The sequence below is a fragment of the Giraffa tippelskirchi genome, chromosome 13 (genome assembly GCF_054371585.1).
Source record: "Giraffa tippelskirchi isolate mGirTip1 chromosome 13, T2T-mGirTip1v1.2.pri, whole genome shotgun sequence".
NCBI classification, from domain to species: domain Eukaryota; kingdom Metazoa; phylum Chordata; class Mammalia; order Artiodactyla; family Giraffidae; genus Giraffa; species Giraffa tippelskirchi.
This window is the reverse complement of record NC_137287.1, coordinates 115,821,705-116,042,446: the sequence shown is the minus strand read 5'-3', so window position 1 is coordinate 116,042,446 and position 220,742 is coordinate 115,821,705. Positions and strand designations below refer to the sequence as shown.

Here is a 220,742-nt window from a genome sequence, read left to right as displayed (position 1 = left end):
CCCTCGATCCCCTCTGCTTCCAGCTCCTGCACCCTCACCAGCCTATTCCACTGAGCTCTGAGTCAACCCAGGAGTGAAATACGTGAGCCCAGTCCCTCCTCTGGGTTCCACAAGGTGCCCATCATGTCGTGTATTTTGTGAGCTTTGTACCCTTCTCTGATGGTCTGGGGTCACAGACAAGGGTCTTGTGGCAGACACAATGTTTGCCCATCAGCCTCATTGATTCTCACCAACTTCCCCCACAAGCTCCATTTCCCCTCCCTGTATTATGCAGACAGCACAGCCACCCCAGCTCCAGGATCTAACTGGACACACCCAACTCTATCAAGGAGCTCAGAAAACAAACAGCCTTCCCTCTCCCATGTCTGCCCCCCTTTCAAGGCACGGGGAAAAATGAAAAGAAAAAAAAAATCCCTTTTATTGTCATCATCTCTGTCACCATCAGCAGCACGGGATAAAAGAGCATTCAGGGTCATGAGCAAGAATTGATGTATAATTGGCTAAGAATTTTAGAACCAGGGGTATTAATGACAATGACAATGATGGTAAAAGATGATGACAGTGCCCTACATGGCTCTTGCCGCATGCCAGACACTGTTCTAAGCTCTGTACGTAATTACTAGTACAGGTAAAACCCTTGGAGGGTGGACTCAATGTTTACCGTGTTTAGCGCTTTATTTAAGTGGCCTTGTTTATTTTAAGCAGGTACCTCATTAGCTCCGTTTTACAGATGAGGAACCCAGTGCTCACAGATTGGGGGGTTAGATCAGGGATGCAAAGCTTACAAGGGCCTGGACCATTTCACACACACCCCACCAGTGATTCCGCGCAGAACAAGGACAGCTCGGACTCTGAGTGGAGTTTCTGGGGGTGTTGGGAGGAGAGGAAAGCAGTTGGTGAGAAGGGGAGGCATTTCAGGCAGATGGCAGAGCTGGGCAGCAAGATGGAGGTGGGGCCGCGGCCACGGTCCAAGCCTGGGTCTGCATCTCTGGATGTCCCAACGTGTGTGCGTCTGCACGTGGATGTGGGCACACACCAGAGAAGTGGGAAGCCAACACCGAGCTCACAGGTCAAGAACTAACCTCCCATCTCTGGCTTCAGACAGCTCAGTGAGCCTGCTGCTGTCACAGGGGGCGGCTGAGAGCTGCATCCGTCAGCTGGCCGTCATGACCGCCCACCCCTGGGTCACGAATCAGCAGCTCCACTTACCTCCTGCCAGCCAGTGCGCTCAGACCAGTTCTGTCACTGGCCGCTGAGCCTTTGGAAAATGTAACCCTGTCAGCCCTCACTTGGAAGCAAGAGAGGGTTCACGCTTCAGTGCGTGCACAGGGGGGTACGAGCATGCCCACATACCCATGCCAGCGTACAATGCAGGCACGTGTGTACCTTCAGACATGTTCCTGGCTGGGTACACAGTGCAGACACACGGATGCTCCCAGCCAGGCACATAGAGCATAACTCCTGCAGGTCTGCAAATGTGGCCATGTGCCCACACACCATGCACGTACTAGAGGCACGCTCTCACGTGTGCACTCACATTTGCACACACAACACATGTGCCTTCCATAGCTGTGTTCTCTTGCTTGCGTGTATGTGTGTCTTCACTGACACCCTTTCAGGAACCAACACATTTCCCCATCCAGGTGTGCACACACACATGTTCATGAACGTATGTGTGTCCCCAGACACTCCCAGGCACGTATGTGGTACACAAATGTGTGTCCCCTCAGATGTACCCGGGCATATGAACTCATAGGTCCATGCATGCATTCATAATGCATGTGCATGCACAGGAAAGCATGTATAGCCTCAGGAACTGTCAGTTACAAACGCTAAATTCAACTCCATGATGCCCAGAGATGTGTATGCACATACGAGCACATAGGCCTGCGTGTACATAATATACATCATCACTTATGAGCATCTAAACACTTAGAGGCATCCTCTAGTCAGCGCTCAGATCAACACCAAGGACACATACACACGCAATGATATATACCCCCATATGCCTGCCTGCCTACACGTGTGCACCTCCACTTCCACACCACGTGTCCTCAGGCACCTAACCACCTCTGTCCACGTGTGCCATCAGGCTGACCCACCACGGTTCACCCACAGCCATGCCACATGTGTCTGACTCCACACCCAAGCGTGCACAAAGATAGACACGTGCCTCCAAAGCCCACCTCCCACATGGGTGTGGGGTCCGAGCCCTGGCACGTGGGTGCACACACAGCCCCTCTGGGAAGCAGCCCATCCCAGCTCCAGATTGTCAGGTGTGCTGGGGACAGCAGGAACGGTGCCCACACACAGAAATCGCCACTCACGCAGAATTGCATCTGCCACAAACTTCTCATCTGCTGTGCAAATGATGATTAAATGTTATTGTGCAAGAGAAAACGGCAAGGAGGGATTCATTAGCTTTATTGTCAGAAAGGACTCTGTGGGCTCCAGCTACCGTCTCCAAGGCTGGTTTAACCCTCTGTGTGCTGGGGGCATTGCACTCCAATGTGGCTCCTGAAGAATGAAGACCCAGGAGGCAGAGAACCCAGTGCTGGGTCCACATGAGCCAGCTGGGTGCAGAGAGCACTGGGGAGGGAGTCATGAGTCCAGGCAGCCGCTGTAACCTTGCCCTTCACTTGCTGGGTAGCCTTGAACTTGTCATTTCATTCATCAAATAATGTCACACCCCAACCAGGTCCCAGGAATAGAGATGGACAGAGGCCATGGTCCCTCCTGGATGCCTGGGGCTTCTCAGATAGACAAGGGTATTCCAAGCTGACAAAACAACTCAAACAAAGGCTTGAAGCCTGAGAGACACAGTGGCAGTGCCTGGCTTATCCAGGAAACACTGGGCTTGGACAGGTCAATTGGAAGATAGATTATAAAGGTACCAGTAAATCCCTCCAAAGAGCTTGAGCCTTTTCTAAAAAACAATGGAAAGCCGTGAAAGGTGTATGGAAAGAGTTGACAGATAAACTGCAGGGTGTTCAGTTTTATTTGAATTTCAGATAAAGAATAAATTGTTGTTTTAGCATTAGTATCTCCTAAATATTACACAGGCCACACTTATATTAAAACATGTATCATTTTTTATCTGAAATTCACATCTTTAACTGGGAATCCTATATTTTTCTTTGTTAAATCTGGCAACTCGATGTCTGGATTTGTATTTTAGAAGGATTACCCTACCTTGTTGTGTCCAGGGTAGATTAGAGGATGAGAAAAGAGAGAGGGAAACCAGTGAAGAGGTGAGGAACTCCCATTCTCACCTTCTTCTTTAGTCAGAAAATCCCTATTTTGGTTAGGCACTTCGCCCCCTAATACAGGGACCACATTTCTCATCTCCATTACAACTATGTATTACACGGACTGAGTCCTAGTCAACAATCTAAGCAGAATTGTTAAGTGGAAGCTTCTGGGAACACTTCCTTAAAAGACTGTTGACGCATACCTTTAGCCTCTTGTCCCCGCTCCTTTCTCCTTTCTGCTGGCTGAACACAGCTGAGATGGCTGGCACTCACCTTGGACCATGAAGACAAGTGCTGACCCTATGGATGCCAGACAGTGGACTGGACAGAAACTTGGTTCCTTTTAGCCTCATGGAGCCACCATGCCAGCCCTGAACTGCCCAATCCACACTTTGATTACATGAGAGAGAAATAAACTTCCAACTTGCTGAAATTACTCTTATTTTGGTTTTCTGTTCCAAGCAGCCAAGCTTAATTCTAAGCTGATACAAGAAGTTAATACAGGGACTTCTCTGGTGGTCCAGTGTTTAAGAATTTACTTTGCAACACAGAGGATGTGGGTTTGATCCCTGGTCGGGGAACTAAGATCCCACATGCCGTATGCCAAGGAGCAACTAAGCCCACACACTGCAGCTACTGGGTGTGTGCTCCACGGCTAGAGTCCAAAGATCCCACATCTGCAACTAAGACTCAACACAGCCAAATAAATAAATACATTTTTTAATAAAAGCTAATACAGGAATCTCAGAGAGAGAGAAGCTGAAGCTTAAACTGGGTCAGCAACAGCGGATTTGAGAAACATTTAAGAGGAAGACCCAGTGGGAGTCAGCAGTTGACTGGATGTGGGGACAGTGGGGAGAGCAGGTCAAAGGCTTCAGGCTTGAGCGGCAAGGACAGAGAAGCTGGTAATGAGCCAGGGAACCCAGGAGATGCCTCAGATCAAGGATCACAGAAAGCCAGCTTGGCTCGGGGCATGTTGAGTTTGAAAGCCCTGCGGGCCATGTGCGCAAGACATGGAACTTCCAGACTGGAGCTTGGGAAAGAGGAGGGGCTGACAAGAACTCTGCTGTCACCCTCGTCTGCAGGATCGCTCAAGTTGCAAGAACGAGAGAGAAGGGAGCGCTCAGAGGGTCAAGGGTGAACAGTGAGGAAGCATTAGAGGTAGATGGAGGGAGAGGAGCCACTTGGACCTCAGTTTCTCCAGTTGTAAAATGGGAGCAGGGGAGAGGGATGATCTAGCTGGTACCAAAGTTCCTTCCTGATCTGATGTTCAAGAATTAAGGCGTCGTCTTAGACCATTTATTTCTCCTCCCTGGGTTTGGTTTTCCCTCTGGAAAATGGGGCTAAACTAGTCCCTGTCTCGTGGGGTTGTTTGGAGGGTCTGGTGATCCAGAGCTGCACCTAGTTCAGCCTCAGTAAGAGCAGGAGCTTCCCTGGTGGCTCAGATGGTAAAGCGTCTGCCTGCAATGTGGGAGAACCAGGTTCAGTCCCTGGGTCGGGAAGATCCCCTGGAGAAGGAAATGGCAACCCACTTCAGTACTCTTGCCTGGAAAATTCCATGGACAGAGGAGTCTGGTAGGCTACAGTCCATGGGGGTGCCAAGTCGGACACTTCACTTTCAAGAGCAGGACCCGGACGAGGGCACTTGGTCTGGGGCAAAGAGCAGCACAGATGAGGTCTCTTTCCCAGTCCAAGCCCAGAAAGAGGCTGAAAGCCTGGGGCCCCTCGCTGAGTCCTTCAGTGGGCACCTACTGTGTGCAGAACACAGAGTCAGATGGGAGGAGGGGGAAGCGGGTGGAGAAAGACACACTTGTGCTCAGAAAGGTGATAAAGCCCAGCCTTATCCAGAGAGTTTGGAGGAAGCTGAGATCTGGGGACAGGGAAGGGGTGGGGAAAGGGGCAGAGGTGGGGTTGTCTAGCCCAGGGGAGGGGCTGATGGCCTGAGACCTTGAGGGCACTGTGCTTAGCGCTGGGGGAGCCTAGGGCGGAGCGAAGATGTGGGCAGCCTGCAGCCTGCTGATCACAGCACAGGAAGCTGCGAGACAGGTTTGCAGGAAGCAGAAGAGCTCGGAGAAGCACTTTTAAGCTTTCACATCCCCAGATCAGTTTGCTAGGGCTGCCGTAACAAAGCGCCAGAAGCTGAGCGGTTTAAGCAACAGAAATGTATTATCTCACAGTGCCAGAGGCTGGATGTCAGACATCCAGGTGTCCACAGAGTTGGGTCCTAGTGTGCGGTGTGTGGGCCTAGGTGAGGCTTATATATGTGAGGCTTTGGGAGAGGAGGGTCTGTGACAGCCAGGCCGCGCTCCTTGGTGCATAGATGGCTGTCTTCTCCCCACGGTGCATGTCTGTCCTGTCCAAACTCCTCCGTTCTCTAAGGACACCAGTCATGTTGGAGTAGGGGTCCACCTGACTCCAGGATGACCTCCTCTCAGTGAATCACATCTGCAATGACTCTTTTTCCAAATAAGATGATGTGCTGTAGTTTTACAGGTTAGGACTTCAACACATGGATTCCAGGGGGGACACGATTCATCCCCCAGGCCAGGCTCAGCACCAGCCGTCACCAGAGACCCCGGGCTCCCCGAGCTTCTTAACTGGGGCTGTGCAGGACCTCCGCCCTTGGATGGACACTTGTACCATCTGAGGGAGGAGACATTGGGATCCTGACCACCAGCTGGGATGGGGTGAGGATGGGGCACAGTTTTCTCTCTTCTTTTTCCTTCTTCCTGATCAGTTCACTCGGAACGTCACAGTTAACCATAAACATACACAGACACATACACAAATGTACACTCTCGGGCTGTCTCAGTGGTAAAGAATCTGCCCGCCAATGCAGGAGACACAGGTTCGACCCCTGGGTCTGGAAGATCCCCTGGAGGAGGAAATAGCAACCCTATCCAGTATTCTGTGAGAGCCAGGCCATTCTCCTTGGCTTGTAGACAGCCGTAGGTAGACAGAGGAGCCTGGCGAGCTACAGTACAGGGGGTCACAAAGAGTCAGACACGACTTAGCAACTAAAACAAAAACACACGCTCACAAACTCTACTCAGAGAAAACCCCAGAGACCCTCCCATATACCTGAAGGCACATACAAAGACAGTCGGGCAGAACCTGCACACACAAAGAGACACACAAGAATATACACACGCTCAGACACGCAGAAACCACAACTGATACACACCCCCCAGGTGTGCGCTAGCAGACTCACACAGGGACGGTGACAGCACTGATGGACGCCCAGGGACACATCGATGGTCTCCAGTCCCACACAACGCGGGTCTGCCTGTGCATTCTCACGGGCCCTTATGGCCAACCATAAAGGTCACAAAACACAGGGGCAGCATGCACACACACAGGGCCTGTCTGCATACACAGGACGCTTTAATCCTGGCAGGCACACACCAGCCCTCTGGCCTCACTGCTCACCATCCACTCCCTGGTAATTGGAGGCAACTGAAGCCCCCTCCTGCTCAGCCAATCACAGGCTCCACAGAGCATGCGGTCATCAAAATGCCCCGCCACGGGACAGCGAGGCAGAGAGCTGCTCCTGACTCCCGTCTCCCCAGCCTCCTTTGTGGCTGAGATGCAATTTACTAACCTAGACACGTGCGTGCGTGTGTGCACACACACCTGGAGAAGTCTTGAGACTGTCTACACCACACACACAGTCATGGATACAGAGAAATACACAATTTCAGGCACACGCTACACACGGGGGAGGGAGATAGAAGGAGCCATAGGAAGACAGATGACGCAACGGGTATTAAGGCACCACGAGAAGGAGGACGTCTGTATCGACAGACGCACAGTCTCCTGGTGGGCAGTGTGAACCTGTGTGCATTGTTCCAGGAGCTCTAAACTAATGCGTGTGAACACACTGACATACGGGGATACGTTGAGATGGAGGACACGTACACAGCACTGGACATAGACCTCCCTGAGGTCTGGACACATGCACAGTAACAATAACAAGGTACACAGCACAGGGACTTCCCTGCTGGTCCAGTGGTTAAGACTCTGTGCTTCCACTGCAGGAGACACGGGTTCATTACCCGGTTGGGGAACTAAGATCCCACATGCTACACAGTGCAGCCAGAAAAAAAGAGAGGTACGTAGCACAGAAACACAGGAAGAGGTGTACCCACTCATGCACACACACATAAAGCACATAGGACCTCATGAGCCCACGTGTGTCCCTCCAATGCCCATGGTCCACGTCTGCTGAACCCAGAGATGACCTGTTTCCCTCCCCTGCCAGGCTGACTTCCCAGGAGGTGGGGAGGGCTGCAACCCCACCTGTCAACCTGCTGTTTGTCAGTCCATCGCGGCCGGTGCGCTGACATTCAGAGCCCAGCACGGCGACGATCGCATTTAGCTGTAATGTACCACAGATTGCACTGACATTTGGAAAATATTCCACCTCGGGACCCATTCAACTTCAAACTTTTTTTCCTGGAAGAGAGAAATGGCAGAGAGGAAGGCAGCAAGGGCCTGCCGTGCTCTGAAAGGGGCTGCTTCCTAGCCCAGACACCAGGCACCGACTCCCAGCCCCTCCTTCCAGAGACCCGGGCCATTGGCTGTCCCTTCTGCATCTGCCTGTGGACAGGGGGACGGGGAGGAGGGATGGAGGTCCCCACAGCTGAGACGCAGTTCCGGATCACCCAGCACGTCTTCACAGAGGCTCTGCCAGGAGTACTGCCATCAAGAGTGACCTGGCGATACCTACCTGCCATCGGTGGGACACCTACTAAAGCCCCAGGCCATGTTCTAAGCATATTACATACATGACCTCATTTGCAACTGTAACAACCTTGCGAGGTAGGAACTGTCATCGTCCCATTTGAATGATGAGGACCCGAAGCTCAGAGAGGTGACGTGACTTGCCCAAGGTCATACAGCCTCCAGGAAGGCTGGTGTGGAGACTCGAACCCCAATCTGTCTGCCCTTTCCCCAGCTACACGTGGTGAACTTGCAAGTTGTGCCGTCAAGTCAGGAAGCTGGTGGATCCTCCCCAGGCCCTCTCACTGCATCTCCTTGTCTCTTCTTTCCTTTCTCCTCCCCTTCCTCTCTCTCTGTTTCCTTCCTCTCCTCTCGCATCCCCTCTCTCTGCCTCTCTAAGCAGAATGAGTGTCCCCAGAAGGATGGCACAGTCTGGGACAGCTTCCTGGCAGGGCGGAGGAGGTCGGAGCTGCACCTGGAGATGCAGAGGAGTGGATGGGCGGGACTGACATCTGCAGAACCGATGAGCAAGCCTCGCTCGCGGAAAAGCCTCTGGAAGTCACTGCCTTTTGGTGGCTGGAATATTTGGGTCTTTCCTATGCGACAGCTGTGTTGAGCCAGGGCTTGGATGGGGGAGACTGGCCTGGGGTGGTCCAGCCCTTTCTGAGGTTGTGCCCAGACTGGGATCCAGGCAACAATGCCATCTGAGTAAACGAACAGCAGCCAGAGATGCGCCCACTTCTCCCCTAAAGAGGAGCTGGCAGGAGCCCCTGCTGAAGTGACCTGGGCAGTCATGGTGAACATACAGGCAGAGTAGTGGGCAAAAGGTATTTTGCTGCTACTGCTAAGCTGCTTCAGTCGTGTCCGACTCTGTGCGACCCCATAGATGGCAGCCCACCCGGCTCCCCCATCCCTGGGATTCTCCAGGCAAGAAAACTGGAGTGGGTTGCCATTTCCTTCTCCAGTGCATGAAAGTGAAAAGTGAAAGTGAAGTCGCTCAGTCATGTCCGACTCTTAGCGACCCCATGGACTGCAGCCCACCAGCCTCCTCCGTCCATGGGATTTTCCAGGCAAGAGTACTGGAGTGGGGTGCCATTGCCTTCTCCAAAAGGTATCTTGAAGGGGGGGTAAAAATGATACGGTCTCACTTAGCCTAAAAAGAGATAGAAGTAGGAAGACTGTCTGGTTCTCTGATGAGCTGATTAATCTCCTTAAATAACTTGCAGTCCAACTTCCCAAAAGGCAAAAGAAAGTTAGGTTAATCTACTCTAAATGATCCCTGAGCTTCTCAGGGGTGGTAATCAATACACACACACACACTCCTCTCTCTCTCTCCTCATAAGTAATTCTCAGTAATTGCAGGAAAGAGGTGTTTGGGGTGGAAAATGACATTCTAACCACAGAGAGAATTCCCGGCAAGGGGATCAATAGGCCACCAGTTGGGAGGCGGATTCTGCAGCTCGGGTAAGGCCAGGGGAGGGCCACCATCACATCACACTGGGAGCTGCAGGGTCATCCCGAGGTCTGTCTGCCTGCAGGAGCTTTAATTGATTGGGGAAAAGGAGACTGAATGCGGAGGGTGAGTAAGATCTCCAGGAGAAGGAAAGACTGGCTCCTCCCAGAGCCTGTCACTGATGTCTCTGAGAGCCTGACCACTGCTCAGCGCCAGTGCCTACCTTGGATGCCAAAGGAGCACCATCTATGTCCATTACTAATATCCTTGGGAGCACGTCAGCAGTGCTTAGCACCATCACCCCGCAGACACCAAAAGGGATCGTCAGTGATGACTTTGTGGCATTATCAATGTTTGCCACCAGTACCCTTGCAGGTCCATCACCTGTATTCTCAGAAGTACCCATCAGTAGCCATCCCCGAAGCCCTTCCTTGGTATCCTCATTGATGCCCTCAAGCATCAGGTCTGTGTCCTTTTTGTTCATCACTGTATCTCCACTGGGCTTCCCAGGTGGTGCTTGTTTGTGGTAAAGAATCCACCTGCCAGTGCAGGAGGCATAAGAGATACAGGTTCGATCCCTGGGTGGAGAAGATCCCCTTGAGGAAGGCATGACAACCTACTCCACTATTCTTGCCTGGAGAATCCCACGGGCAGAGGAGCCTGGTGGGCTGCTGTCCACAGGGTCTCAAAGAGTCGGGCAAGGCTGAAGCGACTTAGCAGGCATGCACACATGTATCTCCACCAACCACAGAACCTGACACATCACAGGAACTCGATAACATCATTTGAATCGATGAATAAGTGAGTGACTGTTCTTAGGAAGGAGAGGGACGTCTTCTTCCTCTTCACCCCCTTACTGCCCTATCCTTAGGAACTTACCCACTGCCTAGCCAATGAGAGAGCTCCGTAACTATCTGTTGGATGGATGACTCAGGGGGTTGACGGATGGATGGATGGATGGATGGATGGATGGATGGTTGGGTGGGTAGATAGTAGATGGGTGGATGGATGATGGGTGCACACATGGAATAAAGAAAGGGTGACCCTGGGAGCACAGTCAGTGCCATTTGTAATTCCAGACATACAGCCTCCAAGACCAGAGTTCAGCATAAAGTAATACTGCCTGCTGCCCCAACTCTGGTAGGTCTGGGCCCTCCCTGATGGCTTCACCTGATTCCCTCCTTGGCTGTGGGGATGCAGATGGCAGAGACAGGAAGAATGCCTCACCTCCTGCCCCTCCTCCCCATTTCCACTCTCAAACCCAAATACAATTTTCTAGACTGTCCCCAGGTCCTGGAGGGAAAGCTCATTACCTGCAATCTGCCCATAAAAACATTAGTAGCTTCCTGCCGGCTGGGGAGCAAGTCACCATCAATTCAGCCTGGTGGTGGGATGGGCAGGAAGGCTGAGGTGGGAGTATGCAGGCTGCGGTGGGCTCAGCTCAGCCTCTCTGAGGATACCAGCTTTGTGTAGACTCAGCCACGACCTCCGGTAAGGTAGATCTCCCAGTACCTCCCAGAGGGCCATGCCGGGAGGGGAAATGCTCAGTCCACCTGCCATTTATTCCACACACATTCATTCCAAGCCCTCAATGGGCTGCTCGTTATTGTTACAAATAACAACATTGACAACCAAGGTGGGGGCAGCCTAGGTCCTGAGCACCTCCTGGCCCACCTCCCGCCTTGCAGCCCTGCCCACTGTCCAGCAGGGCTTGGCCAAAGCTCATCTGCTGCACAAATCACTGCCACTGATTTTTTGGAAAGCAGCTTTAGGGATTTTGTGATTTTTTTTTAAGTTTGATTTTAAATCCTGGTTTATTCTTGGCACCTTAAAAGAGGAAGTGGAGAGTTGGAGGCAGGCTGGATCCTTCCTGCCACTTGGTTTTCCTGTTCTTTCACTCTACTTCACCCCCAAACCCAGCCCGCCTCTTCTACGTAACTTGTCTCTCCCCACAAAGGGGGCAGCACAGGGACCTCTGCCCTGCCCTGGGGATGGGAGGAAAGGATGGAGTGAAAGAAGGTGACTTGGAGCCCAGAGATTGCTCCCTGTCCTCCTGGTGATTCCCGCCACTCAAGCCCTGCTCAGGATCTCCCCCTCCCACCCACCCACACAGCCTTGGATTCGGGGCATTGGCTCGGGAGCCCCCCCGAAACTCTGCCACTTCTAGCTGTGTGGCCTTGGTCACACCGTGAAAGCTCTCTAAGCCTCTGTTTCTTCCTGCAAAATGGGTGTAGAGGTGCTGTGGGAGGACCCATGGAGATAACCAGGGTGGTGAGGGCTTGGCCCAAGCTCTGACACTCGAGGGGTTCTCAGTGAATCACGGTCTTGCTGGGAGAGAGGTCTGGCTGCCTCCCGGGGGCCCCTGGGTCCAGGTGGAGTCGGGCAGAGAGGCCTTCCCAGCTGAGCGTTTCAAGCTCAGGCTCTGGAAATGTTGCAGCTGCCACTCTGCTACGACCCAGCTGGGACCCACTGACAGCATCTTAATTTCAGCCCAAGCTCTTTTCCAGACGGGCTGCTAATTAGGGCTAATGGGCAGCTCTCCCTGCTGGCTCCCGCTGCCTCCTCCTCCTCTATTAAAGCCAGCCACTGAGCAGGGTCCCTGGGCTGATGCCCCAGGGGCCCATTGGTGAGCTGATCCTCTGGGTTAAGCATTGGTCTCCAAAGTCTCTTGGCCGCGTGAGCTTTTCATTGCTTTTTCACCTGACAAATGGGAGGTGGAGGAAGGGGCAATCTTCACCCAGGCAGGCAGGCAGTTCAGTGACCATGAACCTGCTTCTTACTTTATGCCAGGCCCATGGGAGGCACTGAGGCCACACAAATAAACCAAACCCGAAGCCAGACGTTCCTGAATTCAAAACTTAGTTTAATCTTGTTCTGGCTATGTGACCTTGGGCAAGTTACTTAACCTCTCTGAACCCAAGCTCCACATTTGTAAGACAGTCCCTACTTTACAGGGATGTTGCAAGGATGAGATGAGATGTGGTTGAGTTGAACATAGTGGCCAGCCCCACAGTGATGAAGCTGATAGGAGTCTGAGGGATCATAAAAGGGCTTGAGTGCCATCTCAAGAGGTGAGAACTTCATGCCCAGAGAGCAACAGACAAGAACTACTATTCTTACCATGTTTGTCCCTGCTCACTGCTTACAAAGCACCTCCAGCGTGCTAAGAATGTGAGACTAGCTAAACTTACACAGCATTCACTATATGCCAGTCACTGTTCTAAGGAACACATTTATCCCCACAACAACCCACAGGATGGGGGTAATCATTGTCCCTACTCTACAGATATAGAAACTGAGACACAGAAAGGTCTTGCCCACAACCACTTCATCAATATTGAGTTCCCTATCACTGTGTAGCAAATTAGCCCAAAACTTAACAGCTGTAAACAATGAACATTTATTATCTCACAGTTCCTGCAGATTGGGACTCCAGCACAGTTTACCTGGTGTCCCAAGCCCTCACTACTATTGACTAGAGGTATTCGTTTCTTGACACATGTGCCTTTCTGTAGACCACAGGGCCGTCCATAACATGGCAGCTGTCTGTCGTCCCTCACAGAGAATGAGCAAGACAGAGTGTCCAAGATGGGAGCTTTCACCCTTTTATAAGACGCTCTCAGAGGTGACATTCCATCACTTCTACTGTATCCTGTCTATTAGAAGTAAGTCACTAGGTCCCAGCCCACACTCAAGAGGAAGGGGCTCCACACAGGTATAAGTACCGGATGCCACCACCCTACTGGGCACTATCTTGGTGGGCATCCAGCGCAGACAGTAAATTGAGGCACTGCAGTATGAATCCAGGGAGGCTGGACCAGAATCCATATTCTCACACCAGAACCTGATTAATACTCCGCCCAGCTTCACAATCGTTGCCTGAAAGATGATAAAGGAGACAGCATCCCCACCCCTCTAAAGACCTCCATCTAGAGAGGGACAAGCAGAAAAGCCAGAGTGAGGTGAAAGGTGCATTGGCAGGGAGGATAGCAGATTAAGCAGAAAGACTTCCTGGAGGAGGCGATGCCTGATCTGAGACGCAGAAGACAAGATGGAGTTGGCCAAGCTAAGAGAGGTATGGAAGAGAATTTGGCAGCTGGAAACGTTGTGCCAAGGCTCACATGGAAGAATAAGGCTTTGCATGAAGGTCACTGAGTGTATTGGAGGATAAAGAAGGAGTTGGAGAGGTAAACAGAGACTAGGTTATAATGGGGCAGGTGATGGAACTTGGATATCATTCTGAAGTACTAGGGAGCCATGGAAGGTTGCCCATGGCAAGATTTGTGTTTTAAAAAGACTCTCCTGAATGGTGTGGAGAACATAAGAGGGGGCCTCGGGGCAAGTAGAGGAATGAGGAGGTTTTTCCTTCCATTCAGGTCATGAATATTGAGCAAGGGCCGACTAACTACGACACCATTCCAGGCACTGGAGATGTGGCCATCGATAACACAAGGCTCTTTTCTGTTGAGGGTCACATTCTAGCAGGAGGAAATAATAAACTTACAAAACTAATAAATAAAAGTGAAAATTACCAAGGTGATAGGTGTGATGAAAAATAATAATCATAAAGCAAAGTAGCTTAAAAACAAAAGTGGCCACATAAGTCACATTGACCTTAAGCCTGAAATTCAAGAAAGAGCTGGCCAGGAACTTCCCTGGCCATCCAGTAGCACAGTGGCTACTCCGTGCTTCCACTGTAGGCAGTTTGGGTTCAATCACCAAGCAGGGAACTAAGATCGCACATGCCTTGGGGCATAACCCAAAAAAAGAAAAAGGAACAGCTGGCCATAAGAACCCAGCATTCCAGGCAGAGAAATAGCCAGTGCAAAGGTCCTGAGGTAGAGCAGATTAGGTTGGAGGCCAGGACGGCCGAGATACACTAGCCAAAAGGCAGAAGGACAAGAAATGAGGCTGAGGAAGTAGACAGAAGCCAGAACAAGAAAGGAGTCTTGCTCTTCGCCTGACCCTAAGCCCTGGCAGCCGGGAAGAAAGGTAGAAACGCCAAGAGATGATATGAAGAAGGCACAATCCGCTGGCCTTGTGTAAGCGTATCTGAGTAATGATGCTGGCCCAGTGGACCAGGGGAGCCACAGCAAGCGAGGGAGAGAGGAGGCTGGCCCAGCCCCAGCCCGCTTCTCAAACAGGCCTCCTCCCCACGGACCGCTCCACCGATTAACAGTCATCCCCACGGCAGGCCCGGGCGAAGGCAGCGGAGAAGCAGTATTTGCATATTTGTTTAATAAAAAGTTATGGATGTTCAAAGACGGATAATTAATTACCCAGCATATTTTCCCTCCGTTCCCTCACCCCTCCTCCACGCTGCCACCATGGTCCCAATCACTTTCCTCTCCTTCCGGCTGAGTCAGCAGAATCTTTGCCTCTTCTGGTGGGGAGGGGGGCAGGGAGGGCTTAGGGGGGGCAGGCCCAATAAATATGTACTTATGAAGTGTGTATTGCGGCCAGTCAGGCCTGCATAAGTAGCTATCCCAGACGGTTCTGCTTGAAGTATTTATGCCAGTATCTAGGGCCACTTTAGCTATTTATTTTTGCAAAGAAATTAAATTAGATAGTTTGATAGCTTTCAGTGTAATTATAAAAGAAATTTACATGAGATGGTTATGAGGAGGAGGGGGGTCATTAAGCACCCAAGCCCCAAGGATATCCATTGGTTGGGACCCTCCAGCTTAATTCCTCCCCAGCTACTGCAAGAGGGTGGGGAGCTGTTCCTCCCAGGGAAGCCGAAGATGGTGGGGGGGGGCATTCAAATTACTGGAATATGAGCCCTAAAAGGGTGGGAGAGGTCTGTTTCAGCAGTGAGTGTGGAGCCTGGTAAGTGCCCAGGGAATGCTCAGAGAGAGTGAACATTAGCTCCCCCAAGTACAGGGCTACCTTATCTCTGAGCCTCATCTGTAATAATGCCTCACTCACCAAGCTGTTCAGAGAATTCAATAACATGATGCAAACAAAATGCTCCCTAACCCTAGCTGCCATTAATTGAGTACTCTTAATAGTTCAGGAGCTGTCCCGGGTACCACATTGAACCTTCTTAACAATCACTTTTTCCTGGTCGTCTAGCGGTTTGGATTTGGCCCTCTCTCTCATAACAATTGGGCTTCCCTGGTGGATCTGCTGCCGCTGCTAAGTCGCTTCAGTCGTGTCTGACTCTGTGCGACCCCATAGACGGCAGTCCACCAGGCTCCCCCGTCCCTGGGATTCTCCAGGCAAGAACACTGGAGTGGGGTACCATTGCCTTCTCTACCTGGTGGATCAGTAGTAAAGAATTCGCCTATCAATGCAGGAGACACAGGTTCGATCCCTGAGTCAGGAAGATCCCCTGGAGGAAGGCATGGCAACCCACTCCAGTATTCTTGCCTGGAGAATCCCATGGACAGAGGAGCCTGGCTGGCTAAAGTCCATGGGATCGCATAGATTCGGATGTGACTTAGTGACTCGGCACGCATGCTCCTAACAGTCACTTATATCAGAGGTCAGTGCTTTAATTTTATCCCCACTTAATGGATGGGGAAAGTGAAAGCTGCCCAGGTTCAATGAGTTATCCCAACCGTTCAGGACAGGACCAGGTTATAAACCTGGCAACTGGGCTGAGCCACATGTCTGGTCAGGAGCTCTGTGACCACCCTAGTTTTCTTGGAAGTGGGCAGGTCTTGCATTTCAGTGTTAAAGACCTACTGGCTTCAATGATCCCCAAGTGTAGCCAGGGAAACCCAGACCGGGAAGGAGAGTGTTGTGCCAGCACCCCACTGAGCGAGCCGGGGCTGGAACCCCCCCAGCACCACTGCGCTCACCTCCCCAGGGCTGAGTAATTATCCAGGGCTGATTAGCACTGATTGCAGGGCCCCCCACGGGGCAGAGGAGGGAGCCCCACCTACGGCCGGGCGTGTGGGCTGGGGTAGTGGGGGCACAGCGGTGCTGGGGGTTTCTCTCATTCACCCCATCACCCACCCGCCAGCCCAGGGGTCTAAATCCGGGCCCTGGAGGAACACTCCTGGAAGCCTAGGGCTGGGGAAACATACTTTAATCCCAAACTGGGAAACTGAGGCTGGTTGAGGGAGTTACGGGGAGAGGAGGGGCAAAACACTTGAATTCTATTTCTGGCTCTGCCGCTTACACTAGCTGTGTGGCACGTCAACCTCTCTGCGCCTGAGTTTTTTCATCCATAAAATGGGAAGACAGCTGTCTCTTCCTCCAGGAGTCTCATGAGGACAAAAGAAGGTCTGAAAGGAAGTAAGCACTCAAGAAACATACTATCATTCCCCAAATCCTGAAAGTGGGAAAAGCAGTGAACTTTCTTTTTTTCCAGCTGCAGTGGATCTTCGATGCTTCATGTGCTGGCTTCAGTAGTTGTGTATGGGGTCCGTAGTGGTGGCTTAGAGGCTCCAAGGCAGGTGAGATCTTCCTGGATCAGGGATCGAACCTGTGTCCCCTGCATTGGCAGGCAGATTCTTAATCACTGGACCGCCAGGGAAGTCCCTGAACTGTCTTTTTAACCAGAAACTGCGAGGCTGATGCATGCAGGAGAGAGCTCTGCCCTTGGGCCATATGGGCAGGGTAGGGGTGGCGATTCTTCCCACCCTGTGAAAGCCCCCCTTCCCAAACTATCTCGGAGGTGGACTGAAGAAGGAGATACCATGTGTTGCTGGTCTGTGTATGCCAGATAAATTCATTCAGGTGAGTCCCAGTCCCAGATGAGGACACAAGTGCCTCCTGCAAATCCTTTGCACAGATTCCTCCCCTTGCCCCCCCAATCAGGGAACAGAGCCAAAATTTCAACCTGGGTCACTCTGTCCCCAAAGCCCCTGGGGCATCTGGGGTACCAGCTTGAAGCCCTCTTCTTGGCATGGGAAGTCACCTGGGCCCTGGGCAGCCCTGCCTATCCCAGGCCCTGCCCAGGGTAGAAACTCAGCTAAAAGGAGCATAGAGGATTTAACTGAAGACACTAATCAGGGAATCCTAGTGAGGATGCCAGTCAAGATCCAATTAAAACACCAGCAACCGTGAGTTCCCCGTTTTAATTTTCCACAAATTAGCTTAAAAGGGAGGATGGAAATGAAGATATTAGTTGTTTTATTTATTTATTTAGAGCCAAGAGGGAAAATCCTTTGAGGATTATATTACTTGTTTCTCTTTAAAAAAAAAAAAAAAAGCCACTCTCCGCTGAGGGATTTGGGTTCCATCCCTATCCCCCTTAGAGGCAATTTTCAGGGCCAGCCATTTAGAGTGCTGGCATGGTAACCCCTTTATAATATAAAGCACCATTTCCTGAACGAGCACTTAGCATGTACCTTCCAACCCTCACCACCCCGCAGATCAGCCTCACTGCACCTGTTTACTTGTAACAGAGGCTCAGAGGGGTGAAATGATTTGCTCCAGGTCACCCAGCTGGGAAGGGATACCTCCTGGTTCCAACAATCACGTGCTCCCCAGTGCAGCCAGGCTTTGTCTCGTTCAGCCCCACATCCTGGTTCAAGCCTCAAACCGCCCTGGGTCCCGCAGGAAACTGCAGAGCTGGGAGACACAGGTGCGGCTCCAGCCTGCCTTCTGCATCCTGTCGGGCCTGCCAGGGGTTATGAGTCTTCTGAGGTCCCATGGACTTTCTGGTCTTCACTCAAAGTGGGGTAGTCCCAGGGGGACAGTGATTTCGAACCCCCGACACACACACACATGCAGGAACTGGGTCTCTGCCCTTCAGCCCCTTGCCGCTGGGACCCGACCCATTCATCACTGTCTCTGGCAAAGGCCAGCTCCTGCCCCCGCCACCCCCACGGCGACTGGCCCTGGCAGCCGGTGTCCTTGATCTCACCGCGGTGTCCTCCACTCCCATGTTCCCCCATCCTCCTGTCTACTGGAAATAATGCGTTTTGCCAATGTGGAAACAATACAAACTTAGGCTCAGCAACAACAGCAGCCTTCCCACCACTGTGCCTGCTCCAAAGGCCACAGCACCCCCTGGAGCCCCACCACCTGAGGGCATGCCCAAGCCCTTACACGTTCTGGGCCTGGACCGTGGCAGAGACAAAATTCCCACACTTCAGGGCTGTGTGGCTTTGGACAAGTGATTTAACCTCTCTGTGCCTCCGTTTCTTTATAGAAAGAATGGATATAATAAAAAGCTAGTTCAAAAGGTTATGGTGAGGGCCTTCCCTGGTGGCTCAGTGGTAACGAATCTGCCTGCCAAGGCGGGAGACACAAGTTTGATCCCCGATCCGGGAAGATCCCACAAGCCTCAGAGCAACTAAGCCTGTGCGCCCCAACTTTTGAGTCCGTGCTCCAGAGCCTGGGAGCCACAACTATTGAGCCCACATGCTGCAACTACTAAAGCCCGAGCGCCCGAGAACCCATGCTCTGCCACAAAAGAAGTCACTGCAGTGAGAAGCCCAAGCGCTGCAACCAGAGAAAACCCACGCAGCAACGAGGACCCAGGACAGCCAGAAATAAAAATCAATAATTGTTTTAAAAAGAACAGTTATGGTGAGTGTTCCATGGTACACAGAAGATGCTCACTAAATGTTACCCTCTCCCCTCCAAAACCTGGAGGGGTGAATGGCCCAGCTAGGATGGGTGATTCTAGATGGAAGAGCAGGCAACAGAGGGGTGGAAAGATGAGACAAGCTTTCCCTTAAGTGAGCCCCAAGTCCACTGAAAGGGAGACAAATGAGGCATCAGGAGCTGGGTGACAGATAAAGATATCTCAGCTGCCTTCCTGGCCCGGTAGAAAGGGTGAGGGCAGACCTGAAACTTCCCAGGTCATTGCTTCCTCGGTCATCGCCAGTGAAGAGTTTCTCTGCCCCTGGGTGGGCCCTGGGAGAGCCCGAGCCTGCAGTGACCTCAGGCTTGGTCTGCACTTCTTTGGGGGAGGATGCCTATATCTGAGGGTGACCTCTCGGATTCTGGGGGCAGCCCAAGGCTGGGGATGCTCAAGCTAAGGGTTAGAGTCTAGTTCGAGAAGAGTCTGAATCTGAGGTTGTGCCAAATACATGTAGAAGCACACCCCTGGGGGATGTCAGTCTGGGGAGTTAACTCTCAGCTTGGGGCTGATCTTGGTTTAGGAGGCTGTAGATGTGCACTGGGTGTTAAGACTGAGCTGAATCCTAGATCTGTCTGTGAGCCCACGCCTAGTAGCTATCAGATTTTGAGGTGAGCTCTGAATGTGTGGTGTGCTGACAGTGAACCTTAAAATATTGGGGTATCGGCAGATGATGGATTTTTCTCACGATGGTCTGTGGATGCCACCCTGGGCAGTGCTGATCATGCAAACGGCTCAGCTGATGCCGGGAAAAAAAAAAGAATATATTGGGGCATCTGTGAGCCCAAGTATGTGAACCCCACATCTGAGGGACGTCGTCTGTTTTAGGAGCCCTGTGTTTGAGGGTCCACACCAGCCCTTGGGGTCTGCTGGGGAAGGAGACAGGCATCTCGGGGCAGTAAGGGAGGAGTCTTGGGGGCATCCGTGGGCAGCAAGTGAAGACGCACCTAGTTCCCCCTCCTTTGGCTCTTCCTTTACCCTCTATCACTGCACACTATCCTCACATCTCTGGTCTCACCCTCCATCACCCACTCATCCCCCGCCATTGCACACACCATCTTTGCCCTGAACTTCTCACTCTCCAGGAACCTCTTTTCTGAACCCCAAGTCCCAGGCACCTCCACATTCCTTCCATGGGTGAGAAGGATCAAGGGGTGAGAAGGAGAGAAAACCCATCATCTCGTCCTCCGCCAACAGTGTTTAAATAAATCCTCCCCGAATCACCCTTCAGGGCCTGAGAAAGGCAGATCCAATTCTTGGGGAGCTCAGAGGCATGCTGCCTTATCTAAGCCTCTGGAACAGACATTTTGCATTTATTCCCCCAAATGTGATGCTGAACTGCGTTCCAGCCCGTGGCTCCCAGCCATCTGCAGGGAGAAATCCAGTTAGACCTTGTATAATAAGTTCCTGACAATCTTGCCGAGGACGCTGGGTCATAAAAGTCTCCTGGTTTTATCGCCGGTAACAGACACGGAGTGAAATTAAGTTGTCTTATCAAATTTAGATAATATATATCCCTCTAGAGTCGAAGGCTCTGCATGGGGCTTTCATGGTATGAGCCCAGGAGGGGGAGGCATGCTCCTAGGATGGAGCGCAGGGCGGGGGCCGTGCTGGGGAGCCTAGCAGGACTGGCAGGCAGGAGGACAGAGGTACTGGCATCCCACATCTGTGTCAGCCAGGCCTGAATTTGCGACCTGGCTCTGTCATTTCCGTGCTAGGTGAACTTGGACAGCTTCCTTTACTTCTCAGCTTCTTCATCTGTAAAGCGGGCATGGCGATAAGAGTGCCTACCTTCTGGGTTGACGTGAAATTTAAATGAGATGGTAGGGGTGAACCCTGGTGGTCCAGTGGTTAAGAATTCGCCTTTCAGTGCGCGGGATGTGGGTTCGATCCCTGGTTAGGGAACTAAGATCCCACATCCTGTGGGGCAACTAGAGAAACTCCTATGCTGCAACTACTGAGCCTTCGAGCAACTAGAGAAAGCCCGTGCACTGCAACGAAGAGCCCATGAGACACAATGAAGACCCAGCACAGCCAAAAAATAAATAAACTAAAACTTTAATAAATAAATGAGATGCTACATGCAACAGGCTTAGTTGTTCTTATCCAGTGCATGGCATGTTCTTATTGTTCAGTCGCTCAGTCGTGTCCAACTCTTTGCGACCACATGGACTGCAGCACACTAGGCTTCCCTGTCCTTCACCATCTCCTGGAGTTTGCTCAATCTCATGTCCATTGAGTAGGTGATACTATCCAACCATCTCATCCTCTGTCGTCCCCTTCTCCTCTTGCCTTCAAACTTTCCCAGCATCAGGGTCTTTTCTAATGAATCAGCTCTTTGCATCAGGTGGCCAAACTATTGGAGCTTCAGCTTCAGCATCAGTCCTTCCAATGAATATTTGGGGTTGATTTCCTTTAGGACTGAATGATTTGGGCGTGTGGTGAGTACTTAATATGTGTTGTCAGTGATTTGGAAATGGGAGAAGGGAAACAAGGGCTGGACACTGACATTTATCTGGTCCACTCTCTTCCCATTTTACAGGTGGGGAAACTGGGATGGGGAGAAAGTAGACAGTGGTCACACAGCAGAGGGGTTCCCAAGTCACCCCTTCGGGACTGAATCATCCTAGCTCTCCCCCATCCCAATTGGGGCCACCTTAGGGGCTGAAGTCTGACACCTTCCTGCCTCTGTCTGTAGCATTCCCGTCATTTGGGGCCTCACCCCAGGAAATGAACATATATGGCAGGAAGCTTGGCTGTCCCTTTGCTAGTGGAATGGGCTCCCAGTGCGCTGCCCAATGTCAGGCTTCCACACTTATCCAGCTGTTCCTGGAGAACTTTAGTATTCGTTTCTTCTTCTTTTTTTCTTTTTTAAATTGGCTATACTGCACAGCTTGCAAGATCTTAGTTTCCCAAGCAGGAATCAAACCCAGTCCTGGCAGTAAAAGCACTGAGTCCTAACCACCAGGTCTCTAGGGAATTCTCTGGTCCTGGAAAACTTATCCCACTGTCCTAGGTGGGGGCTGTCAGACCCCAAACCAGTGTCTGCCTAATGGAATTGATCTGCTTCTCTCCCACACAGCTGGGATCCTTTCTGTGGCAACCCCACTCTTTGGCATACCTGCAGTGATGGAGAGCGCATGACCTCACCAGGCAATCGTTCCAGTTTCCCCATCCTGGGTTTAAGACAACCTCAACTCATCTGGCTTCTAAGCTAAAACTCATTCATTCTAAACCACACCCTGGGACTTCCCTGGTGGTCCAGTGGTTAAGAATTCACCTGCCAAGGCAAGGGACGCGGGTTTGACCCCGGGTCAGGGAGCTAGATCCCACACGCCATGGGACAAATAAGCCTGCACATCACAATGAAGACCCAGTGCAGTCAAAATTAGAAAACAAATAAATAAAACTGCACCCTGTCATACAACTTCTTCAGCATAGCCTGAGTATATGTTAGCTTGTGTATGTTACTAGGTTTCTCTGTGCGTGTGCACACTGTGAGTTCTAAAGCGAGAGGAAACCACACTGGTGCAGCTCTGTGTTCCCAAGGGACACATAATAGACTCAAAAAATAACAGTTCAGTTCAGTCACTCAGTCATGTCCGACTCTTTGCGACCCCATGAACCGCAGCACCCAGGCCTCTCTTTCCATCACCAACTCCCGGAGCTTACCCAAACTCATGTTCATTGAGTTGGTGATGCCATCTAACCATCTCATCCTCTGTCGTCCCCTTCTCCTCCTGCCTTTCCCAGCATCAGGATCTTTTCAAATGAGTCAGTCCTTTGCATCAGGTGGCCAAAGTATTGGAGTTTCAGCTTCAACGTCAGTCCTTCCAATGAACACCCAGGACTGATTTCCCTTAGGATGGACTGGTTGGATCTCCTTGCAGTCCAAGTGACTCTCAAAAGTCTTCTCCAACACCACAGTTCAAATAGATACCCTTTATTGAGCACTTACTATGTGTCAGGCTTGAGTTACATGCATTAACTCATTTAATCTGTAATAACTCCATGATGCTACTACCATTGTTATTTCCAACTTAGAGAGGAAACCTGAGGCACAGCGAGGTGAGGTAAGTTGCGCAAGGTCACACAGCCAGAACAGAGGAGAGCCAAAATTTGAATGCAGTCCCCATGAGTCCAGAGCGATGATTCTTACCTCCCAGGTATTCCTAAAGATTATTTGGAATGAAGGGAGGAAAAGAAAACAGGAAGGGCAGACCCAGGTATGGGTACCCATCTCTTCCAAGTGGACAGGACTCTTGGAGGGCAAGAAATATGTATTACTCATCTCTCTTTCCCCCAGAATTAAGCACATGCATGCTAAGTCGCTTCACTCATGTCCGACTCTGTGCAACCCCATGGACTGTAGCCCGCCAGGCTCCTCTGTCCATGGGATTCTCCAGGCAAGAATACTGGAGTGGGTGCCATTCCCTTCTCCGGGGGACCTTCCCGACCAGGGATTGACCCCCTGTCTCTTATGTTTCCTGCATTGGCAGCCGGGTTCTTTACCACTAGTATGACCTGGGAAGCCCAGCACTTAGCACAGTGCTTGGCAAACGTCAAGAGCTCAATAAATGTTAAATGACAGTTTATTCATCATAGGTAGATTTTTCTCCCCGACTCTCCCAAGAGCCCATGGCTCAGGAACTGAATCACAGTCATCTCTATTCAGCTGTCACTAGCCCATTCTGTGTGGATTAAAAAAAATGCAGGCATGATCCTCTGAACATGGGTCGGCAAGCTAATGGCCCATTGTGCGGAAAAAAAAAGAAAAGAAAAAGTCTTCTTCTGCCACCAGGAGTCTCAGGCTGACAAGTGGAGCCCCATTCTCCCGCTGAAGCTTCGTGCAGCTCACAACCCACAGCACTAAGCTTGGCAATCCTGATTTGGCTCTCTGGGGCCCAGCATTGAACCTGGACCTAGGCATGGTGTTTGTTGAATGACTATTTGCCGTATTTGCCTCTCTCCTACCCGGCTTCACCCGGAGCCAGTCTGAGCCCCAGGAAAGGGATTGGTGGAAGAGCCACCAGCTGGGTGTCATGCAGCCATGATGCTGATGGGGGAGTTTGCAGACATAAGAGAGAGAGACAGGGTCAGGCATAATTGGTAAATATTTGTCTATCTAATCAGAGGGCCTTTTAATTAGCAATTTCATCCTTGCAACTGGTTTATCTTTTTTTTTTTTCTTTCTGCGGGAAGTCAATTAAATGTAACAGATGGAGGAGTACATGGGGGTTTCCTTGTCACCCACCATCTGTCCCATCCCACCACCTCCATCCCCAGCTGCACTCACATCTCATTGGTGGAGCCGCCTGCCAATCACCGGAGAGGGGCGGGGCTGGGGCCGGATGGGCAGTGGTGTGGTCTCTGACCCCCAGGAAGCCCTCCTTGGTGCTCCCAGTCTCCCCGGCTACCTGGCACATCTAGGCTAATCCCGTCAGCAAGACCTGTGGCCCCAGGTCCGGAGACCCTTTGACAACTGGGGATCTCCCCTTCCTGCCTACCTGGGAGTTAATACCCTTGAAGGTGTGCAAGGTTTAGCTCCCAACGCAAGCCTGCCAGGGCCCCCATCCAGAGGGGACACTCGATTAGTGCAACAAATCTTTACTGAGTGTCTGCTGCCTGCCAGACAATGTGTGGGCCACTGAGGACATATATCAAGCAGGCCCTGCCCTTTAGGAATTTGTAGCCTATTGAAGGAGACAATTATTCATTCAATTATTCTCTGGATATTTATTAAGCAGCATGTGTGTGCCAAGCTCTGTGCTGGGCCCTGGGGACATAATGATGAATCCAGCCATTGCCTGACTTTAAATAACTGTGAAGCAGAGGAGACAGGCATGTAAATCCATGCATTTGATAAGTATTTATGGAGTGTCTACGTGAGCCGTTCTGGCTATTGAGTACACAGCAGTCAACAACACAAAGTTCACGTCCTTTCTAGTAGGGGGGCAGGCAATAAACAGATGGTTGTATAATGCCAGGGGTGATCAGTGATTTGAAGAAAAATAAGCATAATATTCTGTGGAATTGAACTGAGCTCTGGAATTAAAAATCCAGCATGTTTGGCATGACCAACAAGGACCCCAAGCACCAATCACTCTCCCTCTAAGACTATTTCTTGCCACTCCCCACCTCCCAGGCTACATTCCAGTCAGTCTGCCTTCTGATGCCTCCTCCAACCTGCTGTGCTCTGCCTGAGGTTTTAGCCTAGTCTGTTCCCTCAGCCTGTCATACGCTTCCCTCTATTCCTTGCCTGGCTAAACTCTGCAGCTGAAACATCCCCTCCTCTGTTCCCTCTGGGTCACTCAGGCTCTGTCAGTTTCCTCCTCTGCGCCTCTGCAGTCTCAGTGCTCCTAGCATCCCAGCGTCTCCTTCCAGCTCGATTTTTGCCAGGTACTCTTTCATCGCCCTCGTCCTGCCTGGGAGCCAGCCCAGGGCCCAGACCATGTCCTTCTCACTTCTCCGCACTGTGTCGCCAGCACCTGGCACAGAGCCTGGCGTATACCGCATGTGTGCACGCGTGCTAAATCGCTTCAGTCGCGTCTGACCCTTTGCAACTCTATGGACCGCAGCCCACCAGGCTCCTCTGTTCATGGGATTCTCCAGGCAAGAATACTGGAGGGGGGTTGCCGTGCCCGCCTCTGGGGGAATCTTCCCGACCCAGGGATCGAACTCCAGTCTCCTGCGTCGGTAGGCGGGTTCTTTACCACTCGCGCGGCCTGAGAAGCCTCAGCACCTAGCCTTCCCACAGATATTGACCAGACTGAATTCAACCAGATAGAGAAAATGAGAGCGAGTACCCCAGTCAAGGGCAAGGATTTGCAAGGACAAGGCAGCGCTAAAGATTCCTGTTTCGGAGACAGGGAGCAGCTCAATGTGACCAGATTAAAGGGAAGAGCAGCATACAAAACTGGAGTCAGCCTTGAATGTTAAACTATGATGTCCGGACTTTATCCTTGTAAGCTTATAAGCTAACATCTATTATTTTTTGGCTGAACTATGCAGAGTGTGGCATGTTAGTTCCAAGACCAGGAATCAAACCTGTGCCCCAGCAGTAGAAGAGCAGAGTCCTAACTGCTGGACCACGAGCAAAGTCTCCATAAGCCAGCTTCGAATCACTCACATTCCTCTTCCCTGACTGTGCTGGAGACCCATGCGTTTCTTGGCCTTTTTTCTTTCAACGATCATTTTTAAACTTTATTTTTCAATAGTGGCTTTATCGAGATATAACTCACATAACATAAAATACACAATTTTAATGTGTACAATTCATGTTTTTTAGCATATTCATAATTGTACAATCATCACTACTATCTAATTTCACAACGTTTTCATCATCTATTATCAATCATTTCCAATTTTCCCTCCTTCCTCCCCCTCCGCCACCGCCCCACATCTCCTGGCAACCACTAATCTATTTTCTGTTTCTCTGGATTTGCCTATTCTGGACACTTCAGATGAGTAGAATCAAACAATATGTGATGTGGCCTTTTGCGACTGGCTTTTTTCAGTTAGAAACTTGGTGTTAGGGTCCACTCAGATGTGTTGAAGCATATAGCAGTACTTCCTTCCTTTTTATTGCTGAATAGTATTCCATTGTATAGATATACCATATTCATCAGTTGATGGACATCTGAGTTGTTTCTATTTTTTGGCTATTTTGAATAATGTCACTATCAACTCACATAAAAGTTTTTGTGTGTGTGTATGTTTTCAGTTCTCCTGGGTATACACCTAGGAGTGGGATTGCTGGATTATATGATGACTCCATGTTTACCTTTGGAGGAAGAACAACTGCCAAACTGTTTCCAAAGTGGCTGTGCCATTTCACAACCCCCCCAGCAATATATGAGCATTCCAACTTCTCCACATCTTTGCTAACATTTACTATTGTCTGTCTTTTTTTCATTTTTAGTCATCCTAGTAGCTAAATTCCAACGGGTTTAAAATGGCATCTGATTGTGGTTTTGATTTGCATTTCCATAGTAACTAATGGGGCGTCCCTGGTGACTCAGACAGTAGAGAATCTACCTGTAACGTAGATGACTCAGGTTCAATCCCTGGGTTAGGAAGATCCCCTGGAAAAGGGAATAGTAACCCGCTGCAGTATTCTTGCGTGGAGAGTTCCATTGTCAGAGGAGCCTGGTGGGCTACAGTCCATGGGATTGCTAAGAGTCGGACATGACTGAGCAACTAACACACACACACGGTAACTAATGATGTTGAGCATCTTTTCATGTGCTGATGGGCCAGTTGCTTGTCACCTTTGGAGAAAAGTCTATTCAAATCCTTTGCCCATTTTTAACTGTGTTGTCTTTTTATTGTTGAGTTGTAAGAATTCTTTAATATTCTGGACACAATTCTGTTATAAGATCTCCTTTCACTGTATTCTTTTTTTTTTTTTTTTGCTTTATTCTTAAAAGGAAAGTTTAAATCTCTATCTACAGTGGAAAAACACAGTGATAGCCATCATAAATTAAAGGTGATTGCAATATATATATATAACTTATCAATTCAAGAAACAAATACTTAATAATTGTCTCCAATGACACAGGCACCATTCTTGGCTTTGGGGATACAGCAGTGAACCAGACAGGTTCCCACTAATGATCCTCCTGGACATTTTACTAACTCAAGTTCTTGGTTCATAATTATACACATGCATGCATGCACGCATGCGTGCTCAGTCATGTCTGACTCTTTCCAACCCCATGGGCTGTAGCCCACCAGGCTCCTCTGTCCATGAGATTCCCCAGGCAAGAATACTGGAGTAGGTTGCCATTTCCTTCTCCAGGGGATCTTCCCGGCCTAGAGATCGAACCCACATCTCTTGCCTCTCCTGCATTGCCAGGTGAATTCTTTACCACTGCACCACCAAGGAAAACATTTATAGTTATATAGGGAAAAGAAAAAAGGAAACAAAGGAAACAAGTAAAAGTGCCATGCTCTGCTGTGCCTGAAGAGGCCGATTCGGTCACGTCTGGGAGTGACTGGGTTATTGGATGGTCAGGGAAATCCTCTCTGCGGAGGTGACCCTCATGCAGACAGCGAAAGGAAGAGAAGATACTAACCATGCAAAGATCAAGGGTGAGAGAATCCCAGAATAAGGTGGAACTGAGCTTTGTGGGGCCAGAACAGAGTGGACAAGGGGGTGAGTCACGTGGGGATGAAGAGGGAGAAACAGACCGAAAAGGACCCCAGCTACACCGGTCCTTGTAAACCAGTGCAAAGGGCTTGAATTTTTGTAAGCACAAGGGAATTCCCTTTGAAACTTTTAAGCAGTGGAGGGAGATGTCTGATCATTGTTTTTAAAAGTCTTTCTGGCTGCTGCGTGGTGGACTGTAGGGGTGCAGGGTGGGAGCGACAGGACCAGGGCAGAGGTGACTGTAACATGCAGGTGAGGGATGAGAATGGCTTGGGCCAGAGCAAGAAGTGATGGAGGGAAGTGGCTGTAGCAGCAGGGAATGTTTTGCAGGTAAAATGAACGTGTATAGCTGATGGATTGGATGGGGCAGGTGAGAAAGAGAAAAGAACCAAGGGAACCCTTAAGTGTTTAAGCATCTCCAGCAACAGGGCGAGCAAGAGGGGAGGCAGAGGTGTGGGGTAACTCAAGCTCCATTTTGGACTTTCAGGTCGAGATGGACATCCAATGGTGATGTCACGAAGGCAGCTGGACGTTTCTGAGTCTGGAGAGATGTGCTTGGGACTCACTGAGGTCCTTGGGGCTGGACAGAGTCCAGACAAGAGGGGGCCCGATGGCACACCGGCTTTAGAGGGCCAGCCCCAGAGGACAATCCTGGAGACTGGGCAGGAGCAGCCAGGGAAGAGGATACAAAGAAGAAAGCGTGCAGTTGGGGAGCCGAGAGGAGAGGTGCTTTGAGACGAAGGAAATGGTTGGAACACATCAGTGATATTGAGCTCTTGCTGATAGCTCTGAGTCTGAGCCTCACCTCCTTTTGATAAAGGTGTGGAGGACAAAATACCGTCAAATGGAGATGTCCTCCTTGGCATTAGTAGAGAACTGGAAATTCCCTAAGGGACTCCAGATCACGTAAGAGTCATGTAAGAGACTCCAGATAACCTAAGGTTATCCCCCATCTCCCTGGGTTCTCCTGGCACACTTGGAGAAGCACTTCCATGGGCAAAGGAGAGTCATCCAAGGCTATGGATGACAGGGTGACATGGTCAAATTAACAAGGATGGAGAATGAAATAAAGGAGGAGAAACTGGGCAGGAAAAGCAGGGAGGGAGGGAGGAGCAACAGCCTGAAAGGGGAGGTGAGGTCTAGACTGAAGCAGAGCAGCCTGGGGATTTTTCAGGTTGTTACCCGAGTTCCCACCTAACCCCCCAAGCCTCAGAACCAACACCTGCGTTTCCTTTCACTTTACTTTCTGTTCATGCCAAGTCCCTCCTCTTCCCCCAGTTCTCTCTGACCCCACCTAACACACAGTGTTAGAATATTGAGTACTTTCAGTTTAGTTCAGTCGCTTAGTCGTGTCCGACTCTTTGTGACCCCATGGACTGCAGCACGCCAGGCCTCCCTGTCCATCATCAGCTCCCAGAGCTTGCACAAACACATGTCCATTGAGTCTGTGATGCCATCCAACCATCTCATCCTCTTCGCCACTTCTCCTCCTGCCTTCGGTCTTTCTCAGCATCAGGATCTTTTCCAAGGAGTCAGTTCTTCACATCAGGTGGCCAAAGTATTGGAGCTTCAGCATCAGTCCTTCCAATGAATACCCAGGACTGATCTCCTTTAGGATGGACTGGTAGGATCTCCTTGCAGTCCAAGGGACTCTCAAGAGTCTTCTCCAACACCACAGTTCAAAAGCATCAGTTCTTCGACACTCAGCTTTCTTTGTAGTCCAACTCTCACATCCATACATGACCACTGGAAAAATTCTGTCCTCTGGATTCAATCCTCAAACTCTTCTACTTGGCAGATGAGAAAACTGAAACAGAGAGGGCTAGCCAGTTGCCCAAGGTCACACAGTGAGGATTCCAACCCAGGGGCTCTGACTCAAGACCACATTACAGTGATGGAGGAAGATGGAACCCAACCTCCTATCCCTCAAGGGAGCCCTTCATCAGTGGGCCGCTCCTTGCATACCTCCAGTGATGAATGTCTCATCACCTACCAAATCAGTCTACTTTGATGATCAGGAAAGTGATAGTCGCTCAGTTGTGTCTGACTCTTTGTGATCCCAGGGACTTGCTGTTGCTGCTGCTGCTAAGTCACTTCAGTCGTGTCCGACTCTGTGCAACCCCATAGACGGCAGCCCACCAGGCTCCGCCATCCCCGGGATTCTCCAGGCAAGAATACTGGAGTGGGTTGCCATTTCCTTCTCCAGTGCATGAGAGGGAAAAGTGAAAGTGAAGTCGCTCAGTCATGTCCAACTCTTAGCAACCCCATGGACTGTAGCCTACCAGGCTCCTCCATCCATGGGATTTTCCAGGCAAGAGTGCTGGAGTGGGGTGCCATTGCCTTCTCCGCCCAGGGACTTAGTCCATGGAATTCTCCAGGCCAGAATACTGGAGTGAGTAGCCTTTCCCTTCTCCAGGGGATCTTCCCAACCCAGGGACCCAACCCAGGTCTCCCACATTGCTGGCAAATTCTTTACCAGCTGAGCCTCAAGGGAAGCCCTTGCTGGTCAGGTTGATTGGTAAATCCCTCTTTTCCTGTCCCTGCAATCTGTACCCACTTCTCCCCACTGGTGATGTAGCGAGGGCTGGGGCCTGTCCTGGATGGTGGCATAAAGGTAAAAAGAGGACTCTGAGGTCGAGTCAACCTGGATTAGGAGCTGTGCATCCCTCACTGATGGGAACAGCCGACTCATTAGAAAAGACCCTGATGCTGGGAAAGAGGGCTCCGGGAGATGGTGAAGGACAGGGAAGCCTGAGTCCATGGGGTCACAAAGAGTCGGACACGACTGAGGGACAGAACAACAACAACAGCCTCTATGTCCTCATTCAGGAGCCCGAATGATGACTGAAACTGCGTTGTGAGGATTGAGTGGCAGATGCCACTTCCATCACCAGGCACACTGAGAACCCTGGGTAGCGGGGAGCTGCTAGGGTCGTGGTGACATCTGTTGTTTATAGTCCATCCCTGCCATCCCTGGTCATCAGTCCAGGTCCTCAGTTAGGCCCTGCTGTGGCTCATTCCTGGCCCACATTCCCCTGCCCCGGGCTGCCCGCCTGCCTGCAGCTCAGGTGAACCCAGCTGCGCCGGCTCCCTAATCAGGAAGCCAGGCCCCCCCTGCCCCCCGCGGGGCCCCAAGAGGCTCCTGGCTAATTCCTCTTCCTCAATCAGCCAGCGCTCTTGTGGCCTCTCCACTGATTGGCCCTTTGTTCCCTGCCAGGCCAGGGCCACCTCCAGGGCCCAGCTCTCCCCGGACCACCCTCTGGGTGCCCTGCCCCCCCCAACTCCGCTCTATTTCTTAGACTGTGTTTGGACCTGCAGGCTGCTGAGGGGGTGGGATATGATAGAGGATGTACACACCAAACTGCCGGGAACGTGTGGTTGTGTACACACACACACACACACACACACACACACAAAAGAGAAATCTCAACACATGAGCAAGAAGCCAAGTACTCACACAGCATCCCTTTAAAGGACATCCACATAAACCAGGGAAACACACACACACTTTGGTAAAACCAAAAAGCACAAAGACAAACCCCCCAAGGGACATACACACACTCACTCCAGCAGGCGCTCCCACCACCCCTCTGCTTCCGGGCCCCTCCCCGCTCCTTAACTCCTCAGACAGGTTAGCTAATGCCCAAGGCCCTCGGCCTGAGCCAGCACAGATAACACTGCAAATCTCATTTCCAGATATGGCTGTGTCTGGCTCCCCACCCCCTCAACTGCCTCGGGGCTGCACTCACCCTCCAGGGCCCCCGCCCAGCCCGAATCATCACTAGGTGAAGCTGGTCTGGCTGTCTGGACTCTGACCATCCCCCAGAGTTGCCGTGCCCCTTCCTGGGGGGCGGAGAGAGGGGGGAGTCCCAGGGCTAGATCAGGTCAGGCAGGGCCAGCCAGTCCTGCCCACTGAGCCCTGCAGAGCCTCAACTCTCACAGTTTCCCACAGCAAGAGCAGGCCTTGCCCAGGAGGCCGGGTGACGGCATTCCAGCTGGCGGGCTGCATCCACTTCCAGCTCAGTCCTCAGGGTGCAGGGCGGGGGGACGGGAGTCCCCTGAGAGCTGACTGAAGTGAGGGTGAGGAGAGGCAGGAAGGCTCTGGCACCCTGCATTTGGGGATCCCTGCATGCCCTTCATCCTTGGGCTCATCCCCTGACTCAGTGGCCTCAAGACCAGGGTCTTTGGGGAGAGAACCCAGACACCGCCAGCCAGAAGGGAGAGGGAGGAACCACTGGACTTTGGGGACCTGCTCCAAGACTGGCATTCAGCTGGAACACATCATCCTGCTATGAGTGAGTGAGTGTAAGTCACTTAGTCGTATCCCACTCTTTGTGACCCCATGGACAGTAGCCCACCAAGCTCCTCTGTCCATGGGATTCTCCAGGCAAGAATACTGGAGTGGATTGCCATTCCCTTCTCCAGGGGATCTTTCTGACCCAGGGACTGAACCCAGGTCTTCTGCATTGCAGGCATCAGGGAAGCCCCCCATCCTGCTATAGGGCATGGGAAAATACTAACTACACTTGACCCTTGAAAAACACAGGTTTGAACTGCACAGATATCTATGCAGATATTTTATATAAAATATGTATAGGCAGACATTTTTCAATAAATGCATACTATGGTGCTACATGATCAGCAATTGGTTGAATCTTTGAATGTGGAATCATGAATACGGAGGGCCAACTGTAGCTACACATGGATTTTCCCCTGCATAGAGGGTGGGTGCTCCCAACTCTCATGTTGTTCAAGGGTCAGCTGTACTTCCAAACGTAGTAGTAACTAGGTGCTACCCCAAGCTCTCCAAGTAGCACCCCCTCAACACTGGTCTCTCCTCATTCCCAGAGATTGAAGAGTTAATACCAGGCACAGCAGGGGAGCCTCCAAGGACCCCATCCCTCTGAGAGACCTTCTGATTGGTCCCTGCTCATGATTACAGGTGGGCAACCAAAGGAGTGGAGCATCACCCAGGACCATGGTCCTGACCCTGTTTCTGTTGCCCCGACCCACTCATGCAGAACCCAGCCCTTCCTCCAATCCAGCTGCCCTGTTCAGCTTGCCCTGCCCATCTCTCTGACTCTGGGAGTCTGGAAACACAGGTGCCTTATGGCCCCATCAGAGCTGAGGTCCTACATGCAGCCTGGTGAGTTAAGAGTCTCACTGAGCAGGGGGCTTCCAAGGAAGTTGGAGGCCGAGATGGAACATAGCTGCCCTACCCCAGCCAAAAACTGGAAAGTGAGCAGGGTCCCCCTCTCTGGGTCTCAACCAAGGTGGGGTGGGTGGCAACGGCCCTCCCACCTGAGGCCCAGCTTCCTCTGCCCCTGGAACCCTTGCTGGTCCCCAACCCACCAGCGCCTCCGTCATCTGGATATGTATTTCACGATAATTTCGTATCATCCCTGACACCAGGAAGATGGACCAGTCAACAAGGTGATTGGGGGATCTGTGTTGGGCTCATAAATTTACTGCCCCTCTGTGAAGCCTCCATGAAGTCCCTTGTACTTGGGGAGGGTGGATAGAGGAGGGTGATCCATCTCTCCCTGCCACCCTCGCTGAGGGCCAAAGTGGGAGCAGCATGTTCATGGGGCAGGGGAAACTTCCCTGCCCTAGGACTACAGAGAGGTCTCTCTCCACATTCATTACAAACAAGGCTGACCGGCACTTGGCTGGCAGGGTAACCTGCCTTCCCCTGCCGCTTGCCAGCCCCCAGTATTGAGGGGAGGCTGCCTCCTGAGTGGGTACCGGAGCTGGCTTCGGGAAAAGGGGGCGAGAAGCTGGGGCTTTTGCCCTGTCCCCCTTCCTCTCATTAGTCAACAGGAGGCTTTGTGCTGGGCAGGAGTGGGAGGCTTGTGAACAGCCAGCCCCTTTCAGGAGGGAAAGGCATGCTCATACAGACCCATCTCACAAGCATGCGCACACACACAGAATAGTAGCACGCCCACACAAACACCTGCTGGAGAAGACATCACAAACACAGTAGCAGAATCAAAGCCGCAGCAGAGAAAGGAGCATGGGGTTTGGAACCCAGGAGAGCCAGGATGTTGGCTGTGCTGTGTTTCCTTGGGCCACTTACTCCACCTTTCTGATCCTCACCTTTTTCAGCTGCAAGGATAACTATACACTCTCAAAGAGCTGTCGTCTGTTGTCAGGATCAAATGAGATGCTGTGTGAGAAGTGCCTGTATAAAATGACAGGATTACAATTATCTCACACACACACACACACACACACACACACACACACACACACACACACACACACACACACACACCTTCACTCTCCTTTCTGCATCTCCCCACATCCTCACCTCTGACCTGCAGGCGTTGCCCAGAGCAGAGCTCCCTGGGGCCATATTCAGGTCTTCTTTCTTCACCTCCCTACCCAGGCCACCCCGCCCCTGCCCCAGAGCAGAGACTCATAGGGAACTAAGGTTTAAACAAGTGGTTTTCAGACCTTGTAGAATGTTAGAAGTCTTCCCTAGTAGCTCAGGGTAAAGAATCCGCCTGCCAACGCAAGAGACGTGGGTTCAATCCCTGGGTCAGGAAGATCCCCTGGAGCAGGAAATGGCAACCCACTCCAGTATTCTTGCCTGGGAAATCCCGTGGACAGAAGGACCTGGCCAGTTACAGTCCATGGGATCGCAGAGTGGGACGCAGTTTAGAGACTAAACAACAAACAACAACAGAATGTTAGAATCACCAGGAAGCTCTTTAAAAAAAAAATACTGATGCTTGAACTACTACCATCCCACCCGCACCCTGAGGATATTTTAATTTGTCAGGAATGAGGTTTGGGTCCGTCTCAGAGGTTAGGAACTCAAGCTTGGCAGCTAAAGAGGGCTGAGCCCCGGTTCTGGCCCATGCTGGCTCTGATCTGGGGTGAATCACCCACATCCCTTCTCCCAACCTCAGTGTTCTTAAGGAGCCTGCCACCCCGGAGGGCTGCCCTAAGGATTGTGGACATCATCAGTCTTTCGCTCTGCCCCTGACAGCTCAGGAGCAAAGGGGACCCTCCTTGGAGCTAGCTGGGTCCCAGCGGCTCCAGGTGGGACTGAGGTTTCTTGCCATCCACCCCCACTTGTCACCCCTCCAGGTGCTCCTGCCTCTCGCCTCTCTCCACCTGAAACACTAATCCCCTGTCTTCCTAGAGCCAAAGGAAGGCTCAACATTTCACATCCCCCAACCCCTGCTCCTTTAGTGACCCTTCCCAGGTCCAGGATGGGGTGGGCCTGCAATTAGCTTCACACAACGATTCATTTCTCCTCTAGACCCCCAGTTTCCCAGCTGGGAGGGGGGACGGCCAGGCGGCTCTGGGTTCCTGATCTGATCCTGCCCTTCCTGCCTAATCAGTATTCCAAGGAGGACTAGCTCCGCAGGCCCCAGGATTTGTTTGCCAGCCGGCCAGTTCCCTGTCTCCCCAGTTCAGAGTGAGTAATTCTGTCCCTCCCAGGCCCATTTAAGGGAGTGAATAATTAGTTACATTCAATTAGGCCTCTCGCTACCACTGTGGCTCCTGCCTGCCTCACTTGGGGGGACAGGCTCACTAATGAGGTGGCACATGTCTGACAGGGCCGGGGTGGCGGGGGGGGGGGGGCAGGAGCGGGTGTTAAACACCGGCGACCCCCTACTCCTCCACAGGGGGCCCCCAAGGCTGGGAGGAAATGGGGAGGGCTAGAAGCTGGGGATGAAGGCCAGAGAGGCGGGGGAAAATGAAAGAGGAAGTGGAGAGGGGGATGCCAGGGAAGCAGGAAGGGACTCGAGGGAAAGAGAGAAGCCACCTAAATATCCACTAACATGGAGTCCTTACCTGAATCAGGCTCCAGCCAGACAATGGAATCCTATGCAGCAATTAAAAAGCTTGTTGTCGATCTATATTTATTGGCATGGAGAGATGTCTGCTGTACACAGTTAAGCAAAGAAGGCTGCTTACAAAATAGTGCATGCAATAATAGCCCGAGTTGAAAAAATATTTTTGGTACAGAAAACAAGTCTGGAAGGACTTATAACTTGCGGTTGGTGGGGGTTTGGCGGGGGCAGGGGGTGGGGAGCTCTCACGGGTGGGCTGGTTTCCCTGTGCGTTGCTTGGGCGGGGGTGGGGGGTGGTGAGATGCATAGGTCGGAGTTTGGTGATTTGCCAGAACAAGAATACTTGTTCAAAAGAGAACAAGGGTGAGATGGGAGGGCTGGGAGGAGGGGAAGGAGGTGATCAGTCAGGGAGACACGCAGAAGGTGGGGAGGGGGAGACGCAGAGACTGCAGAGGGTGGGAGGAGATCCTGGAGGGAGGAGCAGGCAGCGAACTAGCTGGGCGCTGGGGCCCAGCGGGACATGCCAGTCAGCGGGCGGGCTACGAGAGAGGCAGAGAGCCCCCAGGGATTGGAAGAGGGGACTGGAATAGAGAAGCAGGGGGCCCCTCCACCCCCAATCCCTCCACCACCACCCACCTTCTGTCTGGGAGAAAGCTGCTCACTGATTTTACTTATCACCGACCCTCCCCCACACTGTAGCAATGTTGCACATCCCAGAGGACCACCCCCCCAATAAGCTTCCCCCATCCCCCAGACTTGAGGACCACAGTACAGTTTTTTCTTTTTCTTTTTTTTTTTTTAACAAATTAAAACTGTATCTCCCCACCCCTGCAGGTGGGTTGGTAATTTTCTGAGCTAGAATCACTCTTGGGGAGAGAAATCCTTCGGGGCAGACTCTTTAATAACTTCTGCTGCCCAAGGAATCACTGCCGGGCCCTGAAGGCTTAAGGGGAGAGTGTGTGAGCGCATGCCTGGGGGGCCTAGATGGGGGTGGGGGGTGTCATAGTGTTATAGCCACGCGTTTTGGGAAACAAACTCACTCAGAAGGACAGTGCAGGTAGTGGAGTGCAGTTTATTACACCGGCGGGCCCAAGGCAGAGTCTTCTCTTAACCAAGGGCCCCGACCAGCATTTGTGAAAATCTTTTATACCCCATGTATACGTGTCTGAACCCACCACCCAACTTCCTTGTGACTTACTGTAAACAAAGGAAAGGTAAATACAATCACAATAACTCCATCATTCGTGTGTTATGTGTTCAAACAGTCAATAATCAATAAGCCTGAGGTTACAGATAAGAATTTATGACCTGTCCGGAGGGGGTCTTATCCTTCTATTGTCATTTGGTCTTATCCTTCTATTGTCATTTCCACAGGCACAGAGTTTAGAGTCCATTAGAGAGGTGGCCAAGCATGATCAGCATAAACAGGCCTAAGATGGAGTCCAGGTCCTATGAATTCCTTCTTCAATAGAATTAAGAGGGCATTACAGCCAGCTCAGCCCTGGGCCCCTAGTCCTAGAATTTCACTGTTTTAGACCCAGTTAACCAGGGTTGCAGGGTGGAGCCTAAGGCCCCAGAAACTCTCTGCAGCCTCCCAGCTGGGGTGCAGAGAAAAGAGACAACTTGCCTGGGACAGGTGGCCTGATTTGACCTCCCAGGGCTTCAGTGTCCCCGCATAGAAAACAAAAGTAGGACTTCCCTGGAGGTCCAGTGGTTAAGACTCACGCTTCCACGGCGTGGGTTCAATCCCTGGACAGAGAACTGTGCTATGCAATGTGGCCGAAAATTTTTTTTTATTAAAAAAGAGAAGTGTCGGATTCAATGAAATTCCCAGTTGCTTTTAATTTCAACCTTCTGTGATATGCTGTCTTGAGTTCTTGCAGTTTTGTTTTAATTTGGGGGATTGGTAGCACTTAAACATTGGGAGATTTAATATAGAAATCTGGGTGCCCAGAATATATAACTCTCATTCTTAGAGGGCAACCACTGGATGGAATCCATAGATGCCACCGCCCCCACCTCCACCCAAGATGGACAGAGGCTTGCTGCTGCTTTTCCCAGAGGCTCTGCCATCCTGACTCCCCCCAGCCTGCCTGTCTCACTCTCCAGCTCCCGTGTAACCCCAGCCCTAAAGGTTACCTGCTCCTGCAGGGGGCTTTTCTTCTGCCCTGGGCAGTCACATGGCCTTTTAACAGCCTAATAGCATGTGCCTGGTTTTTCACTTGCCGGAGGTTTTGGATCAACCTAGTTAGGCCTAAATCTCAGCTCTAATTCTTCAGACCTTAGTAACTCATTTAGCTTCTGAGCCTCCATCTGTAAAATGGGCGTTCGAAGAGACTGTGCCTTATTCGGGGTTGTCCTAGGGACTTTAGACAAGCATGTGAAGTTCTTAGCCCTGTGCCTAGCACAGAGCACTCCGGCCCTGTGCATTCTTGGTGCTGTCTGGCACAGCCCTAGCTGGGGGTGAGACCACAGGAGGAATGCAGGAATGCTTGTTAAATGTAGGAAGCAGTGGAGAGAGAGACCCGAGGAACGGATGAGATTGGAGAGTAGAAGTCGCAGGAGGCTTGGAGAGGATGGATGACGGGAGGATGAGAGCGGGCAAAAGCCAGCCGCCAGTGTCTTCGGACATTACTTTGGCGCCACCTTCTGGCTGATGCGAGCTTTTCGCCCACCCATTCATCCACAGGTCAGATCGGACCCTACAGTGTGGGCTGATCCTCTATATTTTTAGAATTGGCAAGCCCCCTAGAACTCATAATGGGCTTCCCAGGTGGCTCAGTGGGTAAAGAAATTGCCTACAATGCCGGAGAAGCCAGAGATATGGGTTCCATTACTGGGTTGGGAAGATCCCCTGGAGGAGGGCATGGCGACCCACTCCAGGATTCTTGCCTGGAGAATCCCCAAGGACAGAGGAGCCTGGCGGGCTACAGCCCATAGGTCGCAGAGTTGGACACGACTGAAACGACTGAGCACTAGAACTCATCAAACCCCAGTCCTTCATCACATCTGAGTGGGGGAAAGCTAAGAACCAGAGAGCAACTTTCTCCAGGTCACATAGAAAAAGTTCTTGGCTGAGGTCCATTTAGAACCCAGAACTTGCTAAAGCTGTCAAGAATAACAACCCCTTCTCTTTGTTGGGGATGCAAGATATACAAAACTGTACCTTCTTTTGCTTGGCCAATGCTGACTCTTGGAGGGGACTTCTCCAAAAAGCACTCTGCAACAAGGAAGGCATGCAGGTAGTTTTGGGGGGAGTTGAACCCAAGAGGCATCAGTGGGGCTGTGGGACATGAGACAGAAAAGAAAAGGAAGCCCATGCAGAGGGCATCTGTGGCTCAGGCCCTCTAGGGAACCTAGGAGACAGTACAGAACACACCTCAGATTTGTCCCTCCCAGGGGCAAGGAAGCTGGGGCATTTATCCTCCAACTTTCACTTCTATTTGTTTGAGAGTGTTCAGACATCCTGGAATGTGAAGTCAAGTGGGCCTTAGAAAGCATAACTACGAACAAAGCTAGTGGAGGTGATGGAATTCCAGTTGAGCTATTTCAAATCCTCAAAGGTGATGCTGTGAAAGCGCTGCACTCGATATGCCAGCAAATTTGGAAAACTCAGCAGTGGCCACAGGACTGGAAAAGGTCAGTTTTCGTTCCAATCCCAAAGAAAGGCAATGCCAAAGAATCCTCAAACTACCGCACAATTGCACTCATCTCACATGCTAGTAAAGTAATGCTCAAAATTCTCCAAGCCAGGCTTCAGCAATACATGAACCGTGAACTTCCAGATGTTCAAGCTGGTGTTAGAAAAGGCAGAGGAACCAGAGATCAAATTGCCAATATCCGCTGGATCATCAAAAAAGCAAGAGAGTTCCAGAAAAACATCTATTTCTGCTTTATTGACTATGCCAAAGCCTTTGACTGTGTGGATCACAATAAACTGTGGAAAATTCTGAAAGAGATGGGAATACCAGACCATCTGACCTGTCTCTTGAGAAACCTGTATGCAGGTCAGGAAGCAACAGTTAGAACTGGACATGGAACAACAGACTGGTTCCAAATAGGAAAAGGAGTACGTCAAGGCTGTATATTGTCACCCTGCTTATTTAACTTATATGCAGAGTACATCATGAGAAACGCTGGGCTGGAAGAAACACAAGCTGGAATCAAGATTGCCGGGAGAAACATCAATAACCTCAGATATGCGGATGACACCACCCTTATGGCAGAGAGTGAAGAAGAACTCAAGAGCCTCTTGATGAAGGTGAAGGAGGAGAGTGAAAAAGTTGGCTTAAAGCTCAACGTTCAGAAAACTAAGATCATGGCATCTGGTCCCATCACTCCATGGGAAATAGATGGGGAAACAGTGGAAACAGTGTCAGACTTTATTTTTTTGGGCTCCAGAATCACTGCTGATGGTGACTGCAGCCATGAAATTAAAAGACGCTTACTCCTTGGAAGAAAGGTTATGGCCAACCTAGATAGCATATTTAAAAGCAGAGACATTACTTTGCCAACAAAAGTCCATCTAGTCAAGGCTACGGTTTTTCCAATGGTCATGTATGGATGTGAGAGTTGGACGGTGAAGAAAGCTGAGCGCCGAAGAATTGATGCTTTTGAACTGTGGTGTTGGAGAAGACTCTTGAGAGTCCCTTGGACTGCAAGGAGATCCAATCAATCCATCCTAAAGGAGATCAATCCTGGGTATTCATTGGAAGGTCTGATGTTGAAGCTGAAACTCCAATACTTTGGCCACCTCATGCGAAGGGTTGACTCATTGGAAAAGACCCTAATGCTGGGTAGGATTGGGGGCGGGAGGAGAAGGGGACGACAGAGGATGAGATGGTTGGATGGCATCACCGACTCGATGAACATGGGTTTGGGTAGACTCTGGGAGATGGTGATGGACAGGGAGGCCTGGCGTGCTGCAATTCATGGGGTCGCCAAGAGTCGGACACGACTGAGTGACTGAACTGAACTGATTCAGGGCATTATGTAAGAGATGCGGGTTTGATCCCTGGGTCAGGAAGATCTCCTGGAGGAGGGTCACGGCAACCCACTGTAGTATTCTTGCCTGGAGAATCCCATGGACAGAGGAGCCTGGAGGGCTACAGTCCATGGGGTCGCAAAGAGTCAGACACGACTGGTGCGACTGAGCACGCATGCACACATTCAGGGCATTTGCTCACCCAGCTGCATCTTGCCTGCCCTACACCTGCACCAAGCCTGTTTTGAAAACCAAGGAAAACCCCAAGAGCTTGCAATAGGAAACCGACTGCTCAGCAAGAAATGTGAATGCCGAGGGTGGTCGTTCTCGAAGTGTGACCCCTGGACCTGCAGCATCACCTGGGAAACCTGTAGAAACGCACAGTCTTGGGCCACATCCCAAAGATACTGAATCAGAAACACAGGCGGCGGAGCCCAGCAATCTGTCTTTTATTAATGACAGGTCTTATAGGTGGTTCTGATACATGCTTGAGACTGAGAACCAGTGACTAGGAGAGATCGAAGGAGGCATCCATAGCATCTGTCCATCATATTGTCTCCATTTGCCAGATGAGCAACCTGAGACCATAAAAAGTGAGTGTGACCTACCTGAGGTCACACAGACAATAGGTGGCAGACTTGAGTCTTTAGTCTCTTTCTGCCATACTGTCCTGTACAGAAGTAGCACTAGCTTTTAGACTCTGTTGTTGTTTTAGTCACTAGGTCGTGTCCAAGTCTTTTGCAGCCCCATGGACTGTAACCCTCCAGGGTCCTCTGTCCACAAGATTACCCGGGCAAGAATACATTTCCTTCTCCAGATCTTTCTGACCCAGGGATCAAACCTTTGTCTCCTGCTTGGCAGGCAGTTTATTTACCACTGAGCCACCAGGGCTTCCCTGGACTCTCGGCAGGGGATAAAGGTGAGGGCCCAGGGCTCCCCTCCCCCCAGCCCACACACCCCCCACCACCACTTTGCCCTGCTTTCTGAACCAGACGGCTCCCCCTGGTGCCTCCAAATGGTTCTCTCCTGGGAAGGTTGCCAAGCCAGGTGCCCCTCTCCGGGCTCCCAGCTGCCCTCACAGCCTCCATTGGGGACAAGCCCTCTCCACCCCCACCTTCCAGGCAGCAGGCAGGTTGGGAAATCCAAAGCAGCTTCTCACGGATGGGGGGTGGGCAAGGGGCAGTGAGATCCCTGGGTTAAACCAGCCCAGCCCCATCTCCAGCAGGAGTCTTTGTGCTGGGGCTTTGCAATCTCCTTCCTTCTCCTTCTTGCCCTACAACTTCCCCCCTCCCCTCCCCTCTGCTCCCACTCCATCTGCTGCTCCTCCTGGCTAGGCTCCCCCTCAGTTGGCACAGCAGGAAAAGAGAACAGGACGGTTTATTTTTATCCCCAGATACTGCTTAGGGGGAAGGGGGCACCATCTGACCAAGAAGCCGTCAGAGGCTCCTATGGCATTTGGGAGGTCAAAGGAGGTGGGAAGCCAGGGAGCTCCCTGGGAAGGGGCCACAGATGTAGGCTCCGAAGAGCAGGCAGGGCTGGGAGAGGCAGCCCAGGACCAGGAAGGGGTGCTCTGAGGGGCACCGCTCTGAACTGCTGTGTGCCTGTAAATTACTTCACCCCTCTGAGCCTCCATTTCCACCTCCGATAAAGACATAGGGGGATGTTGGCCCTGCCTGCCCCAAAGGCTATTGTCGAGAATGTGAATCACATGGGGAAACCCCTTTGCAAACAGGGTGCAAAATGTGAGGGCACGTGGAACCCACCCTGGAGAGGCCGCGGCCTGGGGACTTTTCTTATTTATGCTCAGAAAGCGCCCTAATTCTGAAAGCCTGACAGCATGTGAAGCAGCTCATGTCACCCAGCATGTCCACCCCCACTTTTCTTTATACATGTTTGATGACTTTTTAATTACATAAGCAGTATGTGAATTCACTCTTCTTTGTGGGGGGAAATGAAACATTATGGGAAAGTCAAATCTTTCTTGAACCAACCCTCTCGCAGACCCTCCTTCCCTAACTGAGACAGTACAATTCTTCGAGCTGTGCGAGTTCTGTGTGTCCTTCTGGGACCCCCGTTTATACCTACATGTATAACACACTGTGTTTATATACGTATCTGTAGGTGATATATCATATTGTTTTGGATTGTTGTGTGTGCTCAGTCACGTCCCACTCTTTGCAACCCCATGGACTATAGCCCACCAAGCTCCTCTGTCCATGGAATTCTCCAGGCAAGAACACTGGAGTGAGTGGGTTGCCATTTGGATCTTCCCAGGGATTGAACCCACATCTCTTGCATCTCCTGCATTGGGAGGCGGATGCTTTAGCACTGAGCCACCTGGTTTGGGTTACATGCTTTAAAGAAAAAGTTTCTGTGCCCACCATTCTGCAACCTACTCCCCCCGCCCCCCACCATGACAGTGTTTTTAGGATCTGTTGCATAAATACAGTACAGTTTTATTTAGCCAGTCCCCTGGTGATGGACAGTTAAGCAGTTTCCAGTTGCTCACTGTTACAAACAATACTGCGATGTGCTGGGAGCCAGCCCACGAGATCCCACCCATGACAGAGTCATGAGGAAGAGGACTGATTGAGCACGGCTTCTCAGGCCTCAGGGATTCTCAGGAGGCTGCCTCAGCGCTCACCTTAAAGATGACGTCTGTCTTTCTGATGTTTGCTACAATAGACCTCTTCTTATTTTCTATGACTTAGGTAAAAGGCCTTTTCCTGATTCTTTTCCAATATAGATCAATCTAAAACCTCAATCGACAAGGCCCCTAAAAAACGGTGGCACCCTGATGGGATTGTCTAGGATATGGAGTATATTAATCTAAATTCTTCTTGCTGGCATACTGGTTTACTTAATAAATATACCTGTGCCTTTGGAGCTAATGTGCATGACTACTCCTTAACAATAAACAGCATTGAGAGCCTAACACACAAAAGCCCCAATAGGTACAGAGCTCTTTGTAGGAAAAAGGCTTATTAGGAAATATAAGAAATATTGCTTTATAAAACTGTTACTTAGTCTATATTTACTCACTGTGTTTTTGCTCTTAACATATTTAGCCTGTGTAATGAAAGTATGATAGTTAAAAACTTATAAAAATAAAAGTTTAGCTTTAATACAAATAATAAGACAATTGTTAATTTAGCTGGTGATTTTTGCTAAGAACTGACCTTTGTACTACATTGTTTCAGCTTGCTGTACCATGACTGTATGGGACCACATTCCTTTTTGTTGGGCTCAAGGCGTAAGATAGATTATAGAAAAACAGGTTTTGCTTTAAAACTTTTTGTTAATGAATTCTTTGTCATAATCTGCTGTGCCTATATTCTTTAAAAAATACAACTAAAGATATAAAAACTGTCTTAAAAACAATAAAGTCAGAAGACACTTGGAAACACCAGGACTCGCTGTGTCTTCTCATTGCGCATCGCCAACGCCATCCTTCCTGAGGGAACCCTGGACCAGCTGGAGCTGGACTCCGGCAGCAATGCATATCCATGTATATGCCTCCTGGGCTCAGAGCAGCCGCCGAATGACATCTGTCAGCAATGAACCGCTTGCTGGGGTGGAAGGTCTGGTGGATATTATTGTATGTCCTCTCCAAAGTTTTGTTACCATCGTTAAAAGCAGGTTGGTAGATTGAACGGGCTCCAGGGCTGGGGTGAAAGGCGCCCCAAGGTGAACTGTTTCTGGGCTGCAGGGGTGCAGGCAGATGGCGGCTGTCGCCCTCCCCCGCAGCAGCAGCCCCAGGTTCGTGTCCAGGTGCCCGGGCTGCCATGCCCCTGGGCACCCACAACCTCATTCTCGCTCCTGCACGGAGATGCGGCTCTCTTTGCCATCCTCCTGGGCGACCGGCTGACACCAGCGTAAGGTCTCCTGCACCGGAGGAGGCGGGTGGGGGCCGTGAAAATCCTCCGTCTCCACGGGATCCTGCCTTTCAGCCATAGGGTGCAGGGCCTGGGGAGACAAGGCTTGGGGTTGCCCCTAGCAACACTTCTGAGCGCTTCCCTGGAAGCCATCCCACCCCTCGCCCCTTTTCCCTTTCCCAAACCAGGGGTCAGTGCTGATTCCATAGGTGCGTCCTGCCCCCTGCTGGCCACAGCGAGGCTGTCACAAAGCTTCCGTAAGAGGAGCCCGCGGGTTAAGGAAATATTCTTCCATCACCCACTCCTGGACCCCACACCAAGGCTCGGAAGATGCGGCTCTCCCGGGAAAGAAGAGTAAATGTCAGACTTTGCCAGTGGTGCTGGGGAAGCTCTGGGGGACGGTGAGCTTGGGAGAAGAAAAAAGGAGAAAAGGGGAGAAGCCCCAAGCCCAGAGGAGGGGGAGGGGACTGGCCCTGCCTCAATTTTGTTGCCATTTAGGCAACAATGAATCAGTCTTTCTTTCCCGTCTTAGACTGTTCCCCTGGCTGACCTACCTTAGCCTGCCGCTTCTTGGTCATGTTCCCTAGAGAAAAAAAAAAGGAAGGGGGGTCGGCAAGGCCAGATCAGTAAACAGGTGACCCGTCAACTGTCCCCCCTGCCCCATCACCTCCCCACCTGGGGACTCACTGATACAGGCAGATACCAACAGGACAGCAAACAGGACTCCCATCATGATGGGGATCACCACCAAGGTCCTTATCCGACTCTGGAAACCTGGAGAGAGCAGGACTTGAGCCGTGGCTCCCCACCTTTTTGCCCAAAGCTGCTGCGCTTTGCTGGACTCTAAACTCCTTCAGTGTCTAACCTCATCTAGATCAGAAATTTCAAACACATGGCCCCTGGTAGAAATGTGACCAGCAGATGTCTTTAGTGTGACTGGCATTTTTTTTTTAATTTATAATATTTGCCAACATTTTAAAATTGGGAGATTGCACATTTAAACTTTAGGTATCTGATTTCTCAAATTTGGAAGATCCAGCCCCAGTGGGCCAGCAGCCCACCTACCACTCATCGCCCAGAACTGAGTGGTGAAAGTTGCTGCTACCAGCTCACCACACTGCCCACCCCTCCCTACTCTTTGCCCAATACCAAGGCCCAGCCTCACTGACATCTGCACCCTTGCCATTGTTATAGAAGAATGGAGGGGAAGGGAAAGTCTTTCTTGTGCCTAAGTCTCTATTCTACATGGGAAACTGGAAAAAAAGCCCAGAGGCGTGGTAAGGACTAAAGTAAGACCAATGAAGCACTGCCTCAGGACAAAACTGAAGGGGACACCCAAAAGCTCAATGATCAAGATAAGTCATATTTTTTTGGCCATGCCACATAGCATATGGGATCCTAGTTCCCTGGCCAGGGATCGAACCCGTGTCTGCTGCATAGGAAGTGCAGAGTCTTAACCACTGGACTGCCAGGGAAGTCCCAAATAAGTCATATTTTAATGTCACGTTTTGAAAAATCACATCAGCAAACTCTGGCCCACAGGCTAGCTGCCTGTTTTTAAATAAAGTTTTATTGGAACTGGAGCTGGGATTATGGTGAGGCATGTGAGGCTGGGTTGTACAAATACAGGGTTGGAGCCTATCTTTATTTAAAATGTTGCTATTCTATTTGTTATGGAGTTCTCACAGTAATTTTTATTTTTTTAAATATTGCCTCAAATATCTATCTTGATGACAGCATTTTTCTGGTGCCCCCTTAAATATTGTGTGCAAGGCGAGTGCCTCCCTCACCTCACCCCAGTCCCAACCCTGCCAAGAGGAAAGTGAATTTTAAGGAAAAGCAGAGTGTCTTTTTCTTATCCCTGATCTTTTTCACTCATTAACCGGATCCTGCCTAATCCCTTTAGTTATTTGAGTCTGTGATCTGTGCTGTAAATCACCTCCTCGTTCTAAAATCAAAACTGAGGTCCCTGGTGGCCTAGAGGTTAGGATTCCACGCTTTCACTGCTACGGCCAGGATTCAATTCTTGGTCAGGGAACTGAGATTCTGCAAGCCATGTGGTGCGGCCAAAAAAAAAAAGAACTTAGGCCCTGAGAGGAAACAGTGTCACAAATGCTGGTCCTCAATGTGCAGGGTGGCAAAACAGCACTGAGGGGGCGCCTCCAAAATGCCTGAGCCCATGCCAGGTATTTATACTGCCCTATTAGCGGAGGTGGTATTATCCCATTTGACAGATGAAGAAACTGAGGCTCAGAGAGAGGGAGTGACTTGCCCAGGCTCCACAGATAAGCGGCAGAGCTGGGTTGCCACAATTCCAAACTGCCTCCTCCTCTTGCTTTAACCTCCCCTCTCTCTTTCCCCACCAGTGCTTCCGGGCACCCCAGTCTCCCCCCAGCTCCCCACCTTCTTAGCCTGCTGCTGGGGCCCGCTATCCAAGACTTACCGCAGACAACATCTGTCTTGTTCGTCCCCGCATGTTGTTCCACCAGGCCTTTTCTCTCGCAGCTGTGTACAGACACAAGTACACACATACGTGCACATGCAGACACACACACACACACACACACAGAAAGAGACACTGAGTTTCCCCAATCATGAGATTTCCAACCCCAGAGGGAGACAGCCAACAACCAACAAGTCCAGGTTCATGAGCGTATATTATGTGCACTCTCCTGTGCTGGGTGTTATGGGAACGACACAGACTCTGCACAGAACTCGTGAGTACAGAGGAAAGACGATGGTACGTCGTGAAGGAGTGAGGATAGAAAGCCTCTGATGAGTGCCAACTGCACGTGAACTGGGTACGGTTCAGAGTGGAGGAGACAGAATCCACAGTGGCTGGAATGCAAGGATGAGGGGCCTGCTCAAATTTGGCACCACTGATGTCCAGGGGCCACATAATTTTTCTTCTGTGGTGGGGACTGTCCTGAATACCGTAGGATGTTTGGCAGCGTCCCTGGCCTCTACCCACTAGAGGCCAGTAGCATCCTCCTCCCCAGTCATGAGAACCAAAATATCTCCAAATATTGTCACATGTCCCGTGGGGGAGAAAACTGCTCAGTTGAGAATCTCTGGTTTGAGAGTCATCCAGAAAGACTTCCCTGGGGAAGTTAGATCTCAGTGGGCCCTTGAGGGATGTAAAATTTAGAACATCAGTATATTTAGGGCATGCCAGGTGGCTCAGTGGTAAAGAATCCACCTGCAAGGCAAGAGACACAGGTTCAGTCCCTGGGTGGAGCAGATCCTCTGGAGAAGGAAATGGCAACCCACTCCAGTGTTCTTGTCTGGGAAATCCCACGGACAGAGGAGCCTGGCGGGCTACAGGCTGTGGGGCTGCAAAGGAGTTGGACACAACTTAGCGACTGAACGACAATGACAACATATTCTCTTTAAGCAGGACAACATAATACGAAGGATTAGGTGGGTGATGAGCCAGATGGTGTAAGGAAACTCTGGAAAACTGGGTCTTTAGAACCATATCACTAATCAGCCATGAAGCTTTCAACTGGATTCAGCCAGTGGATCACGTCGGCAGCCAACCAGATGACTTAAGGTGCGAGAGGATTTATGGCCAAAGATCTCCTGGGAGGAGAAATGACAGAAAAATGGCTCGCCAGGAGGCCATTGCCCAGGTCACACATGAGATGATGAAGACTTGGACCAAGGTGGTTCCCAGGAGGAATGGGAAGGGATGGACAGAGAAGGACATCGCAAAGGACAAAACATCTAATGCAGGGAAGAGAAGCTTCAAAGAAAGCACATATATGAGAAGAGTGCTTAAGAGTTTTTGAAACACATTTACATGTCTTTTCCTCGACCCTTATGAAATGAAGGTCATTCTCATTTTCCAAATGAGGACACCAAGGCTCAGATGAGGGTCACAGTTCCACATGGTCATACCCTTTCTAAGCTGAGTGAGTTTGGAACCCAGTGCTCTGGTTCTACCAACCCAAGGTGCCTCCCTTTCTCAGTCAACATTTATCAGTAAAGATTTATTGAGCATGTACTATGCAGCAGGCACTGTTTGGAGCATAAGGGATGCATCCATGGAAGAAAAAAAGATCACCTCTATAGTTCAGGAGTTTGCCACCTACTGGAGACAGGCAGACAGTAAACAAAGTATATACGGGATGCTACTATTTGTGTGAAAGATCCGTTTGCATGTGTGTGCCTTTGTTTGTGCAGAGAACCTCTGGAAGGACAAACATGGTCCAGTGGCTGCAGGATGGCTGAGGGGGACAAAGGGACGTACCACTATTGGCCCTTTTGTGCCTTCTGTCCTCACGCCTGTCTTACTCATTTTTTCAAATTAAACGTTAAAAAAAAAACCTTAATCAATCATGTGGTTAAGCGTATTCCAGGCAGAAGAGTTTGATGCAAGAGAACGAACAGTGTGTTGAGGGAATTGCAAGCAACATGATGTCAGGAAGAGATCAAGAGATGGAGCTGGGAGGTCGGAGGCTGTGCAGAGGAGTCGGGGTTTCATCCCAAAGGCGCAGAGAGCCACGGAGCATTTTAAACAGGGAGTGCCACGCTCTGAAGAGAATGGTGGAAAGCTTACTTTGGCAAAGGGATGGAGAACCAGCTGAAAGGGAGAGGATAGAGGCAGGGAGGCCGGTGAGGAGGCTATAGCATCATCCAGACCACAGTGATGAGATCCAAACTAAGGTGGTGACAGTGGAGATTAGAGAGGAGGAAGAGTCCCAAAACATTTGGAAGGTTAGACAGACAGGACCTAGTGACTGATTTGGTGGGGGAGGGTGACCCTGCAACAGGTGTCCAGAGGCATGCTTGCACCTGTCACAGCAAGTGAAGGGAGCAGGCAGGTGCCCATGGCTCGCCTCCAAGGAGGTGTACCCTTGGCAGGTAGATATGACATCTGGGACCTAGGAGACAAACCTAGACAGATGGTGATGGAGAACGATTGAAGGGGGATAGTAGCCGAAGCCAGGGATATGGAAAAGATGGGTCCAGGGGAGGCGGGCAAAGTGAGGGGAAACTAGAGCCTATAACAACAAGGGCCTAGAAAACCAGTTCAGGAGGAGGAAGGAGCGGCTGAGAGGGGTACAAGGAAAGAGAGGTGTCACTGTGCCCCCTCAAGGAGGGAGAATTTCACCAAAGATCGGAGGTCAGCGGTGTCTATTACCACCGAGAGAGCAGGCAAGAAACGCCGAAAGTGTCTGTCTGGTCGGCCGTGGGGTCCCTCGAGACCTTCTACAGGTGTGTGAGTGTGTGTGGACATGGGGAGCGGGGACCAAAGGACTGGTGGCCAGAGAGAAGGGAAGCGGGTCCCATGCCCCTCTTGGGGCAGGAAACACAAGGGATGAGTCCTTATACCTTGTCCAAGGGTGACACTTTTCAAAAGCAGATGACACATTGGAGAAGAAGCCGACCGGGCAGGGTTCACAGATGGTATCCGAAACCCCTGTAGCTGAGGGGGAGGAGGAGGCATTAATCATCACAGTGGACCCCTGTCTGGCTCTCAGGGGGACCGGTGGGCAGGCAGGACCAGAAAAGCATCCTGCTTCAGAGCACTTATCCCCGCAGCACACACCTTCCCTTGCTGCAGGCAGCCCCCAAGAAGGCTTCTCCCATGGCCCTCCTGAGGCCGATGCCCACAGTGGGAGGCAGAAGGCAAAGGTTCCGTTTCCAACCCACTAAGGTGGAGATATCAACGTAGTTGGTCTCTCCGCCTCTGGGACAGAGTGCCCGCTGCCTAGCCCCTCTCCTTGGGCCCTTGCCTCCTCTCTCCTGCCTCTAGAGCTGATTCCCAGACAAGCCACTTACCGATCCGCTTGACCCCGAAGCCAGGGAAACACAAGCTGTGGGGCGTGCAACTTTCGCAGGTATGACTGGTACAGTGTTGGCCTTCATCACACACACAAGTGGTGTCTGTATTCAAGGTGCCCTCGCTCTGGATCCGGAGCCCTAAGTCTGTGCAGAGACAGGAAGGAAGGATGGGAACCCCTTACTGGCCATGATCTGGGGGCCCCTGATCTTCATATTTCCTGGTCTTTTCTCTTAGACCTTCTTCCTAGCAGGGATGGCAATCAAATTAGGTAATAACCAAGACAACCCAGACTCTAACCAATCAGAACAGACCCTGGCTATTTAAAAAAAAAAAAAAAGCCAGGATGGCTGTACTGTCAGGAATGAGCTGGAATATCAGCCTGGCTCCCAAGGGCCCCTTCCCCCACAGCCCACGCACTGGGGTTGCAGTATCTGTGCTCGTGACAGTATTTCTCTCTGTTCCAGGTGGACAGGAATTCGCCTTTACTGCAGGACTGGCATTCTGTTTTGCTGACCTCTGTGCAGTCATTCACCAGTTTCTGTCCTGGAAAACATCAAGAAATGAGGGCGCTCCAGCCAACCCAATGAGTCAGACACTTAATTGAAAAGTGGTAAGGCTGGGCTTTAGGGAGGAGGATTCAAAGAGGACAGTCCCAGAGCCTTCCAGCCTTCATACTCTGGTACAGGATACAGATGAAATAGGAACCCTAGTTCTGGGTCAGCAGAGAGGAAGGTCAGAACATCCTGGGGCAGGGACAGGGAATCCCAGGGGTCGTCTGAGACATGAGCTTATAGTTGACACATGAGATCTGCATCTGCCAGCAGACCAAGACAGGTCCCATGTGGGGCTAGAGGGTTGGCGTCTCACCAGGCGGGCACAAATCACAGCAATGACTGTTCACTGGGTATTGGTTTTCTCCACAAGCAGTGGCTGGTTCTGGGTGGACCTAAAAAAAGAATTGGGTGATTTGAAGGGATCTTGAAATCTCAGATGCAGCCTCCTTGGCAGACAGGTGCAAATCAGCCAGGACAGAGGTTAGAACCAAAGTGGAAGTACAAAGCAGAAAAACGGGGCCTGTGTATTATATGTTGCATTTGTTTTTAACTAAACCGCCAACTAGTATGATGACAAAGGTACCCAGAGAACCATTCTGATATTTTACAAAGTAATTGCGCTGTTAACTCACAGTATTCATTGAACTAAACAGATCTTCCTTTTGGCTTGACGGCTGAGTCTTTCCTCTCCCCAGAGACGCAAGAGCACATGAGGACTCCAACATCTACCCTGGAGTCCTGAAGCTGGCTGACTCCAGCTGGTCCTAGTCCAAATGGGGGCTATATTTAGCATTTGGCCTCTTCCTTCTATTCTTTTGCTCTCCACCCTCTTCCCCTCTCCAAGCCTCATCATGTTTTCTCCCTCCATTCTCTCATCATCTGATCATCCAACCCCTCCCTCATGAAATACAGGATGGAGCAGCTGGAAGGATAAAATCCAACTCTTTCACTTCACAGGTGATGAGACTGGGGACCAGAAAGGCTGATTCACTTGCCCAAGGTCACACAGTGATAGAATCCAAATGAGAACTCCAGTCTCAATACTCCCTCTCTCCATCAATGTGGGTCTCACCTGCATTATTGTCACTACATCCAGGTACCACCCATGCTATTCATGACTTCTTGTTCATTTAAATACATTTATTTTCAAGGTAAACCTCATAGCATTGCCATGAGAGAAAACCTAGTATCACTTCTCATAAATAAAAGGCAACCCTAAAAATAAATTCAGCAGAAACAAAACAATGTCATTAAACCATAGCTGATTGCTTTGCTTACTGACAGCCCTCTACCTCAGGCCTGCTCCTGATTTTTGTTTTAAAAGGAGGATTAGAAGGCATTTGAGAGGTATTAACTATATTCTAGCTCCAGCAACTTCCTTCTTGAAAAAATGAAAAGGATTTTAAACAGAACTGCAAGGTGAATCTATGTTGTTAATTCTACATCCGCATGGGGTTGCCGAAGAGTTGACGTGACTTAGCAACTAAACAACAGCAACCACATGCTCTCTAAAATCATCTCATACTTTGGGAACAGCCAGTGAAAAGAACACTTTTAAGGGTCAAGCAGCTTAAAGCTCCAGTCTTGACTTTGTAACATTTAAAAACTAGTTATTTTGCCTCTCTTATCTTCAGTTTCTACAACTCTAAAATGGGAGAAATAATGCCTGCCCCACAAATTAGGACTTCCTAGGTGGCCCTAGTGGTTAAGAATCTGCCTCCCAATACAGGAGACATAAGAGACATGGGTTTGATCCCTGGGTCAGGAAGATCCTCTGCAGGAGGATATGGCAGCTCACTCCAGTGTTCCTGCCTGGAGAATCCCATGGACAGAGGAGCCTGGCGGGCTACAATCCATGGTGTCACAAAGAGTCAACTGAAGCAATTTAGCATGCATGCATGCACAGATTAGGTTGTGAAGATGTGAAAGAATGGATGAATATGGCCTGGTATAGTGTCCAGAACATAGTAAGTGCTCATTAAATGGCACTTTTAATTATCATACATATATAAGTATCTGCTGGGTTGCCCAGCACCCTGGATACCAGGATCCTACCTAACTGGTGGCTCTCATTCAACCTGGGGGTGCAAATTACTTACAGAAGTGTATCTTATCCCAAGCAGGGAAGGAAACAGCAAAGGTTACTGCTCTCACCATCACATCACAACACACCATGCCGTGAACATTCTCCCCACAAGCCCATGGACTTTCCCCCCACACTCCCACAGCAATTAAAGTCCTCTATGCCATTTTCAAACATATAAGAAATACAGCCTCTGAAAATGTGTCAAATCCCCAGTTCCCACTTCACAGTTTTGATCCTTCTGACACATGGGAGCACAGGAACAAGGCTTGGAGACTCTCACCATCTGAGAGGCTGGCTCAGGAATCAGGCAGATGTAGATTTATCGGCAGGTTCCACCTAGCTAAGTGGATTGGGGCAAGCCATTTTCTCTCTCTGAGCCTCAGTTTGCTCATCTGTATAATGGGGGAGTTGGAAGAAATCAGACCAAGAATGCATGTAAAGTATTCTGCTCAGAGCCTGACACACAGGAAGCTGTCAATAAATAGCCCGATATTGTTGTCACAGCCTAGTCTCCACCTGGAGCTAAAATGGGGACTTCGCTCTTGAGAAGCCCAGACCACCCTTCACCCTATCCCTGCTGGCTTTTCCTCCACTTCCTCCAAGAGCCCCCTTCCTGCCTCCTTTCTCCCTAAGAGCCATTGCTTAGGCTGAAAATGAAAGTGCTGGGGCCAGAGCAGCTTCCCCACAGCATCTCTTCCCTTGCTGCTGACCCCCTACATCATGGGTCATTCCTGTCCTACCTTCACGCCAGAAAGTACAGCCCTTGAAAGTTAGGGGGAGACCAAAGGGGTGGGGATGGCAGTGTCAGGTACTTGGGGGATTCCCAGCCTCCAGAATGAGGAACTACAAAAATAAATTTAAACTAGAAGCGTGTCAAGTGTGGAACTCTGAAAATCCCGGAGATATGCTTGGTTGGGCATATCTGAGCCCTTCTGGTACCTAGAGAAACCCCTGCTGGTCTCCCAGCCCTTTCATGGTCCCCTGAACTGTTCAGTTCCCCCGAGAGTCCCCTATGTCACCTTAAATTCAGGGGGCAGGGACACAGCCTTGGGTATCCCTCCTATGTTGAGCGTGGGGGAGGATCACCAGGATTTGGTTCTGGAGTGGGAATGTTAAAAGCTCCTTGCCGTCTCACAGAAGCACCTGGGCCTCTGCCCTCATCCCTTGCTCCGGCAAGATGCCCTGGAAGAAGGCCACCCCAGCTGGCAAGGAGGTGATAACCACTCACAGAGGCTGGCGTCTATCCACAATGGGAAAGAGACAGGAAACAGGCCAAACCCGCCTCTTCCCTTGGCTGGCCTCCCTTCTCACTTCTGAAACCCCTCACGGTCTCTTTGGGGTCAGCCTTCGAGGCAGACCCAGGCTCCAGTTTTTTGACCAGATAAAGGCTTAAGGCTGCCGAAACCCCCAACCTCATCTGCGCTGGCTAGGCGTTTCCTGCGGCGACCCCACTAGGCGCCCTCTGTGGGCCACCTGGGACCCCCCAGCCTGGGAGGAGAGAGAAACAGCCCATCTCATACAGCCATGACCCCGGGTACCTTTCTCAGCTTCCACACCCCCACCCCAAAATCAGCTCAGAAGGTCCCTGCCTTAAGTATCGCTTCTTTTCCCATTCCCTACTCTCTAATCTCCAATTCCCGCCTCTGGTCGGAACGGAATTTCAACTTACGGCGGTCAGAAAGCAGCCCCAGAAGAGACACTGCAGTGGCAGACGAACCATGGCGAGGTGAGAGCCGAGCGGCGGGAGGAGAGCGCGCAGGGACTTGGCCGCTTCCAGTTCCCCTGTCCCGGCCCGGGGGCCCGCCCAGGAAAGAAGCGGGGTCTTCGGGGACCAATCGCAGCCAGCCTCGCTGGCGGGGGGGGCGGAGCTCCCGGAGACACACCTCCCTGGGATTTCCCCCAGGACATTCCCGGGGAGTCTAATTCCCCAAGGAGTTTAGGGACGCGCTTTGGGGGAGAAAGCAGGGAGAAGGGGGGAAGGCATGGTTCCAAGGAGAGCTCTTCTTGGGAATTCCCCCCCGCCGCCCCCTGGGACTACAAAGGCCGAGCAGGAGGGAGGCCGCCGCTTTCTGGGGATGGGGATGAGGGGTTGGGAGAGAGGCGAAGGGCGTGGAAAGAGATCCCTATGGGTGTTGAGAAGACTCCCCCACCCCGCCCTGTTCTTCCCCGCCGCCTCCGGCAATCCCGGCGGAACCGAAAGTGTCGAACGCCGCGGATGGAGAGGCCTAAGGAAGTTCCCAAAAAACGGGAAGGCCACGGCTGGGTAGTGGAAGGAGTATTGGGGGGGCCTTTCAAGGAAAAGAGTTTCCCAACTTTCAGTTTCACTCTCTTTCAGAGGAAATTCCCTCGCGTGGGCGCCGCGTCCCAGCGCGCCCCCTCCCCCATTCCATCCATCCATCCGTCCATCCGTCTATCCGCCCGTCCGTGCAGTCCCCACTAGACTCTATTCCATTCCAGTTCCCTTCCGCCACCTGAAGACAGTCTTTCGTGGGATCGCAAGACCACTTGAGAATCTTAAGCGACTGGAGACCCCCTAGTTCTGCAGAAGCACACGTCCTTGTAGCTATTATTTCCCCAGTTTAGACCTTCCAAGCCTTTCTTGAACCAGTATTAACACTCTGCTCTGCAGCAGGGAACACCTGGGTTCTGGCCTAGGCTCTGCTTCTGATGGACTGGGTGTCCTTGAGCCTCAGTTTGCTTCAATGAAACCCAAGGAGCTTGAACTAGAGGGTGGTTGGGGTGATGACTCTCCAAGCTCTGAGTTTCTGGGCAGGGTCAAAAGGCCAAACTGCACAGGACGGGAGAGGGCGACTAACCCCATTCTCCTGGCTTCTGCTGCAAAGGGCATATTTGCAGACCTGTAAATTCTACCTTCAGAATCCATCCCCTCTCTTCTATCCCCTTTGCCACTGCCTTAATTCAGAGGCTCAGCATCTTTCACCTGGGCTGTCACAACAGCCTCACTCATTCAATTAAGTATTTGTTGAGTCTCTGTTATGTTCCAGGTAACTCTGAGCCCTCTCTCTCTGTCTCTCTCATTGTGCACATTGTTGCAATTCTGTTTGTAGGATCTGGTCTGATGGGTGCACTTCACTGCTTAAAAACTTTTTTGCGCGGCCCTATACACTGTTGTTTTTCAGTCATTAAGTCTCATCCAACTCTCTGCAACCCCATGGACTGTAGCATACCAGGTTCCTCTGTCCTCCACTATCTCCCAGGGTTTGCTCAAATTCATATCCGTTAAGTCAGTGATGCTATCTGACCATCTCATCCTCTGTCACCCCTTCTCCTTTTGCCTTCAGTCTTTCCCAGATCAGAGTCTTTTCCAAAGAGTCAGCTTTTCACATCAGGTGGCCAAAGTATTGGAGCTTCGGCTTCAGCGTCAATCCTTCCAATGTATGTTCAGGGTTGATTTCCTTTAGTATTGACTGGTTTGATCTCCTTGCTGAACAAGGGACTCTCGTCTGAGGATGGTCCAAACTCCTTCTCCTGGCACACCTGAGTCTCCATTCAGCCTCACCCTCTGTTCCCACACTCACACCCTGCCATGTCCTCCCACGCATGCTGGCTTCAAGCATCCTCGCCTTCTCCTCACTTTCCAAGGGCACAGCTGTCTTTTTCTTCTGTCTTGGCTGTTTTCTTCCTTCCTTCTTCCTCAAATGAGTTTGAATTTTACCTTCTCTTTAGCCAAACCTCCTCTTCACTCCCCGAGACAGAAGTAGATACTGCACCCCACCTTCACCCCTGCTCCCATGTTCCCACAGCATTAACATGCTGGATTCTCACCCCATATGCCTGGCGCCATTTGATGGTGAGCTCATTGAGGGCAGGACTGAATCTGTCCCAGTCCTGGCCACCACCACATTTGCTGAATGAATAAATAAGTGAGTAGGTTCGATAACTTCTTATCCTAAGCACAGTCTCCCTCAGAAAGGAGATACAAAGCTGGTAGTTTCAACACAGACCTCACGTTGATACCTGTAGTCCCAGAACTCTTGAAATCAGAGACTAGGGAATTTCATGAAAGTCACACAAGCATGCCTGGGATAGAGAGAACATTAAAATATCTCTTCCTTTTTAACCTACTTTGAAAAACACAAGCACAAGCATTTTCATTCCTGGGGGGGCCGTGAAGGGGGGCGTTACTATAATAACTTAAGCCATTACTTATTCTTTATTTGCTTGATTCTAAAATTGGGCCCTTCACAAAACTGCCTTGTGAAGCAAGTACACAGAATTAAACATTAATTATATTATATAAAACATATCATAGCAGCAATTAAAGCAGCTTAAATTAATGTGTGAAAAGATAAATAGTAGCCTCGGGGTGGCCCCATGGGGTGAAGACCAGATGAGATAAAGGGAGGATATTTTAGTATATGCATATCCCAAGGAGACATGGGCTGGCGGGCATAGGCCCAGAGAAGGCATCGAATCTTCTCGGGCTGAGAAGAGTGTGCTGGCGGAGGAAAGAGAAAAGATGACATTTGGGGAGGGTGACAATATTTCAGAGTCCCACCGAAGGGTGAAACTATGAAACGTTCAGTGGTGGGAGTAGGGCAAAGGACATTCCAAAGAGCAGGAACCCAGGATTTTGAAATCACAGAAGAAATGGCCTTTGTAGGGAGGTGGGGATGGGGTTGGGGGTGGGGGGTGGTCCCAGAGCCAGATAAATGGATGAGAAGCGGGCCTGAAGGCCAAGTCCACAGCACTGCCGGACTCTGGCTGCTAGGTGGTTCTAAAATACAAACCCGATTGTGCGCCTCTCACATGTGAAGCAACCCCCCTGATCTCTCACTCCTATAAGCCCACAGGGCCTCAAGGCTATGGGTTTCCTGGGCCTGCATCTCTAACTGTCCTCCCTGCCTTCAACTTACCGCTCCAGACTGTGCTGTCATCGCTGCAGGGAAAGCCCTTTCCCACTGTCCTTTCATTGAACCAAACTCTTTCTCTTTTTAAAAAGTATTTATTTATTTGACTGCATGGGGCTTAGTTGCGGCATGCAGGATCTTCGTTGCATCATGCAGATTCTTTCGTTGCAGCACACAGACTCTAGTTGTGACCCTCGGGCCCTGGAGCTCGCAAGTTTCAGCAGTTGTGGCTCCTCTGTCCATGGGATTGTCCAGGCAAGAATACTGGAGTGGGTTGCTGTTTCTTCTCCTTGAGTCTCCTTAAAGAATGTAAGATTTTCAAACTTAAATATATATATATATAATTTTAATTTATTTTTAATATTTTTTGGCCTCGCAGGGTCTTCATTGCAGTGTGCAGGCTTTCTCTAGTTGTGGCATGCAGGCTTAGTTGCTTCATGGACATGTGAGATCTTAGTTCCCTGAGCAGGGATCAAACCTGCATCCCCTGCATTGCAAGGTGGATTCTTAACCACTGGGCTATCAGGGGAGTCCCCAAACCAGCTCTTTCTTATCCCTCAAGGCTCAACTCAGCTGCCCCTTCTCTGGAAAGCCCTCTCAGTCAGCCAGCCTGGGATGTGCACCACTACCTCCCCATGCCCGCTCAGAACCCCAGAGTTGCTTGCCTAGGTAAGACTCCAGCCCTACCACACTGTATTTCAATTATTCTGTTTACTCACAGAACCAGTGTATTGAGGCGACTCAACTCAGTGGGATATAATAATGAAGCTTTTTTCCCCTAATCTCTGCTTTCAGTCCTGCTGTGTTGAATCTCCATTTTCCATCCCTTAATGACATCTTGGGTAGATTGCATTACTTTCGGATCACTTTCTGTTGTTAAGCTTCCATCCTTGAAAGCTTTATTCTCAAACTCAATTTAAAACTCATTTGATCTTCCCCCTTACTTATCCAAGGATTGACTTGAGCCAGAACCCCACTTGTTTGGATAAAAAGTGGAAGTGGGTGTGCGGCCTGACTGGGAGACATACCCTGCTACCATCCCCTTATTGAAATTGGGAGGAGGGAGCGGGAAAAACCTTCTGTAATATGGCCCTCTCCCTGTTGCTTGACCCTGCTTCCCTGGCTAAACCAGGGAGGCAAGTTTTCATCCATGGAGATATAAGCTTCTTAGGGTCTTCCTTACTGCCAGTTTCTCTGACAAGGGGCATCTTGCCCAGACTTGAGCTCTCCTATCTCGTCCCACCACCAGGGTCCCTGCCACTGGTGGGACCTTCTGCTCAGCAGTCAGTCTACTTAAGTGGGTTACCAGAAAGCCTAACTACTGGAGCATCCATCTGACCCAGAGAAAACTCACACCTCCTGGTCAGCAACTCTACTTCTTCCCCTCTCCACCTTTCTTCTCCCCTGCTCAGATAAGCATGGGAGGACATCAGCAGGTCCATTGCCAAGTAACTCCCCCCACCTGGGGAACAGTACCCCAGCACCCCCTTCTCGAACTCACTACTCAATATCCGGGAGAGACTCCCAGTGAAGGTGTGGGGGTGGGAACTATCTTCTGCCCTAGACACTACATTCCTGAATAAAACCAAAGAACACCTCCCTCCCCAGGATTATTATATGAGCAAGGAAAAGGAAAGCAAGGGATTGGCTAAGGGATATGGGACCATTCCTGCCCCACTAGTAAACCTTGGAGAGAAAGTACTGGCTCCCATTTGGAATGCAGGTTACAAAGGGTGGGCCTGTGGCTTTTACCAGCTCCTAAGTAACAAGGAACTCTCACTCAATGACTTTGGATTGGGCCTTCCCTCATACCTGACTTGATTCCTGGAGAAGAGGATTTTTATAGCCCGAGGCCCACAAGGAGCCCAGGCACATGCTGGATGCTAAACAACTGTTGAATGAATGTGGGACCATGAAATGAGACTGAAAGGATGCATTGGAATCCACCTGCTCCTCCCCACACCGTCCAAAGTAACTGCCCATCTCCTCCAGATGACCGGACTCTCCAGCTGGGATTCCCAGGCCCAGCTGTGGACAAAAATCTTTCCCCCTCAGCTCGGCAGAGCTGGGAGGGAATTTATCAAAGAGAACTAAGAAACTCAGGAAAGAACCCAATCAGAAATTAAGGAAACCTAAGAGCTAGCAAAAGTAGCAGGTGAGCTGACAAAGAAGTTCTTTTTTATTATTATTATTATTTTATTTTTAATTGGAGGATAATTGCTTTACAATGTTGTGTTGCTTTCTGCCAATCAACGACACGAATCAGCCGTAAGTATATGTATGTCCCCTCCGTCCCCCCCCACAGAAAAGCTCTTTATCATGATCTGGTTAAAGCCCCTCACTGGCTTGGCTGGTCCTGATGCCTAGACAAAGACGACTTCATGTCTGGTCCACAGCCTTCTCAGACTCTGAGAACTGGAATAAGAGATGGCTTTAGTTCCTCTGTTATCTCACTATTGTGCTCTCCCAGTAAATGGCATCTCCTCAGAGAGGCCTTCCCTGATTACTTTATCTAAAGTGAGTTCCTCCACTACCAAAGGTATTAACTCTTTACTCTGTCATCCGTGTTGAAAATCAGCTCAGATGTCTAACTGTACCCCAGGCTTTCCCTGTGAATATTTTCTGGCAGACTGTTAATCATTATGGTTTCAGATTTTATGATGTAAAAATACCTAATGCCAAGCTCAGCTATCCATCAGTTTCTTACAGTAGAGACAGCATTCAGTCCAACCTCCTATGTAGCATCGTGTTGGTACCCCACTCACATGCCCTCCATGCCTCCATGTACATGTTCCTGTTCCCTACTTCAAGCGCCTGTGGCCTCTGCCTGGGGGACCTTGGATGGTTACAAGAGCTTGTTGAGGTGTCGAGGATGTCTGGACAGAAGTGCCAGAGTCAATGCCCTTGGGAACAGCCATCTACAGTGACAAGGATTTGATGGATGAATATCCTAGCCCCCTCACCCCTTCGTTGTTGTTCAGTCATTCAGTTGTGTCCAACTCTTTGCAACCCCATGGACTTGACTGCAGCACACCAAGCTTCCCGTCCTTCACTATCTCTCAAAGTTTGCTCAAACTCATGTTCATTGAGTCAGTGATGCCATCCAACCGTCTCATTCTCTGTTGCCCACTTCTCCTCCTGCCTTCAATCTTTCCCAGCATCAGGGTCTTTTCCAATGAGTTGGCTCTTCACATCAGGTGGCCAAAGTATTAGAGCTTCAGCTTCGGTGGTCCTTCCAATGAATATTCAGGGTTGATTTCCTTCAGGACTGACTAGTTTGATCTCCTTGCAGTCCTCATCCCGTAGGTGGGATAACTCAGAAGCATGTGTTCCACACTCTCCCTCCATCAAGAGTAAGCTCCACTGCCCACAGGGTAGCCTGGTCCTTAACCAACCCTGTAATGGCTTCCTTACCCCTCCCTGTTTCACTTCTCCCATACCCCTATCTGCACTTCCTGGGGCCACCTCCTAAATAAACTAGTTGCACTTAAGTCCTTGTCCCAGTTTCTGTTTTGGGGAGAATCCGACTAAGACACTTTCATTTGTGTAGGAGGAATCGAGCAGCAGGAAGTAGGGTAGCTAGGTGGGCAGGAATGTGGCCTCTGAAGTCAGAGGCCTGAGTCCAAAGCCAGGTTCTGCTCCTAATCATGTGACCCTGAGCACTTTCTTAACTTCTGGTTTCTCCTCTGTTAACATGGGCCTAACACAAGAGGAAGGGGAGATATATATATATATATATATATATATATATATATATATATATATATATACACACACACACACATAAAGCTGATTCACTCCATTGTATAGCAGAAACTAACATGATATTATAAAGCAACTATATCCCAATTTGAAAAAAAAAACAACTGGCTAATAGCTCACATGATTATCATAAGAATTATGTGATTTTCCTATAATATCCACTAAAATATTTATATTAATCATTAAATTAGAAAACTGAGTCCTAGAGAGTGTATGTGCTAGGTCACACAGGAGCCTGGCACTCTCATATCCCACTTCAGAAGATTCTGCTCCTGTCTTCCCATGGGCTGAGGACAATACAGTCACGGGGTTCCACTTGTCCTAGACTTTGAATTCTCCTAGGTGGAACTGGATGTTTATCAGTGCTGTCCAATAGCGCTTTCCAGAGAAACATTCTGTATCTACACCATCCAATAATGTAGCCACAAACTACATGTGCCTGTTAAACCCTTGGACTTCCCTGGTGGCTCAGAGGTTAAAGCGTCTGCCTCCAATGCCAGAGACCTGGGTTCGATCCCTGCGTCGGGAAGATCCCCTGGAGAAGGAAATGGCAAACCACTCCAGTATTCTTGCCTGGAGAATCCCATGGACAGAGGAGCCTGGTAGGCTACAGTCCACGGGGTCGCAAAGAGTCGGACACGACTGAGTGACTTCCCCCTATTAAACCCTTGGGAGATGGTGAGTGCAATCAAGGAAGTAGATTTTTTATTTACTCCTAATAAACGTAAATAGTCGCATATTGCTGCTTGCTAAGTCACTTCAGTCGTGTCTGACTCTTTGTGACTCTCTGGACTGTAGCCTGCCCAGCTCTTCTGTCCATGGGATTCTCCAGGCAGGAATACTGGAGAGGGTTGCCATTTCCTTCTCCAGGGGATCTTCCGGATCCAGGGATCAAAGCCAGGTCTCCTGTATCTCCTGCACTGGCAGAAGGGTTCTTTACCACTGGCGCCACCTGGAAAGCCCGTGTATCACTAGTGGCTACAGTATTAGACAGCTTGGGTCTAGAGGATAGGGGTTGGGTGATAGTGGGAAGAATCACTTCATTTTTTTCTTCTTTCCTTATTTTCTCTTTGCTCCTGTCACCTTTCCTAGCCCCAGCGATCCAGCCCCCTCTTCACAGCACTCTCCGCCTTTCTCTCCTTTATGTTATGGTCTTCGGAAGGAAGCAATAGGGACTGTGACAGCCATTGTATTTTCACACACCCTGCAAGGTGAAACAGACTCCTTTGTGATCCCCGTGTTGAAAGACAAGACGAATACCTGCTATAAATAAAGCTGAATAAAGATTCTTTTCTAGATGGCTTCCATTGTTCCCTGTTCGCTTACAGTATTCATGCTGAGATAATTTCCAGCTTCTCAGAACCTCAATAGTAATAAAACATACCATTACCTCATTTTCATTTCATTAGATTTACAGGTCACAAGACTACTTTGATCTTTACCAAGTTCATCATTAGTGGTTTCAAAATAATGGTTCTTTCTCTTTCAGCATGAGCCCAATACAGAACTTCCTACTTGTGTGTTCTTTTATCTCCTGCTTCCTACTTTTACTATCTAGACAACAGCAGCTAATGGAGTCTTTCAGATGCCAGTGTGTATTTCACACTCACGAAGAGGTTCCCCACAGAACTCTGTGACCCCATAGCAAAAGCAGTAAAAGTGATTTCTTTCCAAACCATCTAATCCCGATGGATGGCCTGAAATGATCTGCCTGAGTCACATATCTGATAAACCACCAGCTCTTCAAGGCTACACTTCCATGGTACCTTTCAGTAATTCTGCAGGACACAGTGGGACGCACACGGGCTTTGGTGCCTGACAGATATGGGTTTGAATCCTGACTCTTTTGTTTAGCTGTGAGAAAAAATAACTTGACCGCTTTGAGTCTCAGTTTCCTCATCTGTAAATGGAGGAATAGGATACTTATTAATACTTTGCAGGGTACTAGAAAGACTAAGAGGATTTACATAGGAAGCGGGATATTGAAGTCACTAAAAGCACGGGTTTCCTTTCTAGTATACTGTCCTATGACCTCGGGTAATTTACCTACCTCTTTGAGCCTCAATTTTCTCATCTATAAAATGGGAATAGTAATACCAGTGTTGCAAGGATTAAATTACGATATGTACAAAGTCCTCAGACATGACTGACTCACCTCTTAGTATACCCAGAGGGGAGCTTCTCATCTCATTCTTCCCAACCCAGGGATTGAACCCAGGTCTCCTGGATTGCAGGCACATTCTTCACCCTGAGCCACAAGGGAAGCCAAGTCAGCAACCACATTTTTTTTAGTTGAAATAAAGTTGATGTATATGTGACAGGTATACAACATAGTGATTCACAATTTTAAAGGTTATACTTCATTTATACTTATAAAATATAGGCTGTGTTCCCTGTGAAGTACAATACGTCCTTGGAGGTTATTTGATGCGTAATAGTTTATTAACCCCTTGCCCTTATCTTGCCCCTCCCCACTTCCCTCTCCCCACGGGTAGCTACTACTTGTTTGTTCTCTGTATCTGTGAATCTGCTTCTTTTCTGTTATAGTCACTCATTTGTCATATCTTTTAGAGTCCACATATAAGTGATATCATAACATTTTTCTTTCTCTGACTTATTTCACCATGTTGTTGCAAATGGCAAAATTTCCATCTTAAAAAGAAGGTTGATGGTTGAGTACTATTCCATTGTATATATAAGCCACATCTTCTTATCCATTCATCTGATGAGCAATTACATTGCTTCCATATCTTGGCTGTTGTAAATAATGCTGCTATGAATACTGAGGTGTGTGTGTCTTTTTTAATTAGTGGTGGGTTTTGGGGGGGATATATATCCAGGAGTGGAAATGCTGAATCATATGGTAGTTCTATTTTTAGGGTTTTATTTTATGCCATACCACTTGGCTTCTGTTCCCCAACCAGGGATTAAACCCAGGCCCTCAGCAGTGAGAGGATGGAATCCTAACCACTGGATTGCCATGGAATTTCCAATGTTTAGTTTTTGAGAAACCTGCCTACTCTTTTCTACAGTGAATGCACCAATTTACATTCCCATCAACAGCATATGAGAGTTCTCTTTTCTCCACAGCCTTGCCAACCTTGGTCGCTTGTGTTCTTTTTGATGATAGGCATTCCAACAGGTGTGAGGTGATATCTCATGGTTCTGATCTGCATTTTCCTGGTGATTAGCGATGTTGAGCATCTTCTCATGAGTCTGTTGGCTATCAGCATTTCCTCTCTAGAAAACAGTCTGTTCAGGTCTTCCACCCATTTTTTAATCAGGTTGTTTGGTCTTTTAATGCTGAGCTGTATGAGCTGTACATATGTTTTGGATATTAACCACTTATTGGTCATACCATTTGTAAATATTTTCTCACATCCAGTAGGTTGTCTTTTCATTTTGTTGATGATTTCCTTTGCTGTGCAAAAACTTTCAAGTTTAACTAGGCCCCGTTTATTTTTGCTTTTATTCCCTTTGCTTTAAGAGATATATCAAATATTGCTACTATGTCATACTATGTCATAGAGTGATTTAATACTGTTTTTAGAACAGGATTCTTAAGTTTTTTTGTGTGTATAACGTTATGGACTTATCTGACCATCTGGAGAAGACTACAGACCCTTCTCAGGAAATGTTTTTAAATGCATAAAATATGATAGATAAGGTTACAAAGAAAACTAATTATATTGAAATACAGTCATCAAAATATTAGAAATACAAAGGTGTGGTATAGCACTGAATATGCTTCTTAATTAATGGTTTAAATAATAAGATCTTGTGGCAAGCCTAAAATTTACATAATTTTAAAATAATGATGAGCATAAACAATAATTCAAGATCTCCCTCACAACTGTAATGTGACGTGAAATATCTGTGCTTTCTGTTGGAGACAACAGAGGCTGCTATGTTTGTTGACTACATTCCTAATTGAGAGAAAAGTTTGATTTCAGTAAGAGGTAAATGAACATAAGGAAGTAGGTTTTTCCCAGTTTGTGAACCTCAGGTCAAGGGCCCCTGCTTTATATTTAGTACCCTTTATCCTCAGCTGTGAGAATAGGAGGTAACTCCCAAATTTTCCTCACATTCCATTGCACAGCCTCTGATTGGAAAGGTAATTTTAAGGCAGAAAAGCACCGTTCTGTAAGAGTGCAGGGACCTCCCTGCTGGTCCCGTGGCTAAGACTCCACGCTTCCAAAGTAGGGGCCCAGGTTCCATCCCTGGTCAGGGAAATAGATTCCACAAGCCACAACTAAAAGATCCTGTGTGCCACAACTAAGACCCATTGTAGTCAAATAAATAAATCTAAAAAAAAATTTTTTTAAGGGTGTGCCATAGTCTGGCAACCTACTACCAGCTAATTAATGCTTATTGAGCAGTACGTGCCAGGCATTGTTCTAGGTGTTTTAGATATGTTAACTCAGCAACATTCACAATAATCTTTTGAGACAGGTCTTTTTACTATCTCTGTTTTACAAAGGAGGAAACTGAGGCACAGAGAGGTTAGGTATCATGCCCTAGGTCACACAGCTAGTAAATGGTAGAGCCAGGATTTGGACCCAAGTAGCCGGAATCCATAGTCTGTTCTCCTATCAGTTCAGTTCAGGAGCTCAGTCATGTCTGGCTCTTTGTGACCCCATGGACTGCAGCACGCCAGGCTTCCCTGTCCATCACCAACTCCCAGAGCTTACTCAAACTCACATCCATTGAGTCAGTGACGCCATCCAACCATCTCATCCTCTGACGTCCCCTTCTCCTCCCACCTTCGATCTTTCCCAGCATCAGGGTCTTTTCCAGTGAGTCAGTTCTTCTCATCAGGTGGCCAGAGTATTAGAGTTTCAGCTTCAGCATCGGTCCTTCCAATGAATATTCAGGACTGATTTCCTTTAGGGTTGACTGGTTGGATCTCCATGCAGTCCAAGGGACTCTCAACAGTCTTCTCCAACACCACAGTTCAAAAGCATCAATTCTTCAGCGCTCAGCTTTCTTTATAGTCCAACTCTCATACCCATACATGACTACTGGAAAAACCATAGCTTGAATAGACGGACCTTTGTTGGCAAAGTAATGTCTCTGCTTTTTAATATGCTGTCTTGGTTGGTCATAGCTTTTCTTCCAAGGAGCAAGCATCTTTTAATTTCATGGTTGCAGTCACCATCTGCAGTAATTTTGGAGCCCCCCAAAATAAAGGCTCTCTCTATACTAAATGGGGAAGGGGAGTGAAATTTAAATTAAAGCCCTTAGGATGAGTAGGAGTTAAAGCAGTGGCAGAGAAGGGAGTGGGGCGGGACAGGGGATGAAGGCGTAGGAAATGGGCTGGGAGACGGCATGGCCCAACTCCCAATGCCTCCCTCCCTGCCTCCCTCAGAGCATCTTATTGAGCAAAGATTCCCACCAAGACCAGCACAGAGAAATGAAGAACTTCTGGGCCTTTATTATGTCATGTGGATCCTTTGAGATCTGGAAATAAGAGATATTAATTATTTTGCCTGGAATAATGCATTTATTCACATAATATTGTAGATGGTTCTAGTCAAAAGAAAACTACTGGCCGAGAAGGACACAGCATCACTTCTGAGTATTCCTGCCAAAAATGTATGACCTGAGTGAGTCTAACGATGAAGAAACATCAGAAAGCCTGGATGAGGGATGGTCCTTAAAATAAACAACCTGAACTCTTCAAAAATGTCAAGGTCAGGAAAGACAAAGAAAGACTGAAGAAATGTTGCAGATTAAAGGAGACGGAAGAGACTTGAAAACTAAAATGCAACATAAAACCCTAGACTGGATTATGGACCAGAAAAAAAATCTTTTTTGTTTCTTTTGCTCTAACTGGCATTAATGGGACAGCTGGTGAAATTCAAATAATAGGTTTGATAATGCAAAGATAACATAGAGATACTAATAATTTAATCTAGCATAGTAGATTCAATAATACAGAGAAACAGTTACAAATTGAACAAGGTAAAATGCTCAACATTTGGGGAATCTGGGTGAAGAACATTCAGGAATTCTTTGCACTACTTTTGCAACTCTAATGTATAGCCAAAGTTATTTGAAGATTTTCAAAATAGTTCTCAAAGTATCATGAAGTCTAGAGCCAGAGGGCTTCACGCTGCAGTAAACGAGAACCGCACGTAATCTGCAGCTTGTCTGAGCTCCGCACACCCTCTGTGTCTACAGGAAAAGGCTGAGAAGTGCTCTCATGAGACAACTAGCAGAACAGGGTGGCAAGAGATTCATCAGTTGTGGCGTACAGTGCAACCCGGGAGTCAAAAACCCAAGTCACTCACCTCCAATGCTCTATGACCTTAGGCAAGTCATATAAGCGCTCAACTGATGCCCCAACTGATTCGCCTGTAAAATTGACGTACTAATAGTATTTACCAGGAGAATATCTACATGACACCATGAGAGGGAAGGAATCCTTAAACAAGACACAGAACACTACAAACCGTGAAGGGAAAGATCGAAACATATGACTACATTAAAATTTTAAACTTCTCAATGATGAGATACCATCAACAAAGTAAATCAACAAACCACAGAAGACCTAACTAACACAAGATCAGTATCGAGCATATGTAAATAACTCCTATGGATCAATAAGAAAAACATAAACAAACCCATTAGAAAAATGGTCCAGAAATATCAACAGATAGAAACCTGGAGAGCCTGTAAGAAAACACGCTCAATATCACTAAATTCAGGAAAATTAAAACTGAAAAAACATATCATTTCACACATATTGTCACGAGCAAAAATAAATGAATAAAGTCAGAAAATATCAAAAGTTGGCAAGTATATCTAAAAATGGTATGTATACATTGCTTGCACGAGTATATACTAGTACTTCTTTGGAGAGCAACCTGGCTATAAACCTCCTAAAGTTCAAGATGTGGTATACTACCAAGTCATCAATTCCACTCCTAAAGTGTGTATTCTACAAAACTCTGACATGTATGCGCTTCCCTGACTACCACTGGCTCAGTGGTAAAGAATGCCAATGTAGGAGTCTCGGGTTCGATTCCTGGGTTGGGAAGATGCCCTGGAGAAGGGCATGGCAACCCACTCCAGTATTCTTGCCTGGAGAATCCCATGACAGAGGAGCCTGGCAGGCTACAGTCCATGGGGTCACAAAGAGTTAGACACAACTGAAGCAACTTAGTACAAACTATACTTGAAAATGTATGGAGAGTGATTATTTATAGGAGAGAGGAAGGAAATGGAGGAGAATCTTAGCAGTGAGTAGAAAGGTATGCATTATATTATTTTATGTAGTTTAACGTATGTTTGAGATATTAAGGAATTTTTAAAGTTTAAATTATATAGCATCAGAACAGAGAGCCAGAAACAAAAATAAAAATTTTAAAGCATAGAGTATCACATAGAGTTGTTGTGAAGAGTAAGAGATAATGTAAAACCTCTGGGTGGGTAAAGTAACAAGACGAAGTTGAGTCACAGTATCTCTGTCCCTGTATATCTAACCAAAAAGTAATAATAAAAAGTTAAAGGATATCACCCCAAATTAAGAGTATTCAACCAAACAATGAAAAGAGTACCACTTAATGGCATAAGCACCAAAAAGCAGGAATCAAGGAAAGAAACAGAAGATTCTGAACTGAGTCGTGTGGTTTTTCACCTGACACAGAAAAGGATCAGGAAAGCAGGTGAATCCACAAAACCCTGAGACTTCTCACTAAGAGTGGGTGAACCACCTGGGATAAAGTAAAGGGGAAATTCCTGGGAGTAGAAGTCCCTATCTGCCTTCAGAACCTCTCAGCCAAGGCAGGAAGAGACCACACAGCTTCCATTTTCCCAGGTGCCACGATGAATTATGGGAAGGATCTGAAGGCCAAGCATACCTGCTCATAAGCATCAGATACACTCTGTACTATTCATAAGGAGAAAAACTAGACAATAGAGTGCATCCCTATTTCTTTCCTTCAGTTATTTTTGTTTGTGCACAAGTGTGATTGTTCGCCTAATTCTCTCTCTCCACTGCACTGAATCTCCAAGACAACAGGAATGGGTCTGCATTTGCTCATGATAGCAAGTAGGTATATAATAAATCATAAGGCCACCTTGTAGGTGTATAATAAACATTCAGTGAATAGATTAGTGATGGAGGAACCTTATGAATTGGTGTCAAAGAAATCTGATTTCTCATAGTATTCAAATCCCACTGCCACCATTTTTATTTTGCATGCACTATTCACAAGAACTTCCCTGGTGGTTCAGATGGTAAAGGATCTGCCTGCAATGGGGGAGACCCAGGTTTTCAATCCCTGGGTTTGGAAGATTCCCCTGGAGAAGAGAATGGTTACCCAACTCCAGTATTCTTGCCTGGAGAATTCCATGGACAGAGGAGCCTGGCAGGCTACAGTCCATGCAGTCGCAAAGAGTTGGACACGACTGAGTGACTAACACACACATTCACAAGGACAAAAACTTGACCCCATGGGGTTTGTAGCACTTCCTAACTCACAAAAAGCCTACCTGATTCATATAGCCATCACTGTGATTAATAGAGTGCATTTACAATTGTGTGAGCAAATTCCATTTCCTGTGACAAATATATTCTGCAGATTAAATGAGCAATACAACATTTTACATGCTTCATGATCAACAATTACTTTCTGGTAAATTTATTTTTGACATTGAGTGAATATTCCAGAACGAAAGAAAGAAAGAACTCAAGATGAATCTGTGACTATATCACCAGAATCCTTTTGCCTCTTGTCAGTGAAACTAAACAAGATACACAGCCTCTTTGCTGCTGCTGCTGCTAAATCGCTTCAGTCGTGTCCGACTCTGTGCGACCCCATAGACGGCAGCCCACCAGGCTCCTCTGTCCACAGGATTCTCTAGGCAAGAATACTGGAGTGGGTTGCCGTTTCCTCCTCCACACAGCCTCTTTAAATGTAAACAAAACACTTTCTCTACCTCTCTGCTCTCTTTGTTTCTTGTGATCCGGAGGTTACATGAATATATGCATTAGTCTCCAATACACACATCTATAGGTGTTGAGTTTTACACACGGCGAAATCAAAGTACTCCGGGATTTAAATGATCTCTTTCCACAGTTACAGAGGAAAGAAGACACTCTGAAAATATGAAGAAAGGCGAAGCCCTTTAAAGTGGTGGCGACCAGGCCTGGGACCCATCCTCACCCGGGGACGCCGTTGCTAGGCAACCCCTCCCATTCTCAACCGCCGCGCGAGCCACTTCCCCGCCCTCATCGCTAAGGAGATCGACGCTCCAACTCAGTCCTGCCGCAAACACGAGCGCTCTTGCGACATTGCCGCGCCTGCCGCTGCGTGCGCGCCCTCTGCCCCTACTCCCCGCCCCAGCCGCCATTGCCTCGTGCCCGCGCCGGTCGGTTGGTGGCGCCTTTGTCCTACGGCGGGCAGGTGGGCTGAGGCGGAGGCGGCAGCGGCGGGCCTGAGGCGGAGAAGCGGCCAGGAGCCCGCCGCGCTGGTAGCGGTGAGTGCCGGGAAGCGGTGGCCGTCCGCCGAGGCGTGGGGCGACGGTTGAGGGGGCCCAGGGCCGGACGGGAAGGCTGAGGCGGGAGGGCCCGCTCGACGCGCGGCCGCGGCCGCTGCCCCCTTGCGGGTGCGCGCGGGGCTGCGCATGCCCGGTGCGGGGCGCGGCCTTCTCTTGACTACCGTCGAGCGCAGGCCCGGTCAGCCGGGGCGGCAGGAGCTGGGCTCGGGGCCGACGGCGCCGCACCGCCGCCTGCGGTCTGAGCACGACCCGCCGATAATAGCCCTTATGGGGCTCCTCTGTAGGCTCGGGCCGCACATCCCACGTCTCCTCGAAACGTGAAGTCGCTCGCCTTCGGCTCCTCAGCTAGTCGGTGGCGCAGTCGGGATTCGAACCTGGGCCGAGGCGGCCGGCCTCACCGGGCTCTCTGCCGGGCGCGCGGCCCTGGGTGGCGAACCGAACGCGCTGTGTCGCGTCGCCGCCGCCTCGCGGCCTCTTGACAGCATCCTCGAGGCGTCTCGTTGTTATGTGACATTCCCCCTACACACACTAGTTTTAATAGCTCGGATCCGGGCCCAGAAAACGGGGGAAGCGACCGAGCCCGCGGTTACCCTGGCAACTAGCGACCGAGGCAGCGTCCCAACCGGCTGGTTCTCCGTCTATGGAACCTGGGCACCTTTCTGCACCGCGACGGCTCGCCGGGAGGGCTTTTTTTTAGGACGGCGTTTCCCCAATTTCAGTCTCTCGCGTTGCACTTTTACATCTGTGTACCCATCTGAACGGCTATTTATTTACCAAATGTTGCTTTTTCTTCTTTAAACTGAGTTTTTTTCCCCCCTGTTTTAAAAATACATTTGTTTAAGGTGGAAGCGTAAATCACCGACCGTTTAATGGAAAGCCAATTCTTTAATGCTCATAAAGAAATAAATACTTACGTATTAAAATAAACAGTGCGTCCTGATTCCTCCTGAAATTATTCTGCGTTCCACGCTTTGGGAAACGCTGCCCTAGGAATATGGGGTTAATTGTGGTCCTTCTGCCTGTTAGCGCTGTGCACAGAATTTTTCCCTGAGACTTAGAGGACTCCATGAAACGCCCTAGAGTCTTCGGGGGTAATAATTAACGTTAAAAGCTTTCTCGTTGTAAACCGTTCTCATCATTAACTTCCGCGGGATAGTCTCAGAGAAACTGTGCGCTCAAGAGCACCCGGTGTGTCTCCTCGGTTTTCTTGTAGCATTGTTGTGTGGTACCTACCAGATCAAAAAAAATGTTTTGCAAACGCCGGTGGATCTGCTTTTTGACAACTCTAGATTTCATGTTTTGCGTATGAGTCAGTCTGGGTGTGAAAACTAACTGGTGTTGACTTTTCCACAACAGTAAAGCCCAAACTTTGCTTTGTGAATATTGGAAATCACTTAGCAATATGTCGACATCAGTTTCTTCCTCCATTCTGGTTTCTTTGCCTTTCCTTTAACTCGTCTGTCACCCTCCAGATATGTTTTGAAACCTCCGACAGTCTTAACGTAAAACATAGAAAAAGTGGTTTTTCTTGTAGACTGTGCTGGAGAAGACCCAGAAGAAGGAATTTTTCTAGGCGCGGGTGGTTGAATGGCACAGGCCTCTAACACCGCACTTTGAAGGAGGCATTGACAAATTAACTTACTCCTTGGTTAACATTGTGTTCTATTTGTAGTCTGTTCATAAGCTCTGTTTTTGTGTGTGAAAGAGCAGATTTACTTTTAACTCACTGAGAGAGAACTCAGAAAAGTCAGCATAGGCCTTTCAAGGGCTTTTTCCTCAAAGGCTGTGTAAAAAATCCTTATTCCTTGGGATTACTTTGTGTAGGCACAGTGTAGAATTTTTGAAAGGCTAAGGTATTAATTTTTTCACATTTCAAAGCAGCAGTCCTGTTTGGAGAAGAAATGAGAATTTTATTTTACTCCAGTCAATTTCAGAACTTAAGTAAATGGAACCTCATCTACCAGTGTTCAAAAGCTAAGAATAAACATTTTTTGGAAAGGCTTTAGAAGTCTGATGAGAAAGAGCACCTGATGGTTTGAAACTTCATTTTAAGGATCCATTGCAAGCATTCTTTCTCCATCGCCTGCAGATGGCAGTGCCTTTGTACAGCTTATTGTTGTTGAGCAATTATTGGAATTCAGTTGTGCTTTTAAGAATGGAAAACCTTAGGGTGGGATGATTTGAGAGACTAGCATTGAAACATGTATATTATCATATGTGAAAGAGATCGCCAGTCCAGGTTCAATGCCTGAGACAGGGTGCTCAAGGTTGGTGCACTGGGATGACCCTGAGGGATGGGATGGGGAGGGAGGTGGGAGGGGGGTGCAGGATGGGGGACACATGTACACCCATGGCTGATTGATGCCAATGTATGGCAAAAACCACTACAATATTGTAAAGTAATTAGCCTCTAATTAAAATAAATTATTTCTTTAAAAAAGGAAAACCTTTGGAGGAAGTATATTTAATATTCTTTTCTATTCCGTTTACATTGTTTCTTTGTATTTGACTCTCCACAGGAGAAGTTAAACATCTCTTCCTACACTCACTGTTACTCTTGGTGGTAATGATAAAGTACAACAGGCAGTGCTTATGATTCACAAAGCAGTTTACAAATACCAACTCGTTTTCTCGCTCCTGTCCTCTTGTGAGATAGATAGACCAGTCTTATATCTTTTTTGCATATGAGGAAACAGTGGCTTAGAGATGGTCATATTCCTTGCCCAAATAACATATTAGTAGAACATATTGAAGACAAAAGATTTTGTGGTCAAGTAAAATTGGAAAATGTTAAGGGAAAAAAGCAGTGTCCTTACTCCAGAACTTCTCAGAGGCTTTAACATATTAAACATATGCAGTGTGGATGTTCAAGAGAGGAAGGTATCATGATGCCTTTCTCTTGCTCTCCTCCCATGAACATCTTGTGGTTGCAGTGTTCCCCCAGACCGACTACTTTTTCTGCTACTCTAGGTTTGCTCTCTCTACCTTGCTGTTAACTAATACTTACCATATGTCTTTAAGACAAACACTTTTAAAAGCTCCATCAGCCTTTTTGTGCCTAAAGATTTGTCCTGTGAACAGTGTAAACATTTGCCTAGACTATTCAGTAACTTGAAGTAAACTACTGAGAAGTTAAAAGGGCAATAAGCAGCAGAAAATTACCCTCTGTAATTCTCATTAATGAGAGGCATTAGGAAAGGATCAGTGTTAGGGCACTGTCTGAGGCAGCAGCACATGAGGGAAATATGAACTATACTGACAGCTAAATATGTGATACCAGCATGCCTGCTGCTTTTTAAATGGTGGCTTTATTACCACCAAATATGAATATTTATAGGGATGGTCATTTTCATTCTTTATCTTATCACTAGAAAATGAAAGATAATAGGTCAACTGGACTAATTGCATTAATGTTAAGAAAATAATTCCACTCAAAGAATCAGAACTTTTCCAAACCATAAGACTCTTTTTCCTTTTATTTCATGTGCAAAACATTATTGTTGACCTATGCAAAGACCAACAACTTTAGGCAAAGAGCAGGAGAACTTAAGTTGCATTAATGAACAGTTATAAAGCAGAATGGCTTCCAACTTTAGCTGTAAAAAATATGTTGAGTAGTCTCCTGGTTTGGATCTGGAATGATAGAATTACTGAACGTTAGGTTGATTGTGCAGCTAGTGAGCAAGCTGTGAAGAACTTTGAATTACAAGTCATTTGGCTTTTAGGTTGCATACTTGATTATGCCGTTGGAGACTGAGATAGAGATGATATAAGAAGTTTGTTTTTAATGTCTCTTCAGAAATTATTTTTGATATCCAAAGAAAAAATAGGAAAAAGATGATTTTCACTCAATTTTAAAACTTAGAGTTATAAATATATAGTTGAACTTTTTTTCAGCCTTTGGGAAGATTACATTAGGATAGCATCAGAGTCACTAGAACAGCTCGTTGGAAATACATGTTCTTCGGTGCAGCTTCCCACCCCAACTCCCAGTTGACCAGTCTGCAGATTTTAGCCATTGTTGTGACAGGTTCTTTGTAACAGTTTATGATCTATTCCCCCTTGAACACAGGATTTTAGAGAGGTTTTTAAATGGGGGACTTAAGTATATGTTCTGTATAAACTAGAGGAATATATAGATAATAGAGTAGCACTGTAGTTCCCAAATACCTGTCAAGAAACTTGCTTAAGTGTGGATTGGCTTCCTAGGCTTTATCCTCAGATACTAAAAGTTTGACAAGGCGTCTGGGAATCCCATTTTTAAACAGCTTCTCAGGTGGCACTTGTGTATCTTCATTAAAGAAGTGTGATGTTGAGAATGAAAAGAAAAAATATATATGGGCAGGGAGAGGATGGGTGGGTGTTTAATGGGTATAAGAGAGTTAATTTTGCAAGATGAAAAAGTTTTGGAAACCTATTGCCCAGCTGTTTATATTTGTGAATATACATAACACTACTGAACTGTACACTTAAAGATGATAAATGTAAGATATTAGAAAAAATAAGGTTTGTTGTCTATTTGTTCCTGATCAGTGGATGGTTGGCTATTAAATAATGATTCCTCTGGCCATCAGTTCATTTTATATCCCTTTATTGAAGGTAAAATCATAAACTTTTAGATATTTTTCTCCCCTCTAGTCCCTTCAATGTCAAACCAGTAATCTTCAAGGAACATTATTTTAATGCTCAATATTTTGAATGTCATAGATTTAAATAACCCCCTATTATTTTGAATAATAAACATACAGTAAACTTTCATTAATTTGACTTCACTGAAACTCTGTTTATGGTAGTTCGGTTCATAACCTCCTAACATGCCCTCCTGCTACCAGTTTCTTCCTTTTCCGTAGCAGGTTTTTTTTTTGTTATTTAGTCTGCTCTGGCTTGCATCTGTAATTCCTCTCTTTTCCTGCTCCTGTCATCCCATTTCCTACATTAAACTTCCTACAGTATTTCTTATTATGCCCTTCAGACCATTCCTTTCCCTTTGCATGTGCTGCAGTGACTTCTCTTTTCTGGTGAACTCATTCTTCAAGACTCAGTTTAAATGTTGCTTTTAGGCCTTCCAACCTCTTCCACCCATCCCTTGTCCCCTATTCCTCCCAGTGTTCTCTCTGCCCTGCTACACACATACGCATAGTTAGGCCTTCTTTATCTCTGCCATAATCCCATTTTAAATTATGTTGTGATTATCTATATACATGAGCCTTTCTTCTTTATTAAACAGTGAACTCCTTTAAGGCATAGACTTTAGCCTTGTTATTTCCGTATGTCTTAAGACCTAGTACAGAGTGTGACGCGTGGTTATGTACAGAAGCATTTGCTGTCCTGATTATAAACAGTACTTTTTAAGTTCCTTAATTTAGTTCTCTAAGGATCTCTGGGCTTCCCTGGTGGTTCAGAAGGTCAGTAATCCACCTGCAATGCAGGAGACCTGGGTTCAATCCCTGGGTTGGGAAGATCCTCTGGAGGAGGGCATGGCAACCCACTCTTGTGTTTCTTGCCTGGAGAATCCCCATGGACTGAGGAGCCTGGCAGGCTACAGTCCATGGGGTCGCAAAGAGTCGGACACAACTGAGTGGCTAAGCACAGCACAAGGGTCTGTACTTGTACAGGTCAGTTGAAATTTTACCTTTTTTAAATGAACCTATATTTTGAATTTTTTGTTGCTACAACTTTTTTAGTAGTTTAGATTAGCTCAACCTTTGTTGGTCCAAATTAGTGAGCTTTTTCTCATAGTTGATATTCTCCTTGAATCAGTATAACAAATAAGGTAGAATATCCATTTTATCAGGTTTAGAGAAATCAAGTGACTTGACTAAATCCCCTCCCCCCACATCCCAGAAAAGTAGGACTAGAACTCAAATTTGCCGATTCCAGCCAAGGTTCTTTCCTCAAAAGAAGTAAAAAGGGCCAGAAATTAAATATTGATAGAGAATTTTTGTCTGAGGTGTTACAGTGAATAGAATGTCAGTAGTAAAAGCCAGAAACATTGTTGTTTGAGGTGATAGAAATCAAAGTTGTAATTGAATAAGCAGGTCCTACCCTATTGAGTGTCTGGGGCACTTAAACATTGGTGTGACCAGCATAGACTGCCTTTTCCAGATTCCATCAGCATCTGATCAGAAAGCCCTCACCAGTGTTCAAAATGGAAATCAGGTCTTTCTACTCCCTGTTGGAGGCAGCATAACATGTTTAAGCACTTTAGTGTCAGGCGCACCTGGTTTTGAGTTCTAGCTCTGCCTTGCTGCTGCTGCTGCTAAGTCACTTCAGTCATGTCTGACTCTTTGCGACCCCATAGACGGCAGCCCACCAGGCTCCGCCGACCCTGAGATTCTCCAGGCAAGAACACTGGAGTGGGTGCCATTTCCTTCTCCAATTTATGAAAGTGAAAAGTGAAAGGGAAGTCGCTCAGTTGTGTCTGACTCTTCGCAACCCCATGGACTGTAGCCTACCAGGCTCTTCCGTCCATGGGATTTTCCAGGCAAGAGTACTGGAGTGGGGTGCCATTGCCTTCTCCGAGCTCTGCCTTAGCTCTGCCTTTTGGTCATCTTGTGACCTCAGATAAGTCACCTAATTTCTCTAAACTTCAAATTTCCTCATTCTCAAAATAGAGATCATAATACAACTCCAAGAGTTGTAGAAAGGTTTGCTTGAGATAATGCACATAACGTTCTTAGTACAGGCTCTGGGACAGAGTAAGTATTTTGTAAATATAAGTTATATTGTTTCCACCATTCCTGTTCCTTGGAATAATATCCTAATACCATTAAGGATATAATAATTATTTCAATTAGAAATTGAAGGAGGTAACCAAATATGAGGGATTGTGTAGTTTTCAGAGTGAGCTTAAAGTGTTGATTTAGAAACAGCAAGCCAAGCATTTTCTTATCCCTAACTCTTTACAGTATAACTCATAATATCCCTTATGGTACAATATATCATTAAAGTCATCTTCATAAATATGGTTTAAGTGAGAAGTCCTGTCCTTTCCCTTTCCAATCTTGGGAGTTACTGTCTCATATTCACTGTCTTGTCAGTATGGTTTCTCAAGTAGCATTATCTCTGTCATCATGTATTTCCAATTTAATAATTCCTAATTGTTGGTTGGTTTTCAGCTAGACCTTTTGGCAAGCTTTATTTCATTTGTAATCATTTCTTGAAATTGTAGGGAATTCCCTGGCAGTCCAGTGGTTAGGACTTATTTCAACAACCAGTGGTGGTACTGTCAAATGTTACAGTTCATACTGCACTTGTTTAGAATAGTCCTGTTTTCCACTGTGACGGTCTTTGAAGTTTAAAAATTGGTTTTGAGGTGAAAAGAATTGTTTTGTGGTGGTACAATTAAAAAATAGAGCAAACCAGTTCCTGATACTATGAATGAAACATGCATTTTTATTTATAGCATATCCAAGGACCATTGTGTGAACTGTCTGGCATATTATTCTAAAATAAAATGGTAGATTGTGCCTTCCTTTGGGAGTTCTTGACCTCCACTCTTTTGTGATTTAAAACAGCTATGCTGCTTCCTGTATAACGTTTTCCAGATTATTTTCCATTTTTTCCCCTTTTATGTGAATCCCTTCAGTTGGTGCTGTTTTTCTTGTCTAAAAATTCTTACCAGAGAAGTGCTTTTAACTATTTTTACCCCTTAGAAATTATAGATATTCAGGTGAAGGTTCAGCACCTTGTGGTAATGGTGACTTTGAATGGTATTCACGTTGCTAATAAATTGACAAAGTGTAGAACTACCAACCAAGATGAGTTGGAAGAGACACTGAGACTGAGCTGCCCCAGATAAAATAAAGCAGGAAGAAAAAGAAGCACCATTTCTTCCCTTTTTTAGGCAGAAGAGGCATTCCACCTCACCTTGGAGATTCTTTTAAGTTACCACTGCCCTCTTGTTGATTAAATTCTCTCCAATTTTGATTCCCCTCTAACATCCAGAAAGATTCCCAAATTGTCTTTCTGTTTTCCCTTCTCCTTTATGTTGATGTAATTTCTATTTCTTTGGTGTAAATTATGTATCTCAGTAAGGATTTAGAAAGAAAATAATCTTAATTAATTAATACAAAAACCCCCTTTACTAGTCCCAGTATTTGCATTTTCAAATTGAAACTTGTTCAGATGAACCTCCAGTTGATGGGTTTTCAAATTGTGTGGCAGAAAATTGGGATGGGGCAAGGTTTTGGTTTGTTGGTTTGTTTTTTCTGCTGCTTTAAATCTTTGTTGTACCATGATCAGCTCTCTGAAGTTATTTGTACTTTTGGTAGCTTCTCTGTTCTTTCTGTATTTCTGAATTCTTAGGTTTTCCAAAAGTTCTGTGTGCACATATGTTAGAATTGTTTGTGTATGTGAATTGGTGGTGATGATAGTTTTTCATAACTCTTACTGAAAACTCCTCCACCTCTAGCCTAACCTGAGCAGTCCTCTTAGATGACAGTGAGATTAGCAAAATGTTTAAAGTTTCATTTTGTCTGTATCTTACTCAAGGTGGAGATTTAAGGATCTCTTTAATAGGAATGAATAAACAAACAGTTGCTATACCATACCAAAAGTTTGCTAACCCCTAAAATTAAGAAAATGGTCTAAGAGTTCTCTTTTCTGCAAAAGAAACTTAAGCCACACCATCCAAAAGCGATTACTTTGGACTCCTCCATGAAAATGGATACTAGGAGGCAAATTATAGTCAGAATGGTTTAAAGATATAATCTTGAATTTTTAAAATAATCTTTCAAATGATTGCAAAGAATTTCATGAACTTCAAAGGAAAATATTTACCTCCTTCATTCTAACTGCAACCAGTTTTGTCCCAAAGGTATATGGGTATGTACATGAGTGTTTTGGTCTCCCCAGTCCTATATTTAATGGCCCTCGCAGAATTGGATATAATTATACAATGCAGTAGTCCTTTTCATATGATGAGGGCAAAATTATATAGTATTTATAGACACCAGTTATAGTGTGTTCCATATTCTCACCTAAATGTTTGCTGAGTCAAGTCAATGTTTAGATGAGTTTTACTTACATGACTACTTAATAATACATGGAATCCTGCTGGGAAATATGGTCCTTATGTGCACACCACTAACACCACTCCCCATGTATTCCAGAGATACTTTGAAATCTGCTTAAATAATCAAAGACTTGACATTTCTCTCTGAATCATAGTCACCCCGTATTAGAAAGCAGTACAAAGTAAGTGGGCGGACTAGGTCAGTAGGCCCTTCTAAACCTGAACTGATACTCTTCACAATTACATATAGAAGAAACTAGATACTCCCTGTATGATCTGTCATTATGTAACATGTGAATATTTCAGGACTTGAGACTTCCCTGGTGGTCCAGTGGCTAAGACTTGGGCCTCCCAATGCCGGCGGCTTAGGTTCGATCCTGGTCAGGGAACTAGATCCTGCATGCTGCAACTAAACCCCAGTGCAGCCAAGTAAATAAATATTAAAAAAAAAAAAAATGTCAGGCCTTAGTGAATTTTAAGGGTTGTAACTTGTGACATGCAATACCAAACCCATGGTCAGGTATTACTGACCAGTTTCTGTGTAGAACATATTTCCTGATTCTTTATAAAGGTAGAGGGATTGTGTCTGCTGAATTAGAAACTTAAGAAGCAGTTTACATAGAATACACTTCTCTGTTTAGATGTGTTACCTTCAGTTTGGTCAAAAGCCATCCTCCTAAAGATAATGGACTTCTGACTTAAAATGGAGCTGAAGACCATTCTCACCTGAGCAGGAGCTCAGTAGTTGACAACATAGCAGGGTAAAGACGTACAAGGCCTCTTTAAGTTTTGTCATTACTGTGATCCTTCACGCGACAAGACTCTGATCAGAATTTTTCACACACATAATTACTATTTTCAAAGCTATTTAAAATCACTGTTTTAAATTCTAATTGTGTGATTGTTTAATACCATTTAATGTCATTATTAGATACACTGTTAATTGCTTAATATGGAACAAGGGGAATAAAATTACACCTCAGCAGAAAGCAGTTTTATATCTCCATTTACTAAAGTATGAAATTTTTAATGTGCTTATTTATTTTTTAAGGCATATAAAAATTATCAGGTGTTATCTTTGAGCATAGATTGGTACATTTCTTTAGATATTTCTTTATTTCTTACTTACATATGGTGTTTTTATTACTTGCTTCAGCTTTTGCAAAGTAGGTTTGTTTTGTTTTTAGCTAAGAGGCTTTAACTGCACCGATTGGCTTCTGTGAGTTTGTTTCCACTGTTCTTTATCTAGTTGTATATGCCAGGCTTCTGTAATGAAAACTTACAGTGAGTGTTTTATTACTTAACCTTACTATACCAAATGCCAGTTGTTATTCTTAGGTACTTACTTATGTGGGTTATAAATATCAACATGTCGTATGCTTTGTTTAGAAAAAAATTAATTTCTTTCCTACATTTCATTCTGGAAGATTCTATCCAATAGAATGCCACAAGGCAAACTAAAAGGAGCCCCTGCTTCATGGAATATTAGATGTTTTAAGACTGTGGATTCCAGACATTACTTCCTTGTAATATAAAATGGAACTACTTGCCCTTGCTCGCTCTCTCTTTTTAAAATTCTCTTTCTTTCTCCTCCCCTCAAAAAAGAATCATACATCTGGCTCTCCAAGAATTTAGAAGACAACCTTTTCCCCTTTTGGAAGGGGCAGTTTTTAGGTTTAGGCTTGGCAGTGTTAAAGCCTTGACATGATCAGTTTTACACAGATTATGTGTTAGCTAGAAAACTGAGGGACATTCTCTACCAAGCCATGACAACGTACTGCCATAACTTAATAAAAATTGCCCAAGTGACTGTGCGTCTGCTGAATGGATTTCCTTACACCATCTGGTTGTCATTGTAGTTTTTTTGTTGTTGCTTTCATTTGAAATGTGCTGATGATCTTGTTTTTATTCCGTAGCATTGAACAGATGGGTTGATTATTCTTTTCAGATATTAATAAGGCAGCGGAAAGAAGAAATATGAATACGGCTCCATCAAGACCCAGCCCCACACGAAGGTAAAGTACCCTGAAGCAGTGAGTTACCTTGGGAGAGTTGGGCTCTGGGGAGTTAAGCCCAACTTCGTACATCAAGGGTCTTTTCTTCCCCCCCAAGAAATCAGAAACGCACAAGCAAACAATAAGAACGTGAACCTGTGTGAAGGGCCTTGCTGCTTTTTTAGAACATACATCAGGAAATGCAGAGAAGCTTTGTTTTCCGTGGCAAACCCAGCAAGTTCAGCTTGCACCGTGAGTTGCAGGCGATTGGAAGAGGATAAACCTCTGTGTGTCCCCCGCTCACGTGTCAGTGGGAGCCTCCACAGCAGGAGTGCCTGAGGGTCCTTGGTGTGTGCTGCACTGCCCTGCAGCAGGCTCGACTCTTCATTCCACATGGCTGCCGGTCCAGATGCTCACCCAGGTTTACAGAAAGTGCTGCTTGAGAGATTGCTGCCGTGCCTGTGCTGCAGATCCCCTGTGCGCTCGCATGCCTGGGTTACCTCTTGAGGGGAAATAAAAAGGGCAAAAACACCCTACCTCTAGAAGTCTCCCTTTTTCTTAGTTTTCCTGGAAATAAGAGGCATCTCCCCAAATAGTCTTCCGCTATTTACAAAAGAGATAGTCCTGATGTGTACCCTCAAGATATCCATTAAATTGGTCCCAAGGAAGAGCCGCATTAATGTTGCCGTTACACTAGAGATGAGTATATTGTATTCAAACTGTCTGGCCTCATAAATAGCACACAAGTGGATGCAGTGTGTGCAATTTTGTGTGGAGTGCAGACATACATATCTCATATCTGGTGTCTCATGGCCCAAGTGGATACTCGGTATGGATTTTGCCTTTGCCCCTAAGTAAAATGCCAGTTTTCCACAGTAAACTGTGTACCTAAACTATATACCACAGGAAACTATATTTCATATGATGACTGAACACGCTGAGTACAACAAATCCTAGTCTGTACTGGTAGCTCCACAGGCCGCTTGGGGGTGTACCCAACTAACTGGGCACTTACACATAACATATAGCTGTCCTGCTTTGAAACAAAAACACCTATAGTTTGTTACCTACTTATAGGAAAGATTGGCTGCTCTGTGTTTGTATATGCGCCCACTTGGACCTGATGGTATTCTCTAAGCTACCAGGATTAAATTATACGGGTATGTTCTGCAGAGTTCAAGCAGACCTTAGGAACAAAGTAATGCTGCTGATTTCAGTTAGATTCTTTGAGCACTCTGCCTGGAAGTTGAATCTAACACCACAATTACAGCTGCACCAACAGCTGTTAGCTGGATGCCCTGGTCATCCATTGGTTTCACTGCAGAAGTGAGCATATACATTGGTATTCTGTTTGTTTTCTCTGACACCATAAGGAATGCCTGCAGCTTGCGGGTAAATACTATATTGATTGATTTTGTGTATATGTGTGAGTGTCCTAAAGAACATAAATGAATGCTCTGGAACTTCAGCAGATCCATATAATGTCTGTTTCCATTGTGCTGCATCTAACCACACTGCAGATGTTGGGCAGTCCCTTCAGTGTTGCTCCTCGTTGCCCCAGTAAACATGGAATACAAGTGACTGAGAGTTTGCATCTAATGCTCAGACATATGGGGCTCCACTGGAAGCTGTGGTTGTTAAATGACTTGAAAGGAGATGCGGTGTCTATCCAATTTCCAAGGAGCTCAAATGTGTATGTTTCTGAAGTAGGTAGCTTACAGGAGTGCAGAATTGGTCACTATAAAGACACTCCCCTGGTAAAATCCTCCTGCTCTCTGCATCCTCATGATGTCTGTGATGTCTGGGTAATGTTTCCGCAGGCAAAAACGAGGTGGCACTGCGCATCACAGAATAAAAAGTAGTTCTCATTTGTGCTATGATAAGAATATTTTATGTTATTCCACTAAAAATATACCTAACCAGATGCTTTTAACATTTCCCATTATTGTAGGTATTCACTAAGCATTGGCAGTGTTGGGGAAATAGCTTACTCCCCTGCTTGAAATCCAATACTGCCATTGCCAGAGCATTAAATTTAAAAGATTAATTTCATCCCAGCCTAAAATGCATCTCTATAATTTCATCTGTAATGGAAGAATGCTTTATTCTTTCTTTTTTTATACCACCCCCCCAAGATAAACATACAAACAACACTGGAGGGGGCCTTTTAAAATGTTCTCCTTACCAGATTTATAAACATATGTCACTTATATTTTCATTTTAATATATCGTCTTCCTCAAAAATAAATTCTAAGATGAGGTCATTTGGGATGTGGATTGGGCTGTGGCTTCCCGCTTTATTTATAATCAATAGGAGGGACAGCTAGGTTAATTAAAGGTCCATTAAAAATCAGTCTTCTTGGTTATCCGTCCCTAACTGGGTTCCTCAAAGTGTCGTTTAGCATGATTGAGTTTCATATAGTCATACTCAGTAAGGTTTGGGGAAGAGAGATACTCACATTTAGTGAAAAAAAAAAAATTCTATTCTGAGCCCCATCTAAAAGTCTAAGCAGAGTCCCAGTTTTGTTCCATTTAACAATAAAAATTGTCAAACCCTAAAGTCAGATAAATTGAATGTTGTATTCAAAATAGAACACTAACATTTTGATCATTGTGCTTATCGTATATTGTCTCTTAAGATACTAGTCTGGAAGGGGCTAATCATTTCTCTGAGGGTGAACACTGGCTAGCGCACACTCTCTTCAGATGCATGCTTCCAGTCAAAACCTCGAGATAATTCCAAGTGTACCAGTATGTTGACAGCAATCCAGCTGCCTTCATTTAGCAACCCTAAACATTTTATGTGCCTCCAGCCATGGAGGAATGCATTGTTCACAGGAAGGAGAGAAAAAAAAGCTACCTATAGCAAGCATTTCCCTTAAGTTGTAACTCTGTCTTCAGTGTTGCTACTTTTAATAAGAAAATTGTTTCTAAGCATGCTGGCAAGACCTTTGTAACACCTTATTTTGCTGGACTTTAACCTTGAGTGTCAAAACACCTCAGTATCGTTGGGAATTTTCACAAGATTATCACCTCTTCAAATGTCTCTGTAAGCTGCAGTTCTGCTGGCATTCTTCTCCGTTCAGTAATATGCCTCCCTAACAACTCCAGCTGTTGGAATGTGGTTCTGATGGTACTGGCCCAGCCAAGCACAAAATTCTGCATCAGGGATCCCTGCTCTGGATCACATTTCAGCCTGAATTCTCGTCATTTAACCCTTGGACCAGTTCATTGGACTCCGCTGTGCACATTGAGAGCGTTGCATAGTTACCATGCAAGTTGTCTAGCATTGGTGCTAGGCATCGGTCCTTAACCATCCTCAGAGACTGGATCATGATTCTAGTTGTACCTCAGTTCTCAGTTTCCATCTTCAGCTCAACACTTCAGCAGTCCAGGTCTTGGAACATATCCTTCTGCAGACATGGCCTCTAAGTGATACTTTACTTCCTAAACCTTCCTGCATGACCTGAGGAAAAGCAAATAGAGTTAACTTGTCTACATCGAGACCTCTGCAGAGAATTTCTCTAAGTATTCGTGAAGAATGTTAGGCCTGGTGCCTCGTGGGTGAAAGTCGTCAAGGATTGGTTCATCAGAAATAGCCTGGCCATTCTCAACTATATTTCAGTTTTTTAAAAAAAGAAAAGAAAAAGCCTAACTGCAGACAAGTTTCTTACATGGCCTGAGGTGATTTCTATGTATCCACAGTGTTAATTCCTTTAATAACTGCTTGCTTCTTGGGTATGAAACTGCCCTAGCCCTAGGTGGGCTTCACAGTCAGAGATTCCAGGCTGTGATTATCTGTGCACCAACACCTAAAGAAGATCTGTCAGTTTTCAGCAAGTGCCACCTCTCTCCCAACAGAAGAGTCTCGTTTGTGTTTGAGAAAATTACCAGTGCGCTTCCTAGGGAGAAGCCCGGGCACTTAAACTTTGGCTCTGTAAGGTGCGATGGCTTGTTGCACCCCATTATCCTTCCTGCACCCAGTGGCAAAATTCTGTACAAGTCTGTTGTCTCTGTTTCTGACGGTACACGGAGCTCCTGGTGGGGGAATCAGCATCACACAGCAGCCAGCCATTTAGAGAATGGTATTTGTGGACAGTATCTGTGACAGAACAGAAATACAAAGAGCTGATGGATTTTTTTCAGGAGAAAAAAGGCTGGCTTTCCAAGGAAAATATTCCAGTGAAGAGGAAGAAAAAAGGAGATGCTGACAAAGAAAAGGACAGAGGCCTTCCTCCCTGACCTTCTGAACAGCCAAGGCCAAAGAACACCATCCTGGGCTTGAGGCTACCTCTGAAGAGAAGCTCAGAGTCCATCAGTTGTCCAAGAGCTCTCAAATGCCTAGTGCTCCTCAGGAAGAGAAGGAGCATGTCACTTGCCATCTGAGCCATGGTCTTTTCCTTCATCCATCCCTCCTTACCTCTCAGATGTTTGCAAATGGTGTGACTACCGTTTCTCTCAAGGCAAAAGAGCATTTGGCTTTGCCCCCTCCTGCTGAATAGATGAGGAATTTGCAACAGAATTTTAGTGATATTTATCAACTGCTTTCAGTTCGTGGACTCTGGTTTTCAAGTTTAACTGTTGTTCAGTTTCTTTTTAGCTTCTGGTGACCTAGTACCCGAGGGTACAGTGCATTGGTCTCCAGTTAAACACCTTTGGTACCATGGGATGATACAGTGAACTTTATTCTCCAGAAACTTGCTTCTAACCCACTTGTTATTTGAGGCCAAGCATCTTGTTCAGCAGGCTTCATCCTTGGGGCACTCTGAATCCTGCACACTGTACCACCTTTTTGTTATCTGGTTCTTACTTTGAGAAAGATGTTGGGGCCAACACCAGGATCCCTTTTGTTCTGGGGAAGTCTTTGTTTGGCTCTAAAGGGTTGTTTTGTTTTTGTTTTTGTCTCCAGAAGAACAGCAGTCTGCCATACTGCTTGTCTTTTGGAGAAAGGAAAGAAAGCTTTCCCTTTTCATTTTAGAGCCTTGCTATCCTCTCTGTCCCTGCTTCTGCTACTCCTTTGGTTCTTCTTTCCCTTGTGAATATCGTCTCTTCTACATTTTTACCTAGAAGGTAATTAAGGGGGAATTTGTAGTTTTGTTGCACATAGACTTTAGATTGACAGCTTGCCTTCTCAAACTAGAAGCACAAACCTAGACTTTGGGAATCTAGGGTATTGTGGTCAACCTCCAGGAATAAACTCTTGACAGGTAAGTAAGGTATCTCAGTGGATTCAAAAGAATGAGAACCAGATGTGGCATTTATAATCATCCTAAGACTGTGAAAAGTGCCGTGATATGGTGGTGTTATCCCTGGCCCCACCCCTCACCCCGTTTTCTCCAGCCTGTGGCTTTGTGTGTGGTCTGTGGTCTGTCAGGTTCATGATCTCTTTCAGCCTTGATTGCCAAAGAGTACTTGAAATCTGATTCCACCTCTAATGACCTTTTTCTGACTGCTCCCCAAGGCAGGTTTATCTGCCGATCATTAATCCAGAAATACTTTACAGTTGTCCCTTCCCATTGGATCCTGGATGTTTGCCCACAGTATACACTATATCAGATGTTACATGTGTTAGAGGGATTATATGACATAATAAAAGTTGAAGTAAGAATCTTGGTTACTCTGCACTTTATTCTAGTAGGAAAAATCTTTAGCCATCCTCGTTTAAATTCTCTGATCTCCCATATGTTTGCTCCCAGAAATCAAGAGTACTGGTGAGCCTTAAAACATATGACAAGGACTTTTCATAGAAACAAAGTTGGCATTTAAATTGTTTTTGCTGTGACCATGTGAATGAAGTGAAAAGGAGGTGTTCTTCCAAGCTGAGGGCATCATGATGAATGTCCATATGTGTAATCATGGTAGGTGACAAAAATATAAGGAAGACATGATGCCTACTCTTGAGAGACTTACAGTTCAGTTGAATAATTCAGTTTATTAAACATTTACTGAACTCTGTGCTGTGTCCTGTGAATACAAAGCATTCGAGTGAGCTTACTGTTTCGTAGGGAAGGCATTGCAAACAAATAACTACAGAACAGTGTGATAAGTGCAGCAATAGAAATATGTGTGCAGAGCAAGACTCGTTTAACAGGTTTATGGAGCATCTGCTTTATGCCAGACAATATAAGCCTATGTAGTGGCTTTATCATGGAGTCAAACTGACAGTCCTTGTCTTCATGGACTTGTAGTCTAGTAGGGCAGACAGGCATTGAACAAGTAAATTGATATGTGACATCAAATTGTGATAAATAACATGAGTGAAAACAGTGCTATGAGAGAAGGTGGCGAGAATTTAGGACCAAAGATAAAGTTTTAAACTAACAGAATCATGGAGTAAGGGATGCTTAAGCCTGAGACCTTGAAAAATGACTGTGGAGTAGTTCCTGCTGCACAAGGAGAGGCATTGGGAAAAACCTTGACTAGTTATGGCTGAAAAGTCAATATGGTAAGAAAGACTCAGACTAGGGAGGGGGTGGAATAAGGTTGGAGAAGACAAGAGCTGAGGCAGGGCAGAATCATATTAGCCTCAGTAGAGATTTTGGACTGAATTCTAAATACTGTGGGAAGCCAGTGAAGGGTTTTACGTATTTAAAAGATGGTTCTAGAGTAATCTTGAAGAAGATTAGGAAACAGGCAAGAGCAGAAATAGGGGGACTACTATAGAAGGCTCTGCTGTGGTTTTGGGGAAAGGTGGTTTGGGGTTGGCCTTCAGTGGTACCAATGGAGATAAAGAAACATGGGCAGAATGGATATCAATTTCAGAGAAAGAGTGAACATATTTTGGAAATGTCATTGGAAGAGTGGATAGGGCTTTAAAGAAAGGATGACATCCATTTTCCTGGCTTGAGCAACTGAGTAGGTAGATGTGCAATTTATTGAGATGGAAATGATTGGAGGAGGGGCCTATTTGCTGGAAAAGATAAGAGTTCAGAGCAGATTTCACGGAGGAGGTAATCCTTAAAGTGGATCTTACAAAGAGACACTGTAAAAAGGTAAATAAGATCTAGATGAGTAATAGAAATAGTAAGTGCTCTAAGAGTTTAGCAGGAAAGATCAGCAGTTACTCAAGAGATTAGAGAATATTTTTTGGAAGACATGGGACATGAACTTGCCTTTGAGCACTGGGTGATACTTGAGTTAGTGCAGGAAAATCATTCCACGTTGAAAAGCCATATGAACAGAAATACTGAAATAAGTCATGTGAGTTAAATCGTAAGAACAGCTTAAGTAGAACTAAGGAAGTTGGATCAGGAAATGAGGGAGAAATAATAAATGGAAAGGGGCCAAATTTGTTAGGGAAGAGTGCCCAGAAGCGTGATAGCCAAGCTGCAGTTGGTAACAGGTGGAAATTGGATGGTTTATCTGGTATTTGCTGAAAGTATTGAAATCTGGAAGATTGGATTTTGGTTTTGTATCTTAAAAATTCTTGATGGTGCCAGCATGGAATAAGGGTTTGGATTGAACTTAAAAGTCCAGTGGGAATGAACAAGAAAAGCAAAGAGTGTTCAAGAGACTTGATAGGGAAGAAAAATCAAAGTTAACCCTCAAGAACTTAAACCTTGGTAACTGGGAAGATGATTTTTGGCCAAAGTGAAAAGGTCTGACTGCGCTTGAGTGGGTTGAATAAGAAGTTTAATTTTAAACATGTTGAGAATGAGTTCCCAGTGCGGTAGCTTGTCTCATGAAGAATATTGAATCAGATCAGGCCGAACACCTGTGACTTCAAACACTGTTTTGTTTTTAAACAATGAACACCTTGACCAGAAGGAACCAGATTCTACATAAACTTTAGACTAAGAGAGACCACTACTCATACGTTAAGGAGATAGAGTGTTCCTGTACTTGACTGTGTGTCTCGTACTTCTCTTTCTTTTTTCCCGTTTATTTGATTGATCCTGCTCGATGTTTTTTTAAGTAACGTTTTCTGTATTTTTAAGGACATCTCCTTGGATCACTGTTTACTTTGTATGAGATTGTGCCAGCCTTGTACAAGATTGTGTCATTTGCTCATTTTTTTTTCATGAGTCTTGCCCCTTATTATGACACACACCCCCTGCAACTATTCTCCCCTTTTAAAATCTCTTTCAAACAAGTTTGGTGGGAGGAAATGAATGAGGGAAGACCTTTTCACTTTGAAAACCTTTTGAGATAGAGATGATAGTTTGACATGTATACAGAATATTGAATTACCCCCCAAAGTCTGATAAACACTATGACCCCAGTCAAAACCCTTGGCTCTGGATCATACATTCTTCCTTGAATATCCTAATCTTTGGAGATTCTAAAACCTGCTAGTCTTTATTTGCTGACCAGATGGGTGACTGTCCTTAAAATTTTCATCTTATTTCTCACTGACTGCTGTGTTTTAGAGAAAAATGTTTGGAGGGTGGGGACTTTCTCCAGTCAAGAGCTCAAGGATCGACTTCTTCAGTTCCTTTGTCTTAGCATCTTCTTGCCCCCTCCCACAGAGATCCATATGGCTTTGGAGACAGTCGAGATACAAGACGTGATCGATCACCCATTCGAGGAAGTCCAAGAAGAGAGCCCAGGGATGGGAGAAATGGCCGGGATGCTCGAGATGGCAGAGACATGCGGGACCACAGAGATAGCAGAGACATTCGGGATCACCGAGACAGCAGAAGTATGCGTGATGCTCGGGACATGAGGGATCTTAGAGACTTTCGTGACCTAAGAGAGACTAGGAATTTTCGAGATCACCGAGATCCCATGTACGACAGATACAGAGAGATGAGAGACTCCCGAGATCCCATGTATAGGTAACCACTACAGTCGTTCTGCTTGCTGGTGTTTTTTGTTTGTTTGTTTTTGGTAGCAGTCTTTTTTATGTTTGTTCTGCTGAACTAATTGAAAACTCTGTACAGCAGTGCCTTTCTCAGGCCTGTGTTTCCAGTGTCTGTCACCATGAGAGATGTGCTGCTTAATAAATATTTGCTGAATGTGTGATTGAAGACGGATTTTGCTTAATGAATGAATCTGGGTCTCTTCCTGTGGGCTGTGAAAGGTACCATTGTGCAAATGGAAAAAAAGATGGGAGTGCAAATTGTTTTGGCCATGCAGGACCACAGGGTAGATGTACAAATGGCCAATAAACACGTGAAAAGATACTTGACATCCTTAGTTAGCAGAGAAATGCAAATCAAAGCCACAAGGAGATAGCACTTCATACCTACTAGGATGGCTTTGATAGTTTTTTTTTTTAAGTGTTGGCGAGGTGTAGTGAAACTAGAACCTTCATACATTGCTGGTAGGAATGCAAAGTAGTATGACCACTGTGAAAAAGTTTGGCAGTCCCTCAGAAAGTTAAATGTAGTAGAATTAATGATCCACTAGCTCCACTCTTGAATATATATCCAAAAGAATTGAAAAGAGGAACTCGCATAGATGGGTGTGACTACATAGCAACACTATTCACAGTAGCCAAAAGGTAGACACCACTCAAATGTCCATCAGTAGATGGATTAAAAAGTATGATATATCCATATAGTATATTATTCAGCCATAAAAAGAAAGGTCATTTTTATACCTGCTTAGCCTTGATAGACCTTAAAAAATGTGCTACATGAAATAAATATTATGCTACATTGTCACAAAAGACAAATACATGTTTTCACTTATATGAAATATTTAGAAAAGGCAAATTCATAGAAAGTAGATTAGGAGTTACAGAGATTGGGGGTGAGTTTTTGTTCAGACCGTTCAGGATGATGAAAATTATTTTATATATGTATATTTTTTTGATTTGTTCAATTTTTTTAACCACAATTTTTAAAAAGTAGAAGGAAGGAGGCTTGGGGTAGGGCCTAGAATGGTTCCTCAAAACTAATATCAATAATTAGTACCAGTTATTTGGTGTTTATTTTGGGCCAAGGAGCTTACATTATGCTGAGAGCGTTCTGTACATCCTCCCAGTCCTTTTGGAAGGTAGGTTAACTCAGTCCCAGCCACAGAGCTGATAAGCAGTGAGTCCCAGATACTAATTTTGTTTGCCTAATCCCAGGGTTCCGTGCCTTACTATGTCATCCTCACAGACAGCTGGGTCTTGAAGAATTCTCTGTATTTGATTTTTGCAGGATAAAACCTTAAACCTTGTGCACATTTCTTTACATTTTCAGGAGAGAAGGCTCTTATGACCGATACCTGCGAATGGATGACTACTGCAGGAGGAAAGATGATGCTTACTTTGACCGTTACAGAGATAGCTTTGATGGACGAGGCCCTCCAGGCCCAGAAAGTCAGTCTCGTGCAAAAGGTAAAGTAGAAAAAACAGTTTGTTCTTATCACAAATGGAACACTTTACAACAGAAAGAGGAAACTAATAACCAGCTGGAAAGGAGCTAATGACTTGGCTAAGCAGTTCACAAAAAGAAGAAATAAAAATGGCCTGTTCATTTGTAGAGAGCATTCAGCTTGAAAATCATTTTCAAAATGCAAAGTAGTACTGTCATCTGGTTTAGTCACCCAGCAAGAAGAAATAAATATGAAATACTATCAATAAGAAAAGAAATGAACTAAAGATTGGAGCTGAAGAGGTTAAATGTTTGTTTTTTGCTGATTGACCAAATAAATATAACTATCTGCATTACCTATGTAATATGTGGGGAGAGGTGTTTTATTTATAATTTTTACCTAAGAGCATCTACTTTTTAGGTAAAGACATCTTTTTTTAAAGCCTTGATTTTCTCAATATATTTAATACATCTTTAAGATTTTTAAATTGTTTTATTCCTGATCAAGTTTAAGAACCTCATTTTTAATTTGTTACAGAACTTATACTTTACTGCCTGGTTTTGTTTGGGTTTTTGTTTTTTTGTTTTTTGCCTGATTTTCTTTTTTTTTTAGCAAATTACAATTACCTGTTAATAAGTCTTAATTGGTTGTCCCAAAAATGAAAATTAGGATAATAATGGGATGCTGTCTTTTGCCTATCAGTTTGCAGGAGGTTTTTGTTTTTTAATGACAAAACTCAGTGTTGACCAAGATATGGAGAAATAGCACTAAGTGATCCACCCCAAAGAAAGGATGAATTAGTAACAGCCTTTCCTGGAGGACATTATGGTAGCATGTATCAGATTAAAGCAGCTGTGCCCTGTAATCCATTCATTCAATTTTAATGAATTTATAATAGTAAAAAAAATAATTTTTTTTAGGAGGTAGAGGATTACTTCAGAGGACATGCGTGTATTACGACTTTTGCCTACAAGTAGTTCAGGATTGAAAATAAAGTCTGTGACTTATTTTTATAGAAAGATACAGTCCATGTTTCAGTTTTCCCTGGTGTCATCCTGCAGAGCGTCTGAAACGTGAGGAACGTCGTAGAGAAGAGCTCTATCGTCAGTATTTTGAGGAAATCCAGAGACGCTTTGATGCTGAGAGGCCTGTTGATTGTTCTGTGATTGTGGTCAACAAGCAGACCAAGTAAGAACCCTTTGGATTTTTCCTGAGTGAGGAGAAGCAGCAGAAGAGAAATTAGAAATTTAGTCTTCTTCTTGGCAGCTGTACACACTTCCAGGCTGTGTACTCTGGCATCGCTGTACTGTGTTAACCAGAGTTCTTTCAGTTGTAGATGACAGAAAACCCACTGCAAACTGGCTTGGGCCCAAAGGGAAATTTTTAGTTTGCTTGACTGGGACGTTCAGGCATGGCTGCATTCAGGATCAGCCTGTCATAAAGACTTGGTCTTTGTGTTGCCTTCACTCTCAGACAAGCTTTCTACTTGAAAAGACAGAACAGCACTAGCTCTTGACATGTATCTCCTTAGCTTAGCAAACCCGTGGAAAGAGAGCTGCGTTTTCCTGTTGCTTCCACCTGAAGTCCTGGAATTGTTGCCCATCCCTGGACTATCACTTTGGCCAGCAGTGCTGGGATGCCCTGATTGGCCAGGGCTAGGTCATGTGCCTACCCATAGTGCTAAAAGTGGGATTAACCCTGTGGAGCCGACGTAGACCGAGTGGAAAAGGGGTGCCTTCCAAAGGAAAATCCGAGGGAGTAAATGTTGGTCAGGCAAAGCAGTAGATGTCCGCTTTGTGAGAGAACCCTGAGTCCCTGATACTTTGGAAGGCATGTCTCTGCATTCGTCAGCCAAGAAACCGGCTTTCTTAGTGAAGTGCCATGGCCTTGCAGAGCTGTTAGGTGACCGTGCTAGCCAAGCCGGAGCTCACAGCACTATTTTATTCTGCCTCTGTTTCACATTCTTGCCTTGAAAAAGCAGCTCAGAGGTGCAGAAGGGAGTGTAGCAGCTTGCAGGTTTGGCAGTAGCTATGTTCCCTTTCCCCAAGTGATTAGTAAATAACTTCATGTATTTTCTAGCAGTTTGGGGTTAAAGAGATAATTTTCAAGGCAAAAGCTAGGGAAATAGGTGTTGAGACACCAAACAGCAGACAGAGTTCACAGGCTGTGGGCTGCCTTGTTTAGAAATAGATGCTGCTTTAACTTGCAGATAACTTTTTTGCCTTTTTATTTTTGAATGCATGATAATAACTGTCATTTTCTGAGCACCTACTCTGTACTACTCCATGCTAAGTGCTTTAAATTATTTTTCTAATCTTCATAGTAATCATGTTTCACGTGTATTCATTCATCAAATTTTTTCTGTGTGTGGCAGGTGCTAGGTCCTGAAGCTGTAATGCTAATGAGCAAAACACACATGGCCCCTTCCTCTTGTGGAGCTTATACCCTAGTTGGACAGATGACAAAAATAAATGTATTGGTGATGTGTCTTATGAGAAGAAATATATCAAGGATCTGATTTAGATTGGAGAGAAAGTTAAGGAAATGACATATGAGCTGAGCCGTATTATTCCTGTCTGATTGGTAAAGAAACTGAGGTTTGTAAGAGGTAAAGGGATTTGCTTAAAGCTTCAACTTTGCAAGTAAATGTTAGGGCTAAGATCCAAACCTGTCTCTAGCATTTAAAAGCCATGCTTTTTCCACTGTGGTGTACAGCCTCTGCCAAGACAGAAATGTGCTACAAGTCTTAGGCAACAGGATGGTGTTTAGGAATGACCATCAGACTAGAGAATCAAGAGAAGGGCCTGGGATACCAAGTACTGTTCCATTGGGAACTTCTGAGCCAATATAAAGAGAAGGAATTGGTTTAGATTCTTGGAGCCTGAAGAGGGTGCTAGGGAGACACTGGTAGAGCTAGGATTTGAAGTCTTCTGGCTGAGGTGCCACTGTGCAGTTTGGGAGTTGATCAGGGAGTACTCAACTGGATCCTGTTTGTTTCTACAGAGATTATGCTGAATCTGTGGGGCGGAAGGTCCGAGACCTAGGCATGGTAGTAGATTTGATCTTCCTCAACACGGAAGTATCACTGTCACAAGCCTTGGAGGATGTTAGCAGGGGAGGGTCTCCCTTTGCTATTGTCATCACCCAGCAACACCAGATTCACCGCTCCTGTACAGTCAACATCATGTTTGGAACCCCTCAAGGTATGGAGGCCCCCGTGGGTTAGAATTCCAGAAACTTCCAGATAATAGTCCATTAATTTTTTTATGGCTTACTCAGAAGCAGCAGGTTTTAGGTAAAGGTATTTCAGCTCAAATGTGGTAGGGCCCTTTTATAAGTGCATGGCAGAAACTTGCATAGTCATTTATTTGTTTGATCTTCTTTCATTGGATACAGTTCTGGGCCTGCTGTGTATGACATTTTATTCAGCCCTTAGGTATGTGCAGTGATGTGTTGGCAAATGTTTAACAGCCAGTTCTGGGGTGGGGACGGCGTGGTTTATAGAATTTGCTGATTTCCATGGTGTAAATACTCCCACCGTGTTCTATTTCAAGCCACCAGCATGAAGTCACTTCAGGGCAAGTTGGGAAGAGAGGCGCACAGTCTGCTCGCACCAGTGAGAGCCAGCTCCAGCAGAGCTCTGGCACACACCGCACCGAGTGTGGTGGAGTCCCTGCTTTCACCAGACTTTGTGATGAGGGACAAAGCATATGACAGGCAGTTAGGAGACTCTTTGTTAGTGTGCTGGAGAAGTCAGTGGAGGGACTCGGAGAAGAGGGAGGCGGCCTTGACCTCCTGAAGGCCCAGAGTAGGTTCCCCGAAGTCCTTCCCTGAAGTAACTTTTAGTCCTTTGCTCCCAGATCGTTGAGACTCAGTCAACTGATGCCTTGCTCATTGCTCTCACAGAACAGACTTTTCCCTTCTCCCACCACCCCAGGCCCTCTATTTGCCTGACCAGTTTTACCCATAAGCATAGAGTGTAGAATCCTCTCCAGCCGGTCATTCGCTTCTCTGAGGAACAGTCCTCAAGATGTGTGAAGACATTTATATCAAGTGCCAAGAAGTCTTCTCACCACCTTATAAATCTTGTTGCCCAAGGGTGAGGGGAGGAGGTTATTTAGGGTCATAATTTGATCTTAATCCTTAACCTTTGAACTGATACCTTAAAAAACAGCTCTGTCCTGAGAAGCACGGTGGAAAGCCAGGCTTTACAGAAGGGCTGTTTGGACCCCCATGGCCTACCTCCTATGGTTATTCTCCACATGGTCTTTTTGAATCTGTGAGAGACTGTCATGTTTCTCTGGTTTTCACTACATGTCTGTGATCTCAGAATTCCCCACAGAACTAGCTCTCTATAAGGGTGTCTGTTTCCCACTGAAGAAACCCATTCTCTGTCTTCCCAGCTGCATCTTCTCCCCACCATCTCTCCCCATCCCCATTCCAAGGCTTTTTTCAGTGAAATGGTTTTCTTGTTTGTTTGAGGTCAGGAAAGGCTTGGTAGAGTTCAGCAGGTGGGCACTCAAATCTGTCATGGGAGAAAATAACTCATGTCATTCCCTCCTACAGAGCATCGCAACATGCCCCAGGCAGACGCCATGGTGCTGGTGGCCAGAAATTATGAGCGCTATAAGAATGAGTGCCGGGAGAAGGATCGCGAGGAGATTGCCAGACAGGCAGCCAAGATGGCTGATGAAGCCATCCTCCAGGAAAGAGAGCGAGGAGGCCCTGAGGAAGGAATGCGCGGGGGACACCCTCCAGCCATCCAAAGCCTCATCAACCTGCTGGCAGACAATAGGTACCTCACTGCTGAAGAGACTGACAAGATCATCAACTACCTGCGAGAGAGGAAGGAGCGGCTTATGAGGAGCAGCACCGACTCTCTGCCTGGTGAGCTACGTGGCAGGGCCGAGGTGAAGTTCTGACTCTGCATTTCTCTAATCCCCAGGCTCTGTTGGGAGGGTGGCAGGCCCAGGGCTCTTTAGGGTGGGTAAGGGAAATGAGCCCATCCCATGGGTGTTCCCACATGGGCCATCCGTGCTGGTATAATAACTTAAGATTTGGATACTGAATTCTGATCCCTCTAGTTAATGTAGTGGTGGGTGGGCTAGTATGGCTGGCTCCCTGGGAACCAACATGGATGCCCTTTTTTTTTAAAGTAGTTCTCTGGGGGAACTAAGCTGTTTACTGAAAGCAGCACATACTATGAAGTGGCCCCTTTGGGAAATTGATGTTATAGTCTGTGTACTGTGTGATTGATGTAATCAGTGATTGTTGTTCTTCCCTGGGCTGCTAAGCCTCCTGCCCACGGAGGGTATTTTTCAACCAGATACCTCCTCTTTCTGTCTTCTAGGCCCGATTTCCCGTCAACCACTCGGGGCGACCTCGGGTGCCTCACTGAAGACACAGCCAAGCTCTCAACCGCTCCAGAGTGGCCAAGTGCTCCCGTCTGCTACACCCACTCCAGCTGCACCCCCCACCTCCCAGCAAGAGCTTCAGGCCAAAATCCTCAGCCTCTTCAACAGTGGCACGGTTGCGGCCAATAGCAGCTCTGCATCCCCCTCCGTTGCTGCCGGAAACACCCAGAACCAGAATTTTTCCACAGCAGCGAACAGCCAGCCTCAGCAAAGATCACAGGCCTCTGGCAATCAGCCTCCAAGCATTTTGGGACAGGCAGGATCTGCTCGGAACATGGGCCCCAGGCCTGGGGCTCCTTCCCAAGGGCTCTTTGGCCAGCCTTCCACCCTCCTGGCACCTGCCAGCAACTTGGCTAGCCAGAGGCCTGTGTCTTCCACAAGTATCAACTTTGACAATCCGAGTGTACAGAAAGCTCTGGACACCCTGATCCAGAGTGGCCCTGCTCTCTCCCACCTGGTTAGCCAGACCGCAGCACAGGTGGGGCAGCCCCAGGCCCCCATGGGATCGTACCAGAGGCATTACTGAGGCTAAAGCTCAACTTCCCCCAGGCCCCTCTCCCCTGGCCTCCTACCTGTCGCGTTCTAAATAGAGTTACTTGGAGGATGTTCTCTGCGCGTATCCAGGTCCACATCGAATGTCATAAGTTTCTACCACCTGCTCTCTTCTGCCCAAGGCTGTTGTTACTTATTCCTTCCAGAGTCAGAGTTTGTACTGCCTTGGAGGTGTATTTTTTGTTGTTGGGGTTTTTTGTGGGTTTTTTTTGATAGAAAATAAATATCTCTGGGGTCATGGGCAGTATAGGTGTCTGGGCTCCGTTTGTATTTCATTTGTCTCTGTCAGCTTGATGTGGGGGTGGGGGAGGAAAAAGCAGCCAAGCCCCAACTGGCTGCGTTTGTGATAGTCTTTTCATGGCGAGAGCCACTGCCTTTGTTCATTTTGAACCTCCCTAGGCTTTCTAGCCTCACACAAGCCCACCAGAGTACAAGCTCCTGCCCATGTCCCTGTGTAGGGTTGTAGAGCCCAGGCTGGGCTTGGTGGGCACGGCGCCAGTGCACCCTGTCCCACGTGTGTGGGGGCTGCCTGAGGAGTCGTAAGCAGGCTGCTCTGGAGTTGTTCAAGAGGGGCCGTGACAGTCACTTTTCTGCCTGACCCAGAGTACTTGGTTCTTGGTTTTTCTCTTTTTTTTTCTTTGTGGCTTTCATTTCAGTGGAAGATTTTACATGGACTGAACAGCACCGGTCACCAGCAGTTTAACACAAACTGTGAATCTGGGCCCCAACCACTCTGAACCCTTTAACATTTGTCAGCCTCTTCCTCACCAGTGGTAGTTTCATGGAGTTGGCTCTGAGAAGACAACTCTAGACTCTGGCAATGAACACCCATTTTTTCAGTGGTTGCTTTGAGCTTTTGGCCCAGAAATCAGGCTCTTGTTCTGTTTTCTGAGCAGCAGGAGGTAGGGACCATTTTGATGTCAGACTTTTGGTAGCTGGACATGTTCTTGATGCAGGCGGCTGTTCATAACTTTTGAGCCAGAGTGAAGTTACTAGAGGGAGGACGTCTGCCTGCTGCTCTAAATGGAGCCAAAGGAAGCTGCCTCCTCCCTAGGGATGGTGCTCCTTACAGCCTTGTGGCTCAGTCTCAAGGGACCCCTGGTGGAGACACAGGAGAGCAGTGACTTCAGCTGAGTCCTTGCCAGTAGCTGAGTAAACATTGGTTTCCAAAAACTCAAGGTCCCCAGATGGCAGTGTTTTATGTTCTGACCCGTTTGTGTTATATAGTGGGGTTTTTTTTCCTCTTTGGAACTCCTGTGTTGTTAATAAGATGAAATGATTACTTTTTAATTAAAATGGAAAAGTGAAAGCTGTGTTGTCTTTTTTTGGCCGTGAATATCCGTAGGGCCTCTTTGTGGGCATTCCTTCCCAGAGTGAGTGGTGAGGTTCCTGATAGCACTGACTGGTTTCAGTCTGCCATGAGGTCTGCCCTCTTTGGTCCTCAGCCTGCAGTCGGGCCTCAAAACCTCTTTTAACCCTAGCTTCTCTCATACAGCTCACCTAGTTAGAAGCTTTAACAACAGTTTGGAGTAAAAGCCTGATGGGTAATTATAATGGTGTGTACACATCCTTGTTTGTGGCAGACTTTCAGTGTGTCAGAGGCTTGTCCGCTTATTCTAACGAAAACAGGATGGCGAGGAGGCCATTTCTGACCAAAAGGCAGTGGAGAGAGGGGTGCTCTCCTGTTCTGACTTTGTCTCAGTTGCCAGCCCTTTATGCAACAGGTTGGTACAACCAGCGTCCCAGGTGGAAGCATTGAAGGGCATTTCATAGAGCTCCCCGCCAGGAAACTCGGGGTGGGTGTGGTGAAGTGACTGAAGACACTGCTAGCGCCCAGCCTGACCTGGAGGTGCTCACTGTCTCAGATGTTTGACAGGGCTCCAGAACTATCAGTACACAAACTAGGCAGCCAGACCTGGAGGGTCAACCCAGCCAACTCGTCTGTCAGTGGTGGTCAGTATTTCTGATTAAGAGTCTCGGATCCTCACGAGGGGCCCACTTTGAATACCCCTCTTCCTACCTACCAGTTCTTCCCCCTGGAGTGTCCAAACAGCACACCTCAGGCTGTGAAGGGTATAATAAAATTATTTTTATTGCATTTTGTGCAGACGGGAGTCTAAAAAATTAATACAGTAAAAGCTATAAAGCATTAAATGGGAGCATTCAACAATAAAGGAAAGAACCAACCCTCTCCTTTTCATCTTGGCACAAAGAACACAAGATCAATACTGAGGCAGAATGCGAAATACTGAAACACTGAAAATTAAAGGCAGGCCTAGTAATAGTAATAAATACTCTTGATTTGGTTTGCAACCTCTCCTATTTACAAGGGTTTTCAACTTCATTGCATTGCCCTGCACATAGATCGTCTAAAACAAAAGCAACACTAGTTTAATCACTACAAGGCTATTGAAATATTGCACTCAGAATAAAAGTCACTTGAATGGACATGAAACATCTAGCTACATGATTTTAAAGATAAGTTGATGAGTGACGGGTGATAACATTCATAACAAATATTGCACATGTAGCACAGAAAACTTGGGGTTTTGTTGTGGGATGTTTGTTTTCATCAATGGAAACTTTGCTCTTGCCAACCAGACAGCCTGGGCCCAGATAGTGCAACTTTGGTTCCCTAAGTGATGTTAATACAGCCCCCGTTCGGTTCTGCCTAGCCCACCACTTCAGCCCGGGAGTGCTAGGCCCCCAGAAGGCTAGACCCAGCTGTGGTTCTCAGAGGGAGGTCTTAGAGGGTGGGGGTGGGAAGTGCTGGTGTCTAATACCTCCAACTTCTGATTACTACCCGGAAAAATCTATCCAGCCCCCTGATCAAATTTCAGAGAGGCCTTGGTCTAACCGCAGGCGTCCACACCTCCTCCAGCCACACCTGACCCAGTCTAGGTGGCACCAGCGCCAGCTCTGCCTTGGGCTCAAAGGAAAGGTGGTGGTGAGGTCAGGGCTACCCAGAAGCCTCAGCTCTGGGAGGTGGACGGGATGTCTAACTAGGTGCAGTCAGGGCCCTGGGGCTGGAGTTACTGTACCCAGTCCCAGAGGGCGCTGGAACGAGCATGCAGCGCATGTGCCCCTTAGTGACGTGCCCTGGGGGAAGGGAACCCGGCCAACGGGGTTTGTCTAAGGGAAGAGGGCACCTCCGGCCGGGCTGGCGGAGCAGAAGCGCCAAGGACTGGTGTTGGAGAAGCCAAAGGCCTTGGGCCCTAGTTGGAGGAGGGCAGAGAGGCGCTTAAGAACTAAGCAAGTGGCGACTCCAGCCCTCCCCCAGGCCCAGGTGCCTGGGAGACGCAGCTAGAGGCCGCTGCTAGGCAGCGAGGCCCGGCCCCCAGACGCGGAGAAGGCGGCTGAGTTCCCGAGGCCGGAGTTGTCGGATGGGAACAGGGTAGGAAACGTCAGGGGCAGCGCTGGGGCCACCCGGGTGTGTCCGGCCTCTAACCCAGAACCGCCCCCTCCTCCCTCACATGTCCCAGGGAGGAAACTCCGGGGGAGGGGACGCCCTCCAACCCCCCCTCCCCCGATTTCAGTCTTTGGCGAAGAGCCACGGGATAGGGGGAGCAGGCGACAAGCCGGTAGAGGAGAGACGCCTGCTCCCCCAGCGAAGGCACCGGGACGGGGCTTCCTGGGGGCGGGGGCGAGGGCCTCTCTCGGTTCCTCTGGCTTGAGGAACGCCCCTCCCCTCTCCCGGCCCCAGCTTGCATAAAGAGCCGATGAGAAGAGGCTGCGCGCGTCTCTGCAGCCACAGTGGAAGCTCACATTCGCTGGGAGGCGAATCCAGGAAAAGTTGGGACACTTGTCTCACTTCGTCTCTGAAAAGATCTAGAGGGAAGAAGGGTCGGAAGCCAAGGGCGCGCGGAAAGGGTGAGGAGGCGTCGAGGGGGTGGGTGGTCGAGGGACCACGAGTCCCGCCTGGGCCTAAAAGCACTTTTGCTCTCAAACGCTCGGACGTCAAGGAAAACCCAGCCTCCCGAGGCCTACGCCTTCCCTAGGTGCGCCCCCAGCGGGAGAGCGCGACTGCGACGAGAAGAGAAGTCCGTTGCGCTTCTAAGTCACAGAAATATAGGGACGTTAAAAATACACGCGATGTCTCCTGTACACTATGTATACGCTCGGCTGGCTCGCGCCCGCGGCCGCGCGAGGAAGAACGCAGACGGCGGGGCTCATCCTCGCCACCCCGCGCGCTCCGGGCCGCTGGGGGAGGGGCGCGGGAAGAGAGGGAAGGGGCCAGGCGGACGACCGGGGGGGTCCTCGAAGCCCCAGGTCCGCTCCTCTCCGCAGCCTCCTCCGACCTTTATTGCAGCGTCTCCTCCGGCGGGGCGAGGCCGGGCTTAGAAAAAGGGCGGCCGGGGCCGACGCGCCAACGGGACTCTGGTCTCCGGGCGGGGCTGTCTTCTCCGGGTCCGCCCCAGCCGACGTGGCCTCCGGGCTTCAGGCAGCGGGGAAAGGGGGCCAGGGCGCGGGCACAGGGTCTATATGTAAACGGTGACAGCGGCGGGGGGCGCGGCGAGGGCTCCGGGGCCGCGGGCCGGACGCGCTCGGGCCCGGGTGTTTGGTCCTGGCTCTCAGGAGTAGATGGTGATGACCTCGCGGCCGCCGCCGCGGACCAGCATCACCCGGTCCAGGCGCTCGGTGAGGACCTCGAGGAATTCCATGTCTGAGCGCCCGTCAAGGAGAAAGACCGTCCCCTTTCCTCCCCCAAGGAATCAGGCTCCCGTTGGGCGCCCGCGGAACGTGGGGCTCGCGTCCCTGTCCGAGGTGCTGATTCTGAAGCAGACCCGGCTCAGCCCTTCCTTCCCAGGGCTAGGACCTAAGTTCCCTGACGTCCACCTCCCTCCTTCCTCCCAATGTTAAGCCCAGGATACAGTTTTCGTCACCGTTGCGGTTGCGGGGAGGCCCAGGCATGTTGAGCAAAACGAGCTTGGCATCCTGGGATTTCTTGACGATGACCTCGTTCAGCCGCACGGCGGTGTGCATGCGCCGCACGTTGGATTGGTTCCTGTGGGAGGAATGCAGGGAGGAGGCGGGCCCGTAAGGCTAGGAGACAGAGGGGGACTTGGATCCAGTCGCCCCTTCCAGCACCTCCCCCGCCCCCAGCACTGGGCTGCTGGGATCTGCTCCTTGCAAGCCAGGGACCACCAACCCTAGACCTCTCCAAGCTGGGCTACTCAGAGACCCCGGAGGTCGGGGGCACGAGTTGAGGGTTCATGGCAGAGTGAGAAGAAGAGGGAACCTGGCCAGCCTAGGAGAGAATTGAAAAATTCCGAAGCACTTACAAGTTCTCCCACTCCCTTCAGGAAACATAAGAGAAGCAAAGAGAGGAAGAAAAAGGAGAGGGGTCAGAAAAAGCAGGAGAAGCTGAGGACTTGAGCCACCATCAACACCCTGCGTGCAGACGAGTCCTGCTCTCCCAGCCCCCCAGCCTTCACCTTTCCACGGCCTGCACCTGCACGTTCTGACCCTTAGCAATCAAGCCCAACCTGAGTCCTCGGATGGGGCAGCCAAGGAGAGGGCTGGGCTGGGCCTTCCGACTACCAGGCCAGGACCCCTTCCGTTCATTTGCTCTCCATGGGGAGCAAAGACCCTGGAGGGTCACCCCAGACCCCAGCCCTTAGCCCCCAGGCCCGTACGGCTTCATGCTGAAGAAGTCCTTGATGCCTTCAGAGGAGACAGGACTGGGACCCTTGTTCTTCTCTGCCACCGACTTGTCCTTGGTCCAGGTGAGATGCACTTTTTCTGGATCTGCCTCGCCCTCCACCTCAGGCTCCTCCCCCGGAGACGGTGAGCTGCTGGGGCAGCTGGGAGCACTCTGGTCGTGGATCAGCTGTACCTGAGGGATGAAAGAAGGGACAGCATGTGATTCCTTTGGAGGCCAAAGGTTCTGCTTCCACCAGTTGCAGCCAAACCACTTGAGCTGCATACCTCTTCTTCTGGCTTCTCTTCACTGTCACCAGCCGTCTCTTCTGGGACATTGAGACGGAGCCGGGTGTTGGCTGGATTCTTTCTCCGGATTGAGCCGCGAGACTCATCTGTGATACTCTGGATCTAGGGAAGGACACAAGTTGGTGCCATGGAAATGACTACCCATGCCCTGCAAAGAGCTACCCCCAAAGCTGATGTTCAGCCAGGATGTGCACTTTCAGGACCTGTTGTTAAAATACTGCAATGCTTCCACACCAAATAGCTATTGCCCCACGGATATGGCCACTCCAACACCTCTCCAGTACCCCCTGACCTTCCAACGACCAAAGGGTTGACACTTGGCCCAGTTGAGCTCTATCTCAGGGCCAGTTCTGACTGGTCAGTGCACATGCCACTTCTTACAGTTGTACTGTCACCCACCTCTGAGAGCTCTTCTGTCCCCAGCCCCAAGGACCCCGCTCACTGGGGTGGGGCTTTCATCCAAACGCCAGAGGGCTGGTGGGCCCACGCTACCCACATGGGGGAGATCTTATAGCCAGCCTTACCCCATGGGAGCTCATCACCGTTACCCCTGAGAACCCACCATCCACACCCTAGGAGGTTTGCCCCCAGCTCTCATCATCAGCTGTGTTCTGAAATATCCATTCATTACTCACTCTCTAAGGGTCTATCACATGATACCTTGTCCCCCACACTGGCAGCCCACACCCCTGAGGAATCATCATCCATACATATTTAGCTTCCACTCTTCTCCCTTGGGCCCCAGAAGTCACATCGAGAGTGGAAGATCTGTCACCCTCGCCAAAGCCCCTCTGCGTCCTGGCTGGGAGGCTGGAGAGAGGCAGCTGCAATGTGCACCCTTGCTGCTGGGGAACCAGTGCCAGGAGGTGGCAATGCCAGTGGCCAGGAGTGGGCCATCCCAAACTTGTGCAGACCCAGAGCTGGCAGCAGCTTGAGACACTCCGAGCTCAGCCAGGGCAACCTCACCTCCCGCTCCCGCTCGTTCTTGGTTAAATGCATTTGTTTGAGGATCTGGGAACGCTGCTCCATCACCAAGGTCTTCTCGTAGGTGTAAGCGGAGATGTCGCTCTCATGCTGTGGGCAGGCAGGGGTGGAATGGGGGAGAGGGGCAAGGGAGGAAAGTATGAGCTCCAAGCTCAAGTGCAAGGCCAAGAAAAGGGAGGCAGGCCCCCTTCCTGATGCCAGCCTAGGGCTTCCCTGTCCAATGACCTAGTTTAATCTACAGTTGTGGGAGGGAAGACAAAGCAGATGCTCTTTGAAGGTGAGGCAGCTCATTCCCTCCTCAGCCAAGCCCAGGACTGGGTGAATGAATGGGTGAATTAATGAATTGTTGATTAATTAATTACCTGGGTGAATGGAGAGGGGGAATAAGTTAAAAAAGGAACACAGAGATGAATGAATACATACACATATGAATGAATGGGTGAGTGAATAAATAAATTAATGAATATATGGGTGGATTAATGAATATACCATTAGAGGGATGGGTAAATGGTGCTGAGTGGAATGGACAGACTAGAGGCTTTAGAGTGTAACTGCTAGAAGCATGGACTCTAGAGCCAGTCTGCCTGAGTTTGAATCCTGGCTCTGCCACTTGATGTATGTTTGGGGCAAATTACTTAACATTTATGTGCCTCAACTTCCTAATCTGTAAAATGGAAGTACAATTGGATAACTGTATCTATTTCATTGATTGCTGTGAGAAGTAATATATACATAAAGTGCATAGAACAGTGCCTCACATGTAGTCAGCATTACTAGACATGTCTATTCTTATAAAGGAGACAAGGTGGGGTGGGTGAGTCGGTGGATGGATGGATGGATGGATGGGCTCTTGGGTGAACATGTGAGAGGCTTAAAAGTGGGTGAGGGTGCCCAGGTTCTATCCCTGGTCAGGGAACTAGATCCCCCATGCCACAACTAAGAGTTCACAGGTTGTAACTGAAGATGCCACCCACCACAAAAATCGATCTCAGGTACCACAACTGGGACCCAGCGCAGCCAAAAGTGGATGGGGGGTGGGAGGGGGGGCAAAGGACTCCAGCATCACAAACTGATGGTTCTGGGCCCAAGGGCAAAGAGGTCAGCGGGACTCCAAAACATCAGAGGCAGCTCCTGGGGCCTCACCATCTCCACCACCTCGACCTCTGCGGTGATACGTAAGTGGTACAGAAATGTGGTCAAGTCCTTCTTCATCTGGATACTATTGTCGTCCATCTGGGCCACGGTGAAGATGCGCATCTTGCACTTCCGCCAAACCTGGAGAGATGAAGGGGACTCAGAAAGGTCCAGTCCAGATGCGTGCGGAGACCCAGGGCCAGACCTCGTCCCTCACCCTTCCCACCCACCTTCCCACACATCCAGGTAGCCCACCAATCCTCTATCCCACGGCCACTCTCTACAAAAATGCCCCTGCTTAGGTGAGGGTCCCCGCGCATTGAAGCATCACTCGCTTGAGTTAAACACGGCTCTCCTTTATAATTCAAGGACATCCTCCAGGGGAGACACAGTCAGTTCCCAACATCTCAGAATAAAGGAGGTGGCTGGAGCCCTCTCCCAGGAGCTCACACAGAGGCGGGCCGGGTTGGGGGAGCCCGGGAGCCCCCCGCACGCGCAGCCACAGGCACGTGCACACGGGAACGCATGCGGCCATGAGCACGTGCACACGGGAACGCGCGCGGCCGCGAGCACGTGCTCACGCTCATGCTCACGCTCACGCTCACGCACCTTGTGGTGACGCAGCAGGAAGGGCAGCAGCATCAGCATGCCGCCGTCGTGCACGATCCACCAGACATCGATGCTGCCTTCAGAGAAGCGCTCGGGGTTCCCGGGAAACATGGAGACATTCTTGGTGACCAGCAGGGCCAGGTGACCGGCCGTGGTTTCCCGGACCAGTTCTGGGGGAGACCAAGGAGATGGCAAACGGTAAAACAGTGACCCTGGTCCCCTCCTGGCACCCAGCACCCCTCCCCATCCTGCCTCCCACCTAGGCCTTGGACTGAGGAGTCAGAAAAGCCCCATCTGCCTGGGCCTCGTGTGAACTTGGGGAAAAAAAAAACTCTCTGGGCCTCAGTTTCCTCACTGGTCAAGTGGTAATAAGGGCACCTGCCCTTTCTGATCAAGAAGGCGACCCTGCAGCGCTCACTTAATCCTCCCAACCACCTTCTAACTGGGATCTACCGATAAAGCAGCCTCCGGGTTTACCAGCTGCCGTGACCTTCATCTCTCTGTGCCTCAGTTTCACAGCACTAAAATAGAGACAGCCATGCCTAGCCCTCACAGGCCTGCTGAGAGAATTCGAGACTTAGACAAAGCCGCCACAGCGCGCACAGAACGCAGTCCGTGTTAGTCGCTGTATGACTTATTATCTGCTGCTACCAAGGAATCGGATGCTCAGAGAGGGTGAGGCACTTGTGAACAGTCACACAACAAGGAAGGGCCAGGGGTGAGATTTAGACCCGGGCCTCAGTGGTGACTTCAAAGCTGTAGGTCTTCCCACTGGCCTGCACTGTCTTCGCTCCAGGGTTGTGAGCCCTGTAAGAGCCAAGTCTGACTCCTTCACACCTGAGGCCCTGGGCTCCCAGCACAGTGTCTGGCACCTGGCCAGCTTTGAACGCCATCACCTGCGTATGCTGAACCCATACTTGTTATGCCTGGGAAGCGGTCCCCAGGCCCAGAGGAGGAGAACCCACCCCCCCGCAGCCCTCCACCAGTCCCAGCCCAGCCAGCTTTACCAATGAAGTTCCTCCACGTCTGATGATCTTCCTTCTGTCGCCAGTTGCGGGGCCAGCCAACGAGCACTGTGTTGTGCTGCAGCCCCCCGAGGCCCCCGGACTGAATCAGGTGGGACACACCATCTCGCAGGTTGGAAGAAATCACTACCTGGCAGAAGCCTTTCACTTTCTCTGCCTCCATCAGGCGCCGGATGGACTGGGGTGGCAGGAACCAGAAAAGGACCAGCCTCAGACCCAGGCCTCCCTGGCCCTGCTCAGCCACTTTCAGCCTCCCTACCTCCCATCTCTCCTCTCCATCATCCTGATCTTCCTGAAGCTCAGCTCTGATCGTGTCAGCCCCTGGCACCCCATCACCTATGGCCCCCATTCCCCACTACTCAAGCAAAGCTCTTCATGATTGGACCCCATGCTTCCCATCACCCTGCCATGGCTCAGATTCCCCAGGGAAGCTCTCCCCCACCACCCAGACTCCCCCTCCCCCATGTTGTCCATGACACCCTGCCTGGCCCAATTCAACCATCACCTTCTTCAGACACCACCCCTCCACCTAGACCAGAATGAAACTGGGCTCCTCTGCAAAGCGGGACAATTTGGTTTTAACGATTTTCAATAGTTAGCATAATAGTAGGCATTTAAAACACACAATCTGCGTGAAGAAGGAAGTGTTTTTATGACTCTCAGTTTATAGCTAAAGAAATTGAGGCTCAGAGAAATTAAGACTTGCTTCAGGCCATATGGATAATGGATATTATTGTAGAGGTTCAAATCCAGGGGTCTGACTCCATCCTTCACACTCTTAACCAATCCCCTAATGTCAAACAGAAAGGGCTCCAATTTCTGCCTCTTCCCCAATCTGTTAGTTCAGGATGCAGTGACTGAAAATAAGAGCAGAGTAACCTTGGGCAAATCACCTCCCTCTGTGAGCCTCAGTTTTCTCATCTGTTAAATGGGTGTTGTGACAGCTACCTCATTTAGGAAGAGGGAGAATGACATAACATGATGTGAGTAGAGCTTAGTATACAGCCCGAGAGATCATAAACACTCAACACGTTCTATTACTCTGTAGTTATTAACTCTAAGGTAGCACCTGTCAACCTCAGATGGGTTGGAGAGCCTTCTGTGTACATTCTATCTCTCCCACCAGTCTGTGACCACCTTGAGGGGTGGAGTTTGGTCTTCCACCTCTCCGTGTCCCCCAGGGCCTACCCCAGTGTCTGGTACCCAGGACATGTGCAGCCACTGCATGTTGTATTAAAGTGACCAGTGGAGGCCTCCAGCCCTGGGCCCTGACAGATCGCTGTGAACGGCCCAGTGAGGCAGAAACAGCCGCTGTCACAAGCGATTAGGGGTGCCCCACCCCATCTCATCTCACCTCCCTGAGGCCCCCTTTCCCCTCTCCACTTCTAACCATGGCCCTGAGGGGGGAGAGGCCTGAATCACAGACAGAACCCACTTCCTCTGCCACCCACCAGACACCTGTTAGTGCCACTTACTGCAGACCCCAGCTGCCCCAGCTCACACTGGCACTGCCCACTGCTCCATGAGCAATGACCAGTAGACAGGAACGAGAGCAGGTAATCCAGCCCCCGGGACCTGGGTTCAAATCCTGCTATGCTTCCAGCCAGCTTTGTGACTTTCAGCAAGCTGCTTTCCCTCTCTCGGCCTCGGGCTCTTCCTGTGCTAAATTGGATACTTATCCTGTTAACCCCATTCGGTGTGGTAACTGGAAGAATCCACCAGTGTGAAAACTGTTTAAAAGATTTATGCTTTGGCAGAAGAAAGCTGGAACAGGAGTCTAGGTTTTGAGTCTCCGCTTTCTGTCCTTAAACAAATGACCTGACTTCTCTAAGCCTCAGTTTCCTTATCCATAAAATGGGCCCTTCTGGCCCTGATCATCTTGGGTTCTGCAGGTAGGTTTCTAAGGAACTTAGTCACTGAGCCCTTGGACTCCACTTCTGAGAAGGACAGAGAAGCCTGAGCCCCAGCTGGTGGCAGAGGTGGTAGGAAGAAAGTGAAAAGGAGCATGTCTTCCCAACTGCCATGTGCCCCCCAGCAAGGCCTATACTCACCTCCTCTGCCCGCTGGGCCTGGGGATGGTTATCCAGAAAGGTGCCCTCAAGGACAGAGCCCACAATGGTCAGGCCCTTCCCTGCCTTGAGCTGGGAGGTCAACGAGAGCAGCTGTGGATGGACCACGTTCTGGTCTTGGTCCACGCGCACCAGCACCAGCAGCTGTGGCCTGAAGTGGGTGCAAGATCATGTGATCCATCCACCACTTCCCCAAGCACCATAACTCATACACCCATACTCCATACACTAACCACCTGTCCTCCGTACTCCCATCTACCTAAACATCCATCCACCCATGTCCTTGGGTTATCAACCCATCCAGTCATCTCCCACACATCTCTCCATCCATCCACCCATCCATCTCTGCATCCATCTCACTCACCCATGCATTCATCCATCTACCCATCCACCCATCCATCTATCCACCTACCCATCCATCTATTTTATTCTTCAGTTATCCATTCACATCCATGTTAATTTACCAACACATGCATTATTCACTCAATTACCTTCACATCTACCTACCACCATCCATCCACACATTCATCTATTCACCCAACCACATTCCCATACATACATACACTCAGTTATCTACGCATCTATATATCTGTTCCTTTCCTTATTCATTTAGCCACCCCAGCCAACCATCAGTTTGATAGCATCCTCTAAGCACCTACTCTGGGCTAGATCCTGTGCTAAGCATTTGAGGATTCACAGACTATTTATGCAAAGCTCCAGTCTCTAAGAGGCCAGTTTAGTAGACATGAGTGAGGACAAGTCCACGATGTCCTCATCCCAGAATTCCAGACCTTACTCTTCGCAAAATGAACCTGAAGGAGAAGGAGGGCTTGCAGAGCAAGCAGTTAGAAAGCACCTGGGCTGAGAGGCGGGAGGGGAAGAGTCAGGGTCCAGTTTTGCCTTCCATGACCCCTGAGACCTTCCCTAAGCCCTAATTTTCACGTGAACCAAATAGAGAGATTGCTATTAATCTAGAGATTTCTAAGCGGCCCTGTAACTCTCAAAGTGGATGATTCCACCTCTCCCACAGCAAATGCTCTGTGATACTCCACATACCTGTCTGGGCACATGCCTTCTCCAGGGCATTGTGAGCTCACTACATCCCGGAGACTGGAAGGGGGCGGCGCATAGATCATGTGTTCATATGTGTTTTTTTAACAAATGGAGGGATGGATAGATGATTAGAAACTGGCACGGTGGGTAGGGTTTTGGAGAACAAATGTGTGGAACCTCAGCTCAGCCTCAGCGTTACAGGTGGGAAGGGTTCAGATGAGGCCGAACACCACTCAGCCAGAGCAGAACAGAGCAGGCGGGGTGGGCCCGGCCCCTCTTCCTTCCTCTTCCCTGGCTGAGCCGTCACACTCAGGTCCCCACCACTCACCTCCAGTTCTTGGTGTGCGGGGGCCCCTCTTCCAGGCGCAGCAGGGCGTAGCGAGCAGCGCTGAGAGACAGGCCTCGGATCCCATCGCCCCATTCCTTTTCTGCCCTGGGGGCCGGGAAGGGGGGGATCACGAGAGGCAGAAAGCCAAGGAGTGCCAGGGAGAAGCACCCACCCCGCAGTGCAGAGCCAGAGCTGTCCATCTCAGGCTCAGAAGGGTGGTCTCTCCTGGCCGCCTCCATTTCTCAAAGCCTCAGCCCCTCGCTCTGCTCCCGTCCCACCCCCTCACCCCTTCCTCTCCATTCTCCCCATCTTCTCTCCCTTTCGGCCTTAACCCCACCCCTCCCCCCCCAAGTACCCATCACCGCTCTCCCCTCCTCAACACCCCCCCAAGCCTCACCCCGCCTTACCCGCGGTACTCGATATACTTGTAGATGAGCCCAGCAATGAGCATGGCCACCAGGGCGTAGTACCAGGAGCAGATGAACATGAGGGCCAGGCAGAGGCTCATGCCCAGGAAGGAGAGTGTCCTGGACAGTGGGAGGGAGACCCGGCCTCTGAGCCCCTGCGGGGTTCTCACTGGTGCCCGGGGCTCAGACGGCAAGAGTTAGATGGGGCAGGGAGGGCCTGGGCCAGACCTGGGAGGCAACAGCCAGGGCTAGGGGAGCCCACACCATCATCTCCAGGAGCACCACTGCAACACGGGGCCTCTGGGTGGATGAGCAGCTGTGGACAGGGCCCCACCCAGCTCCTCGGTCACCACACTGCCCCGGCCCAGTGCCTCAGGCCCTGGCAGACCACCCTGCCAGATGGGTTCTGAGAGCAGGGGTCTCTGGGGAGAGTTGGAGGCAAGATCTGCCAGGAGGAACATGGGACAAGGCGACTGGTGCAGCAGGAGTGCTGAGGTGGGAGGGAGGCCGGCAGCCTGGGTTCTGGTCTAGGTGTGCCAAAGCCTTGGGGGGGGTGACCTTGGGCCCATCCCTTTCCCCGCCGGAGCCTCCATTTCCTTTTGGTAGAATAAGCATGATCATGACCGCCCTGTCTGTCCCACCAGCCTGTTTTGAGGATCGAGAACCATCAAGCAGAATGAGCAGAAGTCTGGCCCCACACGAGGAGCACCTTCTGTGCCCCAAGCACTGTTAAGGGTCACAGGGGCCTATGAGGTAGGTACGGTTATTGTCCCATTTCACAGCTGGGGAAACTGAGGCTTCCTCATCAAGACCGGCAGGTGTTGAGCACTATGGACATGAGAGGGATTCTAGCTGGGACTGTTAATACTGTCTTCTGTTATTTCTTGTAATTATAAGGAGACATTCTCCCAGGACTTTCCTCATGCTACTTGGGCTATGAAGCTGGAGTTGAGGGTCCTGAGACCTAGAGAGGATGGGCTGGGGTGAGGGGCCAGGGAGAGGATGGTCCTGTGGGACGGGGCGGGACGGGGTGGGCAATAGGCACCCACCAATGGTAATATCGAAAGCGTGGCCGCCAGTTGGGCGTCCTCAGCAACGTCTGTACCGCGCAGGCCAGGTTCACAAACATGTAGCACATGAGGAAGAACCTGGAACACACAAAGGCCCCGGAGAGACAGAGATGCAGGAGAGGCAGAGACAGACACACAGGGAGAGAAAAGGGGGGGAGGGAGGAAGAAACTGGGGGGATGGCCGAGTCAAGATCTGATGCACAGAAAGGGGCTCAAAGGCCAGACCCCCTTACAGCACGCCCCCGTGCCTGTGGGGATGAATCTCTGTACAACAGAGGACAGGTTTCTGCGACAGTGGGCTTGTTAAAGTGGTTCAGGCGGGCCATCCAGGCTCACAGCTGGAGCATCCAGGTAGAGAGACCCCCCAGAGCTGATGGGGAGGGCAGGAGGCCAGCACGCACATAGAGAGGATGGGGGCGACCTCATCCAGGGACGCAATGAGGATGCCAATCTCGCAGATGCAGGCGGTGAGGAGCAGGGCCCACGTTGGCTCTCCATTGGCTTTGCCATGGCCAAAAACCTGAGGACACAGCAACCATCACAGGGGCCTGAGACCCTAAGGACTTCTTGTCTCTCTCCTCCAGCCCTGGGGACCAGTACAGGAGAGGCAGGGGGAGGGATGCTGTGTTTCTCATCCTTTAAAGGTACCCAAGGGGATACCAGGTTTTTGCTGTATCTTGCCCACCCTGACATTGGTACCCGAGTGCAAGGAAGTTCAGATGATCCCTGAAGGGGAACAGGAGGGGACGGATGGAAGAGGAGCTCCAGGTGGCTGGCAAGCAGCTGTGATGGAGTTCATCATATATATATATATATATATATTTTTTTTTTTTTTTTTTTTTTAAAGCACCACAGACAGCGCCCTCCTCTCATTTGCCCTTTGGCTGTCTCCCTGAGTCCTTGCCCAGTCACGAGGCCCAAAGAGGACCATTTATTTTTTCCCCCAGGAGCAGATAACCCTGCCCAAAGAGATGGCCCTGAGGATGGGTCAAGTCCCAACTAAAGCACACCCAGTTTTTGTAGTGGCATCACAGAGAGGCAGGGACCAGAAGGCAGTTCGAGGCTTGCTGTGGCCTCTGCTCACTGGGTAGCCTCACTGGGCAGGGGCCTGGCTGGCTGGTATAGGGGGCGGACTATTGGCCCACGCCTTGCCCACCACTGACCTGGAGGAAGGGCACTATGCCATCACGGGAGATGGCCTGCAGCAGGCGAGGGGCCCCCGTGAGGCTCTGCAGCCCAGCCCCGCAGGTAGAGAAGAAGGATCCGATGACGATAACCCAGGGGGACGGCCAGGCCAGGGTGCCCACCACCAGATTGCCGTTCACAGCTTCGCCGAACCTGGAAGGAAGCAGTAGAAGATAGGAGATGCTGGGTGAGCAATGCCACCTGGGTTTCCAAAGGGCTCCCGTGACAACTGCGGGGCCAGCTATACGTCCACCACGAGGCTAGGCTGTGTAGGGGTGAAAGTGAAATCGCTCAGTCATGTCTGACTCTTTGCGACCCAATGGACTGTAGCCCACCAGGCTCCTCTGTCCATGGGATTTTCCAGGCAAGAGCACTGGAGTGGGGTGCCATTTCCATCTCCAGGTGATCTTCCCAACCCAGGGATCGAACCCAGGTCTCCCACATTGCGAGCAGACTCTTGACTATCTGAGCCACTGGGGAAGTGTAGGAGTGAAAGGACAGACAAAGCCCCTGATGATGTGGGCTGTCTGTGTGGCCTTAGGCAAGACATTCAACCTCTCTGTGCATCAGTTTCTTCAGCTGTAAAGTGAAGATCATTAAAAGCCTATCTCATATGATTGGTGGGAGGAATAAGGAGATAACATATGGAAAACGCTTAGCACAGTGCCTGGAACTTAGTACTACTGGCAACTCAATTTTTTTTTAATTGAGGTATAGTTGATGTACATGCTATGCTATTATATAAGTTTCAGGTTTACAACATAGTGATCCACAATTTTTAAAAGTCATACCTCATTTATAGTTATTATAAAATATTGACTATATCCCCTGTGCTGAACAATATATCCTTACAGCTTATTTCTTTTACACAGAGTAGTTTGCACCTTTTAACCCCCTACCCTTATCTTGCCCCTCCCCCCAATAATGACTTTAGTACATGGTTAATTGTATAATACTGTGTCATCCTGGGCAGATATCTTAAACTATTAGAACTTCAGTGTCTCCATCTGAAAAATGGGGATTCTGGCCTCATCACGTGGTGGCGTGATGTGGTGTGAGAATCAAGAAGAGCATTTTCTAAGCATTTTCTGTTTTTAAGACAGTGCCATTTGGCCTCCTCCTAGACTCCCTGACTCAGTTCCCTCCCTGCTAGGAACCCATCCACATTAGCAGCCAGAGTGAGCCTTCAGAAACAACAAACTGCCCATTTGGCACTGTCTTAAAACAGAAGATGCTGCCTCAGTAGGTAAAGGGAGTCCTGGCCCTGGAGTGTGCAGGCAGAAGTGTGCCATGTGGGTTCTATTTCCCAGAACCCGGCCCCCTGATGCCCACCTCACCCTCCCCAGAACAGGCTCCTCCCTGAGCCCCTTACTTACTTGTCCCGAAGGACGACCCCCTCGATGCAGGCCCCGAACAGGACAACAGAGCTGATGTCTGCAGCAGAGGATGAAGGAGAATCCCCAGGGCGGCATTCTCCATCCTCCCCACCCCTCCTGAGCCGGCCAGATGAGGCAGCAGCTTCAGAGACCCTCAATCTAGCCCTGCCCACCCACAGCGGTCCCCACCCAGCCGTGCAGGATACAGACAGCGGAGGTGGTGGCGATAGCCAAGATGGTGCCAGTGGGGATCGACTTCTGGGCATCCCGCAGGTCCCCAGAGCGGTTAGAGCCAGCCATGATCCCTGTGAACAGAGGAGCAGCTAGGACAGGAGCCATGGAGACCAGACACAGAAAGGACACCAGCCTCCAAGTCAGGAACCCAGGAGTCTAGTCCTGGCCCACTGACTCGTGGGAGGGCTTGGGTGTGTTACTTGGCTACTCCGAGCTTTAATCCCCTCACCTGTCCAGTGGGAGGTGAATTCGCTCCTGCTTATGTAATGGGGCTATTGGACTAAGAAATTCCCCACATCATGATTGATTTTCTCCCTACCCATCCACTCCCAGGCAGTCTTCCCTCTCTGAGCTCCCCTTCACCTGTGACTGAGGGGAAGTAGATGCCAACCAGCAGGGTGAAGTAGGAGGTCATATCGCTGAAGACATAGGGATGGTCCATGTTGACAGGGGTACCATCTGCCAGGCCCGCCGAGGGCATCCCACGCCTTTCCACAATCACCCCCTTGGTCAGGTAGGAGCTCCATAGGTTCTCTGTGGGGAGACATGACTCTCAGATATCAGGGTGCCAGAGCTCTGGGGCCAGGAGGCAGGGTGGACAAAAAGAAGGGTCATAATCAACCAGCTCTTATTTCCGTGAACATTTCCTAAGCTCCTGCTCTGGACCAGGGGCTTTGCACATGAATCAGATCTAGTCCTTGCCCTAAGATAGTCCAATGTACTGAAAGACATATACAACAAAGACCTATCCTCGGACTGATTCAATATGTCCCAAACTGATCTCGCCACCCACTCATGACAAACGGCTCCTTTCCTGTACCCCTTATCCTGGTAAAAGGCACCATCATCAACACAGATCAGCTTGACATTGCCCACAATTGTTCCCTTTCCCTGTCTCTGTTTCAAAACCATCTCCAACTCCTATCCATTATTCCTTCTAAATATTTCTCAAATACACCCCTTCTCGCCTTTCTAGTGTTTCTCCACTCTGGTGCTATTAACTTGTAGTGATAACTATGATAAGAACAAGCAATTCTTTGTGTGTGTGTTGGGGGGGGGGGCTGTCCTCTCCCGTTGTAGGGTATTTAGCCACATCCCAGCCTCTATGCACCAGACACCAGTAATAACCCTTCAGTTTTGACAACCAAAAATGTCTCTAGACATTGCCACCTGTCTCCTGGGTGGGGGGCAGGGGTGGGCAAAACAGGCCTGCTGGAGAACCACTCTGCTGTCATCCACCACTCTCAGTAAGAAAACCATCATCTCTCACAAAGACTCAGCATCAGCCTCCTCCTAGACTCCCTGACTCAGTTCCCTCCCTGCTATGAACCCATCCACATTAGCAGCCAGAGTGAACCTTCAGAAACAACAAACTGACCACGTCCGCCTCTTACTCAGAACCCTTTGGTGGCTCCTTGTCACCCTCAGAACACTGTCCAAACTCTTCAACATGGCTTCCAGGGCTGACCACAGTCTGGCTCATGTCAGTCTCTCCAACCGCATTTCTTGCCCCTCCTTCCCTTGCACTTTATGCCCCAGTCATACCAAATTACTCGTGGTTGGAAGGGCACAATATGCTCTTCTGTGTCTGCATGCTTTTAGACAAGCTGTTCTTCTGCCTTTAACTCCCTTATTCCCCTTGTATAGCTGAAAGTCTCTTATTTGTCCTTCAAAACCCTTCTCAGATGAATCCAGGAAGCCTTGTCTTACCACCTTATACACATGACCACTCCCTCCCTTGGGAGAACTCTGTTCATTGAATGCACATCTACACATGTCATAATTTATTTGCTATTACATCTGTCTCTGCTATTCGACTCCTTGAGGCCAAGACCTGTGACTTATTTATGCTGTGTTCCTGGTGCTCAGCACAGCGCTAGGCATTTAGCAGGTGCTTAGTGAATACTTGCCAAACTGATGGCTTTCTTTCCCACTAGATGGAAAGACACACAAAGGTTCCCTTTCATCTCTACCCCTCTGTGATCCCAAGGATAGAACATGGCCCAGAGTAGGTGCTCGATTAAAACAGATCGAATTTAACTGAATCCCAAAGCTAGTTCCTTAATCCTAACTGATTAGTCCACAATCCCTGCAGTGTTCCCTGGACACCAGACCTCTTCCCTCCCTCAGACCTTTGATGAGGCCACTGGCAGCGCCAGGAATGCCCTGGATCTCCGTGACATTGTTTCGCATGAAGTACTCATCACAGGTGGCGTTGAGGAATCGGGAGGAGCAGAAAAGGCCCCAGAGCCGTGTGGTCACTGTCTCATTTCCTTCCCACGCCAGCTTGGCACAGACATCAAAGCCATGGCGAGACAGTGTGCGGTTCCCCAGGAGGCAGATCCTAGGGAGAGAAACAAGGGAGGAAGATGGGGAGGGGCGTAACCTTGCCCTGGTTTCACGGTGGAACCACCAGGGGAGCACAAAGAAACACAGATGCCAGAGCCCCATATCCAGAGATTTCGATTTAATTGGGATGGAGCCCAGGATCAGCTTTTTTTCTAAGCTCCTAACCACTGGCCCGCTGGGGAATCTCCTCCCTCCCAAGTGACTCTAGTATGAGCCAGGGCAGAGAACCACTGCTTTCTGGCGATGATGTTTCAGCACCATGGACAGCAGCCTCAATGGGCCATCCTTCTGAGCTGTGTTATGGAGAAGAATGTGTCCTAGGGAGAGAGGCTCAACCAAGAGGGACCTGAGCCCCTAGACCCTCTGTTCTGTGTCCTGTCCTATGATAGAGAAGGTGTTTAATACTAAGAGGTTGTCTCATTTCAGAATGTTGTTCCCCACCCAAGGAAGCTTTCCCTAACACAGACTGGTCATTGCTTCAGAAATCTTTCCATTTGACTCTTCCTAACTCCACCTGAGTGAGCGTGCCCAGTTGTGTCCAACTCTGTGGCACCGTGGACTGTAGCCCTCAAGGCTCTTCTGTCCATGGGATTTCCCAGGCAAGAATACTGGAGTGGGTTGCCATTTCCTACTCCAGGAGATCTTCCCGACCCAGGGGTTGAACCCATGTCTTCTGCTTGGCAGGTAGATTCTTTACCTCTGAGCCACCTGGGAAGCCCAGCTCACCAGCAAGCAGTTGACCCTCATAAGGGAAACTGTGCCCACCTCCAAAAAAACTTACCCCACCTTGAAGAGATTTACCTGAAACCAGGAGAGGTTTTCCCTCCCAAGAGAGTTTACTCTGAATCCACAACCACTCCAATTCCGAGAGGTAGGGGCGGGCGGAGGGTGGCAGAGACTAGTGCGAAGACCCTGAAACCAGCCAGGGAGGAGGGGGAGGGTGCCCGAGGTGCAGGGCAGCAGCACTTACGGGAAGTTGGGTGGGTCGAAGGCAGACTTGATGACCCCAGCATAGATGGCCAGGATGGAGAGGATGACACAACCCAGGAAGACAAGAGCGAACTTGTTGACATACTTGACGCCCACAAACACCACAGTGGCCATGCAGGTGAGCACACAGGTGCCATACACACGCATGTTGTTCAGCATGGCTGCTGCCTCCCCGCTGGCATCTTCTGCCTTAAAAATGGCCATGGCTGGGAAGAGGTAAGCCTGCGGGAAAAGGGTGAGGCAGTCAAGCAGGCAACCCAGTGGGGACCAACGAAGAACCACCCCAAGGAAATAACCTGAGGCACAGGCAGGGCTTTGGAGAAAAAGATAACTCTTCACAGAATATTTACAGTAATCTGAGACTGGGAAGGACATCCAATGATAGGGTCTGTCCTACAAAGACTATATATAGTCATTATATGGTCATTAAAAGATGATACTGCAAAAATGTTAGGAGCAATTATTAATTTCTATCATTTTTGTTATCAAGTATAGTATTAATGATTATTTATTGTCTTTATTATTTAATTGGAAAGGCAGATATAAATTAGACATTCATCCCTAGAGGACTGGGTAAATTAATCACGGTATTTCCAAATAGATTATGTAGCTACTAAAAAGGACAACAAAGATTTATATGAACCAACTTAAAAAAGCTATCCCTGTTAGACTGGGTAAAAACAACCTATTTTTAAAGAGAATGTGTCTTATCTCATTTTTGTAAATATATATATGTGTACTTACATGTGAATATATACACACATACGTGTGTATATATGTCTGTCTGTGTGTAGATACATCAAAATGTTAACAGTCGTTTCCCCTGAATGGTAAAAATGTGAATAATCTTTATTCTTTTTGCACATCTGTATTTTCCATAATTTCTATATGAAATATTAATATATTTATATTGTTACAAAAGTTATTTTCAGTTGTAAGTGATATTTGCAAAGAGAGTTTTGAACTATTAGAGAAATCTATAGAGTTTTATAAAGACAAAATGCAATATCATAAAGAAAAACAAAAACTAGAAGGATACACCAAAATGTTAATGATGATTGTCTTTAGGAGACTGTTATTTCCCTTTTTACATTCTTTGATTTTTTCCAATTTTTTTTTGAATTTTCCATTTCAATGGGTAGAATTGCTTTTATAATAATTTTTTAATTTTGTAAAAGCCATAGAGGTCTATTATTATTCTCTCAAAATTTGGCTTCTTGGGTCTTTTATTCCCCATCTATCCTTCCTGACCCTGGACTTCTCCAATCTGTCCCCAAGCCAGAAGCTGAAACATCTGTTAGTTCTAGTTCTCTAAAGCAGTGCAGTTGGATGGACATACATGGGCTTCAGAGTCAGAAAGACACAGTTTCACACCCCTTCCACATGTCCCTTTAACTCTCTGAGCCTTGCCTTCCTCATCTGTAAAATGAAGACATCTAACTCATGCAAGAGTCGTGAGAATAAAATGATACATGGCCAGCCACGGGGCCTGGGTGGAAGAGGTGTTTGGGAAATGTCAGCCCGGCTCTCTGTATACCAAGGAACCTTCAGCTCCCACTTCCTCCTGCAGGGGCAGGGAGAACTGAGGCCCAAGTCAGCAGCTGTCCACTTCAGACACTTCCCAGGGACCTAACTGCTCATCAGTCACTGCTTCTGACAGATCTTTCTCAGCTCCTTCTTCTCTGCAACCCGCTAGCCATCTGCCCTCTACCGTTAACAGCCACAGAGTACCTAGCACACTGCCCCCTGGTACTTAGTAGACAATCATTAAGGGACATGACTGTTATCATTTCTACCATGATTGTACTCTTCCCAACCCACCTCTTGCCAGTTGGTCGCCGAGTGACCTTGAGCAAGTCATTTCACCTCTCTGAGCTTCTCATTTGTAAAATGGGCATAATAATACTTAAACCTTGTGAGGATTCAAGCTAATGACTGTAAAGCACTTGGAACTCTGCTGAGAGCACAGTGGGTGCCTGATAAACGACAGCTGTTCATGTTACATAATTAGTGTATCCTGTCTCCCCAACTAGACTGTGAACTCTTTAAAAACAAAACCACATCTGATATCCCTCTGGCCTTACTGAGTGACCCAGCCTACAGGAGGTGTCCAGAGAGCATCTGTTTACTGACTGACAGCCCGGGACCCACATCTCCTGCCCGGCCCCTCTTACCAGCAGGATTTCGATGGTGCCCAGAATGTACATGGCCCCAGCAAACGTAGTGCCCAGGTAGAAGCAGAGGCCCACGGCACCCCCGAACTCTGGACCCAGAGACCTGGAAATCATGTAGTAGGAGCCGCCAGCTGCAGAAAGTACCCAGTATTGGCAAGAGGTTCCAGGAACCCTGGGCTGCTGTAGCGGGTGGGGAGGGGATCACAGACAGTGGTGGGAAGGGGGTTGCCCTGGGCCTCACAAGCCTTACAGGCTGTCGTGGGAGACCCAGCCAGATACTCTGAGTGGCTTTTACAGCACTAATTACCATGTTGCTAATGACCCCTCTAAGGAGCTCATGGCTCAGAAAATAGGATGATGGGGAAGAGGGTCTCAGGTAAAGGGAAGAGATCTTTCATTGCCCCATTCAACACCATCAACAGCCTCCTTCCCCTCCCCTTAAGAGGGCTGCCCCCACCTACTCCACAAACATCACAGCCCAGCCCCAGACCTGCAGTATTGCCTCTCGGGAGTCCCGAGGGTGCCCAAAGCCCTGGCCACTGCCCCTGCTTCCTTCCAACCGTCCAGGTCTCTCTCCCACCCAGCCAGGCCCCCTTCCCCTCCAAGAGGCCCCAGTCACATACCAGGCACGACACCATTGGTTGCGATTGCACTCATGGAAATGGCCGTGAGCATCGTCTGTGAGGACAGAGATCACCATCAGGGAGGCGGCTGGGGTGGGGGCCAAACCTCCTACCCCATAAACACCTGCCAAACCCACAAGTCCTCTTCCACTGAGCTTCTCCTTGGTACAGTTCCAACTCATACTCCTGCCAAGTCCTTGTCCAGAGAAACCTCTTCTTCACCCAGCACATGGAAGGAACGCGAGCTCTCACATCAGAGAGCTCTGGAAACCCCAGCTTGGCCTCTGACCAGCTGTCTGACTGGAGGAGACACATCACTTCAGTTCTCTAAGCCTCCGTTTCTTCGTTTATTCAATAGGCAGGTGTACCAGCTTCAGCACTGGCTACTGCACATATCGAGGGGAGAATCACAGGTCACACGTGAGGAAGCATAAATGTCATGGAAAGTAGGTGTTTAGTGAACATGAGTTGTTTTTTTTTTTTTGAGAGGATGGGAAGAATTCAGCCAGACCTGTTTGGGACCCATCATCCCGTTTTCTTGTGAGTCAAGACCTACCAAAATGTTAACCGTTGTGGGGCTGTAGGTGGATCTGATTTACTAATGTACACCTATCTTTTTTATCAATGAGTCTCCAGCACCCGTACCCACACAAAGATCCAGGTGACACCTGGTTGATGGCCATCAGGGATGAGCCTGGAAGAGGCTAGAAGGCCCAGTCAGACCTAATTTCCTCTCCAAGATTATAGCAGTGGCTCCTATAAAAAGCTCAGGTCTCATGCTCCCCCCACTTCCCTTCCCCTCCCACCCTCAGGTCCCTGCTCAACCCCCAGCTGTCAGGGAATGGGCGAGGGGAGGGAGTCACTCACACAGGAGCAGCAGATGAAGACCATGCAGAAGGCCTCTATGATGCCCGCGATGCCCACCACCCACGTGAGCCGCAGGAAGAGGATGACCCCAAAGATGTTCTGCAGGCACGGTAGGTACACGCCCATGAAGGTGCCCATGCGGGGGGCCTGCCAGGGAGACTGGCGTCAGTTTCTGCAGCCCCCATCCCTACCAGCACCCCAGGCCCTCTCCTCTTCCCCATACTTTCATCCCCCTCCCCTCCCCGCCTCCATCTTTACCCCTCATATCCCATCCTTTCCCCTCCTATCCTTCCGTCTCCATCATCCATCCCTTCACCTGAATCCCTTTTTCCTATCCCCCCCCCCACTGCCTTCTCTCCCCTCCAGCCCTCCGCCCTCCCCCAGCCCTTCTTCCCCAAGGCCCTCACCTGCACCGGCTTCTTTTTTCCACCCTCGTTGTTTTCTGCCTCCTCATGCTCCCTGCTTCCCTGGGGCAGGTTGGTGTAGTTGGCCAGGCCACTAAGCAGGGAGGACACCATGGGACTGGTGTCCATCTCCTCCTGTGGAGGGAAGTTGTCAGTGTCGGGGCGCCAGGGTCTAGAGGAGGGTGAGCCAGGTGGTAGGAGGCAGAGAGAGATGGGGACCAGGAGAGTTGAGACTGGGGTGAGACAGGCAGGGAGAGAGGGGATTAGGATAGGAAGTGGGGGAGCAGGGGGAAAGGGAAAGAGAAGAAGGGATGGGGAGGTTCAAGGAAGAAGGCGGGCCTGAGGGAGAGACAGAGAGGAGGGGACAGTGCCCCAGGGAAGGAGGGAGGGAATGGCTGATGAAGGTGGAGATGAATCATGGGGGGAGTCCCAGGACCCCAAGCAACCCACCTCAAACAGGGCCATGTTCTTGCCGTCATACTCCTTCCCCTTCTCTGTGTCGGTGCTGTTGATGAAGGGGCTGCTCTCCTTGGGGTTGCCGTCACCTGAGAAGGCAGAGGAGTGAGAGACTTGGCATCAGTTGTTTGTCACCCGTCTGCCTGGGCATCCAGCTGGGTGGCCACTTTAACTCACTGAACCTCAGTCCGCATGTTGAAAACACGAGCTAATGCTACCTCCCTTGCAGAACTTTAGTTCTGTATAACGAGCCTAGTGCACTCCCTGACATGTGCAGGGTATTTAGTGAATGTGTGAGTGCTTCCTTGCTCTGGTTGGGGAGGGGGGTCCTACTTCATTCATCAGGGCACCAGAATTCCCTCCTTGACCGTAACTGGCCCATCCTGGTGTTTGGTGGGGGTGGAAGCATGCTCTTTCCTAGAGGGGAGGCAGAGACCACTGCAGCCCGAGGCCCCCAGGATACTCCACCTCTGGAAAAGTGACCCCCTTTGGTGTATCCTGTGTCCCTGGTTCATCTTCAGTCAGTGTGTGTTTACTGGATGTCTCCTGCATGCCGGTGTGGGCGTGGGGGTGGGGGAATAAAACACAGCCTAAGACTATACCTGCCCTTGGGGAACCCAAAGGCAGGGGAGATAAACCCATAGCCAGCAGTTTCCAACCCAGAGTGGTAAATTGTGGGGCAGAATATGAATGATGGACTGTGTGAACACGGGAGAAACACTCAGCTGAGCCTGGGAGGTCACGGAAGGCTTCCCAGAGGAAGTGATGTGTTGGCTGAGAATTGAAGGATGAGTAAGAGCTAGACTGGGAGGGAGCCGGGAGGGTGTTCCAGGCAGATAGAACAGCAGAACAGCGTGTTCGATGGCCCAGAGGTGAGAGTGAACTGGACTGGGTTAGAGGACCTGAAAGAAGTTTGATCTGGAGGAGTCTAAGGAAGGGGCATGGGGGGAGGGGCGCTGGAGGATGGAAGAGAAGCCTATGAAAAAAATGAGGCTAGGAATGTAGGTGTGGGCTGGGTCCTTGACTAGCCGACCACGTTAAGGATCTTGGACTTCATCCAGAGGACCATGGGAAGTCACTGAAGAGTTTCAGGCAAAAAAGGACCGTGGACAAATCTGTGTTTTAGAGCAATCGCTCTGGCCTTTTGACGAAGAATAAAGAAGTTAGTTAGGGGGGACTTTTCTGATGTTCCAGTGGTTAAGACACCATGCAGGGGGGATGGGTTCAATCCCTGGTTGGGGAACTAAGATCCCTCATGCCACGTGTGGCCAACAAACAGGAAAAAAAAAATGCAGAAGCTAAGGACTTTCAGAAATCTGGGCAAGGACTGATGATATCCCAGACCAGAGCAGTGTGGAAAAGTGAGCAGACTCCAGAATTATTGGCATACATTGCTATGCCAGATGTGTGCAGATGTGGGAAGGAGGGATCTAGGATAATGCCTGGGTTTCTAGCAGAGGTAAATGGGTGGATGATGGTGCTATTTAATAAACGGAGGGAAAAGAGGGAGACTGGGGGTGGGGAAGAGGCTGAATATGACTGATGGTACGGCACTGTAGGGCACTCAGGAGAACTTGTCCCGAAGCACTTGGATACACGGATCAGCCTGGGGCCCAGGAGAGAGGCTGGGCATGAGAATCAGGGGTAGCCCGTGAAAAGTTGTGTAGCAAGTGTGTGAAACCACATGCCTGGATGAGATCATGCAAGGAGGAAGACTCTAGGGCATTAAGGAGAGGGTCCTTTCAAAGAGACATAAGCACACACACACACACACACACACACACACACAGGCACACTCCCTTGGCTCCAGCCATCACACTTTCTCAGTTTTCAGGGCTGAATCCCAGTAGTCGACATCTCTTTGGACTCCAGGGAAACTCTCCAATGACCAAAACAGAAGTGAAGTGGAGGCCCTACATATTCTGAATTTCCTGTCCCCTCATCTCCTGACCTCTCTCTCTCTCTCCATCTCCATTCTGCCCAAATCCTCCCCATCCTCTCCTCCTGGAAACCTCCCTTAGTCTCTCAGCCAGGGTCCATCCCCAAAGCATGACCTGCTATAAATCCAGTGTCATCCTGACTCAAAACTGTGGAAGTGATGCCTCAAGTCCTCAAGGGAAACCGACCGCCCACCATCTCCTGCCACCACCGCCACTTCACTCATCAAGCCAAGAACTCCTGACCCCCAAATAGGGCCTCCACCAGTTCACTCTTCTCCTCACGTACACGTACACGAGTTCCTGGGACTAGCAGACTGGTCCTGCCAGTGGGAGCCTGGCATGTAATAGGTGCTCAGCAAAATGTCTGTTCAGGTGAATTCCCCCGGGCTCTCTTCCTGACCCTTAGGGTCTTGGAAGAGCTCTTTGGGGCTAGAGAACAGGAGAAACAAATGTGAGGTGGGTCCCTCTTCATTTTTAAGATGCTGACAGAGGCCTTGTGTTCTCACCACATTATAGTGGGAACTAGAGGGTTGGGGATGAGATGAGAAGAAATTTCTTAATGGTTAAGAAAACAGGTTGGAGTCAAGAAGATTTAGGTTCCAGTCCCAACTTCGTTGGCTGTGTGGACCCGTTGGGCAAGTCACTTAAACTAAGCCTCGGTTTCCTACTTTGCAAAGGGATAATCATCGTGTTTAACTCAGGGTTGTGGTGGGGATTAAGTAAAATAATGCCTGTTGGGCATGCGTGTATTGGGCGCATAAGTGTACTTACTGCTGTTACTATTACAGTCACGATTATTACTAATATACGTGGTACTCCACCCACCCTGGGCGCCCGATCCCACACCCCTTCCCCAGCGGCAAGATTTAGGGGCCCCGCCTCCTGTGGGTTCTTCTCTCGGTGGCTCTTCGGGGATAGGACCGTCAGGCACGAGAGCCTCCCATTCCTTTCACAGCCCTCCCCTCCTCCTTCGTGGGGGTGTGGGGAGCGTGCAGGGCGGGAAAGAGGGCGTCCTGGCCAGAGACCCGGCATCGAAGCAGCCCCGCGCCGGTCTCCATGGCGACTGCGCGGGCAGAGAGCGCAGCGCGGAACAGGGCCGGCCACGCGCCCGCAGCGGCTTATGTAACGCGGCGCGCAGCGCGGAGCCAGACTCCGGGCCGGAGCCCAGCCAGGAGAAGAGGGCAGGGAAGGGGGCAGCTCGTAGGCTTGTCCTGGGTCGCGCTTTTCCACCCGCCGTCTGGACGGGACCCCAGGTCCCCAGCCTGGTCTGCCAGGGCTGATTTCGACCCCTCCCTGGAACCCCGGTTGAGGGGGAGGGGTGAGCTTCATGACCCCTCAGAGGGGCAGGACCGCGAGCGGGGACCTCGCCCCCATTCCCTTAGCCGGGAGTCAGAAGGATGCGAGAGCGCCGTGCGGCGCGCGAGAGAGGCTGGGCCAGACGGAGGCTGAGCCCTCTCCGCCCCCGCCCTCGCCCCCGCCCCCTGGGAGCTCTCAGCCCGAATCGGCTTTCAATTAAGCTGCGGCCGCCAGAGCTCCCAGGGAGGAAACAGGCTAGCGGCGCGGGCTAAGGAGCCTCCCCTGGGGGCCTGGGGGGCCAGGCCTGGGGGAATCCCCAAGCCAGATGAGGGGAGTAGGGGACGGCGTCAGACCCCAAGACGAAAGGGGACCTGGGGGCCAGAGTGTGTTCTTTAGTCCAGAGGAGCCTTCTTACTCTGGTCATTCCCACCTCCCCGAGGTCAGGATCCAGGTCTCCTACATTTCCAAGAACCTAAGTTCTGAGATGCTGGATTTTCTCGGTTTGATGGTCTTCCCTCAAGCCCCGGAGGTCCTTGGACACCCCCAACCCCCATCACCGTCTCCAGGCACCACTAGGAGGCCTTCTTTCTCTCTCTGGGGCCAAAATGCCTGACCCAGGTCCTGGCCACTCTAGTTTCAGGTCCTGGCCACTCAGAGAGAGAGAGAGAGACTCTGCAGACGAGTCTGCTACACTCGGAGTCTGGAAAACTTGTGGGGAGGGGGTAGAACTGAAGGGAGTTCCTAGTTGGAGTCCTGCTGCACACTCTTTTCTAGGCCACCTGAGACCCCACAGAAATCCCGTGGCCCAGGAAGGCTCCATCATCAGGGTAGGGCAAGCAGGGCCTGGGGGACTGGACCAAACCCTGTGTCTGGGGGAGCAGAGCCCCCTCCTCAGAGTGGAGACTTCTGAAGGGGATCCCATGTGGGAATGACACCCCCCACCTTCGTTCCCTCGGAACAGCGACGGGATGCCCGGCTTTGCTGCAGACTCGACTTTGCCAAACCACCCCTCTCCCGCAGCCTGAACCTGCTATGGAGGAGGACGCCTGCGGATTGACCCCAGGGTCACTGGGGAGATGGATGAGTTAGCCAGCCAGTAGTTCCTGCCGCTACTCAGCTTCAGGGAGGAAGAAAGAGTGTCAGAGGATGAGGGACCCTGGTGTCCACAGCCTTCCCAAGAGACCACTTGGCTCTGACTTGGACCCAGGATCCGGAGGACTTCAAGTCCAGGCTGCCCGTCCCTGAAAGACCCTGCGCTTTCAGCCTTTGGGGCCCGTGGGCCATCCCCCGGGGGAGGTCTGCAGGAGTCTTGGCCCAGAGGGTCAAGCAATGCCCAGGGGAGCGTTTGAAGGCGCTGAGCGCAGACAGTCAGAGCAGGAGGCGCGCTAGTGCGCAAGGGACGCAGCGCCGCTGGAGGGTGGGGGGTGGGGGCGGCTGACAGCCGTGATGGATGGCTGAGACCGCTGGGGGGCGGCGGGGGGCCTGGGAACCGGAGTGGGTGGCTGGCCTCGAAGACCTCGGAGCAGGGAAACCGCGGAGGAGGGCGGGGGAGAGCGGGAGCCGCCAACGGACTCGCTCCAAGCCCCTCTGCTCCTAGCGAGTCTCCGCACCCACCGCAGCGCGTCCGCAGTGTCCGCGCCACGGCGCCGGGGATTCGGCCGCTGGGACCCCGTTCTGAGGCCTCACTGGGGAAGCTAGCAGAGCTGACTAGAGAGACTCCCCTCCGCCCCACCCTGGAAGCCTCACAGCTATCCCAGGGTACCCAGAGGAAAGGGAAGGGGGAAAGAAAGGAGGGTGATCATGCTTCCCGTCCTGAGAAGGAACCCACGGGAACGCGAGAGGGAGAAGCAGATTCCGCAAAGTAGAGCTGAAAATCCCCGGAGGAGGTTCGCTTCAGTCGGAGGTCGGACCTCGGGCAGCTTTGGGGGAGGGGGCCCGGACTGCATCAAGTAACCCCTTAAGGAGACACCGCAGCCGGACGGGGGCTGTCATACGGTTCCACCCCCCCCATAGACACCTTCCCCCCACCTTTCAGCTGGAAGTCTCAAAGCGAGGGACTGCAGCAGACTGCGCCCCCCCAACCCCCGCGCTCTGCGCCAGGACGCCAGGGTCCCTTCTGGGGAAAAGGAGCCCTCCTCCCGCCCGTCGAGCTCCACGTCAGCCCATTCTAGCTCTTCCAACCCCTTCCCACCGACTCCCCCGCTTAGCCAGCCCACGTCTGCCCCCGGGCCGTGGGCAGTGGCAAGCCCTCGGCCCCCAGTCCTGGCCCCGGGCGCGGCACATTCCAGCACCTCACACAGCGCCTGGCGCATTCCAATGGAGCTAGGCTCCAGGCCGACTTGGGCGCCCACCGCCCGGGTCAATCCCAGCCTCGCCTCCGAAGGAGGCGGCCCCCCGCTCTGTCTCTAACCCCAGAGCTGCTTCCTCTCCTCGCCGCCCCCGATCGCTTACCAGGGTTGGCTCCCCCATCGCCGTCCTCGCAGTCCGTCAGGTTGTTTAGCATGGTGGCCGCGCGGCGCCGGGCCCGGGGATGGCTGCGCGCCTCGCCCGCGCCCCTCTGCCTGCCTTCGCCGCTCTCTCGCTCGCTCTAGCTCTCTCTCGCTCTCCGCTCCACGGAGGAAGAAGCTGCAGTGCCCGCCCGCCCGGCGCACATACACTCGCACACGGACACACGCTCACACCCGCGCGCGCCCCCTCTCAGCGGCGGCGCGGCTCACCTCATCCCGTATGCAGGAGGCGTGAGCCACTGGCGGGGCTTTGGGAGGGGGGGAGCAAGGGAGGGAGGAAGAGAGGGGACGAGGGGCGGGCAGTGCGCTCCCGGAGGCCCCCTCGCATGGAACCTGGGGGCTTGCACCGGTGGGATGGAGAGGGTGCTGCGGGGGTCGGGGGCCTCGCCTCCCAGGAGCAGACGCAGCTCCGCCCGCCCCCCACTCTCCGGCGCAGGCGGGGCCGGCACGTGGGCAGGTGCCATCCCGCGCCCTAAAAATAACGGCAGGGAACTAGGTCGCGGCCGCGGGGAGGCGGCCCCGCAGCGGCTGCCTGGCCGGGGGTCTGGCCTGACCCTTAGAGGGAAGATGTGGGGATCTGAGGCAGCAGGGGGAGCGCGCCGTGGAATATGGGTCCCTGGAGAGCCTGCCTGCAAAGCTGGGGAGGCCGGCCCTGAAGAACGGCATGGAATCGTGCCCTCGCCCACAATCGCTGCTCAGGAGGCTGGAGCTAGGGATGTGCGGAGGCCAGAGCCTTTAACTCAAGCACCGTGCTGGCCCCCGAGGGGTCAGGGTCAGGGGCTGAACTGTCTGGCTCATCCTGGCTTAAAATGGGAGGCATGAGTCTGAGGAGTTGCAGTGAACCCTTTCTTTCTGTTTAGACCGATAGAGGTCTCAGCGTCTCACCTCAAAGGCAAATCACTGGAGTCCCAAAACAAGCGACCCTCCTCCCCCACCCCCGCGCAAGGAACCTGGGAAGGAGAGGTGGTGAGGAGGAGAGAAGGCGGCAGTGAGGTTCTGGAGCGCTGATTCCCCACTGGGGATGGTGCAGCCTCTGGGGAGGGCAGGCCGGTCGCAAGCTGGCCAGGAGTGGAGTGGGGGAGGGGAGAATGAGGCCGCCTGTCGGTTTGGGACCAGATTTTCTCCTGGGGCGGGAGTGTCTAATCCCCTAATCCAGGATTGCTTTCTGAGGATTCCAGAGCTGACATGCCTTCTGCGTTCCTCCGCCTCCCCTGACACCAGTCCCCTAGAAGCTTGATTGTCCTGGGACCCCCTCAGCACCCCAAGACTCCAGGCTCGAGCCTGTGGGAAAAGATCTCAGGAAGCTGCATCAGCAGTGTGGACCCTTTGAGCCCCAGCAAGATGGAAATATCCAATGAGGAGAGCCGATCAAGGGGAAATATTTTTGAGACTCACCCAACCTCCAGCAGTAGCCCTTTAAGTTTCAGGGGAGTTCCAGGCCTGGAGAGGATGCTTCAATCATCTTAGCTAATGCATAGCTTTCATTTTACAGGTGAAGAAGCTAAGGCCCACTGTTGATGGGGATGGGGGAAAATGACTGCCTATGAACACAATGCCAGTGAATGGCAGAACTTGGCCTAGAATCCAGTTTCCTTTATTCCAGTTTAGGACTCTTTCCCTTAACATAACGTCTTTTGAAATGGGTCCTGCCTCCAAAAGAAGAGGCAAAAATGCAGTCATATCCAAACTGCTCAGTGCCTCTGATCCTTGGCTACTAACAAAGGAACAGGGACTGGATTGGAGATGAACTCTCTCCCTTTTCTTGCACTCAGGCTTCATAGGTGCAGGGCCAGAGTGGCCTCTCAGCTTGCAATTGGAGGTGGGTGCAGAAGATCTTCAAGGGTCCTAGAAAAAATCTGCCCCACTAGCGATCCAGGACTAGGACGTGAGTTTTTCAGGACCATGGACAGAGCCTGCTGCTCAAATTCTGTTGTCACACATGTGTCACTGACTTCACATTGGGTCAACCTCAGAGTTTTCAGCAGCTAACTGAAGTGGGAATCTGAGACATCCTACAGTAAGATAACCCCTTCACTGGATTTTATGGACACTGGAAGCACTCTTTAGGGTGGAGAGCTAGCTATTCAGACAAGGTGTGAGAATTGGTCTTCTTGGCTTTCTCAGAGAGAAAACCATCCCTCCCCCCACACACAAAAATGCAATGAGTTTAAATTGGTGACAGGGGTTAAAGGGGTTGCAGGTGGGTAGGCCAGTGTTCAAGAATTTTTAAGCACCGCATTCCACAAATCACCACCACCACCATTATGGTTTTCTACTACTCTGTAGAGACAAGTAATACAATAAAACATGTAGTATGTTTGAGAAGTGCTGAGAAATAAATGCTGCGGTTTTTCAGCAATCCTAGGTCTGGGATGTTCCCCTGGGGGGTATTTCCCATTTGTGTTCCAGAGCCCTGGCCACTCATGGAGGGACTGAGCCCACCCAGAGAAAATCTAGATCCCAATGGAGTAGGTGAAGGGAGGCATGATCCTCTTCCCCTGGGTGTCCCATCTGGGCACCCTCACCAGACCTCCTACCTCACAAGGCATCCAGGATTCAGGGGATAGTGGTGCTGTCCTGTCCTCTGCCCCAAAACTCTGCATTTCCTTGGGCAAAGCTGGGTTCCTCTCAGGCCCTGAGTATCTCCATCTACAAAATGAAAGAGTGAGGCTGCATAATCCCTGAGCCTTCTTCCCACCCTGAAAATTCTCCATGCGCTCTCCATTTATCTCAGACCGAATCCATGGAGCTCTTCACGAGGAGCCAAGACCAACTGAGGAGACAGCCACAAGGGGAGACCCCAGTCCTTTGGTTCACAGCCCCCACCTCTCAAAAATACTGATCCCCATTCTGGCCTCAGGCCAAGCCTCTGCAGTGAGGCTTTCAGAAAACACATTGCAGGCACCTCCTGCACTGGCAGCCTGGCCTTGGCCAGTAAGGGGACCCTCAGCTCTGAGCCCCAGGAACATGGCTGGAAGCTCAGCACCCCATCACCGCCCAGAGCCCTTGGAGGATCTAGGGCCAGGGGCATCCTCTCATTAAATCATCATGAGGTGCAGAGCCTGGCACAGGTCTTATTTCTCAACTCTGAGTCTCTAAAATTCATCTCCCCTTCCACTTATGCTTCTCAGAGAGAGAGAGAAAAAAAAGGTCAGGGAAACTGCCTCCTAATATCAGGATTTGGACACTGGAAGGAACTTTGTAAGTTATTTTTTAACCAGCCCTCATATCTGGAGAAATTGGAAAAAATGGAAAGAAAATAGAAATGGAAAGCTATGAATTCACTCCATGGGATGAACCTGTGGCAGACTAGGGACTAGAATCTGGCTCCCTGAACTCCAGCCCAGGGTCCCAGCCACTGAATCAGGACAAGAAGCTGTTTGGAAGAAACTGGAGCCACTTGATGGGGTCCTCTTTCTATGAAAGGTAGGTGTAGTGTTCCTCTTTCTGGCTCAGTCCCTATCCACCCTTGTCTCTATATCATTATCCCCACGGCCTAACCCACCCACCCCCAGCTCTGGCCTCATGGAGCTAAGGCCCTGAACTCCATTCTTCACTCATCTCTCCCTCACTGGGAGGGCCCTTCCTCTGGAACCCAAGCCCTCGCCATGAATTGATGAGTCTGGGGCAGAGCACACACCCCCCACACAGGGCCCGCCACAGACACGTCAACCACCATCATCTCCGTGGTAACCGGGGGCTTAATTAACAGGCTGCAGTCCTGTCACCATGGCAATGGCACCCCGACAGCCCCTCATTCCTCTACAGATTCAGTCCATCTTCCCTCTTTCTCAATCAGGACCCCCTTCTCACTGTACCCACCCCCATCCCCACCCCACCTGGAGAAGCTGGTGCCTGCAGATCACTCTGGTTCATTGAGAAGAGGGAAGGGCAGGGGAGGGGGATGAGATAGAGAGAGAGAGCAGCCCATCACCATGGCAACTACAGCCCTGTTCATAACCAGTTTGTTGCCATGGTGATTCCCAAGGCTCACCTTGGGCTGAGGTAGTGGGCAGTGAGGTTCGGAGTCCTGGCTTGAGGAGTGGGTGACTGGAGAACTCCTTGGATAGGCTGGAGATCTCCAGATCAGATATTTATACCAATAATTCAGTGTTGTTCTTCCCAATTTACAGATAGAGACTGAAACATGAGGTTTGGGTATGGGGGAGGTAGAGAACATCACCTTTCTAGACCATCAAAGAATCTAAGCATTTTTATGGCTAGAAGGACCTTCAGATAGCTTCCTGTTCAACTTCTTTATATACAGCTGGGGAAACTGAGACCCAGAGAGGGGAAGCAATGTGCCCAAGGCCACACCACAGAGCCTGGGCTAGAGTGTGGATGGGCTACACTGTGGTCTGGCTCCGTCCCCCTAGCACAAGTTGGCTCCCTCTCACTCCATGGGGACACATCTCAACTCCTGTTAGTCTTAACTAGGCCCAGCACTCTTCCCAAGGCTCTGCTTCTCCATGAGAAACAGACATAGCAAGGAGCAATACAAAGGATGGAGGAGTAGCTCAGAGTTGTAACAACTGATCCCAGGTCCAGCCAAGGAATCATCGATCTTCCCATGGCACAGAGAAGGCAACTGAGGCATGTGGGCTGCAGCCCAGGATTAGTGGTAGATTCAAGGACCAGCTTCTGAATTGCTTCATTCTTCCCCCATAAGTCATATCCCCTCCTATCCTCTGGCAGCAGGAAGCACCCCCAGGGACAAACTCCACTCCCTGGGTCCAGAATGAAAGACAATGCTTGTATGTAAATGAGCTACAAAACCTCCCCCAACCTTCCCCCACCTTCCACCTGCTGCCATCTCTCCCCTAGGACCTGGGTGAGGACATCCGGTGGGGAGAGCATCCCCCTGGGGCCAGAGCACTGGCTCAAGAACAGCTGGGGGAAAGATAGCACCAGATTTTAATTTCTCCTAGGGAGCTCTTTACTTCCCCACGTACTGGCCTACCAAGGAGAGGTGCTGGAGGCTGTCTCAGGGCCTAAGAGGTTAAAAATCCCCAAATTAGGAGAAAGGATAGTTAGGGATTTGGGGAAGGTCATGTACACAGTGTTATGTTTAAAACGGATAATCAACAAGGACCTTAACTCTGCTCAATGTTATGTGCCAGCCTCGATGGGAGGGAGGTTTGAGGGAGAAGGGATACATGTATATGTATGGCTGAGTTCCTTCCCTGTTCACCTGAAACTACCACAACATTGTTAATCGGCTACACCCCTATACAAAATAACAAGTTTAAAGTTTGGGGGGGAAAATCCCCAAATTACTCTCAAGATGGAAGCATGTGCATGTGCAAGCTCATGCACACAGGTACGCATCCCACAGACGGACACAGAAATACAAACATCAACATGCCAATCAGCACACTGGCATACAGTAACACACGTAAGCACTGACTCAGTGACTGTCCCACGGGTCAACAGAGCTAACGTGGGATGCTTCTCCCTCAAGACATGCAAAGATACACAGATACCGCCTCTGCCATAAGCCCACGGCATTCCGGATTCACATCCAATTTGCACACACATCTGCACACCCAACACTGGGAGCTGTATTTTACTTCAGTATGCAGGAGCTTGGAAATGGGAACAGGAAGACGGAACAGTCGCCTTGAGATAAGAGAGAGCACCATCTTATTTTCAGGCCAGGGGAGGGGGAATGGCAGGAGAGAAGGCAAAGGTAGGGGAATTAGGAGCCTACAGCCCCTCCCCCTCTCACCTGATGAGCAGTAAGCACGTACTGAGTGCCCAGCTGAGCGCTTGACAATCAGAACACAAAGGTAAAAGGATGAGGTCCCTACCCTGGAGATGTAAGAGACACACAAGTAAATAACTTCCATCCACTGGGACATGTGCTATAATGGTGCACTGGGTGGGCAGAAAAGGAATGTCTGCCTCTGCCAGGAAGTGAGAGAAAGTGAAAAAGAGTTTCAGAAAAGGTTAAATGAGCTATAACTTACAGAGTGAGTGGGAGTTTCCCTGGCTAATGGAGGTGGGTAGAACAGGGACAGGTATACCAGGAGCAGATGAGGGGAGATTTTGAATGACTGACTAAAGGGTTTGCCGTTTATCCTACAAATGATGGGGGTGCTTACGGAACAGGAAGCAGGCAGACCAGTGAGGAGGCTGGGGTCATGGCCACATGAGAGATGATGGGTTTGGAGCAAGGTGACGATGTCAGAAGGAGAGATGTGGCTAGATTCTGGATAAGTTTGAAGAAAGTGACCAAGACATGAGGACCACTCAGATCTAGTGGGAAGAGAAAAGAAGGCATTGATGGCTCCTAGAGTTCTGACTTTTAAATCTGTAAGAATGGTAAGAACATCATTGAAAATGAGAAAAGGGACAGACATTATGGGAATGATGAAGAAAGGAAAGAGCCCCCCCATAATCCGAGTGACCACGTTCAGGATGCGGTTGGTTCACGGGACTGGAACCCTGAGGAAATTTAGGACTCAGTTGGGTCATTTATTCAATGCAGAGGTTCGCCAGATAAAACCCCTAAAAGGGTTTTGGGTGCTTAAGTTTGCTGGGGTCAGGGTGAGCTCACCTGCGGCTCAGCAGCGACCCCTGGTGGCCCGAGGAGGCTCCTCCTCCCCACGTTGGGGCCGCTTCAAGCGAATTCTCCACCTTCCTCCCAGACCTGAGGGGCATAAGGGGGCCCCTGCAGAGAAGACTGCGTGTGCATCCAGGATGCTAATTCTTCACCGAAGCCTAGAAGGATCCCTTCCCTCCTCTCTCGTCTGCACCCTGCATGTAACTTCCATTATAAGACCACCGCGATGGGTCCTCCAGGAAGATGCCCCTGCTCCCGCCAGAGCTGGCTCCACCCACCGCTTGTGGAACTGGAGCAGAGGGAGCTAAGTCAATCCCCGCAGGGACAGGACGAGCGTCCCCACGGATTGCGCCCAGGATCTTAGTTGCCCGGGGTCCCAGACTTCTCTCTCCTGTCTTCTTCCCGCGATTCCCAAGGCGCTGTCCGTGACGCCTCTTAGGGCACTAAGGATTGGAGACCTAGTGACCCGGGCCCTTCCCTCCGAGGACTCCACCCCTACACTACCCTTTCGTCTCTGGTCCCGCCCTTTTCTGTCCGCAAACCGCGATGGTCTTGCCTCCTCCCATTGGCTCTGGACCCAACACGGCCCGCCCCCTCCCTCCCTCTAGCCCCGCCCCCTACCCGAGATGGACCAGCCCCCGAGGCCCTAGCCTTCGTTTCATAAGACCCGCCCCCTCGCCTATAGCCCCGCCCCCTACCCGAGATGACCCCCGCCCCCTGACTGCGCCCTGGCCCAGCTCCCGAGGCCCTAGACCTCGTATCATAAGACCCGCCCCCTCGCCTCTAGCTCCACCCTCTTCCGTGTGTCCCCGCCCACCTCGAATCTGGCCCCTCCCCTCACCATTGCTCCTGCAGCCTTCCCCGGTCCCCCAGTGCCCTGCTCCTCTCCTTTCTCCGGCCTTCCGAGGGGACGGACTCTCTCCCCACCGGTCACGGTCCCTCCCCTCCCAACCAAAGGCCCGCTCGCCGTGGCCCCGCCCCCTGCCTCGCCCCGCCCACCCGACAAGCCCCGCCCCCCGCGGCCTCTACCTTTGGCGTCTTCCCGCGAGAGGCGGCAGGGGTGGTCTGCGGCTGACGGCCGGTGGGGCCCTGGGTCAGAGGTCCCGGCGGGCCCCGCGGAGGGCAGCGACGTGACGGTGAACCTGCGGCTCATGGTGCGGAGAGGCGCCGGGCCACCGGGGAACCGGCCCGGATCGCACAAGTGGCCGCAACCCGGCTCTGAGAGGCAGAAGGAGCGGATTCCCCCTCCCCGCCGGCCGCCCCCCGCCGGCCGCGGCGCCGCGCCGGGTCCTAGTGCCCGCCGGACTGTGTGCCTCCTTGTCTGGCCATGTGGCTCTGAGGCCTTGGGCTCTCAATTCCGCGGGAAGCGCTTGAGGGTCCAACCCGCTGTTGAGAGCCACCCCGGCACCAGGTGTCCCCGTGTGTGGCTCCTAGAGCTCGAGTTCTCTTCGTCTAGGTCTCCTGAACTGGATTTCGTTCACTCAACACATCTTGATAGCGCGCCTGCGTTTGCAGCACTGGTTGGGGCCCTGGGGATATAGAATCGGATGAGATGAACTGGCTTCCTGTCCTCGTGGGGCTTACATTCTAGTGAGTGAGAGGAGAAAGATTACAAGTGAGCAAATGCATAGACAAGACAGTTTGAGATTGTGGTATATGTTAAGAAAAGGTGGGGTCAAGGGATAATGACTAGGAGGAAGGACTACTTTAAGGGATGGAGTAAGAAGACCTCTCAGAAGATGTGATATTTGATTTGAGCCCTCACAGATGGGAAGGAGCCAGCTAAGCAAAGATCTGGGGGAAGAGCCCTCTAGCAGAGAAAATAGCAAGTGCAGGGGCTCTAGGACAGTTCGGGGAGCAACAAGAGGGCCAGTGTGTCTGGAGCAGAATGAATGGAGAGGTGAGCGATGGGGCAGAGATGAGGTGGGGGAGAGGAGAGCAGATCATACTGTGACTTGAAGGCTTTGTCGAAGACTCTGGGAAGAAAAGCCATGGGAAGTTTTTGAGTAGGGGAGCAATGTGCTGTGACTTACATGTTAACAGGATCACTGGCTGCTGGGTGAGGACTCAGCTAAGGGCAGGAGTGGAAGCTGGGAGTCTAATTAGGAGGCTCCTGCAACCACCAGGTAAGAGGCGATGATCTCCAGGCTGGGGTGGTGGCAGTCCAATTCCGGATACATTTTGGAAGTATAAACCTACACGACCTGCTGCTGGATTGTACATTGCATGTGAAGGAAAGAGGAGTCAAGGAGGGCTCCTGGACTCTCATGCACTGCTGGTGGAAAGATAGTTGGGCAAAATCACTTTGGAAAATTGTTCAGTCAGCTAAAGCTGAGCTTAGACATTCCTGTCCACTCAGCAATTCCACTCCAAGGTTTGTGCCCCAAAGAAGTGACAGCTCCTGTTCACCAAAAGACATTGACAAGATTGTTCATAGCAGCATTATTCATGCTAGCCTCAGATTGAAAGTTACCCAAGTGCCCATCAACAGTAAAATGGACAAATAAGCAGCGGTACATTCATAGAGTGAGTACCATAGTGGGAATGAACAATCGTATAGTTCACAAACAATATGGATAAACCTGACAAATATCATATGGAACAAAAGCCAGACACAAGAGTGTATTTGTTGTTCTTTCACTAAGTCATGTTCAACTCTTTGCAACCCCATGGACTGCAGCACGCCAGGCTTCCCTGTCCTTCACTATCTCCCAGAATTTTCTCTCAAGAGTCTTCTCCAACACTACGGTTCAAAAGGGGTGAGGGGGTAGTGATTAAAAAGGGGCATGAGAAAGCTTTTAGGGTGCTCAGAGTATTTTATTTCTTGATTTGGATGTTAATGAGACAGTCATGTTCAGTTTATGAAAATGTATTGAAATGTACACTTATGAAGGGTTTACCTGTCTGTATGTTTGTTACATTACACCAATATTTCTCAACTTGGGGCACTGTTCCCCACCAAGGAACAGTTGGCAATATCCAGAGACATTTTTGGTTGTCACAACTGGAGGAGGGTGGTACTGGCATCCAGTGGGTAGAGACTGTATGGCCTTGAGCCACAGATTCACCATCATGTCCCTTCACTCGCCTGTATGTTAGGGCCCACAATAGAGGGAGGAAGACTGACCCTAAATGGGTCTAGCATCTGTCCATGGATCCCACTACCTCCTGGAGGAAGACATCAAGCCTCCCACAATGTATGGACCGTCCCCTAAAACGAAGAATAATTCAGTTCAAATTCTCAGTAGTACCAAGGGTGAGAAACTGTGTGCCAGGATAAGGAGCTTAACAGCGCCCTAGATTTTAGGGCTGATCAGGTGTTACATTTGATTGAGGGCAGATGATGTTGTCTTTTATTAACGTGGTGACTACCCATGGATGAGTGTGTTTGGAGGGTGGAGCCCAAGAGCTCAGTTGGAACAGGTAGGTTGAGATGCCTCTTCGGCACCCAAGGATCATGTGGAGTCAGCAGTCGGATGTCTGAGAGTTCAGGGGAGAGGGTAAGGCTGGGGGTGTACGTTACAGAGTCTTCAGCAGAGAGATGCTATTTAAAGCTTCGGGACTAGACGAGATCACAAGGAATGAGTGTACAGAGAAGACGTCAAGGGATTGAACACAAGGGCATGCCATCATTTAGAGGCTGGAAAGCAGGAGATCTAGCCAGTGAGAGAGGAAGAGAACCCAGAGAAAGGGGTGACCCAGAGGCCAAGTGAAGAAAAATTTCAGAAAGAAAAGGCATTATCCACTGAGTCCAACAAGCCAAGAGATAGCATGAAATGAGCCCAGAGAAGTACCCACTGCATCCGGCTAAGGAAGATCACAGGTGTTAAAGAGAGTGATTTCAGTGGAGGACTGGGGTGGGAACTAGGCTGCAAACGACTGAGGCGAGAATGGGAGACAGTGAGTCTAGACTGTGCTTTGGGGAAGTTTTCCTGTAGTTGGGGGTGGGGAATAGAGAAATGGAACAGAACTGAGAGAGAGAGAGAGAGGTCCAAAGAGATTTTAAACAAGTGATATTAAGGAACATTTGTATTCCAGTGGGAGTGGATCATTCCTGAGTGAGAAATGGGTGAGTTAGGAGAGAGGGCCCCACCCACAGAAATATTAGGAGAAAGTTCTCTAAAGCTTTCCTTAAACTCCCACTTGACCCTGGGTGTGGATGATGATCAAAGCTGACCAAGGCCATCACCTGCACTCACCTGCAACTACCCTTCAGTCAAGTTCCTCTGCTTTCCTAGAAGATCAAAACCATCCTCCTCAGCCTGCCACTTTGACCCTCTCTCATCTAGCACAGACCACCCATCCCTACCTCAACCATTCCAGAGCCCTCTCTGCTCACACCACACATTGGAGTTCTGAGCCATTTCTAGTTGCCCCAAATGCCCTCTTCACTGGTAGGACTGAAGCTGAAGTTCCAATATTCTGGCCACCTGATGCGAAGAACTGACTCATTTGAAAAGACCCTGATGCTGGGAAAGCTTGAAAGCAGGAGGAGAAGGTGATGACAGAGGATGAGATGGTTGGATAGCATCACCAACTCAATGGACATGAGTTTGAGCAAGCTTCGGGAGTTGGTGATGGACAGGGAAGCCTGGCGTGCTGCAGTCCGTGGGGTCACAAAGAGTCAGACATGACTGAGTGACTGAACTGAACTGAAATGCCCTCTTGCTTTTTTTTCTCCTCCCAGCTTTTGCCCCAAGAGCTCACATTCCAATCCTAGCGTCATCACTCACCAGCTCAGAGAGTGCAGGTGAGCTATGTAGTTCTGTGCCAGCAGTTATCTCGTTTATAAAGCAGGGGAGGGAGTGATGGCAAGAGTAATAGTACCTCTAAGATTAAGAGCAGTACCTGTCTCATAGAGTTGTGATTTGTTTTTTTTTTAACTTTTTATTTTGTATTGGAGTAGAGCTGATTAACAATGTTGTAATAGTTTCAGGTGGACAGCAGAGACTCAGCCATACATATATATGTATCCATTCTCTCATAGGGTTGTTTTAAGGACTGGCTGTGTTAATGCACTAAAGCATGTGAAACAGTGCCTGGCATATGGTCAGTGCTGTCCTAGGAGTAATTCCTATCATCATGTATATCACCCGGATTTTCGTTATCCACTGCCTTCTATCTGTGTACTTAGGTTGTTGCCAGTTTCTCAGTCTCTGAACAGTGCTGCAGTTTACATTCATATACATGTTGTTTTGTGCACACGTGGGTGAGGGTTAGAGAGTAGGAACATATTTAGGCTTAATGGTTAAGACAGTCCTCCTTGCACAGGAAGAAACTCTTGCTCACCTTTCCAGATTCAGTTCAAGCTCAGATGTCATCTTGGCTGAGAAATATTTCCTGACTTTAACCACAACATGCAGAATCACGCACACACACACACACACACACACACACACACACCATTATTCTAGACTAAAGGGTCACACCTACAAGTGTGATACCACCCCCACCAGCCGCAGAATCATCACCCTTGTAACTAAGGTGGACTTTCTGAGAATGGAGATGGAGTTTGGAGCCTGCATTTTAAGCAAGTTTTGAGGGCTCTCATGCACCTGAGAATTTGAGGGCCACTGAGAGGTCCTTGAGGAGAGAAACGTAATTCAACTCATTTCTCTATCCCCAGGACCCAGCACAAGGCCCAGCTCTGTGTAAGGGCTCAATAAATGTTTGATGAATGAATATTAGGCTGGCCATTTCCTCGGCTATAAAATAGGAATAATTACATTATACCTTCCTAATAGGAAGGATTGAACGTTAATATTTATGAAGTGTTTCAGAACACCGCCTGGTGCATAGTAAGCTCTCTGCTGGTTACATACATACATACAGGCATGCATACCATACATAAACCTGCTCCTCAAGGTTAAAGAATCCACATTTATTAAAAAACATTCTAATAAGAAAGGAAGGTGGGAAGAGAGGGCCCAGCCCACCTCCCCTCCTCCTCGTCCTTCAGAACGGATCCACCAGTTGGGATCCGGCAGACTGGCTCATTCCCTATTGGGAGGGTCCCCCAGGGGGCCCCCACTGCAGTGCTGAAGCAGGCTTGGGAGCCCTAGTCCTCAGGGCACTTCAGGAGATCGAAGGTCACGTAGCCCACATAGTCCACCTGATTCACCTCATTCCGGGAACTCACGCGCCAGTAGAAGTGATCCTGGCAGAAGTAAGCTTTCTCTGCAAGGAAGAAAGCAGACCAAGAGGGGTGATTCCAGCTCTCTCACACACACGGACTCAAACAGGAGTGTGGTCTTTACAATCATGCTTCCTGCTCTTTCAAAATCTTTCCAAGGTTTCCATAGGACATGTCTGTTCCCCACCCCACCCCGGAGATGCTGGAGGGCACAGATCTCCATGTCCAAAGCACTGGTACAGGGCCTGGCACACAGTCGATACTCAGACCAATTCATTCAACAAATCCCATTCATCCATCTAACATTTATACCAAGCACTGTTAGAGGCACTGGGGATACAGCAGAGGGAAAATGCAGGCATGATGTCGGTTCTTTGGGTGCTTACACGCAGATGGGGTAAGACATATGATTAACAAGCAAATGCATAAGTAAAAGAGGTTGGTTTTGACAATAGAGAAAGCGATGAAGGAAATGTAAGTGAGCAGTCGAATGAATAGATAACGAGGGCCAGAGAAGGCCTCTCTGAAGAGGTGGCCTGAGTGCTGAGACCTGAAGCCTGAGAGGGAGGCATCCCAGTGACAATCTGGGGAAAAAAGCTTCCAGGCAGAGGGAACAACTGGCACAAAGGCCCTAAGCTGGGAATGACCTTGATGTGTTCACAGAACAGCCAGAGGCTGGTGTGAGTGGAGCAGAGCAAAGGGAATGACAGGAGTAGTGGGAGGGGATGGGGAGGGGGGAGGAGAGGGGTCAGATCAGGTTGTATTACTTCCTTTGACCTTGCATGCCCTCTCCCTCCTAGCCCCTCCCTACTCTCAGAAAATATATTTGAAGGTATTGGACAACCAGTGTGGCTTGGACTAGGGTGTCTGCAAAGGAGGTTTTGAATATTTTGGAGGCTGAGCCAACAGCAGTTGTCCACTGATTGGGAGTGAGCAGTGGGAAAGAGAAAGAAAGGGTTAAACTCCAGCTACCATCCCCATTTTACAGATGGGGAAACTGAGGCTCTGTGAATAGCAGTGACTTGCCCAAAGTCACACACACACATCTATGAAATGTCTTATCACTGTATCCCCAGTGGCAGCATGGTGCCTAGTATATTACAGGCACTTGATAAATATGGTCTAATAAAGCCTCCATGCAAACCAGGTGTCCTGTGCTATGGGGGAAAGAGCTTCCAGCTGGGAAGCAGGAAATCTGGGTTCTAGCTTTGGTTGTGGCCCTGTGTCCTCAAATGGTCTGGGAAGATCCCTGCCTCTGCAGGGAACTCATCAACGCGGGGCATTTGCCTCAGTCTCCACCGGCTTTTTCTTTCTGGCTTGGAATTTGACCGATCACTAAGGCAGGGGCTTCCCTGGTGGCTCAGATGGTAAAGAATCTGCCTGCAATGTGGGAGGCCCAGGTTCGATCCCTGGATGGGGAAGATCCCCTGGAGAAGAAAATGGGTACCCGCTCCAGTATTCTTGCCTAGAGAATTCCACGGACAGAGGAGCCTGGCGGGGACAATCCATGGGGTCACAAAGAGTCAGACACGACTGAGCGACTAACGACACAGGGTAGGGGAACCTACCATGGGAGGTATCTCTGGGAGGGATCCCCCCCGACCCTGGCTCTCAGCCCTCACCTTGGTACTGAAAGATGTCGTGCGTGCTAATGGGCACCCCGGGGAACATCTGGTCCACGGGGGTGACGCTCTGGGGATCCACCTTCTGTGTCTTCACGTCGAACCTGCAGGACGGCACCGAGGAGACAGGTGCTGAGCCGGCGGGCAGGCGGATGGCGCCCGGGCTCCCCCTGCTGGCGGTCCCCGGGAATCTCACCTCCAGAAGCTCTGCCCGCTGAACAGCAGCGCCTTCCCCGCAGGGCGCGGGAGGGCCCCGGTGACCTGGGCCACCTCCGGGCCCAGGCCCAACTTGTCCAGACGCCTCGGGCCTAGCACCGACGCGCCTGTGTACACCCACACTTGACGCCCTGCCGGAGAGAGGCTCACATCGGTCTGGGGGCAGGGAGTGGGGTACACCCCCACCTTGAATGTCAAGAGGGAGAACGCAAGGAGGCCTTTCCGAGCCAGGCGTGCCCGCAGTCTCTGTGCCCAAGGAGCAGAGCCCCTCGGTAGGACTGTGCCAGGGTGCTGTGAGGAGGGCTGAAATTCAGTCCTGCTAAATTTGTTCAGGGCTTCCCTGGTGGCTCAGACGGTAAAGAATCTGCCTGCAATGAGGGATACCCGGGTTCAATCCCTGGGTTGGGAAGATCCCCTGGAGAAAGAAATGGCAAGCCACTCCAGTCTTCTTGCCTGGAGAATCCCCATGGACAGAGGAACCTAGTGGGCTACAGTCCACAGGGTCGCAAAGAGTCGGACATGACTGAGCGACCAAGCACAGCACAGGGGAGGGAAGAAGGAAACTAACCAGAGAAGAAGAAAATCTTCTCGGTGAGCGGATCCTCGAAGGCGGAATCCAGCTTGCTGGGCAGCGCAGGCCACGTGCTCTTGACAAGGAAGGGACCCTGCACCCGGCGGCCCCCTCCCTCAGAGAGTCGCCAATACTTCCTAGGGACGCGAAAAGGGAGGGGCGGGGCACTGAGCTTGGAACCGACGGCCAGTGGGCGGGGAGTCACAGGCAGGTCCAGCCTCCAAGCCCCCGCCCACGACCGCACAGCCCCGCCCCTCACCCAGCCTTGAAGAAATGCAGACGGTTCCGGATCTCCGCGATGGCGTCGAAGATGTCCACGTTGCAGACGTCCTCCGCTGGATCCGGGGACTCCGTCGGGGCCGCAGAAGGGCCAGCCGTGGGAGGACCCGTGGGGCCAGCTGCCGGGGGCCCCGTGGGGCCAGTAGTGGGGCCCTCTGAGGGGCGGGCGGTGGGAGGGCCCGTGACGCAGACCGTGGGGGGAGCGGTGGGCTGGGGTTCGGCGGTGGTGGTGGTCGGAGGCCGTGGTTCAGGTTCAGGGCGAGGACCTGAAAAGAGATACCGCGTAAGACAACCCTGTTCCTGCATCTCTGTGCCTTTGGAGTATCTGCTCCCCAGTGCCTACCTGGAGGTCCCTGGCGCTCTCCCCACTTCAGATGTTGGAGCCTTCCTTCCCCCAACCCCGGGGCTGGCAGCTTCCTTTCACACACTCACCCCCACCCCCAGGCTGGTGGCAGAGAAGCCTTTTTGGAGCTCTCAAACTGGGTGCCAAACAGTGCTGGGAGATTTATAAACGCACATTAGCTCCTTTGATCTTCAGAAGGGGGAAAAAACAACTATGAAGCAGATTCTTTAATATTTTCATTTTTTTGATACTAATTATAATAAGTGGTGATAATAATAAGACTATCAAACATTTATATGGTGCTTGCTATATGCCAGGCGTTATTCTAACTCACTTAAGCCTCCTAACAACCCCATGAGGCAGGTGTTAGCCCCACTTTACAAATGAGGAAGCTGAGGGGTGAAGTAACCTATCCAAAGTCATCTAGCTGGATAGTGGCTGGACTGGCTTTTGAACCTATGTCCCTCTCACTCTAGAGTCCAGGCTCTTTATCACCATCTCCAAGCACTGACCTGTCAACAGTTGTACCCACCGGCCTCAAGGGCTCTCAAAGATAGATATCGGAATTCTAACTCTCCCCTCCTCCCTATTCTCAGAGTGCTCCGAGCCGGCAGAACCTAGCCCTTCCCTCTCCTCCCTCTATCCCTGCCCCCACGCCCTCACCATACAGATACTGGATGCCCTGAACATCGTCTCTATGCAGCGGGTGGTCCTCGGTGAATCTGTACATGGGGTACATGAGCGCCTCTGGCACGGAGGAGTGATCTAAGCCCAGCGCGTGGCCAAACTCGTGTGCGGCCACAAGGAACAGGCTGTATCCTGGATGAAAGAAGGGAGCCTGAGACGGGAGCCCTGGGCCGAGCTCCCAGCCCCGGGCATCCCTCCCGGTCACCAATGCCCTGGCTGAGGCCGCAGCCTCGGAACCTCGGCACCCCGCCCACCTTGATCCGGGCAGAAGCCCCACTTCTTGTCTTTGTCGAAGTTGGAGGTGGTGGCGCACCAGAGGTGCCCATCATTGCGACCCTCTCTGGTGCAGGCCGAGTATTCCTTGCCCAGGAAGGTAAAGGGGAAGACGCACAGCTCCCCCGCCGCGTTGCCCCCGGTCACCGTTGCATCGACTGGAGAGACCAGAGCCTCGGGTGAGCCAAGTGGAGGCGGGGTGTGGGGGGCAATGAAGAGCCAGGGGCGGGCCAATCGAGGAGCTAGAGAAACTGGGAGGCTTATTTTAAAAGCCCAGGGTGAGTGATGGGGCACCGCCGACATCTGGCTAGAATGATGGGCGGGGCCTGGGGATCGCAGACCTAGGAGGAGGCTGCAAGCCTGGCTGAAAGGCCAAGCCTCCGCGGATGCGGCGGCTGCATCTGGAAGGCTGGGGGAGGAGCTGCGGTGACGGTAGGCCAAGTCAAGGCTGTCCTGAGCACCGACAGGAACGGGAAGACAAATGGATGGGTGGAAGGGCCACGCTCAGGAACCAACGCGGAATGAGGGCGCGAGGCTGAATCAGTTAGATGGGTCAGACGTACCTCGGGTCGGGCAGAAGCCATAGAGCTTGTCCTGGTCGTAGTTGGCGGTGGTGGCGCACCAGCGGTAGCCGTCGGAGCGACCGTCGGAGGTACAGGTGGAGTACGAGCGGCCCTCGAAGGTGAATGGGAAGACACAGGGCTTGCCGTCCGCATTGCCGTCGTTGGTGTAGAGTCCTGGGAGACCCACACGATTAACTGAAGGTGCCGCGAGTTTACTGACCCACGAGCCACCTGTGTCCTCCTCCCCTTTCTCGCCTCGGCTCACAGATGAGGGAACTGGGCCCAGAGAACAGAAGAGGGGTTCGCAGGCCACCCTCAGCACCAGCGGCAGAACTGGGATTAAGAGCCAGCGCTCTGGACCCTCGGGAGGGTGGGCACTCACTTTCGCTGGGGCAGAAGCCGAACTTGCGGTCGGCGTCGTAGTCGGCGGTGGTGCTGCACCAGAGCATGTCGTCGGAACGGCCGTCCGTGGTGCAGGCGGAGTAGGAGCGGCCCTCGAAGGTGAAGGGGAAGTGGCAGGCGGCGCCCTTCGCGTTTCCGAAGTAGGTCGGAACCACTGCGGGAAAGGGGGACTGGGGTCAGGGGGACTGGTGATGCGCGTGAGAGGAGAAGGGAGTGGGGGCCGGGGCAGCTCGGGGTCTCACCAACGCCTTTGCCCAGAGACCACAACTCTTCATCGTCGAAGTGGGCATCTCCCTGAATGCCCGGGCCAGGAGGAAAGGCGTGTGCCAGGAGCCCGTTCTTTCCATCGAAGGGATACCCATCTCCGTGCTCTGAAGTAGCGGGTGGAGAAGAGAGTGAGCCGCGTACGGTTGCGCAGGTTGTGCACTGCCCAAGGGCCTTGGCCTAACTGCGGGCTAAAATCCGGCTTAAGAGCCGCTGTCCAACATTTGGTGTCCCAGTGCAGTGAGGTGTCGGTCAGGAGGGGGCGCCATAAGGGCAAACGGCCGCCAGGGCTTCGGGGACAGGCAAGAGAAATCCAGGCCCAGGGCCTCCTCTCATCTCTCTTTGATCCTCCCACTTCTGTCCCCATCTCAGATTTTCCCGGTTTTCCCCTTCTTCGCGGTCTCACCTCTAACACCAAACTGGATGACGATGTCAGCTTCGCGGCCATACACTCGAGTGAAGGTGAGCGGCGTCACCGCGCTCCAGAGCGCGAAGGCGCGGGCAAAGGCGTCGTCGACCACGTCGCGCGGCAGGTCTTCCGAGTAGTTTTGGATCCTGGAGGGGAAAGACAGGAGGATAAAGGGCAAAAGTAAGAGGCAAAAAGGAGCCGGGGCAGCAGCGCCACCCGGTGTCTTTGCGACTTCAGATAGACAGCGCTGCCTGCGCTCCACGCTTTCAGCTTGAAAGCACTTTCAGACGCATTTTTCTGTTTGGAGTCAGATGGCGAGGTCCATTTCCCCCGATGGAGGAGACGGAGGCTCCGAGGGGGAGCCACTTGCCTCAAGGCGGGCACATTCAGTGAAAGCCATGGATTGGCCTAAGAGGTACGTGTTCCCAACGGGCGGCGCGCCGAGACCCCCTCTCGCCACCCTTTGCGCCTCGCTCGCCCCGCGGGGCCCAGCCGCGCACCAGTAGGTGATGTTGTGGTGGTGCCACTTGAGGTCGCCCTCAAAGGTCTGGAATCTGCCCAGGTCCGGGACGCCGCAGCGCGGGGCTCGCATGGCGTTCAGGGTGGTGCTGTCCAGCTCGCCAGTCTCGGGCAGGGACAGGCGCCGCTGGAAACGCAGCAGAGCTCGCCGCAGGGACTGACCGTCCTTGCTCAGCTCTGCCCCAGGAGTGTAGCCATAGCGGTACAGGTATTCCTGTGGAAGGAAGGGCAGAGATGTGGCAGAGCCCCAAAGCCCTTTCTCTGCCCTACTGGGCGAGGACTCCATCCCTCCCGACTCTCAGGGACTAGCAACAAGACGCTGTATCCAGTACTTGGTACCCTGGATACCAGGGCTTGTGCCCACCCCAAGAATCTCCCCTCCATGTGGACATCCTCAGCTCTGTCCCACTCCAGGATGCCCCTGTGCAGTGCCTACCTCAGGGCCCCCTAGGGTTTACCCCTGTCCACCCTCAGCCCATCGCCACTCCAGAACCTTCCAGTGCCCCTTCACCATTTCCCATTGCCCATCTAGGAAACCCTCATTAGCCTGTTTCCAGCAGTCCCTCTCCAGAGCCTCCGGGTGCCCGTTCTCAGTGCTCTGTTCTCTGGAGGTGTCCATCACACCTCCCCCCAACAAGCCCCAGAGTGTCTTGTCTGAGATCCCGCGCCCTTCCTGGGACTCCCGGCCAGCCGTTCCCAACTCTAGATGGGGGAGTGTGCCTACCTCTGCCAGCTCCCTGTTGGTGAGGCCGTTTCGTTGTTCTCCCGGGAAGACCACAACGGTGGGCTGGCGTGCTCTGGGGGCGGCAGAGCAGCAGGCGAGCACCAGGAGCGCCAGGACCAAGGACTGCCGGGGGCTCATGGTGAGGATAGCACTTGGTCTGGCTGCAGCTGCCCTCCTGGGGGCTTTAAAGAGGCTGTCAACTGAATCAGTGACCCCGCCCCTCTCTGACAGGCCACTGGCAAGAGCTGACTCAGGGGATGGCATCTGTGTGTGTGTGTGTGTGTGTGTGTGTGTGTGTGTTTTGGGCAGTCCCAGCATGAGAAGGCAAGGAAAGAGCTTACACCACCTCCCCCCTCTCCCTCCTGCCCACAGCCCCCATTGCCGAGTCAGGCAGGACCCCAGACCCAACAGGAAACCACAGGCCCACAAGGGAAGGATTGGGTTTTGCAAACTGCAGAGCTTGTGAGAACTGCATGAGAGGGAGGGAGGGAGGCAGGGCTGGCTGGAGGACTCCCTGAGTCCTCCATCGGAAGACCCCCGAGAGATCAGCCTAAGGGAAAAGGATGGAAAGTTCCCAAGACTCCTTTCTGAGCCAGACGACCCCCGCTTCCTGATCAGACGCCCTCTGTGGACCCTCCTCACACTCCCAGGCTCTGCCCTCTTCTCCCTGGAAGCCTGCCTTGACTCAGCTTCCTCTCCCTGCCCACCTGGGGGCAGAAGGAGTGGGCTCAGCTTGGTGGAAATCGGGGAATTCCGTGGAGACAATTCCTGGTCTTCAACAGGCTGGATCCTTCAGAATAGCACAGCGGTGAGGGGTGGCGGGGCGGAAGGCGGGAGTGTTGTGGCGTCTGGAAGCCAGCAGACATGGCCTCATTCCTTCAGTACCTTGGGCAAATGTCTTCACCACTGTGAGTTTGTTTCCTCAGCTGTAAAAAGGGGCCCTTTTGAACTTTACCCCTTTTCCATAGCCGGCTGGGTCCTGCCATTCAGGGCCAGCAGCCCTCTGAGTGGTCTCCTATGTCCCAGGCCCTGGGATACTTACTGTAGTTTATAAAGGCAATGAGGTTGGGATGGGAGAGGAGGGTTTGGGCAGAGACTGGAGAGGTGGGGTGGGGCGGGGCGGGCCAAGCCTGGCACATACTATGGCAGGGGTCCTGTTGTTGTTTAGTCACTCAATCGTGTCCAACTCTTTTGTGACCCCATGGACTGCAGCCCATGAGGCTCCTCTGTCCATGAGATTTTCCAGGCAAGAATACTGGAGTGGGTTGCCATTTCCTTCTCCAGGGGATCTTCCCTGCCCAGGGATTGAACCTGCATCTCCTGCATTGGCAGGTAGGTTCTTTACCACTAAGCCACCAAGGAAGCCCAGGGGCCCTGTAATTATGTGTAAATATCTGTACAGCGGGCTGCTGACTATAATTCTTTGTCCACTGGGTGTGCATTGATTTAGACTTCTCCACTTGGGGAGGCAGCATGAAATTGTCTGATGGTTTGAGTGGAAGAAAATAAAAATCTGTATCCCTCACACTGCCCATCAGTGTCAACTGAATAAATGTATGTGAAGTCTGAAAAATAAATAAATAAAAATACATTTAAAAGGGTTCTTTGTCCCTAAATTGATGTGGGGATGAGATCAAACACATAAAATACCTAGGACCGTGTATGTTGCAAATATTCAAGAGATGGCTGTGATCACTTTTCATGATTTGAGCCAAAACCAGGAATCTGACTTGGAATCGGAAGAGGGGCGTCTTAGACTCTAATCTGCTGTGTGACCTTGAAACAGAGCAGGACCCTGTGGTCCTTGCCCTCAGCCCCCATATCCTCACCCTGTCTTTTGTCTGTGGAAAAACTTTAGCCAAAGAATAAGTTTAATCAGAAAAGTGAGAATATGCAGAAACAGAGGAAAGTAGCCCAAGGAGACCAAATGATAGTAGTTTAGTCATTAAACACGTCAAGGGCTTCTAGTTTCTTCTCAAGGGCTATAGATAATATTCTGAGCCATATCCTGTGAGCTGTCTTATGGATACTGAAGCCTCCACCAGGTGAAAAGTTAACTACCTGATGACCAGACGTAGCCATGACATCAGCTTCCACAGTTCCAAAAGCTGGCCTCAAGAAATGGAAACAAATCGACCCTGGAACTGAAGAGGAACTGTACCTCAAAACAATCAAGGTGATGCCGGTCAGACCACCGATGACCAACGTCAAGGTGACTGTCAGAGTTGACTATACTGTTTCTGCATGTAGCCCCCTCCCTCAGCCTGTAAAAGTTCTTTGATTGTCAGTAGAGGGAAGTTGGCACAAACTCCAGCCCCAGTTAGCACCCCTTATGCCAATAACCAGCAATCTCCTTCCCTCCCTTCTTCCCAGCCAGCCAGTGTGCAGCGAGATCTGTATTTGCCTTCTTCAAAGCATTATTTGAGAAGGATGACAGCAACAATCTGACAAGCTGTATTTAAAGGACTTACTATGTGCCAGGCACTTTATATGCTTATCTCATAAATCAGCCTCTGAGATGGAGACAGTTAACTTCCTTTATAGGAAAATTGAAGCCCTGGAGTTCACAATGAATGAGCACCTGCTTTGGAGTCACACTGTTCTGGTTTTCAGTCCCAGCTCTGCCATCTCCTGGCTGTGTGACCCTGGGCAAGTCATTTCACTTCCAAACCATAATAATAATGTAGTTTTTAGAGATTTACCATGTCGAGTACTCTGTTAAGTTCCCCATAAGCATCTCGTTTCATCCCCACCACTCTGTGAGGTAGGTTTAATGAGTACCCCTCCCATTTTTGGAGGAGTATACTGAGGTTCAGAGTAGTTAAGGAACTTGGCTATGACCACACGGTGAGTTAACACACAAAATCGGGACTCAAGCCTAGGGCTATTTGGTTCTGAAGCTTTTCATCTTTATTACCATTTACAGGAACTGAGATGACCAGGGATTAGAAGGGAGTTGTGGGAGATGGGAGACAAAACCAGGACCCATCTTCCCTAATCCTTGGCGCCCACTGAAGATCAGAGAGGAGGCTCTTTGGGGATCAGAGGTTGCAACAGAGGCCTCAGGGGAACTATATTCCAGACTTGAGAGTATGGAATCATCTGGCAATATAGTTTGATTTTATTTTTATTAATTAATTTATTTTTGGCTGCGCTAGGTCTGCTCGCGGGCTTTCTCTACTTACGACAAGCAGGCTTCCCATTGCAGTGGCTTCTCTTGTTATGGAGCACAGTCTCTAGAGCACACGGGCTTCAGTAGTTGCAGCGCGTGGGCTCAATAGCTACGGCACGTGGGTTTAGTGGCTCCACAGCATGTGGGATCTTCCCAGACCAGGGATCAAAGCTGTGTCCCCTGCATTGGCAGGCAGTCTTAACCGCTGGTCACCAGGGAAGTTCTGCAGGATCCCTCTATGACTTTAGAGACCCTCCAATCCAGGGGATCTTCAGCTGGTAGCAGACATAGACTTTAAGAGAATCCACGAGCCACTCCCAACCTGCCATCAGTTGTACAAAATGCCGTATCTATGTATATATGTCACATTTGTCAGATTTAATGGTATTGATATTTGAGGTTAGATAATTCTTTGTTTCGAGAGGCTCTGCTATGCAGTGTAGGATGTTGAGTAGCACCCCCAGCTTCTACTCCATGCTGGTAGCACCTCCCCCTGCCAGTTGTGACAACCAGAAATGTTGCCAAACATTACCAAATGTCCTCTGGGTGGGTGGGAGGGGCACAGACACCCCCAGCTGAGAACTATTGATATATGTTGATTTTTTTATGTGAAGGGTCCAGAACTTTTGTCACATACTCAAGCCATTGATGATAATCCTCAAACCTTTAAGGACCATTTACTCAAGAAGTATTTGTTGAGTTCTTATGGGCCAGGCATCATGCTAAGATTGGGGAATACAGCAGTGGCCAAAATAGGCTTTGTCCCCAAGCTCATGGAGCTGAAAGTCCAGTAGGGGAAAAAATGAGTAATTAGTACTGGAGAGATATATATCACAAGAAGGAGGTATATTTGTCTACTTCAATATCATAGAGATGAGGAAACTGAGGCCCAGAGTGGGGAATTTACCTCCCTTAGGTCACAGAGTAAGCCAGGGACAGAGTGGAGGGGGGCAAAAAGGAGTAGTAGCTAAGAGGCTTGCTCTGGAAATCAGCTGAGAAGTTCAAGTGTCTGCTCTGGCACCAATTTACTGTAAGTCATTGACATAACCTGCCAGTGCTTCGGTTTTCCAATCTGTAAGATGGGGGCAATAACAGCACTTACCTCATGGGGATGTGACAATCAAATGAGTTCAGAGATAAAATGCCTGACCCACGGTAACAAGTCATTGCTGCTGTTCTAATTTTGATTCCCTCTGGGCCAGCTGGCTGTTTTTACCAACTGGGGAACAGAGAGAGGGAACCCCACCAGGAACCCCAGAACTTGATTCCTGGAGTCAATCCAACCCTCCTTTCCTCACTCCTCCCAACTTCCTCCTTTACCTCTGGGCTCCCCAACCCCCACCAAGGGGAACTTGGGGGAGCTTGGCCTTCAACACAGCAATGGCAGGAAGTGGTTCTGTCACCACATCCCTTCCCCACTTCCCCCAGCCCCTCCTTCCCCAACACCACAAGAGAATTTAGCCAAGGCCCTGGGAGAGCAGGATCCACCCCCAGGTGAGCAGCCCCTCAACCCTGTCTGGAGTCAGAACTTGGACTCGAAGCCCCTCACCCAGGAGGAGGCCCCATCAGGCTGGGGAGGGGGCTGATCCTGGAGCCCTGAGTCACCAGCTAGATGACACAGCCCTGCAGGCTGCTATTAATAACTCCAGGCCCCCAGGCCGAGGTCAGCCTCACGAGATGAGGCTTCACTCCCCCCTTCCAGGCAGGGGGAACTCCAAGCCTGTTTTTCCCAAAAACGCCCAAGAGGGGAGGGGCAGCCCTGAGAGGCCTTGGCAGGATGTGAGGAAGACACTGGTGTCTGGGACCAAGCAGGAACGTGTGTGGACTGCAAGACGTCACCTGCCCGAGGGGAGAGCATCATTCCAGTGCCCGCCCCACCCCCACAACAAACACACCTACCGTTCTAGCTCAAGGGTGTTGGCAATTCCCATGCTGACTTGAAGACACGCTAATAATAATAATGCCATTATGCCTACCACCTATCTGTATTGAGCTCCTTCTATAGGAAATCAAACCTAGACAGCACATTAAAAAAGCAGAGACATCACTTTGCCGACAAAGGCCCATACAGTCAAAGCTATGGTTTTTCCAGTAGTCATGTATGGATGTGAGAGTTGGACCATAAAGAAGTCTGAGCGCCGAACAATGGATGCTTTCAAACTGTGGTGCTAGAGAAGACTCTGAGAGTCCCTTGTACTGTAAGGAGATCAAACCAGTCAATTCTAAAGGAAGTCAACCCTGCATATTCACTGGAAGGACTGGATGCTAGAGCTGAATCTCCAATAGTTTGGCCACCTGATGTGAAGAGCCAACTCGTTGGAAAAGACCCTGATTCTAGGAAAGATTGAGGGCAGGAGGAGAAGGGGGCCATAGAGTATGGGGTGGTTGGACGGCGTCACTGACTCAATGGACATGAGTTTGAGCAAGCTCAGGGAGATGGTGAAGGACGGGGAAGCCTGGTGTGCTGCAGTTCATGGGGTCGAAATGAGTCGGACACGACTGAGCAACAACAACATAGGAAGTCACAGAGTATAGACTTTGCGTTCAGCCCTCCTGGACTCAAGTTCCAGCTTCTACTCCTTCAGGCTGTGCAGCCTTAAGCAAGTTACTTTGTCTCTCTCTGCCTCCATTTCCTCATCTGTAAAATGGGAAAGAGAACAGTCCTTACTTCAAAGTGTTGTGGAGGGATTAAGCGGATTAGACACTGCAAGTTTTCAGCACACAGTGGGTATGGAGGTGGGAAGAATATTAGCTCTTAGGGTTCTGTCCCTCTCGTGCTCTCCCCTGTACAATGAGGCCTCACGAGCCCAGTTAAGTTCACAAATTAGGATTCACGAGCCCATGTTACAGGCGAAGAATCTGTGAGGCTCAAGGAGTTGCCTGCACAGTTAGCAAGGAGCCGGTCTGGGATTCAACTCACACGACGCCAGCTCCCTGTCCTTTCCACCTTGCTGTGCATGCGCCCCCAGCCACCTCAGTCTGCTGGTTCTGTCAGCTCTGGAGTGGGGGCACCTGACAGCTTATCCACGTGCCTCATGGCTGATCTTCTTAACATCCTATTTGAGTCTGAGCTTTCAGAATCCCTTGGCATTCGTGAGGGGCAGAGATTGGAAGCCATTTTTTAAGGTGATGGACCCCAGGCCCAGAGAAGCGCTTCAGGTTGCTCACCGTCACACAGCTGATGAGTGACGGAGCTCCTGCCTAGGCCTTCTGACTCCACATCTCGTGCTAAGAACCGGTCACTGGATCTGGCAAGAAGGAAGTCAATGGGGGAAGCAACCTGGGGGGTGGAAGATGCCCAGAAGTCAGGCTGAAGGGGGTTAAAGCCTAGGAACCAACAGAGGAGACAGGTGTGGGTTATTTGGGCTCTGTGGGAAGAAAAATGGAGTGGGGGTGGTGAATAAAAGAGGGTAAAGATCAAGGTAGCTAGAAGAGGCAGAGGAAGAGTCAAGTGGAGTTTCCGTTAAGGTGAGTTCGTGACCTTGAGAAGTGATGATACTGCAGAGAGAGAGGTGTGCAAATTGAGGGGGAAACAGGACGCACCTGGGACCAGTTCCTTTGGCATGGGGTTACCCACTGGCAAGTAACACTCTGCTTGGGGTCCCAGCAGAGCAGGTGCAGCCCCTAAATACACATTTAAAAGGTTGCTTGTATTTTTTAAATTTTTTGTGTTTCATTAAGACTAATTTTTTTAGAGCAGACTGGGGTTCAATCCCTGGGTCGAGAAGATTCCCCTGGAGGAGGAAATAGCAACCCACTCCAGTATTCTTGCCTGGAGAATCCCATGGACTGAGGAGCCTGGCGGGCTACAGTCCATAGAGTCACAAAGAGTGGACACCACTGAGCGACTGAGCACAAGCAACTTCAGGTTCACAGGAAAATTGAAGGGGAAGTACTGACATTTTACCGTATACCCCTACCCTCACTCATTCACAGCCTCCCCTGTTGTCAACATCCGCTGCTAGAGGGGTATCTTTGTTACAGTCCATGAAACTTCATTGACACATCACTATCACCCAAAGTCCATAGTTTCCAGCTCACTCTTGGTGGTGCTCATTCTATGGGTCTGGTCAAAGATGCAATGACATGCATCCATCATTATGCTATGATACAGAGTAGTTTCACTACCCTAAAATCCTCTGCACTCCACTTATTCATCCCTTCCTGCCACAAAGATTGTTTTTGATATATTAAAAAAAAAAAACCTTAAAGTAGCCAGCATGGGAAAAGTCAGATCTTTGGTGGACTTCCTTATATAGTCATTTTAGGCTTTAGTGTTGCTCTTCTTTGGATGACATGGGGGAGGGGAACCATACTCTCAGTGTTCGCAGCCTTGAAAGGTCTAAATCTGGTGCTGTTACAATGTGGGGGGGAGCTAGCTCTCAGGAAACCCCATGTTAAACATTCAGTGGTCACTCAGCTGTCCTGGCCAGATACATGCAGAACCCTGGGGAGAAGAGCAGGAGAGAAAAACCCAGACAGCACACAGGGCAACTGGCAGCCTCTTTGGCCCTTTTACACGCCTGGGTTACACCTGTACTCTCGGCCGGGCACACTTTCTCACGCGTCTTTTAGTTCCCCGGTTCTCAAAGTAGTCATGGGACCGATAGCATCAGCACCACTTGGGAACTGGTTAGAAAGGCAGACCCTCACCTGCCACCCCCTACCCCTAGGACTATTGAATCAGCACCTCTGGGCGGGGCCCAGCAATTTCTGTTTTAACAAATATGCCAAGTGATTCCAAGTTGTGCTCAAGTTTGAGACCTTGGCTTTACTTGAGCTTCACCTGAAGGGGGAAGGGGACGGGCTTCCCTGGCAGCTCAGTGGTAAAGAATCTGTCTGCCAACGCAGGAAACATGAGTTCATTCCCTGGTCTGGGAAGATCCCACATGCTGTGGAGCAACGAAGCCCGTTGATCCACAGTTATTGAGCCTGTGCTCTAGAGCCCAGGAACCACAACTCCTGAGCCCACGAGCTGCAACTACTGAAGCCTGAGTGCCCTAGAGCCTGTACCCAGCAACAAGAGAAGCCACGGCAATGACAAGCGTTTGCACCCCAACTAGAGAATAGACCTGTTGGCCACAACTAGAGAAAAGCCCACACAGCAATGAAGACCCAGCATAGCCAAAAATAAATAAATAAATCAAGGGTGAGAGGGAGAGTTTTTGACCCTATTTGCAGATGAGGAAACTGAGGCTCAGAGAGATGAAGCTGCTTGCCCAAGGTCACACACAAATTAGGTGGGAATCTAGGCCTTTATGACTGCAAAACTGATAATCCTCACCCCAGTATGATAATTAGGATTGATGTTCAAGTGTTTAACCACCACCACCACTACCACCCCGCACCAGTCAGAAGTGACTCCAGCCAAGGAACTCCAGGAGGCCCCACAGAGAGTGGGTATGCGGGTGTGACCATTATAAACCCTTTCATTCCTGGATCTGTAGGCCTTGGGGTCTGGAGGAAAGGGCTAAGGGCTCTGGGGCACTTAAAGGAGTCCATGTAACATCTGTTACCAAGGGGTAGGGAAATATTTCAATATTTTAACAACAGGTGCTTACCTGCTGAACCTCAGCCCTAACTACAGTCCCCTTCCTAGAAGGAGAGGCTGCTTCTTTACCACCAGGGCAGAGGGCCTGGAGCTAAATTTAGCGCGGAAGAGAACACGGGTGTAACAAATGTCTCCTGAGACTATCCATTCAGCAGTGCTTCTTAAATTTGGCTGCACACTGGAGTCTCTCAGGATTTTCTTTTGAACAGCGATGCTTGGGTTTCACCTCCAGAGATTCTGACTTAATTGGTCTGGGGTGCAGCCTGAGCACTGGGATTTTTTTTTTTAAGCCCCCCACGATTCTCATATGCAGCTAGGAATTAGAGCAACCCCTACAGAGCCCCTGAAACCTGTAGCAGACTCCAGATTAAGAGCCCGTAATTTGCATCAGTATTTCCCAAGCCTGGGGACTTAAAAAAAAACAAACCCAAAACAGATTCTCAAGAGACACTGATTCAGTAATCAGTGGGGCCCGGAATTGGATGTTAGCAAGCTCCCCAGATTTCTAAATCAGTGACCCCCGCAGGCTGTGGTAACTGAGAGAGGCTCAGAGATTCCACCCCTCCCCACCCCCGGCCCACCCCCAACATCGTTGAAGCAATGGAGAACATTTTGCCAGGAAGTATCCAGAACCGATTTCCGCAGCTCTTCCTTCCCCTGTGCTGCGGAGACGTTGCTTCAAAGAACACGCTCTGAAACGGAGCCCCAGACGTCCTCCCGGGAGAGCCGTTTTCTGGCTGCTTCGCTGCAGTGCCCTGGGCCCGGCTGAGTGCCTTCCAATCCCATTAATCCTGGGACACCCTCATTTAGATGCGATCTGCATATATTTGCATATTGAGCTCCAGGGCTCCATCCCCCTGCCCCCTGCCCCACCCTCCTGTGGCATGTTGGGGGAAAATAAAATTAATATATTCACAAAGCCCGCTGAGATGTGTTCTAGCCTCACGCAGCGCTGGGATTTGGATACACCTGAAGCCCGGGCGTTGGGATGCGGGAAGATGGCCCCGGCTCGGTGCGGATGCAGCGGGAAGGCCGGCAGAGAGCAAGCGTTGGAAGCCTCCTGAGGTCTGGAACCACAGCCTAGCCCCTGAGAAGCGAGAAGCAGCGATGCGGGATTTCTCCGCGGGAAAGGACAGGGAGCCCAGTAGGCAGGGTGAGGCAGCTCCGCTTTTAGAGGGTTGGTGAGACTCCTTCATGGCCTCAGAAGGGACCTGGCTTGGAGACCACCACCAAGGCCCTTCCAACTCCAACCACGTGCTCCATGAAAAGCCTGCCATGTGACAACTGGTGCAGTGGAAGGGGCTGGAATCTGACAGCCCTGGATTTGAATTGGGTGTAAATGACCTTCCCTCCCTGAGCCTCAGTTTCCTCATCTAATAGAATGGGAGTAATAAGCTCATCGGGGGCTTCCCAGGTGGCTCAGTAGTAAAGAATTTGCCTTCCAGCAAAACTGATCCAGTATCCTTCTCTAGCATCCCTCTATGGAGACAGGAGACTTAGGGATTAGGAAAAAAAAAAAAAAAGATCTGCCTTCCAATGCAGAAGAAGCGAGTTGGATCCTTAGGTCGGGAAGATCCCGTGGAGAAGGGAATGGCTACCCACTCCAGTATTCTTGCCTGGAGAATCCCATGGACAGAGGAGCCTGGTGGGCTACAGTCCATGGGGTCTCCAAGAGTCAGACATGACTTAGTGACTAAACAACAGCAATGAGCTCATTACATGGTGATGGGCGTCATGTCTTTATGTGGTTACCCAGTAATGGACAGTCTTTCTTAGGCCCCATCTGAGGCTGAGAGGCATATGCTGAGTGCAAGTGGCACTGCCGGCCCAGCGGCCCTGAGAGTGCTCTGTGGCTATCCCTGCCCACAGCGGACCAGCTCCCCTTACCTCCACTCACTTTCCTAGTCTGGCCTCCCATTACCGCTGGAAGGCTCCAGGAACCTTTTCAGTGCCTTTCGTTTTTGCTTACGTTAGCCTGAACCAGTTTTGATTGCTCACAACCAAGGGCCCCAATTGACACAAGGACCATTGTCTTCCTTGGCTTCAACCCTGGAGCATCTTCGACCACAAGCACCGCCAGCCTCATTTCCAGGAGCCTCTTCTAATGCAACGTGGTCCAAATCCACTTCTCTCCAACCCTGCTCCTCCCTGTGGGCTCCCCCTCCTGCTTCTATCCAGGCACTGTCTCCTCCTTGAGCCTCCAAATTTCTAAACCGCCTGCATGTAATCCTATAGTGCTCCCACTCCCATGTCATGCAAACAGTTGACCACCCGTGTAATCCTCTTAAATCCATTCCCTCTGTATCAGTCTGCTGGGGCTGCCAAAACAAAGCATCACAGCCTGGGGGGCTTAAACAACAGAGATTTATTTTCTCACAGTCCTGGAGGCTGGAAGTTCAAGATCAAGGTGTCAACGAGGTTGGTTTTTTTCTGAGGCCTCTGGCTTGTAGATGGCCATCTTCTCCCTGGGTCTTCATATGGTCTTCCCTCTGAGCATCCGTGTGTCCGAATTTCTTCTTCTTACAAGGGCACCGGTTATGTTGGATTAGTGTCTGCCCTAATGACCTCGTTTTAACTTAATCACCTCTTTAAAGACCCTCTCTCCAAACACAGTCACAATTGAGGTGCTGTGGGTTAGAACTTGAACATGTGAACGGGGTGGGGGGCACAGTTCAGCTGGTGACAGTCTCCATCCTCGGCCTTCTCACTGCCGCTGCTCCAGCTGCAGCCCTTCCACGCCCTGCCTGGTAGTTCAATAGCTCAGCCTCTCTTGTACCAGGGCCAACACTCCAGATTCATCTGGTGGACCTCACTCAGAAAGCTTCCATAGCTCCCCAGTGTCTCAGGAATAAAGACTGAACTCCTTAGCCTGGCAGCTAATCCCCTTCAGAACCCGGCTCCAGTCGGCTCTTACAATCGTTGCTGCAGTCAAGGCCAGGAAAAAAACGGCAGTTGTCTTGTCATTTAGTCACTAAGTCACGTCCAACTCTGTGACCGTATGGACGGTGGCCCACCAGACTCCTCTGTCCATGGGATTTCCCAGGCAGGAATCCTGGAGTATGAGTTGGGTTGCCATTTCCTTCTTCAGGGGATCAAACCCACCTCTTCTGCTGGGCAGGCGGATTCTTTACCACTGAGCCACCTGGGAAGCCCCAGTTGTTGTCTAGCATCATGCTATTCAAAGTATAATTCATCAACCTACAGCATCTGCATTACCTCGGAGCTTGTCAGAAATGCAGACTCTCAGGCTGGGCCCCAGACCTGCTGAGTCAGAATCTGCATCACCTCCACGGACCCCAGGCCATCTGTATTCACACTGAAGCTTGATAGCTTCCAGACACCAAAGGTGCAGGGAGAGGGCCTCATAGGAGTGGGGGCTGTGGTCACCTGGTTGGGTCAGAAACTTGACTTTGTCCTGACAGAACCATCCTACTCACAGGAGTCTGGGGTGTACAGCAGATGACAATTCTGAACACACAAATGAACTTGACTCTGCAAGGCTATTAAGAATGCCTAACTCACAAGTATAAACAAAGGAAAAAGGTTGCCGGAGATGGCTCCCTGATGGGAAAGGCAAGGTTCTCATCTCTCATTTCCATTTGGCAAACATTTATGGAGGCCCTGCTGAGTGCCAGGCTGGGTGCTGGGAGTTGGGCAGATGGAATGAAAGAGGACATGAGCTTTGTTCTGAAGGAGCTCACAAACCAGGATGGAGACCGGCCACAAAGACCTGCATTCAACAACTCAATCACCAGAGTAAGCGCCAAGGGCACCCACCCACCCACTCTATTGCTCTATCCCTCCAAACTCATCCTCTGGCTTCTGGGCGTTTGCACTTTCCACCTGCCCCCACCTCAAACCCTTCCCACGTCTCCCCTCTCTACCCTCCTGCTATGCTGGCCAACTCTTATTCATCCTTTAGATTTCAGCTGAGATGTCATTTCTTCCAGAAAAAGTGCTGCTGACCACCCAGACCCAGGAAGGGGGACTCTTCCGTGCTCCCATGATTCCCCTCAGCTCACCACTTCCCTTATTGTGGCATTTTTCATAATTCAGAGTGAATTTCCTGTTTATTCATCTCTCTCTCCCCACAGGCTGAGATCATTATGAGGGCAGGACCCTTATCTGCTGTGTTCACTATATTCACAGGTATTTCTTAAACATAGAAAAATAATAATAATAGTAATAGTGGTCGGCTTTTTATTGAGCTCAGGTACTGTCCTAAATATTTCTATGTATGAATTCATTTAATCCTATGACTATTCAATGTGGTGAGTGCTATTATTTTTCTCATTTCACAGAGGAAGAAATATAGACACAGAAAAGTTAAGTAACTTTTCTAAGCTATCACAGCTATTAGGTGGCAGAGTAGGGATTCAAAGCCAGGCAGTCTGGGTCCAGAGTGTGCACACTGGAAAAGGGTGTGAGGGTGTGATTAACTGTATGGGAGAGAGGACAGAGGTCAGGGAAGTCTTTAGCGGGAACAACACCCAAGCCGGGTTTTGAGGAGTGAATAGGAGTTTCCCATGTGAAAAAGGACCAGGGTTTTGCAGCTTTGACAACCTCCAGTTTGAGCCCACCTGTCAGAGTGGCAGTATTGGTGGAAGGCAATTAACAACTCTCTAGATTCTGTACAAGGAGGCTTAGACAGAGTGTGTGCCTTACACAGCATCCAGTTTCAGCCTGAGTCACCCATGGGTGGGCGAGGAAAGTTGCACAAACCCTGAGGCTCCAGTTCTTCAGTCCCTGTGTGGGTGAGACGTACACACCCCTCCCCTTTTACCTCCAGATTCAAGGCTCACTTCCCAAACCGCACCCCCATGCTTTGCAGAGATTGTGTCGTCATCTCAGAGGAAAGGTCCTGGCAAGCACACCTTCCGGCAGGTGCAGCCTCAGAGCAGAGAGCCGGGAGTTTCCCCCAAACCCGCTCAGGCTGTCCTGAGTCTGACCTTGCAAACTCTGGGAGCCTCTTCCGGCTCAGGGGTTCCCCAACTTTTAAAGCCCCCGAGCCCTTTCAAGGAACTGATTTCAAGGGCACCCCAGCCTAACCAAAGGTTAAGAGGAAGTGCTGGGCAGTTCTCCATCTCTGCTGACCCTGACCTTGACCCCAAGAGGAGCCCTGAGCTCTCATCTTAGCCCAACCACTTCTTTTTTACTGCTGAGAAAACTGAGGCCTGGAGGAGGGAAGAAATTTGCCAAGAATACAGAGCAAGTCAGGGCCAGCACCCGGACAGGAAGTACGGTCTCCTGAGCTGAGCTAGCCCTTTCTTGATAAACAGCATTATCTCTCCTGTCCATCCTGTCCTGGCCTCTCGGATGAAATCTGGACGCCTCTACCCCCCAACCTCTACCCCCCACTTCCATTCATCCCATTCATTCATTCATTCCAAAAACTGTTACTAGACACTGAGCCAAGCCAGGCCCCTGACCTCAGGAAGAGGCAAACGGGTGTGTGAGACAAACGTGTCCCCAGACATTTATCATCCATTCTGATAAAACCAATTCTTCCCTGGTGGCTCAGTTGGTAAAGAGTCTGCCTGCCATGCGGGAGACCCAGGTTCGATCTCTGGGTCAGGAAGATCCCCTGGAGAAGGAAATAGCTACCCACTCCAGTATTCTTGCCTGGAAAATTCCAAGGACAGAGGAGCCTGGTGGCTTACAGTCCATGGGGTCACAAAGAGTTGGACATGACTGAGTGACGAACACTTTCACTTTCTGACAAAACCACATCAGAGACTGTTCAAACCTTATTCTCAGGCCTAGCACATAGTAGGTCTTCAATAAATATGCATGGTGCACTGAGGAAGGAATGACATGAGGCTGCTGGGCCGGCAAGATGGGAAGGCCACCTTAGACCTCAGGGCCCCTCCCTCTTCCCTCCTCCCATCATTCAGCACCTCCGTGGGGATGGACGAGAGAACTCAGACCCACGCTCTGCCTGAGCTTTGTGCTCTAGCTGGTCTAGACCCGAACCATCCGAACTGATGGCCATAGGGATCGTGCGGCTGTTTTAATTAAAATTAAATAAAATTTGAAAACCCACTCCCTGGTTTCTTTAGCCACATTTCTAATGCTCGGAAGCCACATGTGGCTGTTTGCAATCATACTGAACAGCACAAACTATAGATCATCACCGCAAACGTTCTTTGGACTGTGCTGCTGGCCAAGAGCAGGGACTCCCAGGACCAGTACTTTTCCCGAAGTATTTGGGAATTGACATAAAATTGCCAACTCTCCATCTTGCCAGAAAATTATAAAAGCAATAACAGTGATTTTAGAAACAGAACATGGACACTAAGAGTGATGTGAAATTCTCGATTGGATTCTCAGTTTTAAAAAGCCCACATTAAATGGACTTCCCTGGCAGTTTAGTGGTTGGGACACTGTGCTCCCAATCAGGGGGCCCAGATTCGATCCTGGGTGGAGGAATTAGATCTTGCATGCTGCGACTAAGAGTTTGCAGGCCACAACCGAAGATCCTGAGTACTGCAATGAAGATCAAAGACCCAGCACAGCCAAAAAAGGCAAATGAAAACAAATGTTTTTAAAAACAATCTGCATTAACGGATATTCGTGGGACAACTGGAAAAATTTGAAAATAGATTACATATTGGATAGTTGTATGTAGGGGACTGGGCTTCCCTGGTGGCTCAAATGGTAAAAAATCTGCCTGCAATGCAGGAGTCTCAGGTTCGATCCCTGGGTCAGGAAGATCCCCTGGAGAAGGGGATGGCAACCCACTCCAGTATTCTTGCCTGGAGAATTCCATGGACAGAGGAGCCTGGTGGGCTGCATGGGGTCCCAAAGAGTCAGATATAACTGAGCAACTAACACTTCACTTCACTTCAGGTAGGAGATTGCTCTTGGTTTTTGGAGATTAGGGAGTGGAGGATTTAAGGACAAACTATGATGATGTCTGCAACTAACTTCCTTGTGGCTTAGGAAAAATGTATTATGTAAATATGTGTATATATATATAGAGAGAGAGAGACAAAGGGAAAGCAAGTGTGTTGATGTGTTAACAGTTGAATGTGTGAATCTAGCCTAAGCTTAGAGGATTGTTCATTGTACTATTCCTGTAACTTTTCTGAAAGTTTGAGAATTTTTCAAAATAAAAAGTTGAGGAGAAAATAAGTCACGGTGGTGGTTTACTCCCTCTGCCAGGCAGAGATGATGGGTTTTGGGGGGCTATGCTGATGTTCTAGTTCTTGATATGGGATGTTGGTTACATGATGGTAGAGTGGGTTGCCTTGTTCCTCATCCCCCTCCATCACCCCCACCCCCTGCCAAAGAGATGCATCCTCCTGGCACCTGTGGGGCTTCCCTGATAGCCCAGATGGTAAAGAATACACCTGCAATGCAGGAGACGCCAGTTTGATTCCTGGGTTGGGAAGATCCCCTGGAGAAGGGAAAGGCTACCCACTCCAGTATTCTGGCATCTGTAAATGTAACCTTATTTGGAAAGGTCTTTGCAGGTTAACTAAGTGAGGCAGTTTGAAACGAGATCATTCTGGATCAGAGTGGGCGCTAAATCCAATGACGGCTGTCCTTGTAAGAGAGAGGCAGAGGGAAATTTGGGAACCAGAGACCCAGGTAAGAAGGCCACGTGAAGCTAAAGGCAGAGGGATGAGAGGAATGCCGCCACAGCCGATAACTCTCGGAACCACCAGAAGCTGGAAGAGGCAGAAGGAAGATTCTCCCCTGGAGCTCTCAGAGCTAAGCGCCTCCTGGAAACACCTTGAGCTCAGACTTACAGCCTCCAGAACTGAGAGAATACATTTCTGTTGTTTTAAGCCACTAGGTTTGTGGTCATTTGTTACAGCAGCCCTAAGACACACACAGGGGTGTGTCTTACTTAAAGAGAATTCATCAAGCTGTACATTTAAGATGTGTGTGTTTCTCTATGTACGTTAAGCTCCTTTAAAATGTACTTAAAAATAGAGAAACCAGGATGACTCTCCACCGTGCCCCCTGCAGTGGGACTGCAGAGACCTAACCACTGGACCACCAGGGAATTTCCTCGGCGTTGGTTTGTTTGAAAAATGTTAAAGAAACAGTTTCATAAAGATATAATCTCAATATAGAAGCTGGGCCCATCAGATAACATTTAACTTAATGACATGTTTTCCCTTCATTTCACTAAGAATCTGAAAACATTTCTCTTGGTAGATAAGCCCCAGCAGCAGATGGGTTGTACTCAAATCACCTAGGGAGCTTTGAAAGACAGCATCCCAGACAGAGAGGTCACCAGGACGGGAGAGGGAGGCCAGAAATAGAGCTGAAGACATGTGGGAATGTAGTATCTGCTAAAGGTGGCATTTCAAATTAGTGGAGGAAGACAGATTATTCAGTATGGTGTTGGTTCAACTGGCTAGCCATTTGGAAAAAAAATAAAGCTGTATCTCTACCTCCTTCCAATCACCAAAATAAATTCCAGATGGATAAAAATTTTAATTAAGAAAAAAACTCTCTAAAAGGACTAAAAGAGAATGTGAGACATTTTCTTTTTATAATCTTGAGGTAAGAATTGCCTTTAACAAACATTTGCTGAATACTTATTCTCTAACTTTGTGCTTGGTGCTAGAGATGGGGACCAGGAGAGACCCTTGCTCTCAGGGAACTCACACTAAAGAGGGTGGTTCAGAACAGTGGTTTCCGGGTCCTCAGATTTCACTAACCATTCGCAGTAATTTTTAAATTATTTGCTTTTTAATAATCTTCTAGTGGGGAAAGCACTTATTTCTATGCATGAGAGGAAATCGCAAAGCTATTACAGAAAAAACTAATAAATGCCCTTCCACTACAGGGGGCAAGGATTTGATTCCTGTTTGGGGAACCAGAGTCCTGCAAGCCATATGGTATGGTCACAGAAAAAAAAGGTGAATGAATTTTAATACAGAAAAATAAATAGCCAAAACTCAAAATGGCCCTAATGGGAGGGGAGAATGGAGCTAGATTTCACAATGAATATAAAGTTTTCTTTTGAGGTGATAAAAAAATGTTTTGAAACTAGACAGATGTGGTTGCACAATGTTATGAATGTATGAAATGCTACTGAATTGTAAACTTTAAAATGATTCATTTTATGTGAATTTTACTTCCATAAAGACAAATAAGAATATAATTTTTAAAGTCAACTAAAAAAAAAACCAAATGCTTGAATGGGAAAAAATTTGCAACATAAAGGGGAGACAAAGAATTCATATACAAAGAGTACCTACAAATCAATAGGGGCATGGAGCAACAGATAACATCTTATATCAATGCTAAGAATGTAAATAGAATGGGAACTTTTGAGAATGTAATTTGGAAATAATTTAAATACATGTAACTTTTGACTCAGCAGTTTTACTGCTAAGATTTTTTTCTTACAAGTATACTTACACATGTATTCATTGTACTTTACACATGTATACATTGTATTTTGCAACTCAAGTAAATATAGGGTCAAAGATATTTATTGCCAAACTGTTTATAATAACAAACAAGGAACAGAAGTGCCCATTAATAGGGAACTGATTATATATGGTATTTTGATAAAGTGGAAACCTACCCAGTCATTAAAAAAGAATGAGATATGCCTATATGTGCTTATGGAAAACTACCCAAGACAAGAACTATTGTGTGTGTTGAAGGGGGAGCAATGTCTACAATGAGTATTATAAATACAGTGTGTGCAGATCCTTTTTTTCTTATTTTTTTTTTTTTCTGCACCATATAGCATGCAGGATCTTAGTTCCCCGACCAAGCATCGAACCCATGCCCCCTGCATTGGAAGTTTGGAGTCTTAACCACTGGACCACCAGGGAAGTCCCTGTGCAGATTCTTAAAACATTTCTGGATGGTACAAAAGGACCCGACGACAGCAGTTACCTCTAGGAAGTCACACTGAGATGGGTTGACATGAAGAGAGATTTCTACCTAAACTTCATATCTTTTTGTACTTCTCAAATTTTTTTTTAACAATGAACATAGATTAATTATTGTACATATTACTTTTTTAAGGTTAATTTTTAAATTATGAAATCACTGAGGCATAGGCAGATTATAGAAAATAATGAAACAAACTCAGGTTCCCACCACCTAGATTAAGTAATTTAACATGATGGATGCAATTTGAAGACCTCTGTGTACCTTTCTATGATCCACTCCCCTCCTCCCTCCCTTAGAGATAACACCATTCTAAATTTGGTGATATCAGACATACGTGTTTTTATTGCATTAAAAAAACTTTTATAACTGCCATATCTACCAATATGCAACATCTTGTTTTGCATGTTTTTCCTTTATATAAAAATAGTGTTAATTTATGTAGTATGGCTCTTAGATCCAACAAGTCCAGTCTTGGTCCCCAAGCTTTAGAGGAGGGGTCTCCTTCTAACCCTTCTGTGTCTGTGCTTCTTTCCATGGGGTAAGGAGTTCAAGGGAATATGCACACCTGGGGCCTGTGAGCCTCTTCAAGGTCACACTCAGGGTACTGGGGACCCCAGAACTTCCAGCCCAACCGCAATGAGCCTGCCTCCAGCGCCTGTGTGGGACTCTTTCCAAGGTCCAGCCTCCTGAGGGTGGGCCATCTACCTAAGCGGGTACCCCCAGGCCAGTGTGACCAAGAACCGACTGTTGGGGAGGGAAGGGGTAGGGAGTAAATGGAGCTGAACCAGAGCCAGTGTGCCCACACATGAAAGAGATGAGGTGGGATGCAAATGGGGATTAGTATTCTTGCCTTGGACTCGCCCATCTCCCTCATTAAACTCTGTGCCTTTGGCAACTTGCTTTGCCACTCAACATTACATTTTTGAGTGTTATCTGTGTTAATATCTATAGCTCCAGTTTATTCATTTTCACTTTCACACAGTATTTCTTTGAAGTTTTAAAAGTTTCAGACCCCTGGCCCCTAATGGAGAAGATTCTGACCGAAGAGAGCTGCTTCATGGGCCAAAGCATCTTTCAGAAGCTCTGGGCGTCGCCGCGTGGCAGTCCGGTTTGGGGACCAAGGGGAGGCAAGCCACTCCTGGCATGTCCCTGGCTTTGCACAGGCTAACACTGTCACTTGCTGCTGCCCTTGTGGTCCCCAAGGTCGGCCTGGACCGGTTGCTGCACAAGCCACCAGCTCAAGGGCCTGGTTCTGGTCTGGGAGCCGTGATGGAGGCAGCGGGCGCCCCCTGCTGGAAATAAACGCAAGCTGATCCAATCGGTTCCCCATCCCTCCACGTCCCCCGCCCCCCGCCCCTTCCCCAGCCTTTCCCCCAAACCTCTAGCGCTCATTTAAGGTCAACGCCGCTGGCATACAAATAACAACCATCTCTTTGCTTTCCAAAAACGTTCACACATAAAACAGACATTCTAATAGCTCCCTTTCATGGAGCCTTTATTAGCGATAAAGCAGTGCCTTTGAGAATCTGTGGGACTCAAATCCTGGTTTATCCTCTGCTCTGATCTCTGTGTGACCTCTGGCAAGTCATTGGACCTCTGAATAGCTCTGAGATTCCTCATGAATAAAATGGGACAGCAATGTCACCTACCTCATAGGATTGCTTTGAGGATTAAAGTGGTGCCTGACATGCAGCAAGGACTCCTTACTATTTAGATGCTGACGCAAAGCTGATGGTTTCTCACCAAGACACAGAGCTTACTTGTATCAGCAGCTGCTCTGTGTTCTTTCCGTTGATAATATCCTTTAATCATCACAACTCCATGCAGTGAGTGCACTTATATTCACCTCCACTTTACAGAGGAGGCAACTGAGGCATGGAGAAATCAAGCAACTTGCCTGAAGGCTCACAGCTTGCCATTGGTGGAGTGTTATTTGAATACAGGCAGCTGTAGTCTACAGCACAGTACCTTATTGCTACATCCTCATGGCAACCGGGGGCGGCTTCCCAGGTGGTGCTAGTGGTAAAGAACCTGCCTGCAATGCAGGAGACATAAGAGATGCAGGTTCGATCCCTGGGTTGGGAAGATTCCCCTGGAGGAGGACATGGCAACCCCACTCCAGTATTCTTTCCTGGAGAACCCCACGGACAGAGGAGCCTGGCAGGCTACAATCCAGAGGGGTTGTAAAGAGTCGGACACGACTGAAGTGACTTAGCACGTATGCATGGCAATCTGGGGAGGCATGTACTATGCCCATTATACATCTGGGGACACTGAGGCTCAGGGAGTGAAGTGACTTGCCTCACATCACACAGCTAATTAGCACTGGAGCCCTGGCCTGAACTTGCTCCAGTTCTGTCTCTTTGCATTGTCTTGTGTAGTTCCGTGGCACCCCAGCAGGTGTGGTGACCCTGTGTGACAAATGAGGATGCTGAACTAAGACAGCTAAGTGACTTGCTCAAGGTCACAGAGTCAATATGGAGTTTTTCTGTTGGGAGGTGGGACCCAAGGGTATTCTATTCAAGGGCCCAGCACCTCTGTGGCTCCCTGCTACAGCCCCTGGATAGCTCGTCTTTATCATCACAGCTCTTCTTCCCAGACACCTGAGTTTAGCACCACTCGCTTTCAGGCCAGCCTCAGTACAGCTGTCATAGCTGTGCTCTTAAGCTGTCACTCAGCCTGAGCCTGGCCTCAGCGTTGGCTCCTGGGGCTTCCTGTAGGGCTAGGAGCTCAGATTCTATCCCCTTGCCCTCTGGGAGGCAGCTGGTACCGTAGAAGGAACAGGAATTTGGAGCCAGATAGTCCAGGGTTCTCATCCCACTGTGCCCCTTCCTTTCTGCATGACCTTGGGTGACTTTCATCACCTCCCTGCATTTCCTATTTCATCACCTCTAAAATGGGGTAATGATCAGTGCTTTGCAGACTCCTGTGAGGATGAAATGCAATAACGTGTGTACAGCATCTGGTACACAGTAGGTGCTCAAGAAATATTAGATTCCTTTGCTCCAGACCTTTGTCCCCTGCTGTTTATGTCCCCTCCTCACAGGCCCAGAAGTCCCCACCTTCTCTTCCAAGATGTCTCCGAGCCAGGGTTGAGCTGGTGTAGAAGCCACATCCTTTGTGTTTCCTGGGGTGCTGGCTCACAGACAGAATAACATCACCATATATAACTTAGCCACTGTTCAGTGGTCCATCAGAGATGGATTGAGCACCTACTATGTGCCAGATAGGGCTTCCCAGGTAGCGCTAGTGGTGAAGAACCCACCTGCCAATGCAGGAGACATAAGAGACTTGGGTTCAGGGTTTGATCCCTGGATCAGGAAGATCCCCTGGAGGAGGGCATGGCAGCTCACTCCAATATTCTTGCCTGGAGAATCCCACAGACAGAGGAGCCTCCAGTCACAAAGAGTTGGACATAACTGAAGCAACTTAACACATACACATGTGCCAGGAACTGTTTAAAAAAAAAACTTTATTGATTTATTTGGCTGTATTGGGTCTTAGTTGCAGCATGTGGGATCTTCATTGCCTCATGCAAGGATCTTTCGTTGCGGTGCGAGGGCTTGCCCCACAGCAGGTGGGATCTTAGTTCCCTGACCAGGGATTGAACCTGCATATCCTGCATTGCAAGACAGAGTCTTAACCACTGGACCGCCAGGGAAGGTTCCCAGAAACTGTTCTTGGTAATGGGGCAGAAGTGGTTCACAAGACAAGAGCCCTATTCCATGTATATCACTGAGAACTTACCTAGCCAGTGTTCAGCCCCCGGGGCTATGCACCAACCCTGATGCTACTACGCCCACTTCCTGAGCACTGCACTCTTTCCCATTCACAGCTTCATGTAATCCTCAAAGATTCCACCTGAAGTATGAGTATCATCTCTAACTTAAAAGTGAGGGAAAAGAGATGTGGAAAGTTAAGTAACACAAAGAGGTGCAGGGGATATATACATTGCCGTATGTGAAATAGACACCCGGTGGGAATTGGCTGTATGATACAGGGAGCTCAACCCGGTGCTCTGTGACAACCTAGAGGGGTGGGGTGGGGTGGGGTGGGAAGTGGGAGGGAGGTTCAAGAGGGAGAGGACATGTGTCTACCTACGGCTGACTCATGTTGGTGTATGGCAGAAACCAACACAATATTGTAAAGCAATTATCCCCCAATTAAAAATAAATTAATTTTTTTAAAAAGAGGAGCAGGGGACTGACTGTAGACAGCCTGACCCCAGAGCCTGAGCTTCACTGGGCTCCCATAGAGTCTACCTCTTACTCCTTCCTCCAAGTTTCTAATGTTGTTCCCATTTTACAGATGAGGAAACTGTGACTCATAGGGAATGAATACTGTCCAAGGTCATACAACATATAAATGTAGGTTCTGGGATATTTGTAGCCTAGGTTTGGCCTGACTCCAGATCCCACTTCACCCCTACGGAGAGCTGACTCATTTGACAACCATTTTCTTCCCAACAGAGAAAGAAATCAGACTCAGGTCTGGCCTTGAGAGGCTCAATGTACTGAGGAGGCCAGTGGGTAACTGACCACCTCGCACTGTGGTATATGTTAAGACAGTGACACATAGTGTGTGCTAGGGGAACTGACACTAGGGAGATAGTAACTACAGGAAGGAGTCCTGGAAGGCTTCCTGGAGGCAGTGATACTTAAGCTGGAAGTGGAAAGATGAAGAACCAAGGAGAATCATTTGGAGTTGTTGGAAGGGAGCTTGTCGGACAACACATAAATCATGGCCTCGTCCTAGGTGTGGGACTACTGAGTCAATTTTTCTGTTTATTTCAAATTCATTCTCTGTCCTCCTATTCCACTTCATATGGCAAACCATGTTTTCTGGGCTCCCTTGCTAATTAGCTTCTGGCTCTGTTCAGCCAACGGGAAGCTGTGGCGAGAGATCAGAGAATAAGATGAAGGGAAAAGAGTGTCTAATCCCATCTCTCTCTGCCTCGAGGGAAGGGAGAGGATGACTTCAGTAGCTAGAGTCTCTCCTCCATGTTTGTAGAACCTGCTAGAAAGGCCTGTGGTCCCCGCTCTTCTCTGGGTGGCCCTCAGTTCCTGGTCTAGGTGGTGCCAGCTCCTGTCTTTATAATGCTGGCCCTCGGGGAGGGCATGGCCTTCCTGTGTTGCTCATCTCAGGTTTTCAATTTCCCTTAGTCACTCCTTCAGCCCTTCTAACAACTGTTTCTAAATCCTCCAGATTAGAGTCCCTCTTTTTAAAAATATTTATTTTTTAAAATTTATTTGACTGCACTAGGTCTCCTTTTTAAATTTTTGTTTATTTACTTCTGGCTGTGCTGGTTCTTTGTTGCTGTGCGGGCTTTTCTCTAGTTGCGGCAAGCAACGGTTACTCTATAGTTGCAGTGCACGGGCTTCCATTGTGGTGGCTTCTCTTGTTGCAGAACATGGGGCTCTAGGGCACGCAGGCTTCAGTAGTCGTAGTACATGGGCTCAGTAGATTTGGCTCCTGGGTTCTAGAGCACAGGCTCAATAGTTGTGGCTCACAGGTTTAGCTGCTCTGAAGTATGTGGGACCTTCCCAGATCAGGGATCGAACCCGTGTCTCCTGCATTGGCAGGCGGATTCTTTACCAATGAGCCACCAGGGAAGGCCTGCACCGGGTCTTAGCTGGGTTCTTTTTGGTTGTCATATGTGAACTCTCAGTTGCGGCATGTGGGATCTAGTTTAGTTCCCCAATCATGGATTGAACGTAGGCTCCCTGCGTTGGGAGCGAGGAGTTCCAGCCACTGGATCACCAGGGAAGTCCCAGATTCCCTCTTTAGAATCTTCTGGCTCCCGTCTTTTTTTCCCAGCTAGATTTCTGATATTCTGTCTCCTCATCTATAAAATGGAGGTTCATTCGATCATTTCACAAATAAGTATCTGGTAGATTCCTTGTAACTACAAAACTGTGCTAAGTGTTGGGAAGCTCACAGGAAACAAGGCAGATTAAAAGACATGAAAATCCAGGCACTGCCTACCCCTCATGTCTCTGTACTGATCAGATGAGCTGTGTGCATAAATGTCACCTGCTGCCTGGGTCTCAGGAATTGCCAGCATCAGGCAAACACTATTTGGACTGCTGCTGCTGCTGCTGCTAAGTCGCTTCAGTCGTGTCCGACTCTGTGCGACCCCACAGACGGCAGCCACCGGGCTCCGACGTCCCTGGGATTCTCCAGGCAAGAATACTGGAGTGGGTTGCCATTTCCTTCTCCAGTGCATGAAAGGGAAAAGTGAAAGTGAAGTTGCTCAGTCGTGTCCGACTCTGTGCGACCCCATAGACGGCAGCCACCGGGCTCCGATGTCCCTGGGATTCTCCAGGCAAGAGTACTGGAGTGGGGTGCCATTGCCTTCTCCACTAGGGCCTGTTTAATAAGTGTTCTGGGCCTGGGGCCTTTTCCCACTCCTCCTCCCCCCATCTAATCCTGACAGAGAAAGATTTAGGACAAATAAAATGAATCCTTAATCTACATCATGAGGAGTCAACTTAAGGGACTTATTATCCCGAGTGGTGGTACGGTTTTAAGCTATAAATAGATCTTTCAAGAACAGGTTTCACTAAACCCATAGATGGCAATGACACAGAGAGAGAAGGCAGAGAGGTGCCCCAGGGCACTCACCTGCTGACCGCCTGCCCCCAGCTGTGCTGCCCTCCTGGGGCACCTAGCACAGTGGAAGGAACCCTGGACTGGGCTGGAAGTCACGAGACCAGGCTTTGAACTCCAGCTCTACTGACCAAGTGCGTGACCTTGGACGAGTGGTTTGACTGCTCCCAAGCCTCAGTGTCCTCCTCTGCAACCTGGGAAAGCTGAGAGTATTGAGGATCTCTGGTTGTGATGATTACAAGTTTAAAATGCATAGGAAGCACCTGGTATTTGGTAAGTGCTCAGTAAACATTTGCTAATATGATTGTTATTTGCTGCAGGAGGTCTGGCCTAGAATCCCAGCTCTCTCCATTAGACCAGGAAACTTACCGTGTGATCCTGAGCAAGTTATTTGCTCTCTGGGCTTCAGTTTTTTCCTCTGTAAAACAGGAAAATAGTAACTACACTGCCTGGCTCAGGAAAGGAGAGTTCAGTTCAGTTTCAGTTCAGTTGCCCAGTCGTGTCCGACTCTTTGCAACCCCATGGACTGCAGCACGCCAGGCCTCCCTATCCACCACCAACTCCTGGAGTTTACTCAAATTCATGTCCATCAAGCCAGTGATGCCATCCAACCATCTCATCCTCTGTCATCCCCTTCTCCTCCCGCCTTCAATCTTTCCCAGCATCAGAGTCTTTTCCAATGAGTCAGCTCTTCGCATCAGGTGGCCAAAGTATTGGAGTTTCAGCTTCAACATCAGTCCTTCCAATGAACATCCAGGACTGATCTCCTTTAGGATGGGATCGTCTAAGAACCAGGTAGGGAATTCCCTGGTGGTCCAGAGGCTAGGATTGCATGCTGCCAAAAAAAAAATTAGAGGTTAGAGCCAGATTGCCTGATTCTCAATCCCAGTTCCACCCTTCCTTCTATTCCTTTATTGTCCTGTGTCTGTTTTCTCATATCTAAAATGGGAATAATGATGGCAACTACTTCATAGAGTAGTTGTGACGATTAAATAAATATAGGTAAAGTGCTTAATACAATCACTGGCACTGAGTTTCTCAAGCATTATTATTATAGCCATACTTCATCAGTTCAGTTGAGTTTAGTCACTCAGTCATGTCCGACTCTTTCACACTCCATGAACTGTAGCACGCCAGGCCTCCCTGTCCTTCACCAACTCCCGGAGCTTGCTCAAACTCATGCTCATTGAGTCAGTGATGCCATCCAACCATCTAGCGTCCTCGGTCATCCCCTTCTCCTCCTGCCTTCAATCTTTCCCAGCATCAGGGTCTTTTCCAATGAGTCAGTTCTTCGCATCAGGTGACCAAAGTATTGGAGCTTCAGCTTCAGCATCCAGTCCTTCCAATGAATATTCAGGGTCAGGGTTGGATTCCTTTAGGATTGACTGGTTTGATCTCCTTGCAGTCCAAGGGACTCTCAAGAGTCTTCTCCAACACCACAGTTCAAAAGCATCATTTCTTCGGTGCTCATCCTTCTTTACGGTCCAACTCTCACATCCATACATGACTACTGGAAAAACCATTGCTTTGACTATACGGACCTTTGTTGGCAAAGTAATGTCTCTGCTTTTTAATACGCTGTCTAGGTTTGTCATAGCTTTGTCATGCCTCATGTGGTACCTAAATTGCTTGGAGTTTGGAATCAGAGAGACCTGCACCCATATGCCAGTTCTATCCTCTAGGCTGTATGACCTCGGACAAGTCACTTTCCCTCTCTGAGCTTCAGCTTCCTCCTCTCTACAGTGGAAGACTAGAACAACCCCAGCTTCTTTAAGGTACTGTGATGCAGCAAAGCACACGCACATTGCCTGGCCTGAGTTAGATGCACAAGGAAAGTGCTTTCCCTCTTCTTTTCCTCTTGGCTCCTCTCCTCAGCATTTTTCTCAATGGTCTACTTGAATGTCCTGACCCAGAGCCCCATCACTGCTTCTAGAAATCGTCCCATCAAAGCTGAGGCCAAAACTACACACTGCATGTTCTGATGAGAACTCTTGATTGGTAGTCAGAAAACCAGATTGTCTTCTTTGTCTTCACAATGGAAGAATTCTGATATATTGTTTCAAGGAGTCTGGTAGGAAAATTAAAATGGAGGAAGTCTTGTTCAGGCTTCAGAAGTTAGAGAGCAGGCCTCTGACCTGCTTCTGACCTGCCTGGACCCTGCTCAGATTCCATGCCTGCCTGCAAACACAGCAGGTCAGGCGGGACTTTAGATAAGAAAAGGAGTGGGTCTGTCAACTGAGCCCCTGGAGGTCTGGCCAATCACCCTGGGGTCTAACAAAATCCTAAGACTCACAAGGTGAAACAGCATTATAAAAAAGGTTAAAGTAAAACCAGAGTTGCATTTCTCCACGCAAATGGATGGTGCTATCAGTTTGCAGCCCGGGGTTACAAGGGGGAACCCCTGAAACTGCAGTTTGAAGTCTCTCCCAGGGGGTGGATGCACCACCCAGGACCTTTTCCCAACTGGGACTCCAGATTGCTATTAATGAGGGACTTGCCAGTACTAAGTCTGGATGTTGGTTGGCCCAATTTGGTGATGAAAGTGCTGTTGCTCTATTGTTTCTATTTCTTTTAAAGCCTGGATACTGAAATTTTATAAAATATTGATATTACTTATTGTGTGTCTGACAGGTAGTTTCTTTTGTTAATGAATACTTTGAACCTAAAACAATAGTAAAACTTTTGGCAAAAGAGTCATGACCTTGGGCCATGAGCTTTCCCTCCGTGGTCTTGAGCTCCATGACGAAGCTATTACTTTCTGTATCATGACATTCTGCAATCTTGTGATCTGGGGCAAAGGCCAAGGTTAGGATGAAGACTTAGTCCAGCTGGGGATGAGAATGGACGGCGTCCTCTTGAGTCCTCCAACATCCTTGAGGGAGGTGACTTGTTTGGAGGCAAGAAACATCCTACTCACATGGGATGGGGTGGGGGTGGGGGGTTGGAGGTGGCTCTGCAGGGCTGAGGAATCAGGTCCACGTTGGAAAACTGCTTAGTGGGTGCAAAACAAACCTGCTGTCTTGCCCGTGTTTACCCAGCTCTCCAGGGCTGCTCTGGGAGCCTGGTTCTGCTGAATGGGGGTGAGGGGGAATGAGGGGGCATAGCCAATCCAGAGACCTCATGCTCTATTCCCCTTAACAAAACCTGCTCCTAGGAAAGAACCAGGGAAACGCCCTCATACTCGCGTAAAACAGATCGTAACAGCTCAAAGTACCCTGTCTTTTTAAACTTTTTGCACGAGTTTTTTTTACATTTCCTCCCCCTCCCCACCCCCCTGGCAAATTTGTATTTTTCAATTGACGAAAGCAACTTATGCAACACAGAGACTTTGGGGCAAACCCCGGCGCCAGGCTTCTGCGCAAAATGCTAAAAAGGCTTAAACAGAGGGTATTGCCAAAAGTGGCATTTCGGGCATCAGAAGAGCGATCATACCTTTCTGAAAGGTGGCAGACAGTACATCTACACCATCTACACTGAACAGAGAAGAATATGGAGAATGTCTTCACTTCCGGCTCCATTATATAACAAATATGTGTACAAAGCTCAGCAAGGGCTGGGCATTGACTCTTCTCCGTTTCCCCAACTCCAGCAATCGGGGCTTGCATCCCCTCTACTTGACGTGAGGTTGGATCAGTCACCTCCCATCTCGGGGCCTCAGTTTCCCCATCTGTAAAACAAGGATTATACGCTTCCCTCTTCCCAGGACACGTCAAACCTAATCGGGAAGGATCTGATTGGGTTCGATGAAAAGCGTAAAGTAACCGCTAAAAAGGCAGGCGAAACGTCCGGTAACATTTATTTGTCTCTCACCAACCAAACACTCCGTTTCACGTTTTTCTGAGCTGTTCCGGGAAGGGCGTGGCCAGGTCACCGGGAGCCACGCCTACGGAAGTGGGGCCAGACTCAGCCGCGCCCCGGCCTGCGGCCTAGGGAAGGGACCTCCCGTATGACGTCACATAGCCACTCCTCTGTGTTCCTCCGCCCTAAGATAAAGTAGCCCCTAACCATAGCAGATTCTGCCACTCACACTAAGCGACATATAAAATCTCAGATTCTCTTACGACTCTATTATGATTTTCAGGCCTCTGGGCCACCTTCCAGCACATTGGAAGCCTGTCTTTCTCCGGACCGGCGTAGGAAGTAGTCCCGGCCTTCGTAAGGCCGATGGGTTCCTCCGCCGCGGGGGGAAAGAGGATGGCGACCTCGTCGATGCCGGAGTCGGAGAGGAATACCGCTACGAAAGCGTCAGGTGAGCTTCGGGGAGAGTCAGGTCGCCACACCGCACCCTGCCAAGAAGTAGGGGCACACTGCGGGGAGACCCGGCGGCGTGGTCCCGGGCCGGCGGGGCTGTCCGAACAGGGCCCCGGGGTCCCAGGCCCTTTAGTCGCTCTCGCACTTGCCTGAGCGGAAACCCGGCGCCGCCACAAGATGGCGTCGGGCCTGGAGCGCAGGCAGCGCCGGGGACAGCCCCGAGTCGCCAGGCCCCGGGACCGTCTCTGTCAGCCCTCTGCACACGGGCGCCAGGGGAGGGGGGAGCAAGCCGCTGACCCAGGGGGCCTGCGGGCGGTACCACCGACCCTCCACCCGGGGGGACTCGGGGGCCGGAGGGCTGAACCACTGAGGCCACAGGGGGCCCGTAGAGGGAAGCACTCTGCGGGAATCATGGAGGGGAGGAGAAAAGGGTCAAGATTCCCCGCCACTGACCATCCTCCGGAGGATGAGGGAAGGGCCGGAGACTGGGAGGCAAGGCTTCCTGGTCCTGTTTTCCCGAAGCAATCCGTCGCCGTACCCTAGAAAGCCCCGCCCCGTTGGCGACTCAGTGTTTGCATCTGCGAAATGGGCACATGGGCGCAGCTGAGTGGGCCCCGGGGACCGGGAATGAGGCCCACCGGTTCCAGCCCCGGTCACCTGCTCTCACAGAGTGAAGGCTCCGGACCTTGGGCCCCCCTGTCAGGCAGCCCCCCGAGCCGATGGAGGAAAACGAGGTGGAGAGCAGTAGCGACGCGGCCCCTAGGCCTGGCCGGCCCGAGGAGCCCTCGGAGAGCGGGTTGGGTGTGGGCACATCGGAAGCCGTGTCGGCCGACAGCAGCGACGCCGCGGCCGCCCCGGGGCCAGCGGAGGCCGACGATTCCGGCGTGGGGCAGAGCTCGGACCGCGGCAGCAGCTTGCTGGTATGGACCGCGCTTGGGTGGAGGCAGCGACCGCAGGCAGCAGTGCTTGGCAGTCAGGGGGAAGCAGCCAGCAGACTTGCTTGTAGCTAATAATTGGTTTATGATTTACTGTGACCCACGCCCCATGCCAGGCCCCTAGCATGGGTTTTCTCATTTAAACCTCGTACCTTGTAAGGCACATACCACTCTTTCCACATCTTACAGAGAAGCAAACGGGCACAGAGTCAGTATTCAAATTTAGGCTGTGGGCTGCGCTCTCCACCGTTGCCCTGGTTCACATCTTGGCTCTTCTGCTGATTGACTGGGAGATCTCGTGGAGCCTCAGTCTTCTGTCTGTAAAATGGAGCAGAAATACCTTCTCCTGAGGGTGCTATGTTGTGAGCTGCCACCAAATATTTTCTTGGAAACGCTTTATAAAATAGTCTCGTGGCTCTGCAGCCTCCTAGCTCTGTGGTCTTAGATAAGCTCCCCAGGCTTTAGCTGTCAGTTTTCTCATGTGTAAAGTGGGAATAATAAATGTCTGCCTCAGTAAGGGGTTTTTTTTGTGTGTGTGGGTTAAATGAATATATGCAAAGCAGTTAACACGGAGCTCAACATGTGATAAACAGTAAATATCCACACCCTCACCATTGTCATTATTTGCCAGATAGTGATCATTTTCAGGACATCACATCATAGAGGTACACAATAACAGCCTCCACTTTGGAGCTGCATGGGTTTCATTGGTTCAGCAGAGATGGACTTAGCATGTGCCCAGTTTGAGCTCGACCCTGGGGTTACAGCAAGAGACAAGAGAGATGTGGTTCTGGCCCTAATGGAATCTGACTTGGGAGCCGTAATACTGCAGAGTGAACCATCAAGTGATGGGGGGGACACAGGCAACTAAATGCTGAGGATAGAGGGGTCCTAACTTGTCCTTGGGGGTCAGGATCAGCTTCCCAGGCGAGGTACCAGCTGAGTGTCTGAGTAGGAATTAGGCATGGTGTGATGCCATGAAGTGTTTCAGGCAGAGGAACAGCTTATTTGACAGCATGATGAAAATAGCTTCACTTGACTATTGTGTGGGGGCAGGAGATGTGGGGCCTTATACCTGATCAGACCCAGGGACCCTGGGGCTTGTTTTTGGGGAGGCTCCGTGACCAGAGGGCTTCTCCCACTGGTCTTCTGTGTGGATGAGAGCGTTGGGTGGCTCCACTCACCATGTCCTTGGGCCCCTAAGGAGCCCCATCCCTGGCTCCTAAGCTTCCTCTCTCCCTGTTTCCTGACCCCCAGGAGGAGGTATCTGAGAGCAGCTCCAGCACAGACCCCCTGCCCCATGGCTACCTCCCTGACTCGTCTTCTGTCTCCCGTGGGCCAGTGGCAGGGGTGGCGGGCGGCCCCCCAGCCCTGGTGCACTCCAGTGCACTGCCAGACCCCAACACGCTGGTGTCCGACTGCACGGCTTCTTCCTCGGACCTGGGCTCGGCCATTGACAAGATCATCGAGTCCACCATCGGGCCTGACCTCATCCGGAGTGAGTCAGGCCATGGTGGGCAAGAGTTGCCCCTCAAGCGTTTCCCTACAGAACCAGCTGTGCAGACTCAGGCAGATAACCTTATCACTCTGAGTTTGGAATGTGGAAGCAGTAATCCCATCTCATAGTGCTAAATGACGTGAGGATTTACCTGACATTGGGGGTGTTTCCTGGTGGCTCAGATGGTAGAGAGTCCTCCTGCAGTGCAGGAGACCCGGGTTTGATCCCTGGGTCAGGAAGATCCCCTGGAGAAGGGCACGGCTACCCACTCCAGTATTCTTGCCTGGAGAATCCCATGGACAGAGGAGCCTGGTGGGCTCTAGTCTGTGGGGTCGCAAAGGGTCAGACACAACTGAGTGATTAAGCACAAAATACCTGACTTTGCACTGGAGTCTGTTCTAAACACTCTACCTGCAGTAGTAGGTCATTGATCCTCTTAGTAACCCTAAAAAGTACATGCTATTATTGTTCTCACAGTCTAGATGAGGACGCCGGGGCACAGAGGATGTAAACCAACATAGCAGCTGTCATCAGCAAGTGTTGGGCCATAAGCTCAGCCTGACTCCAGAGTTGGTGCTCATGATTTGCCAGACTACTTTCTACTAACAGTGATCTGTGTAAGGGTCGTAGCACTTGGAAAGGCCCTGGGATGGTCTCCAAAGCCAGTCCTAAGAAAGTGTGCAGCAGCTGGGCCTTAACCATGGAGAAGGTTGGAGAGGAAAAGAGGGAGACCTTCCAGGTGTAGTGGTTATAGGCAGACAGCTGTGGACTGGCTGCTGGGCCAGCATGTCACACATACCAGACCTCCCAACAGCCCTGCCCTGGACGGGAGGTGGGTAACGGGGCAGCTGATTTCACAGATGCATGGGTGAGTCAGAGTGAGTGTTGGTGTGACGGTTGTCCTTATCAGCTGGGCATCCTGTCCTCCTGTCTCTGCCTAGGCTGCATCACCGTGACCAGTGCTGAGGGCAGCGGGGCTGAGGCCACACGGTACCTGATTCTGCAGGGACCAGACGATGGTAAGACCCCAGCACCAGGCCCAGGGAGCCCTGCTGTGGGCAGGGGTAAGACAGGCAGGCTCTGCCACAGACTCACTGTGTGATCTTGGCAGGTTATCCGCTGCCCCTGGCCTCTCAGTTTCCTCACAGTTACTATGGTGGGGCGTGGGTTCTAGGACCCCTGGGCTTGCCTGGGAGGGGCAGCGGTAGTTCATGGCCAGCCTCCCTCTCCACTTCCCTCTGATTCCTTCACCACCACCCCCACCAGGTGCCCCCATGGCATCACCAATGTCCAGTTCCACCCTGGCCCATAGCCTGGCAGCCATCGAGGCTCTGGCCGATGGCCCCACATCCACGTCCACGTGCCTGGAGCCACCGGAGGAAGCGCAAGGTGGGCCCAGCTCCCCGGCGCAGCCACCCCTGGGTTCTGGCACCGAGGAGCCGGACTTGCAGAGCCTGGAGGCCATGATGGAGGTGGTGGTGGTGCAGCAGTTCAAGTGCAAGATGTGCCAGTACCGGAGTAGCACCAAGGCCACGCTGTTGCGCCACATGCGGGAGCGGCACTTCCGCCCAGGTGCGTTGATAGCGGCTGGCCTGCCCGCCTGCACACATGCAGTGCCAAGAGTCAGACTTGACAAGCTCGTTGTACCCTGCTCCCCCACCCCCAGCAGCAGCAGCTGGTAAGAAGGGGCGTCCGCGCAAGTGGGGCAGCTCGGCCCAGCCCCAGGAAGAAGAGGGCCCAGAGGAGGAAGATGACGATGACATCATAGATGCTGGCGCCATCGATGACCTGGAGGGTAGGCCCCCAGACCTGCTGCCCTTCCACGTCTGCATAGACTGAGCTCCCTCGTGCCCACGTGAAGGGCCGGGGAAGAGAATTGGCACAGGCGCAGCCAGGAGCACCTCCAGCATAAGAGGAGTTGGGGCTTTGGGACCAGGAACTTCACGTGCAGTTGTCCAGACTGTGCACTGAAAAACAGCACTGTGTCTAAGGGTCACGTCCCATTTGTCCAGCAGAAACAGAATGCAAGCCACGTGTGTACTTTTTTAGTAGCTATATTAAAAGTAAAAAGATGAATTTAAAGTCAGTCATATATTTTATTTACCTATTATGTCTAAAATCTAATTTCAGTATGCAATCATTATAAAAAATTATTAGCAAATTATTTTTACTTTTTTTCATTCTAATTTTTGGAAATCTGACGTGTATTTTATACTTAATTATGCCTCAGTTTAGACTAGGTACATTTTGAACGCTCAAGAGTCACATACGGCGAGCGGCTCCTTTAATGAGTAGCATAGTCATACTTTGTAGACTTGAATGACTAGATACTTTTTTTCTAAACAATGATTATAAAGTGTATTGAGGAAGGGGCACTTTTTTTCTGATTAACATTGATGTACACATGAGCTAATGGTAGGTGTTAAGAATGGTCCAGAGAAAGGACTGCAGGGCCTCAAAGACAAGTACTGACAGTCAGCCAGGGGAACATCAGGAGGGCTTCCTGGAGGAGGCATCACTAGTGGGTTTGGAAGGAGGAGCAGGCAGGGATGGGGAAGTGGGCCTCTTTCCAGGGAAGCTGGCAAGGGGTCAGGGATGAAAGGTCAAGGCTGTGGCCCTCCTTCTCTTCCTTTCCCCACAGAAGACAGCGACTACAACCCTGCAGACGACGAGCCCCGCAGCCGGCAGCTGCGGCCCCAGCGCCCCACTCCCAGTACCCTGAGACCCCGCAGGAGACCTGGCCGGCCCCGGAAGCTGCCTCGCCTGGAGACCTTGGATCTCCCAGATGGTGAGAATGGGGCCCAGGGGTGGCCTCGTTCCCTGCTTGCTTCCGTAGAGCCTGGGGACAGAGTGTGCCATTGAAAACAGCAAGTCTCAGACCCACCGGGATGACCTGCTGGCCTCCTGTTGACGGGGAAAGCCCTCCCCTGCCAAGCTCGAGGGTTAAGATACACCAGCTGTCTGATAAGGCTTTTTGGTGGAAAGCTGTCATAGCACGGAAGTTGGAATATTTACAACTGAGCTAATTATTACTAAAACGAGAATAAGTCTGAGGTCTGAGACGATGTCAGAGGAGCACAGACATGGAGCGTGACAGTCTAGGGGCAGAGGAGACCCCATGGACAGAATGCCAGGTCTCCCTCCTGCCAGCTAGACCTGGAGCAGGTCGCTTTGCCTCTTGAATCTCCCCCTCCCTTATTGTAAATGCAGGTGATAGATAGTACCTGCCTCTTAGGATTGTTTTAAAGCTTAAATAGACCTGCCAGAAATAACGAGGTAGTGGTTTTTGTACATGCAGTTGTGTGTGTGGAGGAGTGGTTATATTTTTTTTTAGTGTTTGGTTTTTTTTTTTTCATTTTTGGCTACACCTTATTGCATGTGCCTCATTGCATGTGCGGAGAAGGCAATAGCACCCCACTCCAGTACTCTTACCTGGAGAATCCCATGGACGGAAGAGCCTGGTAGGCTACAGTCTATGGGGTCGCTAAGAGTTGGATACGACTGAGTGACTTCACTTTCACTTTTCCCTTTCATGCACTGGAGAAGGAAATGGCAACTCACTCCAGTATTCTTGCCTGGAGAATCCCAGGGACGGCGGAGCCTGGTGGGCTGCCGTCTGTGGGGTCGCACAGAGTCGGACACGACTGAAGCGACTTAGCAGTATAGCAGCATTGCATGTGAGACTTTTAATTCCCCAACCAGGGAGGAAACCCACACCCCTGGAATTGGAAGCACCATGTCCTAACTCGTGGACCGCCGGGGAAGTCCCTAGTCTTTTTAAAGTAACTTTTTACTGAGGTATATGTGCAGGAAAACACAGGTATGCTAACTGCACAGCTCAGTGAATTTTTTTAAAAATTTTCTTTATGTATTTCTTTTTGGCTGTACTGAGTCTTTGTTGCTTCGGGGGCTTTTCTCCAGTTGTGGTGCACAGGCTTCTCATTGCGGTGGCTTCTCTTATCGCGGAGCACAGGCTCTAGGGCTCACGGGCTTCAGTACTTGCCACATGTGGGCTCAGTCATTGTGGCTCCTGGGCTCTAGAGCACAGGCTTAGTAGTTGTGGCGCACGGGTTTAGTTGCTCCACAGCATGTAGGATCTTCCGAGATCGGGGATCAAGCCTGTGTAGCTTGCATTGGCGGCCAGATTCTTTACCCAGGTCAGTGAATTTCCACAAGTGAATATACCTCAATATCCTGTTAGAAACAAGATGTTACCAGCATTTCCCGTAACATATTTTGAATTTTTTTTAACATGTTTTGAATTTTTAAAACATTACAGTGAAATACTGTTAGTGTTTTTGAATAGGCAATGTATTCAGATGTTTTGATGGCAGAGGCTTTGCAACTGTGTGCCGTGATGTCTCCTCCCTCCCTCCCATCTGCTCTTCAGCCTCCCAGCCTCCCTCGGGAAAACCAGTGATTAAATGTTGCTGTTGCTCCCCAGACCTTAGAATATCCCTGTGAGGTCACTAGAGCAACAGTTACCTCCCTTTGACAGATGGGGGAAAAGGAGACTCAGAGAGGGGCGGGGCTTTGCCTGAGGACACATAGCAAGTTGGTGACTGAGTTCAGCCTACAGGCAGGTCTTCTGGCTAGGAGGTCCCAGCTCTCCCAGTGCTGCTCCAGACTGTCTCGTTTAAGGCATGCAGTGCTGACAGCTGCAGGAGGGGACGTGTGTCCACCCTGCTGTCTAATCATGGCTGGCTGCATCTGTCCTGCAACCTGCTGTGCCCATCAGTGGTCTGTGACAGTGTGTGGGGGGGTGTATCTTGGCTGACCTTTGACACACCTGTCCACATCTGTCCTGGTGTGTCCATGGCAGGTGTGGAAGGAGAGCCTCTAGTGAGTTCACAAAGTGGACAGAGCCCTCTGGAGCCACAAGACCCCGAGGCACCCAGCTCCTCGGGGCGGGGACGCCTGGTGGCCCTGGGCAAGGCCAACCGGGCCCCCGTGGAACCCGGTGTGAGCCAGTCAGATGCGAGGAATGCGGCATCGTCCCACCAGGATGAGGCTGACGCCCTGCCTCGCCGCCGTGGTCGGCCCTCCAGGCGCTTCCTTGGCAAGAAATACCGCAAGTATGGGCACAGAGATGAGGGCGAGGGTTGGGGGTGGCAGCCTGGCCCCTCCAGACCTCCTCCAACATCCTCCTAGCAGGTACTATTACAAGTCACCCAAACCACTCCTGCGGCCCTTCCTGTGCCGCATCTGCGGCTCCCGCTTCCTGTCCCACGAGGATCTGCGCTTCCACGTCAACTCTCATGAGGCCGGCAACCCCCAGCTCTTCAAGTGTCTGCAGTGCAGCTACCGCTCCCGCCGTTGGTCCTCGCTCAAGGTGTGCCAGAGGGACCAAGGCAGGAAGGGACGCTGGATAGGAGAAGGCCCCGAAGGGGAGTGGAGGTGACAGGCACCTTCCTGCCCCGTCTCCAAGCCGAGGGTGTCCTGTTGCAGGCTGCACACTGCAGAGTCGCATCATGTCTCAGATTTGCTTAACCACCAGCACACCTGGCAGGTGGCCGGAAAACTGCTTTAATCTCCTTCACTGTGTTAGAAAGTCTCCAGCAGGTCCTTTTCATCATCTACCCAGAGGTGCCTGTGGGCCTGCCGCAGCCTGAGCCTGTCTTGTACCTTGTAGATGCTCTGATGTCATCCTCGTGTAGCCCAATGAGGTCATAAGTGTCAAGAGTCCCATTTTTTTTATTATTTTTTTTATTTTTGGCTGCGCTGGGTCTTCGTTGCTTTGTGTAGGCTTTCTCTAGTTGCGGTGAGCGGAGCCCAGGCTCTAGGCATCGGGCTTCATAGGTACAGCACACAGGCTTAGTTGCTGTATGGCATGTGGAACCTTCCTGGGCCAGGCACTGAATGTGTGTCCCCTGCATTGGCAGGCAGATTCTTATTCCACTTCACCACCGGGAGAGTCCAAGGGTCCCGTTTTACTGACCCAGGAAGCTACAGCTTGGCTTGGCCAGTGTGTGGCGGAACTGGCCGTCGTGGGGGCTGGGGCCAGCGCTCCACCTCGAGCTCCGATGGCCCGAGTTCTGTGCTTTCTGTGCACATGGTGCCTCCTCCCTCAGACCGGACCTAGAGGTTGTTCTCTGGACCTCAGCAGGAAGGGCAGGGAGTGGGGGTTGTTCCAGGGTGCATTGGGGAGGGACAATTCTAAGGCTGTAGGCACAGGGCCGGTGGGCAGGAAGGGAGGTTGTGCCCCAGCCCTGTCCTTCTGCCTGTCTCCCAGGAGCACATGTTCAACCACGTGGGCAGTAAGCCCTACAAGTGTGACAAATGCAGCTACACCAGCGTCTACCGGAAGGACGTCATCCGGCATGCAGCCGTGCACAGCCGGGATCGGTCAGTAGGGCTGGGGAGGCAGAGGCCCAGGGTGACCCCAGTTCCCACGTACTGAGCCCCTGCTCTGAGTCAGCCCCTTCGCAGCACATGACAGACATGGGAACGGCAGGACAATTCATCCCAGATCACTTGGCTCAGAACAGGGCAGCGGGGGCGCCTAGAGGTCTCTTATTCGCTCTCTTATTCAGTCTCTTTCCTGCTTCGAGCTTTGTAAATTGGGGACTATCATTGTTGAGGTGGTTAAAGGAAATCGTGTACCTAAAGGGTAACCTAAAGGGGTTCAGAAAAGGATCTAAAGCCAGTTCTCTGTACACCTTTTTCTTTGTTTTTTTTGGCGCAACTTGCGGGTTCTTAGTTCCCAGACCAGGGATTGAACCCAGGCCTCAGCAGTGGAAGTGTCGAGTCCTAACCATTGGACCGTCAGGGGATTCCCTCTTAATAGATTTTTCTTTAAAAATATAAATAAAAAGGGAGGAGGAGTCCTTTGTCTACGTAAGATTAGGGACACCAGGTTGAATAAGCACCTGGTTCAGCAGCTTTCTCCTGCTGCATAATTTCTCACAGTCTTTAAACACAAATGTGTTTTGTGACAGAGAATGACTTGTTCCTAAAGCTAAGTTGCAGAACTTACTTAGTGCACAGCTCTTCACATTTTCTTCAGGGAGCTCCAGTCGGGGAACACTGTTCTCACAGAAGGGGGCTAGGATCAGGGCTGAGACTGGGGCCGGTCAATGGGAGAGGGTCTGGGGTGGGCGTGGGCACGTGATGGTCTGACTCCTGCGTCTTTCTCCCCTAGAAAGAAGAGGCCAGACCCGGTGAGTCGGGGGCTTGGGCCTGGGAAGGGCGCCTGCTTGCGGGCTGCCCTTGGGGTGGAGGGGCAGGGGCGGGAGGCTCAGGCACAGGCTCACCCTCTCTGCCTGCTTTCTCTGTCCACCCGGCCCCTTCTGCCCCTTCCCAGACCCCAAAGCTGAGCTCCTTCCCCTGCCCCGTGTGTGGCCGTGTCTACCCCATGCAAAAGAGACTCACTCAGCACATGAAGACACACAGCACTGAGAAGCCCCACATGTGCGACAAGGTGGGTGGAGCTGAGTGCAGGGCTGGGGCGTGAAGGGGGCCTGCGGAGGGGGGCGGCTCCCTCATCTAACCCACCCCACCCCCTGCAGTGTGGAAAGTCCTTTAAGAAGCGCTACACCTTCAAGATGCACCTGCTCACACACATCCAGGCTGTCGCCAACCGCAGGTATGCCCCCGCAGAGCCCCCGAGGCCGCAGCGCCCCACCCGCCCTGCTGCGAGCTCTCCCCTCTGGCCACCTCCAGGTTCAAATGCGAGTTCTGCGAGTTTGTCTGCGAGGACAAGAAGGCGCTGCTGAACCACCAGCTGTCCCACGTCAGCGACAAGCCCTTCAAGTGTAGCTTTTGCCCCTACCGCACCTTCCGAGAGGACTTCCTGCTATCCCACGTGGCGGTCAAGCATACAGGTCCGGCCGGCTCCGCCCCTCAACACAGCAGGGCCCCGTGGTGGAGGCTTGGCTCTGTCTTCTTAGCCACCCCCCCACCCCCCGTCCCCCAGCAGCCCCAGCTCTTCAGTGGAAGGGAATTGCCACCCCACCCCACCCGGGACTGTCGCTCACCTGAGCTCAGATCCCAGCTCAGCCAGCTCTTCTCTGTATGACCCGGGGTCAGTCTTTGCCCTCTGAGCCTTTCTTAGCTATGCAAGGAGAGACTCAGAAGTGCCAACCATGTGGTTGTTAGAAAACCATTTGTTCCCTAAGCCCTGTCCGTTCTGGGCGCTGGGACTCGAGACAGATCTTACATAGGCCCTGCCCTCATCAAAGGAAGCCATAGACGATGGACGGCAGAAGTTGCCTCCTCTTCTTGGTGCCTAGCCCTCTGGCAGGCACACGAGGGAAGGTTTGAGAAAGGGAGCCAGGGGTGCCCTTAGCCAGATTCCTGGCTCCCTGTGGGGAGGCAAGTCAGGAGAGAGGTGTGTGGTCACGTGACCTTGAACTGGGCGCTTGGAGGAGGGCCGTGAGCACAGAGGGAGAGCTGGCTGGTTTCTGTCCTGCCCGCCGGAAAGGACAGAGCGTGTTTTCCCGGCACTTGGGAGTGCGGTACTGGGAGTCAGTCAGTTGGAGAGGTTCTTGGGGTCACAGAAGGGTTCCCTGAGGGGGCGGGCGATTCCAAGGACACCTCCTGGTGTGCCTGCAGGGGCCAAGCCCTTTGCCTGCGAGTACTGCCACTTCAGCACGCGCCACAAGAAGAACCTGCGGCTGCACGTGCGGTGCCGGCATGCCAGCAGCTTCGAGGAATGGGGGCGGCGCCACCCCGAGGAGCCCCCCTCCCGCCGCCGCCCCTTCTTCTCTCTGCAGCAGATTGAGGAGCTGAAGCAGCAGCATAGCACGGCCCCTGGGCCCCCCCCCAGCTCCCCAGGACCTCCTGAGGTAAGCGCAGGCAGTGGGTAGAAAGGGTGGGGGACATGGGCTGCAAGGCCATGTGACGCCGCCTCCCCCAGCCCCAGGATCCTCATCTGCACGTCAGGTACAACGAAATGAGCCCTGCCTCCCTGGACGGGGATGAAGGGTGGCCGAGGGCACAGAGATGCCATCCCTAAGCTCCGAGAAGGGGTGGGCTTTCCAGTGCTAGTAATAGAGAATGGAAGTATCAGTAGCCAGGTCGTGGTAATAGTTTATTATTCTCACACAAAAGGAGTCCAAAGGGGAGCAGCCCAGGGCTGATGTGGCAGCTCCCTGGTCACTCATCAAGGACCAAGCTCTCTCAATATATCTTCCTACTCATATGATTCCCATTTTTGTGGTTGCCTCATGGTCCAGTATAGCTGCAGGAGCTCCAGCCTTCCTCACCATCCCAGACAAGAAGCAGGAGGAAGGGATGGGGGAAGAGGAAAAAGGATACCTGCCATCTATCCATCTTATCTTCCTCATGAACTTTACCAGAAGCTCCTGTTTAGCCACATGGCCACACTTTATCCAGCTGCAAAAGAGTCTGAGAAATACAGTCTCGTGGTTGAGTATGTTGCCTGCCCCCTCCTAGCCCCTAAAGATGGACCACCACGATGTGCTGGCACAGCATAGAGGGGCTCTGGAGTCAGCCAGCCTTGTCTTCAAGCCCCTGTTCTCCTCCTTACTAGCCAGGGCATCCTTAACCTTAGTCAGCTCATTGTAGCATGGAGCTGGTAAATATCTTGAAGAGAGTAATGATCAAACAAGCCAATAGATGTGAAGTGTCTGACACATGGGAGGTGCTTGGTGAACACACTTGAATCTGAGCTGCCCTCTTGTCACCCTTGGCCATATTCCCACCTGGCAGATCCCCCCCGAGGCTGCACCTTTCCAGTCCCCTGAGAACCCCCCTCTGCTCTGTTCTGACACCCTGGGCAGTGCCACCATCATCTATCAGCCAGGTGAGTTCTGTGGGAGCGTGGGAGCAGGGACAGGGCTTATGCTGGTGGGGGCCAGAAGCTGGTGGGGAGGGGGCTTGGGTGCCAGCTTTCCAGCCCTTTCTAAGGCTCAGGTTCCCCCCGACCCAGGGACTGCGGAGTCGACAGCCATGGCCACGCAGACAGCCTTGGACCTCCTGCTGAACATGAGCACTCAGAGGGAGCTGGGTGGCACAGCCCTGCAGGTGAGCTCCTTCCCGGCCTGGCTTCACCCTGGGTATCAGCTCTGTGCTGGGCACTGGGAGCGGAGGCAAATGGTGAAGCAGACATGCCCTGCCCTCAGGGAGCTCGCAGGGAGTGGGAGACAGATCCACTGGACCCTCGTGGGTGGATGCAGGGGAGGGGGGCTGCTGTGCCAGGGAGGCCCCAGGAGACCAGGGAGGGCAGACCATCTCCCACTCCACACTCTGGAGTCACCAATGACATCCAGCGCACCGAGCAGTAAGCACCATTCTGTGCTCGGGGCTCTGAACTGGCTTCCCAGCTCGCCCAGTGCCCTCACTCCGTGCCACCTCCCACAGGCCAAAGGCTCCCACAGCTTTCTCCAGCTCTGACCTCTCACGGGGTTCACACACCTTAAACCCAGCACGTCCTCCCCCAAGTTCATCATCTTTACTTCTCCTTGCTGCGCCCAGCCGCCTCCCGGCACCTCTCCATGCTTTTCGCAGGAGGGGAAGGTCTGTCAGCATCTCCTGTCTCTTAGCCTCTTGGAAGGATGGAGACTGTGTGTTTGAGATGATAAATTCCAAGAAACTTGGAACAGTAACATGCTGCCAGGGGCACAGAGCTCCGTGGAGGAGGGAGCCTGTTTTGAACCTGGAAATCTTCATAGGGTTTAGTTTGTAGCATTTGGGGGTAGGGAGAAGTTTTAGATTTTTAAATAGTTCAATGTATCAAGCTTTTATAGTTTTTTCTTGTGGTATCATCCTTAGAAAAGCCTCTTCACCTCAAGATCATATAAACATTTCATTGGTATTTTCTTCTTAGAGTCTCATTTTTTACACTTAAATCTTTACTCCACCTGGAATTTATTTTTGGTGTATGCACAAAGGTAGGGGACTAACTTTATTTTTTTTCCCAGAAGTTGTCCAGTGCAGTAGATCGAATCCTCTAATTTCCCCAGTCGTTTGAAACATCCCCTTATCATGCAGTAGATTTCCCTGTGTTTCTAGACAAGGTCTTTTCTTTTGATCTGTTTGCCATTCTCATGCCAGTATCATGCATTTTGCATTGTTTGTTTTTCTGATTACAAAAACATATGCTTGTGAAACCCAAAATGAGCGTAAAGAAATGTTCTCTTCAGAGGGTGAAAATCTTTAAGTTTCCTCCCCTCCCCTTCATTTCCACTGTTAACAGGTTAATAAGCATTTCTGCAGAGTTGTGTCCAGGTGCTTGGTAACACAGAGGCCTTTCGATCTTTAAAAAGTGGGGTCATGGCATCTGCACTTATGGACAGCCTAGCTCTTCTTCCCTCTGCAGCCTGGCTGCACACACGTGTCCACTCCTTCCTGACGTCTCCACCTCATTCCGTCATAGGGGTGTTCTGAAGCTTATCGCGTCAGTCCTTTATGCATGCGTGGTTTCCAGTGTTTGATGAACTCAAGGCAGTGCTTCTGTGAACATGTATTTTCAGGTGTTCATAAACATGTATTTTAGTTGGGGGGTTAAAAGAAGCCTCCTAGAAACAGAATCAGTGGGTCCCACCCCAAGCGTGACTCCTTCTAAAATGGTATGTTGGGACTTCCCTGGTGGTCTGGTGGCTTAGACTCCTCACTTCCAGTGCGCAGGGCCAGGTTTGATCCCTGGTCAGGGAACTGGATCCCACATGCTGCAAGTAAGACCTGGTGCAGCCAAATAAATAAAAATTAAAAAAAAGAAAACATATGTCATGACATGACTGCCACTAGAGTGTGCTTCCCCACCGCCTCACCGGTGCATCAGTCTATCAGTCTCTTCTGCGTCACAGACATGGATGTCAGGGTCTTAACTGATAACTTTGTGATCACAAGAGAGATTGAGTTTCTGTATGTTCATAGACCACTTTATTCTCTCACTTGCTTGTAAATTATTAGTCGTCTTATCACTTTGAAAGGGCTCTTTGTATGTGTGGGAACTCCACCTCTTACTTCTAATATGCATTGTTAAATACACCACTCCCACCCCCAGGTGTCTTTGTTTTCTGGTCTCATTTTCTGATTTGAGTTGCTGTTAAGTTTTAACATCTTTTGTCATGATTAGGAAAGTCTTCTCACCCCAAGGATTAGAGAAATACCCATATTTTCTTCTAATCGATCTTGAGTTTTATTTCTTACGTTTCAATCTTTAATCCATTTGGAGCAGACTTTGGAGTAAGATGTGAGCTCGAGCTCTGATGTTTGCTTTTTCTTACTGGTTTGTCACTTGTTCTTCTACCTCAGGGTTTGTTAACCATGGCACTTTGGGCTAGATAATTCCATGTCGAGGGGGCTGTCCTGCTCATCATGGGATGTTTGGCAGCATCTTTGGCTTCTACCAGCCAGGGGCCAGGATCCACCCCCCCAATTGTGACAACCAAAACTGTCTCCAAACATTACCCAGTGCCCCTAGGGGGCAGTAGTGCTGTATCCCGTCCTTGTTAAGTCTCTCTCCAGTTGCCAGGAACACACAACTGGGCTTGTGTCCGTGAGTGGCGGCAGCACTGTGTCCGGCTGGAGCGGGGGCAAGCTTTGAGGCCCGGAGATAGAAAAGGGCCTCGAACGCCAGTTCCTGCCACCAACCCCACCTGTCATGCTGTTGCAGGTGGCCGTGGTGAAGTCAGAGGACATGGAAGCAGGGTTAGCGTCCTCTGGGGGACAGCCCTCCCCAGCAGGTGCCACTCCCCAGGTGGTCACCCTCCACATGGCAGACCCAGGAGGCGGCATGGCCGCCGAGAGCCAGCTTGGCCCCCCTGACCTGCAGCAGATCACCCTGGCGCCTGGGCCGTTTGGCGGGGCTGGCTACAGTGTCATTACGGCCCCCACCGTGGAGGAGGGCACGTCGACTCCCGGCACGCCTTACAGGTGAGCCCTGCGGCCGTTTATAGGTGTGCTGAGGGGAGTGAGGGGAGCACCCCACCCACCCACGCCTAGTTCACAGGAGGTAAAGCTAATACAGTAAAACGATTGGGCTGTAGGGGTATGGTGTCCCTCTTGGGTTAAGGGCTACTTAAGGAGATCAGTCCTAGGTGTTCATTGGAAGGACTGATGTTGAAGCTGAAACTCCAGTACTTGGGCCACCTCATGTGAGGAGTTGACTCATTGGAAAAGACCCTGATGCTGGGAAAGATAGGGGGCAGGAGGAGAAGGGGACGACAGAGGATGAGATGGCTGGATGGCATCACTGACTCGATGGATATGGGTTTGGGTAAACTTCAAGAGTTGGTGATGGACAGGGAGGCCTGGCGTGCTGCGATTCATTGGTCGCAAAGAGTTGGACACGACTGAGCGACTGAACTGACATTTGTGGACTCCCCTAACCACTCCTGTGAGATGCGTGTTTCCCTCACTTTACACGTGAGGAGGGAGTGCAGTAGCTCCCTGAAGGTCAGACGCGCTGTTGGGTCTGAGCCTGGCCTGTGGGCCATGTGCTCCTGGTTCTGGATGATGCCTGAGGTCTGGCCAGTTCTGACCTTCGTCACATGCTCAGGCTCCTCAGCGACATCAGAGGCCCCACCACTGCACTTGGGTTCTTCTAGGCTGAGCGAGTCTAGGGCTCAAATGTTCATTTTCCATGTTCACTGAACCCCTGGCCATCGGAGGAAGCCCTGAATTCCAGTACCAAAAGGTTCAGCCAGGATGGGAGTCAGGAGCCCTGCCTCCGCCACTCACTTTCTCCTCCTGCCTCACTTGGTCAGACTTGGGCTTGATCCCTGGAGCCCTTCATCTCATCACTCCATGCCCGTGAGGGGGTGGGGATGACCGCTGCTGAGCTGGATGGTACACTGGACACTTGGTCCCTGCTTGTGCAAGAGGCAGCGGAGGTCCAGCTGGTAAAGGGAGGAGCCCGGGGCCAGTCTGTGGTGGCTGTGGTCCACTGTGCAGTGGAGGGCTTTCCCAGGGAAGGGGCTCCCATGGCCCGCCAGCCTCCCAGGGAACTCTGCTCCCCACTCCTGGCCTCTGTGCCTACAGCGAGGAGCCCCCGGGGGAGGCAGCCCAGGCCGTGGTCGTGGGTGACACCCTGAAAGAAGCTGGCACTCACTTCATCATGGCAGCCGACGGGACCCAGCTGCACCACATCCAGGTGAGGCTGGAGGGGGCCCCTCCCCTCCCCCTCTTCCCACCGCCCCCACCTCCCTCCCTGCCTCCAGTCCCTCCCCCCACCCCGGCCCCGCCCCTTCCCCTCACGCCCCGCCCCTCTCCACAGCTGACTGCAGATGGCTCCATCTCCTTCCCAAGTCCGGACGCCTTGGCCTCTGGCGCCAAGTGGCCCCTCCTGCAGTATGGGGGGCTGCCCAGAGATGGCCCTGAGCCCCCGGCTCCAGCCAGGACCCACCGGCCAAGGGACCCTCAGGGCTCCGCCTCCCCACCTCCTGCAGCCAGCAAACCCCTGGGCCTGGTAGTGCCCCCCTCGCCGCCATCTGCAGCTACTGCCTCATCAAAGAAGTTTTCCTGCAAGATCTGTGCCGAGGCCTTCACCGGCCGAGCAGAGATGGAGAGTCACAAACGGGCCCACGCCGGGCCGGGAGCCTTCAAGTGCCCTGACTGCCCCTTCAGTGCTCGCCAGTGGCCCGAGGTCCGGGTAGGTCCCTGTTCCTTTGCTGGCCCCCGTCTGTGTAACAAAGCTTGACTGAGCACCCTCCAGGCCGGATCTTCTGCTCCCCACTGGGCTCAGAGGTGACTCAGCACGGCCCCAGTTCAGTCTAGTGGGGAGACACACCAGGCGGGGACTAACACCTGTCAGTGTCCCCAGGGTGAACTCAGCGCGCCCACACGAGGAATGAGTCACGTGGACTTGGGGTGCTGGGAGGACTTCCTGGAGGTGATGGCTGAGCTGGGTCGGCAGGAGCAGAGGGGTGGTAATGTGAGGCAGCTGGGGAGACAAGCATTATCCAGAAGACTGAGCACACAATCCCAGGGAGGTTCCTGGGACTCCATCCCCTGAGAAGGACCAGTTCTCAGATCTGACTGCGTGCTGACTCCTCACACAGCTCAGTGAGGGGAGGGGGCCCCAGAACCCAGAGTGTCGGGGCTGGGGACGACCTTCAGAGGCCCCTGTTTGAGCCTGTATGTTTCACAGGGGTGACCTGAGGGTGAGCAGGGACTAGGCTCTCTGAGCGACCTTATGATGGAGCCAGCTGGGTCTCCCCCAGTGCCCACAGAGCGGCACCAGACCGTGGTTACAGGTCTGGTATGTGGGGAGCCATCTGTCCTGAGCAGCGCTGCCCCCGCCCCATCCGCAGGCCCACATGGCACAGCACTCGAGTCTGCGGCCCCACCAGTGTAGCCAGTGCAGCTTCGCCTCCAAGAACAAGAAGGACCTGCGGCGGCACATGCTGACCCACACCAACGAGAAGCCCTTCGAGTGCCAGCTCTGCGGCCAGCGGTGAGGCTGGGCGAAGCCCACCGGGGCTGCTGGGCCTGCGGGGAGTGGGGGTGGGGGGCACCACCCCTGAGCCAGCATCCTCCCGCCTCAGCTTCAACCGCAACGGGCACCTCAAGTTCCACATCCAGCGGCTACACAGCCCTGATGGGAGGAAGACAGCAGCCCCCACTGCACGGGCCCCAGCCCGGCCCCCGACCCAGACCATCATCCTCAACAGCGATGATGAGACGCTGGCCACACTTCAGAGTGAGTGGAGCCTGGGGCCCCACGGTGGACCCGGGACTGGAGCCACTGTCCCAGAGCGCACCCTCGGGATGGGGTGGAGCCAGGCCATTTCAGGTTTCCCTGGAACCCCTGAGCGAGTGTCCCCGCCTTCTCTCTGCCCAGCTGCCTTCCAGTCCAGTCACGGGGTCCTGGGTCCGGAGCGGCTCCAACAGGCACTGGGCCAGGAACACATCTTTGTGGCCCAAGAACAGACAGTGAGCAATCAGGTGAGAACATGGGTTTGGGGGCCCCACTGGCAGGTTGGGAACAGGGGTGAAGGCACCCAGAAATCTGAAGCTAGAGCTGGCTTGGCCACGACAGGAGGAAGCCGCCTACATCCAAGAGATCACCACAGCGGACGGCCAGATGGTCCAGCACCTGGTGACATCTGATAACCAGGTGAGCTGCTGCTGCTGACTACCTGGGCCAGGGGTGCCCATCCTCTCTCCACCCTCCTCACCCCCAAGCCGTTCTCCCAGGAGGAGGGGGAACAGTACTTTGCAAACGATTCCTCTGGGGGTCCATCCTTGCAGTTGCCATTGCTGATGGGGGGGGGGGTCCCTGGCCACTCTGCTCTGCCTTCCTCGTGGAACTCCTGGGGGGCAGGCCGCCAGCACCTGCCTCTTTTCCCTTCTCAGGTACAGTACATCATTTCCCCGGACGGAGTACAGCAGCTCCTTCCCCAGGAATACGTAGTGGTGCCCGAGGGCCATCACATCCAGGTAGGCCAGGCCTGGGACAAGGCCGGGGGAGCGGGGTGGAGAGGAGCCGACACCTCCTTCCATGGTCAGTGTGCGGGCTTCCTCTCTCCAGGTACAGGAGGGCCAGATCACACACATCCAGTATGAGCAAGGGGCCCCATTCCTTCAGGAGTCCCAGGTAGAGCCCCTGGGAATCCAGCGGGGCAGAGGCCCGGGCGGGGGCCTGTAAGGCCGTGTCTCATCGGCTTCTCTTCTCCAGATCCAGTATGTGCCTGTGTCACCAGGCCAGCAGCTGGTCACCCAGGCCCAGCTTGAGGCTGCGGCACACTCAGCTGTCACAGGTATGGGAATAGACCCTATGGGCCTTGGGGGCCTGGGAGCCAGGCCTCGCTCCTGGGCCTCAGGTCACCGTCCTTTCCCCTCCCTGGCAGCTGTGGCTGATGCTGCCATGGCCCAAGCCCAGGGCCTCTTTGGCACGGCGGAGGCGGTGCCCGAACACATCCAACAGCTGCAGCACCAGGGCATCGAATACGACGTCATCACCCTGAGCGATGACTGAGCCCCAGGAGCCCAGCGCAGACCATGGATGTTGATGGGGCCCGCCCTGCTGGGGATGGGGGCCCACGGGGACTCCCTCCCTGCTCCACCTAGGATCTCCAGATACTGAGCAGCCAGCATCCCGTCACTCCTGGGGAGCCAAACCTGTGCTGCTGGGGTTGGGGGACTGCCATGGGCACCAGCCGGGCATGCTGGGGGCCCCAGCCTGCAGGCAGGCTTCGGGAGAGATTTATTTTTGTTGGTATGCACCTACTGGTCTCTCAGGCTCAATAAAGGGACCCGAGTCCAGCCTTGGCCCGCTCCCTTTGTCCATGTGCTGCTACAGCTGGAACCAGGCAAGGCCTTAGGAAGCAGGAAGAGGAGCCTGTTAGAGCCCACGAGGGTGGGACTGAGGTGGGAGCTGCCCAGCCCGAGGTGCACCCTGCCCGGCCTCTGTAAGTACAGTGGCCCAGGAGGGCAGACCCGTGGGGCAGCGGCCTGGTACCCGGAGAGATGGCTAGGCTGGGGAAAGCTGACAGCACCTTTGGATGCTGCTTCTTCCCCGTGCCTCAAGGTCCTCAGCGCACAGCCAGGTACCTGCACTGAGGCCAACAGAGACCAGGTGCCTCTGAGCTGCACCTCCTCCTGGCCCTTGAATGTGAAACACACCCAGCTGCCCACTCACTGGTGGCTCCAGGCATCTAGGTTTCTACCTGCCCTCCGCTCCCCAGAGGTGTTGGTGAAGCTGCTACTGGCTCTGGGAGCTCGGGGCTTGCTTGCAGATCGTTGACACTGGCCTCTGGACTCTTCAGGCTTCTTGGGCACAAGCAGAGACCACCAGGGACCACTGGTGGGGACATCAGAATGAGAAGTTAGATACTGGAGCCCAGGGTTGGGTGTGAAGGCCCAGAGGTCATGAGAAGGTGCGCCCGGATGTGCAGTGGAGGGCTGTGGTCCTGAAAGGCTCCAGCTTCCTCAGCCTGCTCTGCCCTCAAAACCCTCACACATTCTTGGGGGGGTTTCTGTATTTCCTTTTACAAATGAAACAAGGTAGCAATAGGATGGGGTGAGAGGGAGGGGGGGGAGGGAAAGATGGGGCCTATTTACAGGGGGCCTGGAGTTGAGTGTGAGGCGGGGAGTTGGGGGGACGTGGGCAGGGAGGGGGCACCCCGGCAGAGCCACGTCTTCCTATGTCATCGGCAGCCAGGGTCCTGCTGCCGCCTCAGGAGGAGGGTCCTGGGGTCCACTCTGCCCCCAGAGCCCCAGCAGTCCACAGCAGCACCCAGGGGCTCCTCCTCCCGGCAGGGTGTGTTAAGTGGAGTGCGGCTCTCGGCTCGGGCCCTGCTCCCGGCCTGAGTCCCTGTCCTTGGCCTCCGAGGACGCGGAGCCGCTGGAGCCGTGGCTGCGGCCCGACTGCCGGCAGGCGGCGCTCAGCTCCTGCAGCCGCTCAGGCGTCGGCCCCCACTTGGCGAAGCCGGGCTCGTTCTGCAGGAAGAGCACGGCCGTGTTGTGGACAGCCTTGTAGTGCATTTCCTCCCTGCGGGCAAAGGCAGTGGCTCAAAGCAGGGCCTGGCCGGGTGAGCCTAGCCCGGCCCTCCCGCCCCGCCCACCCAGCACCCACTTCTTGCAGACGTGCTGGGAGCCGCTGCGGTACTCGTGCTCGAAGGCAGGCAGAACCAGCTGGTGACGCTTGAAGCGGCTCTGCTCCATGCGGGTGAGCGCTGGGGTTGGGGGTTCTCGCCACTCGGGGATGAACACGATGAAGGACAGGGGCTCTGGCGAGCTCTCAAGCAGTTTCTGTGGGAGGGTATCAGGGGCTTGCACTCCAGGCTACTGGCCCTCGGGCTTGCTGGCCAACCCCCCACACCCAGTCACACACTCACCTCGAAGTGAGAGACCATGGCGTCCATGAGCTCCTCGCAGAAGGGAGGGTTGGCCTCGAAGGAACCGCTCAGCGGGGAGAAGTCCAGGCAGGGCCTGGGGGCAGAGGTGAGCGTGTAGGTCCCACCAGGACCCAGCCCCTCCACCAAGAACAGGTGCCACCCCCACCACAGGCAGCCCTTTGGAGAGAGGGCTATGGTCAGGCCAAGGGCCAAGGGTCACCCTTGGTTTGTCCTGGGACAAGAGGTGGCCAGCTCTGTTGAACAGATGAGGACAAAGAGGCTCAGGCTTGGGGGCCCAAGTCCACGGAGCTGGTCAGGGGAGGAGGTGGAGCCCAAACCCAGTGGAGACAAAGCTGCCGGGCTCGCCCTCCCACTGGCCTGTCCGCCTCCCCCTGGCCTGGCCACCTCCGTGCCTGCCCGGCCACCGCACCGCCCATCCGCTCACTGCGGGACCAGGTGCTCCGCCTCCCGACCCGGGGTAGTTTACTGAGTGCCGCCGGCTGGGTCGGGGCTGGCATAGGTTCCCCGACCTTCAGCAGCTTGTCCACGGCCACAGGGCTGGTGGGAGGGAGGCAGGGACTCCACCCGAAACCGCCCAGGCCCCAAGCCCCCCAGCATCGGGAAGCAGCTAACCCAGGCGGGCTCTGCTCCGGAGGATGCTGCCTAGGCAGGAAGCCCAGCAGCGTGGGGCGCTCACCCGCGGGAGCCGAAGTAGCCGTCTGTGTCGGGGAAGGCGGAGCAGTACTGGCGGAAGTAGCAGTTGAGGGGCGAGGCGAAGCACTCGAAACTGACGCTGAAGAGCCGGTGCAGGGCCTCGAAGACGTGCACGGGCAGCGAGCCCTGCAGGCCCGTGCCCTCGTAGAGGCCCACGCCGAACATCATCTGTGGAGCGGCCCACTCAGCCTCGGGCCGCCTCCCCGCCCTCCAGGTCAGCCCGCCCCCAGCCGCCCCAGCCAGTACCTGGTACCGGCGGAGCAGACACCAGACTCGGGGCAGGAATCTCTCAAAGGCGGAGTCGTCGATGCAGCTGTAGCGGTAAAGGAGCCACTGTGGGGCAGAAAGCAGTGGGCTTCAACCGCAGCCCGCCCCGCCACCGCCCCCACAGCAGACTCCAGCTGAGAGGCGGCCCCTACGCTCCAGCACTACGCCGCCTGCCCACCGCGGCTCTTACCAGCTTGCTGAAGTAGTTGCGGCTGACCTTGACCATCTCGCCCTTGTACCGGATGCAGACCACGCTGTTCTCCACGTGCATCTCCACGCTGGGCATGGGGGGCGCGGGCACGGCCAACCGCACCGGGTAGCAGTACACCAGGCGGGGCTCCACTTCGGGCGCCTCCACCTCCTCTGCGGGCAGGAGCGCGGGGAGGGCCTGTCACCCTCTGACAGCCCCGGGGCCACCCAGGGCCAGGCCTTCCCACGTGCGTCCCAGTGACCAGGGGAGGTAAGTCCCATCCCAGGGAGGAGTGAACTGCAGCTCAGGGAAGTGATGTGAAGAGAAAGTCGCTCAGTCATGTCTGACTCTTTGCAACTCGATGGACTATACAGTCCATGGAATTCTCCAGGCCACAATACTGGAGTGGGTAGCCCTTCCCTTCTTCAGGGGATCTTCCCAACCTGGGAAGAACCCAGGTCTCCCACAGTGCAGCGGATTCTTAACCAGCTGAGCTACCAGGGAAGCCCAACTGCAGCTCAGATGGTTCGGTAACTAAGTAAACAGCTAGGCCACGGGCAGAAGCAAGAAGCGGGAGTCCTTATCAACACGCTCTGAACCGACTCAGGCCACTGTGCCTTGGGGCCTGGTAGGCAAGCTGTGGGTTTGCTGCCATGGAGAAGTATGAGAACTACACTGCCTGCCTCGTAACAGTCATGATACTGTGCATAGGGATCTTCTGGGGCCCAGCACTTGGAGGTCCCCGAATCCTCACACACTCATGTAGCTAGGTGTTGCCCCTCAGTGAGGCTTGCAGAGGATGGATATAAAAACGGGCCCACCTAACTACCTTCCGTCTCTCTCGTACCTCCAGCCCTCCTTTTCTCATCAATTCTGTTTCCTAGAGGGCGCAGAAACCCCAGAGCCAAAGGTCACAGCAGGTCCCGCCCCAGGCACTGCTGGGAAAAACGGGCCTCCCCGAACCAGTCCATGGCCTTGAAAGTCAGCCTTACTTGTCCCTTCTGTACCACCTGGTGCCCTACCTGGGATGTTGTTTTCCTTGAGGATGGCAATGTGCTTCTCTCGGATCCGTTTGACATACTCCAGGGAGATGTGGTAGATCTTGCTGCAGATGCCTTCCACGGAGTCCTTGGCTGCGGCCGAGACGTGGGGGCCACACTGCCTCCGCAGGTGTTCTAGGCGGTCCTGGGGGAGAGAGACTCCTGGTCAGGCTCTGGAGGCTGGTGCGGGAGGGCTGTCAGATCCCAGCTGTCTTCGTGCTGAAACAGGCTCTGCTACTTACTAGCTGTGTCACTTGGACAAATCCCTTGGTATCGCTGAATCTTATTCCTCGACAGTTAAGGGAACACAAAATACTTACCTAAAAAGGCAGTTTGAATATTAAATGCAGTCATTCCCATTAAGGATCTGCCAAGCCCTTGGCATACAGTTAACATATCTAATAAAAGCCAGCAGTTACTGCTGGCGTTACACTGGGGCAAATCTCTTGATACTTGCTGGGGAAACAGACAAACCAGGCATAACCCCTGTTTACAAGGCATCTGCAGTCTATGGGGAGAAAGGCTGTTGTAAAACAGGGGCTCTTTGGGCACTGCAGATTTGGATTTGAGCCTTCAGCAATTTGTAAGGTTAACTGTAGGCCTTTGTAATTATGCTGAATTGCACATGTCAAAGTGATGGGTGAAAATGAGTCACTCTTGCTAGTGAGGTCACCTACCTTTATCACTCTCTACGTGTCAAGTACACAGTTACTATCGTGAAGTGCGAAACCTTGTCTCTTGTGAAAAATGGTCCTGAAAAGAAAGCCCATTGCTAGTGCTGGTGGAGAGCTGAAGAGTGATGGGTTTGGGCCAGAAAATAGAATTGTTTTGGACTCGTTAAAGTGGGCGGTTCAATCTGGTGGTAGCTCTGAACAGCAGAAGGGCCACACACACCAAGCAAAGGCAGTCTGTCCATCTGTTTTCCAAAAATCTAAAGGGAGGTGTTGAACATTCATTAAGTTGAAAAGGCAGCTACTTATGGTATGTGGCCAAGCACAAGATTCCAGTAAAACTGTAACGGAAATGTTCTTTGGGAGAAAGCCAGGAGCTGAGAGGAACAGCTCCACAGATGTGAGTTGGGGGACTGATGAGTGTCAAAGGTTGGCCGAATGCACAGGAGGCGGCCGCCGTGGGGGCCCGCCCAGCCTCGGCAGGCAGAGTGGGCTTCTCGGAGGCAGTGGCCTTCCGCCCAGGGCCACTCACCATGTAGTCCTCCTTGGAGGCAGAGTGGTCCTTCCGCAGCCAGCTGAAGGTGTCCTCCACATTCCACTTGACGACCTTCCTGCTATCAGGAGACGCGCTCCTGCCAGTTGAGGGTGCATAAAGGGGCCGGCTGTTAAGCACCCGCTGCCCCCTCCTTCCTTCTCCCATTCCACTGCCACTGGCATTTGGGCCCCAACACCCAGGCTTGACAGCGCAAGCCTTGCTGTCTGAGGGAGCAGGCCCCACTCCGACCACCAAGCGTCATGACTGGGCGCCGGGGGCAGGCCAGAAGGCCCAGGCCCTCCCCTCGCGTGGGCCGGAGCCCTGTCATGCTGGGTCGGGAGACAAGAGCCACACCTGGACTCGATGAGCCGCCTGGCCGCCTCTGCGTACTTGAAGAGCAGACGCTTGGCCTCCTCCCGGAACTTGATTCGAGATAACCTGGGTCAGAGAGCAGGGAGAGCAAGCCTGCCTACCCTGGCCTGGCCACACACACCAAGAGGCTGAGGTCGGTTGGCCTGGCTGGGGGGCGTACCTGATGGGAATGTCGTTCATGATTTCACGAAACATGGAAGGTGACACCACCGGTTCACAGTTGCTTGGCAACAGGGGGTCGGAGCCTTTGTCCACGACCTTGCGCTCCAGCATCCAGCGGTTGAAGGATTCCCGGGGGGGCTCAATGCCTGTGGGACAGGAGAGCAGATCCAAGTCCGGATTCAGTCAGCAGGCTCCAAGGGGCGGCACCAGAGGTGCCACAATAAACAAGGGACATCCCCTGCTATGTCAGGAGCTTAGTCCCAGGCAACATCTCCCAAAGTGTATTCTGAGAACTGCTAGTTCCATAAAGGGCACAGAGGGGTAACAATGAGGGGACGGATGGAGTCTACATTTTAGCGAAGTTTAAGCAGGCTTATTTATTAATAAAAGCTACAGTTTACTAAGCACTTACTCCCTGGAGTAATTGTGTGAGGGGTAGGTGCTTGGCTTTTTATGCCTTTTAACAGACACACAAAAAGGCTGCAAACAGTGCCTGGCAGATAGCAGACACTGCCAAGTGTTAATGACTGTTTTTTGTTGTTCCGGTGTTACTGATGCTAGGTAGCTGCCCTCATGTAGGAACTGTTACTACTGCTATCTTTCAGATGAGAAAATTTGAGTGCAGAGAGGTTGGTCAATGAGCCCAGAGTCACAGAGCAGCAGTTACTGGCCGGAGCACACGCTTAGCCCCTGGGCTCCGTGGTGCCATGCCCCAGCTCCTGCTAATGTTGGGTGCACACAAGGCAGGCAGGACTGGGAGGCAGTACCCTCTCGCTGCTGGCACAGCTCCCGGTAGTGCTGTCGGAGCTTCAGGATGAGCTGGGAGCGGAGCAGCTCCACCTCGGGGTGCGGAGGCAGCACCTCCGAAGGCCCGCGGTGCTTGATGACCGCGTTGGTCTGAATGTCCAGATCCCAGTACACCCTGGGGGCACAGACAGAGCAGTAAGAAGACGGACACCTGCCCGCCACCCCCCACCGACACACACACACACAGTCCTGGGCAGGCAGTCCGTCCAGGATGGACAGCAGCAGGGGCTCACTCTGTGGGTCGGAGGAGCGCTGCTTGCTGTTTATCTTCAGGGGACGTGCCCCAGATCTTCAGTGTTGGGGTTCCTGGGATGCTGGGGGAGCTGGGGACTGACGGGCCCGTGGGCGTCATGGGGATTTCAATCTGGAGCAAGAATCAAAGGTCTGAGGTCAGGGGAGCTGGCCGGGCTCCACTGCTGCGAGCCCCACCTCCTGACCCGACTGCCGGCTGCCCACCCTGGTCCACCCACACTCACCTTGGGCTTCTTCACGCCATTGCCGCTGGGCTGCTCTTCTGAGAGCTGCCGCTTTCGGGGCTTGTTCTCAGCCAAGGGGGTTTCCACCAAGCTTGAGTCTTGAGGCAGGGGGGTCGCATTCAGCCCTAAAGGGTCCGACTGGTGGAGGGAGAGCAGCAGAGTTGCAACCAGGGCCAGTGACTTTGGAGCCCCAGTACTGCAAGTCTAACCCCCTCCCATCCCTACTCCTTGGAGAAGAACAGAGGGGCTGGGGTGCAGGACGAACACTGGGCTCCACTCCTACAACAGTGCACCCCAGGCCAGGGCCTTCCCCTCCAAGGTGGGCCCTGCTGAGCCCTACCTCACCTCTGAAAGCATGATTTAATGAGTGAATGCATGTGACCAGTTTAAAATGACACCTGGCATAAGAACCAGAATGGGGGGATTCCCTGACGATCCAGTGGCTAGAACTCTGTGCTTTCACTGCCAAGGGCAAGGGTTTGATCTTCAGTCGGGGAACTAAAGATCCCGCAAGCTGAACAGCATGGCCAGAAAGAAAGAACCAGAATAGTGCTGCTCACCGCTTCCCACTTTCACTCAGCTAACCTCACCTTACACGCTGGTTCTCGAGGGAGCTGTCCCTGTCCCCTCCCCTTCCCCAGACCCGCTCGGCATCCCTGCTGGGTTCTGACCCTATTCTTCATGCAGGTGCTACACTGTAATCCTGGGCGCCCCCAGCAGGCAAGGGCAGGACCAGGTCTACCTTGCTCATGACCACATCCCAGGCACAGTGCCCAACGTGCAACACAGGTTCAACAACACCCACTCACAGAATCATCTTCCTGTGTCCGACAGTCTCTGCTACTGGAGGACAGCTTCCAGGTGGGCAGGACTGTGTCTGTTTTGCTGGGCACTGTGTCCCCTGGCCCTGACACAGCACTAGGTGAGTTAACAGCTGCTCAGGGTACATTTGGGGAAGGCCCAGATGCCAAAAGCTGCTGAGACACCCCCCCTGCCCCGCCCTGAGGCTGGCACTCACAATCACGTCATGCTGGCCGAGCACAGGCATCTCCCACAGGGACTGGTTGGTGAATCGGTTGAAGTAGTAGGGGCGGTTCTCCCTTCGGCTCCAGCACTTCTCCCAGCCTGCGTGCACCAGCTCCTCTGCAAACAAGCACGGAATCTAGCCAGGGTCACGGCTGTTCCTGGGCACCCTGCCGACCCCACTGCCCCGCCACAGCCCCTTGCCGGTACCTGGGAGGTCCTGCACCAGGCGGATGGGCTTTGGAGAACAGGGCTGGCTCTGACTGGAGGTGCCGGGGGAGTGACTCAACAAGGATGCTTCCTCCCGGGGGCTGCCGTGATTCTCATTGGCCATCTCAGCACCCACACCGGACCTGCCACACAGAGGACTGAAAGGTGTCAGGGCCAGCAGGGTATGGAGGTCAATTCCCCCCCGCCCCGCAACTGCGCCCAAATTACAATCCACCAAGGGCCCCAGTGACCACCTACATGTGTGAAGCCGATCCAGTCCCACACTGGAGGGCCAGCCTGCTGCCACAGGAGCCCTCAGGTCTAAGTTGCTGTTTCCTCAACTGTCAAATGGGGGTGCTCCTGTTGCTCTTTTGGCCTGGAATACTCTTTCCCCAAGTCTCTGCCTGGCTTACCACTAGGTCCTCCATACTCCAGGAACCCTTCCTTCCCTCCCTTCCCCAGGCTAGGCGGTCAGAGTCCCTCCGTCAGATTGTAGCACTCAAATCCTCTGGTCCATCAACTCAGTTCGCCCCCCCCCCCCCCGCCCATTAGACTGTCAGAACTCCCAGGCCTCAGAAGTGGGTCCAGTTTGGCTCTCTCTGGCACTCAGCATGGCACCAGGGACCAGCAGGAGCTATATTCATTCTGGGAATGTTTACAAAGCACCAAGAGTGGCAGACAAGATGAAACAGGGTCTGCACTTGAGAAAGCTGTTCCCATAAGCAGCAGTAACTGCTCCTCTTCCCTTTTCCTATGCAGTAAAATCTAACTGGAACACAGCCCAGCCCAGGAAGGAGTATGGCCTCGAATTATGTGCCTCCTCCTAACTACAGAACAGGAAGGAATCTGTTGCTAAAAGAACCAGTAAGACTGAGAAGGAATACCAAGTTCAGTCCTTCATAATCCCCAGGTGAAAATTTACTTTAAACACCCCAGGAGGGTCAGCTCCTTCCGATTAGCATTCCCTATTACGCCACCTGCCACAAGCCTCAGTGGCCAAAGTGGCTCCCAGCCCGGCTGTCAGACTCCTAGGGGGGCAACTGAGATCAGGCTGATGCTCCTAAAGTTGTTTCAGTGTCATAATACCCAAAAGAAATCAAACGTTTACTCACAAAAAGACCACAAAGGCATAGTTAAACATTGGTTTTCTCTGCTGCTGAAATTTTATGAACTCATTGTGGTCGCATTGATTATTTCATGATGATCAGAAGCTCTGATGTTGTTGACAACAGCATAGCAATCATCGGGTGGTGGTTTTTATTGTACATTCAGTTACAGACATCGTTGTTAATTTGCAAAAGGCAAAGTGGTTACTTCGTCTGTATGGTTTGGCAGATAAAAATGCAGGGAGCGAGAACAAACAACAAAAGGGGGCCAGGATAACAAAAAGGCTTGGAACCACTGACCAAGGGAAGCTGCCTTGGTTCTCTGGGGAAAAGGATGCCCTGTGCCTTAGGGCTGACCCCCAGGTCTCAAGGCTGAACAAGGTCCCTCTTTCTCTCACCCTCTGAGGTCTGCAACGCTAGCATGAGAGGGTTTTCTTCTCCGGCCAGATGGACCCCCACGTCACTGGGTCCCACAGAGGCAGTGGTGGGGGGGTGGCTGCAGGAAAGCACAGCACAGGAGGATGGGCTGGTCAGCAGTGGAGTGGACGGGGGCCCAGGGGATTCTGTGCATCAGCAACTGCAGAGCAAAGAGAAGAAAAGAGTCGCAGACCTATGAAATGCTGTAGAACAGGGACAACGGCAAGAGAGGCAAGGAGAGAGCACGTTGGGAGCCCCCAGGACAGGGCAGGACACACTGTGGGAGACACGGGGATTCAGGGGATGAAAACAGCATTTCTCAAGCTTCCCAACAACCAACAGGTTCACCTTCACAGACTTGCAGCCCACACAGCCCCCAGGGCTGGGCTGAGGAGGGCCCTGAGCCTGCTTTAATGCTCTGCTCTGACGGTTGTCACATTTTTAATAAATATTTAACAAAGGGCCTGTGCTTTCATTTGGACACTTGACACCACAAATTGTAAGCTGGTCTGGCCAACCACTCAGACAAAAGTGAACAAACATACATATCACAGATTAGGGGTGGGCACAGCCCAAAGCCACCTACAGTGAGTGAAAAAACACATTTCTTTGAATCAGGTCTTTAATTCTAAAGACAATAAAACATGCAAATGCATTAAGCAACAGAGCGTGTTCACCTTTATTGAAATATTTTTCCCCAAGCAATACTGTGTGATATTGGTGCACCAGGTAGGTCAACCACGCAGAGAAGGAACAAGCAGTTTAGTGGCCTCAACGTTTAGTGAGGCCGAACCATGACACAGCAGCTTCCGAAACCAGCTGTGCATCAGAAACACCGGGGAACTTGTTTAAAAAACCCTCAGATTCCCGTCCCTCACTCCACATCGTAGAGAAACGGGGAGGGGAGGTACACAAGGATCTGTAGTTTTCACACGCACCCCCAAGAGTGGGGTTGGGAAACCGGGTAACTAATTTTCTCACTTTACACCACTTCAAATCTTCACCAATTTTGTTATGATTAAAAAGCTTTTTAATTTCCCAGATGATCTGGATACAGCAGGTCGGTGGCTAAAACACCAGTTCTGGGTTTGGACAGACTCCGGTTCCACACGCTTCTGCCATTTTCCGACTTCTAACAAGACTCATTCAGCCTCTACGGTCTCAATGCGTAGAGCCTAGCACATTGTACACTCTCAGTAGAAAATAACTGCTATTACTAAAAGAGAACGTTTTTATTTATCCTGTGGCTTCCCGACCCCCACGCATACCGCAGTTCAACAGTGCCCAGCAGCTTAAGAATAACTGTATCTGCGCAACCAAAGGAACCCACCAGAAGGAAAAAGACTCCGACTCCAGGATTGGAGGAGGATGGAGGCGGGATCATTCAGCAACGCACCAATCAGAATGCTCCGACCCAGTAGGGAGGAGTCGAACGGCTCCCGAAGTGCGCAGGCGCAGGGGGGGGCGCGCGACGGAGGGGGTGGGCCGACCTCCAGCGCGCGCACACCTTCCCCCTACCCTCCAGCGGGGGCGGGCTGTTTGGCGCGCGCGCGCCGGCCCATCTCCTGGGCTCCGCCCCCCGCCCCGCCGCGCGCTCCCGCCCCCGGGCTGAGGCGACTCAGAGTCGGAGCCCGACACAAAGGCGGTGGCGGCGGCAGCAGCGGAGGGGCCCTAGAGGCCGCTCCGCCCGCGCTCTCCGGACCCAACTCGCTCATCCAGGCCACCGGCTCGGCCGCCCACCCGTGGGCCTAAGATGGCGGCTGCGGCAGAGACGGGGCAAGCGGTAGCCCGGAGCGGAAAGCGCCGGAGGGGCCACCGCCGCCTGGCTTCGGAACCCCAGACTCTGGCACGGCTCGCGGCGGGACCATGGCTTCCTGGGGCTCTTACCTGCCGGCAGCGGACTCGAGGGGACGCGGTTACACGTTCTGCTCGACCGCCCGTTTTGCCGCCTCCGCCTCGCCCTCCCCAACGCCGCTGCCGCCATCTTGTGTCCCGAGCCGGGACTCCGCGCTGCGCATGCGCTGGTACCGCCTCTGAGGGACCTCGCCGCTGCCGCGCCGCCATCTTGAGTGTGGCAGGACCGGCCGGCTTCGTAGACCCCGCTTGCTTTGGGCCCCCTCCGTTTCCCCCTCGTCCTTCCCTGCTGTTCCAGATGGGTCTGAGGGGCGAGAGGCAGCTTTGCAGGCCCTGGGGTGCGGACTGAGGAACGAACCCACAAGCATGCTCCCTGCCTCAGTTTCCCCCGCAAGCACACCCGCCTGGAGTAAGGGTGGGGTCCCCTAGGATTTGGGTGGGCGGTGCGGCTGCAAGGTCGAACTGAGTATGCGCACCAGGGGGCTCGGGGCGGGTTTGAAACCTGCGGGGACTCCGCTCAGAGGCCCACCCGGGGGCGGAGTCCTGGTGACGTAAGTTCTGGACGCACAGAGGACCTGGGTCCTAGCTCCGGGGCGGCTCTGCCACTTTTAGGCAGTCGCTTGTCCTCTCCGGACCTGAGTCCAGGATGTTTTCCAACCACTTCTGGTATGCAGGCTGCATGCATACTGAACTTTCTCCCCTAATGAGGCTGCACAAGTTCTAAAAACTTGGTAGAAGAAATTCAAAATAGCCCTAAGAGACTTAGAATAAAGATGGCTTTTACCAAAGTTGGAAAATTGTAAACTAAACGCGTCAGAGGACTTTCCAACACTTGATATCGGTGGTTGCTAGTTGCAGTGCAAAACCTCACTGAGAACTCAATACGAAAGTTATTTAGCCCAGCAGGAGACTGGCAGTCACTAGGTGCCCCAAGGCCGGCTGCCGGCAGGGTTCTTTGAGGGGGAGGGGCCGCAAAAGAAACTAGCTAGCTCCACCTCCCTGTGGACTCCCCGGGAAGCTGATCTCCAAGTGATAGTTTGGGAAGATGGGCTTGCCACCTGCTGTGACTTGCACTTTCCACGTGGAGCCTCACCCTGAGCTGGGCTGCGGCTTGTGTCCGTGGTGCCTGGTCCCAGCAACTTGGTGGGATTGGGGCGTGCTAAGTCGCTTCAGTTGTGTATGACTGCAACCCAATGGACTGTAGCCCGCCAGGGTCCTCTGTCCATGGGATTCTCTAGGCAAGAATACTGGAGTGGTTGCTGTCCCCTCTTCCAGGGGATTTTCCTGACCCAGGGATCGAACCCCCATCTTTTATGTCTTCTGCACTGGCGGGCAGGTTTTTTTTTTTTTTTTTCTTTTACCACTAGCGCCACCTAGGAGTGCCAACAAACCAGAAGCAGTACTGTAGTGAGTAATTAAGAACTAGTCTTCCCATCAGTGTGGGTTCCAACTCCTCCTCCATTCTAGATGTATGGCCTTGAAGGAGTTGCTTAACCTCTTAAGCTTTAGTTTTTTCTAATGGACAATAAGGCTGTCTACATCATCAAGATTTGGTGAGAATTAACTGGGATGGTGCCTGTGGAAGTACTCAGTACAGCATATGGCACGAACTGTGCTGTGCTTAGTCGCTCAGTTTTGTCCAACTCTTTGCGATCCCATGGGCAGTAGCCCACCAGGCTCCTCTGTCCTTGGGGATTCTGCAGGCAAGAATACTGGAGTGGGTTGCCATGCTCTCCTCCAGGGGCTCCTCCCAACCCTGGGATCGAACCCAGGTCTCCCGCATTGCGGGCATATTCTTTACCAGCTGAGCTACCAGGGAGGCACTAACAGATGTGAGCTATTATCACCTCACGGGGTTTGAGGATTGCTCCAAGTAGATCTGAGCCCTCTGGAAATAAACCGGCTCCTTGTAGGCACAGTAGGTGCAGTGATCCTGCCTTCACAGTGCCTACCGTTCACTTGGGAGGCTTGACAGGCAAGGGCCTCATCTCAGACACAAGGGAACCACATACCCTGCTTTGTCTGGGACAGTCTTATGTCTGTTGTCCTGGTATAATTATTAATATGGCTTTCTTAAAAGGGCCCTGGTATGGACGATGAATTATATGGTTACTCTAGACTTATAGAATGCCCAGTGTTACAAGCTCACTAGCTAGTTCTTATTAACACTGGAGTGTAAAAATCATATAGTGATGGTTACCTGCTCGTCCTTTCGTGTATTCAGTGTAATTTTTCATTCCTTGTTTGGATCCTAATTGATTATCAAAGCACCAAATAACCCAAGTGCCTATCTTGTTTTACCGTGTAGTCCTCTGCAAGATTCTCCCAGGTGGTGCAATGGTTAAGAATCTGCCTGTCAATGCAGGAGATGCAAGAGAGGAGTGTTCGACCCCTGCGTCAAGAAAATCTGGAGTAGGAAATGGCTACCCACTCCAGTACTCGTGCGTGGAGGATCCCATGGATAGAGAAGCCTGGCGGGCTATAGTCCATAGGGTTGCCGTCGTCCGACAGGACTGAGCACAGGCGCGCACCTCTGGAAGAACCCTGAGAGTGGAAATGATTATATCAAATCTACATCTGAGGAAACTGAAGCGGAGGGTGGGGGAGGGGCGGGGGGAGCAGGGGGCGGTGAAGTGATTGTCTAGGTTCAAAGCCATGAAGTGAGAAACTGGGATTTTAAGCTCAGGGTTCTCAACACCAAAACTTTTTAAGGCTGATTCCTTAAAATCATACTGCTGCTCTCTCTTGTAGAGAAGGAAATTTGGACTCGGGACAAGTGGCTTATCTGAGCTCACACAGTAGTCCTGGACATTTCCACTTCAATATCTTGCAGGGTTCTCTAACTCAAGAGTGTTAAACACTGCTCTTCACCTTTTTTGCCTCCCCAAACTTGTTCCTCCCGATATATCCTCATCCCTTCTCTCCATCCTCATTTCTACTACCTAAAGCAGTTTAAAACATTTTTTCTTGTTAACAGTTTAAAAACCTTTTTTTCTAGTGTATTTGGCATTTTCTAGGGGCTGCAACAAGCACTTTACATAGATTCATGTTATTCACAACTTGGACCTTCAAACCTGAACCCTTGTCTCTTTCATCTGCATTGACACGCACATTCTTTACCACTGTGCCACCACCTGGGAAAATCTTGCAGAGGACTACATGGTAAAGCAAAGAAATGATTTGTCACTGAGCGAACCTGGTAAATATCACTCAGGTCAAGATATTGCAAAGCACAGGATAAGCACTGTTGCCACTACTTGTGTGATATTCACATCGCTGCTTTTATAGTTTTACCACCTAAGCACACGTCCCTAAAGAGCATCCTTTCATTTCACCTGTTCTTCGAACTTTGTATAAATGGAATTATATATGTGTTTCCTTCTTTTGTTTAACATTGGACTTGTAAGACCCATCTAAGTTGTTGTGTGTACCATAGTTAATTTTCATTGCTGTATCCTATCTTCCATTGTACGTTTTTCTCTTCCACTTGGGGTATATTTGAAGCTCCCTCACCCTGTACTTCTTTTCTCAGTTACAGTTGTTTTGGAGATCAGTTCCCAAACTAGTCTGATCATCCATCTGTCCTTCTGATGGTACATAATCCACCAGACAGTCACAGGAATCTATTTAAGCTTGGTCATATGGCAAATCTGACCAAGTCACCCTGGCCTTAAAACCCTTGAATGTCTCCCCATTGACTGCACAATAAATTCTCAAACCCCTACCTTGGCTTCCAAGATGATAGAATGAGAGCTACTGTGGCAGAGCGTTTGCTAGGGGCTACGCCAAGCACTTCACATACATTCATGTTATTCACAACGTGGACCTTCAAACCAGCTGTCCTTCATTTGGTCTCAGTGATCTCCGTGATTTACCTAAATGTGCCAAGTTCTCTCTTGACCCTGGGCCTTTGCATATGCTGTTTGCTCTCACTTTTCCTCCCTTCTTTGCCTAATCCAGCCTCCATCTTAACTGAGCTGTCAGCTGTACCAGGCAGTCTCCCCTGAATCTGCTTGCACCTAGACTAGGCTAGGCGCCTAGGTCATAGGCACCTAAAATACAGAAGGTCACTCTTCTGTGTCCCCCGTCAGCCTGTGCTCAGGGTTTGTTCATTTTCTCTGACCAGGAGGCTGTGGACTGCTGAAGGGCAGGGCCAGGGCTCGTCACTCCTGCAGTCCCCAGGCCCAGCTCTGTGCCCAAGCCTCTGAATAGTTGCTGACCACAGACAGACCACACGGATTAAAGTCTTGGTGACTTTTTCAGGTGTCCCCATCTCTATTCCAGGCTCTGGTTTCTGTGGTGGGAATACCAAGGCAGCGCCCTTTGGGACACCAAGAAAAAACATGAGCTGCCCGATGTGGCAGAGTCCCTGCCAGCAGCCTGGAATCCTTTACCCCCAAGATGGGGATGAGCAGATTGAGTAAAGATCCTAGGACTCCCAAGCACTCCATCAACTTCTCTGTAGAAGCCTCAATAGACAGCAGGCCTGGGGTACGAGAGATGGCTGGGGTAAGCAGAGCTCCTCTAGATACAGCCAGTCCTGGCTGGGAAACCTAGCAGAACCCTGGGTGTGGAAGCCTTTTTGAGCAGTTTCTAATCAGGGAAGGCAGGTGATGCAGGGACAAGGGAGGAGCAGTCGAGAAAAACTACTGCAGGGACGTCGCTGGTGGTCCAGTGGTTAAGAATTCGTCTTGCAATGCAGGCAATGTGGATTTGATCCCTGGTTGGGGTTTCCCTGATGGCTCAGAAGGTAAAGAATCTGCGTGAAATGCGAGAGACCCGGGTCCGATCCCTGGGTCGGGAAGATCCCCCGGAGAAGGGAATTAAAACCCACCCCAGTATTCTTGCCTGGAGAATTCCATGGACAGAAGAGCCTGGCGGGCTACAGTCCATGGGATCACAAAGAGTCAGACTCGACTGAGTGACTAACACTTTTACTTGACATTACTTGGGGAACTAACATCACACATACTGGGGAGCAACTAAGCCCATGCCTGTGCGTCACAACTAGCGAGTCTGTGCGCCTCAAGGAAAGGCCCTGCGTGACGGGACGAAGATCTTGCTTGTCTCATGTAAGACTTGATGCAGCCAAACAAATAAATAAAATATATTTTAAAAAAGAAACAATAGTGCAGCCATAGGTCAGAGTCCTGGTTCCGCCTCAAGGGATACACATAACAATATCTTTGAAGTCTTTACAGAACCGAAATCCCCAACAAATGGAAGATGTTAGCATTCTTCATTTCAGATTAAAAGGAACCACAGAGATGTATTAAGAGCTGACCACCTGAGGCCAGATTAAAGGAGTACAGGCCCAGCAAACACCCTAATCTTTATCAGCAATCTGGCCCTTCAACCATTGCTATAAAACTCCTCAAAAAACCCTCCCCTCACTGAGACACACAGTTGTGAGGGGCACCAGCTCACTGTGTCCCCCTTTGCTTGGCAAAGCAATAAAGTTATTTATTCTTTTCTACTCCACCCAAAACTCTGTCTCTGAGATTCAATTTGGCACCGGTGCACAGAGGCCGAGTATTCAGCATCAGCCAGGAGCCTGTTATCAGGGCCTCTGAGGACCCCAGCCTCAAGTCAGGACAAATCCATGTACGTGTTAAAGTCAAAACATAAACACGCAGGCTCCGGGTGCCCCATCTCTTCACGTCCGTGTTCGTTCCCACTACAGCAAGAAGCTGCTGAGAGAGAACCACACATTTCAAGCCCCGAGGTCCTGGCAGTTATGAAACCATGTAACTCAGACTGGGGCCTCAAACACATGGTCTTTTAACTGAAATCACATCCAGTCTTAGGACTTGATGAAACTCAGGCTCCTGATGTCTCATCACAGAAAAAATTCGGTGAGACAAAGTGATAGGTAAGAAGTGGATTTATTTGGAGAGAAACATACTTCACAGACAGGGTGGGGCCACCTCAGAAGGGAAAAGTGGCACCAAGGTGCAGCTTGTCAGTTTTTATAGGGGTGGATGGTTCTGTCAGGCGAGTGTATGCTCCTCGGTTCTGTCTCGTCACAACAAAGATTTGGAGTGACGGACATTAGAGCCCTCAGCGGGTCACAGCTCTCGGGTCTTGGACAGACCGTGTTATAGCTCTTAGATGAATCAGTGTTACAGCTCTTTTATTTGTTTATTTATTTATTTTATTAATTTATTTATTTTAGTTGGAGACTAATTACTTTACAATATTGTAGTGGTTATTGCCATACATTGACATGAATCAGCCATGGGTTTACATGTGTTCCCCATCCTGACCCCCCCTCCCACCTCCCTCCCCATCCCAACCCTCCAGGTCATCGCACTGCACCAGCCCTGAGCACTTGTCTCATGCATTGAACCTGGACTGGCGTTCTGTTTCACATATGATAATATATACATGTTTCAATGCTATTCTCTCAGATCGTCCCACCCTCACCTTCTCCCACAGAGTCCATAAGACTGTTTTATGCATCTGTATCTCTTTTTCTGTCTCACATACAGGGTTATCGTTATCATCTTTCAAATTCCATATATATGCATTAGTATACTGTATTGGCAGAGAAGGCAATGGCACCCCATTCCAGTACTCTTGCCTGGAAGATCCCATGGACAGAGGAGCCTGGTAGGCTGCAGTCCATGGGGTCGCTAGGAGTCAGACACGACTGAGCTACTTCACTTTCACTTTTCCCTTTCATGCATTGGAGAAGGAAATGGCAACCCACTCCAGTATTCTTGCCTGGAGAATCCCAGGGACGGCGGAGCCTGGTGGGCTGCCATCTATGGGGTCGCAAAGAGTCGGACACGACTGAAGCGACTTAGCAGCAGCAGCAGCAACAGCAACAGCATACTGTATTGGTGTTTTTCTTTCTGGCTTACTTCACTCTGTATAATGGGCTCCAGTTTCATCCATCTCAATAGAACTGATTCAAATGTGTTCTTTTTAATGGCTGAGTAATATTCCATTGTATATATGTACCACAGCTTCCTTATCCATTCGTCTGCTGATGGGCATCTAGGCTACTTCCATGTCCTGGCTATTATAAACAGTGCTGCGATGAACATTGGGGTACACGTGTCTCTTTCAATTCTGGTTCCCTCGGTGTGTATGCCCGGCAGTGGGATTGCTGGGTCATATGGCAGTTCTATTTCCAGTTTTTTAAGGAATCTCCACACTGTTCTCCATAGTGGCTGTACTAGTTTGCATTCCCACCAGCAGTGTAAGAGGGTTCCCTTTTCTCCACACCCTCTCCAGCATTTATTGCTTGTAGACTTTTGGATAGCAGCCATTCTGACGGGCGTGAAATGGTACCTCATTGTGGTTTTGATTTGCATTTCTCTAATAATAACAGCTCTTTTATTTAGATAATAGCAGGAAAATCCATCCTCGAAGCATGAGAGCATGCCGACTGTCAACCCAAAGACACGAAGAGAAGAACGCCCCACCCTCGTGAAAAAGAGAGAGCGCGAGAGAAAGCGGGAGAGAGAGCGCACGCACGTGGGGGAGAGAGAGAGAAAGAGAGCTTTGGCTCCTCTTTTTATATGTTTTTTTCTCCCCCTGGGTCTGCCCTATGCAAATTGGGCTTAGCCAGGAGTGCTGTTCTACCTGAAGTTCTCACTCACGTCCTTGGACCTTCCTTTGACCTTCCTTTGTTCTATTTTCGTGGGCTTTTCCCTTTCTTGTCTTTTAGCCACCGCCGTTTTGGACTCCTGTTTCCTGTTCTACCTACCTAACAGTTTCATTACTTTGCCGACAAAAGTCCATCTAGTCAAAGCTACGGTTTTTCCAGTAGTCATGTATGGATGAGAGAGATGGACTATAAAGAAAACTGAGTGCCAAAGAATTGGTGTTTTTCAACTGTGGAGTTGGAGAAGACTCTTGAGAGTCCCTTGGACTGCAAGGAGATCAAACCAGTCAATCCTGAAGGAAATCAGTCCTTAACATTCATCGGAAGGACTGATGCTGAAGCTGAAAGTCCAATACTTTGGCCACCTGATGCAAAGAACTGACTCCTTAGAAAAGACCCTGATGCTGGGAACGATTGATGGCAGGAGGAGAAGGGGACGACAGAAGATGAGATGGTTGGATGCCATCAACAACTCGATGGACATGAGTTTGAGCAAGTTCCGGGAGTTGGTGATAGGCAGGGAAGCCTGGTGTGCTGCTGTCCATGGGGTGTCAAAGAGCTAGACTTGACTGAGCAACTGAACTGAACTGAATTTCATAGGCTAATGAGTGGGATGAGTAGTCCAGCTATTTTGGGGAAGGGGATGAGGATTTCCAGGAATTGGGCCACCGCCCCTTGTTGACCTTTTATGGTCTGCCTTGAAACTGTCCTGGCGCCTGTGGGTGTGTCATTTAGTATGCAGATGTGTGACAATGAGCAAATACTCAAGGTCAGTGAGGCTCAAGGTCTAGTGGAAGTCTGGTCCACCATCTTGGACTTAATTGATTGTAACCAGTTTATGTCACCCGTCCTATGGCTATGTCATTTTTCTAAAGGCTGTGCTCTGCCCCCTTCCCTCCTGTTCAGTTGGGGAAGGGAGGTTCCAACCCTATTCCAGGTTGCTTTTCTCCCCACCACAGCCAAATCACAGCTGCCCCGAGACCCTGTTCTGCAGTTGAAGTAACAATAAAGCTGTTTTGGACTTCCCTGGTGGTCCAGTGGCTAAGACTCCGAGCTCCCAATGCAGGGGGCCTGGGTTCCATCGCTGGCCAGGGCACTAGATCTCACATGATGCAATGAAGATCGAAGATACCACATGCTGCAACTCAGACTCAAAACAGCGAAATTAATTAATTAATAAAAAAATAAAAACCCCCAAACACTAAGGCTGTTTCCAAGGCGAGTGGGCCTGGCTGTAGGAAAGCTGGAGAAGGAGGCTGCCACCCTGAGCTGTGGTTTTCCAGGGAGTGGCTCTCCAGCCATTCTGGGCCAGATGAGAGAAGCCATTTAGGCCAAGAATAGATGAGGGCCATGGGGCGTCTCCTCTGGTCTCTGTGGCCCAGCGAGTGTCTGATGTGGTGTGAGGCGCCCTTCCATTTCTCCACTACCCGATACATGTTGAGGCCTGCCCTGGAAACTTAAGCACCAGCGATAAGTAAGACAGGCTCTTTGTCTTCAGGAGCCCAGGGAGCAGTGGGGGAGGCAGACACATGAATAAACCCTCTGCTACAGGAAGATAAGAGTTCTGTTGGGATGATCAGGGGAATGGGCTGCAAAGGAGAAAGCTTCAGAAGAGATAACAATGAGATGAGTTTGGTGGGAAGAACAGGATTTTCCAGGTAGGGGAGGGTATGGCCAGGCATGGAGGTATGAAAAGATGTGTTATGTTTGGAGAATTGGTCCAGCTTGAGTGTTGCCAGGGAATGGGTACCAGGGCCTTGGAACCCAAATCCAATCCCAGTTCTGGTTTAGGGCCCAGCATCCCCAGGTGGTGTTAGAGTCATCTCAGGATAGGGTGGGGGGCACCTGTGGTGGTCTCCCCCACCATCCAACCCATCGCCTCTGATGCCCATTTTCCTCCTTCGGGGAACATAACCAGGAACCAGCTGTTTACACCCTTGTGAGCTGAGTCTGCAGAATTTAACCCTAGACTTCTCCAAAAAAGAAGCCAGAGCGTCAGCTGGCAGCTTCCTGAAAGTCTGAGATCAGAGGAAACACTGACCTAGACAGAGGAGGGGGAGGACACCAAGGGATCCTGGGTCCCAGCTGAGGGGTTTCTGGAACACTTGCCTTCTTACCCAGAGATCTCAACCCTTTACTTGGGTATAATTTACATAATACGAGATTTACTGGTTTCAAATAGCAATTTGGTGATTTCTGGTAAATTTACACAATTGTGCAACCATCACAGGTCAGTCTTTAGAACATTTCTTTAGAACATCTTTCCTCAAAAGATCTCTTGTTCCTGTTTGCTGTCAACCCCTCTTCAAATGCCCTAGTACCAGGTCACCGCTCATTTGTTTTCGGCCACTACGGACTTGCCCTCTCTGGCCCTTTCATATAAATGAAATCATACAGGGGCTTCCCTGATGGTCCAGTGGTTGCGACTCCAAGCCTCCACTGCCCGGGAGATGGGTTCCATCCCTGGTCTGGGAACTAAGATCTCCACGTGGCTGTGTGGCATGGAAAAAAAAAAAAGAGTCATACAAAATATAGTCTTTAAAAGGAAGAAAAAAATTGTAGTCTTTATGTCTTTGTTCTTTTGCTTTGCAGATTTTTTTTTTTTTTTTTGGCTGCACTGGGTCTTTGGACTTCCCAGGTGGCGCTGGTGGTAAAGAACCTGCCTGCTAATGCAGGTTAGGCGTAAGGGATTCTGGTTCATCTCTGGGTCGGGAAGATCCCCTGGAGAAGGAAATGGCAATCCATTCCAGTACTCTTGCCTGGAGAATCCAATGGACAGAGGAGCCTGGTGGGCTACAGTCCATAGGGTCACACAGAGTCAGACACAACTGAAGTGACTTAACAGATAATGTGACTGGGTCTTTGTTGCTTTGTGTGGACTTCCTGTAGCTGAGGTGAGCCAGAGCTACTCTTTGTTGGGGTACATTGGGTGCCTTCTCTAGGCACTAGGTGCCAAGCTCTAGGTATGGAGGCCTCAGTAGTTGTGGTTCAGGGGCTTAGTTGCTTCTCAGCATGGGGAATCTTCCCGGACCAGGGATCAAACTCATGTCCCCTGCAGTGGCAGGCGGATTCTTAACCACTGGACCATCAGGGATGTCCTGCAGAATGTTTCTGAGATTCATCCAGGTTTTAGCATTGATCAGTAGCTCATCCTTGTTTATCCCTGAGCAGTATTCTCTTCTATAGATAGGCCACATTTTGTTTAACATTCACCAGCTGATGGATGTTTGGATTGTTTCCACTTTTTGGCTATTATGAATTGACGTCAATTTACGAATGGACGTCAATTTACGAATGGACGTCAATTTACGAATTGACGTCAATTTACGAATCGTCAATTTACGAATTGACGTCAATTTACGAATCGTCAATTTACGAATTGACGTCAATTTACGAATTGACGTCAATTTACGAATTGACGTCAATTTACGAATTGACGTCAATTTACGAATTGACGTCAATTTAC

General features: G+C 50.5%; 6 protein-coding genes, 2 long non-coding RNA genes and 1 other non-coding gene across 56 annotated transcripts; 3 read left to right on the top strand and 6 right to left on the bottom strand.

Annotated features, from left to right (window-relative positions):
* The first annotated feature begins 19,635 nt into the window (after window positions 1-19,635).
* On the top strand, window positions 19,636-19,722 carry LOC145533597 (small nucleolar RNA SNORD35). Its single transcript, XR_014074184.1, has one exon. It is a non-coding gene; the product is annotated as a small nucleolar RNA SNORD35 (small nucleolar RNA).
* A 24,469-nt stretch (window positions 19,723-44,191) lies between these two features.
* Window positions 44,192-55,008, bottom strand: CD40 (CD40 molecule). Of its 3 annotated transcripts, XM_081561075.1 has the most exons (10): window positions 53,500-53,611; window positions 51,766-51,897; window positions 51,447-51,525; window positions 50,997-51,122; window positions 50,576-50,722; window positions 50,126-50,219; window positions 47,232-47,293; window positions 45,476-45,562; window positions 45,343-45,371; window positions 44,192-44,879 (listed from the first exon to the last, which is right to left on the bottom strand). In XM_081561075.1, exons 2-10 carry the CDS (start codon window positions 51,856-51,858, stop codon window positions 44,721-44,723), a joined length of 876 nt encoding a protein of 291 aa, XP_081417201.1. In that variant the 5' UTR covers window positions 51,859-51,897; window positions 53,500-53,611; the 3' UTR covers window positions 44,192-44,720. The 3 variants fall into 3 exon arrangements, with proteins under 3 accessions (XP_081417201.1, XP_081417202.1, XP_081417204.1); XM_081561076.1 differs by lacking the exons at window positions 51,766-51,897; window positions 53,500-53,611 and adding an exon at window positions 54,889-55,008 and having other exon boundaries at window positions 45,464-45,562; XM_081561078.1 differs by lacking the exons at window positions 51,766-51,897; window positions 53,500-53,611 and adding an exon at window positions 54,889-55,008.
* Window positions 55,009-58,165: 3,157 nt separating this feature from the next.
* LOC145533516 (uncharacterized) lies at window positions 58,166-71,052 on the bottom strand. Its single transcript, XR_014074136.1, has 3 exons — window positions 70,799-71,052; window positions 64,008-64,100; window positions 58,166-58,389 (listed from the first exon to the last, which is right to left on the bottom strand). It is a non-coding gene; the product is annotated as an uncharacterized LOC145533516 (long non-coding RNA).
* Window positions 71,053-71,207: 155 nt separating this feature from the next.
* On the top strand, window positions 71,208-99,892 carry NCOA5 (nuclear receptor coactivator 5). Of its 4 annotated transcripts, none has more exons than XM_081561071.1 (8): window positions 71,208-71,338; window positions 82,324-82,390; window positions 90,838-91,146; window positions 92,503-92,639; window positions 93,679-93,805; window positions 95,621-95,820; window positions 97,184-97,504; window positions 97,968-99,892. In XM_081561071.1, the coding sequence occupies exons 2-8, from the start codon at window positions 82,353-82,355 to the stop codon at window positions 98,555-98,557; spliced, it is 1,722 nt and encodes a 573-aa protein (XP_081417197.1). In that variant the 5' UTR covers window positions 71,208-71,338; window positions 82,324-82,352; the 3' UTR covers window positions 98,558-99,892. The 4 variants fall into 4 exon arrangements, with proteins under 4 accessions (XP_081417197.1, XP_081417199.1, XP_081417198.1 ...); XM_081561073.1 differs by having other exon boundaries at window positions 97,184-97,527; XM_081561072.1 differs by lacking the exon at window positions 82,324-82,390.
* Window positions 99,893-100,659: 767 nt separating this feature from the next.
* SLC12A5 (solute carrier family 12 member 5) lies at window positions 100,660-137,451 on the bottom strand. Of its 4 annotated transcripts, none has more exons than XM_081561065.1 (26): window positions 137,207-137,436; window positions 123,864-123,958; window positions 123,417-123,548; window positions 123,010-123,156; window positions 122,143-122,197; window positions 121,520-121,650; window positions 119,326-119,567; window positions 118,139-118,350; window positions 116,370-116,540; window positions 115,979-116,077; window positions 115,773-115,830; window positions 114,375-114,549; window positions 113,613-113,731; window positions 113,191-113,289; window positions 112,142-112,261; window positions 111,735-111,839; window positions 110,336-110,504; window positions 108,267-108,462; window positions 107,260-107,429; window positions 106,660-106,791; window positions 105,499-105,606; window positions 104,512-104,634; window positions 104,220-104,419; window positions 103,866-103,880; window positions 103,455-103,588; window positions 100,660-103,246 (listed from the first exon to the last, which is right to left on the bottom strand). In XM_081561065.1, exons 1-26 carry the CDS (start codon window positions 137,328-137,330, stop codon window positions 103,155-103,157), a joined length of 3,423 nt encoding a protein of 1,140 aa, XP_081417191.1. In that variant the 5' UTR covers window positions 137,331-137,436; the 3' UTR covers window positions 100,660-103,154. The 4 variants fall into 4 exon arrangements, with proteins under 4 accessions (XP_081417191.1, XP_081417192.1, XP_081417193.1 ...); XM_081561066.1 differs by lacking the exons at window positions 103,866-103,880; window positions 137,207-137,436 and adding exons at window positions 135,717-135,870; window positions 137,019-137,140; XM_081561067.1 differs by lacking the exon at window positions 137,207-137,436 and adding an exon at window positions 129,557-129,623.
* A 4,586-nt stretch (window positions 137,452-142,037) lies between these two features.
* Window positions 142,038-149,341, bottom strand: MMP9 (matrix metallopeptidase 9). Of its 2 annotated transcripts, none has more exons than XM_081561069.1 (13): window positions 149,183-149,341; window positions 148,440-148,672; window positions 147,937-148,085; window positions 147,509-147,637; window positions 147,247-147,420; window positions 146,865-147,140; window positions 146,283-146,459; window positions 146,005-146,160; window positions 144,979-145,264; window positions 144,717-144,856; window positions 144,129-144,279; window positions 143,933-144,036; window positions 142,038-142,354 (listed from the first exon to the last, which is right to left on the bottom strand). In XM_081561069.1, exons 1-13 carry the CDS (start codon window positions 149,318-149,320, stop codon window positions 142,236-142,238), a joined length of 2,232 nt encoding a protein of 743 aa, XP_081417195.1. In that variant the 5' UTR covers window positions 149,321-149,341; the 3' UTR covers window positions 142,038-142,235. The 2 variants fall into 2 exon arrangements, with proteins under 2 accessions (XP_081417195.1, XP_081417196.1); XM_081561070.1 differs by having other exon boundaries at window positions 146,865-147,038.
* Window positions 149,342-173,043: 23,702 nt separating this feature from the next.
* LOC145533512 (uncharacterized) lies at window positions 173,044-178,256 on the bottom strand. Its single transcript, XR_014074135.1, has 3 exons — window positions 177,820-178,256; window positions 174,757-175,222; window positions 173,044-173,623 (listed from the first exon to the last, which is right to left on the bottom strand). It is a non-coding gene; the product is annotated as an uncharacterized LOC145533512 (long non-coding RNA).
* A 312-nt stretch (window positions 178,257-178,568) lies between these two features.
* On the top strand, window positions 178,569-198,243 carry ZNF335 (zinc finger protein 335). Of its 35 annotated transcripts, none has more exons than XM_081561040.1 (28): window positions 178,569-178,636; window positions 179,308-179,558; window positions 180,831-181,071; window positions 182,013-182,090; window positions 182,338-182,643; window positions 182,741-182,866; window positions 183,713-183,859; window positions 185,894-186,146; window positions 186,226-186,403; window positions 187,304-187,416; window positions 188,213-188,231; window positions 188,375-188,491; window positions 188,580-188,656; window positions 188,734-188,894; window positions 189,625-189,857; window positions 190,744-190,837; window positions 190,964-191,058; window positions 193,652-193,911; window positions 195,019-195,130; window positions 195,254-195,628; window positions 196,290-196,432; window positions 196,524-196,678; window positions 196,820-196,923; window positions 197,018-197,095; window positions 197,335-197,418; window positions 197,510-197,575; window positions 197,657-197,738; window positions 197,829-198,243. In XM_081561040.1, exons 2-28 carry the CDS (start codon window positions 179,358-179,360, stop codon window positions 197,954-197,956), a joined length of 4,026 nt encoding a protein of 1,341 aa, XP_081417166.1. In that variant the 5' UTR covers window positions 178,569-178,636; window positions 179,308-179,357; the 3' UTR covers window positions 197,957-198,243. The 35 variants fall into 35 exon arrangements, 31 of the variants coding, with proteins under 31 accessions (XP_081417166.1, XP_081417165.1, XP_081417164.1 ...); XM_081561039.1 differs by having other exon boundaries at window positions 186,223-186,403; XM_081561038.1 differs by having other exon boundaries at window positions 182,738-182,866; window positions 183,716-183,859; window positions 186,223-186,403.
* A 755-nt stretch (window positions 198,244-198,998) lies between these two features.
* Window positions 198,999-209,801, bottom strand: PCIF1 (phosphorylated CTD interacting factor 1). Of its 5 annotated transcripts, none has more exons than XM_081561057.1 (17): window positions 209,695-209,801; window positions 207,397-207,967; window positions 206,285-206,427; window positions 206,070-206,194; window positions 205,052-205,189; window positions 204,809-204,939; window positions 204,536-204,690; window positions 203,767-203,914; window positions 203,589-203,672; window positions 203,232-203,331; window positions 202,011-202,173; window positions 200,989-201,161; window positions 200,778-200,864; window positions 200,515-200,699; window positions 199,818-199,911; window positions 199,556-199,731; window positions 198,999-199,471 (listed from the first exon to the last, which is right to left on the bottom strand). In XM_081561057.1, exons 2-17 carry the CDS (start codon window positions 207,423-207,425, stop codon window positions 199,246-199,248), a joined length of 2,157 nt encoding a protein of 718 aa, XP_081417183.1. In that variant the 5' UTR covers window positions 207,426-207,967; window positions 209,695-209,801; the 3' UTR covers window positions 198,999-199,245. The 5 variants fall into 5 exon arrangements, with proteins under 5 accessions (XP_081417183.1, XP_081417189.1, XP_081417187.1 ...); XM_081561063.1 differs by having other exon boundaries at window positions 199,066-199,471; window positions 207,789-207,967; window positions 209,138-209,801; XM_081561061.1 differs by having other exon boundaries at window positions 199,066-199,471; window positions 207,789-207,967.
* Between the last annotated feature and the right edge of the window lie 10,941 nt (window positions 209,802-220,742).

Coding starts and splice junctions, on each gene's coding strand:
- CD40 (XM_081561075.1), bottom strand. CDS start 51,858: ATGTTGGAGTCCTCATGTGCTCTTGCGTCTCTGGGGAGAGGAAAGACT. Junction 50,723..50,996: donor GCACAGATACTGCAACCCCA/GTGCGTGGGCTG, acceptor GTCTCTGCACAG/ACTTAGGGCTCCGGATCCAG. Junction 50,220..50,575: donor CTTCGGGGTCAAGCGGATCG/GTAAGTGGCTTG, acceptor CCTCCCCCTCAG/CTACAGGGGTTTCGGATACC.
- NCOA5 (XM_081561071.1), top strand. CDS start 82,353: ATGAATACGGCTCCATCAAGACCCAGCCCCACACGAAG. Junction 91,147..92,502: donor TCCCGAGATCCCATGTATAG/GTAACCACTACA, acceptor TTACATTTTCAG/GAGAGAAGGCTCTTATGACC. Junction 92,640..93,678: donor AAGTCAGTCTCGTGCAAAAG/GTAAAGTAGAAA, acceptor GTCATCCTGCAG/AGCGTCTGAAACGTGAGGAA.
- SLC12A5 (XM_081561065.1), bottom strand. CDS start 137,330: ATGAGCCGCAGGTTCACCGTCACGTCGCTGCCCTCCGCGGGGCCCGCC. Junction 121,651..122,142: donor AACCAATGGTGTCGTGCCTG/GTATGTGACTGG, acceptor TACTTTCTGCAG/CTGGCGGCTCCTACTACATG. Junction 107,430..108,266: donor GACGTGGAGGAACTTCATTG/GTAAAGCTGGCT, acceptor GGTCTCCCCCAG/AACTGGTCCGGGAAACCACG.
- MMP9 (XM_081561069.1), bottom strand. CDS start 149,320: ATGAGCCCCCGGCAGTCCTTGGTCCTGGCGCTCCTGGTGCTCGCCTGC. Junction 147,421..147,508: donor GTCTCTGGGCAAAGGCGTTG/GTGAGACCCCGA, acceptor CCTTTCCCGCAG/TGGTTCCGACCTACTTCGGA. Junction 142,355..143,932: donor CGACATCTTTCAGTACCAAG/GTGAGGGCTGAG, acceptor TCTTCCTTGCAG/AGAAAGCTTACTTCTGCCAG.
- ZNF335 (XM_081561024.1), top strand. CDS start 179,358: ATGGAGGAAAACGAGGTGGAGAGCAGTAGCGACGCGGCCCCTAGGCCT. Junction 181,072..182,012: donor CGGGCCTGACCTCATCCGGA/GTGAGTCAGGCC, acceptor GTCTCTGCCTAG/GCTGCATCACCGTGACCAGT. Junction 182,867..183,712: donor CGCCATCGATGACCTGGAGG/GTAGGCCCCCAG, acceptor CTTTCCCCACAG/AAGACAGCGACTACAACCCT.
- PCIF1 (XM_081561057.1), bottom strand. CDS start 207,425: ATGTTTAACTATGCCTTTGTGGTCTTTTT. Junction 206,428..207,396: donor TATGCCTTTGTGGTCTTTTT/GTGAGTAAACGT, acceptor TCTGTGTGGCAG/GTCCGGTGTGGGTGCTGAGA. Junction 199,472..199,555: donor TCCCAGCACGTCTGCAAGAA/GTGGGTGCTGGG, acceptor CTTTGCCCGCAG/GGAGGAAATGCACTACAAGG.